Source organism: Cricetulus griseus, chromosome 3, assembly GCF_003668045.3.
Source record: "Cricetulus griseus strain 17A/GY chromosome 3, alternate assembly CriGri-PICRH-1.0, whole genome shotgun sequence".
NCBI lineage: Eukaryota > Metazoa > Chordata > Mammalia > Rodentia > Cricetidae > Cricetulus > Cricetulus griseus.
The window spans coordinates 53,926,913-54,209,171 of record NC_048596.1 but is presented as its reverse complement, the minus strand read 5'-3'; the positions used below and the strand labels follow the sequence as shown (position 1 = coordinate 54,209,171).

Below are 282,259 nucleotides of genomic sequence, written 5' to 3'. Positions count from 1 at the left end.
TAGAGTCATGGGTATTTGCTTCTACTTCCCCCATGCTACTCAGTGCTGGGTTCTGGAGAATCGATTGCAATTGTGCTTCTCCCCTAGCCCAGCACTCTTGTGCAGAAGATACTCTGAACAACTATACATACAATGCTAGTACTTTGCCCAGATGCTTTCCTGGGCTGAGGCCCTTCCCTTGTTCTTTATTCCCCTTCTTTAGATCCAGATCTGGCTTGCCCTGGTTCCAGCTTTGTGTCCCCCAACCCGCTCAGCATCCATTGCCCCAGACTGATCAGTAGCTACAAAAGGAACTGTATGTGGGTCACAAACCATAGCTTTCTCCCCACAGTGAGAACTAGACATCACTCCCATAGTCCTCTGCATGCCCAGCAGATTTGCAATTGCCACCTGGGTGGAAGAGGAGTCACTTGGGATAATTTCTAAGATGTAATCAGGTTCCAATGTTGGGGTTAAGTGCAGTCAGCTACTCAGGGCATCTCAAAGCTGAGTCTCAGAGGCCCTGGGTGAGGCAGGAAGGTTCCAATTCTGTTTATCTGAATGCTAGAAGCTACCTCTAGGTCTCCTCCCTGAACCCACCATTGCACCTGACTCAGTGTAGCCCAGTGGGCTAACAGTGGTGGCCTTGGACACATCACCCAGGAATGCACGTGTGAAACCTTTCCCATTTCATAACTTTATTTAATTTTCTCTGCCTCTTCCCTCCCCCGCCAGCCCCTGAGAGGGGGTGGAATTCCCCAGTTGGAAGGGAAGGGACTATTCTGTTCTCCCTAGGGAGGGATGGTGTCCCCTGGTCAGGCTCCATGGATGGAAGAAGCAGGGACCTTCAAGACAAGGCCAGGGCATCGTCCAAGAGGCTGTGGCCAGGCAGAGCCCCTCGGATGCCCTGTGGTCCTATGTCCTGTGGATCACCTAGAAGGAGAAGAGCAGAGAAGCCTGGGGGAGTGGTGGAGACAAGGCTAGGGTGTGACTAACAGGGACAGATATGAATTTTAGGATGCTGGGGTGGGCTGTGATGAGGTTTGGAGTTGGGAGCCCTGGGTCACAAGGGAAGCTGGATGTAGTGAGGGCACAGCAAGAACTAGGGAGATCAAGGTGGGGGGAGGGGGCAAGTCTGTGCTCTGAGAACTGCGCTCTGTGGAGGACCTGCACTTTAGGGTCTGGGGAAAAGGGCGCTTGCCTTGAGCAGAGGCCAGAGGACAGATGAGAGGGATGGAGCAGAGGAGGAAGAGAACTCTGGTAGGCAGAGGACCAAGCTATGGGGTGGCCACAGCCAGCTGTCCAGCTTCAGGACAGCCATCCCAGCTGGGCATGGCCCCAGCCACCAGTTTGTGCTTCTATGTTGCTGGAGGGCTCCCCGGTAGCTCAGCCATGGCAGAGAGGCAGGCAGCTTCACCCAGGTCTCCTCCCCACCCCGGTCTTTCTGGATGCTTCTTTCCCTGCCCAGCATCATCTGCTACCACAGGAGAACACGGTAATGGTGGGGGAGCCATGCTGGGGACATCACAGACTCAACTTAGGCGGCATTGACTTCCTCCTCAAAGGACCACAAGTCACTGCATTTTAGCCTAAGGGTCCCACCCCTTGTGCATGGCTGGTCTGTTTTCTTTCCTATTTTTGACAATTATTCAGACATCCAAGCCCATGGTGAGATGGTGAGGAGAGAGGGGTGCTCTGGGGCTGTAGGGGGTGGGTATCTCAGAGTGCACCCTGCCCATCTCCCCGGCAGCCGCTGTCGCCGTGGACAATGAGCACCGGGAAGTAGAGGGCATCCTCATAGCATGGAGGGCTTTCCAGAGGCTCAGTGTCCTCCCCTCTGCGTCCCAGGGGACCTCCACTCAAGCTGCGAAAGACCCCTGGGGTGGCCCGGCCTCCAGCACCCAGTGAGAGGCGACTGCGGCTGAAGGGCAGGCGAGGCCCACTGGGCCGGGCAGGAGGCAGGGAGTTGCTGCTGACTGAGCGTCGGCAGCGCTGGCAGCCTCGCAGGTAGGCCCCAGAGCTGGCACCCATGACCACAGCCTCGGAGTAGCTGGGCACCAGCTGCCGATTGGAGCAGATGTGCCACTCAAGCTCTGTGAAGTCCACGGTGGCCACTCGAGAGAGAGGCGGCCCGCTGGGCACAGCTCCTGGGGGCGGTGAGCTGGCACCGAAAAGCTTCTCCACTTGGTAGTGCACGTGAGCTGTCCCATAGGCTGCCACCACGCGCAGTGGCCAGGACAGGGTGGCGGCGGACACCAGCCAGAAGACCCAGGCTCTGGCATACCAGGGTGGGCTGCGGGGGTCTGCGAAGACCATGAGGGACTCACGGAAGTCCACGTCCTTCAGATGCATGCCCTCGCGGGCCTCCAGGTAGTCATCCAGGCCCTCGTTGGCACTGAAGAAGCGGGCCCTCTGCGTGAGGTACGAGGCCTCGGCCTCAGCACTGCCGAAGCTGAAGCACTTGGTGAAACGCAGCCGTGTGGCCGCGTGGTCTGCCAGGCCCACAAGCTCCTTGGAGACATCACGGACACCATGTGCACTGTAGTCGAATTCACCCCGAGCTGTGCGGCTGTCCGCCCTCTCATGGTAGACCTGTGTGGTGGTGTAGGCATCCCCATTGCGGTAGCGGGTGATCTGGCGTGTGCGGCGCACATAGTGGTAGCTGGTGGCCTTCCACCAGACACAGGGTGGAGCCTGCTGCAGCCGACGGATCAGGGCAAGCACGGTGTTGGCATCAGTGCGAGGCGCCTGGCATGACCGCACATGACAGTGCCAGCACTCTGCCAGGTAGAGGAGGTAGAGGAGGGAGACGAAGGCCAATGGGATGTAAAGGTAGCCATCAGAGCAGGGACTGGCTGGGTAGGTGGGTGGTGGACCGCCAGCCCCACGAGCCAAGGCTGCCTCAGGCCCCAGGACCAGGCGGGGCACAGTGGCCAGGCGACACCAGGCCACCACAGCCCCACAGGCATGGATGAGCAGTGTGAGGAGCAGGCACTTCCAGTGAGACTCTCGACACAGAGAGCCTCCCAAGGACTGCTTCAGGGGCCGCTGCTGCAGGATGGGCAGAGAAAGGAGAGGCACATATCAGTGGAGGCCCACTGTGTGAAGGAGGGAGCACCCTAGGGTCCACTTTATAGAAGATGTTGAAGCTTCTAGTGATGATGCTATTCTGCTGCAAGTGTCACAGTGGCAAACCTTGTCTGTCTGCTTTGAGCCTGTCTCCCCTGAGCCCTGCTGTTTCTCAGTCAGAAGTCCCCCTAACTCCCTAAGAGCACAAGAGAGAAGAAATGTCCCCATCTCTATAACTACTGAGAAATCTGACTTTCGGTAGTTTCTGTTTTGTCTCTAATTTGCTGTGTGCATTTGGTCACATTTTTATCCTCTCTGGGTCTGGATTTTGTTACTAGTGGTCTGGGAGGCTGATGTGGCAGGTATCGGTGTGTGTGTGTGTGTGTGTGTATGTGTGTGTGTGTGTGTGTGTGTGTGTGTGTGTTAGAGAGAGAGAGAGAGAGACAGAGAGACAGAGAGACAGAGAGATAGATAGATAGAGAGAGAGAGAGAGAGAGAGAGAGAGAGAGACTATGGAGCCAGCTATCACAGCTTTGAGGTGCTAGCTCTTCTACTCAGTGTGGCTTGGACAGACCTCTCCTCTACTTTAGCACTGTCTCCTCAGTCATTCATACCTCTGGTTGTTGAAGATTCAAAAAGATCACATGTGGGAATTTGTTAGCATAGGGTCTAGCCCTGGGAATAATCACTTTTGCTGCTACTCTGAGACTCCCACTGGTCCCTTGTTCCACTAGGGATGGCAGGAGACTTGGGAGAGGCTGGAGAGAGAGAGAGAGAGAGAGAGGAATGGGGGAGGTGTGAGTCTCAGGCTAGGAGCAGATGGAGGCCCAACCTTCACTCCCAATCTGTGTGAAGGGAGGAGGTGGGACACAAGCTGCTGGGCACTAGAGACCGCTTCTTGACCCAGGGGCTTGACACATATTCCATGGCTGGTAGGGCTACCAGCCTGGCCACCTCAGCTCTGGTGTCAATAGAAAAGGGGAGGGAAAGAGGAAGGGGAATTGGGAGAGAAGAGGTGAAAGTGTAGAGGTGAGATTCTGGGCAATGTCACCTACTCAGTCCCACCATGCCTTGAGAGGTCCAACAGGAGAGAGGACTGCCCTCAGTCTCATCCAGGGCAGCCTGCTCCCATTTATATCAAATTTATAGGTGCATTCTGCCACCTAGACCTGTACCAGCCAGGTGCACACACCCACTCATCCACACCCCAACACATGCTCATCATGGACCCACCCACCACAAAGGAACACCATCCCTCATCCAAGAAACAACAGACCCTTGCCTGTTTTCAGAGTACAGGCCTCATGCCCAGAGCAAGGTATCTTCAGACACTCAACCCTTCACCACAGGACACTCAAGCACATACATGTTATAACTGGCACCTGGACATGTAAGACCCTCACCTGACCACAATGCACATCTACTCCACCCTATGGCAACCTGACACCCACAATCCACACTTAGCCACACACTACAGAGGCACAGCATGAAGTCATACACACCCACACTCTTGGTTGAAGACCCAAGGCAAGGAACCCACCAGAGCCTCACCTAACTACAGGGTATATCTGTCCCTACTGAAGAAGATACAGGGAACACACACCACAATTCTTTCTCACACACCACACACACAGACCACTCACCACCCTGTTTTCCACACTACCACTTATCATCCTGCACTTGGCACATCCTCTTAGCTAGAGCTGAGGAGGGGCTCTGGGGATTTCAACCACTGGAGTGATCCCTCAGTCCTCACCTGGGAGTGGGGGAGAGCAGGGTATCCGCAGCCGCTCCCTTCTCTTCCCTTTTTCCCTCCCCCACCCCCAGTCCGTGCTACAGCTACTGCATTGCAGGCACCGCCCCGACACCTCGTGAGCAACTGGGCAGGACTGGGGGCCTGACCCCATGGCCCTGGCAGTCGGGGACAGCATCCCAGGCTGCGCTATGGAACAGGGACGCGTGGGGGGCCACAGGCGCTGACGTCACAGGGCCGGAGACGATGGTTGAGGGGGCGCCGAGGGCTCAGGTCTCCCCCACTACACTCCTGCTCAACCATTTCTGCCCTGACCTACGGTTACGGACCCCGAAGCCGCGACCCCAGCCAGAACGCTGTCTCCCCAATGACGTCATTCCCGGAGGGGCTCAGGGACTTTCCTTCTCAGTCCCTCTCTGGGGTTCGCCCCTCCGCTTGTCCCCTTCACCTCTCTCCAGCCCCGGCTCGGTCCCCACCACACGCCCCGGTACCTCCTCCCGCAGCGGCTCGCTGTCCGGAATGAGTGCTGCGGGCACCTCCCCACAGTCGCCACCTTCGCCCTCCGGCATGGTGTCCTCGCTGCTCCGGCTGCCGGGCCCGGGCCCCGGGCATGATAAGCGGTGGGGCGCGGAGGGCTCCGGTGCTGCCCCGAGGGGCGTCCGCTCGGCTCGGCGGCCGCTGTGGAGTGCGCCGAACCCAGCCCGAGCACAGCCCGAGCGCGGCGGCGTTGGCGGCGGAGGTGCCCGGCGCCCCGCCCTCCGCTGACCCCGCCCCCGCGGCACCGGCAGCGCCGCTGGCTGCGCCTGGCACCGCGGACGCCCCTGCCTCTGGGAAGCCCGGGCCGAGCAGCCGGACGACTGCCTTCTCTGGCTGAGCTCGCGCTTGCGACCTTGAGCGAGTCCTTGCTCTATAGCGCCCGGGTCTCCCCAGCCGAGCAATGAGCTGGGTGATTCTGCAGGTGGGTGGGCGCCTGCGGGGTCCCTCTGGAGGGGATGGGTCCAGCGCTAAACCCACCCAGACTCCACCCCAGAAGCTTTGCTTGTTAATATCCAGAAGGGAACCGCTAGTCTCGTTTGCTAGGCTCTGCTTAAGGCTGGAGGACTGACTGGAGTTAGGGCATCTCCTGAACTCTAGGCTACACGACCTTTGACCATCATGTTCCACGCGTAAACTCAGGTTTTCTGAGAAATGGAGATGGAAAAGTGTTGGATTAAATTCGCAAACCTTGTCTGGTTAGGCAAGGGAACAAGTTTTTCCTGACTGGGACAGCCTTTTCCCTGTTGCATAAAGCCCCAGGATTGCTCCTTAGCCCTCAGGGGGCTGGGTTCTTCACACCCAGGCTTGGGTCTAGACCTTGGCCCCCAAGCCAGAAAATTAGTGGGTAGGACAGAAGAAGCTGTAGCGCAGGGTGGGCTGGTCATTGTGTGTTTGAACAAAGGGCAACTCCAAGATTGTTTGAACATTAAAAGATGATGTAACGGATATAAAGCAATGATTTTGTCCTTGTGTTTACTTTTTATTTATTTTTTGTTTTTTTGTTGTGTTTTTGTTTTTGTTTTTGAGACTTGGCTTCTCTGTGTAGCCCTGGCTGTCCTGGAACTCGATCTGTAGACCAGGCTGGCCTTGAACTCAGAGATTCACTTGCCTTTGCCTCCCAAGTGCTAGGATTAAAGGCATGCGACACCTGTTGAAGTTTAAGAAAAGCGGTATTCAAGAGAAAGATGCCATGTGACAGGATTCAAGCAGAGGGCTTTTTTATTATTATTAGGGAACGGGATCATAAAAAGGGGAAAGGGAAGTGGGGAGACTGGCCTCTGGGGACAGGAGAAGCAGGAGAGAGGAAGGAGAGGTACAGGGAGGGGAGAGGGAGAAAGAAAGAAAGAGAAAGAAGAGAAAGAGAGGAGGACAGGAGGAGGGGAGGAGGTGGGCAGGGCCCTTTTAAAAGGGAACATAGTGAATATGCATAGGTGGTGCTCTTATTGGCTGCAGCTGAGGGTGTATCCTGTCTGAACCCCAAGGACAGGCCAGGACAGGTGAATACTAACACCTCCATCACCTGATTATTTTTTATTTTGTGTTTACATTTAAATTTTATTCCTTTTCTTTCTTTTCTTTTTCTTTTTGTTTTTTTTTTTGGTTTGCAAGACAGGGTTTCTGTGTAGTTTTGGAGGCTGTCCTGGAACTAGCTCTTGTAGACCAGGCTGGTGTTGAACTCACAGACATCCGCCTGCCTCTGCCTCCCAAGTGCTGGGATTGAAGGTGTAAGCTACCACCGCCTGGCCTTTTAAAATTATTTTATTTCGTCTGTATGGGTGTTTGCCTGTATGTTTATACATCAAATGAATGCAGTGCCCATGGAGGCCAAAAAGAGGGCATTGGATCTCCTGGAATTGGAGTTATAGATGACTGTGGACTGCCGTGGGATGATGGGAATCCAACCCAGGTGCTCTTAACTGTTGAGCCATCTCTTCAACTGTCCCCATTTGTTTACTTATTTGACACAGGTGTTTGCAGGCTATCTTCTTTTTAAAAATAATTTAAGGGAGGCAGGGGAGGAGGGGAGGGAGAGGGAACTGGGATTGACATGTAAAACAATCTTTTATCCAATTTAAATAAAAAATAGAGAAGAAACAAAAAATAAAAAATAATTAAACCTTTATTTTATATGCATTGGTGTGAAGGTATCAGATCCCCTGGAACTGGAGCTACAAACAGTTGTAAGATGCCATGTGGGTGCTGAGAATTGAACCCTGCACCTCTGGAAGAACAGCCAGTGTTCTCATCCACTGAGCCATCTCTCCAGCTCCTGCTGTTTATCTTCTATGTGTAATTAGTATGCTTGGGTACCAGGAGGACATAGATGTGGAGAATGACATAGTCCCTCATAGAAGCTACCCAGGGAAAAGTCTGGCTAAAGAGGGGTTCAGAACCCAAACTCTGGTCTCCACTCTGGGCCAGGATCAGGCCTCTGTTCTCTTTGCACCTCTGTAAGAGCTACAGTGACCACCCCCATTTAAAATGTAAATTTATTTTTTTAATCTCTCTCTGGGTGGGATGTATGTGAAGGAATGCACTTGAACCATAATGCAATTGTGCAAGTCAGAGGATGACCTTTGGGAGTTGGTTCTCTTCTTCCACTATGTGGGGCCTGGGAATTGAATTTAGGTCCTTGGGATTGGCAGCCTGCTGAACTATCTCACAAGCAGGCTAATGTGACTCTTAAAGGCGCTGGACAAATTGATAGGAAGGGAAAGGGCATCCCAGGTGGAAGAGCAAAAGCAGCAAAACCATGGACTGTTATCTCATGGGCTGAGTTTGGGGAGCAGGAAGGTCTCATTTTGTGTAACTGAACACTAAGTAATCAATTCCAAGTATTAGAGTGTGTGTCATGCTCTCTGGAGAACAGTGTCCGTGAGAGATGGGCTCTTGCGGACTGTCTCCTATGAGGGTGGGAGTGGTTATAACCTGGATGGGAAGAAGAGTCTGGGAGCGAGGCTTAAGGGCCTCACTTTGAGATCCTGGTGATGACTAAGGAGCTTCGAATGCACCTTCAGGAGACAGATCAGCACACTTCTGCCTCCCAAATCCGCCAGACCACTGGGAAAAGCAATGGGACAAGGCCCAGTGTGGATTCCTGCCCCATCTATACCACCAGATCTTCAGAATTTCGAATCTTCTGGGTCTCAGTTTCTGATCTCTAACCCGTGTGTGTGTGTAGACCCGTGTGTGTGTGTGTGTGTGTGTGTGTGTGTGTGTGTGTGTAGACTCGTGTGTGTGTGTAGACTGTGTGTGTGTGTGTGTGTGTGTGTGTGTGTGGTGTGTGTGTGTGTGTGTGTGTGTGTGTGTGTGTGTGTGTGTGTGTGTGTGTGTAGACGCGCGTGCACACGATGTATTGAGCGCGGTCTCAAAGACACCTCGCAGAGACTCCTACAGATAAGCAGTTGGACGCTAAAGGGCATTTTCAGCACCGGCTGACGGACAGCACCTACTCGGAAAGAAGTGGGAGGCCGGAGGAGGAGTCAGCGTTTTAGGGCTCTGGACGGCGCTGTCACTCGCTTAGCGCAGGCAACACCACCACATTCTAGCCGGCCGGGGCTCCGCTTCACGACTGAATGAATTGGAGGAAAGAACACAAGACGGGCAGGGGTGGGTCAGCGCTTGACCGACCGCCACATTCCCCCTGGCCTTCGTTGTGGCGGAGCCAGCTCTGAGGGTGACTAGCGGTGTCGGTCCGGAGCTCACTCTTCCTGCCGGCGTAGTCGTGGCGAGGAGCTTCCAGCGCCCCTCGGCGCAGACGCGGAACTAAGTGACAAATCCTTCCCAACGATTGGCTGGTCGTGGCGCGAATTAGCAAGTCTCCTGCTCAATCGGAGAACGTCTTGAATAGCCACGCCCCCTACCTATCGGAAGTTGACTATGGCCAAATCCGATTGGGCAAAGGCTCACTGGTAGCCAATTGGAAGTGGGCGGGGGCAGAACCGGCTCCTCCGAAAAGCCAATAGTAGACAGCGGAGTGTGACGCCAGGGACATGGCGGCCGCGATCGGCCAGCCCTGGGACGTGTCGGGCTGTCGGGTAACTTCGGTCAGTGTTGAGCGAGAGAAGCAACTGTTTGAGTAGTGTTTGTACCCACGACTCAGAGCAGCCAGCCCTTAGGTCGAGCGATCGTCGTGGCCATGGCTTATCACTCGGGATACGGAGCCCACGGTGCGTGAGTAGTGGGGAGGGCGGGGCGCGGCCTGGCAGCAGGGCGCCAGATCCCCTGCGAGACCCGCTCGCCCGCCCGGAGGGAGAGGGCCTGCGGTGGCTGCTGCCTAGGGCGGGACGTGTCTCTCGGGCTCCTGCCCTGCCACACTACAGCGTGTCCTGGACTTCGCCCTTGCTGGCCAGTCCTGAGATTAGACTGGATAGCACAACTGGAATCCCCAAGTCCGATCCTGCATGAACCGGCCTCCCCTCCAGAACTTCCTTTCTCTGTTATAACTCTGGCAGCATTCCTGACCACTCCAGGGACTCGGAGTAGACAGCGTTGTCTTTTCTACCCGGGTTTGTTAAGGGATGTCTTTCCCGGAGATCGCACTCAAGCAAACATCTGCTTGAATACAAACTCTAGTATTCAGGGATCATCTCCCTTCAGAGACTTCCCAGAAATCCCAAGGGGACAGCCACTTCTAGGTACCCCCTCCCCCGCCAATGTAGTAACGGATTGCTCCAAAAGGAGAGGAGATCTTTCTTCAAATGCATCCTGACTTTTCCTCAACAATTGTTTGGTGTTCCAGGACCATGCACAGCTTCTCATCCTCGGGAGGGGGCAATGGTTTGAGTTCTTGCTCTGTATTTCTGTTATCTAGTTTGGTACCTCCACACCTGTAGGTTCCAAGCACAGGACCCGGGCAGCTCCAGATTCTCCTCCTCTCTTCGATGATACAAGTGGTGGCTATTCCAGCCACCCAGGCGGATACCCAGCCCCAGGAGCTGATGTAGCCTTCAGTGTCAACCACCTGCTTGGAGACCCAGTGGCCAATATGGCTATGGCCTATGGCAGCTCCATAGCATCCCAAGGGAAGGACATAGTGCACAAAGAGGTGTGGCCTGTGCTCAGGGAAAGGGTGACAGGGTTTCTGGCTAGGGTTGGGATGTCACAGGATCCCACTTGACTCCCCAAGCAGCGTTTAGGAAGAAACACACCCACAGTCTCCTTTCTCTACTTCCAGCTGCACCGTTTTGTCTCTGTGAACAAACTCAAGTATTTTTTTGCTGTGGACACAGCCTATGTAGCCAAGAAGCTAGGACTGTTGGTCTTCCCCTACACACATCAGGTGAGCCGGCAAGCCTCTCCCAACTCTCGGATAACCTGGTCCTCAAACCTCAATCCCTTTATTCTCTTTTTCTCCTCTGCTCCTGCTTACATGTCCCCTGTCACTGCCAGAACTGGAAAATGCAATACAGTCATGATGTGCCTCTGCCCCCACGGAAAGACCTCAATGCTCCTGACCTCTATATCCCCAGTGAGTCTCTGATGTGGGCTTGGGGACACAGGGGTACTTGTGCCTTGAAGCATCATTAGGAAAAAGGAGACTCAACTAATAACCCAGGATCCATTCCTGGTGCTTTTCATATGCAGGGAAGGAAGTATAGGAGAAGCTAGAGTATCAGTGGACTTGAATGTCTAATGAGGGGCTCTGGGTGAGGAAGCCAGACTAAATACTTCCTTTCCTCTTGGTAGCCATGGCCTTCATCACCTATGTGCTGCTGGCTGGGACGGCACTGGGCATTCAGAAAAGGTTGGTGCTAACCCCCCTTCTGGCTTATCTCCCTTCCTCTGTAGGGAATCTGTGTCGGGTCCTGTGCCAGGTACCAGCTCACCCAGTGGTACCCTTAGCCTCTCACCTCACACCTGCTACAGGATGGCTCACTCTGACCTACCTTCTCCCATGGCTGCAGGTTCTCCCCAGAGGTGTTGGGCCTGTGTGCCAGCACAGCACTGGTGTGGGTGTTCATGGAGGTGCTGGCCCTGCTTCTGGGCCTCTACCTGGCCACTGTACGCAGTGAACTGAGTACCTTCCACCTCTTGGCCTACAGCGGTTACAAATATGTGGGGTGAGTGTCTGTGGTCTGAGAGTAGCTCGAAGGGTCTGCGGCCCCAGCTTTTGAGCCTGTGTAGCTGCAGCCTTCATTGTGAAGCTAGAGATGCTTTTACCCCATCTCAACCCCCAGCTCTACTCTAACAGTCTCCTCCTGGAGCTAATGACTTGAAAGAGGTTGAGGATTTATGAATTATCTTGGGGAGTCCAGAAGAGAGATTTCAGGTCGTGGGGCTGAGCCCTAAACCTTGCAGATCCATTTGGAGTCTGGTTCCTTGTAGGGACAGCCTGATATCATGGGTCTTGGTGTTGGTGGCTCTAGGCCATGGTGATAGGGCCAGTCTCAGGCTTAGGCCTTGGACATCACCAGTCCATTCCTGCACCCCCAGGATGATCCTCAGTGTGATCACAGGGCTGCTCTTCGGCAGCGATGGCTACTATGTGGCCCTGGCCTGGACATCATCCGCGCTTATGTACTTCATTGTGAGTATGGGGTGGTCCCTCCCCTCTCCTCTGCTGCGTCAGCTCTGGGACACATTTATCTTCCTGGCCCAGTCTCAGCACTCCTCTCTTCTAGGTGCGTTCTTTGCGGACTGCAGCCTTGGGCCCTGACAGCATGGGGGGCCCAGCCCCTGGGCAGCGTCTCCAGCTCTACCTGACCCTGGGAGCAGCTGCCTTCCAGCCCCTCATCATTTACTGGCTGACCTTCCACCTGGTCCGGTGATACCTGGTCCCAGGTGGCACTGATTTTTCCATACATTGAAGATTTGATTTCCTTGACTTGGCTTGACCCTGGTTCCTGGGGCCCAAAGGGAAGCCATGGACACCTCTGGGCCTCTGCTTTGTCCAAGAGCCTCAGCTTGGGGATGTTTAGGAGAAGGGTAGGTAGATCCAGCGAGAGCACCCTGGAGGTGACTTTTATACAGCCTTGAAAAACAGCTGGAAGGGTTGCATCAGACACAGCTGGAAAGGGAGGGTGGGAGAATGGCTGAGGAGACCTCTAAGGCCTCAGGCACATCTGAGAAAAGCCTGGCCTGGCAGAGTGAGTGAGACTGGGTGTGCTGGGGATTTAGGTCCAGGTCGCCCCCTTCAGATGACCCCACCTAACCCCATCTGTTCAAGCCTTCCAGGAGCAGAACTGGGGCTTGTGCGTTCTCAGTAGTTTATTCATCTTTTGTCACAAATGGCCGGGGAGGGGGTGCCGGACTCCTCCAGGCAACATAGAAAATAGGACCAAGGGACAGGATGGGCTGGGTTTGGGATAAGTAGAGACTGGGTTGGAAAGAGAGCCTGGGGAAGGGGAGAGGGCAGACTAGGGATGGGGCTGCCCCCATATTGAGCCTGCTCGTTCCTGGTGCAGGTGCCCCCCCACCTGCAGGGGGAGCTTCAGGGTGAGGGCCAAGGGGGGCTGCCCAGAATTTCCAAGATCAAGGTCTGCCTGGTGGCAGGGCCCAAGTTCCCCTGAAATGGACAAGACTGGGAGTCCTACCCCTTCCAGGACAACTGCCATGCCCAGCTGCAGGCTAGCAGAGGAGCATTCACCCCTGTTTAGAGCTTTGCCTGGCCCTAGTTGGAGGGGGAGAGCTCTGAAGGCGGGGATCCCCGCAGCAGCAGTTGGGGAGGTGGAGAGGCTGGAGGCACCAGTGCCCCCTGTCTCCCCAGGGCTGAGGCCTCTGTGGCCAGAAGGGCAGGGCTAGGGGTGCACAGGCGTCCGGTCCATTCTGGGCTTGCTCCCTGGCCGGCTTTACCCTTAGAAGCTCACCAACGTATAAACCATACTGTGGGGGAGATGAGACTGTGAGCGTGTGTGCTGGGAAAGCCTGCCACCCTCCCAGTCATGCCCTGCGTTGTCTGTGGTCCTCAAGGGCAAAAGGAGAGACTGAGAATTGAGAGCCTGAAATCTGGGATACCCCTTGCCTAGTTTCCAGCTGCTGTGGCCAAAACCTCACCTGTACAGGTAATAGAAGAAGGAGAGCAGGTAGAAGGCGAGTTTGCACCAGGACTCCTTCTGGCAGTAGTTGAGGATGTCAGCATTCATGATAGAGACTGCATCATACATGACCTCAGAGCCATCGGCAGGACGGTGGAAGTACCTGGGGCGAGGGAGGTCTGAGTTCCCTCTAGCTACCCAGGTCTGACCCTCATCCTGCCCTGCTCCCATCTTCGCCCTCCCCCGGTAGCTGTTGCCCTCACCTCCAGAGGTGGTAGAAGAGGAGGGGAATGTTGAGGCCCAGGGTCACCCACTCTGCTGCACACAGAAACATCAGACAGAAGAGGCCGTGGATAGAATATTCCGGGACCACCAGCTGGGGGAGTGAGGGTGAGAGGTCAAAGGCCTGCTGCCAGGTCCAACCCAAGCTTCAATGGCACAGAGGGGTAATGAGGTTTAGGAAACGCCAACCCACCATGATCTCACAACTACAAGGCCTCTAGAGGATTGCCATTCCCACCCTCTTAGGTGGCAAAGTGGATCACACAGGCTGAAGAGGAAGGGCTCGCTGCCTGCTACAGAGAGTGAGGGCAGCACTAGCTCGGAGCTTCCTGACCCCGGCCCTGACACTGACCTTCCTCAGGAGGCAGCAGATGCGTTCGATGTTTTTCAAACGCTCGCGCTGTAGGGAAGGAAAGGGCCTAGATAAGGAAGGCCAAGGAGCAGAAACCAGGGCGCCTCCCATGGCCCCACATGTGGTCGCCAGATGGCGCCAGAGCACTCTGTGGTGTCTTCCTCTCAGGAAAGCAGCCGCGTCCCCATAGCGACTGTCGCCATGGAGGGGCCTTCACCCGCATCTCCATGGCAACGGCCGGCAGCCTGGAAAAGGCTGCCCTACCAGGAGGATCCCGAGCCCTGAAGCCAGCTCCAGGTGTTTGCGAGGGCGGGAACAGGGAAAGGGCAGGGTCACCTCACCGGCCCTCCACATCACACCCCCATCTTCCCGACCCCCATCCCCACCTTCCACCCATGACAGAAAGACAAACGGACGGACACACCTCAGCACAGCACATGTATCACTTACTGCCCGCGCTGGGTTCCCCTGGTCGATGGGGTTCTTGAAGTCAGTCCGCAGCTCATCAAAGGCTATGATCTGGGGGTAAGGGCATGTGCCTGTTACGGTTGGGGCAGGCCCACCACCACCCTGGTCACCCCAGCCCCCAGATGGTTCAGAGGAAAAGAACATGGGCTTCTTGAAGGGAGATGGATGGTAACACACACACACACACCATGTGTGCCTGAACTTCAATGGGCTAGGGATTTATACTTGGGGACCCTGACATATGGACTTATTGCAAAGAGAAGAAGCAGGACAGGTCTTGACCCATGCTCACACAGCAGTCAACAATGGAGTCCTAATGTCTACTGCACTCCCCATATGTTTCAAGACATGGCCTCTCCTCTCCCAGGCCTCACGCTGAGTACAGGAGCCCTGAAGAGTAGGAACACAGCGCTTGTCCAGGAGGCACCCAAGTGGGTTGGGGAGAGACCTCTTGATCAGTGCTGAGGGGTAGAGCGGGACTCCATATGGGTTGGTGGGTTCAAGCTGACTAAGCATTTGGTGAACAAATGGGAGAAACGCAGTCCAAGCAGTGGTAATAACAGACACAAAGGCACAGAAGGTTGAAAGAACATTCGGCGGTTCCTGGGGCTGGGTTGTGTGAAAATGGGAAGAAAGGAGAGAAGGCAGTTGGAAAGGTCAACAGAGCCGGTCCCTGAAAAGCCAGCCGAGACTGGTTCGACACAAGAGTAGAGGGAGTCCCAGACGATTATAAAGTATCAAGTGGAGCAATCAAATTTAGGTTTAGGTTTGGTGGGGATACAAGCTGGATAACAGACACAGCCAAGATAACCACCCAGCAGGCTCTGTCAGCTCACTGAACACTTGGAACAACCTAATGACTTAAGTGTAAGTATTATTTTCATTTCTGACTTTCAGAGGAGAAAATAGAGGTTAGATATCCTGTCCAAGGCCACAGAGCTACTGAGTGGTAAACTTGTAATCCAGTTAAAATTACTACCCATTTTGTCATACTCAGATCACTGAAGGGCCTGTTCAAGTCCAGGAAGGGGTTCATGGTGGTGACCATGGAAACGGAGTGGTGTAGATGCACCCCAGTGCTCTCTAGTAGCCAGCTCCAAAGGGCCTGTGTGGTAGGGGGAGTGAAGGTGAAAGGTCCCAAGAGCCTTCTGTTGTGGTGTCCAGGGATGGCAGTGTACGCACAAGTGGGGAAACTCCTGAGGTAGCAGATATTTGAGGAGATGATAGTGTGGACCTGGAAGGACCTGCTGGTGACCTGGGGGAGGCAGGCTGGCAAAGAAACCTGACTGAGGGGGAAGGGAAGTCCCTTCCCTTTCTCTCTATCCCCAGAATGAGGCAGCAGGCCCACCACCCCCAAACATCCTAGACCCCATACGGTTCAGAGGAAAAGAACATGGGCTTCCTGGAGGGAGCTGGAGCCATCTGGAGCCCCTCCCCCAAGTCCTCTGACTCTGGGCAGCTGCCTGCCTGATAGGCAAAGCAACAGGGTCCAGCAGGGGCGGAAGGGTGCCGGCTGTCTGCCCCCGAGCTGGCACCAACAGCAGGCAGCGGGTGTCAAGCCTCCCACCCCCCCCAGGCTGCTTGGCGCTGACTCAGCATCTCCCTCACCCCGGAACAAACAATTCCCCGCTGTGACAGCTGACACATGTCACTCACCAGGGTTGCCTAGTGACTAGTAGGACCTGGGGTCCTGGCTCAGAAGGTTCTACTTCTTAACAACTTTGGATTGAGACCTACATCTCCTCTCCCAGACATCATGTCTACAAGCCCATTTTCCTGACGATGAAACTGCTCCAGCTAGCTAAGATGACCCAGCTAAAAGGCTGAAGAAGCATAGTGGCTCATAGTAGTAGGGGTTCCAGAATGGTCTGTTGAGAGAACAAAGATGCTGCTCCAAACCTTAGTAGACTTCACCTCAGTCCAGGTCGCCTGCAAGGGCAAAGTCTGGGTCTTATGGAGCCCGACTCCCTTGCAGCTGCTATACAGGCTGCACTGAGAATCTCCTGAGAAGAGGGGTTCTATCGGAGAAAGAGGGGCATGTGAGTGGGAAGTGGGCTTCTTGAATTTCAGGAGCCAGCTGTCTCCTGTGTGTCTTCATTCTTTCTGGTTCTTAGGAACCAAGCTCTCCTGCCCAGAAAGGACTGTCCAAAGCCCTGAGCCTGGGACAGGAAGCTCACTCAGAAAGATCTTACTGGATCTGAGGTGACTGAAGAATAGAAAAACAGAGCAGAGGGCAAGAAAAAGCAAAAGGAGCCAGAAGACTCAGATCAAGACTAGAACAAAGTGAGGGATAGGGCTAGAGACAGGGACATGTTTGGAGACACTCTGGGCCTAGGATCTTCATACAGTAGCGGCTTGGCGTACATGAAAGAGACGGGAGGGCAAAAGGAGAGATGGGGGAATCCCCCCCCCCCAGAGAGGGGGACTACCGGGGAGCATGCAGCAAGTACCAGGAAGAAAGGAAGTGGGGGAGCAGGAAAGAGGCAGGTAAAGCGAGGAGGAAGGGAGGCAGGCTGTTTGTAGTCAGATAAGGGACCCTAGGAGAGGATGAAAGACCAGTGAACTCTGTGTAGGTGCACACAGAGAGTGCTAGTAGCTACAACAGACTGAGGCCTGGATGGGACTCATTTGGGGCAGAAACCTCAGAGCAGGGCAGAGGGGAAGCTGGAAAGGGGGGGACAAAGACCCCAACAGTGAGCCAGAGGCTCACAGTTCTGTAGTGAGGAGAAAGGGCCCAGGTAGAGGAGGCCCTCGGGAGGGCCCAGGAGAGAAGTAGGTAGAAGAATCCTCTCTAGGGATAAGCTATCAGGATGAGATGAGACAGACATTCTGAAGAGTCAGGCTAGGCCAGAGTGAGGGCAGACCAGGAGTGGGGGGCATGAAAGACATGAAAGGGCATGCGTGTGGGAATAGGAAGGGAGCTGGAAAGCGGAAAGGAACTGGAGGGTTACCCAAAGTGAGACAAGGTGGGGTTAGGTTTCTGGTGCTACTTCAAATCTGTCCCTCAGGTCAGAGAAGGGTCCGGGAGGGGACAGGGTTAATGGGTTCCAAGATATGCGGGTATTGTAAACAGATGCAGTTGCCATAGCAACCGGCTCCATCACACTGGTTGGAAAAACCCACAAAGGAGGTGTGTGTGTGTGTGTGTGTGTGTGTGTGTGTGTGTGTGTGTGTGTGTGGAACAGACAAACTGCCCGATGGACAGACGGGGGTGGACGGATGAGGATGTAGAAGGATCAAGAATTCCGCCCCCTACCCAATGACTGGATGAAGCAAGGAGAGGGTCAGGGCCTACTGACATACCCACAGACAGGCGGGGGCGGTGAAGGAAGGGGGGCTACCCCCGGGGAAGGAAGCCGACAACAGGGGTATTAATGACGCGGGGGTGGGGGGGCGGTTAGCGAACAGAAACCAATGGATGGGGGATAGTGGAAAAGACCCTTCAAGTTTCCCCGGGGCTCTGAGGCCATCCGCCCCATTCCCAGCCTGCTCCCTAAGCCCACTGCCCCCCACCCCGCCCCCAGTCTGAGCCCAGCCTTACGTGCCAGATGACAAAGAAGATGAGGGAGGCGCACAGCACCAGGGTGAGCATGTAGCAGAATGCTGCGAAGGTGAACGCCATGGCCCCCGCGCCGGGCGGCGGCCCGGGGGGCGCCAGCGCGGGGTCTGGGCGCAAGGGGACGCCCCCCGGCCCACACTTAGGGCCGGCCGGGCATGGCCCTCGGAACTCGAGGGACACGGGCGGCGCGTCCAGGACCGGGGCCGCGGGGCCGTGGGGGACGCGGGGCGCGGGCCGTGGGGCTCGGGGGGCGCGTCCGCTGCCGGCTGCCCGGGCCCCGATCGCTCATCCTGCGATCCCTCGCCCGCGGCTCCCTCGCTCTCCAGCCCGCGAAGCCGGCGGGGCGGAGCGGGGGCGGGGCCGCTGTGCAGCGGCCTCGGGCGGGGCTGAGGCTCGGAGTGGCCCCTCCGCCAGCCTCTGCCAGCTGGGACGGCCCAGCACCGCCACCGCTGCACGTCAGAACACAGAAGACCCGGCCGCACGGTCCTAGTTCAAGACTCACACAACCATCCCACCACAGCCACATTCAGTACTTCGTCTCTAATCCTCACATACAGTGCTGGCTGTGGAGACAGGCTGAGGCAGGCCCTCAAGTGAAGCATTTGACTTATGCAGGATAGCTGGCATTTGGCTTGAAGCCTGAGAGGAAGCAGAAGAGGGGAACTGGAGGTGAAGACCAACTGCGATGCAGTACATCTGTGGGGCCCAAAGCCCTATCCTGGGTCCAGCTGTTGCCCAACTTCACGCCTCGCAAGTCATCCAGTGGGTGTTGATGGTGGATCACCCGATGGCTTCCAGCCTGCCGTCCTCTGACAGAACCGTGCTGGGCCCTTGGGGACATCCCACAGCAGCATGGCAGGCTTTACCAGCCCCAGAATGTGGGTCAAGGGCTTTTACCAACAAACTTAGGGCAGTCTGAGCCAGGACCCCCTATGTATCACATCAAACTCTGGATTCCAGTTCCATCCAGAAACTCAAAGCCGGACTCAGACCACAGACCACTCAAGTCACCACAGCTTCCTTGCAAAAACCCTCGGCTTATCCAAGGGCCAGTGGAAATTTATTTTTTTCATCCTTTTCCATCTTTCCCCAAGTGGCTTTTCCTTGCAAAATGCCTGACATGACACCAAAGGGGAACCTGGGAGAAGAGGCTCCCTCCCAGAGGGGCAGCCCAGGGATTTTAAATACACACTGGAGGGGAGAGAAAGGGAGGGGAGGGGAGGGGAGGGTGAGACTGGCAAGACCACAGCACAAAGGACATGGCTTCTCAGGTAATCACCAAAGGTTTTCTGCAGGAAGCTGTGCCAGAGGGTGGGGGGGTGGGTGGGGGTGGGGCGGGATTCTGAGTGGGGAAGGGGAGAGAGTCCCACAACCCCAAGTGGCCCCTACATTCCCCAGAGAAGTAGGTCTGGCCCCCTCAGGCTCTGAGGAACGGAGGGATTAGAAGCCAGATGTGCTGCCTCAGGGGAAGAAAGTGGTGCTGGCAGAGTAAGGGTTAAGGCTGGTGCCCGGCCATTGGCACGGTGGGCCTTCCACCTCCGCCTTTCTCAGGGACAAAGGGGCTTGGTGGGCAGGCAGCACATAGGCCTGGCTCTGGCAGGGCAGGGGGAGGCAGGAGCAGGCTCCCTCTGGGCTTGAGACACAGGCCCAGCACAGCCATCCGCCCACCTACCCTAGTTGTGCTCAAGACCCAACAGTAGCTGGACGGCTCAAGCTGAGTGTGGGAGCGGTGGAGGGAGGCAGGGGTGAGGAAAAAGTGGGCTGTTGGCTTTTTGCAGCCCCCTTGCCTGTCCTGAGGTCCGAAGCAGGACCCTGGATCTGAGACCCTGGATCCCCTGGCCACTGCCTGCAGCCAGGGAAGCAGAGGCAGGGAGGCCCTCAGCTACTGGGAAGGAAGGAAGGAAGGAAGGAAGGAAGGAAGGAAGGAAGGAAGGAAGGAAGGAAGGTAGGAAGGAAGGAAGGAAGGAAGGAAGGAAAGGAGGGAGGGAGAAGCCCAGTGCAGCATACATGGGGGTGAGTGACAGACAGCTGAGCCCTCATTCCAAAGAAAGGTGCATGGTGGGCATCTTTTCAAGGTACCTAGAGGCAGCAGCAGAGCAGTTCCTGTGACCACCCCTGCCACAGGTTCTGCATGTCCTCCAAGGGGGCCCTGACAGGACAGCACTCAGAGCAGAAGGCAGATGGGCCAGAGGAAGATGGGGAGCCCAGGACACCCCAAAGCCACAGACTCAAATGCCCTAGGAGAGGGAGGCACTTCCTGCCCCTCCAGGGGCATCATCTGGAGAAGGTGTCCCTTCCCCAAGTGCCCTTCCTAGCAACAGCCACCACTAGCTGGCTTCACAGGGGTGCTGTCGATCTTCAGGTTGGGCCGTTCACCCCCAGAAGCTGCTCCTGGCCCCATCCGCTTTTTGATCTCTGCAGCCATTGTCATGAATGCCTGCTCAACGTTGGTGGCGTTCTTGGCACTCGTCTCCAGGAAGGGGACACCCAGAGAGTCTGCAAATTCCTGCCAAGGGGAAAAAAAGAGATAAGGGCAAGGGAGAGAAGGGGTGAAGGGAAGTGAGCCCTGGCCCCCTGACAGCCAGGGCTGGCCCTGCTCACCTTGGCTGTGGTGTTGTCCACGACCTTCTTGGTGGTGAGATCACTCTTGTTGCCTACCAGGAGTTTATTGACGTTCTCACTGGCGTAGCGATCTATCTCTTGTAGCCACTGTTTCACATTAGCGTAGGACTCCTAGGCACAGTGTCCAAAGTTACTGAACTCCCAAACCCAGTCTAGCCAGGCCTGGAGAACAGGGCTCCTTTGAGGGAAAGGTAGGAGCCCTGAGCATGGGGATACAACTCAAGTCTCCCCCACTTCAGGCTTAGTTTCCCCCCTGGTTCTCTTCCATGTGGCAACCCAAGAACTAGAACCAGAACAGAGTAGTCACCAGCCAGTGGCTGACTCCAGCTTGCAGGCATGGACTCAACTAATGCAAAAGCTACCAGCTGAGGAGACAGCATCTGCTAGGATGGGAGGGTGTGGTGTCTTTGGGGAGTGGGAAGTGGGAAAACACCAGGTTGCAGGTTGGGAGGAAATGGTAAGGGGTAGGCAGGACAGAGCTGAAAAGGTCTTAGCCTGTATAAACTTGGCATGCCCATGAGACAGTGAGGGTTTTCTCAGCTCAAGAGTAACTGGAGTCTATCTGTGTTCTGGAAATAGGGTCTGGGCAGGATTAGATCACACTAACAAAATGCAGAGCAACGGAGAAGTAGCTAGAATAATCTAGAAGAGAATAGGTTTAGACGGTAGGCTATCGTCCAAACTTGATCATCTATGTGACTTCAGATATCTAGTCACCTGACCTGGGTCTCAGTTTCCTCTTTTGTTCAGATAATACCTCCCAGCAGAGCTGCTGTTTGTACGAGGAATGAATGCACCAGGCCTGTCTCATAACAAGTGCTCAATTAGCAAGAGCTGCTATTATCCTCATTACTGCTATTATTATGAAGGGACAGATCTGAAATGATGGGGAGAGAATAGAGGTGTCTTGAGACTAACTATGGAGAAGGGAAGTTTTCTGGTCACACAAGAATTATATTACAAAATGAGGATGCAGAAGGCGGGCAGGGGAGATGGAGAAGCTTGCACTAGAATCTGAATCCTGCAGCTGGTATGGAGCTCATAGAGGCAGTTGAAGGCAGAGAAAGGGCTTTGTCTTTCTTTACTGGGACATCAGAGGCAAGTTACTAACACCTCTGGAAAAGAAGTTCTTCATGTAGGAAACAAGGTATACTAGTTACATTTTTTGTTTTTCAAGACAGGGTTTACTCTGTGTAGACTGGCTGTCCTGGAATTCGCTCTGTAGACCAGGCTGGCCTTGAACTCACAGAAATCTGCCTGCTTCTGCCTCCCAAGTGTTGGATTAAAGGCATGTGCTACCACCGCCTGGCTTAGTTAGCATTGTTCAACTTGACACAAACCTACCTAAGCATCTGGAAAGGGCATCTAAACTGAGGAACTTCCTCCATCAGACTGTCATGTGAGCATGTCTATAGGGATTTTCTTGATTGATGGTTGATGACCCAGCTCACTGTGCAGTGTCACCCTTTGGCAGGTGGCCTTAGGTGGTCTAAGAAAGCAAGCTGAGCAACCCATGGGGAACAAAACAGTAGGCACCTTTCCCCCTGGCTCCTGCTTGAATTCATGCCTTGGTTTCATCAGATGATGGACTATTACCCGATGAGCCAAGCCCTTTCCTCCCACCTGGTGTTTACTGTGGCAACAGAAAGCAAACTAGGGCACAGAGGCCTCACCATTTAGTTCACCGGGTAAGAGCATGAAGATTATTCCCATTACAGACACCAGGGGCCAGTGCAAGCACACAAGAGATGGAACCCATGTGACATCTGTCTGGACATAAGAATTTCAAAACATACATCAAGAGTCCCAGAACACAAGACAAAAGCCAAACCACAGAAGTGGCTGGAGTTAGTTAGGATGCAGAAAATGTGGGGTTAATGGGTAGCAAGGGTGAGCCAATAAAAAAGAGACCAAAGGGATTGGGGTTGTAGCTCACTGGCAGAGTGTCTGCTTATTGGGGGACAAGGGCTAATACAGATAATATTTTTGAGGAAAGAGAAGAAAACAGTACAAAGTCAAAGGAGTCAATCTTGGCAAGAAGATGACTGGATCTAACAGTTAATTAAAGCCTTGGTGATCTGAGTGGCACTTGGCTCACCTAGCTTGTTAGAAGGGCTGGGAGATGAAGGCACGGGGATCAGGAGTATCTGTTACGTGGCCACTGCCCCCCAAAGCAGGAACTCTCCCAGCCCAGTACTGATTGGCAGAAAAAGCAAAGCAGATGGATCAGGAGACTAGGCTTTTGGCCTCTGCCACTAACTAACTTAGCAAGTCACGGCCCCAGCCTGAACCAAGTCTTCATCTTTAAGGTGTAAATATGAGGGGCTTCTCATGAGCGTCAAAAGCTAGGCACAGGGGTGAGTACCCAGTAGCTCCATCTACCAGGGAGGCTTAGGAGGAGGGTCACTTAAACCCAGGAATTTGGGTCAGGTTGGCAATAGAGCCATTTTGTGGGGTAAGCAACCAAGGAAAGCTAAAGACCACAGTTTTTATAAATTGTGAGACACTGTAAGGACAATTTCTGGCTGCTGACCCCACCACAGGAGACACAGTATTCCAGAACTTCTGTTTACGCTGGGCTTCTCACTTTCTTGTTTAGAGCCTTCCAATTGCTCTGTCTGCAGACTTTAGGAAGCAAGGAACCAGCAGTAACCAACCAACTGACTAACTGCCACCAAAGACGGGTAGTCTGGAAGGTCTATAATAAGGTAGCAGGAGCCATGAAGTCTGGTTCCATAAAGACTTCATGACAGGGTCTTGGTAGGATCCGATTCTGTGGCTTGTAGCCCTTTTTATGAAGCAATTCAGCATGGTGTCTACCTTCCAGAAAGCTTAAGGGAAATGAAAACAGGAAAAGGAGTAAGAGTCAAAAGTCAAGGCTCAGGCTAGGCGGTGGTGGCACACGCCTTCAATCCCAGCACTCGGGAGGCAGAGATAGGAAGGTCTCTGTGAGTTCAAGGCCAGTCTGGTCTACAGAGTGAGTTCCAGGACAGCCTCCAAAGCTAAAGAGAAACCCTGTCTTGAGAAACAAAACAAAACAAAAAAGTCAAGGCTCAGGAAGCAAGTCTGGGAGGTAAGTCCAGGAGTACCTGGTCAGTGACGTCGTACACCACGATGATGCCATGAGCCCCCCGGTAGTAGCTGGAAGTGATGGTCCGGAACCGTTCCTGACCAGCTGTGTCCCACTATGAGACAGGAGGAAAAGGGTAGGTCAGCCACAAGGGAACCCTCACTTCTCTCTCAGTGCTGTAGAAAAGCCATACTCACAATCTGAAGTTTGATGGTTTTGCCATCCAGTTCAATGGTTCGAATCTTGAAGTCCACCCCGATAGTGCTGATGTAGCTCTCTGTGTATGTGTCATCCTGAAAGGTTGGGGCCAGTCAAATAGCCTGAACAGACAGGCCCAAAAACTATTTGAAAGTCCTCCCTCCAGCTCCCTACCCCTGTTGTGCTCCTCACTGCCAAGTCTTAGTTCTAAGCACCCCAACTTTCGAGGCCTGGGCCCTTCTTCTGGCAGCTCCGGCAACCTCATTCTTGGTTCTCAGGTCTTTCTTGCAACTACTGTGTTCTGAGTTGTCCCTCTTTCCTCCCAGTGGCCAGCTAGGACCCCAGGTGGATATCATGGGGGTGCTTCTTACTCACAGCAAACCGCAGGAGCAGGCACGACTTGCCCACACCCGAGTCACCAATCAAAAGCAGCTTGAACAGGTAGTCACTGGCAAGAGAAGATGGGAAGGTATGAAGGCAGGCAAGAAGTTCCCTCTGCCACCCCTGCCCCTGCAGTGAGCATGACAGTACAGGGAAGCATGCTTCTGCTTAGTATGTCATGGTGCTCACTAGATCCTCCCACTGTCCTGAAAAGGGACAAAAAATAGACCCTTACTATCCCCAATAAGCTAGCCCACAACACCTTCAGCTTGCTATGTCTGAATTCTCACTTTGTGGCAAAATAAAGGAACACAATTTACCAAGGAACAACCAGCTGGGTGCCAGAGCTGAGACTCTGGTGCTGTTTTGTAGGAATTATTTAGGAAACCCACACTAGGCCTTATAGTGTGCCAGCCTAGGACCCTAAAATGAATGCTGGAACACATGAAGTCAAAACAAGTGTGAAAGAGCCTGAGATGAAGTCACTAATAAGAGGCAGTCAACAAGTGACCATGGAGGCAGCAGTTAATACTTCCTGAACTGTAACTGGTCCTGTGTGAAGTCCTTTAAATACATCGTCTCATTAAAACCTCACAACAGTGCAACCAAGTGAGGAAACCACAGGTCAGAGAAGGGAAATAAATGACTTACCCTAAGCAGTGGCTAACTGTGAGACTGGAGACTAGGTCTGTCAGACTCTGTGACAGCCTGAGCCTCCCTTCTCTGTTCCCCTCCTAACCCTGATGAGCTTCACCCTCTCTCAAGGAAATCTGAGGCCTAGAGCTGGGGAAGAAAAAGGAAGCGGGGAAGGGGAAGAAGACAACACGGGTGCAAAACTGTATGTGGGCCATCTACTCCAAGGGTTTGAGTTTGAGGAATAAAAATCCCACTCCAAGCGAGCTAGCAAATCCCACACCTAAAGTTCTCTGGCAGTGTGACAGGTGAGGGAAGCCGCGTGACAGTGGCACTGGAGGCCTGAGCAAAGGTGAGAGGGCAGAAAAGGACGGACACGGGAGCCACAGGATAGTGCGACCCAGGCAGGGCAAATGTCAGCCCCAGAGGTTAGGACCTGCAGGGATGTGAATCAAGCAGGGGCTTGGGCTCCCCTTGTCTGGTCAGCTTCTGTCTGGGCCAGCCCGGAAAACCGGCCTCAGAAGAAAGTTAAAGGCAGAGTGGTTCACGGCCAATCTGAAAGTACTCGACTCTGGGGACCAGAAATTATTACGATGGACTCCAAACCGCCTGCCCGTGGTCAAGCAGCGGTGGGGAAACTGAGGCTCAGGGAGACCAATCTGCAGGGTCACAACCGAAAAGGCCTGGGAGGGCCGGCGCTGCGGGCTCCAAGTGCTGCCCTTCGAGGCTGTCGCCTCCGGGCCTTGACTGAGAGAACTCGGGGTGTTGAGCCGGGGTCCAGGGGTTCCCGGGGGGAGGGGCAGGACCCGGATGTAGGGGGGGGGTCAGCGGAAGAGGGACCCGGATGTGGGGTCCGCCGCGCAGTTCTGACCAGGGCCAGACAACTTCGATAAGCATACAGCCCCATAGACATGATCGAGGCTGCGCCACACAGCGCGGGCGGGGCTCACTCACTATTCGGGGTTCATGGCGGCAGCGGTGGCCCGCTCGGTCGCTCCCAGTCGGCTCTGCTCCGCCTCCCGTTCCAAGATGGTGGCCGCGCTGCCCTAGAGACCCCGCCCGCGCCGCGCAGGCGCAAACACTTCCGACTCCAGTTGCCCCGCGCTGCCTTGTGGAACCTGTAGTCTCCTAGATACTCGATTTGCCACTGCTGCGCAGGCGCAACCCAGTCAACCAACACGGCCGTGCGCTCCAGTCGCAACCCGCGAACTGCCTTCTGGGGTCTGTAGTCTTCTCAATCCCTGAACGACCTGCGGCGGTATCTTGGACAATCCGCAGGTTAGAACCATACCGGGGTAGGTATGGTTTTGTTCAACTGAGATGGGCAGCCACCCTCTTGGTTTGCAGATTGAAAACATTGAACGAGATGGCACGACGTATTTAGGACCAGAAAAACTTGAATTATAAGCGTTCTTCGTGGGATGGGACTGTCATCACTAATATCACATGCATGAAAAATCATCTCGAGACACTCATTCAGTCCAAGAACATATTGTGGGGTAGAACTCAAAGACGGAACTATCTATAACCCCGTAAGGGCATGCTTTAGGAGAACCCCCAAATCTGTAGCATTTCCTCGTACAATTCAGGATAAGGGCAGAATGTCACGTCCAGTCTCAAGGGACAGGGCATGATGTGTGTGTCCCTCACTCCACCAGATTCCACCCCACCCTAGGGGATGCTCAGGGGTTCTGAGCCTTCTCAAAACAAGCCTGGCTCAGATTCAAATCGTCTTTATTTCTACAGCAACATCTGAAAATAGAGAGCGCGATTGCCTCACCCATCAAATGGGGTAGCCCCTCCTACTGCGGGGGTACGTGGAGGGGACATTGGAAGCTGAGGCAAGGAAGGCGTGGCAGGATGGCTCAATGGGCCGTGCCCAGGGTGGGGTCAGGCCATGCCTGGGCGGGGCGGAGGCAGGGAGCAAAGGACGGTGCATAAGTCCGGGAGGCAACACAGGGCCCGGTGTTGTGGGAGTCCGGGCATCTGCAAGGTTGGGTAGAGCACATCCCTCCAAAACCAGGATGGCAAGGAGATCGGGAACCCTTTCAGGAGGTTCTGCTCCTAGAACTTGGAGCTTGGGAGATACCACCACTCGGAACAGGGGTGATTTAAGGCCTGGGCGGTACCACTGGAGAAGGGAGAGGCAGGTGGTGGCCCGGGAATACCGTGGACTGAAGGGAGGAGGGCTGAGAGGATGACATGGCCAATAACTTATTTCTCTATATACAGAAGCAACGGCCGAGGGCTGGGGGAGTCAAAGATGCTAAAGGACAGCAAGTACTTAAGTGTTCTTGGCTTTGGAGGATGGGTAGGCAGGCCACCACTCCCACAGGCCCTGAATGTAGGGAAGAGAGGCCCCCTGCTGGAAGGAATAAATAAGGAGTAGAGTTGGGGTGGGCAGGCCCGGCCTCCAGGGCCCTGGCTGAGATGACAAGGGAGGTTACCCTGAGATTGAACAGAAAAGACAGGGGTCCTTGGGAGGGGCAGGCAGGACAAGCAGCAGGCCCATGCGCAGGGCTGGGGTAAGGGGTCGTGTCAGATGAAGGCTAGAGACAGGCTGCCCCTTCAGCTTTAGCCCACGAGGGAGTTTCTTCGGGAGAGGTCCATGGAGCTGGAGCTCAGAGTGCGGCTGTCGGAGAGGCCCGTGCCTCCAGGCTGTGGGCAGAGTAGAGAGGGCATGTAGCTTAGACATGGTAACTGGGAGTGAAGAGAAGGGAGAGGAAGGGAGACACAGACGAGTGTGGGATGATGAAAAGGATTGACCAAGTCCTGGTGTAAATACAGCGAGTTGAAGTTTAGCTCACACCTAGGGCCTGAGAGTTCAAGCTGGTACTGGCTGACTATATATATCTGCCCCAGGACAAGGGCTATGTTCCCCTTTACCTGCCTGCCCCTAGTTGTTTCTACCTATATCCTCCCAGCCTAAATTGGGCTGTTGCTGGATGAAGACTCACCAGATAAAAGTTGGGTGGGGACATACATAGACCAAGGGGCCAGAACTATGGGGTGGGGGCCTGGGTCTAGACTGCCTAAGGCCAGATGCCCTCCACTCTTACCTGAACTGGCTCTTCCACACTCTTGTTAAGGAAGTTGAGAGAGCTAGCCCTCTTCATCCTGAGGGAAAAGGAGGACCAGGATTTGTTCATGGTGAAACAGTGAAGGGACACCAGGTTGAGTCTTGGGGGCAGAATAAAGCAGACGTGGTGGTAGTGTTTCCTGAGAGGGAGTGATGTCACGTGGGAGCCAACAGGATACAATCAGGGACAGAAACTCACCTAGAATTAGGGGGCTCCTGTGGGCCACCCCCCTGCAGCTTCCTCACCAGCATCTCACTGCTACGTCTCAGGGCATCCCTGAGCTTCCCGAAGGACCCACTGCGCCGCAGAGAGCCACTGCCATCCTGTGGGGGAAGAATTGTCTCTAGGCCCTGCTTTCTTCGTAGTCTTAGAACCTATCTTAGTCCCACACTCACCCCACTCCACTCAGCGGCAGGCCCTGACTCCTCCAGGTCAGACTCAGACCGAGGCCCAGCACCCCCAGACACATCTCGGCTGCCACGGCGGTCTCCTCGTCCACCACTACCATCTTTTAGTAGCTCTACCACCTTGGTCTGGCTGGCAGGATCCAGGCCCTGAAAGGGGGCAGGAAGCATCAGGCCCTGACTGCAGCACAGGGAGCCTCAAAGATCCCAATTCACCATCCTCCACCTTGGAGCCCCACCTGCTTGCGGCTTCGACTGGCACAATCTTCCAGTGTGTGTGCAGCTTCCAGCTTGCCCTGGCGCCGGTACAAGGCTCCCAAGCTTCGCAGAGTAGTGTTGACTGTGGGACTGTGGACAGATAGCAGGAAGTCTCAAACTCTACCCAGCAAGCAGCCCACATGGGGCTCTGGGGACCAAAAAGGCCTCCAGAATCTGGCCTTTCCTATTCATCTGCCCCTGTGGTAGAACCATCTTGAGAGAACCATTCTAGTGCTAGAAACCTGGCTTGGCCCTAGAGTTCTCCTAGGACATTGCCACCAGGACCAGAAGCTGGGAGACCCTGGAATGAGTGAACCAAGCTTTCCCAGTGCAGAAAGTCTTCTTGGGTTCAGGCCATGAGAGATGAGCTAACAGAAGAGAGGTGTCTCAGAGACGAAGGATAGTGTGAGGCCTGGGTCTCACTGACCAAGGACACTACTTCCTTGGTCCTCACTTTACCCCTAACCCAGACCTATCAGCCCTCACCTGTCAACTTTACAGGCTTTGTACCAGCTGCCATATTCCCCATAGGGGGCGTTGTCCCGGCGCTTATCCTGGGGGAAAGACCAGTCAGTTAGGGAGCTCCATACATCCCAGCCTCACACCCTCTGCACACTTGGAAGCTCTGCTCACAGCGCTACTCACTTTGCTCTCCTCTCGTTCCTCTGCATGCATCCAGATGGGCTTGTTCTCTCCTAGGAAGAACAGGGGACTGTCACCTGCCTGCCACATAGGTCTTTCCAATTGGGCTAGCTAGACAAGGGACTAATGTCTGGGGAAGGGGACAGGAGTATGTAGAAAGGACCAGGATTGGGTTTTGTTGAATAGATGAACAAGCAGCAAACCCAAACCCAAAACATTACTGACCCTCCTCTGTACCCAGATGAACAGGCCGCAGGTCTGTGTCAAATGGCGATAAATGAGGTGGGGTTAGGAGTGATATGGCAGGCCCTTGTACACCTTAAACCAGAGACTGGTGATACACTTGAATGAGGGGCCAGGCTGAGGGATGGGCATCAGGAAATGGCTAGTAATATGGGGCCAGAGGCTACTTCTGAGAAGGAAAGACACTTGGGCCTCAAAGTGAACAGGAATTGTCATGTGGAGAAAGGTGGAGAATGTACATAGTGGCACACACTTTTAATCCCAGCACTTGAGAGGCAGAGGCAGTGAACCTCCATGAGTTCAAAGCCAGCCTGATCTACATAGTTGAGTTTCAGTACAGCCAGAGCTATATATTGAGACTCTGTCTCAAAACAAAATAAACAAACAAAAACAAACAAAAAACAAAAGCAGGGGAAAGAGAAAGGAGGAGACTCAGCATGGGGTTTGCCAATTTGTCTGGCCAGGGCAATGAATTAAGTGAGTGGGCTCCTGCAGGCACCACCCACAGGTGAGGCTGGGCTTCCTGCCAGAGTCTGGGCAGGAAGGTCTGTAAGGCCAAGTACTGTCCTGGGTGCTTCTGCTGAATGAACTGGAGGCACATGGAAGCCATGGACTCACCATTGACAGAGCCAAACTCCTTCTCATGAGCACGGGTAAGGATCTCCTTGTACAGGGTCTCTGCATCCTGGTACTTGCCCTGTTTCAGGTAGCAGGAAGCCTGGAAAGTAAAGACAGTGGGTAAGCAGCATGCAGGAAGCTTAGTTTTCCTTTTCCTTCCTCCTGGATATCAGCCCTCTCTCCCTGCCTCCTCCTTTTCTAGCCCCCAGCCCAGCCTCAGAGCACCAGGTTGTTCTTGGTCTTCGCCACATTGGGGTCATCAGGCCCAAGGCGTGTGGCATAGATCTCCAGGGCCCTCCGGTAGTAGTATTCCACCTCCTCAGCTTTGCCCTGGTTCTGGCACAACAAGGCCAGGTTGCTGAGCTGCTTGGCCACGTCTGGGTGAAACTTGCCCAGGACCTGGGAAGAGTCAGTGGCGGGGGTCAGAGCTGTTCCGACTACTCTGTCTAGCCAGTACCCCTAAGCCCTATCTGCTCTTACCTTCTCCCGGATCTCCAGTGCTCGCTTGCACAATGGCTCAGCCTCTTTGTATTTGCCCCGCTTGCCATACAGAACAGCCAGATTATTCAGGGTTGCAGCCACCTGGGTGTAAGAGAATGGAAGTGTTTTCATTCAGAGCCGTTCATTAATAGGCAGGAACTCTGGAACTTGTGAGGAGTGGAGGGCAACACTCAATCCAATTCTTACTTACAGCTGGGTGGTCCTTGCCCAGTGTCTTCTCCCGGATAGCCAGGGCATCATTGAGCAGGTGGGCCGCATCCTTGTACTTGTTCTGGTCCCTGGGAGCAGGCAGGACATTCAGGGATGTCCTCTAGCCCGAAGCCTGCCCCCAGGGGCCCGTAGTCCCCGTAGGCACTCCTCCTGAGGTCACTGATGAGTGGACACGATAGGAGTGCAACTCAGAGCATGGGAGGCCTGGATAGCCCTACCCTTGAGCGCTCTGGGGGCATTAGACAGTTTATCACAAATCACTAAGACCCACCTCATACCCAAACCCCTAAGCAACACTCAACTTTAAGTGACCCCTAGTGCCTTGGCTCATTTGTCACTTTCTGCCACAGAAACCCTGTAACCCATTATGAGTTCTGGGCCAATTTATGTTCCCACCCCACCTTTCTTTATTTTTTGGGGGGGTTCGAGACAGGGTTTCTCTGTGTAGCTTTGGAGCCTGTCCTGGAACTCACTCTATAGACCAGGCTGGCCTTGAACTCAGAGATCCGCCTGCCTCTGCCTCCCAAGTGCTGGGATTAAAGGTGTGTGCCACCAACACCCCACTTTTCTTCCCTTATCTTTTCCCTCTCTTTCTAGGGTCTCATGTATCCTAGGCTTGCCTTGAACTAGCTGTGTAACCAATTCCTGACTGTTTTGCTTCTACCCATTAAGTGCTGAGATTATAGTGTGTACTACCACACCTGGCTTCCAACTCACATTTCAAAGCCCATACTCAAGCCTGGATGCCTAGAGGAGCTGTGCTGACTCCCAGTGACCCTGGCGTTTTCATGTGTTACCTTGCTGTTGTTCACAGCCAACCTTTCCTTAAAACTCTTAACAAGTTTATTTCCAACTGGAGGCCAGATCTACATATGCAGGCCCTTCTTTCTCTGCTGCTCAACTGTGCCTGGAGACTTCCATCTGGAAGGCCAGAGGGCCCTTACCGATAAACCAGTGCCAGGATGTTCAGCATAGTGGCCACATCAGGGTGGTCATGTCCTGATGTCTTCTCCAAATCCTCCAGTGCCTGCTTACAGAGGGGCACAGCCACCTCATAGCGGCCTTGTGAAGCATACTGGATTACCAGATTGTGGAGGGTACGCAGTCGTGCTGGTATTTCATAGCCCCCATGTTGTGCAGCTACATCCCCTCCTCCAGGGCTGGGAGCTACAGGGCCAAGGACAGGAAGTTAGATGTGCCTTTTCCTTTCTGAGCTAGGCTGGCATATGTCAGCCTAGCCTTTTGCCCATGTGTTCCTGGGCAAGTCACCAGTCGGCCTCAGCTTCTGCACTTACAGAGTATGTTTAGGTACTGCACGAGGATTAAGTCTGAGCCCTTCATCTCCTCTGCATTGTGAGTGAGGCAATCATGGCCCAATTCAATAAGGTCCTGCATGAGTTTTCTCTTGACTGTCTAAGGAGGCCCAGTAGAGCCAAGTTCAGATCCTCCAGGCCCGCTAAGCATGCCACCTGCTCCCCATAGAGCTCAGGGGATATAAGACGCAACAGGAAAGACTTGCCTTTTAAGCCCTAACATGCTGGGATAATGTGATTGAAAATGAGGCAAAAAAAAAAAAAAAAAAAAACATGGAGGCAAAAAAGAACATAGATGCCATGAATACTCCATCTCCTGTGTACCTGGACTCTGCTCATCCTCATTGGGAAACAAGTCATCCAGGGAGTCTTTGGGGACATCACCCTTCTCCTCCTAGAAAGGAAGACAGGAACAAGTGTCAGAGAAGTTGGCATAGGTATCAGTGGGCATGTGGGAACTGGATGTTGGCCAGCTGAGGCTCACATTTGGGGAAGCATCCTCATCCAGTTTGCGGATCTGGCTCATGAATAGCAGGTGCTGCTTCTCTTCTTCCAGCTGAGCCACTGCCTGTTCACTGCGCTGCAGCTTCTGCTGTGTTCCTGCCAGCTCCTCACGTAACCACTGGTTCTCTTGTACCAGGCGCCGCACCTGAGCCCGCAGCTTCTGCTTCTCTGACTCCACAGCCCCCAGATGGCTTGACAGTGCCAGGATTACCTGCACAGCCAGCCAGATGAGGGTCAGAGCTCTAGTCATCCCATAGCCTGTAATTACAGCCTCAGCCACCTAGGGAGCCAGTGAAAGGCCTGAGTTCTCCCCTACCCAAGGCCACAGGCTTCAGCCCAGAGTTGGAACCCAAGAAGAGGTGTGGTAATTTTGACTACCAAGACCCTTGTGGGATCTCTGAGCTCCCAGACTCTTCCTCGTTACCCACGGCAGCCATGACGGATGTATCACTATTTCCTTTCCTGCTCAGGGCTAATGCTTGCTCAAAGAACCCTGATAGGTGGCTGAAAGGTCACACAAAGACCTCATCCTGACTTCCGTTCATCACTCATGGCACTCTCTGCTTGCCCGAAAGGAAGGGAAGCCACATGTGTCCAAAGTCCCCAAAGGGTCTTAAGATCCACCGGCCCTCAGTCCCCTCAGTCTCAACAACCAGCTCTTTCAACATCTGATGCTCTTCTGGATTCTCCAGGCTCTGTCATGAGGCCTTGGCAGAGGCTATATATTCCCCTCTATGCTTGAAAAATTTCAAGGGCCAGGATCGTTGTCTTTTTTCAGGAATGCTTTCCCCTCTGCTCCATCTCCACTCTGGTACCCTTTATGCCATTCTGTTTCCAATCTGTCAAAGACCTGCATACTAGTGAGAATGGAGCCTCTGCATACCTCTCTGTGTCTGACAGCTCAGTGGCTGAGGAGGTGACACTGCCTTTTCAGAAGGTTGTTTGCAAACATTTTTTTTGTTTTGTTTTGTTTTGAGACAGAGTTTCTCTGTGTGGCTTTGGAGCCTATCCTGGCACTCGCTCTGTAGACCAGGCTGGCCTCGAACTCACAGAGATCTGCCTATCTCTGCCTCCCGAGTGCTGGGATTAAAGTCATGCGACACCAACGCCCGGCTTTGTTTGCAAACATTTTTAAATTTAATTTTGCTTTGTTTTTCTTTCTTTCAAGACAGTTTTTTTTTTTTTCCCCTTCTGTAGCCCTGGCTGTCCTGGAACTCTCTCTGTAGATCAGGCTGGCCTCAAACTCAAAAACCCATCTGCATCTACCTCTTGAGTGCTGGGATTAAATAGCCAGTGTGTCACCACACCTGGCTATTTGAAAACATTTTAAGGGACAGGTGTTTTCATAATCACTAGCTTAAAAAAAAAGTTATGTTGGGCAGTGGTGGTGCACTCCTTTAGTCCCAGCACTTGGGAGGCAGAGGCATGAAGATCTCTGTGAGTTCAAGGCGAGCCTGGTTTACATAGTGACTTTCAGGATAGCCAGCCAGGGCTATATAGAGAGACCCTGTCTCAAAACAAAACAAAAACAACAAAACCACCAAACAAAATAGCTCCTAACCAACCTGGAAGTATATATAACAGATGGCATGATCACTATTTTAAAGACAAGGAAACCAAGACAATACAAGCTGCACAAGATTTCTGAAGCCAGGCAGTGTCTTGGCCAAGAACCAGAGAGAACAAACCCTCTCCCACAGAATCTAACCCCTTCCCTGTCCAGCAACCCACTTCATGGAGACCTAACTAGAACTGCTAAATGATCCAGATTCTCTCATCCCTCAACTTGCCAAAAGCACAGGCTTCCAGGAGTTGTACTGCACCTTTAATCTTTCTTCATCCCCAGGTCCTGCAGAGTCTTCTTCCAGAATATCTAGAACTGGTGTCTTCATGGCTGCTACTCTAATTCAAACGTCTGTCTCTCATTTGAAGCCCAGCAGTGGCTCCCTAATCACTTGTTCTGAGTCCATCCTTGACCTACTAAAGTTAACTCTGCATAGGGCACAGAGAGTTTTCAAAACCTAAGCCAGACTATGTTCTCTGCTTGTAGGAACCCTCCAAAGGCTCCCTGATATCCTGAACAGACACTGGGTTCTGTTTCCCCACAGGCCGCTCCTGTCCCTTTCTCCCTCTCTGTCAGTTCTAGTCACACAATTCTCCTCACACTTGCAGCACATGCCCTGTTCTACCTTGAGGTCTTTACGAATGCAGTTGCCCCTAGATGCAGGCCCATCTCTCCCTTCAGGTCTTGAGTTAATGTCATCTCAGAGAACTCCTGCCTTACCAATAGATAAGACTCCCTAGTAAACTATCACAAGATCTTGTTGTCTTTGGATCACTGATCACAATTTGTTTCAAACAACTAATCAAGTATGTGTGTGTGTGTGCTTCTCTTCTCCTATTGTACTGGGGGGGGGATCTTAATTTTATCTGAAGAGGGAAGTAAGATGAAACAGGGTCTCACCATCTGACCCAAACTAGCCAAGAACTTGAAATTCCCCTGCCTCGGCTGCTTAAGTGCTGGGATTACAGACACCATGCTCAGTAAGAACAAGGATCTTGTCTGCCTTGTTGAATTCGGCATCCTTGACATTAACAGACTGCCTAGTATACACTAAACAAGTGATAAACTACAGAACTTAATAAATTAATGTAAGATAGAATTATGAAGGGAGGTTATTGAAGTATTTGCTTTCCTCTGCCATCCAGTCTGTTAGGTAGAACGGGGCTGGACGGCACAGCTTTGTGTGGAGGTAGGGGTGCCCACTCGGGCAGGGCTGGCATCTTCAAAGTGTATTCATTTAACATTACTTATTTCTTAACATGAGGCTTCAAGAGACGAGTGTTTCCTTGCTGAGAGTGTTCCTATATTACTAGGACCCTTGCAGTAATCTTCCACCTTAGGCCCAACACTGACCTACCTGAGCCTCCCCAAGCCCCAGCTCGATAGCCTCCAGGGAGCGGCGCAGGAGGAGGCAGCGCTCCTGCGAACCTGGCTCGGCCTCGCTTGCCTCATGAGAAGCCAGAGGAGCTAGCAGGGCACGATGCTCTCCGCGCAGGGTCTCTAAACCCTGGATAACAGCCTTGGTGCCCAGCACGATCTCGTCCTGGCTCAGCTTCTCCTCCCGCGGAAGCACCAGCATAGCCATGGTCTTGCCGTCTGTGGAGGCGAGGGACGAGTAGGTGGGCGCCCGTCCCAGGGCCACACCGCCGTCCACCCCAGGTTAGGTAAACACCGGGAGGTCCCCTGACGCCTAGATCCCCAAGGGTGCCCAGTCCGCAGCCCGCACTCGGCCTACAGGGGGCGCGCCAGGCTCGTTTCGCCTAGGGAGACGCAATGCGGTGTGGCGAGCGAGGCTGGACCCTGATTCCGCCCTAGACCACCGGCTCCGGTAGGCTTACGTAGCCCAGCCACAGGACTTTCCCGGAACTGTCCTAGTCAAGACACAGGGCACTAGGGTGCTGTAAGAGGGGCCGTAGGGCTTCCATGCCGGAGACCTCAGCTCCTCCGGGTGACCCGGCCCCCTCCCCCAGGGCAGGGTGAGCCCAGACTCCCCGTTCCGCCGTCCCCGGGAGGCTGGTTTCTGCAGGCCGCGCCCACAGCGACCCCTCCCACAGGCTGGCCCAACGCCCGCAGACCCTCCCTAGAAAAGGCCCAACTCCCAGCCCTCGCCCAGGACCGCGCCCCCTCCCCGCAGCCGGGTCGGGTCCTCCCACAGGCCGCGCCCACGACGACTCCTCCTCTAGGCCGACCTGCAGCCGCTCTTCACTGTCGGGCCCGACTCGGTCTCCCGGCCTAATCGGCTCGCGCCAACCAGCACCTTCTGTCTGGGCCAGGCTCCGGCTGCAGCTCCGGCTCCTGCCCTGCTTCAGCCGGATCCGCGGCCGGGAGCTCGTCTAGCTGCCTCCATCCCGCCGGCCTTCCCAGCAGTCCCCGCGCCGCCTTAAAGGTGAAGCCGCTACCTCGGCAGCGTCGGAGGGGGCGAAACACGTCCCAGCAGGCCACTTCCCTGCCTTAAAGGGACCCCGCGGGCCAGGCGGGCTCCGGGGTGGGGCCAACCCTGCAGGGACGCAGAAGGGGCGTGGCTGGGCTCGCCCCCTCGGACCAGAGCTTCCTGGTCTATGAAACACCAGAGGCCCAGTGTCTGGACTGAGGAGCAAGGAGAAGGCCCAACCTCACTGGCGTCCAGAGCGAGGCAGTCCACATTTATTGAGCCCTCACTACTTGTCAGGTGTTTTGGTTGATGTCTTAAGTGCATTAACTTAATGCTCACCGAGGCCTGTAGAGCTGGTACTGCCATTACCCACATCTTACTCCTCGCCCTAGGCTTGTTTTTAGAGACACCCCTCTTCCTGGCTTCGCGGAGTTGTTGGTGTCTCTGTTGGGAATTCTCAGCATCCTAGGGTTACTTTGTGAGGGAACAGGAGGAGGCTTCTGGTTAAAAGGGAGAAAGGGGTGGAAAGGAGCAGGCTGAGAAGGTTGGCGAGAAGATCCATGCCCCAGGACGAGGGGAACATCTGAGCAGATACTGCTGACCAGATAATGAGGTCAGAGGAGTTATCTTTGGTCTGTGGTGGTGTCATTGGGGGCCTCAGATTAGGAGTCACTAACTGGGAAGGAAAGACCTCTGTGTTGGTTAGTTTATGTCAACTTGACACAAGCTAGAGTCGTAAGAGAGGAGGCAACCTCAACTGAAAAAATGCCTCCAAAAGATGACTCTGCAAGGAAACCTGTAGAGTATTTTCTTAGTGACTGTTGTGAGAGGGCCCAGTCCATTGTGGCCTTAGGCTGGCCTCAAATTTGCTATGTAGCTAAGTAAGAGTAACCTTGAACTTCTGTCTGCTATCACCTCCCATGTGCTGAAATTACTACCATGTCCAGTTGCATAGCTAGCAGGAGAGCAGACCCCAATGCTTCATGCATGCTAGGCAAGCATGCTATGGGCTCAGCTACATCCCTAGCTTAAGGGATACTTTTTACTTAAAGTTTTCCTAGCTGGGCGGTGGCAGAGGCAGCCTGGTCTACAAGAGCTAGTTCCAGGACAGCCTCCAAAGCCACAGAGAAACCCTGTCTCAAAAAAAAAAAAAAAAAAAGAACATCATCAACAACAACAAACCCCCCAAAAGTTTTCCTTATGTCCTCATAGCTTGTCTCCAGCAAGAACTCTGCTTCCTTTAGCCAATGGAGATGCTCAGAGACAAGGGACGTGTTCCACTCAGTCTTTTCTTTATTTGGGTTAGCCCCGAGTCTTTCACTAAGTACTATTAGAGTTTCCTGGCCCTGAGTTTTCTGTCAACCTAGATGCTGCTCATAACATGGTGGCAGCCCGGGGCCCAGTGATCCAGAAAGTGAGCTGTATAGTCAGTCACCTAGTGATGGGGGCTAGGGACATGAGTACCTGTACCATGTCAGTGGTAGCACCCGCCTAGCATATATGAAGCCCTGGGTTCAATACCCAGTGTTGCAAATAAACAAAAATACAATCTTTCCACCTGTGAAGTCCAAGATCAGCCCAACTTTGGCAGTAGCCAGTAAAGCTTGTGGTCTGATAAGACACTAAGTTACTACTTACATTTCAGTGAGAACCCATCAGGTTCTCCTTGGTCTTGTTCTGCTTCTATCAGTGATTGTTATTACATTTCAAAATTTATCTCAAAAGGAGTGGTGGGGCAGTCCTTTAACCCCAGCATGAGACACTAGGATCTGTGAGTTCGAGGCCATCCTGGTCTATTGAGCAGAAACTATCTTTTTGTTTGTTTTCAAAACCAGGTTTCTCTGTGTAGCCCTGGCTGTCATGGAACTTGCTCTGTAGACCAGTCTGGCCTTGAACTCAGAAATCTGCCTGCTTCTATCTCCAGAGTACTGGGATTAAAGTTGTGTGCAGTTACTACCACCACCATGTGGCAAAGGGACCATCTTTTTATCCTTAGGTAGTGTAGGCTCCCAGTGACCAGTTCTTCTCTCTTGCATCCCTAGTCTAAATAGTTGTCACTGAGAGTGTGTGAGTAAACAAACATGGAAGCCAAGTGGCATGCTACTGCCAATGCAGCGGCACAGATGTGCATACCTTCAATTTACCTGAGGCAGGGACCCCACAGTAGACACCTGCTGTGTCTACACTCAGTGCTTTTATGGGCCCTGCACTGCATGAAACACCGCCAAGTAAAAGCTCCCACCCACCACCTCTGTCCCTTCCCCTTTTTCTCTACTCAACAAAGGGGCTCATTCCTTTTTATCACCCTGTCCCAGGTAAATAAAGCACAGTATTCACTCTTGCTTTGTGGTTTTTGTTGGCTCTAGCAGAGGCTGGTGTGCATGCAAGCGTTAGTGGTTTCTTCTGTGCTTCTATTAGGCAAGCTGGCTGTGTGTCCCTGTGCTGGGGAGAGGGAGCTGGACAGTTCCTGAGTGTTCCCTTCCCTTTATCTTGCTTTCAGTGCTTAACCTTGTCTGTGTTCAACCTTTCCAGCCACGAGTCTTGTTATCTAGTCTCTGAGGACTGCAGTGTTCCCTGAGGGCAGGGATTGTGGATCTGCCTGGCTCTGCCCTGGTCTCCTCCACTTCCAGCTGCTGATTTCCTGCCAGGCTGCTGATGATCAGTAAATGGAGAAAAATGAAGGAATTGGCGTGGAGGGGGTGGTTCAGCTCAGGCTGTTTCTGTGGTGCTCAATAGCACACCCACCCATCCCCAAACCTTCAGAAGTTGTTCTTGTTCCTTTTTTTTTTTTTTTTTTTTTAAAGCCAGGTTGTGGTGGCTCATGCCTTTAATCCCAGCACTTGGGAGGCAGAGGAAAGTAGATCTCTGAGTTCAAGGCCAGCATGGTCTATATAGTGAGTTCCAGGAAAGCCAGGGCTTCATAGAGAAACCCTGTCTCAAAAACCAAAAAGTTTAATTTTAATGTATAGGTGTTTTGCCTGCATGTATATCTGAGCACTATGTGCATGGAACAACCAAGGCCGGGAGAGGGTGCTGGGTCTTTTGGAACTGGAGTTACAGACAGTGGTGAGCTGTTATGTCGGTGCTGGGACTCGAACCTGGGTTCTTTGGATGAACAGTAAGTACTCTTCAGCCCAACTATTTTTTTTTTTGAGGCAGAGTTTTTGTGGTAGTTTGAATGTACTTGACCCCCATAAGCTCATGGGAGTGGCACTATTAGGAGGTGTAGCTTTGTTGGAGTAGGTATGGCCTTGTTGGTGGAAGTGTGTCTCTGTGGGGGTGGGCTTTGAGGTCTCCTATGCTCAAGATACTGTCCAATGTCACAGTCCATTTCCTGTTGCCTGCATGATACAGGACTCTCAGCTACTTCTCCAGGACCATGTTTGCCTGCCATGATAATGGACTGAACCTCTGGAACTGTAAGCAAGCCACCCAAATTAAATGTTTTCCTTATAAGAGTTGCCGTGGTGTCTCTTCATAGCAATAGAAACCCTAACTAAGACAGAAGTTGGTACCAGGGACTGGCCAGATCATGCTTTTGTTTGGAAAAAGATGGACTTTGGGTTAAGAAATCAGTGGAATGCTGCCTAATGGGCCATACTAGTAGAATCTTGGAAGACAGTGGTGCTAAGAGTTATTTGAACTCTGGGGGACTCATTTGAGAGGTTTCAGAAGAGACTTTTGTATGTTGCCTAGATCATTCTTGTGATATTTTGTCCAAAGAGTCTGCCTGAGGCTAAGGTGAAGAGTTTTGGATTAATTCTACTGGCAGACAATATCTCAAAACAGCCTAGTATAGACTCTGTTGTGTGGTTATTAGTGGTAACTCTGATGAAGACTGATGATGAAAAGGAGCAAACTGAGCAAGGTAAATTATAGAATGTAAATTTTGAGGAGAAAAAGAACACCAGGAAGTGGAATAGAGCTAAATCCTGTGTTCAAGGAAATAAACAGATTAAGAAATAAAGGGAGTGGTGACCTCGGGCAAGATCCCACCCATCAAAGTTTCCAACTTGTGAAAAGGAACTAAAGAAAAGCTTTAGAGCTGGGTGTGATGGAGCACACCTTTAATCCCAGCACTCTGAAGGCAGAGGCTGGTGGATTTCTGAGTTTAAGGCCAGCCTGGGCCACAGAGCAAGTTTCAGGACAGCCAAGCTTAGGCAGTGAAGGACAGAAAGATGTAATTGAATAAGAGGGCCATGTACCAGCCCCAGCAAGCAGCAGAACTTGGCAGCTTCAGCCACATGGTTCTGGCTTTAGAGTTAAGGATAGAAGAAAGAGCTATGGAATTTGTCTCCTAGACTAAGGAAAGTGCTGAGGGCCAGGCATGTGTCAGGGGTGTCCCTGAATGGAAGCCCAGAGAGGCCATTGCATGAAGCTATGAAGAAGCCTGGACTGCATTGAAGACCCAAAGATGTTGGAGATGCCAGAGCCATGGGATACTTGCTGAGGAGAGCTGCTAACAGGGAGTGGAATCAGCCCAAGAGAAGGAAATGTGTTGCAGTCAACAAAGCTGAAAGACATTGGAGATCTGAAGAGCATTTTGACATCAAGACATGGAGATGCAGAGTTTGGAGCTTGCCCAGCTGGTTTTTGGTCTTTCTTTGGTCTAGTATTTCCTCACTATGCTCCTCTGCCTATGTTTTAGAATAATATTGTATATCCTTTGCAACTATATGTTGAAAGAATGTGATCTATTTATTTTGATTTTGTAATGGATTACAGTTAAAAGACTGCATGAATCTCAGAAGAGACTTTGAACTTTGGACTTTTAAACATTGTTGAGACTGTAACAGACTTTTGAAGTTGGGCTAAATGTGTTCTATGTGTAACTGCCCAGGCTGTCCTGGAACTAGCTCTGTAGACCAGGCTGGCCTCGAACTCACAGAGATCCACCTGCTTCTGCCTCCTGAGTGCTGGGATTATAGGCGTGCGCCACCACCACCTGGCCCCCAAATAATTATTATATTCTCTCTGCCAGGCTCCTCCCCCACCCCACTGAAACGTGCTTTCTCACATTCTTCTTTTTCTTCTGGCAACTTCTTTTCCCGAAGTGGTTGGGGCCCTTTTTCTGAGGGCCTAATGCCACTTGAAACTTCTGTGGATTCACCCGTAAGTACTCAAGACTTGTAACCCCTTCTTGTAACACATACTAAGTGTCTTTTTTCCTATGGACATTTATAACTGTCAGCTTTTTCTACAACTGAGTCAGGTTCGAGTCCACCCAGAGCTCTCAGGAGGGGTCTCTGGTTCCTCTCTTGGCAGCCACATGGCTAATCTGCTTATACCCTTCCAGTCAATTCCCAGTCAGGCTAGAAGCGTTCCTACTCTACTCAAGATGGAGCACAAGAGGCTGGAGAAATGATTCAGCAGTGAAAAGAATGCATAGCTGTTGCAGAGGCCCAGATTTGGTTCCCAGCAAGTACAAGGCAGCTCACAACTCTCTTTAATTCCATCCAGCAATCCAGTGTCCTTTTCTGGCCCCTGAGCACACTGCACACACACATAGCACACACACAGATGTGCAGGCAAAGCACCCATACACATGAATAACAAAGAAAGAACACGAGTCAGACTCCACTCAAGTCAAAGCCACATTTCTGTGTGCTAGTTGTGTGGCGTTTCAGGATGCTCTTCCTCTGTGTAACAACTTACCTAACCCTGCCTTGTTGGGTAATGGAAGGCACAGACAAGAACAGCCCACAGCATTCATAGGGCACTTTTCATATTTTCTACACACTTATAAGCTTAGGAGTTGACAGACCTTGTGCTAGGAAGTAGGGGCAAGGAGAAAAGTCTAAAATATAGGACAGTCTCTGTTTACAATGTTGCTGGAAAGAAACACAGGGAATGAAGACTGGTGCCTGTTGATTGCGGTTGCCAAGTGCGCTCAAAGATGAACTGTAGTCCATGAGGCTAAGACTTCTTTATTCAGGTAAACACCAGTCCAAAACACAAGCCAGAGCGAGCCCACAGGTAGCAAGCTAGCGTGGCCAGAGAGAAGGGGCTTTCCACGTGAGCCCCCTCTTTTTGAACCTCCTTCTATGTCATCTCAGACTTCCCCTCACCCCGTCCTCATGGGCGTGTCCCGGGACACCTGTCCGGGTTACCTGGGGCGGGGCTAGGGTGTCTCCCTACAATTCCCCTTTTAGTCTAAAAGAGGATTAAAACTTAATAGTGTAAAACATCTAAAATTAACAATCATAAAGGTGAAATATAAGAAGATACAATAATCTGCTATTGTACATCCTATGTCTATTCCAGCTAAGCCTTAAAGTCATGTGGAAAGGGTGTCTAACTTGAACACCTCCTTCCAATCTCAACTCTAAACAATAAGGTCATTCTTAACTAGGCTTACACTACCCTAATAAACAATAATGGGGAACGGGGGCGTAGCATCCTCTAAGTTACTTCCTGCTGAAATGGGACGATGGTAGCCATGTGGGGGGAAAAAATGCTAGGAAGGGGAAAGTCTCTAATGAGTTATGTCTAGTCCATGTTAGATGAGATTTGCTTGATTGAAGATCTAGGTTGAAATCCTCAACTTGATTGAAGCCTTGATCGAGGCTGACAGGAGTGTGTGTCCCTCTTCCAATCCTCAGTTTTCCAACATGCCAAAGTCCCAGCTCTAGTCAATATTCACACAGTATTCATGTCTGTATCTCATTTTCAAGTCTGCAGAGAATGTCTTCCTATCTGCTCATGTGGGGCAGATGGCCAGTCCTGACTTCAATCTTCTCTCTTTCAGCCCTACTGATACCCCCTCCCCTTTGAGAGTCTCACTATGTACTCCAGACTGGTTTTGCACCTGTGATCTTCCTGTTTCACACCCCTGAGTAGGGGGATTCCAGGTGTGTACTACTTCCCTGGGTATCAGCCTGGCTTTCTAATACCCACCCTGCTTATTCTGCCTCTGACGTTGTTCTCTATCCTTCCCTTACTATACATCCTCAGTACATAATTTCTTTCTCATTTTCTCTTTTGGTTTGGCTTGTTTTTTTGTCTAGACAAGAGTTTTTCTGTATATCCCTGGCTGTCCTGGAACTCACTGTGTAGACCAGGCTGGCCTCAAACTCAGAGATCTGCCTGATTCTGCCTTCTGAGTGCTGGGATTAAAGGGTCTTAACTCTGTAGATAAGGCTATACTAAAACTTATAGAGACTGCCAACATCTGTTGCCCTAGTGTATGGATTAAAGGCATGTACCACCATGCTTGGCTTCTTTTTGTTTTGTTTTTTGAGACAGGTTTCTTTGTGTAGACTTGGCTGTCTAATTCTGTAGACCAGGCTGGCTTCAAACTCACAGAGGTCCACTTGTCTCTGCCTACTGAAGGCTGGGATTAAAGGCATGAGCCATCAATGCCCTGGTACCCCACATCTGGCCATGTATAGCCACAATAAAGCCCAAGAAAGCTTTAAAGAGAAAGTTTAGAGTCAAATCCAGCTTCATGGTGACTACAGTCTTAGGGGTACGCTAGGCAGCATACAGAGACACGCTAGTGGCTGCTGCCTGCAGGTTGGAGCCAGTACTGTGTGTTAAGTTCAACTATGCAGTGGCTGATGCGGCAGTTTAAGTTTATCTCACAGGGTGAGAGAATGCTGCAAATGCTCAGTGAAGACAGATCCAGACACAGAAAACCTCTCAACAGTTACAGTGTGTCTAAAAATGTGCTGGACTTAATAAAGAGAAGAAAATGTATAGACAGTCATAGAAAAATTAGTTTATAAATAAAAAATTAGTTTATAAAGATAAAGTCTTTATAGAGAGAATAAAATAATAAAAAAGTATAAGCCATGTGAAGATGGAAAATACACAAAGATATGGATCCTATATGGTGTCTTGTTGACTTTAAATTTTTGACTGCTGATGAGCAGACAACAGCTGCTAAGAGATGTGGAATTGTAAGAGGACTGCTGAGTTAAACCAGCCTAGATAGATATTTTAGGAGCCTTCACTTTATGGAATTTAAAAAATGTATTGAGTTGGGGGTTATGCTTTTGTTTCCACAGGAAACAAAAGGCTATGGATTCATTTAAAGTTAAAGAGAATCAGATTTGATCAGTGGAGACGACCTGAAATCTTGACTACAGATATAAAGAAATAAGCCTAGAAAAACTACAAAACAGAGCAGGGAGACCAGACAGCAATGAAAATGGGTGGCCCAAGTGATCCAGCCTCTCAGAGTGCCTCTGTTGCAGTTTCCTCAGAGTTCTGCATCTGGAACAGCTTCAAGGCTGCTGGCTGAAATGGTCCAGCCTCACAGACTACTCCAGCCAGGATTTCAGATAAACATTACACTTTCCCGTTACATAGAGACAGGACAATAAATGATACAGCTAGCGTTCCCAGGACTTGACCATTATCCTAATTTTCTCAGCGTGTCCGACGATGCCAGTGTCCACAGACAACTGGAAACAGTAGAGAACATAATGCCCACATTCCCAAGAAATGGGGTGGGTAGTTTTAATCATTTGGTGGGTTATGGATGTTTGTCATTGTTTAGGGTGGTTGGTTACAAGTTGTTATTGGTTATGGTCAGGAAAAAAGCTAATCAAAGGAGATTAGATTCAGGGATGTTGTTCTGAAAAGAAAAAGGGGGATACAGAAATGATAGGATTAAAAGGGTAGATTACTGAATCTACTTTTAAACTAAAAAAGCAACTACTAGTCTTAAATATCGTATATTGCTATGGACTTTTGTATATTGATGTAAATTTAAGATTATTTTTGTTATACTGTATATATGTTTCTACTCTTGTTTAAGGTATTTTTATATATTGATGCAAATTTAAGAATATATTATAAATATGTTTCTACTCTTGTTTAAGGTATTTTTGTATACAAATTTAGTTATTTTTGCTATACTGTATATATATTCCTACTCTTATTTAAGGTATTGTACTTATGCAGTTCATTTAATAATGTAATGTAATTTATAGTCCTTTGAAAGTTATTATTATAAATTGTTTAGGATAATAAAGAAATGCAGGATTGGTGGCGCATGCCTTTAGCCTTTAGTCCCAGCACTCGGGAGGCAGAAGCAGGTGGATCTCTGTGAGTTTGAGACCAGCCCGGTCTACAGAGTGAGTGCCAGGACAGGCTCCAAAGCCACAGAGAAACCCTCTCAAAAAACCAAAAAGAAAAAAGAAAAAAAAATGCAGGTTAGTCATGTTAGGTGTTTTCACGATCATACAGAGATGTATTTTGGATAGAGAGATAGTCTTCAAACACTTCAGAGATTTGCAGAATATGGCATTTAAGATGCTTTACTAATGGAAGGATTTTCATGGGAGTGAGACATGTCTGCTTGCTCCTGGTAGCACCAATTTATATCAAAAAAGGATGATGGGCATCAAAGAACCTCCATATGGAATTTGCTTTCTTTGTGGCAAAAGCTAGCCACTGGGCAAAAACCTGCCCTTGCCTTGACTGCTGACAACATGTTATCCAAATTGGACAAGCAAGTCACGAAAGTGTCTGCCTAACTTTGCCAAGACAAGGTAAGACAGTCCTTCAAAATTCCTGTTTCACACATGAAGCATGTGTGGTGGTCAGGGGACAACTTTCAGTAGTCTTTTCTCTCCTTCTACCCAGGGACTGAATTCAAATCACCAGGCTTGGTGGCAATTGCCTCTACCTGCTCAGCCACATCACCAGCCCATCAAATCATTTCTAAAGTGCTGCAGGACCTTTTGACTGTTTTTTTGTTGTTGTTGTTTTGTTTTTGAGGCAGGGTCTCTCTATGTAGCACTGGCTCTCCTGGAACTCCCTATGTAGACCCAGCTGACCTTGAACTCACAGAGTTCTGCCTTCCTTATTGTGCACAACTACACCAGAACTTATAGTACCTTTCAACCTATGGCGTGCCCTGGAGACTGCAACCTGCATCTTCTGGTGTTCTGTAGCCAGGGGGCTTTCTCATTCCGCTGTCTCACAACTGTCTCAGGGCCAAGGGTACAATCCTTGTCCTGGCAGACAGCAAAGATAGTGGCTACAGGGTTCTCAAGGTCTGATTCTAACTTTTCTCTTCAGCTCTCCATTGCCTTTTTTTTTTTTTTTTTTTTTCTAGAGACAAAGTTTCTGTGTAGCTTTGGAGGCTGTCTTGGCACTCGCTCTGGAGACCAGGCTGTTCTCGAACTTACAGAGATCCACCTGTCTCTGCCTCCCGAGTGCTGGGATTAAAGGTGTGCGCCATCAACGCCCGGCTCTCCATTGCCTTTTAGTGGCAGGGAATCATCAGTGTTTCTCAGAGTAGGTTGCCCTCCCTCTTAACAATGGTTTTAAACATGTTGCTCCCTGTGCCTAGCACATCCATCTTGTTCAAGTGTCTTTGAGATACTACTCAGGTGCTATTTCCTGTGGGACATCTTGGACCCTTCTCCCTCCAGGTTGGATGAGACACGTTTCTGAGGGTTTCCATTTCATGCTGTATGGCAACTGTCTATCGCTCTGCTAGTCTTGAGTCCCTGTGTATGAGAACCCAAGCATGGCACATCCTTGTATCAGCAGATCTGGGACAGGAACCACCCACAGCAGGAACCACCTGTCAGATGGCTGGAGTAAGCACCTGGGTGTGAATCTGGCTCCTTGCCAAAGACGGTATGCCACCTCTGGGATCCCAGCTACCTGGGAGGATAAGGCTAGAGGATCACTTGAGACCAGAAGTTCTAGATCAGCCTGGGCAACACACCATCTCAAAAGGAAGGGTGGAAGGAAGAGAAGAAACGAGGGAGAGAGGAAAGGAATGTGATTTCATAGCCAATCCATGTCCGTCAAGTGTTTCATTCATTTAGCTGTCCTTAGTCAAGGTTTGCTGAATGGACACAGGTTGCTGATAGATTGGGTAGTTTTTGGTTAGCATGAATACAAGGTGTATCCTGGTGCTGGTTACTAAGACTGGGAAGATGGATTAGTGGTTTAGAGTCCTGCTTTGGCCAGGTGAGGGTTGAGATGGTTGTAGGATCCTGTTAACACAGTGGTTAAACTAGTGAGGGTCTAGTGTTGGGATCAAAGATTTTTGACCTCATGTGGAGGAGGCAGCAAACACAACAATGTCATATATGATTTCTCTGGAACTCAACAAACTGAGTTAAATGTAAAGCACTTGGCAGAGGCCTGGCTGAAAGACAATGTCCCTGAGAGTTAGGTAGAGGGTGTGTGTGTGTGTGTGTGTGTGTGTGTGTGTGTGTGTGTGTGTGTGTGTGTGTGTGTGTGTGTGTGTGTAATTAATAATGCTCCAATGAGAGTTAGGTAGAGGGTGTGGGTGTGTGTGTGTGTGTGTGTGTGTGTGTGTGTGTGTGTGTGTGTGTAATTAATAATGCTCCAATGCTCCATACAGCAGTTGAGAGATGAAATAAGTATTTTCAAACAGCTCTTCCAGAGGACTCAAGGTTCAATTACCAGCACCCACATGGCAGCTCATACTGTTGTAATTCCAAGATCTGACACCCTCACATAGACAAACATGCAGGCAAAACACCAATGAACATAAAATAAAAATAAATTATTAAATCTTTTAAAATTTTAAATGGAGCTGGGTATGGTGATACCTTTAATCCCAGAACTTGGATCTCTTGAGTTTGAGGATAGCCTGGTCTACAGACTGAGTTCCAGGATGGCCAGGGATACACAGAGAACCCGTTTTGAAAAATCAAAGGCAGCAACAACAACAAAACTGGGATGGTGAGCTAGCTGAGCAAGGAAAGGTATTTGCTGTCAACCCTGATGATTCCTAGTGATGGGATGTGCTTCTGCATATCTGTTTCTCTTATTGGTTGATGAATAAAACACTGCTTGGCCAGTAGCCAGGCAGGAAGTATAGGCAGGGCTATCAGGCGAGGATTCTGGGGAGAAGATGCAGAGAGTGAGCCACAAGAGAGACACCATGTAGCTACTGGGAAGATAGGATGCTGGACATTTTTTGGTAAGATAAGGCCATGTGGAAATATACAGATTAATAGTTATGGGTTAATAATTAAGAGAGAGCTAGCCAATAAGAAACCTGAGCCATTGGCCAAACAGTTTATACTTATAATCCTCTGTGTGTTTATTTGGGGCTAAATGGCTGTGGGACCAGGCGGGACAGAAACTCCATCTACATCCTAGGACCCACATGGTGTAAAGAGAAAACCAGCTTCTGCAAGGTGTGGTCTGATCTCCATACATGAGCTCGACAACCCCTACCAAATGTAATAAAAGCCAGTGTAGAGTTGATAGAGGCTAGACAGGGCTTCTTTACCTGCACATCAAAATGCAGCCCCTTCTCTGAGAGACTGTGTTCTTCGTCAGTGATGGGGCAGAGATGTCTCAAGGTCTAAGCCAGCAGTGTTGTATCCTGCTTGGCAGGAGAAACCATTCCTGCACAACTTGGTTTCTCCTCTCGGCTCCGGTCACTCTCTCCCCTCTTCATCCATGGCCTATGAGAAAATGCTGAGCATCAATGTCTTTTGTGATGGGATAAGTGGGTGTTGTAGAGATCTGTTTTCTTAGTGTGACAGTTATCATTATCAGAGCAGTTGTGACTAAGACTCTCAGGGCTAAGCCTGTTGGTTCTTGATATTCCCATGTAGGAGGTGGACAGGAAGAGTCACTGGACCCCAGTGAATGCATTTGGAAAGAGGTATAGGCAGAGCCCAAGTTCCTGTGTCTCAGGCCAGGTGCTGAGGGCAGGCCTGGGAGGCAGGAAGACAGTGGTCCTTGTCTGAGTAGAGGGTCAAGTCTACCCTTGAATCAAACCTACCCTTGATTCAGCAGCCTAGGTCATCAGGGAATTTCTGCTTGGTCTATAAGGAAAACAGCCTGAAATGACGAGGCTGTGAAGCAACAGTAGCTCTGTTGATGGAATCTGCTCACAAGCCTTACTTTGCTGTGGCCTTTCTAGTTCACAGAGCCCTGTGGGGGTCAGAGTGTAAGACCTCCGGAAAGCTCAGGCTTCCAGGCTCTTAGCCCAGGACCTCAGCCACCCCAATCACCAGAATGGAGGCGAAAGCTTGATGCAAACTGCATGAGGCTTTATTGTTGTTTAATGAGCTAACCCCATGTTAGCTCGGGTCTTTCACCCACCCGTCATGGCAGATGGCTAGCAAAGACAGTTCAAGCGGTTGCATACAGATCTTATAGGGCAGTGTAAGGGGAGTGTCTAGGGGTACGCACAGGTTCAGGATTGGTGTACCTCCAGGCTTGGAGGGCTTGCCCTGTGTTGATTGGTCAACTGGTTGTTATGGCCCACAGGCTCTCCCAGGGTGGTTGCTATGCTCTGCGAGTCATTGCTGTGAGCTTGTCTGTAAAGCACACCCAGGGTCGTAAAGTATAGCGCCACCAGCTAACTTCTGATTGGTTCCTTGCCACGAGGCAGGCATCTGACTTTCTAGTGACTAGGACAAGGTCAGACAAGCACGTGTTCAGCTGTTATGGCTGCCGAAATGGGGAGCTGGTCCCTTCAAGAGAACTTTGTGAAGTCAGTTCTCAACTGCCATTTTACATGGGTTCCAGGGATCAAAGGCAGTTAGTTCATACCGCTTTCGTGGCAAAGTGCTCTTTCCCAGCCAGCTCATCAGTCCTCCTTGCCTCCTTGCTAAGTACCATTGCAAGCTAAGTACCATACCATTGCCAGCCTGTCACTCAGCTGAGTGGGCTCTGGATTCTTCACATCAGGATTTCTAGGCACAGGGTATAGGGAGTAACTGACAGCCTGCCCCATATGGCCACTGTTTCTTGGGGCTGCACCTGCATGGGGCTCACCTTTTTCTGTGAGCCTTTGTCTTGGGCACTTCTATGGAGGCTCTGAGTCAAGCACACTGGTGGTGTAGAAAAGTTGACACCTGCTGGGCGGTGGTGGTGCACGCCTTTAATCCCAGCACTCGGGAGACAAAGGCAGGCGGATCTCTGTGAGTTTGAGACCAGCCTGGTCTACAAGAGCTAGTTTCAGGACGGCCTCCAAAGCCACAGAGAAACCCTGCCTCGAAAAACCAAAAAAAAAAAAAAAAAAGTTAGAAAAGTTGACACCCAGGACACTGGTAGTGGTGACTAGTTTTAAATGTCACCTTCACACAATCTAGAATCACTAAGGAAGGATTATTTAAATTATGTTGGATTGTGGAAAACTATATTAGTGGGAAGACTTACCAACCGAAGGAGCCAAGTACTACTTTTTTTTTTTTTTTTTTGGTTGTTTTTGAGACAGGGTTTCTCTGTGTAGCTTTGGAGCCTGTCCTGGAACTCACTCTGGAGACCAGGCTGGCCTCAAACTCACAGAGATCCACCTGCCTCTGCCTCCCGAGTGCTGGGATTAAAGGCGTGCGCCACCAATGCCCGGCGCCAAGTACTTCTTGTGCTCAGTAATTCATTGCCTTCTGGTCTAGACTATAGGTGTAGTGTGACCAGCTATTTCAAGTTCCTGTTGCAGTGGCTTCCCTGAAATGGTGTAATTTAACCTGGAATGCTGAGCCAAATAAACCTTTTCCTCCTTAAGTTACTTTTGTAAGGGTATTTTTTTTTCTCGTTTTTTATCAAGACAGGGTTTTATTGTGTGTAGCCCTAGCTGTCCTGGAACTCACTCTGTAGACCAAGCTACCCTTGAACTCAGAGATCACCTGCCTCTGCCTCCTGAGTGCTAAGATTAAAGGCGTGCGCCACCACCATTGCCTGGCTTGTCAGGGCACTTTATCACAGCAATGGGAAACAAAACGAGGACATTGGCTACTGGTTCCCATCTCAGATCAAGGACCAACAGGAAAATAATAGATGGATTCAGGTTCCAAAACATCCACCAGCCAAAACTAGAACACTTACACTCAGAAGGGAGGAATGTGCCACTGCCTTGGGAGGTGAGTTTTGGGAAAAAACAACTGACATGGGAACAGCACCTACCCTTCTGCTTGCTTCATACTGGGCATACACCTTCAAGCCTGTTTCCACAATGAAGGGACACAGAAGTACACTCCTTTCCACCTGTGCTTCTGGCTTATTCTGTCTGTTGAGAGTGGATGGTTGGAGTAACAGAGTGAGGGGCAGAAGCCCGAGGCAGTTGGTAAGAAATCACCAGTTTATTGAATGAAAAAAATCCAACATGGCCCCAATCTTCCCACCCCACTTATTCTCAGGCCCAGATGACACTCTGGACAGTTGGGCTGGGCAGTGAAGAAGGACTTGAAGAGTCTGGGGTGTGGAGAATGAGAAAAATATGTTCCAAGTGCAGTTTCGTGCCACACTGCTTAGAAGCAGTGAGAGGGAAACAGACAAGTTCCAGAGATGCCAGAGGGCATGGAGGCTGGGCCAGCTCTGCCCCTTCTCAACCTCTCCTGAAGACATTGAGGAGGCTGAGGTAGGTCTGGGACCCATCCATGGCTGAGAGGGAAACAAGGCTGCTGGAAGAAGACCTGGTGGAGATGGGCTTCTTTCTGTTACCCTGCCACAGAGGAAGTGGGAAGACAGAGTAGGGAAGGGGAGGCAAGCTGACACAGGAAAAGGGAGACATATGGCTGGGTAAGAGTCACAGATAATGTGTATGCTGGGGGCAGGCTTTGCTGCCTCCTACCTCATGAAGCCACAGAGCTATTATAGGTGGGAGGACGGGAGGCAAAGGGAGGAAGGAGCCTCAAGGATAGGACCTGTGCACAGGACAAGTTACCCAAACAACTGGAAAACAAAACAAACAAAACAACAACAACCAAAAACACACCACTTAGGGCACAGGACATCCACAGAGACTTGAGCTGGCAGGAAATCATGCATGTGAAGAGACTGGGAAGCCCCTCCATCCCAGAAACACCAGGGTGCTCAGGTGTACCCCCAACTCTTCTGGGAAACTGTGGGGAAGGCGAGGTCACAGGAATGGTAGGAGGCCCCAGCCCTGTAACAGTTGTCATGTAGGGGGAGGCAGGGTGTGTAGCAACCAAGAGAAGAGCCTTGGAAATTGAGAGCCTGGTGGCCAGGCTCTGGTAAAGTGCTGGGCTGTCTCACTGTGTACCAGAACTCCAGGTTTTTCGTTTCCAGAAAGAGAACCAGTGCTGCAGGGGGTGAGTGAGGTGAAGGAAGGTCCAGATTATTCAATTATAGGGATTATGGGCACCAGAAGGCAGAACTACCCAGCTCTGGGCCTAGAACAGTAGGGAGGTGGGTAGTCCAGAGATGAGCTGGGCAGTGAGAGGGGGAGGGCTGCATCCCCAGTGGCAGTGTCCTCCAGGACTGGGCATGTAGAGGCAGGCCCCAGTGCTGGGACAGGGAGGCTGGGCTGGGGCTTGCTGGCCTTTCCCTGCCTGCAGGTGGGTGAGGCCAGGAGGGAGTGGTTGGGAGGCAGGGTCTCAGGTAGTCTTGCTGCCACTGAAGAGTCCCACCGGAAAGTGCTTGACATGAGTGGGCCACTGGGCAGCCAGCTGGAAGAACTTGATGTCACTCCACTCAACTCCATCGATGGACACTAGGGTGACAGAGAAAAAGAAAGGTTGTGGGGTTAACTAAAGCCATCTCGCTATCCCCCAGGGAGGACGCCCCCCCACCCCCCCGCCCCCCCAGTCACGGCCATTGCACCTCTCAGCATGGTCTGTTGCTGCTTTGCAGAGCAGATGAGGCGGCTGATGCCCTCAATGACCTGGCTCTTAGAATCCACCTCCTTCTCCCGGGGCTTCTTGCTCAGGAAGATAGTGGGCACTGTAAAGTCAGCAGGAATCACCTGTCACAGACTTGGGAAGCAGCCATCCCTTCCCTTCCCAGCCCATCTGCTTCCTTCTTGTTGGGGCTGGGGAGGTAATTTTCTCCCCTGCTTCCTGGTGCTGGCTGTCTGTGAGGAATTTTGAGCTCCTGTGTCACTCTGCTAAAGATTCTACACTTCTGCCTGGGCCTATCTTCACCTGTACAATGAGACCCTGAGGCCAGATGGTCTCCAGAGTATCTCCTGGTGCAAGTGCTCTGGGCACCTTGGATGGGTCACCAAGGCTGTGGCTGAGGAGTGATGAAGTGGTAGATGTTTGCACTACCTCTACCCAAGATGTGGAAGTACTCCCAGCTGGCTGTACTCTGGGAAGGAAGGAAGGCAGAACAGGCCCCCACTGAGCTGCTGAAAGGTCCCTGTGTTAGTCTAGCGGTGGGCTTGGCTGCATGCCTGGCTCAACCCCTGGGAGAACCCTGAAGGGAGGAGGCACACACAGGAAGAGGCACTGCTGCTTGGGAGCTCCTGTAGAGGCAGATTTGGGGTCACACGGACACATGCTGCAGGTACCCATCTGGAGCTACAGTGTTCCGACTGCTACCCAAGCAAATGATCTTGTGGTAGGGATTCCTGTCTCACTCTCCTGGAGAACAGGATCCACAACTATGCCAAAACTCTGCTTCTGATGCTTTAAACTTCCCCCTTTATCCAGAACGGACTGTATTCTCCTCCCCACTTTCTTGGGTGTGTATGTGATTATTTTGAGGTATGTTCTCATTATGTAGACAGGCTGGCCTTGTAATTCTCCTGCCTCAGTCTCCCAAATGCTGGAATTACAGATGTATACCACCAGGCTCAGATCCTCATCGTTTTTCAAAAACAATCTTATCTTTCACTCCTGAAGCTTCCTGGAATGGCTTCCATTCCCAGGTATGAGTGTTCTGCTCCAAAATCATGGTGGCCATGGAGCTGGCCTTCATCCCATATCCACCTTTGTCCTCTAAGTGATGCAGAGCTGGCTTTTGGGCCCTAAGCTGACCTCAGGATCTACATACTAATACACATATCCTATCCAGAAGCAGATTCCTGGCCAGAACCTAGGGCAGGGACTTGGGAGGCCACCAAAGTCTGTTGTTGTCTTCCCTGGCCTACCTTTCTTGTTCTTCTCTTTGGTGACAACAGTCATTGCCATGGTGCCAGAAAGCTGGGCTTCCCCTGCATGAGGCAGGCGAGAAACCTGAACTGAGCGGAAGACACTCTTAAGGGTATTCTTTGAGCTGGCATCCCTCTTGTCACCTTCTCTCCTTCGATCCCCAGGGTGGCCCAGCCAGTAGTCCACCTGAAGGCCAATCACATCCCCATATGGGCTATTTGGGCTCCTAGTGAAGTGAAACAAAAACATTTGTTGGCTTTGACCTCAGTGCCTAATCACATGGGACCAATGAGGGGAAGAAGAAATTGCTTTTGGGAGCAGGAGATGGGGAGGAAGACCAGCCAGCTGGCTCTCTTCCTGCCAGCTACATAGAACCTGCTCATGTGGGGGTGGAGAACCATGAGAAGATAAAGCTCAAGTCACAGTGAGGAGATCAAAACGGTAACAAAATGAAGGAAGTAGAGCAGAAAGCTTTGTGAAAATGTGCACACATATACAAACACATATGCACACATGCACACACAAACATACACATGCAAACAAAGCCAAGACCCAAAGCAGGCAGGTGGCTGGAGAGAAGCAGTGGGCAGGAGCTAAAGCAGCACCACGGCTTCACAGCCGTCTTGGGAACCAACGGATGCTGTCCTGCACTTTTGCTTATGTATGGCAGTTTTAGCTCGGTGGATAATTTTAGCTCCTGGGGGAAAATGGAGTGTTTTCTTGAAAGAAGGCGTCAGACACAATAGGTATCCAGGCTAGGAAAGTCATCTGACTTTCCCTTCTGCCTCATTTTGGTGGCTCCATTAAAAAACAAGTTTAAACTGGATGAGAAAAGAGGTCAAGGTAGGCTGGTCCACAGTCCTCAAATCCAAGCTTTCATGCAGTAGATGTAACAGGAGACAACAGGCTTCCTAGAAGCCTAGAAGTACTAGATTGCTGAGGCAGAATGGCTGTGTTTCTAAACTGTCTCCTCTGTGGACAGTAGAAGACCACGATGAGAAATGTAAGGAGAAGGGCTGGACTCTAGCTTCAGGGCCCATTCCTTCCTCAAACTATGACACTGTAATAGGCACTTCTGAAAAGCCACTGGCAATGCCTCCCCATTGGGAGCTATGAAGAAAGGAAATAGGGAAGACGGAAGAAAGAGTGAAAAGATGTTGTATTTTGTGCCTTGCCACACCCAGCTTTTCTTGCCTGAAAATCTTTGTTCTCTACCCTATTACACCTTTGCTTGCCCTCCCTCAGATATGGCAGAAAACCAGCTTGCTAGCCGTCTCCCTGAACTTTTAAGTACCTGAGATTCTAAAGAAGCAGTCTCCCTCCCACCATTCTCTGCAATCTCAGTTACAAGGTCTTTGCCATCTCAACACTGCAAGCCCAACCTGGAACCTGAGCCACTGACTGCCACAGCTCCAGGACCTCCCATGAGACAGGTGCAAAGACAGTGCCACTCTGAAGCAATTCCCATACTGTCACTGCCATTGCTACTTAGGCCTCATAACATCCCTGTGAGGTGGCCATTTCACCTCTACGCACAGCAGAAACTAAAGCTCAGTAACCTGATTAAGTCAACATATTGCCCACAGGATGGGATGCCACCTAACCCAGGCACCCTTGATTCCCAATCCATGCTATTCTTACAACCCCAGTGCAGTGGCTTCTCTACTGTCCTAATGCTTCAACCCTTTAATACAGTTTCTCATGTTGTGGTGACCCCCAACCATAAAATTATTTTCACTGCTACTTCAAAACTATAATTTTGCTGCTGTTATGAACTGTAATGTAACTACCTGTTTTCTGATGGTCTTACGTGACTCCTGTAAAGGGATCACAACCCACAGGTTGAGAACCACTACCCTGGATCCTGTAGGAAGCTACCTGAACCCAGTCTACTGGGGCCACTCTGTCAATACAGCCCCAGCTGATCCTACAATATTGCAGAGCAAACAAAGCAAGAAGCATCAAACTTCACTGACCTTTCAATGTCTCAATCACCTTGTTACTGGTCTTTGAATCCTAATCTAAGCCAGTGCTCTCACCTAGATGGCTGGGTTGTGCCAGTGTACCATTCCTGAGAAGGGAGGCAGACGGCTAGAGGAACATGGCAGGACAGACAGGGTTGGGGAAGAGCCTTACCCCACAATGGCGAGGGCGCTGCTCATGGATGGGGATGAGGGAGGGGTAGCTGTAGCATCTCGGCTCAGACCTGAGCTTGAGGGTGGTGATGTGGAGGGCACAGTAAGGCTGACCACAGGTGAATCATCTCCATCGCCTGTCAAAGGGACAAACACAGGTGGCAGGAAGTGTTCTTTCCATTCAGTGGGCTCCAGGGTGTCTTGGAAGAGGAGTGGGCCCATACCTTCCTGTTCAACTGTTTCCCTGAGCACACTCAACCAATTATATCCTGAAGAAGACCTGAAAGGTAGGACCCTCATTCAGAGAAGCAAAGGAGTTCTGGCTTACCTGCAGTGGAGGGTGAGTCTTCAACAAGGCCCACTTTCACAACCTGGAGGAAAGGGACATTTGTTAGATCCTCTGTCAGGGTAGCCAAGCCTCAATCCAACTATTAAAGAGACGGCCAGCATCACAGTCATGACTATTTGGTGTTTGTCAATAATTAAAAATCTTTACACATCTGGAACAGCCTAGGACTTAAAAAGATATCACCCACTCTCCCACCCCCTCCAAAAAAAAAAAAAAGAAAGAAAAAGAAAAAAGAAAAAAGGAGAAGAAAAAATAGTTCATGGGATTGGTGCTATAAAGAGGCTGTGGGTTCCATCCTAGGCACCAAAAAACTAAACGAAAGAAAAGAAGCCAAGTTCTGTGAGGTGAGCCATAAGACTTGGCAACCCTTCTCTGTGGGCTAGGCAGGGCCTACTTTGAAGACAGTATCCTGACCTCATTTCTTCTAATATTGGATTGGCAGGGGCCTAGGCAGGAGCAGGGGCTCCATCTTTGGAACAGGTACATTTCAAGGCTGGCTAGGTTCTGTGTCAAGGCAAGTAAACTGCTGAAGGTGTAGACACAACTTTTCTATTTCCCACATTCCTGAAATCTGAAGGAAGGATGTCTCAGGAGTCTGACATGGACAGTATTCTGGAAAGGATGGATGGAGGGGGCCCTCCAGTGGCCAGAAAAAGATACAGCTAGAGGCAACCTGGTTAATATATTCTGTGTTTTAAATGACAGGTTGGGTGGGGGACTGGTGTCCTATCACCTGAGTCAGACTATGTAGTAGAAGAGTTGGGCTGGAGGTCAAGGGCTGGGCTGGGCTGGGGCTACTACAGCAGAGACCATGTGGCCTGGAGCATGGGTCTAAAATTGATACCCTGGGGCTTCCTGGATACAGTACCCCCCCCCCCAGCTCTCCTGGCAGTTTGTGAGTCTACTAGTTCATGTGGTTAATTCATTTTTTCTTTTGAGATGCTAAAATGGAACCCAGGGTCATCCCCTCCCCTTTCTTCTTCAAGTCACAGTTTCTCTGTGTCTCTCTGGTTGTCCTGGAACTTGCTCTGTAGACCACGCTGGCCTCAAGCTCACAGAGATCCACCTGCCTCTGTCTCCTGAGTGCTGGGATTAAAGGCGTGAGCCACCATTGACTGGCTAACCTTTTTTTTTTTTTTTTTTTTTTTTATGTCTCACTTGGCTCTGAGAGCCAGTAACTGTCAATTCATATCCCCAGTTTCATGAAGGAAGCAGTTATACAGCCAGCCTGGATGGCAGGCAGGATTCTCAACTGCCATGCAACTATGGGAGTTTTCTAAGGGCTAAGCAGACAGTGACTGACTAGGTCACTGGAAAAGCCAGAGTAAGCCTGCTTATCTCCCCAGATGTCCTGTAATCAGGATGGGGACTGTTAAAATCAGGTTTGTTTAGCTCTTTCCCTGTAAAGATTGTGAGGTATCTTCAAGACTAAAAGGGAACTCTGAAGGGAAATCAGAATGTCTTCTGAATGAAAACACTAGAACTCCTAGGTTCCCCAGATCCAATCACTGCTAAATGAAAAACCAATGGCATCCACAAAATTCTTCCTTTATTTCAAGATAAATTCACTTGAATTTCACTATATATATATATGTATGTATGTATGTATGTATGTATGTATGTATGTATACACATACATATCAGGGAGGCTTTTCCTTAAAGTCACCCCTGTTCTGGACTTCTCAGAATACCAATGTTTCACTATTTCTGAGGCTACTTCCTCTTCTCTGAGCCAGGAGAAGCCATACTGTGGATTGCGCTCCAGAGGTATAAGAATCCCAGTTCAGGACTTGAAGACATCAATAACTAATCTGGGTACAGTTCTTGATTAGGGGAAAGATGTCCTTCTGTAATTCTAGTATTTAGGAGGCTGAGGCAGGAGGATCACAAGTTCAAGGCCTGCCTTAGCTACAGAGATCCTGCTGTGGATTTAACAGTGTGTGCCACCATGGACAGCCATGTCTTACATGGAAGGAAAACAAGAAGGCTGGGAGGCTGGGGTTGGAGGAGGGGAGCAAGTACGTACACCAATAAAGGGAATAAACTTCTGATAGGAGTCTTCATCAGGGCTGTTGGGAAACAGGAAAGGTTTATAATTAGTAGGTTTGCAAGAACGATGGAGAAATAAGCTTCCCACACTGTGTTCTGCTCAGTGGGGTCCAGAACACAAGGCTACAGCTTCCTGTCACACTGCAGGGTGGCCACTCATTAAGGACAGAGTGGAGAGGAGCACAGAATAGAGGCATAGAGCACACTGCAAACAACACTGCTCATACTTGCCAGCTGATTTTGATCACTAACTAGGGAGGAAAATAACTGATGCCTATGTAGGTGAAGGCCCAGACAAAGAGGAAGCAACATGCATGGAGGCTTTAAAAGACATGCACATCTTCAAGGGCCTCTATGACAGGAAACAGAATCGTGGAAGAGGAAAATACAAAACATGAAAGGACTCAAGGTTCCTCTAAACTACCTCCCCACTCCCAGTTTTTTTTTTTTTTTGTTTTGTTTTTTTGACAGTGATTCTCTATGTAACAACCCTGGCTGGCCTCGAACTCAGAGATCCACCTGCCTCTGCTCCTGAGTACTGGGATTAAAACTGTGTATCACCACTGCCTGGCTTCCCAATGTATTTTAAAGAAAACTCTTAATGTTAGACTTACAACTTATGCCTGCAGGTCAACATGGCTTCGGCCACAGGCAGCTGGTGCGTTGTGGCTGCTCCATTGACATATTGCATCACACGACTCACCACATCCAGTGGCTCTGCAGAAAAGTCAGGAGAGATGTGTGATTTCATGTGTGCAGCACCACAGCCCCTCACAGACACCCTCTTAAGTCCCAAGCCAGGACCCTCAGAGCTGAGGGGAAGAAAGGATTCCAAGACCTTGTTGGCCATGAGTCAAAGGACTCATAAACCAAAGCAGAGTCCTCCCTGATCTTAGCTGAACACTGATGCTAGCATCACCAGTGGATGGTACGGGGTCCCTGCTGGGACAGTGTCACTCACTCAACAACAGATTCATCAGTGGCACTCCCTATTGCTGATTTCATCTCTACAAGCAGAGCTGGCCCATGTACCAAGCCACATGATCTCCTTACTTTAGATGCAGGCAGAGGCTACCCTGAGGAAAGGGCCATGCAGGGCACACCTCCATTAATGAACCAACTGGAAGGGGTGAGGGCAAGGTTAAGAGCTGTAGCATTGAGAAGAAGGTTGCTCTCCACTCTCTTCAGTTGCTTTGGGCAACCAGAAGTCTCGCTCCTTGGGGATTTCTTCTAGGGGCCCATACCTGACACTGGGGGCTCTGAGCGACTGAACAGGTCTCTCCAGGCAGAATCAAGGAAGGTGCTACTGTATCTACTATCCACTGAGCCCAAGTATTTGGCCACTGGATGAGAACCTGGCAAAGGGAAAACCAGACAGAATAAAAGATTAGTGGGTAGAATACGGGAAGCAGCTATCCCCATCCATGGTCCAGTCTTTAGTTTCCCTGACCAACTCCCATACCGCTGCAGGAACCAGGTCTTCTGATAGAGCTCTCCTGAATGCTGCCTGCCAGACTTTACCTAGGGGAATGATGAGGAAGCGCATGTAACCCAGCCAGTCCGGTGTTTTGCTGGCAAGGGACTTGACAAAGAACCGGAGGATGGAGCTCAGATAACTCTGGCTGCCCACAGCTGCCACCTTGACTGGCCTTGGCATGGATGAGTTGCAGTTGCAGCTGAGGAGAAAGGGGACATACACATACCATACTTAGGTCTCAGAATCCTGTTTAGGGCAGGCCTCAAGCTCTGACTTCACACATTCTAAAAGCCACAGGGAAAGCATGCCAAGAAAGAAAATGCTACAGGGAGGCATCAAGCTACTCAAGAGAGTAGGCAGCTGTCTATGGAGAAGGCTGTGACTAACAGGGACAAGTTGGAAGTGTTGCTTGTGGGGCCTAGAGTTAGCCTAGGCCCAGACACCTGGAATCTTCTTGCTCTGTCACATGGGAGGGGACACCAGGACCCCCTCAGATGGCCCCGGAAAACACAGGATCCCCATTAAAAAGCAGAATGCTACCATAGAGGGAAGGAATATAAGATATTTTTAGAACCCTGGATTCTCTTCTTTGTCTTGGGTTTAAGAGAAAAAGATGAGGCAAGTCAAAGTGAGGCATGAGTCCATGCTGTGGAGGTGGCAGGGGCAGATGTTCTAGGGGCATGGAGCATTACTGCTGGCTCTGTCTCTAAGTACAAGCTGGAGCTGCAGCTTCCTAGCCTGAAAGTATGACCATTTCTAGAAGTCAGGGTGGGAAGATGAGGTAGAGGAACCACAAAGAAGAAAAACCAGAGCCCTTACTAGCGTTGAATCCTAGTGAGCAGGGCAGACAACACGGCCTGGACCTCCACTATTGAGCAGGTGCATACAACAGGCTTCCTCTGGTCTTGGAGCAGTTCAGCCACATACTGGTGGGGAGGAAAGCAGGGACACAGGTAAGCCACATCACTCCCCACAGATGCTGAGAGGTTAGGCAAGGCCCAGACAGAGCTGCAGAGCTCTGGTTCTCTGGCCAACACTGGGCAGAGGTTGTCAGGGTTCCTGGCTATATGTAAGAAAAGGGTAAAACAGACCCCATGGAAGCATGCTGACTGTGAAATAGGGAGGATTAAAGTTCCAAATGTCACCCATGTCCAGGCATGCCTGGAACCACTGTCTTACAAGGCAGATAGTAGACGGCAGATGAAATCACTCTCCTGCTTCCCACTACCCCTTGACCCTCAATGCTCTACCTGGCCCTGCCAGTCTGTGGTGTTCACCAGGATGACATTTTCTGGGAGGGCTGCATCGGATACCAGGATCTGATTCAGTTGGTCGTATACCACCTTTCTTGGAATCTGCAGAGACAACTGTTGGTTGGGCGTTGCCCAGGGAAGTGGGAGTAGATAAAACTCCTGGCACAAGAATAACTAAGGATTTGTGGAGACAGTCTCCCATTGATCATACTAAAATGGAGATAAGGAGGAAGAGTACCATCCTTGGAGGATACACTAATATACTGGGCACAAAGTCACAGTAATGGTTGATCAGGGGAAGAGTCTGTGGGGCTAGGAAGCTGCAGCTTCCCATGAAGGGCATGGCTCTGGGATAGCAGGGTGGAAGATGAGAGCAGTGAGCTGGTGCTTGGAGAATGCAGCAAGGACAGTGGGGAGAAAAATAATGAGTGGCAGCAGGCACCATGTGGGGCTCACTGTCCCAGGGAACAAAGGTATTTCAGGCACAGTGATTAAGCAGAAGGACAATACCTCACCCTAGGTGTTAGGCTATTCTAGTCTCCGTTTCATTGGCAGCTTTGTGATAGCATCAAATTTAGGAAGCCACACCACCCCAGCTTTGTCCTTCCACAATCAGGGAAACTTGGCTGTGTAAGTCTAGAATAGTAACCAGCTTGGGTTACTTGCTGCCCTGGCTCTGATACCAGTGTCACAGAAAGGACTTAGTTCCCATGTCTGGTTTGTGCTCACATCTTCTCTAGCTACCCTCAGGCTCAAGAGTACGCTAAGAAGAGCTGGAATAACCATGGCGGCTCATTGGCAGGGGGAAAATGCCAGGAGTTCTTGTTCCTGCTCCTGTTCACCACCACTAAACTGGACCCCAAATTCTATATTAGCAGAGGATAACAAATGTGGTAGACATCTCTAACTTAGGTATCTCAGAAGAACTGTGGAGTCATAACACTTCCAACATCCCTCCTTTCCCACCACCCAGCCATCCAAGAAACAAACAGACTGAAATCCAAGAGAGGGGATGTGATCTTGCCAGGAACCCAAGATTACCTGTGTGCTATGCCCCAGGTCAGGAGAGCGCTCACTGTCAGAGCTGTTGGTCCTCTCACTCAGGGGCTTGGAGAGCTGCCTCTCCTTCAGGGGTGTGCTCCTCTTCTGCCGGGGTGTGTGTGTCCCTTCCACCTTGCTGATGGCAGCAGGGAGGGGGTTAACAACCCTTCCAACCAAAAAGTCATGTCAGCCCAACCACTCCTTCCCATATGTAACTGGTACTGAGTAATGCTGCAGGTCTGTGTTACCTGCTTCCTTCCTCTCTGGAGTACCTGGGGGAAGCAGAGCCCTGCAGATCTGTTTTGCTGGACTTCATAGGAGTTTTGACTTTTTCTGGTACAACTAGACTTGTGCTCACATCTCCAAACATGTCCTGGTCAGTGATTTCCTGCCACAAGAAAGGTGACAAAGAATGTTACCTCTTACTTGATAACTGTGCAGGAGACTCCTCAGAGCCCTGCTAGAAGCTATCTTCACTTGAAGGATCACCATTTTCCTGGAAGCATGTTGAGTGGAGCTCATGGTTCTAAAACTCTGATCACATCCTAAGACGAAATGTTTACTATTGTTCCCATTTTGCTGGATACCATGTGTTCCTATCTACTTTTCCCCTCCAGACCTATAAACAGTGTATCAGCACAAAGGGAAGTGACCGATGACAGTCCATCTGTAGCTGGGTGGAGGGACCTTGCCTACATTTCTCACCTTGGTCAAAGAGCCTTGAAACCAACATTTCCTCCCCATCTGGAATGCTGCTCCTGTCCACCTCACCTTCGGTGGCTCTTTCAGGCTCATCTCTTCTTTCCACTCTCTGGATTCAGAACTTTGCCTTCTCTACTTTAGACTGTCCTGCCTGCTCACACCAGGTTGTCTTCCGGAGGCACAATGGCAGTCACATCAGAACATAGCTCAAACTGCACTTATAGCTCTGCCCTGTTTAAGTGGGCCTCTGCAGCCTTCCCTGATCCTGAATCACTTTCCTAAGTCAACTCCCTATCCCTACCTCCAAGCGTGTCAGAGCTTGCTTACCTAACTTTCATCTGCTTGTCTGTCCTTCAGTTTTTAAAGTGATTCTTTGTGGGTTTCATATCATGCATCCTGATCCCATGATCTCATTCCTCTCCCTGACCTTTCACATCCACCCTCCCCCTTGCACCCCCGAAACAGAACAAAATTCAAACAAACAAACAAACAAACAAACAAAACCAAGAACAACCAAACTAACTAACATACCCTTCAAATTTTTAAAGCACTCATTTCTTGAGGAATAACTTTACAAAGTATTCAATCTTAAATATAAACAATTTAAGAATAAAAAGTAAAAATTAAGACAAGGTCATAAGTATCCCAGTCTGGCTCTGAACTCCTGATCCTCCTTGCCTCTAACTCCTGCAGGCTGGGATGACAGGCATGCACCGCTACATCCAGCTTTATGTAGTGCCAGGGCCTTATGCATGCTAGGCAAGAAATCTATCAAACTGAGTTATATCCCTAGCCCCAAACCTATATTTGTATGTGCTGGGGATGAAACTCAAGAGCTCAAACATATTAGAAAATAAGTCTACCACTGAGCTACATCCCTAAGCTGAACTGAATTTTAATGTAAATAAGAGCTCCAGGGACCATTAGCTCCATCAAGACAGAGCACTCAAGCACATCTGAACTACCACTTGCCTCTTTCCACTCCCATGGTTATCAAGTATCCTGACTCGACATGGGTGAGGAAATCCTATGGCATGCATGCTTTGGGTATCTGCCTACTTTCCTGGACAATAAGTTAAGATTCAGTTTGAGATTTGTTCAGTCACTGGAGACTCTGAGTCAGGAAGTAACATGATTGAAATTTTATCTTGGAAAGATCATACTGTATTGGTTACAGGTAGTATGGCAAGCAATGGGCAAGGAGTTAGGGGTTTATTTCAATTACTGAGGAATGAAGAAGAAATGGTACAGTAGATTGTAATCTTAGATAGACCTAATGCTTTATCATTTTCAACAAGAGCAATGCAGTGGTTATTTACTATAGGAAACATAAGCCTAAATACTCTTGGACTCAATTCAACCACCAGAAGGTCTTGCAATGTGGCTCATGCCTCAGACGGCATTTGCAAAGGTCCCTCTCCTTGCCATCCAGTGTCCAGCTCCCTGTCTCATTTGGTACATTTCCAGGTACCCTTCAAGTGCAGCCAACTCAGAATCTTCAGTCTGCATCCATTGAGCCTTGTCCAGGTTTGTACAGGTGGCTTCCCCTGGGGAGGGGCCTTGATGGCATCTTTGTATTCTTTGTGCTCAGCATTAGTAGGTGCACAGTAAACAGCTTATGTGATGGTGCCCAACTGATTCAATTCTACTTTGTGGGGCTTTGGCCTGTACCTCTAGGTGGTTCCAGCATCTCCTGGAAAAAGAAGCTAACCAATAACCCTCAGAGACTTAACACCATGAGCTTCTTGAACATTGAGAAGGCAACAAAGATGGAGAAAAGGACAGCTTCCCAAGACAAGACACTGGATGTTGTCTTTCAGAAAGAAATGAGGGTGACAGTGAGAAATACAAATTAGCATTTGGTCAGTTCTACTTAGGACAGAACAGGGACATTTCTAGAAATGGGGGAGGACCTCAAGGATGGGTTCCAATACATGGGTAAGGATTTCAGGGCAAAGGAAACAGGACATTCAAAAGCCCACAGATTAAGGCAAAATTTCCAAGGTGATCCTCAACAACATCTTTCTAAAATTAATCAATCTATTCCCTAGTGCGCTTTCTCGCTTTCTCTCTCTCTCTCTCTCTCTCTCTCTCTCTGTATTTTATTCTATTTTATTTATTTTTTTTTGTTTTTTTTCGAGACAGGGTTTCTCTGTGTAGCTTTGGAGCCTATCCTGGCACTCGCTCTGTAGACGAGGCTGTTCTCGATCCGCCTGCCTCTGCCTCCCGAGTGCTGGGATTAAAGGCGTGCGCCACCAACGCCCGGCTGTATTTTAAAACAGTATTTCATTATGCTACCTTGCCTGGACTAGAACTCACTATGTAGACCAGGCTGGCCTCACAAAGACCCACTTGCCTCTGCCTGTGCCTCGATTAAAGGTGTGTACTACTATACCTGGCTTTTCCCTATATTTTAAAATTTGATCTGAAATGATCACAGCAACCATACTTACTAGAGTGTCTGTTTCAGTCAAGCTGTCATCTTGGCTTTTAATCCAAGTAGATTTGACTTTTTCTAGAGCAGCCAATTCCATCTGGAAAAAAAAGAAAATAATTAATCCTAATCCAAGAAAGTAGCACTCTAATATATTTTACTAGGTTCCCCAAGAAGTTTAATATACTTTCACTTCATCCTCAACTTCATACAGCCTTGGAGGCTTTCATCTTTTGAGAGGGATGGCATGTCTTTTGTGAAAACTAAGTCTCAGAAGGGCCAGTTTGTTTCAGGAAACCATTAAGTATGGATGGGAGGGATGGCTCACTGGCACTTGCTGCTCTTGCAGAGAACATGGGTTTGATTCCTAGCACCCATATCAGGCAGTTCACACCCGCCTGTAACTCCAGTTCAAGGGGATCCAACACCTCTTCTGGCCTTCGAGGGTGCTCACACTCAAATGCATATTCTCACATACACACATAATTAAAAATAAATATTTAAAAAATCATGAAGTAAATGATACACAGGGGTACAGAACCAGAAACTAGAAATTCTATTTTTTTTTTTAAAGACAGTGTTTCTTTGTGTAGCCCTGGCTGTTGCTCTGTAGACTAGGCAGCCTTCAAAACTCTGCCTCCGGAGTGCTAAGATAAAAGGTGTGTGCTACCATAAAGGCTCAGAGCCAGGAATTCTGACTCCCAGTTATGTAGGGCAAAGGGGCTTAATGTTAGGTGGCTTTCTGTTGAATCTGTAAAAGTCTAACATCTTTGCTTCAAAGGGACAAATGGCACTGTCTTTGCTTGTCAGAGAAGGGAGAATCTCACAGTTCTGGACTTTCATTTTGAGACTAAAGACACCAATGGTAGTTAAATGCTTTGCTTGGTAGAAGCATCCAGAAAACCTTCTAACAGTATATAAAAGCAAAAGAGGCCCCATGTGAAGCTATAGGGTGTAAATTAATTCTTCATTGGCATTTCTCATAAAGTGAAGAGTTTTAAAGCAGATACAGATGCACAAGCAAGATTATTCGTATTTGCTAATAATCTAGCCACACAAGCATCAAAGCCACAGTTACAGGCAATAGGGTGCAGGTGTCAGTGAGGCACTGGCCTCAGAGTTCTTTCTTCTAAGGAACCAAAGGAAGAAGAAAATATTTAGGATATCTCACTTAATCTCAACTATTCAAAGTCCTTTCTGTGTATAAAATATCTACAACCAGAAATGATAGGCTAATTAAGTTCAGGATACCATTGAGTAACCAACAAGGACCACAAAAGCAGCCTCGCTATATTACGCTCAAAACCAGGGTTTCTCAACCTGGACTGATACTTAGGGCCGCATCATCTGTGCACTGCAGGATGTTCAGCAGCATTCTTGGCCTTGAATCTCTGGATGCTAGTAGTAGCCCTTCCTATCAGGTTAAAATTTCTCTAATCAATGACAAACGTCTTCTGAGAGGCAAACCATTTCTAGTGGGGAACCACTGCTCAAAACCATCTGCAGGACAAATCTGACACACCTGAGCTCAGGGCTTGAAATGGCACAACCTGAGTAATGACTCACAGCCACACAGAGGCTGCCTCCAGACTGCACAGATAGTCTATTTACATGATGTCAATTAACTGATATTAATAGTCTAGAATCCCAGAAAAGCCCTGCTTGGTTGGATCTAGGGTAGAAGCTCACTCAGGGAGCTCAGCATAAATTTCCAGTGCGTCAGGAACATGACTTGTCAAACCCTGAACAGCTACACAGCAGTGTGGCAGCATTTGGGGAAATTTATTTCCCCACCTCTAAAGGAGCCATCTTAAGGCATGTGACAAAGAAAAAAGAACAAATTTCCTGACTTTTGAAGCTTCTGTTCCTGCTCAAATAATATCTGAAGGGCTGGGCTGGGTATGTAGCTCAATGATGTTAGCATGTGCATATATATGTTAAAGAGTCTCTATATGATAGAGACTATATGATAGTCTCTAACACCATCACTGACAGTGTGATGAAAACAGTAACTTACAACAACAGGCAGTCTGGGCTGACTGTATCTTGAACAGGTGTCCTGAGGCTTTACTCTTACCAGCACAGAGAACCAAATTGTGTTGCTACTGTGTGTTCGAGTCTTGAGAAAATTCAACAACTGTCACAATTTGTATCAGCAGCAATCCTTTCTGGTTTTAGTAATAAACTGAATTCTCTAAATGTCTGGTACCTACAAGTATAAGATTAAGAATAATCCACAAGTCTGAAGAATTGGCTGAGGGTTAAGAGTACTTGCTGCTCTTGCAGAGGATCCAGGTTCAGTTCCTGACACTCACACCGTGACTCACAGCCATCGGTAATTCTAGTTCTAGGGGATCCCACACCTTCTTCTAACCTCTGTGGATACCAGGCACACATGTACGTGCACACACACACAGAGACAAAACATTCATACACAAAATAAAATAAAAAAAGAAAGAAAAGAAAAATCCATTAAAGAGGCTGATGACATAGCTCCCTGGTAGATGCCTGAGCATAGACAAAGCTCTGGGTTCTATTCTCTGTACCACAAAAAGAGAAAGAAAACGTAAAGAAGCTGGGCATGGTGGCACACGCCTTTAGCCTTTACTCCCAACACTCAGAAGACAAAGGCAGGCAGATGTCTGTGAGTTTGAGGCCAAGCTGATCTACAGAGTAAGTTCCGGAACAGCCAGGGTTATATAGTGAGACCTGACTTGAAAGGAAAAAATAAAAAATAAAGCAAAACCCCTCCAAAAAACCCAACAGTGCTCAGCAACATGGACAAGAAGCGATCAAGGTGAAGCAAGAGGCAAGAGCCGGTAGATCAACAATCACACCTTTTCCTAATTTACCCCGAGCATTCCACGCTATGGGCAGGAGCACAGCCTTGTTCTACCATCTCAAAGTGCCTTCATACTAAAGGACTCCACAGCTCTACACCCACACCAAGACACACGGGCTCTTCAAAATAGAATCTCAGCAGGGGAACAAAGCAAAGCTGAGCTCTGGCCAAGGGAATCAGAATTTGAAGGACTTGTGTATAAAACATTCATAGTCTATCAATTTGGGGACTCCAAAAGTGAAATGCGCTAAGGAATTGTACTTCTTGTAGGTCCAGCTGGTACACACCCTGCTAAAGGCTGACCCACAGGATCTTACAGCATTCCCACATGGCCTTTAGAGCACGTGTTTTCCATGGAGGCTTTGCAGACAAGGAAACAGCTTTGAACAGAAGCAAGTCAGTGGGAAGATGGAGTCAAGATTCACTCTGGAAAAGCTACCCTTCATAGTTAAGGGCTTTTTGTTTCCTTGTTTGTTTGAGGTAGGGTCTTGCTATGTAGACCAGGCTGGCCTCGAATTCACAGACATTAGCCTGCCTGTCTCCTAAGTGTTGGAATTAAAGGCATGCACTACCATGCCAGGCTTGTTTGTTTTTGCCAAATCAAGGGCCCAACACACTAGCTACACACCAACTTCTTCCATACGAAACAGCTCCTCTTGCTGCCTTAGTAGTCATGAGCATTTATTTAACGTACAGTGCATGCCATATCCTGTGCTTACTGCTTCATGGTCATTGGCTTGGCTAACCCTGACTTATACTTTATCACAGTAGCGCACACATTGCATCTCATTCGCAGAACACCATACAGTGGCCCTCCTTTAAGCAGGCCCTGGGCTTCTTCCCACAGAGTTACTCTAAGTGATTCTAGTGGCCAATCATTTATCCACATAGACAGAGACTTTCTGTAGGATCATCTGGTAGCTCCCTCTGGGGAAAAGTTGTTGAGTTATTCCCCAGTGTTAGCAGGACACTAAATATTGCCTCCTTGGCTCCAGATCACCATGAACATGCTTGAAAGGTGCTGGGATGGGGATTTGCAAGTAAGCAGGCTGAAGCTTCTCCATAGGGTAATTTTTAATATGGGCCGAGGTTTTCCTTCTTTCACTTCCTTACTAGGAACTGTGGTACAGTTCTTGGTGGGGTTGGCTGCCAGCTGCTCTTTAATAATGAAAAGAGATAAGTTAGGAGATAGCCCCATCTGGTGGCAGAAGGGAGAAAGGTTGCTGAGATAGCCCAGAAGAGGGCACACAAAGACAGGAGCCTGGCCAGCTATACACTCCTTTTCAGCAGATGGAGTGCCTGGCACCTTCAGCTCATCTCCTCAAAGTTAATAGCCATCGCAGGGTAAGATGTGTATTTTCCCCTGTGAACAAATGACTATGCCTCATTTGATGCCAAGGCAGCAAGAGCTGGAGACCTTCAGCTTCTCTCATCAGAGAAACATGGCGCTAACAGAACACCATAGCTCAGTTCTAAAACTATATAAGGTGACTGCTTGCCTTTAGCTGTGAACAAAGGTACAAATAGTTTCTTCTCCAGGCCTGAGAAAGGCTTGGCATCCACAGGCTCCTACCTATGACCAGCTGCTGGGAGCCAAAGCAGATAGCGCTCTCCTGCTCAGTAGGCAAACAGAAACCTGCTCACTCAACTGTACATTCTTCTAAGGTATTGATCTTCCCTGAATTCTCCAACCAGCAAAGTTTACTTATTGTCTCCTGTATAGATCCCTTTGTCCTTTTATAGCTGTTCTTTTTGTAGCCTGAAGGAGGAATTACTACCCCTGTCCAAATGGCATGCATTATATCAAAACTCTCGTCTAAGATAAGGGGAGGGTTCTGAGGCAAGGAAAATGGCTCTATGCCATGCTGGAGCAGAATGAAAGAATACTCTTGGATTGCTAAGCTCCCAGCCAGGGCTCAGAGGAGCCACACTCAAGAGAAGCAGAGGGTCTAGAGTGAGAAAGCAAGATGGCAGGTCCCTCTCCCACCCCTTTTCACCATTGGTCTGCTCACAGGGCTGGTGCTGTCTTTTCCAAGGCTGCCCTTGCTGTTGAGGCTGCCAATCTCCGTCTGTGAGCTGGACTGCGACATCCCCTCAAAGAAGGGCCTGTAGCAAAGAAGCACAGCTGGAGTCAGTGGTTACTGCAGCTCAGAAAGTAGTCCACAAGGCCCAAATGGAGCCAGTGTTCAAGGCAGATCAGCAGTTGAGGCTTTGAGGACACTATAAAGTTGGTCAAGGGATTTCCAGAGACTATCAGGATTTTTGTTGTTTAAAGCAAAACCCTGATCTCCACCAGAACAAGAAGCTTAGAGACAACAAAAGGTCATGATTCTCTGAATGAGGTGTGAGAGAGGATACAAGGGACATCATGCTGGAGGGAAAGGGAAGCCTGGGAGGCAGCCTGGGAGGAGCTCTGGGCCTCACTTGAGCTTGGGCTTTGGGGTGCTGAGGATGCTCTCTGTTTCCTCCATTTCAGGGCCACTGTCACTGGGGTTGTACATCTCTAAACTGTCGTAGAGTTCATCCAGGTCCTCTTCCACTTCCCGAATCTGCTCCCGTGACACATGTTCTAGCCCAAAGCCCACCTGTGAGGAAAACAACGATCTATGAATCTGGTACTCTTCTTATTAACACTGGTTAGATGAACAACTCCTGTCTCCTAGGCCATCTGTCAACTGGCACTCTCAGTATTCCTTCTAGAGGGACATGCCAGAGTCATGGCACAGAAACTTTTGTGTCTTTCTTTCTTTCTTTCTTCCTTCCTTCCTTCCTTCCTTCCTTCCTTTCTTTATTGTTATTCGAGACAGGGTTTCTCTATGTAGCTTTGGAGCCTATCCGGGAACTCACTCTGTAGACCAGGCTGGCCTCAAACTCAGAGATTCACATGCCTCTGCCTCCCCAGTGCTGGGATTGAAGGTGTGTGCCACCATGCCTGGCTTTTTCTGTCCTTTCTATAATCTGACTCTGAGAGCAGGGGCGTGGTAGGGTTACTTTCCCTATCAGTTACTACCAATATCCCTCCCAGGACTGGAACCAGGAGGAAGAGATACGCTGATGTGCCTCCCAAGGAATCACACAACAAAACCCAGGTCTGGTACGCTAGTCTATCTTCTTCTCTGTCCTTCAAACTCACATACAAGTTGCCTTTTTTTGCAGCCCACAGTGCGACAAAGATCCTTTCCCAACATTTTCTATCTTTATTCATTTTTAGTTTACTTAGAAGCCTGTGCGAACGAAGCCAGGACCTCCAGGGTCTAGGGGATTTCTATCAAGAGCTGATCAAAGAGGACATATCACACTTGGGCTATTGCTCACTGTAGGGATACATGAAAAAATTAAACAACAGCTAGATTTGTCATTGCTGCCCTATTCCAGAGAATTGAGTATTAACTAATGATTGGATATGACTGTGCTTTTATACACCATGAAACGGCACTCTTCTCCAGCTGCCTTCTCTCCTGGGGCTCTGTTATGCATGCAAATGGGTAGGAATCATGACTCCATAATCTTGATGCCTAGTAGCTACACAGGACCTAGGTGTGAAGGGGTCATACCTCATCGGAAACTTTGAATCGTTTCAGGAGGGCCACAAACTTCTGTTTGATGTTAGGTTGCTGTGGGGACAAAATACACAAATTGTTCTCAAGTATCATCTACTTATGGTCAATTCAAGAGAGTGTGTCAGGAGCTTATCCTCACACGGAACAGGAGAAGAAAAATAGCTGACAAATATAGTTGCTGCATTTGCATTGAAAACCTCTCCAGAAAGAGGCAAATGCTAATGTAGTTCCCAGGGCCCTCGGCAGCCCTCATCTCATGTCCCCAAGGCCTCCATGGTACCCCGGGGATTTCCAGAGGTGCAGCTCTAGCCCATCTTCTGCTGTGTCTGGCAGATCCGGGCAACAGCTTGAGAGTCCTGTACCTCCATGCTCAACATCTCAGAATGGCATTTGTCCTCTTTTTGCACAACCATCTTAGGTAGCAGCATCACCAATCCACCTAATTACCAAGACTTCTGCTGGAGTCTTTCTACCACTGTTCCCTCAGCATGCAATGAGACACTTCCAGAAGAGGCCATTTTTCCTTTGTGTTGTGATTATCCCTCTGCAAAGCTCTGCCTTATGGCATCTACTCACCCTTCTGTGTCACAGTTACTTGTTGTTACTTGTCTATATTTCCAGACACTAGAGTTCACTGATGGCCCAGCCTGGGCTCCCTGGTCCCTGTCTCTTGTTCTGTTCTAGGCACCAGGTTTAGTTTGTGGTCACACATATTTTTGGCCTGAATAGCCAGACCCTCATGTGGGAATGGAAACAACTGACTTGCACTTAAGAATGAGAGCATTCTTACGGGAAGGGCATGACCAACAAGGAAGAAACCCAAGTTCCTATAGACAGAGAACTTAAGACATAACAAGGTCATCGTTGAGAACAAAGTGCTTGGTGGAGAAAGAAGACTGTCCATGGATAGGAGGCACAAAATAAAAGGACCATCACCAAGTATCCAGAAACATAACTGGAAAGTGCCTACAGCTTCCAGTAATGCCTCTGGGAGATAGATATTATCACTGATCTCTGGTTATATAGTGGGTGATGCTATGGAAAAGGCCACAGGAGAGGGGACTTAGGAAACTCAGGAGGTATTTTTTGGGGGAGAAAACAGGGCCTTCTTATGATTGCAGAGCAGGAAAGATAAAGACTCAGAAGAAGAAACAGTAACTGGGAGGGTCCCACGGCTGTTTTCCTTCTCAGAGTTTAAAGGAGGAAGGGTTGGATTCCAGGGACCTGCCCTCCCTACAGGGCTTGAAAACTTGGGAGAAGGGAGCAGTTCTTATGCTCCTGAGCCACTGACACAAAGGAGAAACTAGGGTTGTACTCCCGAGGGCTTTCTCTTGAGTTTCATGAACTCTGATCACAGAGTCTGAGAGTGTTATTTCGTGGCAGGAGGTCAGGCTAGGATGCATTTTTGAAATTAATCTTGCCTTAATTTCACCCCAAATGAGAAAACTTCACTTTCAGGGTATTAGTCCCTAGACTGGCCCTGCACTCGAGAGAACCAGAATGAGACTTTTTCCTCCTACAAGCTCTTGGTTCTTCTGACCTTTTTATTTCCTGGAGAACAGGGGCTTCCAAGATCAGCCAGAGGTCATTGAAGAGCTCAGGTTTTAGCTTCTCAGTCCAGAACTCCAATTTTAATATGGGCTCAAGAAATGTTAGTTAGGAGACATAATCCAAGACAGATCCAGGGTTAAGAACTGTATCTAATGTAAATGAATCTCATAAAACCCAGTTTCTGCAATTCTCAAGTACTAGTCCAAAACAGCAATATTCTAGAGAGCTGGCCTCATTCTGCAGTGGACAGTGTATCACTTGAAGCAATCATCTAGAGAAGAAAGTCCGAGGCACTGCACTCCTTAAAGAAATATTTGGATTGTTTTAAGATCTAGAAAAACAGTTATAGCCTTCTTCCAATTCTGGACAATCTATAGTCTATAACATTGTGTCTACCACAGGGGTTCCTAACATGCTGATTCTTAGTGGGTGGTAGTAGGGGTTCTGAGGATGTATTTGAATATTGAGAGTGTGATTCCAAGTAGACAGTGTTTAGAAACACCACTCTACCACCCACTCCCCATCTACTTTAGACCAAGAATCTGAACTGTACCATGCCCTGAACTTGGAGAGCTCACCCTAGTGATGGCTGATGTTGAGGTCAGTTTTCTCCGAGTCTTCTTTACTTTCCGAAGATCCTCATCTTCATAGAATAGGTCCTGAGAAGGCAGGGAATAAAATGAGCTGGGAAATTTAAGAAGCCCCTCACACACTGTACAGAAGAGCCATGGGAAGTTACCTGCCCATGCAATGGGTCATCACTGCCCTCCTGCTCTGAAGAGAAGCTTTCTTCCTCTTCTTCGGAGTAGTTGTCAATATCTGGGGAACGATCTAGAACAAACATCCTAGTAAGTAACTTGTTCTAGTTTGATCCAAGTGACTTTCAAGAATAGTAAGCAATAGGACTGGGTTGGAAGGAAGACCCCATGGAGGGTTATAGCCACACATTACTTCAGGGATCTCTAAGCTTCTCTTGCCTGGGCACATTTCATGTATGTTCTATTCAGCTTTCCCATGATAGAGGTCAGTGCACTGACTCCCTTGTCTTCTACAGTGTCTGCAGACACTGCACACGCATTTAAAAAAATTATTTAAAAATTTATGTGTATGAGTGTTTTGCCTGCATGCATACACGTGCACCACATGTGTGCCTGATGCTCTTGGGTGTCAGAAGAGAGTGTCAGATCCCTGGAAACTAGAATTATGGATGGTTGTGAGCCACCATGTGGCTGCTGGGAGTCAAACCCAGGTGCTCTAGAAGAGTAACAAGTGCTCTAAACCACTGAGTCATCTCTCCAGCCCCATTGTTTGCATCTTACCAGACAGCTTAGACTTGATTCCTTCATGGTCAATGGGCTGGCTGGATAAAGAGTAGATTTTTATTTCTGCCACAGGCACAGAGACATCCTTCACGTTGCTGTGCAGGCCAAGCACCAAAGCACCCTCATTAGGGTGTTGCATTACCTGTGAGCAAAGCATATAGTACAAATATCTTACCCAGTGCCAGGCTTGTCACTATCACAAACCCATGTGACATGTAAGCCAAGGGCAACAGCATTCTGCTAATGCATTTTTCTTCTCACTTCCAAATCTATGCCTACTGCCTTTCCTACTGTGCTTTCAAGGGCTTACTTGGAAAAACTATCTCAGGGGCTAGAGATGGCTTAGTGGTTGAGAATGCCTGCAGCTCTTATAAAGGATCTGAGTTCTGCTCCCAGCAGCCCTTTCGGGTGGCTTACAAACACCTGTACATCTAGCTCCAGGTGATCTGACACTCTCTTTTGGCCTCCTTAGATACCTCCACACATGTGCACATACTATAACACCCCTCATAAACATGATTTTAAAATAATAATAAATCTTAAAATGAAAAAAAAAATCTCCCAGTTGCTTCTAGCTAACCCTTCAGTGATACTAAACATGGCAATTTAAGACAACAACAAACAACAACACAGCTATCTCTAGAAGGGCCATGTGTTTAAAGACAACAACTGAAGCACGAGGTTGAAAATGACTGCTAGTCTCTATAGTTCCATGTTAAATTAAGCTTTTGAGTCTGGGTAAAGCCAGCCTATATGCATGGCTGGTTAATTGTCAGCAAACAGGAAAATGGCAGTGCTTGACCTGGCTGGAAGAGTGGGATGATGCTGTCCATTCCTCCCTGTACTCCCTCACCCTCACACAAACCCTCAAGAGGGCAGAAAGACACATAAGACACATACACAATACCAGAACCATAACATTTTTTTCCTAATTCATGTATTATTATTGTTTTTTTTTTGGTTTGTTTTTGTTTTTGTTTTTTTTGTTTTTTCGAGACAAGGTTTCTCTGTAGCTTTGGAGTCTGTCCTGGAACTTGCTCTGATTTTTTTTTAAAAGTTTATTTATTTCTTATATATACAGTGTTCTGCCTGCATGTGTCCCTGCAGGCCAGAATGTGCACCAGACTACATTACAGATGGTTGTGAGCCACCATGTGGTTGCTGGCTCTTAACCTCTGAGCCATCTCTCCAGCTCCACCTATCTGATTCTAAAGTACTATTCTCCACTAAAACACTTCAGAAGCCTGAGAAAATTATCCTATTCCAGGACTGGGTCAGGGCAAGGACAAGGTAAGTTTGAGCTATTTTGTACCAGAAAGTAAGACGGCTGATAAAGAAGAAGGATCTTATAAAAAAAAAAACCCAAACCAAAAACAAACAAAACCCCCAAAACAATAGCCACAATATACAGAGAGACTATATAACCATAGTAATATGTTATCAAGTTAAGTATTTTGGTGAATCTGGCATATGGAAACTTTTTACATCACCCTTACTAAAAGTAACTTAAAAAATACATAGATACATACATGCATATTAAAGTTAGGGCTGGTCCAGGACCAGTTCCATGGGAAGCTGGGTAGGAGGATCACTTGAGTCTAGGAGTTTGGGCCTATCCTGGGCAACATAGTAAGACCCAACTCAAAAGAAAAAGGGAGCTAGAGCAACAACTTAGTGGTTAAGAGCACGTGTTTTTTTTTTTTTTTTTTAAAGATTTTATTATTTATTTATTTATTATGTATACAATATTCTGCCTTCCATGTATATCTGCACACCAGAGGAGGGCACCAGATCTCGTAACAGATGGTTTCGAGCCACCATGTGACTGCTGGGAATTGAACTCAGGACCTTTGAGTTAACCTCTGAGCCATCTCTCCAGCTCAAGAGCACATGTTCTTAACCAGACTTGGGTTCGATTCCCAGAACCCACATGGTGGTTGATAACTATCCATGATTCCAGTTCTAGGAAGCACATGATTCAGACATATATTTGAGCAAAACACTAATACACATAAGATAAGATAAATACATCTTTTTTGTTTGTTTTTTTCAAGAAAGGGTTTCTCTGTGTTGCCTTGGCTGCCCTGGAACTCACTATGTAGACAAGGCTAGCCTCTAACTCACAGAGATCCTTCTGCCTCTGCCACCTGACTGCTGGAATTAAAGGCATGCACCACTACTGCCCAGCTAAGATAAATAAATCTTAAGACTAAAATGAACCATAAAAAAGTTAAAAGGCAAAAAAAAAAAAAACCTTTTGTGTAAGAGAAAGTAATTGATAAAACTAGTTACAGACTGAATTTCCAACAAAATAATCTATAAAGAAAAAATAAATACCTGCCTGCAGGTTGGGGAAAATCATTTGCTGGATGACAATGGATTTAGAGGCCTTCAGTCTAAGACTGTGTTCTGCTCACCTCTGCCATGTTGATTAGTCCCACAGCCAAGGTTTTATAGCCCAAGATAGTCCGGTTCTTGTACCGCTTCCTCCTTTGCAACATAATCTGCAGTTTGTTGGCATCTCTCTTAAGGAAATGAGGGTACTGAAGAGGAAAACAGTCCAGATGGTTAATCAGCAATCAGGACCTTGGTGGTTTAGGTCCTAAGAAGCCTGGGCTGCAGTTTCTTTTGCTTGTAAGAGTGATTAGTCAAGAGTGAGAAAGAAAAAAAACCAAAACAACAACAACAAAAACAGAGGGGCTGGTTATGCTGGGTGGTGCTGGTAGGGTCTGCCCAGCTCGGAACCCCCTTCTCTGTCATCCAGTCAGGTGTTTTCTCCATGTGCTTCAACATAGGGTCACGACGAGGGATGAAGAGAGAAAGATGAACACAACCATGTGATAGAAGTGAGCTCTATTCTTACCGATTCAGATCAGTAAGGAGAGAGGAAAGGCCATGTGTAGAAGGCTCAATGGATAGCAGCTAATCATCTATGGCCATGTAAGGAGAGACTGGACCTTAGCACCCCGCTCATCAGCAGATCCAGTCCACCCTACTGGAGCTGGCTCAGGAACTGCTCAGGCCTTCTAAGTTAACCATCAGCTCTTAGATGACTTTTGTTCTTTCCTACTGAAGCTAGACTCTGGCTGTTTTTGGAGAAAAAAGTACCTAAGTTTCAAGACTATTTGAGTTCTAGACTGCTGTAGCATGTTAGAAAACTTTAAAGATTTAGAAAATTCTGACCTGAAGGGAGAAGGTTAATTGGAGCTCTGTTTCCACCAGGCCACTGGCTGGGAGGATGATCTCATTGGAACGAAGAATCCTTTTTGAACCCTGAAACCAAGAAAAACTTGTCAAAGCTGTGTCACTAAAAGATCAGATCAAGGGCTGGAGAGATGGCTCAGAGGTTAAGAGCACCGACTGCTCTTCCAGGGGTCCTGAGTTCAATTCCCAGCAACCACATTGGTGGCTCGAAATCATCCATTATGAGACCTGGTGCCCTCTTCTGGTGTGCAGGGATACATGCAGACAGAACATTGTATACATAATAAATAAATAAAATCTTAAAAAAAAAAAGATCAGATCAAAACAAAAAGGACTACTGTGTTGTAAGAAACTTGCCAGCCTTTATAAATGCCCCACCCCAGGCCTCCTCCTACTCTTGTTCTGCTTGTCTTATTTGGCAAATTATAATTATTTTATTTTTATTTATTGTTACTTTTTGTGGTACTGAGTATTGGGGTCATGGCTTTGATGTGCCAGGCAAGGACCCTACCACTGATCTATATTCTTAGCCCTTAAGACTGTTTTAGATCCAACTGTACCAGATGAACATGCATAGAAACATAAATTGGCTTGGTGAGCTGAATAAATTTCTGACTTGCATCTTAAGTGGGGTATGTAACATTGCCTAGGAACCATGTCATAATGTCTCAAGTACATTCTCTGTAATCTTTGTTCTTACAGGATATATCATACTTTCCCAATTCCTCTAACACCTGACCCTAACATTTCCCTAATGCTGCTAACCTTGATTCTCTTCACTGAAAAACCTGCCCCAGGCCCATGTCCTCACATACCCTCCCTTCCCTTCTGTCACAGACAACCACCCATGTTCTCATCTGCTCCTGGACTCACCTCCTTCTTCCTCACCTACTTGAAGGCATTGCTGAAGTCATTCTCTCTTCTCACATAATCAACTTTCATCATCTAAATATATGCTATTAAGAACTGTAAAAACTTCTGTTTCCCTCAAAGGTCTGAAAACCTGAGTTCTAACCCAGAACATACATAACAACAGCCTGGTGTAGTGGTGTGCACTTGTAATCCCAGTGTTGGAGAGGCAGAAACAGAAGAATCCCCGGGGTTTACTGACAGCCAACCTAGGCCACTGAACAGAAAGGACAGCTTTGAGGAACAATGTCCAGGGTTGTCGTCTGGCACACATACATGTGCACACATGTGCAGGTACACACACCCCTCTCCACACACAAATACCTTCTATCCCAAATGTACTCTCTGGGGCTGGGGGTGTAGTTCTATCTTTAGCACTGCAAAAACAAGCCAAAAACCCTCAATGCGCTGTCTATATTGTAAGCTGGCTGAAAGGCACCTGTCAGGGTGTAGACGGCAGCACACAGGGGGATACAGTCAGGGCTGGCCCCTTTCAAGCATGCTACATGACTATTCTCATCTTTCTATCCTTCCACAAAGATTTAGTTTTCACGAGTCCCAAAAATGGCTTCCTGAAAGGTACATAGGACACTACCAACTTGGGTCCAACTTCAGGGTTACTTTAATACCCTTAAATCTTATTTATCTATTTTAATTTTTTTATTTTATGTGTATGGGTATTTTCTTGCATGTGTTTCTGTGTTCTAATGTGTGCAGCGACTGCAAAGGCCAGAAGAGGTGCTGGGTCCCCTGGTGAGCACTGAGAATGGAACTCAGTAAGAGTCCTCTGTAAGAGTAGCCAGAGCTCTTAATGACTACACCATCTCTTAAGCCGCTTATCGTTTTTTTTTTTTTCTAATTTAATTTTTTAAAAATGTGTATGCATGTGCTTGTGTGTCTAGTATATATGTGTGGTGCATGCACAGGTGTGTACACCTGTATGCGTATGAAAGCCATTAGGCCATCAGGTGTCCTGTTCTATTACTCTATACCTTATCCCCTTAAGGCAGTATCTCTTACTGAAGGTCGGCAACAAGCACTTGCAATCTGATACTCCCGTCTCTGGCCCCTACCACATGAGTGCTACAAGTACAATATGACTATGTTAGCTTTTTACATGGGTACTGGGAATTAGAACTCAGGTTCTCACGCTTGTACTATCTCCCCAGATTCCCATTTCCCTACTCTACAGTACATTTTCAGTACAGAAAAAAAAAAGTGTTTAATGCCATAGTATCATTAAAGAACATAAAAATACTCATTAATGAATATTAATGTCTTTCAAACTGGGCTTCTATTATTTTAAAATACTTGTTTTTGAGACAGGTCCTTACTAACAGCCCAGGATAACATAAAACTCTCAGTCTTCCTGCCTTAGTCTTTTGCTCTCACCCGCTCCCTCCCACTTCAGTGTGAATTACCAAATGTGGTAGTTGCCAGAGCAAGGGATGGCGGGACAGACAGTTTGGTAAGGATAACAGTTAAGGAATGTGAAGTCTCTTTTGTGGAGTGATGGCTGTACCACTGGGAATACTGTAGCAGTGCCTCAGGTTGTGTGTTCCAAGAAGGTGAGTTGAATGGAATCTGAATTACAGTCCAGCAAATACATTGTTTAAAACAATATGCTAAGTTTATGCCGCATGTCTTTTATCTCATCTCTTAGGAGGCAGAGGTAGGCAGACCTTTAAAGAGTTTCAGGCCAGTGTGGGCTACATAGTGAGATCCCATCTCAAGAAACAAAAACAATCAAACAGCAACAATAACAAAAAAAACCCCACTGTGTTAGGGGTTGGAGAGACGGTCCAATGGTTAAAAGTATTGGCTGCTCTTCCAGAGGACCCTAGTTTGATCCTTAGAACCCACATGGTGCTAATAACTAATCCACCAGTCCAGTTCCAAAGGGCCAATGCCTTCTTCCGGCCTCTGAGGGCACTGCATACACGATACATAAAATAAAAGTAAGAAAAGAAAAAGAACTCTTAACCATCGAGTCATCTCTTTTCCTCCTACAGTCTGGTAGGAGGAAATCAGGTCACTGATTAAGAGGCCTGTGTCTTCTTAGTCTCTTTCTTTCTCTCTCCCTCCTAGCTGCCATGAGCTATGCAGCTTTCTCTCCTACCTACACTCACAGGCCCACAAAGGGCTGAGATCCCTCAAATGGTGAGTAGAAACACATCTTTACTCCCTCTAATCTCATTATCTTGTTATGGTGATGGAAAGCTGACTACACAGGTGTTCATGTGGGCTGTATCATGAAGAGTTTCACTCATGGTTGCACTGGTACTTTCAGTGCAAATATCAACTCAGGGAAAATGACAAATAATACCAGAGCATTAATGTGGAAATGATTTTAACTGTTATATCCTTGAACAGTGTCTTAGGGAGCTCATTTTTAATACTGTTGTGCAATTAGAATGGAAAGCTCCTTTAAGGCAGGGATTTTTGTTTTATTTACCACTGCCTCACTTGTGCCTAAATCCATGCTCAATATATAATAAAATCTCAATCATTATTTACAAAATAAGTCAATAAACAGGTGATCAAAAATGAATGCAGTAACATCTGTAGTTATTTTCAGATGCTTGGAAATAAACTAACTTAAACATTTAGGATATTTATAATTTTTGGTATAATCACAGATTTTTACAGAATGTCAAATATTTAATCGGGAAATGAAATTATTCCCTTTGGCAAGAGCATTTAATGATAGGAAGGGCAAAAGCAGCAGAGAAAGTTCAAAACTATAACCATATTGTTTGCAAAGGGAACAATCCCTGAAGCCTGGGACACTTTCTGTGACCTAGAACAGGGAAAAGCCAGGAAAGGACAACAAAGCACTGAAAACTGTCATTTCACAGACTTGTTTTTCCAACCTATAGTGCTCAGCAACACTTCACTTCACAGGTTTCAGAGGAATTATGCACAAAAATGAACAGGGAATTAGATTGTCTTAAGACATAGAGGAATTCCTCAGGAGTGATGTAAGTTTTGAAGTTAATTTTTTTTTTTTTTTTTTTTAAGGCCAGGTGGTGGTGGCATATGTCTTTAATCCCAGCACTTGGAAGGCAGAGGCAGGCAGATGTCTGAGTTTGAGGCCATTCTAGTCTACAGAACAAGTTCTGGGATAGCCAAGGCTACACAGAGAAAACCTGTCTGAAAAAACAAAACAAAACAAAAAAAATAGGTTTATTTCATGTGTATAAGTGCTTTCCTAGCATCTATGTATGTGCACTATGTGCATGCCTGGTGCCCATGGTGGTCATGAGATGCCCATGAGGTGCCCATGAGAGCATCAGATTCTCTAGAACAGAAGTTAAACATGGTTGTGATCTACCACGTGGGAACTGAACTCAGCTCTTCTGGAAGAACAAAAAGTGCTCTTAACTGCTGGGCCATCTCTTCAACCTGAAAAATGTGAAGTTTTAAAGATTATTTTCATTGTTGGGCATGGTTGCTTACCAGTACTTGGGGGGGGGCAGAGGCAGGTGAATCTGCAAGTTTGTGCCAGCCTGCTCTACATATGAGATGTCCAGAGCTACACAGTGAGACCCTGTCTCAAAAATTTTTTAAAAAAATTACTTTTACTTAAGTGCATATGTAAGTCTGTGTATATGTGCACATGCCTAAGGAAGCCAGATGTGTTGGTGTAAGGCTACAGAGCTACAACTGGCTTGACTCTGGAGTGTTTACTCCTAACTTTGATACGCCTTTTGTGATTTGCTACCCTGTTATCTTCTGTTTGAAGTCTTATCTGATTGTTTTCTAGGGGTTCAAAGCCTATGCAAACTTGGTTGGACAGCCCCCCTCCCGATGGCATTCCTTAATGGAGAATTTGCATTTGGCATTATTGTAAGACACCACCACCCCCCCCACCCCCCGCCCCCGGAAGCTCAGGCCTCCAGTATCTTTTCCCAGGACTGTGGCCACCCCAATCACCACGAGGAGGTGGAAACTTGATGCAAACAGCAAGAGGCTTTAATGAAAGGGAGACATTTGTACAAATGGGCTCTCTCAGCATGCAGGCTAGAGAGCAGCCCTGTCCTCCAGGCACAGGAGTTTTTAAAGGCAAAAACCGTAAGCTTAGGGAGGGGCCTCGACTCTCTGTCATTGAACCCATGAGTCATGGGTTCCTAGGAAGCCCTTTGTCTTGAGGGGAGGCCTGGGAATCAGATAGCCTCCTGACCCCACCAGTTGGAAAACCTGCAGACCTCAGGATGTGCTAACTAATGGTAGCTATCTCTTTGTTTCATAGGGACCCTTAATTGTTAATTATTGACACATTGGCCGGTGGGGCAATCTGTTTCCTTCATGAGCCTCTCGGGGAGGGTGGCCATCTGGGAATTCTTGGTACCCAGTTATCTTATGGCCTTGTAAGGGAGTAATTGCTGGTGGCTGGTAAATTCCAGGCACTAAGTCATAGTAGTAGCCTTGGTCAGTTTCTGGGCTATATTTTTTTGCTAATTTTTAAGTCTTTCAATTATCCCTTTGACAAGCTTAGTTAAAATGTTTTGGGATATAGAAATCAACTGGCTAAAGGTGTAAATTGGAGAACAATAAAAGCCTTAGGTTAAGAGAGAGCATCTTAGTCTGTAAGAGGCTGAGTCCGCCTGAAGCTGGGAAGGCTAGATTCATCCTTAAATGTGCCCTGTGTCTTCTTTCATAGACCCGAGTGAACCCTCATCCATTCTACACTGGGCCTGGAGTTACAGGCAGAATGTGAGATGCCTGACATGGATACTGGGAACAGAACTCAGGTTCTCTGAAAGAGCAGTACATGTTCTTTTGTTGTTGTTTGAGGCAGAGTCTTTCTATGTAGACCAGGTTGGCCTTGGATTCACAGTTCACAGAGATGTGTCTGTTTCTGCCTTTCAAGTGTTGTATTCAAAGGTGTGCCCAACACACCTGGTTAGTACATGCTCTTAACTGCAGACCCATCTTTCCAGTTAGTTGCAAGCCAGTATGTGGGAATCAAACTTAGGTTCTCTCTCGAAGAGCAACCAGTGCTCACAACAACTGAGCCATTTCTTCAGCTGTAGGTTTTAATGAACACCATTTAGTACAATAAATATCACAAAGCAGGGAAGCTAGCTAATAAAGTATGCTGGTTTGTAAGGAATCACCATATAATTCAGTTTTTTTTTTTTTTTTTTTTTTTTTTTTTTTTTTTAATGAATGAGACAGCAAACACACCATCCTCAAGCTGAAGGATTCAATCGTTATTTAACCACTGTAGAGGCACTTCAGAATCTCACTAAGCTCCAGGGAATCAACATTAGGAAGGACTGATCTGTTAAGGAAGGTCTGGGAATGGAGTTTAATTAAATACAAATTACAAACTCTATTGGTTTCCAATCTCAGCTCTGCCACTTAATAATTAGGTGGCAACAGATAAATTCCTAAATGCTTTTGTAGTTTACATTCTCTCTTGTTTGAATTCACGAATACTTGGGAGTCCAAATATTTGTGAAATATGTTGAATTCCTTGAGATCACAGAATTAAGTGTAAGCCCTGAACGACCAGGCTTGGAGACAAAGCTTACCCTTGTCCCCAGCCAGTCAGCACTAATGGTTGGATCTGGATGATGGGTTCAATGACCTGGACAAGGCTTCCTCAGGGATTCAAGAATTCCCCCCACCATCTTTGACAAAGCCTTCCACAAGGACTTGGGTGAGTACAGGCAAGCCCACCCAAATGTCAGTCTATTACAGTACGTGGATGATTTGTTGATTGCTGCAACAAGTCTCTCTTGATGTCCATGAGACTACCACTGAGGGACTACTTATAATTCTGGGGACTCTGGGGTACCATATCTCTGCAAAGAAAGCTCAGCTCAACCACACTGAGGTAACCAACCTAGGGTAAATACTCAAGGGGGATATAAAAGATGGCTGTCGAAGGCAGGAAAAGTGACTATTCTAAGAATCCCCTGACGGGAGCTGGAGAGATGGCTCAGAGGTTAAGAGCACTGACTGCTCCTCCAGAGGTCCTGATTTCAATTCCCAGCAACGACATGGTGGCTAACAACCATCCGTTATGAGATCTGGTTCCCTCTTCTGGTGTGCAGATGTACATGGAAGCAGAATGTTGTATACATAATAAATAAAATCTTTTTATTTTATTTAAAATAAAAAAAGAATCCCCTGACCTACAAACTGCCAGGAGACTTCTTGGGGTCACCTGGATTCTGTAGGCTTTGGATACCCAGGTTTGCTGAACTGGTTAAGACTGTTATATAAAGCTACTTTGGGGGGAGGGCCTAGAATGGACTGAGCAAATGGAAGAGGCTTTTGACAAAATCAAAACAGCCCTACTAGAGGCTCTGGAGTTGGCCCTTCCAGACGTCACAAAGCTATTTCACTTGTACATGGACGAAAAGAAAGAGATCATAACTCAGTCTTTTGGATCCTAGAAGAGATCAGTGGCCTATTTGTCAAAGAAGCTAGATCTGGTGGCAATGGGATGGCCCCCATGCCTCCACATAATAGTAGCCATGGCCTTGCTAGTCAAGGACTCGGCAAAACTGACTTTTGGCCAGGCCCTCATAGCAACTACACCACATGCTATAGAGGAGGGGGTCCTTAAACATCTGCTTGATAAGTGGCTGATCAATACCAGGCTGATGACTATCAGGCTTTGTTCTCGAGTCCCCCTCAAGTCCAGTTTACTTCCAGTAGCACTCTCAACCCAGACACCCTGCCCCCAGACCCAGACCTGGATGGCCCTCTACACAACTACCAGGAAATCTTGAGCCACCTAAAGGGAACAAGGCCAGACATTAGTGATTTACCTTTAAAGGAGGCTGACATCACCTGGTATACAGATGGCAGTAGCTTCATCAAGGATGGCACCAGGTATGCAGGGGTGACAGTGGCTATAGAAGAGGCAGTTGTCTAGGCAGAAGCCCTGCCCCCAGGCACCTCAGCCCAAAGGGCTGAAACTAATAGCCCTAACCAAGGCCTTACAGATGGGGCAGGGGGAGAGACCATCCATCCATCCATCCATCCATCCATCCATCCATCCATCCATCCATCCGTCCATCCATCCATCCACACCTATGCCACTATGCACATCCATGGCACCATTTATAAGGTAAGTGGCCTCCTGATGATAGAAGGAAGAACTATTAAGAATAAGCAGGAGATCCTGAATCTCCTGCAAGCCATATGGTGCCCTGAGAAGTGGCTGCTATGTACTGCCCTGGACATCAGAAAGAAGACCCTGTTTCTAGGGATAACAGGGAGGGAGAATATAGCTGCTCCAGAAGCGGCCCTCCAGGTGGCAGCTGCTCTGATAGCAACCTGCCTAAATTAAAAGCCCCAACCTTGCCTGAAAATCCTGTCTATACCTAGAAGGAACTATAGAGAATCAGAACGTGCACTAATGCCTATAGAAAGGAAAGGTGGGTGGTACAGGACTCCCCATGGGCTGATTATTCTCCCTTCAGACTTTGCCAGCTAATTAGTCTTGCAGATACATCAGAGCACTTATTTGGGGGAGAGGAAAATACAAGATGTACTGAAAAGAACACATCTTAAGATATTTGACCTAAGATCAAAAATAGAGGAAGCTGTAGGTTGATGGCTGCCCGACTCGTCACCTGGTGAATGCCACAAGTCAGGCACAGGAGCATCAGTGGGGAGCAGAGAAAGAGGAATGCGGCCTAGAGCTAATTGGGAAATTGACTTCACTGAGGTTCTATGGCTATAGGTACTTATTGGTGTTTACAGATACTTTTTTAGGATAGAAGCTTACCCCAACAGGAATGAGACAGCTAGTTGTGGTCAAGAAATTTTTAGAAGATATCGTCCCTAGGTATGGACCTCCTATCTTATTAGGTTTAGACAATGGACCTACCTTCATCTCTTAGATAACTTAAATGTTAGTTAAAGATATGGGGACAAATTGAAAGCTCCATTGTATCTATCGACCACAGAGTATAGTGATATATTATTTATGACTTATTAAAGCTTGACTAGTATAAAAGATAGAAGTAGGATCTTCAGTATTCAGTAGGAGGCATTCATTCTCCAGCCACACTGAGAATTCTCCAGCCACACTGAGGAGAAGCAGCAGGATCAATCCATTCATCCTGAGGTACTAGTGAGAGGTAGTGGCCTGCTGCTTTGCTTTTCTGTTCTTCAGCTTGAAGTTTGAATCCCTGTATCAGTCTCTGGGTCTTTTATTTATCATGCTACACCAGAGTTCAGGCCAGGTAGAAAGAATCAACTGGACCTAACGGAGACCTTAACTAAATTAACCCTTGAAACTGGTGGTGACTGGGTATCTCTCCTTCACTTTGTTCATTTTTGGGCTTGCAATTCTCCTTACACCCTCAACTTAACCCTGTTTGACATAATGTATAGCAGACCCCGCCCCTTCCCCCATCTTCATTGCCAAACCTGAAAGTTGAAATCCTGGCTGAATTTGACAATCAACATTTTCTCTCCTCCCTGCAAGCTTTATTTCAGGCACAAAAGCAGATGTGGCCCCAATGCGTGCTGTCTACAAGGCACCACCACCTACGCCTGCGCCACATGGGTTAGAGCCTGGGGACTTGGTAGTCATTAAAAGACAGCATAAGAAAACCTTGGAGTCTGGCTGGAAGGGACCCTACACCATCCTGACCCTCCCTGATATACCATGCCCATGTGAACTCCGCAGACCCACATGCCAACTCTGAGGGCCAACCCTGGACTCTGGAGGGCAGCTGCACATCCACAACCCTGTAAAACTGAGAATCCAGAAAGTCACAAGGTTAGCTAAGCAATATGGGCTTGCTCTTATTCTTCCTTGGTTTTCCAACTAGGCCCCTGCAAGGCACCAAAATCTCCACCAGCCCTATAACCTCACTTGGAAGGTTACCAATACAGACCTCCCATTCTACCCCCTTAGGGACCTGGTTTCTTGATCTATACTTTGTCTTGGGAGTGCTTTTCCCCCAAATGGTGAAGCGGGTATTGTATGGGCATATTTATACTGACTCATTTGTCCAAAAGTATTTTCCCCATTTGCCCCAGACATGATAGGACTAGGGCCCAGGAAAGGACCTGTGGAGGAGCATGTGACTACTTCTATGCCACATGGAGTTGTCTCCACAGGTCACATCTGGTGGGAGGCTCCAAAGACATGGGTAAAAAGGGCATATAAACCACCCTGTTGCTCTGGGCTCAGTGGAGAGGGAACATGCAATACAGTATTGACTGGATTTATTGATGCTGGCAAAAAGGCCTCTAGTTGGACTTCAGGAAAAACCTGGGGTTTAAGGTTATATGACAATCAAAGAACGGCAGCCTCAGATGTGGGAGCATTATCCACCCTACAATTAGACATCTAGCCCGTACAACCATAACAACACCAGGGCCCCAATAAGGTAGCAAGTCCAAACACACCTATGCCTTTCCCCACCCCGAGGCCCACGGAAACTAGAATACTGTCACTGACACACGAGCCCAATCCCCAGTCCAGGACCCTTAGATCTTTTGAAAATCACCTATTTGGTTTTAAATGCCTCAAAACCCAGTCTCACTAAAGCCTGCTGGGTTGGCCTAGATACAACCCCCACCGCATTATGAGGAGATTGCAATAATGGGGAACTATGCTGATTCCTCTGACACCCTAGCATGCAGGTGGCAACACTTAGGCAAAGGAGGTTCACTATACAGTCTGTGACAGGCAATGGACTCTGCATAGGCCAGTCCCCACCAAGCCATGCCAATCTCTGCAATGAGACTAAGAGTCCAACAGGGACAGGGTACCTAATTCCCCTAGACAACGCCTGGTGGGCTTGAACCACCAGCTTAACACCCTGTATACATGCCCAAGTTTTGAATGACACACAGGACTTTTGTGTCCTGGTGCAATTAGTCCCTAAAATAACCTATCACAGGCCAGACAGTGGTGACACACACCTTTAATCCCAGCACTCGGGAGGCAGAGATAGGCAAATCTCTTTGAGTTCCAGAACAGCTTGGTCTACAGAGCAAGTTCCAGGACAGCCTCCAAAGACACAGAGAAACCCTGTCTCAAAAAACAAAACAAAACAAAAAACCAACTAAACAAACAAACAAACAAAAAGTATGGCTATAGATTAGGAAAGAGTCCCTCTCTTCCTTGACAGAGATGGTACTTCAGAATAGAAGGGGACTAGACTTACTGCTGTTTTTATAAGGGGGACTTTGTCTGGCTCTACGAGAACAATGTTTTCTATGCCAACCACTTAAGCGTTGTCAGGGACTTCATGGCCCTCCTGGGGGGGAACTAAAAGATAGGCAGTTAGAAAGGCAATGAAATGAGGGTTGGTATGAGTTGCTCTTTAACTGGTCACCCTCAATGATGACTCTGGTATCTGCCTTGGTCAGTCCCTTAGTCTTTCTGGTGCTGGCTGTAATCTATGGACCTTGTATAATCAACACTCTGATCAGGTTTGTCAAAGAGATCTCCACAGTGCAGCCAATGGTCTTAAGACAACATACCAACCACAAGGTCAGGACCCTTTAGGTCCTGATGTGGAGATATCTCTAGGATTAGAGATGAACCATAACTCAGGGGGGAATGAGAGACTGCAGTAGCCCCAGGATCAGGCTTCTCCAGGCCCCAGACTCTACAAGGCCTGGGTGCCAATTCAGTTTCACTTTCAGTTTCTGTACTCTGTTAAAACAGGAAGAGGAGCCCCAGTCAATCAGGTTTGGGATAAATGATCTAACCCCCAGCCAATTAGGTCCAGGATGGCCTAACCTCCCCTACCCCATCCTGGTTGTCTATAAAAGGAGCCTTCAAGCTGGTCAGGGTCAAAGCCATTTTGTTGTCTGGCGGGCAGACTCCAGCATGCTGGAATAAACAACACTCTTGCTGACTGCATATGTTGAGTGGCTGTCTTTGTTTTGTGGGATACTCTAAAGACCCTAACACTTCCCTAATCCAGAAATTGGAGGAACAAGACTGGAACAGCCCTATTCCTTTATGATGCTGTCTGTTTCACTGATGTAATTAGGTAGGCATCAGAGAAGGCCTGTTTTATTATTCAAAACAAAATACAAAAAAAAAAAAAAGAGGACCTTAGAGGTGGAACTGGGACTCTGAGCTACTCAGCTGCTCCTCCACAACTGTGGCTCTACCTAAATCAGGGAATTTCTATAACTGGAACAGGGAAAAGCACTGTCTAGCTTCCACAGGCCCCGAACACTCATTGTCCAACTCACCTGCAGCTTCACGGCAATGACTACTGAGTTAAGATCTTTGTCCATTTCTTTAAGCATAACAAGTTTCTTCAGGGTCAAGCTGAATAGCCTAGAAAAATACAGAGAAAGAAGGTCCTGTTAAATGTAAGAACTTATGTGGAGGTAACATATACCATGGGAATCTGCTCTACTTAAAAGTAGGACTGTGAGAAGGCCACTCAAGGTAAAAGAGCTTTAGCTTGTATGTTTGGAAAGTGTCAAAGGTATATCATTCTTTGGACTTCAGTTGATGTCTGGATATCTTAAGCAAAACCACAGTTTACCACTGTTAATGTGGATTGGTTTCAAGGGAACCTAGGAGGCAGAGACATGGTTATTCAGGTTTTCCCTCACCTGCCACCTGAGTATAACTGAAACATTTACACAGGTAAATCTCAGTAACACAGAGAACACACTTGAATGCACACAGCACACATGCCAAGTAAGAAGAGATACTTTCTAATGTCTTCAGGGTCTCAAGAAAAGATTTTAGAACTAACTACAAAATACTTCAGAATACAAAAGCAGATAAAGCCAATTCTATAAAATTTTAATATATGTTCCATTGAGAAGAGGACCAATATAGGAGCACATTAACCCTTTCTGTCTTCCTGTAGGATTTAAAATTTTCATAGAATAACAAAAGCTAGGTAACTTGTGTGTGGGGGGGAGGAGAATAAAGGGAGTTTTACTCCACATATATTAACATGCCACTCTAGGGCCAAAGTAATTAAAGCACTATGGTAATGAGAAAAGAATAAACAGAGGGATCAACAGCAAGGAACAGAGTCTGAAATAAAACTATGTATATACAGGAATTTACTGTAGGCAGACAAATTACTCAATTAATCAACATTTCCACACTGGAAAACTAGCTATATGAACAAAAACAATGACAGATAACTGTCTTACTATTTATATCAAAGGCAGATCCATGAGTTAAATAAAACAAGGAAAGCAATCAAACCACAACAGTTCCAAAAGAAAATATTACTTAAAAACAAAACAAAACAAAACAAAAAAACCAGGGCTGGCGAGATGACTCAGTGGTTAAGAGCACTGCCTGGTCTTCCAAAGGTCCTGAGTTCAATTCCCAGCAAACACACTGTGGCTCACAACCATCTGTAATGAGATCTGGTATCCTCTTCTGGCCTGCAGGCATACATGCAGGCAGAACACCGAATATATAATAAATAAATAAATCTGGAAAAAAAAATCCCAAACCAGCCTTTAATTCCAGCACTTGGAAGACAGAGTCAGGAGGATTTCTGTCACTTCAAGGACAGCCTGGTCTACAGAGTGAATTCCAGGACAGCCAGGACTACATAGAGACCCTGTCTCAAGATAACAACAATAATTAACCCAAAGTAAGGATGGCCCTTGAAAACATGCCTCCTGAATGCCTTCAATTTCAATATTTAGAAAGCAGAGGCAGGTCAATCTCTGAGTTTCAGGCCCACCGGGAATACATAGTAAGACCCTGTCTCAAAAATACCAAGGGGCAAATTGAAAAGCATGCCACCGCCGCCGGGCAGTGGTGGCTCACACCTTTAATCCCAGCACTTGGGAGGCAGAGGCAGATGGATCTCTGTGAGTTCGAGACCAGCCTGGTCTACAAGAGCTAGTTCCAGGACAGTCTCCAAAGACACAGAGAAACCCTGTCTTGGGGGGGGCGGGAGAGCATGCCACAAAATCAGAACTCACACAAGGAACTGACTAGCCAACTCATTTAAAATAGTCCATGCAGAAAAATAAATAAAACAAAAACAATCACAAGATTTCATTTTTTAAAAGCTAAACTAAAGCATGGTGACACACACACCTAGAATCCCAGCACGTGGGAGACAGAGGCAGGTAGATCTCTGTGAGTTCAAGGCCAGCCTGGTATAACAAAGCAAGTTCCAGGATTGCCAGAGCTGTTACACAAGAGAAACCTGGTTTCAAAACACTCCTATGGGAAATCTAGGGACAAAGGTAGGGTAGTGATAATATGGAACTCAAGCACTTCTCTGTCTGGCTGCTAGAGGTGGAACTTCTAGCTATTCTGTTTCTTTTTTTTTTTTAGATGAATTTGTAGTGCGTGCGCGAGCATGTGTGTGTGTGTGCGCGCGCGCGCGCTTGTCATGTGTTCAGGTACCTGCAGAGGCCACAAGATTCCCCTAGAGCTGGAGTCACAGGCAGTCCTGAGTTGCCTTAAATAGGAATTAAAAAAAATTTTTTTTGGGGGGGGTTTTTTTCCGAGACAGGGTTTCTCTGTATTGCTTTGGAGGCTGTCCTGGAACTGGCTCTGTAGACCAGGCTGTCTCGAACTCACAGAGATCGTCCTGCCTAAAGGCATGCGCCCCCAGCACCCAGCACAGGAATGAAAAATTTTAATGTTCATACTCTTTGACCTAGCAATACACTTTAAAAACTTTGTCTAACTATATAAACAGAACAGTCCACATAGGGAACTGGTTAATAAACCTTATTTTAATATAAGAAATAACATGGTGGCACTCGCCTTTAATCCAAGCACTGCGGAGGCAGAGGCAGGCAGATCCCTGTGAGTTTCAGGCCAGCCTGGTCTACAGAGTGAGTTCCAAGACAGCCAGGACTACATAGAGAAACCCTGTCTGGAGAAAAAAATGACATGTATTTATAGTGGAGGATGATGTTGGTCTATAAATGCTAAAGAATACATTATAATAGCTATTGTAGATTCCATTTTGTTAAATTTTACTCAGTTTTCACAAATGAAAACTATTCAAATAAGTTTACATGGTGGTCAGGCAGAAGGAGTTTTATCTGATTTTCATTTTAAGATTTTTTTTTTGGTATTGCTTCCATTTTTAAAATATTATCTATTTTTCTTTTACTTTACTACATTTTTTGTCTCTGACTGTTTTTTGTTTTTTTTTTTTTTTTTTTTTGTTTTGAGACAGGGTTTCTCTGTAGCTTTGGAGCCTGTCCTGGAACTCTCTCTGTGGACCAGGCTGGCCTTGAATTCACAGAGATCCACCTGTCTCTGCTTCCCAAGTATTTTCTTTGGTAAGACATTTATTCAAAATTTTTCCCATTTTTAAAACATATTCTGAATACCAATCTTTTCTCTGACAATGGAGCTTTTATGGTTTTGTTTTTCAAGAAAAGATTAGTCTTCTATTGGAAATAAGTATTTATTGTTCATAAACTATCTAGTCTAGTCAAACAAAATTTGCATAGTATTCATTTGTGTAAAAACTGGATAAAATTTAACAAAATGGAAACCACAATAGCTATAATAATGTATTCTTTAACATTTATAGACTGACATCATCCTTCACTATAAATACATGTTACCTTTTTTGTTGTTGGTTTTTATTTTTTTTTTTGAGACATGGTTTCTCTATGTAACAGACCTACTTGTCCTGGAACTCACTCTGTAGACCAGGCTGGCCTTAAACTCACAGAGATCCACCTGCTTCTGCCTCCCAGAGTTCTGGGATCAAAGATGTGTGACACCACCATCTAGCTTGGTGGCACACATTCTTAAACCAACTGGATCTCTGAGAAACCCTGTATTGAAAACCAAACCAAACCCAAAAAACCCAAAACCCAAAAAAAAGATTGGCTTCATTCACTGCCACAGCCAAAGAAGGCATTGTTGCTAGAGGGGTAATTGATGTTAACACTGCTTTACTAGAAGTGTTAAAGATGCCTTCCATCCACAATTGCCTCGCACATAGAATTTATGTAGTGGCCAAAGCCTTAACAACACCAAGCCCATCTTGTCTTTGTGTGCTTGCATTCAATTGTGATGAGCCACTGTATGTCAAGTTGGTAAAGGCCCTTTGTGCTGAGCACTATGAGAAACTAAGGTTTATGACAACAAGGGACTACGGGAATGGATAGGACTCTAAAACTGTTCATGTGGGCTGCAGAGATGGCTCAGAGGTTAAGAGCACTGGTTGCTCTTCCAGAGGTCCTGAGTTCAATTCCCAGAAACCACATGGTGGCTCACAACATCTGTAGTGGGATCTGATGCCCTCTTCTGTGTGCAGGCATACATCAAGAGCACTCACACATAAAATACAAATAAAATGTGTAAAGCTGTTGCAGTTGTGTAGTGGTTAAGGACTATCCAAGAATATCAAGCTAAGAATGTCATTCAAGGGTACTTTAAGCAAGATATAAACAAAAGCTGACTCATTTTCTTAAAAATATTACATGTTAAAATTTTGCTAAAGTAGTTCTGCTAGAAATAAACTGGTTTGTTATTATTACTTTATTTTACTAAAACAAGAAACAAACAACAAAAAACCCCACGCCCCTCACTATGTCAATCAGGCTGGCCTTGATCTCATGGCAATATTATTGCCTCCTGCTTCTGTTTCTGGAGTGGTGGGATTATAGAGTGTGCCACCACACCAGGAGATCATGTTAATTTACTTCGTGTATGTATGCATGTGTGTGCAGTTACACGTGCATACCCTCATGTGTGGAAGTCAGAGGAAAGTCTTAGGTGTAATTCCTCAAGTACTTTCCACTTACAATTGATTTATTTATTGAGATAAGGTGTTTCTCTGGCCTGGGGCTTTCCATATGGGCTAGGTTGGCTGGCCAGTAAGCTCCATGGAACCCTCTGTCTCTACCTCCTCAATGTTAGGAGTAAAAGAACATGACACCTGCCTGGCTTTTTTTTTTTTTTTTTTTTTTTTTTTTTTTGTCCTGAGACTGCGTTTCTCTGTGTCACCCTGACTGTCCTGGAACTCTATCTGTAGATCAGGCTGGCTTCATTCAAGCTCAGAGAAAATTTACTCAGGTAGAGCTGCAAACTTGGATGAATAAAGCAGATAACAAAAAAGAAGAAGAAGAAGAAGAAGAAGAAGAAGAAGAAGAAGAAGAAGAAGAAGAAGAAGAAGAAGAAGAAGAAGAAGAAAAGAAAAAAGAGAAGAAATTATTAAGAGCTATTTGCATGTAAACATCATCAGTAACTATTACAGAGACTGGCCAGTAATTGAAGTGATTATGAAAAAGAAAACACCAACTTGAGATGATGTTTATATGAAAATTCTACTAAATACACTAAGAAAATTTTAACCTTATGCACATTCTTCTAGGAGATCTAAAGGAAGGAGCACATTCCAATTCTACATGCTCAAGAGAACATTACTGTACCAATTTCACACCAGCATAACAAGTGAACTGAAAGGAACAAATGTCACTGTTTTCAGGGTAATGTATGAATGCTTACTTGGGAAATTCAAAAGAATCTTATTATCAGGTTTAATAGAATTTAATCAAGATTACTAGATTTCTGAAAATCAATTACATTTCTTTTAATTTTGGCTGTGATCCTAGCCTTTAATGGCTGAGCTACCTCTCCAGCTTTGCTTCATTTCTAAATACTAGCAACAAGAATTATAAAATGTAATTAAAAAGATATAATTTACAAAGCAACAAAAATAATAGACTTGGGGATAGAACAATGCAAAAGCAATAATGAACAAGCATCCCCATGAGCCCTTGTTTGCTAGCTCTGTGCCACAGAGAAGGAAAAGGAGATGCAGCAGCGATGTAGGACCTTAAGCTCAGGGAAGCTGGCTCTGAAGCTTTTCCTATGGACCACTCCTCCAAGCTGCCTCCCTCTGTAACATGTGTCAGTCCCGTGTGCAGCAACAGAGCTGTACTGCCTCACACAGAAGTGATGAAGTAAAAGAGATGCCATATTCACGAATAAGGAAATGTTAACATTCCAACTGTCCTCTTAAGCTGACGAGAAAAGTAACACAACACTGATAAAATTCCAACAGGACTTTACATAGATACTACGTTTAACATTTACAACAAAAGGCCAAGGGCCCAAACAACAACAACAAACCCCCAAAAAACAAACAAAAAAACACATTTGAAGAAAAATTAGGAAAATTAGATTTATTGTAAAGCAACAGTAGTTGAGGAAGTTCGGTATACTGTAAGAACAAAAGATTGTGGAAAAGAACACAATGCAACAGTCTCACAATTATACAGAAATCTGATAAAAAAGATGAAAGCAGGGCCAGGAATGGAGAATCAGACCTGTCCATCCCAGCATTCGGGAGGCAAAGGCAGGAGGGAGGAGAGAGAGTGAAAGAGAAGAAGCAGTATTCATTCAGTAACTAGTAAGAGAATAAACTTTAGAATATAGCACTGCATTCTTTTAAAAATCATATTATATTTACTCAATTGTGTGTGCATGTTTGTGGGCATGTGTGTGCCATTACATGCATATGGAGGTCAGGACAGAATCACTGTTCTGCTGCTACATGGGTCCTATGGACTGAACTCAGGTCATCAGGCTTTGCAGAAGGCAATGTTAGCCACTGAGCAATGTCACCAGTCCCAAGGCAATATTCATTCACTCATTCATTGATTCTCTCCCTCCCTCCCTCTCTTTATAAGATAAGGTTCTCTGTGTAGCCCTTGGAATTCACTCTGTAGACCAGGCTGGCCTCAAACTCACAGAGATCTGCCTGCTTCTGCCTCCCCAGTGCTTGCATTAAAGGCGAGTGCCACCATGCCTGGAACCAGAACAATATTCTTATGACCCTGAGATAGTCTAAAAATAAGACACTAGAAACAATAAATTCAACTCTATGAAAATAAGGATTTTCTGCTCATCAAGAAATACCATATAAAAAAATTACAAGACAGTCACAACTTTGAAGAAGATATTTGAAACTTATAATGCTGACAAAACAGGTAGAATAAAGGAGACCGGCAAATCAATAGAATTGAAAGGACATGAACAGTTTGTGCTTCCAAAGAGGAAATGCAAATGGCTGATAAACATACAAAAACCAGGGAAATGCAAACTGAAATAAAAATAACATTTTGTACCCACAAATTTGCCAAAATAAAACATGGGTGAGGATGTAGTACAATGGGACTCATATGCTGCTTGTGGGAGTACTGTCTAGTACAATCACTTTAGAAAACTATTAGCCATCATCTTAGGAGACTGAACATATGTGGAACCCACTATCCAGCAATCACACTCATTGGCTAGATGGTCTCCTCACTTTCCTCTCTGTCACCACTGGGAAAATGAATGCATAATAACACCAGCTTGGGGGGGGGCTGCCAAGCACGAGAGAGAGAGAGAGAGAGAGAGAGAGAGAGAGAGAGAGAGAGAGAGAGAGAGAGAGAGAGAGAGAGAGACTGCCCTCCCAGAGTAAGTGTCCTCCCTCCCTCCCTCCCTTCCTCCCTCCCTCCTTCTTGCTCTCTCTCAAGCACGGCTTGCATTATGTACACTAGAACCCTTGCAAGTGCCACCAGAAGCAGCCCAAAAAGCTGTAGCACAGCCACACAACTCAATGTTGCTCATCAGAAAGAAAAAAAAAATCAATGAATTAAAGTTTGCTTCAAGCTGGGCCATGGTGGTGTACACTGTTAGCCCCAGAACTTGGGAGGCAGAGGCAGGCAGATCTCTGTGAGTTCAAGGCCAGCTTGGTCTACAAAGTGAGTTCCAGGACAGTCAGGGCTATAAAGAAAAACACTGTTTCAAAAAAAAAAAAAAAAGGGAAAAGAAAAAAAAAAGATTTCATTTCAGTATCAATTTCTTGGTATTAAATATAATACCAAGTGGAAAACAAACAAACAAACAAAAACAAAACAAAGTTGGAGAAGACCACATACAGAGTAATACATGAAATTCAAAACCACTAGTAATTGTGTATGGACTCAAGGAGGTAACTCTATAGGGCTGATGACATGAATTAAATGAGGTTGGGATGTATAAGGAAACAAAGCAAGCAAGATGCCTGGAGCTTAGGGAATGTAAAAAGGAAAACTGAAAGCTAGACTCTTCAGGGAACTTTGATTTTACTAATAATACGGGAGATACTGATGAATTATGAACAAGAAAATCATTATATATAAGGATTTACATAAGAACACTCTGCTTAGGTGAACACTAGACCTTAGAGATGGTATGACGGGATTAGAAAAAATCCACCAGATAAGTAGACAGAGAGAATTGCAAATTGCTTATGTCTTGCTAATAGAATGGATATAAAGTATTGAGAAAAATAAAACTCCATGGTATTTTTGAGGTTTTGGCTTGAGCAATAGGGTAGATGATGGTAGTGCCATTTAACAAGATGAAAGACGAGACAGGGAATTCTAGAGTGGGTTGTGAGACATCTTGACTGTCTAGGTGGACACTAGATAGCTGGTTGTGGATGTCTCCAGCTCAATGGTCAGAGCAAGCTAGAGTTACGATTTAGAAATCAAGTCAGAGGAATGACAACTTAAACAATGAGACCAACTGGGATCTTGCAGAAGGCTTCAAACATGAAAGAGAAACGGCCAAGGATGGGCCTTGGGCAGATGAGAAAGACTGAGGAGCTGCCAGTGAGGTGGGAAACCAAAAAGATGTGCTTTCTCAGACTTAATGAGAACACTTAGGAGGAAGCATCAAATGTAGCCCACATGTAGAATGAGCTAAGGATAGAAAGCTGACCAGCAGATGCTACAAAATGGTGAATACTAGTGACCCAATCCTAGACATTTCAGTATTGTACAAAAAACAAAAACTCAAATGAAGGGTAACTACCCCTCAGATACATAAGTAGCTGTCAATAAAGTAAGGACAGAAAACAAGATTTCAATCTGGAAAAAGTAATGAGGCAATGTGGGAGGAATGGAAATTTCACTTTGGCTTCCTTGAGGACTAACAAATCAACCCACCATCCACACAGCCGCCTTTTTTAAAGTTCTGGGACCAATTGGTCCCATCTAGTTTTCCTTGTGGTCTCAAGGTACCCCCCTGTTAAGAGAAATGTGGTTTTATCTAAATAATACAAGGAAGAGACAATACTGGGGATCAGAATGTAATGAGTCAAGACATGTATTATTAAAAGGCTTTTAAAAACTAGCTTTTGTGTCTTTCCTAAACACACACAAAAGAACACACAATGTAAATACCCAGAAAGATCCAACTATGTCTTCTGTAACACTACCCCAAGATCACAGGGCCTATTCTAAAAAGTCACATATGTGAGTTGAGTTGATCAGTATTTTTTTTTTTTTTTTGGTGGTGTCTTAAGTGATGAACTGCATCACATCCATGCATGAAATACAGAAGTACAGCAACAGCTAACTATGAACATGTTTATCCTGTTTCCTAGTTCTAGAAGCATCACAGGCATCTAGACACTTCAACTTCACAAAGAGCTACGAAAGGAAACATTTCAGCTCACTCCCTTTCTTGCCAGTGTTCTTTCTCTCTCCTTACTTTACTCCCTCCCCTCTCCAAGAATCCAGCCGCTCAGATTCTGTTTGAACAAACAAAACAGGAAAATGGAGGAATTTGGATTTAAGATGGTTTTCTCCTCCAAGACAATAAACATTGTCAAAAGTAGGTCAGGTTGGGGACTGGAATAAACTGTCATTACATTTAGGTGGCACATTTAAAAGTATTTTAATAACTAGCTTGTTTTGCTTATGGAGAGACAATTCCAACTTTCTCTGATGTTCCTACCCGTTGAGGACCAAGGCAAAACCTGTACTTTTCTAGAAAAATAAAGAGTGCTGGGATAGGGCTAGGAGTGAGAATGACCCTTACACATCCCTGACAAAGGGCTTCACTCAGAGAATCATTCATTACTGTTTGAAACCACTGGGTTTTTTTTGCCAGGAAGGAGTTAAGGAGGTACCATCTCAAAATTGGTATACTGATTACTTCAAGCTGAATTCACTTCAGGAACTGGCTTGTCTTTGCCTACATACATGAAACCATAAGGAATATTCTGGGAGGGATGCCCCTTACATAGCAGGTGAGAAAATAGCCTTCATCACCAGAGACTATAACCCAGGCTGCCATGAGCCTGAATAAACAGGCTCTTAAGTGTCTCCTCCTCTCTAGGACTCTCCACTCTGTAGACCAGGCTGGACTCAACTCACAGAGATCCACCTGCCTCTGCCTCCTGAGTGCTGGGATTAACAGTGTGTGCCACCATCGCCTGGTGTGACTCTCGTTTTACACTAGCTTCACACCCTGACCGTATACATGTTTTACTGACAAAGCTAGAGTTAGTGCCCTCATTGTACTGTTCTCAAATGCAGAAAGCATCATGCTTTGGTCATTTCTTTGTACTCTTCCTGTACTTTACTCTCTTCTGAGGATTTCCACTTTACATATGAAATTAATAAAAATAAGTATGAAAGTATGATTTCTTCTTATTACCTAAGATTCTTAGCAACATTCAAACAGTGCATATAAGAAGTAAGGAGTTGGGGGGGGGCATCGTTCTCTCCTGTGGTTTCACACCACAGCTATCTATTTTAAGACCTTGCAAACGAGAATTCTGAGATATGCCATGCGCATATGGGCAGCACTAATTGGACTCAGTGGGTTATAAAGAAGAAGGAGGGGGAGGAGGAGAAGTGTGTTTAGGGGGCGAGTGTGGGGAGCCTAGAAGGAGCTGGAACAGGAGAGTAAGGGGTAGATATGATGAAAATACATTGTACACATGTGTGAAATTCTCAAAGAGTAAATTATTAGAAAAATTCTCTGACACGAATGAACACCTTCAAGTCTACTATGGGGACCCCACATATGAAGCACAGGTTTCAGACTCTACTGATAATCACTATCTAGGGAGAACTGCATCCAACTTTCCCTAAGAATATGGAATAATCCTTACCTAATAGTATTATTTGTAGTTATTTCTTTATTTATAACTATGTAGTTATTTATAAAGTTGTATTCTTATTTAAAGACTTTTTTTTTTTTTTTAAAGACAGAGCTTCTTTGTGTAGACCTGGCTGTCCTGTAACTCCCTCTGTAGATCAGGTTGGCCTTGAACTCACTGAGATCTGCCTGCCTTTACTTCCTCAGTGCTGGGATTAAAGTTGTGTGCCACCACCGCCCGGTTTATAGAATCCATTTTATGGAACAGGTTTCATGTATTTTATAAAAGAGTTTCCATGTAGTCACGCCTTAAAGCTTAGTTGTGGACATGGGATTGAGATAATTGTTACCAGGAAGCTTTTTTCTAAAATTGCACTGTACTTAATGCCTAAGAAATATACTGACTGGTGTCAGACTCTGGAAGTTTGACTCAGCACCAGCTACTAAGTTGTACTGAACTGGATTTCCTTCCTGCCTCACTCAGATTGTTACTCCACTGGCTATGGCCCCCACATACATGCAGGTCAAATACTTACATACATAAAATAAAATAAACAATTTAGATGAAAATGTGCCTGTGTGGGGGCACAGTGCATGTTGAGTTAAGAAGTTGTTCTGCAAGAATTGGGCTTTTCCTGCTATGTGGATCGTCAACTGTGATCCAACTGAAGTCTTCAGGGTAGGTGGCAAGAGGCTTTACCTTTATAATTTTCAAATTCCTGGTGGTATATTTTTATTATTTTGAAATGAGACATTCCTTTTAGTAAGCAAACATCTACATTCTTTTTCCAAATGTCCAATCCTCCCACAGTATAAGAATCTTTCTTTCTTTCTTTTTTTTTGATTTTTGAGACAGGGTTTCTCTGTGTAGCTTTGGAGCCTATCCTGGCACTTACTCTGGAGACCAGGCTGGCCTTGAACTCACAGAGATCTGCCTGCCTCTGCCTCCGGAGTGCTGGGATTAAAGGCTGAGAGTTAAAACCTTTAGAGTTTAAATATTGGGTTTGTTTACCTTTTTTTCTAATTTCTTAGGATAAAGCCATTTTCGAATTAGTTAGAACCAAAAGTCCATCTAATCAAGTTACATCTTTTTGGCTAAAAAATTAATAATTGTTGTTTCCTTCTCTATTCCAGCTTGGTTATTTGAGATGGGGTCTCACTATTTACCCTCAGTTGGCCTTGGCTGCCCAGGAGCTTTCAGGTGTGTACCACCACACTCAGCTTCCAATGCCTTATAAAGCTACCTTACCCCTGTGTGTCACATGAACCTCTGTGTGTGTGTGTGTGCACTGCAGCACTTCATGACTGTACCACTAGGCAGTCCTCCCAGTTGCATCCTCAGATGTTAACTAGAATGAACCAAGGTCAGTCTATGGCTCAAACTAGATAAAGAGACAGCTAAAAGCCCAGTGTGACTAAATACAGTTGTAACCCAGCCACTTTCAAGACTGAGGCAGAAGGCTTTCAAGTTCAAGGTCAGCCTGGAATCTTAGGGAGACACTTGCTTCAAGATAAAAAGGGCTGAGAATGTAGTTCAGTGGGAGAGCATTTGCTTAGCATGCATGATATCCCAGGACTAATCCCCATCTTGTGAGACTTCCCTTACTTATAGTTCTCTATGCCAACAAACATCATTTCAGGCCACTCACACCCCTCCCTATTCTGATTCTCCACTGTAGGTCAACCTTTGTCCCTTCTCTGAAGTCCACAGTATTTCTGCACCCTCAAGCTCTCATTTAGTTCTACCTTGTGCTAATGAATAGAGGCTATGTCTTCCTCTTACTTGGATCCTTCCAACTTCTAACACAGTGATATGAAAGTAAATGGGTAGTGCACAGTTGAATTAAAACTATCCAATATAAAATTACTAAGGAAGAAAAAATATGTTTCACCCCACTAAACATAAAACCCATGTTTTCATCCAACAGCTTCTTAATTGGACAATACTAGCTCAGATTTAAGGGCACTAAATTACTCCTTTATAAATAGTGTCACAAATGCAGAATATTTTTCCCCTTTGTTGCCGAATGAGCTGGGCACATAGCCAAGTCTTTTTCTAATTAGGTCCTGTGGTTAATTCCTTAATCTGTAAACTAGCATTTCCTTGCCAGAAACAAACAAACAAACAAAAAAACAAAACAAAACAAAAAAACGGGGGGGGGGGATTTAGCCTAAGGGTCTAGCAATTTAGCATAAACTGGATTGGAATTTGAAATCATTTTACCTCTCCAGGTGTGGTGGTACATGCCTTTAATCCCAGCAGGCAGAAAGCTCTTTGAGTAGGTAGGCCTGCTTCTACATAAGAAATTGCAGGCCATCAGGGGCTACAAAATGAGCCCTTGTTTCAAAATAAACTAGCTCTGTCTCCATATCAAGTTTTTTGAAACAAGATTTTTCTGTGTAGCCCTGGCTGTCCTGGAACTGGCATTGTAGACCAGGCTGGCCTCGAATTCACAGAGATCCACTTGCCTTTGCCTCTTGAGTGCTGGGATTAAAGGCGTGAGTCACCACGAACCACGCCATCTAGTCTAGATATTCCCCCCATTTCCACATAAATTTTAGAACCAACATGCCAATTTATTTTTGTGTGTTCATGTTCATGGGTGTACAGGTACTCTTGCATGTGTTACATGTATGGGGAGGTCAGAAGTTAAGTGTTGTGTGTCTTTATTGTTCTCCACTTTATTTTTCCTAAGATTTATTTTTAAATCATGTGCATATGATTGTTTCTATGTGTGAGTATGTGCACATATGTGGACAGATGCCACAGAGGCCAGAAGGTGGCGTAGAATTCACTGGAACTGGAGATAAAGGCAGTTATGAACTGCCTGACGTGGGTGTTGGGAACTAAACTCATCTGCAAGAACAATATGCTCTCTTAACTCAAAAGAGACCTACCTGCCTCTGCCTCCTAAGTGCTGGGATCCCTTAAAGGCATGCACCACTACTGCCTAGCACCCTTTTGTTGTTATTGAGACAGGGTTTCTCTGTGTAGCCCTGTCTATCCTGGCACCTCTTCTGTAGACCAGGCTGACCTTGAATTCAGACATCTGTCTGCCTCTGCCTAGGATCATGACAAAGCCATCTCTGCAGTTCTTCCATCTTACTACTTTTTTGGGGGGTGATGGTGGTAGTTTAAGACAGGATCTCTCCAAGTAGATGTGACTGTCCTGGAATTTGTTATGTAGATGAGGCTGGATCAAAACTCAAGAGGTCTCCCTGTGTCAGCCACAAAGAGCTGTGACTAAAGGCACAGCCACTATGCCCTGCTAGTCTTACTTCTTGAGACCTGGTCTCTCAATACATCCAGAGCACACTGGTAGCAAGATTGGCTGGCCAGTGAGCTTTAGGAATCCTGCCATTTTTCTCTTTCCTTCCTTCTACCACAATTACAGCTAGCTGTATTCCACTACTTGACTGTGTCCTGGGGATTCTGCTCACTTTTCTTCAGTTTTTCCTTCTCTTCTTTCAGTGGGTAATTTCTATCAATTTAGCTCAAACACACAGGTTTTTTTTATTATTATTATTTCAAAATAATACTACGAGGGTTTTTTTTTTTAAACTTCAGTTACTATTTTATTTCAACTCTCTAGCTCCATGTTTCTAGCTCTGCTTCTCTACATGTCTATGGTAGTTACAGATCGCAGCAGGACACTGTGGATGAGGCACTGTGAGATTCTAGATTTTCCTATGTCCCTTGCAGGTATTGGGGATTTTGTTTTTGTTTTCTTTTCTTTTCTTTTCTTTTTTTTTTTCCCGAGACAGGGTTTCTCTGTGGCTTTAGAGGCTGTCCTGGAACTAACTCTTGTAGACCAGGCTGGCCTCGAACTCACAGAGCTCCGCCTGCCTCTGCCTCCTGAGTGCTGGGATTAAAGGCGTGCGCCACCAACGCCCGGCTGGTTTTGTTTTTTTCTAAGTAGGCAATTAACTTGCCTGGATACATCCAAGAACCACGTGTCTGCTGTGATGTGCACTAACTGCTGTCTCTGCTTAGTTCTTCCAGATTCTAGTGCAGCTTTTGGAGTTTTGGCACCATGGGGGATCCTCCCCCGAACCTGTGTGATTTGGCTATTAGACAAGGATTTGGGCAGTGTGTACTCAGAAAAGGGCTCACACTGTGATTCTAGTGTGGTTCTTTTTTGTGTTTTTCTCCTAATTTTCTAGCTGCTTGATACCCCAAGCCACCAAAGTGTTAGGGTTTTTGTTTTATGTTTTGTTTGTTTTTTGAGACAGGTTTCTCTGTGTAGTAGTCCTGGCTGTCCTGGAACTCACTTTGTAGATCAGGCCAGCCTTGAACTCACTGAGACCTGTTGCTGGTTGGCCTAATTTGTTTTAAGTTGCTGTAACTGAATATCACAGACTGAGTGATTTACAGCATTAGAAGTGTACTTACAATGGATGATTTTGATAAAAATGTAGTTTCCACTCAGTACACCATCACTGCCCAGAAGTGTCAGGTTTTTGTTTTTTTTTTAAATTTTCTGGGCTGAGCAGTTTAGTAATACAGCTTGCTCAATTTGAAAAGGAACCAGGGGACTGGGGGTCAGGAGGCATGGCTCCATGTAAAGCCCTTGCCTAGAACAATTAGGATCCCAGGTACCATTTCCAGCTTGTTACAAACAAAACAAAAATTTAAAAGGAAGAAAACAAACACCAAATCCACAGGTCTTATCTGTATAAATTAGTTTTTCAAAAGTAATTTTTCTTCCAATTCCCTCCCCCACTGGTCTCCCTCCCTCCCTCCCTCCCTCCCTCCCTCTCTCTCTCTCTCTCTCCCTCCCGCCCTCTCTCTCTCTCTCTCTTTCTCTCTCTCTCTCTTTCTTTCTTTCCCTGGGGTCCTCTCTGTACTTGGAATGAACTTTACCAGTCAATCAGGAATTCGGGCAATTTTGACTGGGATGCTGGACTTCTTTTGCAATTCCCTTGCTTCAAGGATTTGCCTGAATGTTCCTGTCTGGCCTCTTTTTTCTACACTTCACTCAAGTATGACTGCAGTTTTTCACAGTCAATTCATTCTATTTTAATTAGCCATCATGGGTGGGGGCATACACTGGCAAAACCCCCCATAAACTTGTAACTCTTACTTCTTTCAGTTCTATGGAGCATTTCCAGATACGTTTGAAATAGGAAAAATTAATAAAAGTATAAAAACTTAGACTTCAAAGCCCATATAGGAAAAAGAAAACTTTCAAGCTCCTCTGAGCTCCCAAAGGCAGCCTGACAGATAAGGCTAAACAAAGGACTGGGTATGTGACTCGAGGCCTGAGACCAGATAACACACCCCAGCTGTGCCAACATTTCTCTGTCCTGAAGAAGAGCAGATAGCCATCAACTCACAGTTGTAAAAATCCCTGGCTCAGGAGATAATTAACAGACTTATTTCCCCTACAATATCCTGCTCAAGTGTATCCTGCCTAAATGTACAGTTATTGTTTTATCCTATGTAATGAGGGAAGCTTTGTAATCTCGACACTTTCAGTCTTTTGGATTTTTCCTTTAAATCCCCCTCCCCCCCAGCAGTAAGCCATATTCTGCTGGCTCCCAGGCGGGCAGATTCCTTGCGGCAGTTTGCCAATAAAGAATGTTTTTGCATTCGGTGAGTCGCCACCTTGGTAGTGGTCTTTGTGGGGTCCCACAAATTGGGTATAACACTTTTGGCAATTTCTTCTCACTGACATTGAGGGAGTCTGAGCAACCATTTCAACTCCATCCTCCTAAGGAGAACCTGCATCTAATTTACTGAAAACAATTTATAATTCTTTAAATAATGTTTTTACAAAAAATTTTTTTTGATCATACACACACACCCAAGATTTATTTTCCTGTTTTAAAAAATCTTGTTCATCCCTTCAATGAGACACAGCTTGTTTCTGTTGTAGAACTGCTCATACTGTCATTATACACCTTTTATACCTTATATATAATACTATGAAAGATGCAAAAACCCACCCGACTTGCTCTTCTCATTCAGCCAAATAAACTTACCGTTACTGTCTTTTCACTCTTGATAAACCCAACCAGAGAAAAGGCTGAGTAGCCAGTTATCAATAAAAGGCAAAGTTCAGGAATTTCTGTCTCTTAAGCACCCACAGAAGTTTGTTGTTGTTGTTGGTTTTTTGTTTGTTTGTTTGTTTGTTTGTTTTTTGAGACAGGGTTTCTCTGTGTAGCTTTGGAGCCTGTCCTGGCACTCGTTCTGGAGACCAGGCTGGCCTCGAACTCACAGAGATCTGCCCGCCTCTGCCTCCCGAGTGCTGGGATTAAAGGCGTGTGCCACTACCATCCCGCTGCACCCACAGAATTAACAGCATTATTTCAGTATGCTGCTGTGCTAATGAGTTTGCAATAATGCACCTGTGCCATAAAACCGGCACTAAAGCAATTGTGATTCCAGTCATGAAACCTTAAAACTGCTTCCTTTCCCCCTTAACTAAAGCAAATGGCTTCCAAAACTGAGTATACCTCATGGCAGACTAAATTTCCCTTCTGTTTCTTTTCATGGGTTAGTGGTCCAACAAGATAAGCACGTGAAAAGGAAAGAGCAGCCACTAAACAAGAGGGCTCAGAAGCAGCTGGGCCCAACGCAGCCAAACACACACAGGTCACCTACTATAAAACCAACTCTGTACTCTTTGTGTTCTGGGCCACCAACAGTTTCAAAAGTGATTGATAGGAAAGCTCTACCTGAGAAAGGTGAAATACCTTGGAGAATGACCCTTCCAGACATCGAGAGAAGTCTTAAGTAACCCAAAGTCTTTTGAAGCCAATGATCCATTACAAGCAGAGTTAACTGATAAGGTCAGATTGATGACAAGAAGGGAATCCAATTACAAGCCTCTACAACCTAACACAGCTCCAAGGCAGAGGGCCACTTTTCATTAACAGCAAGATGCCTCAGGACAAACAGCCACTTTTCCTGTCCTTCTTGGAGGAGATTTATCTGAGAATTACAGAAGTGGCAGATGCAGGTCCAGCTTTGGTTTGATGAATTTTGTTTTCTCAACAATGACACAGTAAGATATAAACATCACTGATGGATCCCCCGCAACCCACCCCCCGTAAAGAAGGCTAAGACACAAGAGGGCAGGGTGTAAGACCTCCAGCATGGTTTAAGAACCACACCAAGCATCCAGAGATGACTGTGAAGGAGAAATAGTGTTACATGGAAGTCAGTTTGATTCCCCTGTTTCTAAGGAGAGGTCTCCCTTTTGACTCAAACTAACATTAACAGCCCCGAATCAATAAAAACATTTATCCTTTTCCTTTAAAAATAAGATGCTGTTTCTTTTCTACTATTTGTCTTCTTGCAGCACTAGGAATAGAAAAAGGTAAGTACACTACCACTGAGCTACATCCCAGCCCTTAAGATGGTGATCCTTGGGGCTGAAGAGATGGTTCAGCAGTTAAGAGCACTTGCTGCTCTTGCACAAGATCTGGAGTTTGGTTTCCAGGACCCATGTCAGGTGGCTTATAATTGCATATAACTCCAGCTTCAGGAGATTCAACACTTGAACATAGTGGACATATGTGCTTGTGCATACATGGGCAGACACAGACACACACAGAGACAAAGAGAGAGACAGAAAGATAACGGAACAGCTCTACAAAACTGTGAGTTATGTATCCAAGGATACATTCAATCAAATGCAAAAAAAGATAATTCAGGGGAAAAACTGTGCCCGTACTGACCATGCACAGACATTTTCCTTGTCATTATTTAGTATGACTATTTAGCATTTACTGTAGTGAGATATTCACCTCAACCCAGCGCTGACCACACCCACTTGGGCGTGGACATGGGTTTGGACATGACAGGTGAAAAGGATTGAATTGGGGCTGGGAAGCCCCCTTCTTTGGGCACAGAGAGCATCCGGGTGGCAGGGTCTACATGCTTGGAGCCAGAGCCCACGACCGTCATTCATTTCCTGTGTAAGCTATTTTCTCCTAATCAAGTCCACTTCATCTTACTGTCAAGCATCCTGATTTCCACACGCAATAATTTACATTGTATTCTTATAGAAATAAATATGCCTCCTCTGAGAAATCACTCCAAACACGTAGAGATGAAGGGAAGCCCTCTAAATGCCCAAATAATAGGTGGCCTTGAACCTAAGATTTTACTAACATATATAGTTTAGGTTTATACATTGCACAAACACTGTCATCCTTAAATCTCTTCTAGGTCTTGGCCCCAAGTTACACTTTGAGCAATTTAAACAGAGATTGGAGACCTCAAGTGTGGGTGCTTAGACAAATAGGAGATTTACACAGATATTACCAGAATTATTTCTTAAACTACTGTTATTCTTTTTCCAATAGCTGTTACCCAGGGCCATTTTGTCTGACAGAATTATGTTTTTCCTGGAAAGAACTGCTGTGGAATGATCTTTTTTGTACACTGTGAATATGTGTCACGATTGACTAGTTTAATATAAAGCTGAATGGACAATAGCTAGGTAGAATTTTGGGGGCAAAGAGGAAGCTGGGAAGAAGAAGAGAGAGTCTCCAGCCAGACACTGAGGAAACAGGAAAGCAGCATGGACACTACAGAGTAAAGGTGATAAAGCCACGAGGCAGAAAGTAAATTAGTAGAAATGGTCAATTTAAGTTATAAGAGCTCGTTAGAAACAAGCTCTTATACTTATTATGACTGAGCTTTCATAATAAATTAAAAGTCTCCCTGTGGTTATTTGGAAGCTGATAGGTGTAACAGAAAGTTTGACTACAAATGGCACCTAATGTGGGGCCATGTATTTCCATAAGACCTGAGAAAGCTTTAAAAAAAGGTTCCAAATATAAAGAGCCAAATGCCTCCTAGTCCTGCAGTTATATACATAATAAATAAAATCTTTAAAAAAAAAAAGTTGTTTTATTTAGGTTGAACTCTAAAGCTTAAGAGAAAGCAAATTTAGCTGGTATGTTGGATAGTTTTATATTAACCTGACACAAGGTAAAGTCATCTGCGAGGAGAAAACACCTCCATAAAATTGAGCTGTAGGAAGCCTGTAGAGTCTTTCCATAATTAGTGACTTGTGGGGACAGAGCTCAGCCCCGCCATAGTGCTTCATCACCGCAACAGAACACCTAAGACAGCTGGGAAATGTTGAAGGTTAACAACTGCAATGATTCTGGGGTGAACATCCCACATATCCAAAAGTTCTAGGCTGACAACACCAAATCTTTTTTTTTTTTTTAAAGATTTTATTTATTACGTATACAACAATTCTGCTTCCATGTATATCTGCACACCAGAAGAGAGCACCAGATATCAAGAGACAGTTGTGAGCCACCATGTGGTTGCTGGGAATTGAACTCAGGACCTCTGGAAGAGCAGTTGGTGCTCTTAACCTCTGAGCCATCTCTCCAGCCCGACAACACCATATCTTACTGTGTCATCTAAATTTCTTCATTCCATTTCTCCTGCTTCTAAAAGCATGCTGGGAAAAAAAACAAAGGAGGATCCTGAGTTCAAGGCCAGTCTGTGCTACATTCCAACACCTTATTCAAAATCATCAAAGGCTGAGATTGAATCTCAGTGGCAAAGTGCTAGGCCTGCAGCACCGCACTGCAGAGGGATGGGAGGCATTTTGAAGGAAAGGGTAAGAGGAAATGAGGAGACAAAATAGGAGGTAAGAAGGTAAGGAGGTACTGTTGGAGAGATACTGAAACAAAGTAAGGGTGGGAAGGGAAGCAAGCCCCAGGAAGGTAGTAACAAAAAGGATATTGACACCACAAGCAAGGTCCCACATAGGCCACTGGAGGCACCATGAGCCAGAATAACCAAGGCCTAGGAGATGTGATATGCCCAAAAGAATTTATATATAATTTATATACTTATAAGAAAGATAATTCCACCTTGGAAATATGATGCTGAACTACTACAAGCCATTAGAAATGCTTCTATGGCCATAACAGTGGAAGAAAAACACACACAAGTATGCACAGCTAGTTATTTCCCCTGGGTCCCTTCACTTCCTCGTCCAATTCAGAAATGACAATGATAAACTGTGTCATCTGGTATCAAGAATAAAGGAAGTGCCGGGTGGTGGCGGTGAACGCCTTTAGTCCCTGAACTTAGGAGGCAGAGGCAGGTGGATCTCTGTGAGTTCGAGGCCAGCCTGTTCTACAAAGCAAGTTCCAGGACGGCTGCACAGAGAAACCTCCCAAAAAAAAAAAAAAAACAAAAAAAAAAACAAAAAACAAAAAACAAAAAAAACCCATAAAACCAAATAAAACAAAACAAACAAACAAACAAACAAACAAAAAGAATAAAGGAAGCACAGGGTAGACTAAAGAAATTTCATTTTGGAGTTCCTACGATCGAAACTCATCAGGTGATAAGGACAGTCCTGGACAGCAGCACACAGTAAAACTGTGGTTCCCTACCCTCACACCACAGGCACAGAGAAACTCAGAATAACGACAGCTTGATAAACACCTGACTAGTAAATATGATTATGGCTATGTTAAAGGTGGCTATTTATGTATCTGGAAATCAGAATAAAAACGGATTACAAAACATTAAATTAAGTTAAAATGAAAGGTCATTACATATCTTGTTGAGTATCACATTTAAGCAGGACAAGTACCCATCTTCCTTATTGACCCAGGTTTATTTGTCATGAGATTTATTTATTTTTATCTTATGTATATGAATGTTTTGTCTGCATATATGTCTGTGCACTGCACGTGTGCCTGGTGCCCACAGAGGCCAGAAGAGAACATCAGGTCCCCAGGAATTGGAGTTACAGATGGTTTTGAATTACCATGTGAATGCTAGAAATTGAACTTGGGTCCTTTGGAAGAGTAGCCAGAAATTTAACCAGTCCTCCACCTTTAAATAAATAGATTTGGAATGAGAAAGAAAGGAACTTTAAAAGTTCCAGATAACAAAAAGCTCTGCTGAACCTCTTTCAAGCTTACAGAGCTAATACATGGGAGCACGGCTGTTCCTGCAGAAGTCACTCTATATGGTCCTCTAGTATAGACCTTCCAGCCAAATCGCTCTATAACATCCTCTATAACCCTCTCCCCCTCTCTGTTTTTCAAGGCAGGGCTCTCTCTTGGTTTTTTGAGACAAGGTTTCTCTGTGGCTTTGGAGGCTGTCCTAAGACTAACTCTTGTAGACCAGGCTGGTCTCGAACTCACAGAGATCTACCTGCCTCTGCCTCCAAAGGGCTGGGATTAAAGGCGTGCGCTCGGCTATAACATCTCTTGATCTTTGCTACTTTATAAACTATAAGCATTATGGGCTGTTAGCAAGAACATAGCTAAGTGTCGGACAATAATTAGTAATACCTCTAGCAGCCACTAGCCAAGTCAAGGAGAGGATGGAGAAGGCCTAGGGACTAGAGGAAAGAGAAGAAATGCAGAAAAATTACTACAAAGGACAAAAACTGGTTTAGTCATGAAAAGACTATTTAGGATCTTCACTGTCACTGAAGTTGCTGTCTTCACCTGCTTCCTAAATAGAATTACAATTGTTATGACTTGTAGAATTTTATTAATGCTGGTTTTAATTTTATATAACAGAACCAAACTATAAATGGAGTCAAATTTGGAAATACTGATTTTACAGAGCTGGGAGATGGTTCAGTGGTTAAGAGTCCTCGCTGCTCTTGCAGAGAGCCCAGGAGATTCTCAATACTCACATAGTGGTTAACAACCACTTCTAACTCCAGCTACAGAGGATCCAATGCCCTCTTTTGACCTCTGATGGCTTTAGGCACACATGTGATACACAGACATTGTGGTGGCTTGAATGAGAATGACCCTGAAGGTTCATGTATTGATTGTTTGGTTTCCAGTTGGTGGAACTGTTTGGGAAATATGAGAAGGTATGTCACTGGGGACAGGCTCTGAAGTTTCCAAAGTCCAAGCCATTCCAGTTAGCCCTCTCTGCCCCTACTCCTCACTCTCTTCTTACTTATAGGTAAGGATGTCAACTCCCAACTACTGATCCTGAGCCATGTCTGTCTGCTGCCATGCTTCCGACCATGACTCATCCTCTGAAACTATATGCCTCCAATAAACACTTGTATAAACTGTTGAGGTTATGGCACTTTGTCACAGCAGTAGAAAAGTAACTAAGACAAGACATACATGCAGGCAAAGTAACCATATACAAAAAATAAAATAATCAAAAAAATGTTTTTTTTAAAAAAATATTGACTTTAAGCAGGGTTTGGTAGCATGTGCCTTTAATTCCAACACTCAGGGAGCAGAGGCAGGTGGATCTCTATGAGTTCAAGGCCAGCCTGGTCTACAAAGTGAGTTCCAGAACAGTCAGAGCTGTTACATAGAGAAACCCTGTCTCAAAAATACAAATAAACAAATAACAACAAAGTATTGATTTTACTTTGAGATACCTAGTGTTTGAAGCTGGGTGGTGGTGGTGCATCTCTATGAGTTCATAGCCAGGCAGGTGGATCTCCACGAGCTCATGGCCAGCCTGGTCTACAGAACCAGTTCAGTGACAGCCAGGGGTACCCACAGAGAAATCCTGTCTCAGGGGGGAAAGAAAAAAAAAAGTCAGCCCTGGCAGCCAGATGTGGTGATGCATACCTTTACTCCCAGCACTCAGAAGGCAGAGGCAGGCAGATCTCTGAGGCTAATCTGGTCTACAGAGCAAATTCCAGGATAGCCAGGGTAACACAGAGAAACCCTGCCTCGAAAAAGAGAGAGAGAGAGAGAGAGAGAGAGAGAGAGAGAGAGAGAGAGAGAGAGAGAGAGAGAGAGAGAGGGAGGAAGGAAAAGAAAGGGTAAAAGGAAAGAAAAGAAAAAAAAGAGAGAAAAGCACAACCTCACCTCACGCTACTGGAGTGTCTGCTATGTCTGAGAGTCCTTTGACAGAACACCAATATGGTATGTGTTATTTCTGTCCTAAAAATGGGTGGACAATGACAGGCCCTCTCCTACGAAAGTGTCTTATTGCTTTTATTGCTGGGATCAGGCACCATGTCCATGACGACTCTTATGAAGGAAAACATTTAACTGGGGTGGCTTACAGTTCAAAGGTTTAGTCTATTATCATCATGGTGGGAAGCACGGAGGCATGCAGTCAGACATGGAGAGGTAGCAGAGAATTCTATATCTGGATTGGCAGGCAGCAGGAAGAGAGAGTGAACACTGAACCTGGCTTGAGCATTTGAAACTTCAAAGCCACCCCCCTTCCCATACTTCCTTCAACAAGGCCACATGTCCTAATAGTACCATTCCCTCATACATTCAAATCTATGGACCAATGCTGGGGGCATTCTTTTTTTCTGTTTTGTTGTTGTTGTTTTGTGGATTTTTTTTGTTGTGGTGGTGGTTTTTTTGGTTTTTTGTTTTGTTTTGTTCTTGAGACAGGGTTTCCCTGTATAGCCCTGGATGTCTTGGAACTCACTCTATATACCAGGCTGGATGTAACTCAGAGACCCACCTGCCTCTGTCCCCCACCCTCAGTGCTGGTAGTAAAGGTGTGTGCCACCACCACACAGTTTTGGGGGTGCATTCTTATTCAAACCACCACAGAAAGATAAGTGACTGTCTTAAAGCCTCAAAAATAAGTGAAAGAACTAGAATCAAGCCTAAGTGTTCTAATATGACAGCACCATTCTCTCATTTAAAAACCATGTGATTCTTCCTTCTGGAAGTATATGAGTCATCTAGGACTGCCTGATGGGGGTGTCCCTCTGTATGCTGTGAACACATGTTTCTCTTATTGGTTGATGAATAAAGCTCTTTTGGTCAATGGACAGGCAGGATTTAGCCAGGTGGGGAATCCAAACAGAGCTAGAGAAAGGTAGTAGGAGGAGTCAGGGAGATGTCATACGGCTCCCAAGCAAGCAAGAGATCCGGGCATCACTGGTAAGCCAAGACCATGTGGAGATTTGCAGATTAATAGAAATGGGTTGGTAATTGAGTGAGTTAGCTAATAAGAAGCCTGAGCAACAGGCCAAATAGTTTATAATTAATGTAAGCCTCTGTGTGTCTATTTGGGACTAAATGGCTGCAGGACTGGGCAGGACAGAAACATACATCTACAACTGCCCTTGGTGCACAATGTTATCGCTGAAGACCATTCTTTCACTGGAAATATAGTTACTAATTGCCACCTTAAGCTGTCACAGATACTAACACAATGGTGACTGTGACAGATTCAGTATCCTACTCTCACAGCTGGCAAGAGGTGATACAGTAAATTATTACAACTAACAAACACAGCAAACAACCTGTATGTGTGCTTATGTATATGCCGACACTCAAGTGCTAAATAATTGTAAGACTTACAAAGGAAAGAACCAGTCATGCAAATAGCTAGAACCAGAATGTTCCAAGTCAGGAGATGTACAAATGCCTTGAGAAAAGAGACATTGGAAAGAGGAATGGTTAAGAATACACACTCATTTTATGAGGTTTTGTTTTTGTTTTTTAAGAGTGTCAAGCTGTAGCTGGGCAGTGATGGCACATGCCTTTAATCCCAGCACTCAGGAGGCAGAAGCAGACAGATCTCTGTGAGTTCAACACCAGCCTGGTTTACAAGAGCTAGTTCCAGGACAGCCTCCAAAGCCACAGAGAAACCCTGTCTTAAAAACCAGAGTGTCAAGCTGAGAAAGGGTCTTGCCCTATAGCCTGGTCTGGCCTAGAACTGACTATGTAGCCCAGACTGGTCATACACTCATAATCCTCCTGCCTCCTGAGTGTTGGAATTACCACTGTGTGGCACTATGCCCAACTTTAAATGCACCCATTTAAACAAGCAGTTCAATAAGTTTCTGCCCTTTATAGCAAGACCAATCAAAGCTACAAAGATACTGTTTCAAAAAAACAAAATACTTGCTATTAATCACTAAGCCATCTCTCCAGCCTGAAATTTTAAAATATGTTTTACAGCTGTTAGTATTCAGGCATCTATACTGGCCTGTCCTTGGAGTTCTGACAGGAAAAGTCTTCAGCTGTAGCCACTAAGAGCACCACCTGTGCACATTCACTGCATTCCCCAGAGGCTGGACTCCCTTTCTCCTCCCCCCTTTTCAAACCATTCACTTTCCTCCAAAAAAAAAAAACCACCACCTGGCGGGGCATTGGTGGGGCACGCCTTTAGTCCCAGCCCTTGGGAGGCAGAGGCAGGCAGATCTCTGTGAATTTGAGGCCAGATTCACTCTGTGAATCTGGTCTACAGAGTAAGTGTCAGGACAGGCTCCAAAGCCACAGAGAAACCCTGTCTCGAAAAACCAAAAAGAAAGAAAGAAAAACAAAACAACAACAACAACAACAAAACCTCCACCCAAGTTCTGTCACATGGTATCTCTCTCATTCGAGGCTTTTAAAAATTACAACAGCCTTTTAATTTATGTGTGTGTGCATTTACTTATTTATGTGTGCATTTGTGTGTTTGCACACATACCCACAGCAAGTTTGTGGAAGTCAGAGGTAACTTGTGGGAATCATCTGTTTCCTTCTGCTATGTGGGTTCAAGGGACTGAACTCAGTTCATTAACATTTGGCTTCAACAATTTAAAAAAAAGGGGGGCCAGACAGTAGTGGCATATGCTTTTAACTCCCGTACGCAGGTCCAGGACAGCCAAGGCTACATAGAGAAACTCTATCTCAAAAAACAAGACCAAACAAATAATTTTTTTGATTCATTTTATTGTATAAGTGTTCTCTATACATATATGTATACAATGTGCACGCAGTGCCCACAGAAGTCAGAAGAGAGAGCCCTTTGTATTTTGCTGCTCTAGTCATCATATTACCCCTGTCACTTATGTGAAGTTATCCACAGAACACATGTTGACATGTTCATCTTTGTGCTTAAAATAGTTCTCCAGTTATATTTTTCTTCACTGAGAAAGGAAAAGTCTTACACTTCTGCTCAACCCCTTCTACAACAGTCCCACAAACCACGAACACCAAATGAACAAGAATCATGGGTGCAATCCCCCATTGGCCTTGCTTTATCCATGAATCAGCTGGTCCTCTTTTATTAGTTCCTCATCAGAGTCACCAAATGGAACATACAGGAACCAGAAGAAACATGAACAAGCCAGGCATCGTGACCCACATCTTTAATCCTAGCACTCAGGAGGCAGAGGCAAAGAATCTCTGCGTCTGAGGCCAGACTGGTCTACAGACTGAGCTCCAGGACACCCAAGGCTACACAGAGAAACTGTCTCAGACAAAAACAAAATAAAGTGAATAGTGGGAAACTGTGCTGAGAACATGAAAATACTGGCCATCCAAGAAACCTGTTGAGTAAAGTGTGTCTCTGCCTCAATGCCTTTGTCCTTCTTTCTGGGAAGCATGTGGGAAGAAAGGAGAACCAGTCACTTTCACTTATAGACAGGACTCAGGACCAGATAAGGTGGCCATCTTCTTCTCTTTACTAAGACAAATCTCTGCCTAACAAGAGCCAAGTAATTACTAAGAAAACAAAAATCACACTCAAATGTAGGATAGGGAAGGAGAGAGAAGCAGTTTACATCCCAAGTTCACCACAGGCCAGCTAATAGGAGAGGCAGACACTGGCAGTGAGTGAGGCATGCAGAGGAAGTCAAGTCACTGGCAGAACACACCAGACCTCTCTCCCTCCCTACTTGTGAAGGTTTGCATACCTGCAGTTCTAGGTTGCACTAATAGCAAGGCCCTGAGATGCCAGCTACACCCCACTTATCTCTGTGCTTAGTTGGTTCTTTGCTGCCTCCAGAAATAACAGAACCTGATATTTATTATGCCAGTTACCACTATATGATAAACATAAATTCCAGAAGCTCTGGTAGGCTTTGCTTACTTACAAGGAAGGAACACAACCCTGGATGCAGAAGATACAGCTCACTCATCCACGCCCCATCCTGGACAAGCACAGATTAAATTAAGAATTCTCAAAATTCCCAACGGTGTCCAAAGTATTTAAAATTGCTAGGTCAAAGATTTCTTTTTGCAGCAGTCAACCACAAAGGATTTCAGTATTACATACAGAGGAAATGATGGCAAGAAATTCTAAATATGGACAAACCAGTAATTTAAATCCTTTTCTGAGTGGCTGATGCTTTCTTTTTAGTTCAATATCAGATTCTAAGTCAGACTCCGGTAAATGAAACCATGACCCAGCCTTCTGGTTCCACTGGGATTTTCTTGTCTGGGGATAGCCTGTCCACCAGCTGAGAATCTCTCCTGACCAACACAGATGTGTTTCACAGCAAGAAAATACCAGAATACTGGAAGTCAAGGGCAAAGCTAAGCCCCAGACAGAACATGGGCATCAAGAGGTCTTGCAACTGGGGAACTATGACTAGAGTTAGATAACAAAGACAATGAGCACTGAGAGATACAAGACCTGGCTCTATACTCAAAGAATGCAATGTGCTATACAGACCTAATATGCCCACTCACAAAAATGCACACCAGGTACAGCATTCAGCACCTCACAGGGATAGTTTCAATGCATCTCCACAGTGACTCTCAGTATTATTCTCATGAGGAGCTGGGAGGCCAAGATCATAAACAACTAGTAGGTAAATGAACCACAATCGCACAATACTGCTCCTTAACCACAAGTTACTCTGATTACTGGACAAAGATAGCGGCATATAATCCAAAGTTATGCTCATTCTATAAGGAAAGCCAGCTACTGAAAGGAACCCCGTATCATTTTCATTAAGCAAGTCATAAACACAGATAGGTATTTCATACATTTAGTTTGATGAAAATAAAGCACATTATTAGTATTCAACAGTCTTTTGAGAATAAAGATCAAAGGAAAATTACTCAAAAAACAAAAGGCCTTTTTCTTCATTCATTCATCTAAGGGTAAGCTGGGTCACCAGCAGCTTTGCTGAGCCACCCAAGGGACTTCTCTAGGATTGTCACTTTTGCTGACTCTGCTCAAATGGGAATGATTTGGATCCAAAAATATGATCTCAACATGTGTCCAGTCATTCTTTAAGATAGGCTTCACTGAGCTGGCTAAATGAACTTTCTGAATGGACTGTACAAGGCACCTACACAATCAAAGAAATCATCCTAACTCTTTGTACACCTGGTCCTCTCTGTACCAGCACTTACCATAATAATATACTCTGACAGACTATTGAGTTTCTGTATCTCCCAATAACAAAGGCAAGCAATGTTTTTTATTTTGTAATCTCTGTATTACAAAAAAGAAAAACATTAATACTGTCCACTTCTTACATCTTACATCAATCTGCCCATAAATAAACCTCAGTGCTTTCTATTCTCCTTATTTCTCACAAGGCCAGACATCTGACGGACTTGTTTAGATAAACCTGAATGAGAATGGTACAAACGTAAATCTTAAATAATCAAGACTCCCAGAACAGTTCCAGGGTACCATGTGCTTGTGCAGAATACAAATGGAAAGATTGACCTAAAATATTACTATCAAAGTGAAAAATAATTTAGAGAGAACTCAAGAAGCCCAAACCAGCAGATTAAAAAGAGAAGTCTAGGTGGGAAAGTCTAACCCATCATTACCACATGAAGAGGAGGCAAACGAGGGGATGGCTAGAAGGGTGACTCTCTTGTACAGTGGGGTCCTCACCCTGTCCTATGATGTGATACCTCTGGGACTCTGGTCCATTTCTCAAATGTTTATCTAAAAATTAAAATGAGAGATCAGTTACAATATTAAACAAGCCACATGGCCACCCTGAACACTTTCTATCTTCTTTCCTGTTTTATTTGTATTTATGTTTTGCCCAGCATCTGTAGCTATGTTGTCTATTACCAGAGACATTCAAATATTTTGTTTACTATTCTATTCCCTCAACCTAGAATCTGCCTGATGTATACATATTCAATTATTTGTTAAATTATTAAATGAACTGTATTCTAAATGTTCTACTTTACTCAATGGCAGTCCTATGGTTTGCCTTCTTTGGGAAAAAAATTATATAACACATCATACTTATAAGTTCCTTGGTAGAAAATGTAAGAACTTTTGAGAACACTAATTCATTCTAAGAAAATTGTCTCTACTGATTGAGAGCAAAGATACATTTGACCCTTTGCCCCTGATACTTGCTACACTTCCTGAATGTGGGGTGTATCTCCATGAAGATACCCAGTTATGTACTAAAAAGAGCATTAGTTACACTGGGCATGGTATCACACATCTTTAATCCCAGCACTTTTGAGACAGACGCAAACAGATTTCTGAGTTTCAGTACAGCCAGGGCTATACAGAAAATATCCTGTCCCGAAAAACAAAACAAAAGGTTCATAAGAAAGTAAACAAAAGGTTCATAAGAAAGTAAACCCTCAGACATGGTAGGCTGTCTGTACTGTTTGTCCACAAGGAAGGAAGCTGCTGGCCAGGATAATTAAAACCAGCTGAGAGTATGATCGTTTCCACACAGCACACCACCCTCAAACTGAGGTGGACTAACAAGTGGAAAGACAAGCCAGAAGCCAAAAGCAGAAAAAGGCGGAAGGAAGGTGAGGTTAACACCAAGGTCAGTTAATGTGAAAGCAAACCAGGTCTCAGACGGTTTCATAATCAAACAGGCAGTCAACACCAAACAGGAAGACCATTTGGCCCTCCCTGCTTTTTGCCTGAAAGCAACACTGAGGAAATATAGTTATATCACACAGGCATTTGATAGACTCCGATCTGCCTGCCTGAAATAAAGCTTTCTAATTCTGCTTAAACACCAGAATTTTCAAGAACACTTGATTCTGCTCATATAAAATATACCCCGTATTTCAACATACAATTAGGAAAAGATCTGGAAGAATATCTGCCAAACTCTTCATTGAGATTTTGTCTGGGAGGATACAGAAGCCACAGGGGATCGATTTCCCACTATATCCTATATATTGCTTAAATACTTTATTCATATATGCTTGCTGAAAAATAAAGTATTTTTTGCTTTGTTTTAGAGACCAACTCATGTAACCCAGGCTAATCTTGGTCTCACTGTGTAGTCAAGGCTAACCCTGAACTGATCCTCCTGCATCTGACTCCTCCAAGGAGAGGTAGAAGCAACACATTGGTCCTGGAAAAAAAAAAAAAAAAAAAGATTACTTTCTTTTTTGTTTTTTTTGATACAGGGTTCCTTTGTGTAGCCCAGACTGTCTGGGAACTCACTCTGTAGACCAGGCTGGCCCAGAACTCAACAGACCCATCTGCCTCTACCTCCCAAGTACTGGGAATAAAATAAAAGGTTTTAAAACTTTGATTGCATTTAATTATTTGGGAATGTGTACCATGTTTGGAAGTCAGAAGACAGCTTGCAGGAGTTGGTTCTTTCCTTCTACCATGTGGGTCCCAGGGAGCCAGCTCACACCATCAGGCTTGGTGGTGAGCACTTTTACCCACTAAGCCATTTCACCGGCCCCAAATAAAGTCTTTTTATATGTTTGAGTGCTTGCCTGCATGTCTGCATATGCAACACGTGCGTGTTTGTCTGGTGCCTATGGAAACCAGGAACCATCAGATGACCTGGAACTGGAGTTAACAGACAGTTGTGAACCACTATGTGGGTCTTGGGAACTGAATCTGGGTCCTCTCCAAGATCAGCAAGTGCTCTTAATTACATCTCTCCAACCCTTCCTATACAAAGTAAAACATGGAAGAGAATATTAATATTGGAAGATTTTATGAAATGGACGGAAAAACAAGATGAAAACTAGCCTTGGTATTCAATAAAATATGCTATCTATTATCACATGTATATCCCCCACATCCAAAACTTCATATATTACCAAAGCTAAGTTATCATATCTCAAGATCTGAATGTTTAAGCATCCGTGGCCTTACATCTTCCTATCAGGCTAAACATGTTGCAAACAATGTGAACCTTTCACACTTGGGTTGGAAGTGCTGAATCTTTGGTCTGAAACAAACCAGCTTTGATGACAAATATCAACCAGAGTGTCTTGAAGTAGGCAGCAGCAGTAGCACTACAGTCACAAAATGGTTTGACAAATGGAAACAGAGGACAAGGGTACCAAAGAATACAGCTAGTAGTTCAGGAAGAGGAATCTGAACACACAAGATGAGTCACAATGTGAGTAGGAAATATGGAAATAAAATGTCACTTAGCCAGGAAAAGGCAAAGCAAGCAAGTTGAAAGTGACCAAAGATATTTATGTCAGTCACCAGAGAACCTTTTTGTTTGGTTTTGTTTCGATAACGGTAGATACAGGGTTTTATCATATCAGATATAACAATTTTAATGACAAACTTAGGTGGTAGCTTGCTGTTATTTTGTTTGTTCTTTAAATTTATTTTGACACAGGGTCTCATTATATATCCCTAGCTGGTCTTGAACTCAAAGATATGCTTGCTTCTGCCTCCCAGTGATGGGATTAAAGGCATGTGGCATAATCAGATTTTTAAAAAAATTTCCATGGCTAATGATGTTTAACATACTTGTGTTCATTTCATGTTTTTTTTTTTTTAATGTCCTTTTAAATCTGTCAGTTGAGAAAAGCTTAGTAAAATAGGAGCTTGCTGGTTACCTCACGAGACTATTACGTATCACCCATTTACTTATCCTGGTACTATAAGGTCAGATTATTATCTCTTTAGCAAACCACTCAAAGTGCCTTAGGCAGATACACATCTTTATACTCTGCAACATACAGTAGGGAGCCAAATACCCCAAACATATTCAGAATTTATTTTTGACAGAACAGTAATCAAAGCCACTGTTCACAGGGACTAGTGAAGTGTCTCTGACAGAGGGTAACTGTGCCAGAGCTGTTAGAAAGCCTCAGACCATAACAGAGTCCATCTACCTTAGGTAAGGGTCTTAACGTTGCAAGGATTCTTGACTACTCTCAGAACTCTAACATCTCTGGACAATAGGCTGCCAACACTTCTCACACCTTCTAATGGATTAAAGTTAGAACCTACCATTATCAAATGATCAAAAAACTTGCATTTTCAAAAAAAAAAAAAAAAAAAAAAAAAAAAAAACCACCATTGCCTAAAGTAGAACTACCTTGTAACAAGACTCTTTTGTTTTTGAGACAAGTTTCCTCTATGTAGTCCTGGATCTCATTATGTAGACCAGGCTGACCTCCAACTCAGAGATCCTTTTGCCTCTGCTGGGATCAAAGGTGCATGCCACCACCGCTAGCCCTATACCAGATTTTTTTTTTTTTAACTCACTCTGTGAGTTTGAGACCTGCCTGGTCTACAAGAGCTAGTTCCAGGACAGCCTCCAAAGCCACAGAGAAACCCTGTCTTGAAAAACCAAAATAATAATAATAATAATAATAATAATAATAATAATAATAATAATAATAAGTTTATGTATTTATTATATATACAGTGTTCTGCCTGCATGCATGCCTGTACACCAGAAGAGGACACCAGATCTCATTACAGATGATTATGAGCCACCATGTAGTTGCTGAGAATTGAACTCAGGACCATTGGAAAAGCAACCAGTTCTCTTAACCCTATGAGGTATCTCTCCAGCCCCCAGATACTTGATCTAAAACACCAACAGCATAGCCACTGGCTATTTGTGGCTACCAAGCCAAAAGAAAAAAAAAATGTAGGGGGCACAACTGAATAACAACATTTTAGCTGCTGGTGGTAGTTCAAACCTTTAATCCCAGCACTGGGGAGGCTGAGGCAGGTTGATCTCTGTGAGTTCAAGGCCAGCCCGGTCTACAGAGTGAGTTCCAGGACACCCAGAGCTGTTACACAGAGAAATTCTTGAAAACCAAAAACCAAAACAACAACAAAACCAACATTTTAACTTTTAAAAATGCCTTATTAATCTTTATTTTTCATAAGGACAGTTATAAGCCACCATGTGAGTACCCTGAGTCAGATCCAGGTCCTCTGGAAAAAGCAGCAAGTGTTCTTAACTGTTGAGCCATTTTTTCAGCACAACATTTTTAATTTTGACTTAATTTTAATGAATTTAAATGTAAAAACAAGCTGGTGGTATGCCTATCTGTAATTCTATCACTTGAGAGGATCGGACAGGAGGAAAGGGGATGTGAAGCAAACCTAGGATACACAGTGATAACCTATTTGAAAAAGAAAACTACAAAACAGAAGCAGTAGAAAATTCTTTCATACATAGTACATTTTGAAATTAGATAATTTTAAAGTACACATCTCTATGAATAAATATTAAAAGCAAAAGAACTACTTTTTGTTGTTGTTGTTGTTGTTGTTTTTCCAAACAGGGTTTCTCTGTGTAGCTTTGGAGCCTATTCTGGAACATGCTCTGTAGACCAGGCTGGCCTCGAACTTACAGAGATCCACCAGCCTCTGCCTCCTGAGTGCTGGGATTAATGGCGTGTGCCACCACCGCCTGGCTTCAACTGCCTATTTTTAATGAGTAAACTGAATGGTATACATTATCTCATCATAAATCTGTTTTTTAAAAAGTAACTGTGGCTCACATTATATTTATAATTTGACAACACTGAGTTTCCTCATTTCTGCAGGTGGGTCAGTGCTGTGGAATAATAAATTAATCCTTCTGTATATTGTGAAAATGTGTTGCTCTCATTGTTAATAAAAAGCTGATTGGCCATAGCTAGGCAGGATTTTTGGAAAGAAAGAATGCTGGGGAGAAGGGCAGAATGAGAGGAGTGGCCAGACAGACAGAAAGGAAGCAGAACATTCAGGAGAGGTAAAAGCCACAAGACTCGAGGCAGCACATAAATTAATAGAAATTGGTTAATTTAAATTATAAGAGCTAGTCAGTAATAAGCCTGAGCTATCAGCCAAGCATTTATAATTAATAAGTCTCTGAGTGGTTATTTGGGAACAGCTGTCAAGACACAGAAACTCCGCCTACATGTCAGTCCCAATAATGAGAATGGGGAAGAAAAGGGAAATCACATTTATTTCCTAGTCATATTTATAAAACAAAGCAGGAAAACGTCTAATTAAAAAAAATCTACTGAAAGCCAGACCTGGTGGTCTACACCTGCCATACCTGAGATAGGATTGTGAGCTTTAGATGAGCCTGGGCTACATAGTAAGACCATGTTTCAAACAAATAACAACAACAAACCCACCAAACCAACCAACGGTGCATTCCTTTAATCCCAGCAGTCTGAAGGTAGAGGTAGGGGTATCTTTGTGAGCCTGCGGCTAGCCTGGTCTACATAGAAAATACCAGGCTAGCCAGGACAACAAGTGGAACCCTGTCTCAAACAAAACACAAGTAACAACAACAAAAGGGATGGGGGGGGTGGGAGGACTTGGAAAGATGGCTCAGCTGATAAGACTGCTTACTATTCTTGCAATCAAGATTTGGTTCCAGCAACAACATGGCAACTCATAACCTTAATTCAAGTCTCAGGGAATACAATGCCCTCTTCCAACCTCTGCAGGCTCTTGTACAAAGTAGTGCACGTGTATTAAATAAATAAATCTTTAAAAAACAACTGAGATATTAAATATTAACTTCACTAATTCTAACTCATAACTGATATTATTAGAAGATATTCCATATGATAATGGAATTGAAAAATGGAATATAGCCTGGCAGTGGTGGTGCACACCTTTAATCCCAGCACTTGGGAGGCAGAGGCTGGTGGATCTCTGTGAGTTTGAGGCCAGCCTGGTCTACAGAGAAAGTTCCAGGACAGCCAAGGCTACACACAGAAACCCTGTCTTGAAGAACAAAGAAAGAAAGAAAAAGGGAATAAAGAGAACAACAAAAATGTGGTAGTGTTGCAGGATATTTGATCACACTGTGTGAAGGAAGATGTGTCTCTGTTCTTCCTTGCCTACCTAAGGCACCTTCTTTTTTTAATTTTTTAAAAAATTTATTATTTTTTACATTCCAATCCCAGTTCCCCCTCCCTCCTCTCCTCCTGCTCTCCCCATTTCCCCCCAATTCCACCTCCCATCTGCTCCTAAGGCACCTTCTGATTGGTTCAATAAAGATCTGAACAGCCAATAGCTAGGCAGGAAAGGATAGGCAGGACTTCCGGGAAGAGATAGGCACTCTGGGAAGAATCTGAGGTGGGCCCTTGCCGAGGGCAGGCTATCCTGGCACCAGGGCAACCAGACAGGGCATCAGGGCCACACTGGAAAGGCCAACAGCCTTCCGGTGGCTTCTCCCAGCACTCTAGGGGACCAAATATATTTAATGATTAAGGGACTTGCAGCCAGAATATCCAAGAGCTGGGACCTACCGTGCACTCTTGTGCCTCTCCTAGGACCGGGGCCAAGGGTGGCTGAGCTGCACCACCAATGCTATAGCTTCAGATCTGCCTTCCACATGGATGTTTTTGAAAAAAAAAAAAAGGTTTTTCTCTTTTCCTTTCTTGGAATAAGGGGTACAGTTCTGGGTGTTTTCACTGCTTTTTCCTGGAACTGTGTTTAGAAGAAAGTAGCCTGTTCTACAATGGTCTACACTGGTTGCTGAATTTCTCTGTGCACCTCACTGTTTTGTAAATGGTGTGTTTAGACTCCCTTAAGTCAAGAAGGCTTTTTTTTTTTTTTTTTTTTTTTTTTTTAAAAGGGAACAAACTCCCTAGAACCAAACAAAGTCAAATCGTGAAGCTATGTATGCTGGGAAAGCTCTGAATTCAAGTCCCAGTTGCTGTCACACAGGAGTGAGTGGGACCCACACACCCCCATATATATTATATATATATATGTGCCTTAGCATGTATCGCAGCTGTCACCACTACAGTTAAGCTGGTTTATAGATGTTTCCACTGAGTGTCACAATAAAGAGTACCGTGTCCTCAAAAAAAAAAAAAAAAAAAAAAAAAAAGATCTGAGGTGGGAGATCCGCCAGTGAGACTACATTTGGCATCCAATGTGGATGCCCGTACATCCAAACATAGGGCCTATGAGCACTGGTTTGCTACCAAGTAGAAACACCTGTTGCAGCAAAGCCCAGCAACTTCCCAGAGTTGGTGGTAAGATGCAGTTCCCAGCCAGTGTCAGCAGGCTTGCAACTTGGCTCTAACAGACCAGAGGCAGGTGGAGCCAGCCACCAGTGTCAGGTGCTAGGCAGAGCTGCAAAAGGAGCCTGCAGATGCACAAAAAAGCTTTGCAACATTTTTCTGGAGCCACAGTGCACAGAGGTTATAGTCCCTCTGGCAAGCTTGTAAATGCTCACTGCATGCAAAACCCCCTTCCTGTCAGGTTGGTCACAGTGGGTGGTCTGGCCCTTTAATGCTTGGCTCATGTGATCACAGAAGGCTGCAGGTGTGTACAGAAAGCCAAGTCCAGATAGAGAAAACCTTTGAACAGATACAATATGCTTGAAAATATGCTTAGGTGCTGAAGAAAGAAAAGAAAGATAGTCATAGAAAATATAGTCTGAAAATAATAAAGTGATGTTTTTAAAGAAAGAATAAAGTAACACACCATAATACTAGGCAACAGGATCCTATATAGTGCTTTATTAACTTTAAAATATTTAAATGCTAATGAACAAAAACCAGCAGCTACTGATAAACATTGGATTGTGGAAAAAAACTTCTGAATTAAACTAGCCTATATAGCCGGGCGTTGGTGGCGCACGCCTTTAATCCCAGCACTCAGGAGGCAGAGGCAGGTGCATCTCTGTGAGTTCGAGGCCAGCCTGGTCTACAAGAGCTAGTTCCAGGACAGCCTCCAAAGCCACAGAGAAACCCTGTCTTGAAAAACCAAAAAAAAAAAACAAAAAACAAAAAAACCCCAGCCTATATGTTTTAAGGATGGTCTTAACTTCAAAAAAGTCAGGAAATATGTTGTGTTTGGGGAGAGGTTATATCTTTGTTTCCATAGAAATTAAAAGCTATGAATTTCTTCAAAATTAATAAAAATCAGATTTGACTGGGGAGACCTCCTGAAAATCTTGGCTGCAGACCGGAAGGAAGAAACCAAGAAAAACTACAAGACAGGTGACATACATACTGATCCCTCTACATGGGAGCAGCTCTGAGCCAAGATAAACCTTGTAGGTTACAGAGTCCTCATGACTTATTACATGCCATCCTTTCACATGGCATGGGTGGAGATTTATATTGTAGATGCAGCCCCAACGAACTTACAAAGTTGACAGATGTCATTTACCTGCTCAAACATAGAACAGAGCTAGGTTGTGGTGGCGCACGCCTTTAATCCCAGCACCTGAGGCAGAGACAGGCAGATCTCTGTGAGTTTGAGGCCAGCCTGGTCTACAAAGTGAGTTCAAGGACAGCCAGGGCTGTTACACAGAGAAACCCTGTCTTGAAAAACCAAAACCAAACAAAACAAGAAAACACAGAACAGAGAATCACCTTGATTTGTACACACTGCAATTCCCTACTTGTGTTAATGCAGATATGCATGTTACCTTTAAAAGTATGTGTGTTTACAAAAAAAAAGAGCCAGACACCAATGACAAGACAAATAGCCCCGGTGATCCAACCTCTCCGAATACCTCCATTGCTGTTTCCTCAAAAAATCTGCATCTAGAACAACTTCAAAGCAGCTAGCTAAGATGATCCAGTCTCACAGATTACTCCAGCCAGGCTTCAATTAAATCCTGTTCAGAAAGAGACTGAACAACAAATGATACAGCCAGCTTTTCCAAGACTTGACCATTATCCCAGTCTTCTCAGGGTCCCCCAAAGATGCCATCAACCCAGACAGCAGGAGGTAATTTTAAGCACATAATGCCCAGAGTCCCAAGAAGTGGGGTGGGTGCTTTTTGGTTGTTCAGTGAGTTATGGATGTTTGTCATCATTTGCAAGTTGTTTTTGGTCATGGTCAGGGAGGAAACTAAACCCAGACAAAGGAGGTTAGATTAAGGGATTTCTTTCCTTCTCTCTTCCATCTAGTGAAAAAAAGGGGTATAAGAATGGTAAGATAAAAGGGTAGATTGCTGAATCTACTTGTAAACTAAAAAGCAACTACTAGTCTCAAATATTTTACACTGGTATGGATATTTTTTATATTGATAAAAACTTAAGGTTGTTTTTGTTATGACATACTGTAGATTAAAAAAAATCATAAAAACAAAGCCTCTATTGTCTTAGGGTTGCTTCTGATGTGATGAAACTTTGGACTCATCAAGATAGGATACAGTACTTTCTCCAATTTTAACAAATACAAACGGACTAGACATTATGAATATAATTCTTCTGTACATGTTTATCTTATTGGTTAATCAATAAAATACTGTTGGCTATTAGGGCAGCATGATAGGTGGGACTAGGTGATGAGAATTCTGGGAAGTGTAGGCAGAGAGGAATCATTATGTGAGCCCGGAGAAGAAAGGAGCAAGTAAGATAAGACCACATGGAACTACTTAGATTAATAGAGATCGGTTAATAAGTAAGACAGAGCTAGCCAATAAGAAGCCCATGCCAACAGCCAACAGTTTCATAACTAATATAGTGTCTGCGTGTTCATTTGGGGCTGACACAGCTGTGGACCCAGGCTGGCAGGAAGACACAGGTCACCTTAATGGAATTTAACAGTCCAAAGACAAGGAACCTCATAAGCAAGTGCGTGGTGAAAGAAGACACAGAATGAGAAGTACCAAAGATACCCCACCAGACTGAGTTTTCTGTTGAGTGCTCTATGAAGTAAAAGCATGTTCCAGGCATGTAGACCCATGCTTATAATCTTGGCATTTTCGAGACTGAAGCAGGAAGAATGCCTTGAATTTAAGACCAGAGTGATACTATCTCAACCTGATCCTCCAAAAAGAAAAAACAAACCATCAGACTTTTAGTAAATTAGTAAAGGGGTAAGGAATCCAAAAGACATATAAAGGCACTTTTCATTAGTTCCCAACCACATGTCATCAATGAGTTAAGGGTAGGAAAAGGCTAATTCCTCAATCTCCATGATGTCAGAGAAATCCATTACCTTCTCATAAATACATCTGGGAATAAGCAGAGAAAAAAAGTTGCTTTAAAGTGGGTGGCAACCAAGACAAACTTAATTTAATGTTATTTGTATCCCCCCTGAGAAGGAAAGACATGCTGGCTTACTATGCAAGGAGTTCTCTGGTGCTGTAATTTATCAAATCACTTGTGCCATTTATGTAGTAAGACTTATGCTACATCAGTAATTGCAATTTCATAAACAGAGTTATCAGTGCTGGCTGACAACCTCACTTATCATTTATTAATGAAAAATAGGCGGCTCTGACAAAAACAGCTTTCACTTAACACCAGAGATTGCCTTTGCAGAAAGCTGGGAGATGAGAAGGAAATTATAGTACATGTCTATAATCCAAGTACTTCTAAGGTGAGATGGTAGGTGTAAGGAAATGGGACAATCCTCAGAAGTTCTCAAGCCAGCTAGCCTGGAAAACCTGTCTGAAAACTGAAGACAAATATCTACATTCAAGATTTTCCTCTGACCTCCACCCACATGCAGCAGCGCATCTAGCTGTACTCATACAGACACATACATACTTCATGCACACACGCACACAATTCAGACAAACTGCTGGAAAGATGGCTCAGCACTAGAGAGCATTTGTTGCTCTTGAAAAGAACTCAAGTTTGATTCCTAGCACCCACATGCAGACTTCCTTGAACACCAGTATGTACATGGTGAACATACACAGACATAAGCAAAACATTCACGCATACAAAATAAATCTAAAAATACTTTGAAAAGGAAGGAAAAGTAGATAGGTAAGAAAAGCACTGGTAGCTGAAACTGGAAAGAATGTTTGGGAGGCTGATGTTGAAGAGGAATTAAGGATGCTGAAAAACTAGCTCAGGCACCACATTGTCATTATGTCTGGACCATTACCACAATGAGGAGGGTGATGACATGACTTATCCACTACTGTGCTTGAGATTAGAATATATTTATTGAGAGACCTGCAAGAACATATAGAAACCTATCCCAAAAAAACCCCAAAACAACAACAACAAAAAGACCTTCCCTGGCACAGATACACACCACCATAATGTTCAACTCTGTCTCCATCACTATCTACCCATCTCTTCTGCTGCCTGTGACCTGCATGCCAGTTTTCAATAAGTGTTATTGAAAGAAGGCAATTCAAATGTCATGGTCAACAAAACAGCCCATGGTAGGAACTGACTCCAATATGACTGAAGATATAAGACCTCAGGGAGGTAATTACAATTAAATGAGGTTGGAAGGTAGAGCTTTGTAGCCTAATAAAAGATATCAGAGTATGCTTTATCTTTCTTTTCTCTTTTTTCTTCATCTTCCCTTCCAACTCCTTTTCTTTCTCTTCTGCACTGCATTCCTTACTTCCCTCCCTCTCTGGGTATATACAGAAGAAAAGACAATGGCAAATCAAGAAGAGAGGCCCCATAAGAAACAATCCCATCGACATTTGGATTTGAAAATTCCAGGCTCCAGAACTGCAAAACTGAAGTCTGTTATTTAAGTAACCTGATCTGTATGGCATCCTACAGACTAACATAATACTCAAACTAGTAAATGGATGTTCTCATGGTCCCACAGAGAGCTGTATGTACGAAAATGAACTCTTCTAGGGTGGAACCACAAAGCAAGGTCAGTGGATACTAGAAGTAGATTTTTCATTAAGAGGGTAGGTTAGGATATGACCTGTAAAACACAAGAGCAGATTCAACAATTATCCAGTATAAGTGAAGGTGTCTTTAATAAATGCATTACCTGTGGGAATTGCTTTATTAATCTTAGTACCTTCTTCAATTGCAGCCATTTTCAATTAAACCAAAGACCCAAAAGATGCTTTGTCCGTCTTCAGAAAGGGAATAGAGTATCCTTTAGGTTAATGTGACAGGGCAGTAAAAGACGAAAATAAACAAATTCCAGTGAAGAGTGGAACCCAGCTTCCTAGCCATTTCATTCATTCAAAAAACTATTTGCCAAGACTTTTATTATCTGTTTGACCCCAATCTAGTTACTGGAGATACAATAATGACAAAACCTGTAAAACTCCCAGCCCTCAGATGGCCCATTCTAGCTCAAAGTGGACAATGCATATAATAAATATGGGCCGGATGGATTATGTTAGAAGTTGCCAAGCGCTGCAGAGGTGAAACAGCGATGATATGGGGAGGAACTTAAAGACCTCACTAGGAAGGCTGACATCATGAACACTTTAGGGGAAAATCCACGATTCTAGCCAGCAGAGGTTAGATAAGAGCCGAAACAGATCATGCCTGACATTTTTAAGGAAAAGCAAAGAGCCTGAAGAGGCCATATGCTTAAAATGGAGCAACCCCAAAAGAAAAACGATGTGGTCCAGTTTAGAATACTAGGAGGAGCTGGGCAGTGGTAGCACACGACTTTAATCCCAGCAAGAGGAAGACATAAGAAGGATGATCTCAAGAGGTCAAGGCCAGCCTGGTCTACAGTTCCAAGACAATCAGGGCTTACAGAAAAATCCTGCCTTGAAAAACCAAAATGACGACTCCGGTTTTTATTTTTAATTAAATGAGAACAGGTAGGTACCCAATGAGTTTCCAATTTGCTAGTCTTTGGGAGTAATACTCTCCCCTAAGAAATAGACTTCTGAAACTGGATGTAGTGGCTCATTTCTATACTTCTGGCCCTCAGGAAACAGAAGCTGAAGGATCTGCTGTAAATTCAAGGCCAACCCAGTCTACATAACAAGTTCCAGGATATCCTAGGGTCCAAAGTAAAACCTTGTCTCAAAATTACACAAACTGGGCTCTGAAACTAGACCTGATGGAGAAGGTCTGTACTTTCAGTACTTGGAAGGCTGAGGCAGAAGATCGCAAATACAAGCTTTCCTGGGCCACTGAGTTCAAGGCCAGCATAAGCAACTTAGCAACACCTATATCAAAAGAAAAACTTGCAGTAAAGAGCACTGGCTGCTCCTCCAGAGGACCTGGGTTCAATTCTCAACACCACCTGGCAGCTAACAACTGTCTATAAATCCTGTTCCATGGGATCTATCACTCTCTCTAGCTTCCAAGGGTATCAGGAATACATGTGGTATACAGACAAACATGTAGGCATAAATATACATGTCGGCAAAATACTCATAAACATAAAATAAAATAATAATAGAAGGTTTTTAAGATATGTTTCTGTATTTGAGACAGGGGCGCACCTGGATGGCCTGGAATGTTTAACATCCACCAAACTAGCCATGAACTCAGAGATGCCCTTGCCTCTGCCTTTCAAGTACTGGGATTAAAGGCATATGCTTTTTAAAAAGTTTTCAAAGGGGGGGTATAGATCAGAAGTGTGTGTCTAGCACTTAAAAATCTTAGATTTAATCATCATACTGGGGTGAGGGGCAGGAAGAAATAGGCTTCTGCTTTGCTTTGTGCTACAGAATTTCAGTTCTTGGCAAGAATGGTCACATAGAGAAACTGAATAGGGAAGGGGGGTTCACACATGTGCACACACACACACACACACACACACACACACACACACACCAACTACAGCTTGATAGGAAAAGCACAGAAGGGTCTAGGGAGGTGTGGGCCAATGGGTAAAGTACCTGCTGCTGCACAAGCATAAGAGTGTGAGTTCTGATCCCCACAACCCACATAAAAGACAGTTGTAATAGCATCTCTGAAACCTTAACAGTGGAGGACCAGGGCAACAGAAGCCCTGGAATTGATAGCTGGCCAACCTATCTGAAAGAACTGATAGCTGGCCAACCTATCTGAAAGAACTGATAGCTGGCCAACCTAGCTGAAATGGTGAGTTCCAGCTTAAATGAGCTATGAGCCATGTCTCAAAAAAATTAAGTGAAGCCACATGTGGCGGCACATGCCTTTAATCCCAGCACTAGGGAGGCAGAGACAAGTGGGATCTCTGTGAGTTAGAAGCCAGCCTGGTCTATAAAGTTAAAGGACAGCTAGAGCTACAATGCTACCATCATGTGATGCACACTTTAGAATAAGATGAAGACAGGAACATTACTCTGAGTAAACCTAAATATAAGACAGTGTCACCCAGACTACTTCTTTCTAGAAAACCTGTTTCAACCTGACAACTCAAAAGTCTACATCCCAACTGAAAGCCTGTAAGCCCAAACCAGGCTCCAGTCAAGGAAGCTTTAGGAAATACTACTCATAAGCATTCACTGCAGAATGATCAAAAGGCTATCTATAATGCTCATTCACTTCCCAAAAGAACAGATTTTAACACAGCATCTAACACATGATTTGTGTCATTCGTGATCCACACTGAAAGTATTTCAGGACACAGTGCAGTGGGATAGCAAGCGAAAAGAGGCATGGCACATTTATGTATTATAAAATTATTACTGGAAGGATGAGTAAGCATTAGTAGTAAAGAAAAAATTTTTTAAAGATTTATTTATTTATTATGCATATAGTGTTCTGCCTACATGCCAGAAGAGGGCACCAGATCTCATCATGGATGGTTGTGAGCCACCATGTGGTTTCTGGGAATTGAACTCAGGTCCTTTGGAAGAACAGTCTGTGTTCTTAACCTCTGAGCCATCTCTCCAGCCTCGTTATTAAATAAAATTGAAAAAAAAAAAACACACCAAAAACTGTCTTAAAATAATGACCTCATGTCTGCATTGTCTTCCAGACTTAGTCCATGTCTGCATAAAATGTAAAGGAAGAGTATGAGCAAGACTGTGACGTCCCAAAAGTTTACCCACATTTCTACAGTCCTTATAATTACTAGTTTTATGTTTGTTTTGGGTTTTTGAGACAGGGTTTCTCTGGAGTAACCTTAACCATCCTGGAACTTGCTCTGTAGACCAGCCTGGCCTTTTAATGGCTACTTATTGCTCCATTGTATTGATAAAATAATTTCCTAAACTTTGGGAAGAAAATAAGGCGCACACCTTTAATCCCAGAATTCAGGAGGCAGAGGCTGGTGGATCTCTGTGAGTTCAAGGCCAGCCTGGTCTACAAAGCAAATTCCAGGACAAGCCAAGACTGTTATACAAAGAAACCCAGTCTTGAAAAACCACAAAAACTAACAAAACAAGCAAGCAAACAAACAAACAAAAAACAATTTAGGGTAGAAAACAATAGATTCACATAATAGCATTCCTGTCACCTACAAATATACCATTACTGGATCAAGATATTCCAACTGTTTAATACAGAAAAGAAGTATCTTAAGAGTTTTCTATTAATGTGATAAAATACCATGACCAAAAGCAATTTGGGGAGGAAAAGGACATCTTACAGCTTGTAGCCCACCAAGTAGTCCCCATTCCTGGGAAGTCAGGGTAGGAACCTGGAAGCAGGAGCTGATGCAGAGGTCATAGAGGTCAATGCTGCTTACTGGCTTGCTTCCCATGGTTTGTTCAGCCTGTTTTTTTTTTTTTTCTTTTTCTTCTTTTTCCTCTTCCTCCTCCTTCCTTCTTCTCCTCTGCCTCCTGTTGTTTTTTTGATTTTTTTTTTTTTTTTTTGAGACAGGGTTTCTCTGTGAAACAATAGCTCTGGCTGTCCTGGAACTTGCTTTGTAGACCAGGCTTGGTAGACATGCCACCATACCTGGCTTTATTTTTTCTTCTGTAAACATTTTGTTCATAAACTATATTTTGATCATGATTTTCCCTTCCTCAGGTTCCACCCAACTTTATGTTCTTTCTCTCACACACGCAAACACTGACAGCAACAACACATGTGTGTGGGGCATGCCTTTAACCCCAGCACTCTAGGGACAGAGGTAGGCCGATCTGAGTTCAAGGCCATCCTGGTCTATTTACTTCCAGGACTACATAGAGAAACCAGGGCTGTGTAGCCAGGGAGGGCTACACAGAGAAACGCTGTCTCAAAAAGCCAAAAAAGTACCCCCCCAAAAAACTCAACAACAAAAAAACCCCAAAACCATACCCACACAAACACAAAATCAAAACAAAAAGACAATGAACCAAAGAAACAAAAATAAAAGGCAAAACAAAACATAGTGTTTATTTTGTGGCCTGGAGTGTGATTCATATACCCCTTTATACTCCATTGGAGAAAACTGATTTTTTTTCCTTTGATAGCTGGTATCAATTATAAAAAGCTTCTTGGTTAGGAGTGAGGTCCTGTATCTATTTCCTGATTTCAGTTCAGGGACCCCATCTGGCTTGAATCTGTGCAAGTCTTTTTCTTTTTAAGATTTATTTATTTAATTTATTTATTTATTATGTATACAGTGTATCCAGGACCACCCACCCAGGGATTGCATCACCCCTGTGGGATAGTCCCACTTTCATCAATCATTAGTCAAGAAAATACCCTACAGGCATACTCATAGTATTTTCTCAAATGACTCTAGTCTCTGTTGAGTTGGTAGCCAGCGCAAACAGGAGGAAAGTACTCATTTGTTCAACAGCTATTTGCTAGGTATGTGCTAAGTGTCTAGTACTGATCCAGGTCCTGACAGCAAAGTACTTACCCATAACAACAAAAGCCCTTGACTTCATGGAGTTTGTTTCAGTGGGAGAAAAACAATATACAAAATAAAATTGTGTACCAGTCAAATGATAGATGCCTAAAGACCTATTTTCTTAAACTCAAATGAATGATGAAGACACAGCAAAACAAAACCAGAAGGTTCTGACCTCTATTTGTTATGTGACAAAACGAGGGCTATTTCTGATCAATATTTAACACACCTTCTCTGACAGCACTAAACCCAAGGCCCAGCTTCTTCTCAACTAGGGGTTAGCAAACTTTTTCTATGATGGGCCAAAAGATAATAAAGACCTGTGGCTTTGCAGTTCAAGAGAAACTGTTGTTAACTAGCACCGTTCTACCACTAAAGCAGCCAAATATATCGTGTCAATGAATAAGTACCAATGTGTTCAAGAAAACTATTTGCAAACCGAAATGATAGCAAGCTTTAGTGTGTAAGTCATAGTATTGATTCTGTTCTATATAGTTCAAAATAACCATATACTATCAATCAGAAAAAGAAAAATCACTCCTCTTTTAGAAAATTCCACTAATTCCATCTGTCAGGACTCAAATCTTGTTCTTTCCAAACTCACTGCCACAGCCCTAATCAGACTTCACACATGACAAACCATTATTATTTTCCTTCTAACCACCACCTATTAAAATCTTCTGTCTGTAAAGTACAACCCTGCTTAACAAGTATTTACTAGTTAAGGACTCAATATTAATTACTTTGGAGGAATGATGGCATTGTGACTTCGTTTTTTTTTTTTTTTTTTTTTTTTAGTGTGCTTATCTTTTGGAGACATACTTTAAAATTATTACAGAATAAATATTATGGATTTGCTTAAAAATAATCTGGGAGAAGCCAGGTGGTGGTGGCGCACGCCTTTAATCCCAGCACTCCGGAGGCAGAGGCAGGCGGATCTGTGAGTTCTAGACCAGCCTGGTCTACAAGAGCGAGTTCCAGGACAGCCTCCAAAGCCACAGAGAAACCCTGTCTTGAAACCCCACCACCACCACCAAAAAAACTGGGAGGGTCAAGTAGGAGTAGAAATAGGCAGGACACGGCTAAAACAAGCTGTAAGATGGTAATAAAATTAGGTGATGAGTACAGAAGGAGTTGGCATACATCTTTATCTGCATATGCAAAAGCTTTCTTATAACAAAAAATTGGAAACAAAAATTACAATTCAAATGCCAGACTCTCCAGAGGCATCAGCGGCCTCACCATACCCCTGTGTCAGCAGGCCTCTCTGTTGCTACTACATGGAACTTCTCTGAAATGAAGTACACTGTTTACACCAAGGCTGAGCTCCTTACAGATAGGCCTGATCACCTTCATGCCTGTAGCTATCTCAGCATGTTTCCCATGTAATAGGTATCTCATGTTTGAACATAGGTTAAAACCAAACAAATCACAGGGGTAAACAGTAAGATCTCTCCCATCTCTAGTCAAAATAAAATACCATTTAAATATTGCTCATGGGTTTATATCACAGTTCTAGTTGCTTAACCTAAAAGAAAGAATACAACAACCTATTTTCCTGGAGTCTGGTGCATGGGAGAGCAAGAAATTTATTCCTAAAAGAGAGCCAGCAGCATACTTCTTCCCTTGTGAGTTGAAGGCCACTGTTACTTTTAATAATGAGTAATGATAACCATCACCATTATCCCAATGGAATCCAAGTGGGACACCAGACCTAGCTTGTTCAAAGTCCAATAGTGATGGGGGAAGTCCTTCTATGTAAATGTTTGTCTTATTGGTTGATAAATAAAGCACTGTTGGCCAATAGAGAAGCAAGATAGGTGGGGCTAGACGTTGAGGAAGATTCTGGGAAATGTAGTAAAGGAGTCACCATGTGATCCCAGGAAGATAGGATGCTAAGGCCGGTGTAAGATTAAATCTTTATAAAATATATAGATTTTTAGTTATGGTTGATACTTAAGACAGAGATAGCATATAAGAAATCATAGTCATTGGCCACCAACTTTGTAACTAATGTAAGACTCTGTGTTATTTGGGGGCCCTAACATGGTGGCGGAACTCAGGCGGCTGGCAGAAAGAGTTAACTGTTACACATCAGAATCACATTTCTGGGACTAGGAAAGAGAGAGGGTGGTAAAAAATTGTCTAGTGTGAGAGAAGCCACGGTACATTCCTAGCACAGCTCCCCTAGGTAGAGAGAGAATTAAAAAAATCAGAATTGTATGAATGTCTTACTCTTTGGGCAGTGGTTACTTGGGTTATGTCTTAACTAGGGTTTCTATTGCTGTGAAGAGACACCATGACCACAGCAACTCTTATAAAGGAAAACATTTAATAGGGGCTGACCTACAGTTTAGAGGTTTAGTCCATTATCATCACTTTGGGAACCATGGTGGCATGCAGGCAGACATGGTGCTGGAAAAGGAGTTGAGAGTTCTACATCTGGATCCACAGGCAGCAGAAAGACAGTGACACACTGGCCAGGCTTGAACATCTTAGACCTCAAAGCCCACCCCAGTGGCACACTTCCTCCAACAAAGCCAAACCCACTCCAGCAAGGCTATACCTCTGAATAGTGCCACTCCCTGTGAGCCACTGAGAGCCATTTAATTTCAAACCATCACAGATTATAATATCTTATTTCTAACATAAAAAGGAGAAGAAAAAATAAAACTTTCTTTAGTCATTCACTATTCAGCCATACAGAGAGGCAAATTACCAAGCCCAGCTTCTGTTGGCTTCATAGGGAGAAGAGAACAGGGAAGTTCCAATAAGTGGCTCTGGTTTGCATTTTAAATGTCTTAAGTGCCTCAGCAAGAGCAACAACTCAAAATGCTATACTTAGCAAGATCTCCTCAGTCTGCATTATATAAAATGGAAAACCAAATGTTTCTGAAAATGGATAGCTTTTTAAAGAGTGGAATTTAATACATCAAGAACACAGAACTCCTAATGCTCTGCTAACAACATTTAATGCTGAGCAAGACACAGCTCCCCCTTGGGGGTCTTCTAGCCTCAGTGTTACCTACCAGCTCCAATACTACCCTTGGACTGACTAGTGCCCCGGACCCACATCTTTATGACCTGCTAAACAATTCCACTGTATGCAAAAATACTCATATGCCTGCAAAGGTCAAGCATGTCACTCCCACTATTTTTCCAGCTAAACTATCATGTATCTCAGCAACACACAGGGTCCAGGATCTATAAAGTAGGATTCTTAGAAAGAGGCTGTCTGTAATAGGCTGACCAACAGATAAAAATTAATGTCCTTGATAGCCTAATTACAATTTCTTTTGAAATACCTTTACCCACTAAACAGCCATCCCTTGCTCACCTCAGCAACAGGCCTAACCTCCATTCTGATAAGCATCAAAATATTTGAACTGTATTAACTTGAAAAAACCTTATTCTCCAACATTGGAGAACTGCAGTGGAGATTCTTGACTACTGTAATTACACAATGTTTCTACCAATGTATCTTTAAAATGCCTTGATAAACTTTATTTGTTTTGTTAATATAAAAATTCCATAAAACTGCTTCCACGGCCAGGCGTTGGTGACACACGCCTTTATCCCCAGCATTTGGAAGGCAGAGGCAGGCAGATCTCTGTGAGTTCGAGGCCAGCCTGATCTACAGAGTGTCAGGATGGGTTCCAAAGCTACACAGAGAAACACTGTCTCGAAAAACCAAAAAAAAAGGGGGGGGGGATTAAAGGTTTTTCTTAACCTCACTCTGCTTCTTGCTCTCTCCTTGCTTCCTGTATGTGAATGACAAATGTAACCAGCCAGCCTTCTGGTCTTGCCAACATGCCATACCTTTTCCTGCCATTATGGACTCTAACTCTCTGGAACCATAAACTAAAATAAACGCTTTTTTCCTTGAGTTGCTCTTGGTCATGGTACTTTATCATAGCAAGAGAAGAGTAACCAATACATACTCCTTAGAGAAAGAGATGATCCTAGAGCCTAGGGCAAGGATGATAGACAGTAAACTTTGTACATCTTGTTCTAGAAAATCATTACATATTCAAAGAAGGATAAGAATAGGTAAAAGGAAAACTACATGAAGGGCTCCCTTTAGCAGATTTACAGTATTCGGCATCCGCATCAATGACACTAATAAACTACAACGAAGTGAATCAATATAAATCACTGAATCAACACAGGAAGGAAGGACGGGGAAAGCTCATCATTACAATGCAAGACTAACATAAATACAGAAGAAATAACAGAAACAAAAATATCATCACTTGACAACTACAAAGTGGTGACTTAGGGAAGACACACTTGTAGCTTCAAGTTTGATGAGGAAAGGGACTTTGGCATAATCTCAAATATTTGCACACAAAATTCTTATCTGTTAGGAAGGAGAAAACAATGATATTCCGGTGTGGGGCAGGGGAGCGTATGAGGCAGCACCAATATGACCAGGTGACCGGGGTCAGCATCCTCAGCAGCAAGGCTGGTTAATGCAGTGTGCCTTGATGTGATGTGCAGGGAACACACAGTAGCATCTTTGTTATATTTTTTGCCAAGAATTCATGGTCTAAATCTGGTCATAAGGGGTTGAGTTTACAAATCCCCCTCTTGAATATAGGACATGAATGAGGGGAAAGATTAAAGGACTATGCAGACTATAGGATATGATGAGCCATGACAGCTACACATGGTTCATGTGTCTCAATAGACTTCTTTCTTCCTATCTTTTTCTTTCTTTCTTTCTCTTTCTTTCTTTCTTTCTTTCTTTCTTTCTTTCTTTCTTTCTTTCTTTCTTTCTTTCTTTTTAAGACAAGCCTTAGCTGGCCTGGAACTGTGTAGACTAGGCTGGCCTCAAACTTAACAGAATTCTGCCTGCCTCTGCCTCCCAAGTCAGTTTGGGATTAAAGGTGTGTGCCCAGAGGACTTTTAAAAATTTGTACCAGCTGTGGTGGTACATGTTGGTAGGATTTTAAAAGGAGGTAGAGGCTTGGGGATCACAAATTTGAGAACAGCAAGGGTTACACATTGGCCATCAGTTTGTCAATAATCTCCTTTCGACACGTGGCTCCTGGGGATTAAATTTAATTCACCAAGCTTGGCAACAGGCACCTTAACCAACTGAGCTATCTCTCACCAGCCTGCAAAGGTATCTTGGACTAGTAATTACCTAACTACGAGAGATATACAGGAGCTCCTAAAAAGGAAGCAATCCTTTTTAATAAATGACATTTTAAAATTGTGTGTACATACATGTGTATGTCTATGTGTATATATGTGTGAGTGCAGATGTGCCTACAGAGTCCAAAAGAGGGTTATCAGATCTCCTGGCACTGGAGTTTGCAAGTAGTTGTGAACCACCTGATGTGGATACTGAGAACTGAACTCAGGTATTCTGGAAGAGTGGCAGATGCTCTTAACTGCTGAGCAATATCTTCAGCCCTGGGAGAACTTTTGATTGGGGAAAATAAGCATTGAGTATTTCAGAGTGACAAAAGGCATCATCTGTGTAAATTGATCTCACGTGGCTCTGAAGAACTTGGAGAATAGCAGAGTACATGTAGTAAAATGGGAATCTGAGTGATGTGGCAGAATGAGGGCACTCCTCCTAGTCACAGACTGGAAGAAAATAGTATACATTAGACATATACACAAACGATAGAAGATCTTATCTGTAAAATGACCCACAAATAAATGACAAAAAGGCAAACACCAATTTTAAAAATAAGAAAAGGACTTAAATACTTTATATTTGTATAAACCAGATATCCAAATGGTAAATCAGCAGATATTGAAGGTCATTAGTTATGGAACGGCAAACTAAAATCATAAAGGTTGGTGAGCTGGCTCGGTGGATAAAGGATCTTGATGCCAAGTTGAGATCTGAGTTGGATCCCCAGAACCTACATTGTAAAAGCAGAGACCCAATTCTTGAAAGTTGTCCTCTAACCTCCTTATATGTGCTATGGCACACATCCATGTACACATGCATACATACACATACACATACAGAACAAATAAATATTACAAAAAATTTAAAGCCATAAGGAACCTAAACATTCATATCTATTAGCAAGGCTAAAATTAAAGAGAATGACAAAATTACATGTTGGCAGAAATGTAAAGCAACAGAAACTTTGGTATAAAACTACTATACTATTATATAAATAATAATAGTAATATTATAATATAATAACACATTATAATATTATGATAACATTACTATTATTATCATTTATTTACTGTTACATAACAATATTTCTACAAGCTTATTAACATCCAAAAATAATTTAAGTTGATCAGAACTGTGGGTAAGAAGCCTAGATACAGTATAGCTGGGCTCTCTATAGTTATGATCAAGGTATCATCCAAGATTGTGATGGAGCAAGATCTACTCCAAGTTCACATAGTTACTGACAGCATTCAATTCTTTTGGGCTGCTGAACTGAGAGCCAGAAGTTTCTTGAACTGGGAGTTGTGACACATGCCTTTAATCTCAGAACAGATAGATCTCTATGAGCTTGAGACCAACCTGGTCTACATAGTTAGTAAGTTCCAGGAAAGACAGTGCTACATAAAGAGACCCTGTCTCAAAAACAATAACAAATAAATAAACAAACAAAAAACTAGTCTTTTGGTGGCTATGTCTTAAAGTTGCTCGGAGCTCCGTACCTCAAAAACAATAACAAATAAATAAACAAACAAAAAACTAGTCTTTTGGTGGCTATGTCTTAAAGTTGCTCGGAGCTCCGTACCACTCATACTTCTCCATTGACAGCTCACAATGTGGCGACATCTGCATATCCAACAAGACGGAATTACAATCTGATTTAACATTATCATGCAAATCCCAACACCTTTGCCATATTAGATGACTCTACTCACAGGTTCCATCCACAACCAAGAGTATGGACTACACAGGAGCATAGATACCAGGAGGCAGATCGTGGGGCCATCATGAACCTGTGTGCCACACCTAGTAAAATTTTAAACTGATACAACAGTGTTTGATAAACTGATGTTTCTCAGTTAATTTAAACACATACTTACTCTAAGACTCACCACTCCACGCTTACATATTTACCCCCTCAATGTTCACAAAAAGACATGTACAAGAAATTTCATAGCCAGGCAGTGGTGGCTCATGCCTTTAGTCCCAGCAATCAGGAGGCAGAGACAGGCAGATTTCTGTGAGTTCAAGGCCAGCCTGGTCTACAGAGTGAGTGTCAGGATAGGCTCCAAAGCTACACAGAGAAACCCTGTCTCAAAGAAAAAAAAAAAAAAAAAGAATTTTCATAATAAGCCCAGCATAGTGGTACATGCCTTTAATCCCAGGTGGATCTCTGTGAGTTCAAAGCTAGCCAGAGCTACACAATGAGATCCTGTCTCGATAAAAAACTAACTAAAAAGAACGTGTACCAGCAACCTCAGCATCCACTGAGGTCAGAAAAATCAGACCTCCTGAACTGGAGTTAGAAATGGTTGTGAGCCACCATGTAGATTCTGGGAATCAAACTCAGGTCCTCTGGAGTAACAGCAAGTGAGTGCTGTTAAGAGCAGAGACATTTCTCCAGTTCCAAATTTATATATTAAAACAAAACAAAAAACAAACAAACAAACAAAACAACCCACACATCAAAAACCTAAGATCTCAATTTAAAAAATATAGTCTGGAACCATAAAGATGGCTCAGAGCTTAAGATTACTTGCTTTTGCAAAGGACCTGAGTTCAACTGCTACCACCCACATTAGATGGCTCACAACTGCCTGTAACCCCAGTTCCAGGGAATGCAATACCTATGAGCATAGTGGCACATGCTTTTAAAACTAGCACTTCGGAGGCGGAGGCAGAGGCAGAGGCAGAGGCAGGTGGATCTCTAAGAGGCCACCCTAATCTACATAGCAAATCCTAGGCCAGCCAGAATTACATAGTGAGAATCTGTCTCTAAAATAAAATAAAATAAATTTGGGGGTGGGGAGAGGGGCTGGAGAGATGGCTCAGGGGTTAACAGCACTGTCACTCTTGCAGAGGACCTGGATTCAGTTCCCATATCCCACATGATAGCTCACAGCAATCCATATCTCCAGTTCCAGAGGATTTCATGGTCTCTTCTGACCTCCACAGGTACCAGGCAAGCATGTGGTGTACATACAAAAATGTAGGCAAACACTTATACACATAAAATAAATACTGAAAACAAAGAAAATAAAAAAATAATTAAGTATATAGCAATTGAAGACAAAAAATGTGACAAAGTAGTTAAGGCTTATAATTGTGGTGATATTTTTATTTATGATCTAACAAATAAAGTTTGCCTGAAGATCAGAGTGCAGAGTTTGACACACTAGTTAGCCATAGAGACTAGGCAGTGGTGGCTCACACCTTTAATCCCATTACTAGGGATCACATGTCTTTAATCCCAGCACCAAGGAGGTGGAGATAAGAAGAAATATGGATGGGCAGAGAGAGGAATATACGGCAGGGCAAGCAGTCAGAGCAGCAGTCAGTCTGAGGGTGCAGTCTGAGGCCAGTCGCCCTTTTGGTCTGAGCATTGGTAGAGGTAAGAACTCTCTAGTGACTGGCCACTCTGCTTCTTTGATCCTTCAGCTTTCACCTCCTAATAGCTGACTCCAAGTTTTAATTCTTTTCTTTTTAAGGATTTTATTTATTTATTATTTATACAACATTCTGCTTCCATGTATATCTGCACACCAGAAGAGGGCAGCAGATCTCATTACAGATGGTTGTGAGCCACCATGTGGTTGCTCGGAATTGAACTCAGGACCTCTGGAAGAGCAGTTGGTGCTCTTAACCACTGAGCCATCTCTCCAGCCCAAGTTTTAATTCTTAAGACCAAAGAGAATTCATGCTAAATATATATGAATGGGAAATTTTGCCTTTTTTTTTTTTTTGAGGAACCCAGAGTTTCAAACATGCTACATTCATGCTCTATTACTGAGTTATATCCCTAGCCTAAGAATTTAATTCTCACAGTTCATCACCTATGTTCACAGTGTGCCTTTCACTGAGGAACATAGAAGTGCTTATTGATTTTATCTTAACCCTTAAAGCATTTTTCAGCAACAAGACAATGAAGGAAATGGAAAGTGAGTGCTTTACCTACTTTTCATTTGCAAAACCAAAACTAGCCATAGAAATCCCAATAGGCAAGTGTTGCTGTTGTCGTCCTATAAACACCCATGCTTCTAGAAAATGGATGCCAATTTCTATGAATAAGTTATGGCTCTAGTGTCCATGCTCAAACTGGACAGATCCAAACTATTTAGCAGGCTTCATCTTGGTAATTATTGATGGGGGAAGTCCTACAGTATATACGTTCTCTTATTGGTTGATGAATAAAACACTGTGTGGCTAGTGGCCAATAGGGCAGCAAGATAGGTGGGGCTAGGAGAAAAGGAGGATTCTGAGAAAGGCCAGACAGAGTCACGCCGCCGCCGGAGTAACACCATGCCAGGCATTTCCAGGTAAGCCACAGCCTCGTGGCAAGACATAGACTGATAGAAATGGGTTAATAATTAAGACAGAGTTAGCCAATAAGAAGCCCTAGTCATTGGCCAACAGTTTCATAATTAATATAGCGTCTGTGTGTTCATTTGGGGCTGACACGGCTGTAGGACCAGGCTGGTGGAAAACCTTCCATAACAAATTATGCCTTTAGTTTTGGCAAAGACCAGTTAACAAATAAATGGACACTAGAGGTTCTGTAACATAAAATGAAATTTACTGCACCTGCTCTTCCTAACAACTCCCAGCAATCAGCCAGATGGTTGTCTTTATTTCTTTCCACTATAATGAGATTGGGATCCAAAAAGATGCTAATTTAATTAGAGCTGAAAGTCTAGTGTTCAGTCTACTTCATCAGGAATCCTGTAAACAGAAGTCTGAAGATCATACATGGCAACAATTAAAACTGTTGGCTTACGATAGGGATGTAGCTCAGTTGATGTCATGCTCATTTAGCATAAACAAGGCCCTGTATTCAATCCCTAGCAGTACATAGAAGCAGGCAAAGTGGTGCATACCTGTAATTACCTTAGAGGTGGTGGAGGCAGGAAGGTTAGAAGTTCAAGGTCATCCTTACCTGTACAAAGAGGTGGGGCCAGCTCTAGCTATGAGATCCTGTCTCAAAAAGCAAAGCAAGAGGCTGGATATAGCTCAGTAGTTAAGAGCAGAACTGTCTGTAACTCCCAATTCCAGGGGATCCAATCCCTCTTGTGGCCTCTGAGGGTACCATGCATGTATGTGCTACACAGACATACATTCAGGGAAGCATTCATTCACATAAGAATATATGAATTTTTTCAAAAAGCAAAGCAAAACAAAAACAAAATACCTCTAGGTTTTAGGTTTCTTCCTACAAATAAGCTAAAATAAAACAGAGGTGTTAAAGGCTAAGGCCCAGAACCAAAAGAAGAAAATGGATATCAACAAATGCTTTAAAAAAAAAAAAAAAAAAAAAAAAAAACCTGTAACACTGCTGGAGTTAGCTCAGAAGGAAGAGGCAGGTTGATCTCTTTGAGTTCTAAGCCAGCTAGGTCTGCATAATGAGACCTATCTTTAAAAAAAAAAAGAAAAAAAAAACCAAAAAATCAGAAAACAACAACAAAATCCACTTGAGAGCATTCAGACACACAATAAATGTAACATCATAATTATAGTAAAGGCAAAATGTTCTTAACAAGAGAGTCTCAAAGGAGTGGCATGGTGGCGAAAATACCTCTAACGTACTTTCTAGACTGTGACAATAATTGCAAATAGTACAGATATTTGGTGGCAGAAAAAAAAAAAAAAGAATCCCAAACATCTACAATCCACATGTATAGGTACCTTTAAATCCCATACAACAAAGAAATTACTAACTTCCCACATCATTACCATAGTTCATGTAAGTGATTGAGTGTTTAGTTCTAAATGGGGCAACTATAGCAGCTTCCCACTAGCTCACCACAGGCTCAGGGAACATTGTGAAGGGGGAATAGAAAGAATGTAAGAACCAAAGAATGGGGAAAAAAGCTGTAAAATGCTGTCTTTTGGACATGGCATGGTCATTACATTCACTCAAAGTAACAGTTGATACCTGGAGCGAAACCAGCACATGATCAAGACAGTCAAAATCCTAGCAAGGGACTGGGGGTGGTGGTGATAGGATAAAAAGGGTAGGTTACTGAAATCTACTCTGAAAAGAAAAAAGAAAGGATAAAGATATGATGAGATAAAAAGGTAGATTATTGAATCTACTTTTAAAAAACATCTATCAGTTTTAATACAAATATTGTATATTGATACAGATTTGAGATTAATTTTGTTAAAACATACTGTACATATACTTCTAATCTTGTTCAAGGTTTTGTACCTATACAGCTCATTTAAAATGTAATATAAGGGGCTGGAGAGATAGCTCAGAGGTTAAGAGCACCAACTGCTCTTCCAGAGGTCCTGAGTTCAATTCCCAGCAACCACATGGTGGCTCACAACCATCCCTTATGAGATCTGGTGCCCTCTTCTGGTGTGCAGATATACATGGAAGCAGAATGTTGTATACATAATAAATAAATAAAATCTTTAAAAAAATAAAATGTAATATAAATTTCTAGTCATTGAAAGTTATTACCAACTGCATAAGATAATAAGGAAATGTAGGTTAGTAATCAGTCACCTATTACAATCAAACTTGCAGTCACATTAGGTATGTTTTCAAAGTCAAACACATATATTTTAGATAGACAGGTCATCTTCTACAGAAGATGGCATTTAATATATTTTAATAACACAGGTTTTTCTTTTTTATGACAATGAGACATATCTGCCCCTGGCAGCACCAATCTACTTCAGAGAAGATGTTGGGCACTGAAGAAATTCTACATGGAGTTTACTTTCTTTGTGGCAAAAGTAAGTCACTGGGCAAGAAAGTGCCCTTGCCTTGACTGCTGACAGTATGTTGGACAAACAGGACACAAATGAGAGTGACTGCAAACCTTGCCAAGACAAGGTGAGATAGTCCTTCAGAATATCCTGCTTTACAGAAAAGTCTGTCAGATATGGCAGGCCTATAGGCCAAGATGGATGCCCCAACATTGCAGAAGAACCTTGGGTGACTGTCCAGGCAGCCAGCTGTTTTTGTCATTTCTCACATTTTTTAGAAGTCACTTGCTCACACTTCCTGTTTACTCAGTTAATTTTATTTCCTTCTCAGGTCTCTGAGGGAGTTGAAGACTAGATAGTTATAGTTTTCCTTGTTACCAGATTCAGAAAAGAAACTCACTTAACGAATGTAAAGTATATAAGGTTGAAAGACATAAAAAAAGATAATTTTAAGATGACAATACAAATTAGAATAGAAAGTAAATTAGGTACAAGACTTTGGACTCACCAAAATAGGATAGATAATGAAGTATTTTCTCTGAATGTGCCAAATGCAAATGGACTAGACATTGTTGATGTAATTATTGTCTTATATATTGTATACACTTAATGTACTTATTGTATATAGTTTTTCTTAAGTCTAAAAGTGTAACAGAGCTCATGCCTTTAATGCCAGGACTCATGAGAGATATTTAAGACAGGAACAGGGTCTTAGAGTGGGTATTCATTCTCCAGCCACATTGAAGATAGGAATGATTGATTCTCTCCAATCACGCTGAGAAGAGGCAACAGTCTGAGGCTTGGTTAGAGCTCGTGGAGAGAGGATCAGCCCTTTCAGTCTGAGGTACAGGTAAGATCTACTGGCTTGGCTACTTTGCTTTTCTGATCTTTAGCTTGAAACCTGAATCCCAATATCAGTCTCTGGGTTTTTATTTTTCATGTTATGGGGAGGGCTCACAAGTCCCTACCCCTAGCTGAGGAACTATTAACAGTTGATATAGGATGGACAGTCATTTCTCTTTGGTGGGGAATGGGAGATTTGGGGTGGTGAACACTGGTAGGTTGCCCAAGCTCTCCAATGGATGGCCACACAAACATAGGCAGTAATAAAGGGACTCAGTGAATTACTAAAACAAAAAGAATGAAATCCTAAAATAAATAAGTGACACATACAGCCCCCCTCAAAAGGAAACTGACCTGAACAAACAATTCCTAAGGAATAATGTCCCAATGATCGTGATGATCAAAAACAGGAAAAGAGAAATGTAAATTAAAACCACAGGAGAAACCATCTTAGGCCCTTAGGGCAAAAAAAAAAAAGAAAGAAAGAAAGAAAGAAAGAAAAAAGAAAAAAAGAAAAGAAAAGAAAAGAAAAAAGAAAAAAAATAACTGTTAAGTGCACACACAGAGCCACAGAGGATATCATGTGATAAGAATATGAAAACACATGTACCCTGTGACCCAGAATTTCACCCTCAAGAAAAATGAGTGCATAGATCTACCAACATTCTAAATGGTCCCAAACTAGAAATCTCTCACATAGCTAATAAAAGCAGAATAAGAAACCACAGTATCCATACCATGAAATACTAATGCAGCAACAAGAAGATGAACGACAACTAGTATGTGAAAGACTCATATACACTAAAGCAAGCAGCATTATCTTATACTGTCAGAAGTGAGACTACTGGCTTCTTTAGTGGCAGGCAGGAGAGGTTGTGATTGGACAGGGCAAGGTACCATTCTGAGATTAGAAATGCTCAGCTTCTCGATGTGGGTGCTAGATATGCATGTTCAGCTTATAAAAGTTCACTAAATTGTACTTACTAAACTGTGTACTTTTCTGAGCATGTATGACACCTCCAGAAACATTTTTTGTTAGGTGTAGATCATGAAAGTAAATCTTTGCATGTGAAAAGTCTCCAAAATTTACTTTCATTGGCTTTGGTCCCACTCATATATTTAAGTAAAGAATAGTTTGTTCTTACCGAAGTCTTGACCCAAACATGCTTTTCTTTAATCATTTAGCATATGGTAAGTAAATAGTCTGTGAATGTAAACTCCATGCACATAGAGGACAGATTTCACTCTATTTTGTGCAGAACTCATAGAGATTTATTCACTATTTTGGGAAATCATATTCCAGTAGCATTGCCACATACCATCTGAGTCACCAATGCAACACACCTAAATCAATCTCTACTCACAGATGTCATGTCCACAAAGATAAAGCTACACATACTCACAGGCACACAACAGCTGCAGCTCCTAATGCACTTATTTACATTTGCCCCCTGAGAATTTATACACAAAAACATGCTTGAGTATAACTAACATACATTTTATTTCCTCTCTATTTCAGTAAAGATGATGCAGACATGTCAGTGAGTTTTATTATCTAAGCATTTCATTTCAGGATAGAAAAGGGGCCATATAGATTGACTGGGTTGAAAACCAGTTATAAACCAACAGGCTAAACTGGGAATGGTAGTTCATACCTTTAATCCCAGAACTCCAGAGACTGAGACAAGTCAAGACTAAAGTTGAGTGAGACCCTGTTTCTCAACACATAAAAAGAAAAAATAAATCAGTTTATCACAGGAACTATAAAGAGAACTCAAGAATTCAAAACCCAAAATTTAGTAACTGCTTTAATCCTAGTACTCGGTAGGCAGAGGCAGGTGAATCTCTGTGAGTTCCACGACAGCCAGAGCTGTTACACAGAGAAAATCAAACAAACAAACAAACACAACAACAACAACAACAAAAACACAAAGAAGAATCCAGCAGCCATCCCTTACCTAAGGCCAAGTATCATAAACCTAATCTAGACACAGTGAAGGAAACAGGAACTCAAAGTACAAGATCTGAGTCCTTTCCTTTAAGTCAGTGAGATACAGTTTGGCATTTAGGAGCAAAGGGCCCTATTATTTTCTCTTTCAAAAATAGCTCCACCTTCAAGATTACACAAATTAGATCATTCTGCAGCAGGGTTCCTCCTTGCTGAGCTCCTAGGTCAGACAGGAAGCATGCTACAGCAAACTAATGATTTTACGTAAAACATGTTTTTAATCTTCAGTTTCACTAGGTTACTGACAAAGGATTGAAGCTACAGTTATCAATCAATGGCTTCTGCAATGCATCTCACTTCAAAAAGCATCCAATCAACATAGATCAGAGTAAGTTAGCACAGAATAAATACACAGTAGAGTAATTAGATATGCAGAGACTCAACTGCTCCAGTGGTTACATTATGGCTTAAAACACATGAATAATGTAACTAGATTTTTAACACATAAGGTGCCAACCAACCAGTTATTCTATAACCTAGTAAATTCTCATGGAAACATATTTCCAGTTAGCCACAAATGGCAAAAATGGGGAAAAAAACTTCAAAACTGCTATGTAGTATCCTGTTATAGATCTGTTTTCATGATGTCACTAAGACGGTGAGATGATAAGAATGACTTGAAAGAAAACAGCAAACAAAGCAGTTAAATGAAACACTGAAGTTATTTTTGAATCCTTTTGCTTTGTCATATCTCAAACCTGGTTGAAAATGTACTCAGGATCCTCATCTTCTCAGTTCCCACCCTGCTCCCACCTCCATCATCACAGCCTCCTACCACGGTGACCTCACCTGCCCTGCCCTTTTCTTGAGGTGATTCTGCACAGAGGCCAGTGGTTCTACTGAAATTGATGTGATCATAATGCCTCTATTCTAGCTCTAAACCTTAAATGACATGCTTTCTCATTCGAGGTTAAATCAAGAGCTATACAATGACCAATAAATTGTTGTGTCAGTGGTAGAGCACTTTTCTTTGGTTCTATAACACTGCAAAACAAAGAATGAGCGCGCGTGCGCGCACACACACACACACACACACACACACACACACACACACACACACACACGTCTCCTTAACTTCTCTAATTTTACCTTCTATAATTTTCTCCCTTATTTATGTGGCTCCAGTCTTACTGGTCTCCTGGATATTGCTGGAACCTACCAACACTTCTTGTCCCCTCTACCAGGAAGGCTCCTTCCAAAAAATTCACTTGGCATGGCTCACATAATTGTGTGTTTCACCTGGTTGCTCAGTCCTCAGGTTCTTCTCACCTTATTTGTATGACCAGAGGAAAACTTTGGGTGCTGTTCCTCCAGGACTATTATTAGGAACATACCTTGTTTTGTTTGTTTGTTTTGTTTTTATAACACAGGATCTCTCACTGGGATTTGGGGCTTAACAAGTCAGTCAGGCTGGAGAGTCAAGGAGATCCTCCTATCTCCACCTCCCCAGACCTGGGGTACAAGTGTACATCACCATACAGACAACGACCTCCTTTAAACTGCACTGCCATCCTTCTTCATCACTTACCTTCTGTTCCTATTCTATTCTCCACCTGGCACACCCTGTCATTTGTTCTCTCATTCGTTTACTGACTGATGCCCACCCTGTCCCTGGAGGTAAATATAAGAGCTAGAATTTTCCATTTTATTCATTATTCTGTCACAGTGTCTACAACAACTGATACACAGCATTTGCTTGATATGTATATTTTCATTAAAAGATAGCACCAAAAAGGGGTAGGTAGAATAAAGAGACATCAAAACCCATACAGCCAAGAACAGCCAGATGAGAAATCAAATTTTAAAGTAAAAGCATTTTCTACAATGTGATTTAAATGAGACTGAGTAAAAAGAGAGGGAGGGAGGGAGGGAGGGTTAGGGTTAGGGTTAGGAGGGAGGGAGGAGAGAGAGAGAGAGAGAGAGAGAGAGAGAATCTTAAAATTATTCTTAAAATATTTTTAATGCATTTCAAAAAGATGAGGCCACAGTGTCCATTTCAGTGGCACCTAGAGCTAGGTCCTGCTGGAACAATAAATAACTATGTATCACTTTCCTAACCTCTTAACCAGCCAAACTAATCTTACACCTTATCTCTGGCTTAAAAATCCATTCCCATTTCCAGTCCCATGAGATGAGCTTGATTCCCTAATAAAATAATCCTTTATTTATTCTCCACAGAAAGAAAAGTCAATCAAGGATTACTGGACAATGTTTCAAAATGTTACTACAAATCTTTATTATAATTTTTAAAAGAAAAATGATTATGATATTATACACACTTAATGAACAATCTTCTCCATTAAATAAAGGACATAAACAACTTTACTGCACATCTTGGTGGTGGAGAGGAAATACAATTAGATCCATTAATAGCCACAAGAGTTATATTCCCAGTGGACCCTGGTTTCCAGAATTGCTTATTCATTTTCATTTACAGCAAAAGTGGCACACAGCAGAGATGACAAAATGCTGCAGCAACTTGTCATGTATTTTAATTTCGAGATGATTATTTTATTAAACATCAGATTTATGGATATTTCTTGTCAAATTCTAATGTCCATGATCTAGCCAATGACTAAATGAAAACACTTGTGAAGACAGTATCAATGCCGGCTATTATAAATCAGATCCCACCCAAGGACATACTGCTCCATGTTGTTCATAGTTTACTGACATCACCCAAAGATGTGAAGGTAATAACTTCTATGGATATTGACGCCCAAACATCTCACATATATTTTACATTTTTTTTCTCCTCATAACGAAGCAATAGTGAATGGGAAGTATCCTCACCTTAAGCCACCATGAAAAAAGGGGGCTTGGGGTAAACAAGGCTAACTTAACCTAGCAAACAGTGCCTAAATGCACACAAACACCAATTCACAGCATGCATTTCTATCTCTAAATGGCCATTAGTAGAGTACTTGATTTTTCTAAGATTACACAAGATTAGACATTTCTATAATTCCTGTTTCTCTGGAGCATAACCTAGACCAGGAGGTAAACAAATCATTCCTTGTTTTTAACACTCATTTCTAAATCTTCTTAGGCTACGCTGCTAGCTGCCCTTAGTCACAGCTTCAAAAATCTGTCCTTCCTTCTTTCCTTTCTGGGGCTTTTGTTTGTTTGTTTGTTTGTTTATGTTTTTTTAAGGCAGGGTTTCTCTGTGTATCCTTGGCTGTCCTGAAACTAGCTCTGTAGACTAGGCTGGCCTTGAACTCACAGAGATCCACCTGCCTCTGCCTCCCAAGTGCTGGGATTAAAGGTGCATGCATGTGCCCGCATCACCTGGCTTTGTTGGTTTTTGAGCGCTGGGGAATGGACTTAGGCATTGTACATGCCAGGCAATGCTCTACCTCAGAGCTATATCCCTAGCCTCCATTATTGATATTTTTCAATTGACTGTTTCATGGTACATTACGAGCAAAGGAGAAAGAGATTATATTGATAATGGCAGGAATCAAAATCAAACTAAAAAAAAAAAAAAAGCAAACACACAAACTTGAATAGTTATGCACCATGTACAGTTGGTACTATTCATTAAACTCCTATGTCCTGAAAAACCCGGCTGGTCAAGGAAAAGTTAATCTGCTTTATATACCCTTAAAAATGTCCTGAAAAACCCGGCTGGTCAAGGAAAAGTTAATCTGCTTTATATACCCTTAAAAATGAGCAACAAGCAAATAGGGTTGCAGATTTCCAACTGTCATGATAAAATAGTCGTGGTACTGCCAGAGGAAAACAAAGTGCACGCTTATAACCTCAGCACTTGGTGAGACAGGAGAGTCACAAGTTTAAGGCTGGCCTGAGATACATGACCAAACACTGTCTCAAAATAATAATAATAATAATAATAATAATAATAATAATAATGGACAGAAGGAAGAAAAGGAGGAAAGTAATAAGAGAGGAGGAGGAAAAAAGTACATTCAAAGATCCCAATGCTTCAGGAGAGGCCATAAAGCTATCACATTTCTCCTGTAAAACGAGAATATAACTTCTATAGTTTGAGTCAAAAAGGAAAACTTAAGGAGACAAAAGAAAAGTATCAACTCCAACTTAAATCCTCATTTTCTTTAGAGTTGCTCAGCTTTCTTTGACTAAACTGTGAGCTGTAAACCGGTTTAGTTGCTTTTCTGGCTGCCAAATAAAAGCTACAGAAGTCTGCACGTATAAAATAGAGAAGCTGTCAAGTTAAGCTGGATCAAAATAAAGTTGTGGTTTGCAGGCGGGGCCTGAGCCATCTCTTCCGTTCATGTAAGTAAGCAGGATGTAGCAACAGGATCCCAACTCTGCCACTGCTTCAGACCAAAATATTTTGTTTTGGCTTTCTAGTCTAATATGCTTGGTCTGGTAGGATCTGTGCCTAAGGTGAACTCAGTAAGGAACAGTAATGCTCATCTGTAAGTCCAGTACTTTCGAGATGGAGGCAGGAAAATGGAGAGTTCTAGGCCACTCTGGGATACATAGCAAGACTTCTGGGGGGGGGAGGGACATAATAAAATAAACAAATAAAGATGAACCCAAGATCTTGTAATAATCCCAATAAGAAATCAGAATCTCAGGCCAGGCATGGTGGCACACACCTTTAATCCCAGCACTTGGGAGGCAGAGGCAAGCGGATCTCTATGAGTTTGAAGCCAGCCTGGTCTACATAATGAGTTCCAGGATAGCCAAAGAAAAGTAAGATCCTATCTCAAAAAAAAAAAAAAAAAAAAAAAAAAAAGAGAGAAAAAGAAAAAGGAAACAGAATTGGCAAACAAGAGTGAGCAATAAAAATTACCAATAGTTATTTCTATGTGCAATACATCCAAATGACAATATTAATCCTATTTAATTCTCACAGCTATGTGAGATAGATAATTATTACGCCCATTTTATAGTTGATAAAATCAAAGCATTAGAGAGGTTAAATAATTTGTTGAAAGTTACTCAAATACTAAACCATAGAGTCAAAATTCAAATCCAGGCTAAAGGACTCCAAAACCCACATTCACAGCCACTTTACTAAGCATCCCCATGGCACCCATGATGGTGATAGGACAGCATTCTATAATTCCAACAAACAAAGCATAAGGAAGCCCACATTACTGTTAACTACGAGAGCAGCCAGGGGTTAGAGAACCAAGCTTAATAGAGATATCTCTTGTGACAGTTATGAGTCAAGAGAAGAATCCCAGCTCTGTTCATCTAAACTGTGTGGCTAATAGAAATGTGTCACCAAGAGTGATGAGAAACTGTCCAGTCTGATGGTTGTTGCATCTAGGCATTTCCACGAGCTTGGTGGTTTGCAGGTTAACAGGTCAAAATGCAAATCTTCATGAAGACTCTGATCCAAAAGACAATCACCCTAGAGGTGGAGCCCAGTGACACCACTGAGAATGTGAAGGCCAAGATCCAGGATAAAGAGGACATACCCCCTGACCAGCAGAGGCTCATCTTTCTGATTACAACATTCAGACAGAGTCCACCCTGTACCTGGTCCTCCATCTGAAGGAGGCAGTGATGGCATTACTCTGCACGTTAGCCATTTACCCCACTTACATTGAGAAATTACAAGTTTCAGTAACAGATGAACCTCTGTTTAAAATGTTAATAAAGGTTTTGATGCATGGTAAGGGGAGGGAGGGAGGGAAGGAGGGAGGGAGGGAGGGAGGGAGGGAGGGAAGGAGGGAAGGAGGGAAGGAGGGAAGGAGGGAAGGAGGGAAGGAGGGAAGGAGGGAGGAAGGGAGGGAGGAACTCTTCAAGAGAACCTATCTCATAAAAAAAAAAAAACAAAACACTTCCTTGATTTCCTCTTCTGAGGCATGCAATTTTAGGCATTAAGTTCCAGAGGCATTCCTGACCAGCCTGCCCATCAGGAGCAGCCAATCTCCAATACTCCCAATTACACCACCAATACCACCTGCACAGATAATGACACCACTCAATATTTGACCATTATCACAGATCCAATTTTTGATGGTTTACTGTCTGTGTCCCTGTTCTGGAATGTACACTCCAATAAAGAAGTGACTTTTTCAGTCTCTGCTACCCTTTCCTAAGCACCTAGACATCTGTGCTTGGCACACAGAAACAAGTGTTAAATAATTGTTGAAGGAGTGAATTGTATATAATAGATATTCATTCAGTAAATATTACAGATAAACATGTGCTATGGGAAAAATCAGTCATCAGCTTGACAATTGTTATTTTTGACTACATAGACAGTAACTAAATAAGAATATTTCAGAAACTGAGACACCATGAAGAAGCTTCACAAACATCAGGATGGACTGGGCAGGTGAAGACACCCTTTAAAGTAGAGGAATCAATAGACTTCCAGTGAATAGGTCGTTACCTAGATAAGGGTGAACTTTTCGGTGGTGTAGCTGGGCGAATCACCCATGCTCCTCTAAATAAGTCCAATATCCCAATGATTCACCAAGTTAGACTTAGAATCCACTCTTTGATCTGTCATTGGTGCCCTATCTTGGGTAATTCTTCATATCTTCACAGGAAAAGTAACATAATACTTGGCTGTCCCCAGGAGCCAGCCACCATGGATATTCCAAAAAATGAGCACCTCAGCCACAAGGAAAAGCAAGCATGAAAGCCCCAAGGACTACCTTGCCCAAATCCATGAAAACAACAGAGAAGATGGCAGATGATATCAGTCAGGAAAGGGCCAGCCACATTATCAGGATGTGTCTGTCTCCTAAGTCATAGAAAAGGTTTTGTTCTATTGTTTTAAGGCAAGGTCTCATCCTGTAATCTAGTGGTTTATGGCATACACACGCAGGTCTATAAGTAAGTGAAAGATTATTAAAAGAGGAATGATATAATCAGATGTCTATTTTTTAAATTAATTATGTAATTTATTTCAGACAGAATCTATTGACTGCCCTAGCACTTCCTATGTAGACCAGGCTGTCCTTGAACTCAGAGAGATCCACCTGCATTTTCCTTCCAAGTGCTAGGGTTAAAGGTGTGTGCACCCATGCCCAGCCAGCTGTTGAAGGGACACCAACCCACTCGAGCATGTCGCTCTGGCAGGCCTTGCCCTTCTCCCGATTCCCTCTACCTTGCTAAAAACTGTTAGATTACATTTCTTAAGCTAGCCACCAAAGTCTATTCCCTATTTGGACACTTCCTCATCCTGAGGCTGACTACCAAAGTTCAGCAATCAGAAGCCCCCTTTGGTTCACCTAATTAACATACCCAATTAAAATTAAACACCTCATCCTAACACAGGCTTTTCTCCTTTACCTTTATAAACCGCCATTTGCCCATGTGCCACATCTGTCTCCCCTCTGTCCAGAGGCAGTCCTTTGTCCCTCCAGGACAATCATCCCTGCCCCCTTCCGAGTCTCCCTTACCCTCTATTTCCTCTACCACTGCATTCTAGCCCACTCATTATAACACAGAGCTCCCCTCTTTCTCCTGTTAAAATGACACCTGCAAGGTCATTTGTTGCTGTTTTTCTTTGTGAGTCGGAAAGCAGCCACTTTAACTTTTTTTCACCTATTAATAAAGGCTCTCTCTGTGAAAACTGGTGTTTGGGTATGGTTTGTGCCTAATCTGGGGGCTGGAAGGGAGTGTCCTTCAGTTGTTCATTTTTAAAACATTATCTTCAGTAAGTGTCAGACCCTGGTTCCAATATAAATGAAAGAAAGAAATTAAACCAGAACAATAAAAACCCACTTTCAATTGCTACTAGATAAAACTGGTGTGACAGAGGAAGAGCAAGGGTGCAAACTATGTTTGTTACGTGCAATGTATTTGAGAAATGTCATGAAAGAAACAGGAAGAAAAAGCTAATCCTGAAACCCTGAAGTAAGTCGTTCAGTGCTTTTTAAAAAAGAAATAGAGTCAACAAGATTGCTCAGCAGGTAAAGGTGTTTGTTGACAAACTTGGTAATCTAAAATCAATCCCAAGGTCCCCACATGGTGGAAGGAGTGGATTCCTTTAAGTTGTCTTCTGTCAAGCACAATGTGACACATGACAGACAGATCAACTAACAGATACACACCACACACACAATGAATAAATATAATAAAAAAACAGTGGGAGGAGGGACGATGGCTCAGTGGATAAAGTGTTTCCTATACAGGCACAATGACCAGAGTAAAAGTCTAGTGGTGCATCTCTGTAACCAGCTCTGCCCTGGGAGGACAGAGACAGCCAGTTCCCTGGGACTCACTGTACAGCCAGTTTATCTGAAACTCAAGCTCCGAATTCAGTAAGAGAATCAGTTTCAAAAGAGCAGGCTTAGTGGTTAAGAGCATTTATTGTACAATAACAAGGTCCACCAGCACCCACATAAAAGCTATTATGGTCCCATGCACTGAAGGGTTGAAAGGCAGGGGGATTAGTGAGGCTTGTGCACATACATGAATGCATACCATACACATATATACACACACCCACAAAAAAAAGGAAGACTAGTAAATGTGATATGGAGCAACAGCCTCAGAGGAAAACAGGGACCTCTGGTTTCTACATGTACATACATGGGTGTGAGCACACATGCACAGACATTTACAATACACACAGAACGGAAGAGAAGAAAGATTAGTCAGGTGGCACCGAGTGAGTAGATGATGGCTGAGGCTCTAAGTCCTTTGTGTGTTCCAGACAATACAAAACTACATTAACAAAACTACATTACAGGATTAACCAGGTGCGGGGGGTACATGCCTGCAATCCCAGCACTTGGGAGGCAGATACAGGTGGATGTGTGTGAGTCTGAAGACAGCCTGGACTACGTATCAATTTCCAAGCCAATCATGGCTACATAATAAACCCCTGTCTTTAAGAGAAAAAAAAAAAAAAGTATCTCACTTATGTAAAATAGAGAGACAAAAAGAAACTCAAGAAATGCATAGTGTGGAAAATAATTAAAAAGAAAAGCACACAACTTCCTCAGGAAAATTGCTTACATAAACTCAGAGAAGCTTAGCATGTCAATCTTACCTCAAATGTCACTTAGGAGATATCCTGTACACACTAAGGTCCTGAGGGACAAGGGTCAGGGAGAGGAGCCACAGTCTACGAAGAGCAGGTGATATAGAAAGAAACAAGTTTTAAAGATCATGTTTCCCTACCTCCCAAATCTATAGCAGGTTCCTAACAACCACACAAATTAATTTCAGAAATACACATGGCCTAAAAATGTTTTGGGTAAAATAATCTATGGCTATTATCTAATTTAGTTCTCTTTACAGAACTAAAAGTACTGCAAGCACCAAAAGATAAATGAAAACCAAGTTTACTCATAAGATGAGCATCCTTATAAGAAGAAACAGGAAGTACAATAGTCAAAGTTCAAAAAACTCGGCAATCTCAAATATTCTAACGTCTGGTATATCTTCAACATTTAAAAGAACCTGCACAGGGGCTGGAGAGATGGCTCAGTGGTTAAGGGGCTGTTCTGCAGAACCCAGGTTTGGTTGCTAGCACATACATGGCAGCTTACCTCATAACCATTTGTAATTCTAGATCCAGGGAACCCAAAGCCTCTCTACTGGCCTCTGTGAGTACCACACACACATATGGTTCCCATACATAATTCAGGCAAAACACTCATACACATAAAATAAACTTTTAAAAATCTTAAAAATAATTTTTAAATCAATATTCCATTATCAACCTAAACTTATCACCTATGCCTCATCTATGCATTTAAAGGAAGGTAATGATCTACTCTAAAATATTCTCCATTTGCCATTTTTGCTATAAAAAAAATGAGTAGGCAATACCTTCACAGTGGCTTAGAAGGTAAAAGTGCTTGCAGGCAAGCAGATGACCTAAATCCAATCCACAGGACTAACATGAGAAGAGAATAAACTCCTACAAATTGTCCTCTTAACCACACATACACGACAGCACATATGTGTACAAATCCTATTTATTATTTTTTCATTTTTTTATAACATCCATTCCAATTGAGTTGAAAGAATAGCTCATTGTGGTTTTGATTTGACTAGTGACATTGAGCACTTTTTTCTTACACTTGTTGACCATTTGTAGGTTGTATTTTGAGAAATTTCATTTAGATAGTTTATTCTTTGTTTTAGTTTGAGACAGGGTTTCTTTATGTAGCCCTGACTGCTCTGGAACTCAATTAGTAGACCAGGCTGGCCTTGAACTCATCTCTGCTTCCTGAGTGCTAGGATTAAAGCTACCACACCTGGCAAATTTATACATTTTAAAACCATATTACTGGAAATTTTGTGGTTTTTTTTGTTTGGGGAGGCTGAATTTTTTGTTACTGAGGTGAGTTTCTAGTAAATATTGATAAATGAGATAAATAATTTGCAAAACATTTTCTCAAAAAAAATTTTTTTGAGACAGGGTCTCACTATGTAGCCCTGGCTGTCTTGTAATTCCCTAGAAGACCAGGCTGGAATCTGCCTACCTCTGCCTCCACCTCCCAAGTGCTCCGATTAAAGGTATATGCCACTATACCTCGCTGCAAATATTTTCTCAAGCTATAAATATTAACACTAGAAATATTTAAGCAACTTTTTTTTCTCTAAACTCATGTTATCCAGTAGGTCTTTCCAAGGTTCTAGATCTGTCCTGTCCAGTATGGAAGCCACTAGTCTTATGTGTCTAGACTGACAACAAACAGAGCTGCTCTAAGGCCAGGAGGCGTGATGCACACCTGAAATCACAACACTCAAAAGGCTGAAACAGGAGGGTCACAAACTCCAGGCCAGCCAGCCTGGGCAACATGGTGAATTAGAGGTTAACCAGAGCTACCTAGTAAGACCCTACCTCAAAAACAACAACAAAAGAAAGAAAAGGATAGCAAAAGAGAAAGAAGTAGAGCCAATATAATAGAGGAAATAAATTTTTCTTTGTTTTCTTTTTGTTTGTTGTTACTGTTATTTTGAAACTGGTTCTCCTATAGCCAAGGTGATGTTGAACTCCTACCTCTTCCTCCCAGTGCTGAGATGACAGGCCAATTGATATGTCAGGCTAAGGAAGTGAATTTCAAGTAATCACAAATGGTTAACACAACACAGCTTTAAAACAGAGCATCTCATCATCTTGACATAAACGAAGGTCTATTGGTGTTGTTAGCTGGCTGATTGGTTTTCATTTTTTGTTTTATTTTTTTACTTTTTATTGATTCTTTGTGGATTTCACATCATTCCTCTCCCTATCCCTTCGCATCCATCCTGCCCTTGCAACCTCCCCCTATTTGTGTGTGTGTGTTTTTTCCGAGACAGTGTTTCTCTGTGGCTTTGGAGGCTGTCCTGGAATTTGCTCTTATAGACCAGGCTGGTCTCAAACTCACAGACAGAGATCCTCCTGCCTCTGCCTCCTGAGTACTGGGATTAAAGGCACACACCACCAACGCCCGGCCCAATACAAAATTTAAAAAGAAAAAAACAAAATAACAAAACAAAATCTCAGCATTGAATAGTTTTAATTTTTAAAGATTTATTTTCATTATTAATTACATGAAGTTGTGTGTATCTGCATGGGTGGATTACAGATGCTTACGACCTGTCTGATGTGGATGCTGGGAACTAAGCTTGGGACCTCTGTAAGAGTAGCAAGTACTCTTAACTGCTAAACCATCTCTCTAGTCCTTTGATTAACTGGGGTTTGTTTTTTTTTTAAACAATGCTTTGTTCTAACTTTTTAGATTTAACTATTTTATGTGACGTATGTTTTGCCTGCATGTATGTTATGTGCACCATCTTCATGCCTAGTCCCCAGGGAGGTTAGAAGATGACATAAGAATCCCTGGGACAGGGGGCTGGAGAGATGGCTCCGAGGTTAAGAGCACTGGCTGCACTTCCAGAGGTCCTGAGTTCAATTCCCAGCAACCACATGGTGGCTCACAACCATATGTAATGAGGTCTAGTGCCCTTTCATGCAAGCATACAAGCAGACAGAACACTGTGTACATAATAAATAAATAAATAAAATTAAAAAAAAAAAGAATCCCTGGGACAGGAGTTAAAGACTATTATGAGCAACCATGGCTCTTAACTGCTGAGCCAACTTTCCAGCCCAGATTAGTTTCTGAAACAGTTTCTATAGCCAAGGCTGACTCTGAACTCACTATGTAGCAAAGACTGGCCTAAAACTCCTGATCTTCCTGCACTGAGATTACAGGCATGTGCCACCATGCCAGGCTACTGGAATGTTTTAAGAAAGTATATTCTCACTGGGTGTGGCAGTATATGCCTATAATTTTAACACTTGGGAGACAGAGACAGGAAGATCAGGAATTCACAGTTAGCCTCAGCTACCTTAGCAAGGCCAACCTGCTAATAAGGCTATATGATACTGTTTGAAAAAAGAAAGAAATGATGAGATGGCTGTGTGGGTAAAGATGCTGACCAAACAAGCCTAGCATCCTGAGTTTGCTTTCCACATGTAAAGGTGGAAGATGCCAGTCAACTCCACAAAGTTCTTCTCTGATCCCCACATATACATCATAGTAACCACCTTCCCACCAAAGTAAATTTTTAAATTAAAAAGAAATTTTTTTTTTCTGAAGGTTCTCTTACTAAGCAGCAATGTACTGTTAGTTATTTGCACTCCAAGGAAAAGATGCCAGGTACAAGGCTGCCTTGGTGGGAACCCTTGAAACATAAAGTCATTTTCTGATTTTCCAGTCCACTTTCTAAATAGTGGCCTGTGAATTTTTATGTAAAGGAAACACCACAGAATAGTTACCAACACATACATTTGGATTCTCTAAAACCTTCCTGCAGCGCTGGTGACTCCTGGGTCTAGGCCTAGAGAAGGAAGGATTCTGAGGGCTTGTCAACTGGAACCACCTTATTCGAGGCCCTCTCTGAAAGAAGTTCTTGGCCCAGCTTCAATTCTGACTTTTCTAATGAATACTCCAAATCCTATGCTGTCAAATCATTCCCAGTTACCTGAGATTCCCAAAGTACTTCTAGAACATGTCAGAGGCAAGCTAGACAAAATAGGTCTACTTCAACAGTTTCAAGGCCAGGCCAAAGCAGGCCCAGTTAGTCTCCCCAGGCAGTGGAGTCAAAGGACACAGCCCAAACAGTCTCTGGCATGTATTTCCTTCCTACAAGAGCAGAAAGTAAGAGTAGCAACTCACTTGTTTGGCCACAAAACTGAGAAACTGGAAAACTACCTTTAAAAGAAATCATATACCCTGGCAGTGGTGGTGCACATCTTTAATCCCAGCACTTGGGAGGCAGAGGCAGGCAGATCTTTTGAGTTCGAAACCAGCCTGGTCTACAGAGTGAGTTCCAAGGATAGCCAGGGCTACACAGAGAAACCCTGTCTCAACCCCCCAACCCTCCCAAAAATAGAAATCATGTAACTACTGTGTCCCAAAGATCTGTAAATCAATACATGTAAAACAAACTCAGTGAAAGTCATTCTCTTTCTGACTTAAGGAATCTAAGCTTCCATAGGAATAGTGGATGATATTACCCTGATAGGGAGGATATTCTATTACAACACTCACACTGTGAAATTCAAATCTCCTAGAGCATAAACAATGCTTTTAAGACTTTCAATGCTAAGGAGAGAACAGACATTTCACAGGCCCTCTTTTATTTGATCAACTGAATTTACTTTACATCTATCATTTAAGAAGTAATTGTTCTGTGGGTGCAGTAGGGAGGACAGGGCAGTCAGTCTATGGGGCCTCTGGAAGTGGAACCAGTATTTATCCCTACCTAGTGCACGGACTTTGAGAGCCCATTCCCTATGAAAGGATACCTCTCTCAGCCTAGATACACAGAGGAGGGCCTAGGCCCTGCCCCAAATAATGTGACAGACTTTAATGATCCCCCATGGGAGTCTCTGTGTAGCCCTGGCTGTCCTGGAACTCATTCTATACACCAGGCTGGCCTTGAACTCACAGAGAGATCCACCTGTCTCTGCCTCCTGAGTGCTAGGACTAAAGGTTTGTGCCACCACCGCCCAGCCAATTACTCCTTTTTGAAGCCTACTGTAAGCACGTTATTGAAAGTTTTTAAAATTCTATTAATTCTGAGAATTTAGTAAACAATAAAAATGAGCAGGCATGTACCTAAAAACATCTACAATACTCACCTTTATCTAAATGTCCAATAAAGGAAATTATATATATATTTTTTTCAATCTCGAGTGCTAGGATTAAAGGTGTGCGCCACCAACACCCAGCCGCTTTTCAATTTCTGTCTTCAAGTAAGGCTTGTTATATCTTCCTGGCTGGCCTGAAACTATGAAACACTGGCTGTCCTTGAGTCATTAATAGCCCTGCCTCACACTCTCCAGTGCAATAGGCATATGCCATTATGCCCAGCTCCCACAGTGTTCCTAACCTCAGATCTACCATCTGATTGACATTTCTTAACTGCCTACAGCTCATAGATTTGTGTCTCACTGGAGTTACATGAGAGAATGTTAGGTCCAGATTCTATACAGAGTTTCATGTTGCCAGTATATTTTAAATAACATGGACAAGTATCAGGAGACAACAAATTCACCAAATGACTTAATACTCTGAAGGGCCAATAACAGGCCTTTTCCTCCCCACAGGGTGTTTTCTATCCTGAATACACACAGCATGCTCCAAGAAGCACAAGTGTTTCACAAGGTGCTGAGAGGCCTAAGGATAATGGCTAGAAAACAGTCATGAAGGGCACAGGACTAGACAGTAAACATGTCATTACTATACACATCCACATACAGAATGTCTACCCTTGTTGCTTGGGCTAGTAATTTATTATGCAGACTTTTTGGTAACGAAGAGCTCTGACAGTCAAACCAAAACCCAACATCAGTGATTCCTGTATTTGTTCCCCTCTGTTACAGCTTCTAGCCATCAATTCATTCTTTTTCAATCTAACAAGCTAGAAAAGGCAACTACCCAACAGTCACTATTCAAACACTCCCAGATACAAAGGAGAACATGTTTTACTAACAGCAGACCCATGCAGGATGGAGCACAAGACTTTTATGCAAAGAACAGGAGGAATGGCATAATTCATCAGTAGAAAAGCCCACATAGAAAGAAAGAGAGACCTGCCCAGGACCAAAAGACATACCAGACCACAATAAGCTCTCACTTGAGCTTGGTGTCGTGTTAGGGTTCTGGCAAAAGTAAATTACTATGGTTCCTGATTTCCTTAAGGGAAGGGCAGAAAAACAAGATAATATAAGTTAGAGCAGTGAGTGCTGAACACAAAGGGATGAGTAAAAGGTGGAATGGCAAACAGTCTAGCATCATCACTTGAAGCTTCAAACCCACACTTTTCAAGCAGCAATTCCAGTCCTACACACAAATATACTCTAAAGACGCTTTTACTGTCTATGTCAACAAGAAACAACCTAAATACTCATAAGAATTAAATAGTAATTCATATAACCAAACACTATCTATTAGGGAAAGTATTAAAAACTAGAGCTACCAAACAATATAGATAATTTACACAAGCCTGGGTTAAAAGTGACACAATACATACAACATGATACATTTTACAAGCTCTAAAATTGTTGAGGCCAGGAGTAGGGGTGTACTCCTTTAATACCAGCATTAAGGAAGGCAAGAGACAGGCAGATCTTTTTGAGTTCCAGGTCAACCAAAGCAAGTAGGATCCTGTCTCAAAAAAAAAAACAAAACAAAAAAAAACAAAAACAAAAAATGTATTGTTTACAGACACATATGTAATAAAACTATAAGGGAGACAGACAGACAAGAGGTGGGGGAGGATAAACACAATTCAGAAGAGTGTTTACCTTTGTAGGGGAAGCCAGACTGTGGTTCAGAAAAGGGCACAAAGAGAGTTTTTCTTTTCTTTTTTTGCTTTTTCGAGACAGGGTTTCTCTATGTAACAGTCCTGGCTCTCCTGGAACTCACTCTGTAGACCAGGCTGGCCTCAAACTCTGCCACCCAAGTGCCGGAATTAAACGCATACGCCATCACCACACGGCACACACTGAGAGCTTTAACGGGTGGGTTATTTGTCACTAATGGCATTAGAAGATGTGCTTGTCATCATTTTTCATGCCCTATATATTGGTGTGATGGTTGTTCAAAATAAAGGAAGAAAAAGAAATATCAATAGAGTTGAGGGTGGAACCCCAATCTCTGACTTACATACACTTCCACCTGCCCTGTTGGGCTAACAGAGTAAGGACAGAACGTGAGAGTCAACTCTGTTTAAAAACACAAATAGGACACCTCCAGGCACTTCTTTGTGGTTACTGGGTAAAACCAACCCTGCAGGCTGTCTTATCACAGGACCAGCTCCAACACATTGTCCCCAAGGAACTGCTTTGCCATAGAGAAACAGAAAGTATCTCCAACAGTATTTTTTGATGCAAGTTCCCAGATTGTTCCAAAAGACAGAAAAATGGATTGAATTTAGGAACAGGGGAGTCATTTCACAGAGCCCTGAGGAACTAGGAGACCCTGTGACCAGTGCCTAGGGGAGGAAGAAATGAAAACATGTATTTGAGAACACATTCAACCGATGCCCAAAACGAAGAGCACAGAGTACTCATAAATGTGTGTGCTGTGAAGAACGTGTGTACTGACCCTCCCCCCACCCCCCCCTCCGCCCAAGTGTTATTAAACAAGCTTTACCTGCAACAGGTAACAACTCAATTTGGCATATGCTGAATACACTGGGAAATAGTTATATCAAAGCCATCTCTATCACATATGTGCAACATATGTACAGCCCACGAGTGCCAGTGAGGCAGGAAGAAGAGTGACTTACTGACCCTAAGGAAGGCCGTGTTATTCGGTCAGACCCAGCCAAGGCAGACTGGGTCCAGGAGGCCAAAAGGGTGGTCCCGGCCAAAGCGGAAGATGGGGCTGCCGGGAGAGGGCGGGTCTACACAACAATATTGGAAGGCCCAGGCGAAGGCAGCTCCCCCCTCCGCGCCGCCGCCCCCCCCGCGCCACCTACACCCGACCCGAACCGGGACGAGCCTAGGGTGGCGGGCATCCCCCAACCCAGCCGGTCGAGATGGGGAGGTGGGGCCTGTCACAGAGCCAGCCTGGCGGTCCCCTAGGCCAACACCTAATCCCACCCGCCCGTTGCTCACCTGGGCACGCAGCTGGACGAGCTCCGGTCCACCTCCCAGGTGGCATACAAATTCATCTGCACCGGGGCGGGGGTGCGGCCTGGTCCTGGACCGCCGGGAGGAGCAGAGCCCGAGGCCACCGCGACGGCCATGGAGGTGGAGGTGGAGGAGGACGAAGAGGAGGCGGCCGCAGCCGAGGTGGACGAAGAGGACGAGGTGGCCTGGGCCAGCTTGGGGGGCGTTGGCTGTTGCGGCAGCGGCTGCTGCGATGGCTGCTGCTGAGGAGACTGGGCGACCCCAGAGCCCCGCTGGCCGCTGCCGCCCCCGGCACCGCCAGGACCACCGCCCGCCCCTCCGCGTTCCGCCATGACCTGGCCAGGGGTCGAGGGGGCGCAGGGCTTACGCAGACTGAGGCCACGCCGAGAGACTTGCAGGCTTCCCCCGCGGAGGCGGCGGCGCGGCGGCGGCGGCGGCGGCGGCGGCGGCGCGGGGGCTCAGCGCCTCTCCTCAGACCGCCCGGCGGAGCGCGAGCCGCCAGCGAATCTGCACGCACGCGCGGATCTTCGCTGCGCGCGCGGTCCTCGCGCTCGCCCGCCGCCGCCTGTTGCGGCCCGCGCGGCCCAGAGTGGGCGTGTCCGAAATGGGGCGGGGAGCCGCGGTCCCACCCCGTCGGGGGACAAGAGGAGGGGCCAGAGCCGAGCTCGGCCCCCCGGCCTTTGGGAAGGGGCTACAGCCCGCGCACCTTAACGTCGCTGCCCTTAGGCCTCGGTGAGCCGGCTCCGCGCCCCTCCTCCCCCTCTCCCCTTGGGCGGCCGCTACCCCGCCAGCGGAAGCCCGGGTTTTCCGGGGCGCGGTCCCAAACCGGAGAGGGCTGCACGGGAGCGCGCTCAACCCCTGGGATCTGCGTATAACTGAGGCTGACGCTCAGCGGGTCACGCATTGCGTGGGAATGGGGTGGCCAGCCGTGGGAACCCCTTCTGTGGCTTCGCCCACTCCTGCAAAAGGAGCTGTTAAGTGGAGATCCAGCGACTGGCCATCACCTTGGGCACCTAAGCTAGTAAGTTTCCTTATGAGGGTAGGCCAGAGCCCATCAAGCTTCTTCTTGGTACAGCCCCCCCAACTCGCGCCTCCCTCCAGCCTTCATTTCAGTCCCAGAGTACCGCAGTGCTCAATTTCTATCAATTTCTACAATTCTTTTTGTCTCAAGGCATGATCAGCTGCCATACCCCCACCCCCACCCCTCTTGCACTTTCCTACACCCACACCTCACTTCTCCCCAGTACTTGAGCAAATGTCATGGGATCCTATGTTCCAACCTAGTCTCAGAACTCAGGGGCCCCCAGAGAAAACAAGCCCTTCAAACACACACACTAGTGAATCCAAGGGTTAGCAGGGACTCTGGAACTATTTAGAATAAGTCGGCCTTTCTGCCACAAGGTCAACGAGGAAGGCCTCACCTGGCCTACTTCCCTAGCCTACAGTTAGTTACTTCCCAGCCTAGCCAGGGTGCTAAGCTGGCTATTTTTATTCCCCAGGGACAAAGCAGTAAGGTCAGACCAGACCTAAAGGTACTTCCCTCAGAGGCTTCGGACAAAGGAAGGGTAGGGAATAGTAAATTATCCACAATTTCAGCACAGCAACCTATGATCCCATAGTCCTTTGGGGTAGTCTGTGATTATAGGGGAGAAGTATAGGCTTCTACAGAAGGTTTTAGGAGAGATGTTCCAGAGTGTCATGTATTCATCCTTCCTTGGGAAACAGCTTTATTTACAAAACAATTCTAAAATAAGAACAAGAAATGACAAGCCTAGGGAAGTACAGAGTTAGCTTTCGGGCATCCACATATAAAGCCCAGACATACAGACAAAGCCTAAAGGATAGCCAGCAATGTGAGAAGGGACCTAAAATTTGAATTCCTTGTATTTCTTGCTGCCCCCACGACTGTCCTGGGGCTGAGCTTTCCGTTTCTTTTGCTGTAGAAGAAAGAAAGAGACAGGTTACAACAGGTTAAATGACCCCAGGACAGGACAGAACCTTACATAAACATAAAAATTGAGGGAAAAAAGTACTAAAACCACATTCTCTTTTCCCTCTCAGATTTAGATGAGTTTCTTCTCCCTGTGCCCCAGTGTCGAGGTACTTAAAAGGTGGCAAACAATGGAGGATCTCTTAAGGTTTTCAGGCTCAAGGAAGATAGGAAGCAGGCCCCTTCCCTCCCACTACTAAAGCGAACAGCTCGTGCCACTGAGCGAGGCAGAGCCTACTCCTAGCCTGTCACGCCTACCTTCTGCTTAGCAGCATGCTCAGCCACCATGTCACTGAAGTCTTCTTTTTCTACTTGAGCCTGCTGCTCCCTCACATGCTCCTCATACTTCTGGGTCATGGCCATGGGGTCCAGCTCCAACTCCTCAGGTGCCAGCGCTACTTCCACACCTTGCAGTTCAGGGGCTGGGCCCTTCCGACTCATAACCTGCAAAGATTAGAACCTTGTTATCTCCAAAGACTCTAAGACACTAGTGTCATCTCCATCACAAAATAATGTCCTCCAGATGCTTACCGTGGACATGTCATAAATGTGGGTGGATCCCATCATGGCTCCCCCAACAGTGGCTGTTCTCTTCTCTGGCAATACAGTGAACAGCTGAGGTGTCTCACTGCTGAAAAGGACAAAAAGTAAAACCTAATGAGGGATATAAGGGTCTCTGGAGTCAAAAGAAACATAGGTAGCATTCCGATTACTGGAGAATTCCAAGATAACTACAGCTGAAGTATTTGTCATTCTTGGAAACGCGTAAGAAAAGTTGGGTTATGGATGTGGAGTGGGGTTTGTGCAGATCCGATACAATAGAATCTGTAAGGGCTACAGAGACTAAACTAAAGGATCTTCTGAATCACATTAGGAGATGAGACCAGGACTCACACATAAGGAAAGGATAGTGGTTAAAGGGGCTAAAGTTTCATAGAGAACCTTAGAAGAGAGAAACTGTCAAAAGAACAGGCTAGGGCCAGTGAAATAGCTCAGCCCTACAAGCAGGACTGACTTGAGTCCCACCTCTGGAACCCATATAAAGGAAGGAGAAAAATCAACTCCACCAAGTTGTCCTGGCCTCTACGAGCTGTGACACAATGGCACAGATACACATGTGCTCAAAAGAGTAACAGTCAGGTCTCATAGTATATGACTTCAATATCAGCACTCCAAAGGTGGAGGCAGGTCCATCTCTGAGTAAGAGGCCAGCCTATACAAGTAAGAGGCAAGACTATATAATGAGACAAGTCTCAAAATACCAAAGAGTAGGGCTGGAGAGATGGCTCAGAGGTTAAGAGCACTGACTGCTCTTCCAGAGATCCTGAGTTCATTTCCCAGCAACTACATGGTGGCTCACAACCTGGTGCCCTCTTCTGGTGTACAGATATACATGGAAGCAGAATGTTGTATACATAATAAACGAATAAAATCTTTAAAAAAAATATACCAAAAATAAATGAATAAAACAAAATCTTCCCCACAAGTATTGTCTGTTCTAATGTTCCAGCCTTCCCAAGGACACAAGAGCCTTCAACCACTGATTTCAGTCATGCTTAGAGTAGCATCAATGGCAAATGACAAATCCATCACTATTACTCTAGACCATGTTCTCTCCAATTCTTTCCCTAGAAGAGATGACTCTTGATGCAGTGAATGTCTTAGAGCAAAATTCAGATTCTGGCCATGTAGTAGTGGCACACACCTTTAATCCCAGCACCGGGAGGCAGAGGCAGGCGGATCTCTGTGAGTTCTAGGCCAGCCTAGAATGAGTTTCAGCACAGCCCCCAAAGCCATAGAAAAACCTCCTGAGTTCAATTCCCAGCAACCATATGGTGGCTCACAACCATCTGTAATGAGATCTGGCGACCTCTTCTGGCCCACAGGCATACATGCAGATAGAATACTAAAAAACAATAAATAAATCTTCTAAAATAGAATACTAAACACTCAATAAATCTTCTAAAAATTATTTAAAAAAACAAAGAAAACCAAAAAGCAAAGCCTCAAAAGATTTTCTAAATAACTACATAGAAAGCTGAGGATGTATAGGAATACAAAATGTCCTGGGCCCAGCCAAGTAAATTTCACAAAGCTAAGCCGCCAGTCAGGAACTATCAAGCATAAAGCAAGGCATGGTGGTGCACACCTGTATTTAATCCCAGGATCGGAGAAGCTGAGACAGGGGAATCATAAGTTCAGAGCCAGCTGTGGTTATATAGAGAAACTCCCCCCCCAGTCTCCCCACACTTCTAGAAAGGCCAGGTATCATGGCTTTCATCCCAGCACTTAAGGAAGCAGAGGCAGGCAGATCTCTGTGAGTTCCAAGGCAGCCTGGTCTACATAGACAATCCCAGGCCAGACAGGGCAACATAGTAAGATTCCACCTTAGAAAAGAGAGAGGTTACAATCCATAGTAAGGAAACTATCAATCAAAATCAGTCCAGAAAGCTGGAAGTAGTGGGACACACCTGTAATCCCATCCCTTGGGTGGATACTGGAGATCAGAGTTCAAGATCAGCCTAGGCTACATGAAACCATCTCCAAAACAAACACAAAAACCTACAACTGATAAATGTTATAATTACCAATCAAATGGGGCTGGAGAGATGGCTCAGTGGTTAAGAACACTGACTGCTCTTCCAGAGGACCTAGATTCAATTCCCAGCACTCATATGGCAGCTCATAACTGTAACTCCAGGATCCCCAACGCCCTCATACAAATACATAGAGGCAAAACACATAAAATTATAAATAAGAAATAATAACTAGCAAGCAGATACACATCATGTTGTTACAGGGCCTGGAGAGATGGTCAGTAGGTAATGTGCTTGCTCTGCAAGCATGGGGACCTGAGTTCGGATCTGCAGACAAAATGTCTCTCTAAACCCAGTGCAGGGGCAGAGGAGACAACAGGAAGCCATAGGGTCTGTGAGAGATCCTGTCTCAAAAAATAAGGGGAGAACAATAAATGAAGACTCTTGTGTGGTCAGGTAATGGTGGCACAAACCTTTTTAAGCCCAGCACTGAGGAGGCAGAGGCAGAGGCAAACAGATTTCTGTGAGTTCAAGGCCAGCTTGGTCTACAGATCGAGTTCCAAGACAGCCAGGACTACAAAAAGAAACCCTGTGTGGAAAAACCAAAAGTAAATTAACAAAGTTTAGGCTGGATGTGGCGGCACACACCTTTAGTCCCAGCACTCAGGAGACAGAGGCAGGGGGATCTCTGAGTTCAAAGCCAGCCTGGTCTAAGAACATGCTAAAGAACAGTCAGGGATATACAGAGAAACCCTATCTCAAAAAAATAAAATTGAGAATAATTGAAAATACCCAACAGCAACCTCTGGCCCTTACACAGGTATACACATATGCACCTGCACACATGAGTAGATATACCAATAATAAGGACAAGGAAGCTATTTCATCATAAAAGGGTGTGCAGGGTCTGATTTTCTGTCAACTTGACACAAACTAGGGTCATCTGGGAAAAGGAGAACCTCAGTTTGGGAAAATGCCCCCACCAGACTGGCCTCTGAGCCATTTCTTGATTGACTAATGTGGGAGGACCCAAGCCCACTGTGGACTGTGCCACCCCTGTGCAGATGGTCCTGGGCTGTATAAGAAAGCAGACTGAGCAAGCAATGAAGAACAAGCTGTAAGCAGCACCCCTCCAAATCTCTGCTTCAGTTCCTGCCTCCAGCTCCTTCTGACTTCCCTTCTTAATACGCTGTAACCTGTTCACCAAATAAATCCTTTTCTACCCAAGTTTATTTTGGTCATGGTGTTTATCACAGCAGTAGAAAGCAAACTAGAACAAGGGTCAGTCCTATGTGTCTACATACTGAAAACAGAGCTGTAAAATCCATTACAATGTAAAGCCTCCCACAGGGCCTTTGTGATTGCTTGTGTTCTATCTCTATTGACTGCAGACCATGGCTGGCTGAATTCTTTCCTAATAGTTCAAATACTACCGATTCAATGAGGTCTTCCAAGGGCCTTTCCATAATTCAACATTCTTCTCAAACCAATTACCCAGTTTCATCAGATTCATCATAGCTAGACAGACCTGAATTACTTTATTCTGATACCTCATCTATCTACCCTCCTGACTTCCCACTGGCACAAAGTTGGTGTTTAATAATTGTTAAGAGAACCAGGTGGTGGTGGTGCATGCCTTTAATCCCAGCACTCAGGAAGCAGAGGCAGGGGAATCTCTTGAGTTTGAGGTTAGTCTGGTCTACAAAGCAAGTTTCAGGACAGGCAGAGCTACACAGAGAAACCCTACCTCAAAAAAAACAAAAACCAAATCAAAACAAACAAACAAAAAAACTATTGTTAAGAAAGGGAATAAAGGGGCTGGAGAGATGGCTCAGCAGTTAAGAGCACTGACTGTTTTTCCAGAAGTTCTGAGTTCAATTCCCAGCAACAACATGGTGGCTCACAACCATCCGTTATGGGATCTGGTGCCCTCTTCTGGTGTGCAGATATACATGGAAGCAGAATGTTGTATACATAATAAATAAATAAAAATCTTTAAAAGAAAGAAAGAAAGAAAGGGAAGAAAAGAAAGAAAGAAAGAAAGAAAGAAAGAAAGAAAGAAAGAAAGAAAAGGAATAAAGAAGCGGGCAGTGGTAGCACATGCCTTTAGTTCCAGCACTGGGGAGGTAGAGGCAGGCAGATCTCTGTGAGTTCGAGGCCAGCCTGGTCTATAAAAGCTAGTTCCAGGACAGCCTCCAAAGCTACAGAGAAACCCTGTCTCTGAAAACGAACGAAAGAAAGGAAGGAAGGAAGGAAGGAAGGAAGGAAGGAAGGAAGGAAGGAAGGAAGGAAGGAAGGAAAATGGAATTAAAAAGTCAGTCAACCAACCTAGAAGACCAACTAAAGTGAAAGTCCTCCCCCCAAAACTACTGCCCGATTACTTCTCTTACCCATCCATCGCCTCCTCTATCTTCTTCTTCCTCAGCTCAATGAGTTCAGGGGTCTCCATTCCAGCTGGCACTGATGAGAACCCTCCAGGAGTGATGAGGCCACTATGAGGAGAGAAACAAAATCTCCACTGTAAAAAAGCAGCCCCCAAAGACAGACTGCTTTGGAGGAGCTAGGTTCTATTTCCTACCTGTCTGCAGGTGTGATAAAGCCAGTTTCATCTGGCTTGTCTTCATCACTTTCTTCCTCTTCCTCTTCTTCTGAGGACTCTTCATCAGATGGTTCTAATTCTCCCCAAGGGGTCCGATCAATCTCTTCTTCTTCAGTTTTGGTCTAAAAGAGATTCCTCATTCATTCAATAAGTACTCACTTCGTGCCTATTGCCCCACTCTGCTGTTCACTAAAAGAAGGAAAAATAAACACACAAATCCTTTAAAGGAAAGCTGTGCTACACCCCAAGAAAATACATGCCCCTTTTCAGACTGAACACCAAGCCCAGCTCCCTGATAATGAAGTTACAGATCTACTATTCCTAACCCTTTTAGCATTAAGTAAAATCAAACTCAGCAGCCTCCCCATACCTGAAACTCAGCAGCATTGGTTCCAAACACGTCCCCATAAAGTGGCTTCCCAGTCTCATCTACTGGGGGTTTGCCCCACCCACCAGCATGGTATCCAAAGGAACAGCTCTGCAGAAGAGGGAACATGAGTAAGTTCTCCAAAACTCTAGAAAAGACTGAGGCCCTAGAAAAAAGTTAGCACTCCAAGATCGGGAGGGACTCACTCAAAAAACAAACAAGCAAGCAAACAAAAAGCCATCTGTCACTCTATATTCTGCTCTGGCCACCATAGGAACGTATGCCCACACATTCCTGTGTAACACACACACTCCTGTGTAACACATAGCCCAAGGCAGCCAAGAGGGAAAACAAGCTCACTGTTTACCTCAGGAATAGGAGAATTCAGCCCAGGGATTTTCAGATTTGGGTAGGATGGGGGTGGCCCATATCGCTGCATGGCAATCAGCCATGGGGGAGGGACTTTGTGGGCATTCTGTAAGAAAAACAGAACAGGCTATGACCTACCTTCCCCTACCCTATCTTTCCCTTCTGCTCCTATTCTCACCCTCTCTCCAGCTTCCCAGCCTCTTAGCCAAACTTACGGGTCCTACTGGCATCCCTAAGGAAATCCTTAGTTCATCAGATAGATCTCCAGGCTTCTTCTCCTTCAGCCTTGTCTCGAACTCCTTGCCCTGGGGAAAAAGCACAGCCTGCTCTGTTGAGGACTCCAGACACATACTAAGATCTCAGTGGCATAAGGACATAAGAACAGACAAGAAGCCCTAACTCCATCAGATACAAAGTCCCATCAGGGCTGCTGGGCTCCACTTGGGTAGAATAGAAAAAGGAAGAAGACCAGACTCCCTACTGCTACTGTGAGAATAAGGCCAAATACAGCACCTGCTTTCTCACTTGTGAAACGAGCCCACTGGACAAGATGACTGTCAGCATCCTTCTATCTGATCTTCTTTTGATGGTATGGTGATTAACATTTCAAAGATCAGGGGGAAAAATAAAACTTTTTCTCCCACTTAAAACACAAAATGTGCTGGGCAGTGGTTGTGCATGCCTTTGATCCCAGCCTGGTCTACAGAGTGAGTTCCAGGGCAGCCTCCAAAGACAGAGAAACCCTGTCTCGAAAAACCAAACACACACACACACACACACACACACACACAAAATGTTTCTGCACAACACATGCCATTGTCCCTAAACCACCCATCAAACATCACTTCAAATACATATAACTTTCTTCTGGAAAAAAGGACTTGTTTGAGGAAGAAGAAAAAAATCCACATACTATGTTACTCGGTGGCAGGAATGGGACATTTTAAGACTAGGGACCACTGTACCAGCTTTAAAATGGACTCTAACCGAAGTTAACATCAAGGCTCAACCCTGTACCTCCCAGTCCCCTTCCCGAACCTCATAATATAGGTCTCCATGGATGGTCAGCTTTGGTTTGGTCTGCCACTTGAAAAAGGCATCATGTAGTTTCTGGTAATCAATATCAATCTTCCCCATCTTGGGCCGAACCTTCTCTCTCATTTTTGACTTCATGGTCTTTTGTTCTTCCTGTAAAAATTGTCAGGAGAGGAGTTACTGAGTATCAGTCAGTTCTTTATTAGACACTCTTGTGGTGATACATTGTTTATGATCTAATAAAGCTTTCTTGAAGATCAGGATGCAAAGCCAGCCATACTAGCTAGCTAGAGAAGCTGGGCAATGGTGGCCACACCTTTAATTCAGGACTCAGGAGACAAGAGGCAGATGGATCTCTGTGAATTCAAGGCCACCCAGGGCTACGTGAGTGAATCAGTCTAAAAGAGAAACAGAGCTCACACCTTTGATACCAGAGAATATCAAAAGAGAATACAAAGAGCTCAGGGCAGTCTCAGGCCGGAGCAGTCTGAGATTTGGTGAGGAGCAGTGCAGTTTGGAGATGCAATCTGAGGTTCAGTGGATTGCCCCTTTGGTCTGAGCATTGAAGTAAGAACTCTTAAAACGGCTGGCCACTTTGCTTCTCTGATCTTCCAGCTTGAACTCCAGTTATCTGTCTCTGGGTTTTTATTTATGTATTTATGCTTTACACTCTTGACTCCAATTCAATGGAACCTCATTTATCTAAAACATCAGCTAAGTTTCAAAAAGCTCCTGAACTTGACGGTAATACCCAAAATTCAAATGACACAATCTGTGCTGAACACAATAGACTTGCTACATGAAAGCAGCCTCAGCTTTCTGTCAGAACCTACTGTTCCACTGTGTCATCAAGAAAGGACTGGGTCAGGGTTGGAGAGCTGGCTCACTTGTCGCTTTTGTAGACATAATTTCAGTTCCCAGCTCCCACATGGTGGCTTACAGCAATAATTCCTAACTCCAGTTCCAAAGATATCTAACACCCTCCTCTGACCTCCACAGGCACCAGGTATACACACAGTACACATATATACATGCAAGCGAAATACTATAAAAAGTTAATAAATCTAGGCCGGGCGTTGGTGGCACACACCTTTATTCCAAGCACTCGGGAGGCAGAGGCAGGCAGATCTCTGTGAGTTCGAGGCCAGCCTGGTCTCCAGAGCAAGTACCAAGATAGGCTCCAAAGCTACACAGAGAAACCCTGTCTTGAAAAACCAAAAAAAAAAAAAAAAAGTTAATAATCCAAAACTAAAAGAAAGACAGGAGTGTATGACTACAGGCTAAAAGGAAGGCGGTTTCCACTTAAATTTTTTTAATCACAGACAACTAGTACTCAACTTATTTATTTAAAACATTTAAACTTAAAAATTTACAGAAGTATTGTGCTGGACAGGTTTTTTTTTTTTTTTTTTTTTTTTTTTGGTTTTTTGAGACAGGGTTTCTCTGTGGCTTTGGAGGCTGTTCTGGAACTAGCTCTTGTAGACCAGGCTGGTCTCAAACTCACAGAGATCCTGCCTGCCTCTGCCTCCCGAGTGCTGGGATTAAAGGCAAGCACCACCAACGCCCGGTTGTGCTGGACAGTTTTATATCAACTTGACACAAGCTAAAGTCATCTGAGAGGAGGGAACCTCAATTAAGAAAATGCCTCCATATGATCTGGCTGTATAAAAGCCTGTAGGGCAATAGTTCTCAAATTTCATAATGCTATGACCCTTTAATATGGTTCCTCATGTTGCAGTGACCTCCCAACAATAAAATTATTCCCACTGCTATTTCCTAACTATAATTTTGCTACTGTTATGAACTGTAATGTAAATATCTGTGTTTTCTAAAAGTCTTAGGTGACCCTTGTAAAAGGGTAGTTTGACACTCTCATCCCTCACACTCCCAAAAATGGACCAAGACCCACAGGTTGAAAGCTGCTGCTGCAGGGCAATTTCTTAATTAGTGATTGATGGGGGAGGGCCTAGCCTATTGTAGGTGGTTCCATCCCTGGGCTGGCGGTCCTGGGTGTTAGAGAAAGCAAGCCAAGCAAGCCATATAGAGCAGGCCAGTAAGCAGTAACCCTACACGGTTTCTGCATCAGCTCCTGCCTGCAGGTTCCTGACCTCGCTGCTTTTGACTGTTATAATGGAACTGTGGCTGAAATAAACCCTTTCCTCCCCAAGCTGCTTTTGGTCAGTGTTTTATCACAGTAATAGTAGCCCAACTAAGACAAGCATCATTTGTACCTCTAGCTACAAGTGCATCGGAAAACAGCAAGCTGACCAAGTGAATGCAGGAGGGAAGAAGAGAAAGGAAGAAAGCTGCTATTCAGGACCAGGAACCTCAAACTAGCAAGAGTGGTACTCTAAGCACAGACTCAAGGTCTACTTACAGTGCTGACTTCTAATCTAGAAAAAGGTTCATTAGACTAGTAATAAATAGGTGGTAAGTCCAATTCTAAGGCAGGCTGCTACATACAAAGGGTATGGGTAGCTAAACTCAGGTTTGTGCCCCAGCCTGGCTTCACCTTCTCCTGCAGGGCCTCTCGCATCTCCTGAATGCCTGTGCGTTTGATGAAGTCTGGCAGCTCAAAGGGGGGCTTCTCGATACCCCGTTTGCCTTGCAAGTACTTGCGCTTAAAACACCAGTGGCGTGGCACAGGGACGGAGTTCCGGGTGGCCTTGAGGTGAACCAAGAGCTTAGGGTCCTGTGCAGTCACGTCGTGCATCTCTACAACATCAGGCCGAGCCACCAGCTGAAAAGTGCAATAGAAAACCCACCTCTTGATTAAAGTTGTCTTCTCTTTCTAAAAAGACACCTAAACCAAGCATCCATAAAAGCACCTCCTTGTAAGCCCTCTAGAGTAAACTCAGCAGGGCTGGGTGCATCTCACAATTTCCCAGTCAGGCTCCAGGTCCAGCTGGGTCATCTTAGGTCTAACCTGCTTGAGTTCCGCCACAGTAAAGCGATTCATTCGGCGCAACTTCTTCTTGGACAGCTTAGGGGCTTCTGGCTTCTTTTCCTAGAATACAGAAACCTCTTAGGTGGGCCTCGGATGGGAATCAAAACTGCCCAGTCCACTTCAATGCTTAAACCATGAAAGCCCTTAACCATAGTCTCTAAGGGAAACACCTCAACTACCTGTGCCCTGCATCCCTCTCCAACTGAGGGGAGCCTGACCTGTTCATCATCACTGCTGTCATCATCACTGTCCTTGTGCTCCTCCTCAAAGCCCTTCTTCTTAGGGACTGCAGAGTTCTCCATTTTGTCAAGTTTCTCTGGCTCCTTTTCTTTTTCTTTCTTCACATCATCAGTGAGCTGAGGAGACAGACCATTTGGAATCCCATTCTTCTGACACACCTCCATTTCTGACTCCTGTATGCAAACAACTATCCCCCCCCACCAAGTCTTTTTTTTTTTTTTTGAGACAGGGTTTCTCTGTGGCTTTGAAGGCTGTCCTGAAACTAACTCTTATAGACCAGGCTGGTCTTGAACTCACAGAGATCCGCCTCCCGAGTGCTGGGATTAAAGGTGTGTGCCACCAACACCCAGCGCATCCCCCCAAGTCTTATCTCACCCCATCACATGCACATCAAAGTGCGGTTCACTCAGGGCATACCACTCCTCGCACCTTGAAAGCCTCAAAAATCCTCTTGAAGAAGATGAAGTTGGGCTCATAGATTTCAGGTTCTTCAGTCACATATTCAATCTCAACATCAGCAGCAGGGGAGTCAGAGCCTCGAGAACGAGCTGATTCTTTCTCTCGGTCCCCAGAGCTCTCTGAAGATGCTGCCCGCACCCGCTGGGGCTTTTTCTTCTTCTTTCGGTTACGACGCTTGCGATTTTTCTACCAAGACAGGAAAATTACCTCAGTCAGAGAATCTTTACCACATGCCTGCCTTCACTACTTTAGCACTGAGTCTTCACAAAAACATGGAAGATGTCAAAGTTTTGCCTCTCAAAGGTAAGTTGCTGTGCATCCTGGAGCTGCATCATTTTCAGTGTGAATGAATCCACAGCACTTAGAACTTAAAGGGCTTTGTGACAAGCAATGACCCGAAAGCTGCTCAGGACAGAAACTGGCACATGGTCAAGCCCGCTCTCTGTGGAACCCTTCCGGACAAGCTCCATCACCTACCTCTTTTTTAGATATGGACACGGTGTCCTCTTCGGTCTCTGATGCTGACTGTCCCAGAGACGAGCGAGTATCTGTCTCCATTTCTTCTTCCTCTGTTAGAAAAGAATGTGGCAATCAATTCTCCTATAGAAACTTCACTTGAAACAGGGTCTTATATAGTTCAGGCTGGTCTCAAACTTACTATGGAGACAGGGATGACTTTGAACTTCTGACCTATCTCTACCTTCTAAGTACTAGGATCAAGAATTCACTACCGCCAGTGGTGGTGGCACACACCTTTAACCCCAGCACTTGGGAGGCAGAGGCAGAGGATCTCTGTGAGTTCAAGACCAGCCTGGTCTACAAAAGCTAGTTCCAGGACAGCCTCCAAAGCCACAGAGAAACCCTGTCTCGAAAACAAACAAACAAACAACAACAAAAAAAAGAATACACTACCAAACCGTTTTCAAGATCACTAGAGTGTAGCCTCTCTCCAAACTGTTCTCTCTCAGGGATGGAAAAGGAACAAAAAGACATGGCCTCAGCACACTGCTGTGGTCCACTCCTGTGTTGCAGCTTTAGGACACACCACTCACCCTGCTGAGAGTTCATCTCTTCCTGACGGCTCTCCTTCAGTTGTAGAATCTTTTCCAAAGCCTGGGGGATCTTGGGGCCCACAGAGGGATCATCCATCTGCCAGAGACAACACAATCAGAATAGCAGACTCCCAGCTCCTTCCTCCTCTAGTTCCTAACTCTTATACTGGAAAGGCTGCTGGGTGATGACACATACAATAAATAAGATGCTGCATCGCTCAGATTTCTGCACAAGTCTCCCAAGTCCCTAACCCTAAAAACTCATTTTTGCTAACTGTGGCTCCTGTGCCCAAGAATTTAACCCCACCCCACATTAGACTCCCCTAAGATGCTAAAGCAGTCCCCTCCAAACCACAACTTTTCTGAACACAGGAAAAAGTCAACAGTCTCACCTCTCTGTTCTCATCTCCAGGGGGTGGTGGGGGACCCCGAGGGCGAGGAACAGGTGCTCCCATGGGCAAAACAGTGGGAGTGGGAACCACAGGGCCTACTGGAGCAGCTACTGTGTAAAGGAAAAAGAGAAGTCCAATGTCAGAATAGTCTCCTGGTGATGGGTGCCCTGAAGAGCACAAGATAATGAAAGGGTACAGAAGAATTTGTGGATTTGTGGTTCACAGGCTGGCTGCATGAGTACACATGATATGTAAAATGCATGACCTATCACACTTGTTATAGTTAAGTTTTTCTTCTTTTGGGTTATTACTATTTTTCTATTCTCTTCTCTCATATTCCATGTGTGTGGTTATACCCATAGAGGCCATAAGAGAGTCAGATCCCCTAAAGTTGGAGCTACCAGTAATTGTGAGTCACCCAATGTGGGTGGTAGGGTAAAACTCAGGTCCTCTGCCAAGACCAGCAGGCACTCTTAATAAAATCTTTCTGCAGGGAGATGGTGTTGCACACCTTTAATCCCAGCACTTGGGAGGCAGAGTAAGGCAGATCTCTGAGTTTGAAGCCAGCCTGGTCTACAGAGTTAATTCCAAGACAGTAGGACTACACAGACAAACCTTGTCTCAAAAAACAAAAAATATAAACAAATAAATAAATAATGAAAATAAAATATCCCTGCAACCTCTTCCTTTGCTTTTTCATTTTTTATTTATTTCACGTGTATGAATGTTTCTTTTGCACATACTAGTGTACACCACGTGCATGCATGGTGTCTGAAGAGGTCAAAAGAGGGGGTCAGATCCTCTAAAACTGTAGTTGTGAATTATGAACCAGCATGTGGGTCCTCAGCAAGAGTAACAAGTTCTCTAAACAAGTCGCTCCATCTCTACAGCCCTTCTTTTGTTTTTTTGAGATAAGTTCTATTGCTCAAACACATGATTCTCTTTCAAACTCCTGACTACTAGGATTACAGGTTACAGATATGCGCTATCATGGCTGACTACTAGTAATCATTTGTTTTTTGCTTTGGAGATAGAGCTTCACTATATAAACTAGGTTGTTACTAACTGCACAAAGAGGAGCCTGTCTCTAGCTCAGTAAGTAATTTTTATTGATGTGTATGAGTCTTTTGTCTACATGTATGTATGTGTACATGTGTGCCTGGTACCCAAGGAGGATAAATGAGGGCATTGCACCCCCTGGAAATGGAGTTACAGATGACTGTGACTCACCATATGGGTGTTGGGAACAGAACCTGGGACCTCTACAAGAACAGCAAATGCTCTTAACCACTAAGCCATCTCTCCAGTCTTGGTTACCTTTTAAATTCCATATATATACTTGTCCCTTGGTATCCATAGAGACTGTGCTACAGAAAGCCACCCAAATACTGGGATCAGAATGCTCAAGTCCTTCATAGAAAACAGGATTTGCACAGAATCTATAAATACACTTTGTGTATTTTAAGATCATCTCTAATGCCCACTACAACACAAATGTTATATAAATAGTTCTGTTGAAGTTTAGAGAACGACAAGAAAAAGTTTGCATGTGTTTAATACAGACAACACATAATTTTTTTTTAATTATATAAGGTGGACATTGGTGGTGCACACCTTTAATCCCAGCACTAGGGAGGCAGAGGCAGGCGGATCTCTGTGAGTTCAAGGCCATCCAGAACTGCAAAGTGTATGCCAGGATAGCCAGGGCTACTCAGAGAAACATAGGGTTTCACATAGCCTAAATCATCTCTGAATTAGATATATAATCTAGGATGACTTTTACACTCCTGCCATTATCTCTCAAGCAGTATAATTACAGGCATGTGCCATCATGTCCAGATAAAAAGAAGTATTTTAAGAATTACATTCTTTGCCAGGTGGTGGTGGTGGTGGTGGTGGTGGTGGTGGTGCACGCCTTCAATCCCAGCACTAGGGAGAGGCAGACAGATCTCTGAGTTCAAGGCCAGCCAAGTCTACAAAACTACACAAAGAAACCCTGTCTCAAAAATTACTTTCTCTGCTCTTCCCTTCCATTCAAGGGTCTTACCTCGAGGTCCCAGAGGAGTTCGAACACCCAGCTGGCCCATATCTTGAGGAGGCCGAGGGACTGCAGTGCCCATCTTGGCAATCTCCTGCTGCCGTTCCTGCTCCATTAACACAGCTGCCTACAAGAGGGACATGAAGACTCAGCTTGAAAAAGAATTTGGCCCACAGCCCCTAACAAATGGGTTCCTTTTTTTCCAAAGAGTATAATCAAAAGCCATCGACGCACTGACAATTCTCTACTCCTATATTTGCATGTTACTAATAAAAGTAGAAACTTCTTACCACAATGGAGAATTCCTAGAAACTAATGAGAAAAACCCTAGGAAATTTCTGGTTCCCTGAAGAGAATTCACTGTTTAACTAAACACTATCCTCTATTTTTCAATGAGTTTTCTTCCCCTAAAGATCAAACTACTTAGAAAGAACCATGAGTCATTTTCTTATAGCTACCTTAAAATCTGCCACAACCTAGACAAAACTACTACTACACACATATTTCCATACTTGTTTTTAAGAATTACCCACTGGGTAAAATTGATGTGGGGCAGAGCATCTGCACTCATCATAATCTACATCAAATGCAAAGGACTAAATGATGCTATGTAGTTCTAGCAGTAATCAGCCCGATAGCTCACGCCTTTGATCCTAGAGCTCGGGAAGCATTGGCTGGCAAATCTCTTGAGTTTGAGGCCAGCTGGTCTATAGAGTGAGTCCCAGGACAGCCAGAACTACACAGAGAAACCTTGTCCTGAAAAGCTAAAAAGTAAATTAATTTAAAAATAAAAAGTAAAACTAACAGTAATCATAAACTATTTTCTGTAGTGGATAAAGTAAATATTATTTGTGTTATTATCACAGGAATTCTACATATTTGGTTTAAGTTTGATATTTTTTCTTTCCTTTCCTTTTTTTTTATGATAATCCTCTAGAAATAAAAATCATTTTTAGTTTATATGCCACACAAAAGCAGATGCACAATTTGCTAACCTCTGGACTCTAAAAAAAAAATGGAAGTACTGGAACTTAGTTGGTTATGAGGTAGCCTCCAGGGCAAACTTGAATGAAGTGTCTCGTTTGGACACTCTATAATGTTAAATGGCATCCTATGGATGGACCATGATGTTAAAAGTTAGGGAGAGCCGGACGTTGGTGGCGCACGCCTTTAATCCCAGCACTCGGGAGGCAGAGGCAGGCGGATCTCTGTGAGTTCGAGGCCAGCCTGGTCTCCGGAGCAAGTGACAATAGGCTCCAAAGCTACACAGAGAAACCCTGTCTCAAAAAAAAAAAAAAAAAAACATAAAAGTTAGGGAGAGAAATATTACCCTCTTCTGCTGCTCTAAGAGCTATGTTCCTTCAATGAATGATTTCCTTGCTTAAAAAAAAAAAAACTCATGCCAGCAACAATACAACCAGGCCAATCTGCCAAAATTCTTGCTTCTAGGATTCTCTGCCAGCTGTTACCTAGGTCTTGGTCTTCAACCAAGACCTTCCTAAAAGGCACAGCCTCCGGGTCTAGCTTTCTGGGGTTCCATTTCCCCATCAGGGACCTAAGGTGACCTAGGTAAGGTTTCCACCTGTCCTACCTGTTTGGCACGTTCCTCTTGCTGCATCAGCAAAGCTGCCTGCTGTTGTGCCAGCTTCAGCCGTTCCTCTTCTGATAATGCCACAGGCTCACCGACTCGGAGAGGAGGTGGGGGACCCAAATTTGGTGGGTGAGCCATAGGAAAGCCAAGGCCAAGGCCTGGTGGAGGTGGTGGAGGTGGAGGAGGAGGTTGTAGAGGGGGGAGTCCCATAGGTGGTGGCGGCATAGGAATCCCAGACAGCTGTGGAAAAAAATATATAGCTATGAACTAGAAAGCATTTATTCACTTTAGAAGCATTTTCTAGCTAAAGTTCTAAAGGGAACTAGCAAAAGAGCCAGGCATTCAAAGTCTAGTGATGCAGAACTCAAGAAAATGCACCATAGCAGAATCAAGAGAAGAAAAGGCTAACTTTAGAACACTGATCAAACAAAGCTATTGGGTCCTCTGAAATTGCATTCAATTTAAGAAAATACAAGAACACCTCTAAAGTCTATACAGGCACTTAACAAAACACAAACACACACACACACACACACACACACACACACACACACACACACACACACACACACACACACACACACACACACCCCACCCACCCAGGCCAAAGCCACTAGTTTAGAGGAAGACACTCAAATACTGGATTCCAAAGGAACTTAAACAAATAGGAACCAGTACTGGAGAGACTGGACCAGCAGTTAAGAACTGCTCTTGAATCACAGGGTTCAATTCCCAGCATCCAGATAACAGCTCACAATCCTCTGTAACTCCAGCCCCAGGGTGATCCAAGCCCCTTTATGGCCTCCTGTAATGCTGCATGCACATGGTGTACAGACATGCACGCAGGCAAAACACTCATATGCATAAATATGTGTATATATTCACATACACACATATATACACACACACATATACACACACACACAGATACTATTTTTGAGATACAATTTCTCTGTGTTCTGGCTGTCCTGGAACTCACTCAGTAGACCAAGGTGGCCTCAAACTCAGAGATTCACCTGCCTCTGCCTCCCAAGTGCTGGGATTAAAGGTGTTCACCACCACTAAACTTTAAATATGTTTTTTTAAAGAAATAGAAACCAATGTGCCAGGGCACAGACTGTCAATGAATTACTAAATGCAGGAGGTATATAATAAAAAAATCACAGCATTACCCCTTAAAGTGTCAATGAATAACTTTGGGAGCTATGCCTGATAACAAAACACATGACTACATCCAACTGGGAGAGAACCAAGTATGAATTCTAGGTATTCAAGTTGACTCTTGAATGACAGGTCAAATTTAGAAGAGCAGACATTGCGGACTGATGAATACCGGCACAAAGCCAGAAGTGAAAAGGCCCCAATTCTGTCTCATCAGACCCCACCCTTAATTCACTATATTCTTATCTCCAGTGCAATGCATGGGAGAAAGGTTATCCTGAACAGAATGACCGATAAACAGTCTCTTACCTGTGCTGACATAGGAGGAGGAGCAGCTTTGTCCCCATCTTCTCCCCTTAAAACAGGTCGATTCAGCACAATGCCCGTCTACAAAAGAAAAGAGAACTGTGTGTCAGACTAAGAGGGAACTATTCCATTGCACGGCCTCCTCCACCATTTATTTAACAAAGTGCACCCGATGCCCGTTTGCCAGAGATTGGGGCTGTAACCTTTACAATAAAGCAAAGGCAAAAACTGACAAAACGGTCAAGACCCGACTTGCCGCGATGAAGTACGTAAGAAACGAAGACCCAGCCGGGCGTGGAGGCGCACACCTTTAATCCCAGAGCACTCGGCAGGCAGAAGCAGCCTGATCTCTTGAGTTCCAGGCCACCCTGGTTTACTGAGAGAGAGTTCTAGGACAACCAGGTGTACACAGTAAAACCCCGCCTAAAAGCTTTTTAAAAAAATGTAAAAGAAACGAAGACCGATCCGTGGCCTATCTTAAAGGCCTCTAGGAAAAGTAATCTTCAACTCCTGCCACAACTCACCTGGCGGGTGTAGGTCTGCAGCCGCTCAACCAGCTCCTCGCGACTCCCTGCGGAACCAAGCACAGAATCCGGGGTCAGCACCAGCCGGAACAGCCCGGCTTGGCCAGGTCGGGCCCCAGAGGCCTGTCTCCGCCCCCCGCCCGTGAGTCTCCTGGGTAACCAGGTCCCACTGCCCCGCAAGCCCACGCAGCCCCCTTTGACCGCCCCGGGAGCCTCACCCTGGATCGGAGCTCCTATTTCCGCCAGTTTGGCCTGAAGCTCCTGAGCAGCCCAGGCGCCATAGTGGCCTGGAGGTGGCGGCGGCGGCAACTGCAATTCTCCTTTGGGAGGCTCTGGATGCTCCGCCGCCATCTTAGCCACAAGAAGGCGCGCGACCAACACGGAAGCTCGGATCAGCCACCGGGCCTACTTCCCGGAACTTCCGGCAGAGCACTCCGCCACGTCCCGCGGTGATTGGAAAGCACTTGATTCAGACACCCACTCACTGCCTTTCGCTGGGAGATAGGATTCGCCGCTAACAAAGGCTGCACGGCCTTCTGGGAGTTGTAGTCTACGGTTGCACCGCCTAGAGGCTGGACGCTTGTTTTAACATCCCGTACCCTGTGGTAGATCCGCCGCTAGGGCCCTGAGAAGACCCGGCCCTCCACCCATTGGTTCCTTTCTTCTTCTCCTCACCTGCCCAAACGCATACTAAGTCTTCTGACCCGACACTCTCGGTGATGAGGTACCTGGATGCTTATTCCACCCAGGAGCTCATAGAGACTGCTTTCCGGCGCCCGCCAAGTGGGAGGTTGGAGCCGATGCCTCTGATAAAACAGTGTCCGATTGTTTGCCTGCTCGCTCCCGGCCCAGGCGTGCTTGAATGGGCTGAAAGGGGATCGGAGCCCGTAGAGGAACGGACCCGCCGGGCTGAGTTCCAGCTGCTGACTTGGGGGAAGGGCGATACCAAAATCCCTTTTCCACATTCGAGAAAGGCTTAAGAAAATGCCTTCTCTGCCAAATGTTTCCTCTCCTTTCTAGGAGCTTTCATACCACACCCAACTTTCCACCTTTTGTTTTCAAAACGAAATGTGCACCACTTGCATGCCTGATGTCTGTGGAGGCCAGAAGAGTGTCTCCTGGAACTAGAGTTACAGACGGTTGCAGGTCCTCTGCAAAAGCAACAAGTGCTCTTAACGCCATCTCTCCAGTCCCAAGGTTTTCGTTGTTTAAGTAAGTGTATTACAAATGTGAGCCAATCTATTGCCCCTTTTTGTTTTTTTTGTTTTTTTTTCGAGGCAGGGTTTCTCTGTGCAACAGTCCTGTCTGTCCTGGAACTCGCTCTGTAGACCAGACTGACCTTGAACTCACTTGAGATCCGCCTGCCTCTGCCTTCCAAGAGCTGGGATCAAAGGCATGTGCCACCCGCGCCCAGCTGTCCTGTTTCATTTTTAAGTCTTTCGTACCCTTTATTCCTACCTCCATTCCCAAAACAGGAGCAAGAACTTGATCTTTTTCTATCATGAAGCATCTAGCATCCAGGAGCCACCTAATAAATGATTGTGTGGGGGGGATCTATCCCTGGGATTTTATCTTCTTATAGGAAGAAAACACTCAGACTCTTTTCTTGGGTGGAGACCCCATGACCCTTGCCTGCCAAGCATCCACCCATTCATTTTGTCTCCTCACTTCTCCCTTCTAGTTCTTCCTCCACTCTCGATGCAGCCTGTTTGTTCTTGTGTGTGATGAATAAGGGAGACGAACACAAATGGTCTCATTTCTCACCCACACACTTCAGATCTTTTCTCTTCCTAGCCACCTCCGTTTCACCAGCTGTCCCCAAGGGAGAAGTAATTGGGGGGGGGCATACAAAATGCAGGAAAGGTGAGGTTTTTCAAGAGACAAAAGAAAGCACGGGGGCAGGGGGAAAACTGGTTCTAGTTCTCTTCATCCATATCCAAACTTTGACCCTTTTGTTACCATCACTACCCTAGGCCACTGGGAGGGCAGGGGGAATCAACGCCAGAAAGGACAGTACTAAATCAAAAATAGTGGTGGCCTTCCCTTATGCTTGTCAGCCCACTCAGGCACACCATTTGCAGACCAAAGGAAATCTCTCTCTGCTTCCTGTAACCAGAGAGCCCAGAGCAGGTCATCTGAGGCTGGAGGCCCCAGTGTGCTCAGAGGGAGAGGGCAGACAGGGTCTTTAAGGCAAGATCAACAGAGTGAATGGGTCAGTAATATAGCTAGGGCCAGAAAAGGGCACACTATTGTCCTGGAATGCAGATAGGATACCAAACTGTGCAAAGGGAAGGACTGAGAGAAAACAGGAACTGACATGTCCAAGAATCCTGGACACTGAAGTCCTTCCTTTCTCCTTAGCAAGGATCTTTACATGAAGCCCACTCATTGTCTGTGTGGACAAACATGCCAGCCCCAGAGCCAACTGTGGGTTCATGGCAACTAATGTGTTTTTAGGAGGTGCTGCTGTTAGACATCCACAAGCAGCTCTCTCAAATAGAGCTGTTACAAGGAAACAGCTGCCCATTTCAGTGCTGGAACTAACAGGATTCAGGAAGTTGCCTCCTGACTCCAGAATGGAGTAGCAGGAGAAACCAGAAATAAACTGAGACCTCTGGAGTCCTGGCAAGGTGTAGGGGTGAACTACTAGGAGCTGCCTCAGGAGAGCTGGAGGACAAGCTAGAAGGGAAGATGACCAGACAGGGCTAGTAGAGGTGGGAAGTAGAGGGGAAACAGAGGAGACTGCAAGTGTACCTGAACCTCCAAACCAACCTCAAGAAGCTCCGGTGACCAACAGGACCCAGTAATGCTGTAATGTTGGAGTTTACTGACACCTTACGACCCTCGGTTTTCACGTCTGATGGAGAAAAGTGTGTTGAGCACAATGGTGTTCGGCTGTCTCTACAAGATTGCAAGGGGAAGATGCCTGCATCCAAAGATGTCAGTATCACCAGAAAGTGCCCAGCAGCAGAGGCATGCTACAGGGTACCCCTCCCCTTGCTGCTTCTCCTTTTCCCCCTCCCCTGAGCCTCCAGGCCCCCGCCCCCGCCCCGCCCCCGGTGTGAGATGGGGGACGGGCGGGCAGAGCTGAGCTGAGCCGACCGACACAGACGCTGCCACCTGATCCCATCCAGGCTCAGCAAGGCAAGCCACCGGCACGGACGTTCAGGGCCCCCGTTACCTTCAGACTCGGCAGATTTCAGGACAAGGGGCTCAGGGGGAGCGGAGGGTAGCCCCTGACCCAAGTTGGAGACAGAGCCTGCCTGCGTGAGTACTGCAGTAGCCAGCTGGAGGAAACAAGGGTGCGCTGCAAAGGGGATGGGAGCCTGGGCAGTTGCAGAAGAATATCTTGGGGGCCTAGTGCCAAGAGAGCTTGAGGGGGTGCTACGGTACCTTCAGGAAGCAGGGAAGGGGGTGAATCTGGCCTTTTCACTATAATGATCAGATCTCTAGGAGAGATCGGGAGGAAATTAAGGGGATGTGGGTCGCGGTGGGGGGTGGGAGTGGGTAGTGATGGAGAAAGGAGAATGAAGAGAATTCAGAGGCATGGATAAAGCAGGGGTGGATGACAGAGAAGACTGGGGAAACCTGGTGCAGGGGGAAGAAGGGATGGAAAGATATTCAATCTCTTAGGCCCTATTGTGCTACCGTCTCGGTCCTTTTCTCTTGGGGACCTATGTGACCTGAGATACGCTATGTCCCAAGGCAGGTTAAGACTCCACATTACTGAGAGGATAGTTCCCAGTGGCCCAGGCCTCGGAGCCACTCCTCCAAGGACATCAGCATCAGCCCTGGAGCTCTGAGGGGAGATGAGGAAAAGATCATTTGGGAGTAGGGTGGACATCTGGGTTAGTTTTCAAGCTCTGGCTGGCGATGCCATTTCTTCTTTGGATCCCCAGGGAAAAGAAAGCAATTTACAAAACTGAGCAGCAGCCTGAGGTAGATTGTTCTGACTAAAATTAGCACTGCTATTCTGATAAGGCTGGCACCCTGACCTGCTGGAGATTGGTGTAGGGGACCTCTTTCTTTCCATAGAAAACACACTGGAGATAGGGGAATAGGTGAAGCCTCTCTGGGCAACAGCCAGGGCCAACCCTCCAAAGCAGTGCACCAGCAGCATGGCCACCAATTTGCTTCAGCTTCAAGACCAGAGGGAAACTCAGCCCAAGGAACTCAGCCTAGGGAACTCAACTCCAGGCCCTCACTGCTGAGTCTTTCTGACAACAGAAATGACCTGACCCAGGGAAGGCAGGCCTGCCTGCTACAGTAACCAAGTTCTATCTATCTGAACCTGCAATGGTTTCTCTGGCTGAGTGCCTATATTACAGGATACAGGGTTCTTGCTTTCAAATACCTGAATACCTGTCATGAAGAAAGGAATTCTGCCTGTGCTCTGAAGAGTGACCCTAGCTACAACACAGAATAGGAGATGAAAGGGCAAGTCAAGCCTAGGAGGATGTCACGAGACGGGGTGATTGGTCCTTACAATCCCAGAAAGGTCCTTGGGATTGTGGGCAAAAGTGGACTAGGCTGTATCTGGAGGGGATAAGCAGCCTAGCATTGCCAGTGGCCAGAACCCCTGGTGTTCCTATTCTTGGGGACTGGTGCCTAGGGATTCCTGTGCTGATGAAGGCCTTTTCCCCTTGCAGAACTTAGATAGCAACCTGGCTGGCTCCCCAGATCCAAGCCTTGTAGGCAGTGGATAAAGCCCTGTTAGTAGAACTGGACAGGGTACCAGGCAGCACCCTCATTCTCTATGACCAGTAAAGACCAATTGTAGCTCCCCTTACACTTGGCCTCCTTGGCTGGCTCAGATTCCTCTGAGAAATAGGGTGGTTTCCACATTTTTAAGAGAGGTAGAAATAGACTTGCCCTCTAATTATCTCTTGGGAAACCATCTGGTCATCAAGTTCTCCAAGCAGGACTTGTGACAGAGAGAAACTTTGACTCCTCAAAGGGCTAAGAACTTGACTTCCTCCTACTGGAGACCAACCCTGCTCTGCCTCAGAAATCCCCCAAGTTAGGGAGGACCTAGGCTGCCTCTGCTGTGCCCTTGTTTGCCCTCTGTGGCCAGACCCTTGGCTCTCTTGGCTCCAAGATGTTTACTGTTTCACAGGCTGGTAGAGGAAATCAGAAGATGGGACCTGGAGATAGGGGAATTGAAACAAGACATCTTTCCACCTAAATGGGTTTAAGGGTAATCTGGGATTAAAAGGGGAGGGGACACAAAAAGAGAAACTGTAAGCCAAGCCCTGAGTCAGAGTTTACCTCATCCCTCCTGGGACCAGGTGTCCTGGTTCCATTCCATGAACATTCTCCTAAGGCTGCAAACCTTCCTTCCCTTCAGAGAGAGTGGTGTGTGGGCTGATGCTGTGTCTGAAGCCACACATACCCAGGAGTAAGAGAGACCCACCCTAGCCTGGGGGCAGGCCTGGCTGCTGAAGCTAACTCTCCACCTAAACTTCCAACACATTCTGTAGAGAAAGAAAGCCTGGACAGAGGAATCAAGCCCTTCTCTTGCCTCTCTCTCCTTCTTCCCTAGAATGAAGGCTCATCTCCTGCTGGAAATTCTCAGCAGAGCAAGTTGGAGATATGTCTTTATTTCCCACCCTGCCCCAGCCCACCCAGGCTGCTATTCCATTGCCTTGACCAACCATCTGCACTAGTCAGGTGATGGAGCCACTTTTTTGTGTCTAGGGATCAAATCCAGACAGGGTACCAGGGCTTCGAGTCCGTTCCCTGGAAGATTTAGTTCCAGGCCCTTAAGACAGTGACAGAAACAGGAGAACTCAGAGCATGCAGAATTACTAGACCAGGCAGGGATAAAAAAAAAATAAGGTTTTCTTAAATTATTTTTTTATTTTATGTGTATGAGTGTTTTACCTGCATGTGTATCTGTGCCCCATGTACATACCTTGCACCTGCAGGGACTAGAAGGAGGTGTCAGATCTCCTGGAACTGAAGTTACAGACAGTTGTGAACCACCATATGGGTGCTAAAAATCAAACTTGGATTATCTAGAAGAGCCATTACTCCTAACCACTGAGACATCTCTCTCTTGAAAAAATTAGTTTTGAATGGGAACAGCTCACATAAAGTCTAAGGACAAGGACTTTGGAGACAGAAGAGTAGATCTGGCTAGATTCGGGGGTGCACACCTATAATTTCAGCATTCAGGAGGCAGAGTGTTTGGCCATCCTGGACTCCACAGCAAGTTTTTTAAATAAGAGAAGTTTTGAGTTCCCAGTCTGCTATAATTGGCTGTGTGACTATGAACAAGTGACCATTGCCACTTAGCACCCCATTTTCCTCATCTGCTTAGAGGTAAATGCCTGTGGCACTAGGGTTAACAATAATATAGTAGGCCTGCAGTACTGATCCAACTGAAGCCAGAGAGGAGTTTATTCTCAGGAGACTCAGGACCACCCCTTGGCCCGAAGAGTCAGATAAGGAGTCCTGGAAGAGAGAAAAGCTGAGACTGAGACTTGTGTCCTGAGCCACATGCTATTGCTGAGGCAGAGCTAGGTTCAAATGGCCATGAGACAGAGAGAAGTTAGATACAGAGAAGTAAACACACAGGATCAAGAGACAGAATGGCTTTGGTCTTGAATGCTGGACACATCCCAGACCTGTAATTCCACCCAACACGAGTTTATCTGGACAGTGAGGAGACCGGGTCTTGGTGATGGGAGGTGGAATTCAATCTACCCTGGCATCTCTGTTCACCCAGCTCATTTAAGCTGTCTTTTGCCGAAGTCCTACAAAGCCTGGAGTATAGCTCCTCTGCCTACTGCAAACCTGTCTGTTTCCTTATTCTGCCAGGCTTTTCCGGAACACTGGCCCTGCTACCAGAGCCTCAGGACCCCCCATGAGTGCTGGTAAAGTAAGTCCTGGATAGTGAAGCCCTGGCTGGTCCAGGAGTGAGCACTCTACCATGTCACCCATCCTTCAGTGCCTGCAGCAGTCCACCACAATGATGAGCCGCAGGAAAATCCTGTTATTGGTGCTAGGGTGTAGCACCATAAGCCTCCTCATCCACCAGGGGTCACAGCTCAGTTGGTAAGTGAGGGGTATGGTCCCGTAGGAGGTACTATAGTCCAAAGCAACCAAAAGGCTTCTCTGGGCTTCCCCCTCCTTCCTATAATCCAAAAGTACTTTCCATACATATCCTCTAGACAAATGGTTCTCAACCCTCTTAATGTTGCCACCCTTTAATACAGTCCTTTATGTTGTAGTGATCTCCAACCATAAAATTGTTTTTGTTGCTACTTCATAACTGTAATTTTGCTACTGTTATGAATCATAATTCAACTATCTGTGTTTTCCAATGGTCTTAGGAGACCCCTGTGAAAGGGACGTTCAACCCCAAGGTTAAGAACCACTGCTCTAGAGCCAGACTGGCGAAGAAGACTCGACTCTGTAAACTGAGTGAATTGCTCAGTCAAAGAATTAGTTAGCCAGTATTTGAATCTAGCCTGAGTCTTTCCCACAGTATCACAGCTGAATGCTTCCTCAAAGGGTTGCACACATTTTGTGTGGCTTTGTTCTTTTGAGACACCTTCTGACTTTGTAGCCTTAATTTTTTTTTCAAGAATTTTTTTTTTCGAGCCACAGGATTTCTCTGTGGCTTTGGAGGCTGTCCTGGAATTAGCTCTTGTAGACCAGGCTAGTCTTGAACTCACAGAGATCTGCATGCCTCTGCCTCCCGAGTGCTGGGATTAAAGGCGTGTGCCACCACCACCCAGCTGTAGCCTTAATTTTTAAAGCTGTGTTTTACAACCAAGAAGCTCCTCCTGAAACTATTTAGACCAAGCTGGCCCCAAACTCACAGAGATTGGCCTGCCTCTGCCTCTCTAGTGCTAGGATTACAGGTATATACCACCACACCTAGATACCAAGTTTATGAAGTGCTAGAGATCAAACTCACAGCCTCAAGAATGCTAGGCAAGTATTTTACCAATTGTAAATCCTAAGTCCTTTGAACAAATTATTAGTCCATTAACTGGGGCATAGTCCTTCATTTCTGAGCTCATGTCCTCACCTATAAAATGTGTGACCCTCTGGTCATCCTGACAGAGGGAACCATGCAATGAGAATTGGTCTCTTTTCCTGATTCCCTATGTGAGCCCACCAAATCCCTGCGTCTTTCAAGGTGTCAATTTCCCCCATATTCCACATAGTTTCCTGAGAATAGTATAAATAGACCCAGTGTCACCTGCCAAAGGATTTGCTGGTTTTATAGATGATGTCTGTATAGACATTATCCTGAGCCCAAACCAGCTAAACAGGAAATCCCCATGGTGTTCTTAAGCTGCTTAGAGTTGCCGTTATCACTTGATGATTAAGACAGTTCAGAAGAATCAGGAGTGATTCAAAGCCTATCCGCATCTGATAGGTAACAAGTATTCTAAACATCCTTGCTTCCGGATCTAGGAACAGAAGTAAAGATGCCATAAGGGCTATACTCAAGTTTAGAAGGATACCTACCACAAAGCAAAAGCCCAAGAAATGCACACATAAATAAATGAGTGGATCTCCAAAAACCTTAATAGAAACATGCAAAGTCTGATGTTAACCCCCCATTCAAAGTGATAAACCAGCCGGGCATTGGTGACACACACCTTTAATCCCAGCACTCAGGAGGCAGAAGCAGGCGCATCTCTGTTGAGTTCGAGGCCAGCCTGGTCTCCAAAGCAAAGCAAGTGCCAGGAAAGGCTCCAAAGCTACACAGAGAAACTCTGTCTCCAAAAACCAAAAAAAAAAAAAAAAAAAAAAAAAAAGTGATAAACCAGTTAAAAAAGAGAAATGAGCAAGACAGAAAAAGATGTGGTGACTTGAGTTGGCTCCAGATTCTCCGTAGGTCCTCAATTTCTATACATTTAAAGTAAGATCTCTCAAGGATCTTCAAGGGCTGTTGGCCTTTACACTATTTCTGCATTTAAAGTTTACCTTAGGCCGGGTAGTGGTAGTGAACAACTTTAATCAGAGCACTCAGGAGGCAGAAGCAGGCAGATCTCTAAAGTTGAGGCCAGCCTGGTCTACAAAGCAAGGTCTAGGATAGCCAGGGCTACACAGAAACACAGAGAAACCTGTCTCAGAAAAAAATTACTTTAGATAGAGCCAGGCATGGTAATATACACCCTAAATTTCAGCACTAGGGTGGCTGAGGCAAGCAGATCTCTAATTCAAGGCCAGCCTGGTCTACACAGCAAGTTTCAAGACAGCCAGGTCTATATATTGAGACAGTCTCAAAACAATTTTTTGTTTGTTTGTTTGTTTTGTTTTGTTTCAAAACAATTTTTAACCTTAAAACTTAGCAGAGAAGGCTGGAGAAATAACTCAGAGGTTAAGAGCACTGGCTGCTCTTCCAGTGGTCCTGAATTCAATTCCCAGGAACCACATAGTGGCTCACAACCATCTATAATGGGATCTGATGCCATCTTCTGGTGTGCAGGCAAACATGCAGACAGAACACTGTATACACAATAAGTAAAATAAAACTTAAAACAAAATAAGCTTAGCAGAGAAGCCAGGTGTTGGTGACTCATGTGTGTAATTCCAGCACGCAGAATGCTGAGACAGAAGGATCACAAATTCAAAAGCAGATTGAGCTCAGCAGGTCAAAGTGTTTTCCAAGCAAGTTTGATGACTGGAGTTCCAGCCATAGATCCCAAGTGAAAGGCCAGGTGTGATGACTCACATCTTTAATCTCAGAACTATTTTTTCTTTCTTTCTTTTTAAGGAAAGGTATCTTTATGTAGCCCTGGCTGTCCTGGAATTATGTATACCAGGATGGTCTCTAGCTCACCGAGATCTGTCAGCTTCTGCCTCCAGAGTGGGATTAAAGTGTGTACCACTACTGCCTGACTAATCCCAGAACTCTTTTTTTCTAATATATAATTCTTTTATGTTCATTGGTGTTTTGTCTACATGTATGCCTGTATGAAGGTGTCAGAAACCCTGGACCTGGATTTACAGATTGGTGTGAGCTGCCATGTGGGTGCTTCAAATTGAACCTGGGTCCTTTGGAAGAGTAGTCAGTGCTCTCAACTGCTGAGCTATCTATCCAGCTTCAAATTCCAGAACCCTTAAGGAGAAATGGGAGATGGAGACAGGAGAATCAGCTAGGAGGGCACAGTCCAACTAGCCTGCCATACTCAGTAGAGACAGAAACAAGAGAGTCTTAGCCTCAACAAAGTAGAAAGAACAAATTCCCCAAAACGTCCTTTGAGCTTCACACGCACATACTTGTGCATACACACACCCTAAATAAGTTAATAAAAATTAAAAAACAAAGTCCTCAAAACAGCTACTGAAAGCAAATAACATTTATTCTCTTTCCAATTCTGGGAGTCATGAATCCAAATGTGGCTAAAAACTCCGGATTCCAGGCCTTTTGTAGATTTTCAGTCAAGGTGTCTTCCAGACGTATAGCCTCTTCTGAAGAACTGATTACAAGGAATCTGAAAAGTTCATTCAAGTAGTTTGGCACACTTTAGTTCTTCAAGCAGACTGATGGACTTGGGTCTCCGTTTCTTTGGGACTGGCATCATGGGGTTTCTACCTAACTGCCCTCAGTCTGCTGCCTTCTTCTAATATAAATTATCCTGGCCAATCAGTGGTGGTGCAGACTGAGATACAGAGCAAGTTCCAGGCCAGCCAGGACTACACAAAGAAACCCTGTCTTGAAAAACAAAAAAATAAACAAATAAATAAATAAGCAAGCAGTCCTGGAAGATAGTAAGAGAAAAATCAGTAGTCTTTCCCAGCTATAAATTTAGAGGTGGCTGGGTGGTGGTGGCACATGTCTTTAATCCTAGCATGCAGGAGGTGGAGGCAAGTGGATATCTGTGAGTTTGAGGCCAGCCTGGCCTACCGAGTTCCAGCATAGCCAGGTCAACAGACAGAAAACCTGTCTTGAAAAAAACAAAAATAAAATAAACTCAGCGAAGATACTTCATCATTTCTACCCTATTCTGTTGCATACAGTATATCAGTTAAGTCTAGCCCTGCTCAATGGAAAAAGAATATATGTAAGGGTGCCACTATCAGATCACCATGGGTATCCAGGCTCATCTTTTATTTTTCTTTTCTTTTCCTTATTTGTTTTTTGAGGCAGGGTTTCTCTGTGTAACAGCCTTGGCTGTCCTGGAGCTCCCTCTGTAGACCAGGCTGGCCTCGAACTCACAGAGATCCGCCTGCCTCTGCCTCCCGAGAGCTGGGATTAAAGGTGTGTGATACCATGCTCCCCGGGTTACTACCCCCTGAACCGTCCACACCCACCCCGCAAAACAAACAAACAAACAAAAAAAAAAACCTTTATTTGTATATGGGTGATTTTGCATGCAGTGCCATCTGAGGCCAGAAGAAGGCATTGGGTCCTGTGGGATTGGAGTTACAGACAACTGCTGCCAAGTGGGTTGTGGGAATTGAGCCAGAGACCTCTTAAAGGGGCAGCAAGTGTTCGTAGGGCTCATCATAAAGGCTACCTGCCACCTCATCTCTCCCATCACAGAATAAAGCCCTGGCTGGTCCACTTTTTCCACACTGGCCACACTTGTCCCCAAAACTCGCTGCACCCTGGCCACTTTCTCCTCTCTCTCTCTCTCACACACACACGCTGGGCTTTGCAGGTACCCTAAGCTGTTCCCTCTGAGCTGCCCGCCTCTGCGAGAATCACCGCCCCGTGCCAAGCACACGGCCGTGGCCTTCCTGAAGACTCACAAGACAGCGGGTACCACGGTGCAGAACATCCTGTTCCGCTTCGCAGAACGGCACAACCTCACCGTGGCCCTGCCTCACCCCAGCTGCGAGCACCAGTTCTGCTATCCGCGAAACTTCTCGGCCCACTTCGTGCACCCGGCCACGCGGCCCCCGCACATGCTGGCCAGCCACCTGCGCTTCGACCGCGCCGAGCTGGAGCGCCTCATGCCTCCGGACACGGTCTACGTCACCATCCTGCGCGAGCCCGCCGCCATGTTCGAGTCGCTCTTCAGCTACTACAACCAGTACTGCCCGGCCTTCCGGCGCGTGCCCAACGCGTCTCTCGAGGCTTTCCTGCGCGCGCCCGAGGCCTACTACCGTCCCGGGGAGCACTTCGCCATGTTTGCGCACAACACGCTGGCCTACGACCTGGGAGGCGACAATGAGCGCAGCCCTCGCGACGACGCAGCCTACCTGGCGGGCCTCATCCGCCAGGTGGAGGAGGTCTTCTCGCTCGTCATGATCGCAGAGTACTTCGACGAGTCCCTCGTGCTGCTGCGGCGCCTGCTGGCCTGGGACCTGGACGACGTGCTCTACGCCAAGCTCAACGCGCGCGCCGCCACCTCGCGCCTGGCCACCATCCCCGAGGCGCTGGCGCGGGCCGCGCGCTCCTGGAACGCGCTCGACGCCGGCCTCTACGACCACTTCAACGCCACCTTCTGGCGCCGCGTGGCGCGCGCCGGCCGCGCATGCGTGGAGCGCGAGGCGCGCGAGCTGCGCGAGGCCCGCCAGCGCCTGCTGCGCCGTTGCTTCGGCGACGAGCCGGTGCTGCGACCCGCCGCGCAGATTCGCACCAAGCAGCTGCAGCCTTGGCAGCCTAGCCGCAAAGTGGACATCATGGGTTATGACCTGCCGGGCGGCGGTGCTGGCCCTACCACGGAGGCCTGCCTCAAGCTTGCTATGCCTGAGGTGCAATATTCAAACTATCTTTTGCGGAAGCAGAAGCGCCGAGGTGGTGTGCGGTCCAGGCCAGAACCAGTCCTGGACAATCCTCCCCCTCGACCCATCCGAGCGCTGCCCCGCATCTCCCAGGGTACCTGAGTTCTGTCTGCCTCCCTGAACCCAGGTCTTGCTCCATTAGGGCCCTTTTTTCCCCCCACGGGCTTGAGCCCTGTGTCCAAATGGAGGTGCATCTGCATCTGAGCCTGCCACCCCAGTATCACCTGAACCCCAATTTCTGGGATGGCATTGATGGGCCACCCACTCCTTCCCAACTGGTTGGTGACTTTGACAAGAGATCCAGGGACATTCCAGTACTGCCCACCCTGCCTTTTTCTGGGGAATGAGCACCCCGCCTATCTTTTGGGGGAGCCGAGTCCCCACCTGTGTGAAGTGGATGACCACAAGCCCTGGAGAGGGACCAAGTCCTGTGAAAACACCGTGCTTCCAGTTAGCAGCTGGGCTTTTGTTCTTCTGGGGGCTACAGAGGTCCCCTACTGTCTTCCAGGTTCTACCTTCCCTATACATCTAAGCTGCTCCCAGACACCCAGAACCAAGAGTTCTTGGGTTGGGCTTTTTGTTTGTTCTTCCTCCTCCTCTTCTTTTTTTTCTTTTTTAATAAAATGACTCTAAATTATGTGGGGTATATGTCAGTTATTGAAAGCCAGAAATCTCCAGGTTTGACGATGAGGCTGGACCTAGACTTGATGAAGCTCTCTGCTGCCCCTTTCAAAGTTCCACAACCTTCCTCAGTCCTTTGACTTGGCATACCCTCAGGGACCACAGCCATCTGAGCCCCACTCATTTGCCAAAATATCTCTTTCCATTCAATCACATTTCCCTAGCATCAAGTTTGGGACCATAGGTGAACAAGGAAGATAGGGCCTCTAACCTCAAGGAGCTCCGAGGAGACAGTGAATCAGAAGCAAGCCTGCTGGGAGCAGGATCACTTTCTGGTAAGGGGATGAGGTTTAACTCCAGTTTTACCCCTTCCTGTAAGGCCTTGACTTCACTGGGCATTGGATAATGATCAGTTCCTCTCCCCAGTTTTCCTTAGTGCAATCAGACACTCTACACTTTTAAATATCCCTTAAAGAATAGCCGAGATACTCGGGCGATGGTGGTGCACGCCTTTAATCCCAGCACTCGGGAGGCTGAGGCAGGTGGATCTCTGTGAGTTCGAGGCCAGCGTGGTCTACAGAGTTCCAGGACAGGCTCCAAAACAATAAGAGAAATCCTGTCCCAAAGAAAAACAAACAAACAAAAAAGAATAATAGAGAGGTAGAGCAGTGGTAGAGCACTTGCCTAGCAAACTCAAGGCCCTGGTTTCAGTCCTCAGCTCTGAAAAAAAAAAGACAAAATTAAAAAAAGGAATAGCAGAGTCAGGGCATGGTGGCAAATGCCTTTAATTCCAGCACTAGAGAGGTATCTGAATTTGAAACCAGTCTACATAGTTCTAGGCTAGTTAGAGCTATCTAGTGAAACCCTGTCCCATAAAACAAAAATGAGACCTAGGAATTCTGTTGCTTTCTCTAGAGCTACCCTGGATAGCTAGGCAAGTAATAAAACAATAACATGGTCTGTTATGTGCTAACTATTTTACAGCTTTGCTTGAATTGATTTGCGGGATAAACATTATTTTACACAAGATGGAACTGTTCCTTAGGTTAAATGATTATCCAGCCACACAGCTAGAAAGTGCAATCAGGATTTGAACTTCAGTATCTGTTCACACATGCAGTGTCTAGTATCATTCAAATAAAGGTCACATGCCACAGGCTAACCCTTTGGACCTTCTCCCAAAAGAATGTAAAATAAGACACTGCTATCAGCTTTTATTTTTCAATGAGACAATGGTTGGCTTGTTTGGGCAAGGAAGGTTGTAGCGGTTGGTTGGCAAGCTTTATAAAACTCCATCTTATCTGTTTACTCTTAGTATAACAAAATACCTGAAACTGCATAGCATATATAGGAACAAATCTCTTTTGGCTCAGAGTTCTGGAGGTTCAGAGCATGGCAGCAGCCTCTGCTTAGTTTCTGGTGAGGGCCTCATGGCAGAAGGACAAGCAGATGAAGACAAAAGAGGAAGAAACAAAACAACATGGCACACTCACAAATTAATTCAGTCCCCAAGAACAAGAACACACACCCAGCCCAGTCACTTCTCACAGGCCCCACCTATCTCCTTCAACACAGTTGTATTATATTATAGACCAAACTTCAACACAAGGTTTGGAGGGAACAAACAATGTGAAAAACACAGCAGTTTACATTTGAAACGGGCTGTTTGTGTAGCATCCCACTTTTCACCAGTAAAGCTCTGTCAAGCAAAGCTGTAATTAGGTTTCTGCTGCTAAGCAGCAATAAATAATTAAACTAGACTCAAGGCCATCTAAGACAGGTGTCCTCTGGCTCCCAGGCCTAGAAAGTACTCACTATTCTATCACCTTCCTGTAGCTCTAGCCTTGGGTCATACCTCTGCAAGGAATATCCTTTATCCTGCCCTTGGTTGAAGGCGAGGATTTAATGACTTCACTAGACCCAAGATAAAATGATAAATGGGTGTTTATTGGGGAACACTTATACAGAAAAATACAAACAACGGCATGAGTGTTTCTCCGCCCTTCCTATGGGATCAGCTGACCCACCAGAAAGAGCATGCAAACAGAAGCCATGACTGAAACTTCTTTCCTTCTGCTTCTGGCTGCCTGAAGCCACACCCAAATGGGTGTGGCCACTGTTACTGGTTCACAGACAAGATGCCTACACTTGGTTGCTCTAGAAAATTCAGATGTGTCTTGATGGGCATCTCCAGTGCTCCCTGACCCTTAGGCATGGCCTCTTTTATATGCTCTGAATTCAACAAAGGCATAACTCTGAATTCAGAAATAACTGGGTCCAGGGAATAATGGAACCCTTGAGCACTAGGAGAGGGTTCTTCTGTCTGACTTGGGACAGAGGCTCTGGGACTCCTTGATTCAAACGCCTACAGTGTCAGCTATACCCATGAGACAAGCTGTCTCATGGGTCTCCAGTGTTCTCTAATGAGGCTCCTTATATAACATGCATTTGGTTTGCTGCCCAATCTGTGGCCTACTTCTTGTGATTCTGGAGTGTGTCGTTGGCAAATGTGACTTGCTGCAATGCTGTCACGCTAAGGTCTGGAGCAGGAGTAGAAATAGTCACCTGAACGGGAGTGGCAATGCATCTGAGTGTACAGCAGCTGACCGTCAGTGTTCAGGAGTTCAAAGCTGGCTTTGTCTCCTACCGGCTACATACTTTGAAACTGACCTTAGAGCCCTACTTCCCTCCCCTGTGAGGTCAAGTTTCCTAGATGGAGCTTTAGGAACAGTGAGTGAGATAATCTACCTAGCAGTGGGCTGGTTTGTAGAAGCTCCCTCAAAATGCCCCATCTGCTTTTTGATGGGCTTGATTGTTTGGTTTTGAGTTTTGTTTTGTTGGTTTTTCGAGACAGGGTTTCTCTGTGTAGCTTTGGAGCCTATCCTGGCACTTGCTCTGGAGACCAGGCTGGCCTCAAACTCACAGAGATCTACCTGCCTCTGCCTCCCGAGTGCTGGGATTAAAGGCGTGTGCCACCAACGCCCGGCGAGTTTTGGTTTTTGAAGAAAGTTTGTTGTTTTTTTCCGTTTTTTTTTTTTCCTTGGCTATCCTGGAACTCGAATTGTAGACCAAGCTGGCTTTGAACTCACAGACATCTGCCTGCCTCTGCCTCCTGAGTGCTGGGATTAAAGGTGTGTGCCACCATGCCTGGCTTTTTCTACATTTCCAGAGAACCATGGTTCTGCTCCCAGCACGCACATGGCAGTTCACATCATCTGTAACAATAATTCCAGAGGCTCTAATTCTCTCTTCTAACTTTCCACCAGCACATAGACACACACACACATACATACATACATACATACATACATACATACATGGTAAACATTCATAAAGTAAATAAATCTTTAAAAAATAAAATAAAAGGTCTGGTGGGATGGCACATGCCTGTTAATTCCAGCACCAGGGAGACAGAGAAACTCCCTGAGTTCAAGGCCACCTTGTCTACACAGTGAGCCTGTGCATATATACATTGAATACACAAAATGTCAAGGACCTGGCACCTGGTGGCATTAGAGGACACCACACCCACACCCACCCCCACACACACACACAGACACACACACACAGACACACACACACACACACACACACCAATGCAGTCCACACTAACATTCGTGATGCCAGGGCTGGGTGGAAGTGAAGGGCAGACACTGCGAGCGTAGTGGGCGATGGCAGAGCACCATGCACGGTGCTGCCTTTTTGCAGCCTGGGACTCGGGAGGCGAGAGCTCTGATTTCTGACTTTGCTGTCCCTCCCATGCAGCTGGCAGGGGCTTGTGGACAGAAGGTGGATGGGGAATCAGGTTCGAGGGGAATTATGCTGGGAATAATTCACCACAGCCAGAGGCTCCTAAGGAGAAACACAGGCTGCTAGCCAGCCAACCAGCTTCAGGCCTCCAGGCGCTCCCCCCTGTCTTGCAATGGCTCAAGACAGGGGAGAGGCATGGATGGAGATGCCACCCAGCTCCTACTCCTTGGAACCCCGGGACTTGATTCCCACCTGCACCATGGAGGTGTGGGCCCTAGAGTGAAGAGGAGGAAAGTTCAAGAACAGCCCCAGTGCTGGAGAGGTTACTTCTCTGGAGGCTTTGGTTAGCTCAGCCTAAAAGAGATGTTACTGAAAATAGTTGGAATTGGTTGGGCCTTTAATTTCATCACTTGAGAGGCAGAAACAGAAGGATGTCTGAGTTCAAGATCAGCCTGGTCTATATAGGGAGTTATAAGGTTACATAGCAAAACCCTGTCTCGAAATAAATAAGTAAATAATTTAAAAACTAATAATAATTAGAGCAGGCTGGAGAGATGATTCAGTAGCAAAGACCTCTGACTGCTCTCCCAGAGGACCTGGGATAGATTCCCAGCACCTGCCTGGTGCCTCACAAAGGTCTAAGCTCTAGTTCCAGGGAACCTGATGCCCCCTTTTGGCCTCTACTGGCATCAGGAAAACACATTGTGCACAAACACACACAGGCTAAACATCCATACACATTAAATTAAAAATTGGAACTTAAATCATAACGAAGAAACCAAAGGAGATTCAGATAAAAGATGGAGTGAATATAGTGTAGAAGATGAAGATTCTGAACCCTCAAAAAAGTTAAATTGGAGATCTGAAATTGTTGCTGGTTCTTCAAGACATATGTAAATTGAAACAAGACTAACAGTTTTAAAACTTTGGAAGTCCTCCAAATTGGATTTAACATGTTGAGCAAGAATAAGAGGTGGAGTCTGGTGGTGGTGGCTCACTCCTTTAATCCCAGTACTACGGAGGCAGAGGCAGGTGGATCTCTGTGAGTTCAAGGCCAGCCTGGACTACAGAGTGAGTTCCAGACAGCAGGGCTGTTACACAGAGAAATACTGTCTTGTGTGTGACAGTTTTCACTGGGGCAACAGTTAGGTCATCACCTGTCACCAGGTGCCTTTCAACTATAAGCTATTCGACAAATGCACCCCTTAAAAGTGCCCATCAGAGCACTCTCTAGTCTCTTATATTTCCTGCCTCTTCTTTCCTCTCTTGCCTCTCTGTCTGTCTCTCATGTCCCCAATCTGACATGGCCTTTCACTCTTTCACTCTCCCCTCCCCTGCCTCCCATAACCTCTAGCACTAACTCTGTTGACCCTGGCCTGTTTACTTAGTGGCATACCATGGCAGGGTCTGCCGAAAGGTACCCACTTCTGCCTTTTTTTGTTGTTGTTGTTGTTGTTTATCATTACAGTGTGAAAGCACACAAATTACACCATTACATTCTGGAACTATAATTCATGGTAGATGTTTCCATCATGCTCATGAACAGATAACAGGAGTAAAGACAGCAGCTCAAAAGACACTCATCAAACCTTCCTATGAAGTGACTGAAGAATCGGTCTTCATTCTCTCCTCAACATCTGAAATTGCTTCCTTTTGGTTAGTATCCATGTCACCTGCTTCCAAACACTGTTTCACTGAGTAAGCAATCCATCCTCCGGAAATTGATCATATTTACAACATGGTTTATGTCCTGTAATCTAGGACACTGAGCATCTTCTATTCTGCTGTACCTACTTTCAATAATATTTGCCTTGAGGCAGGACAGATGACCCAGCAGTAAGAGCACTGGTGGCTCAGCCAGAGGAGCCAGGTTGGACTCCCAGCACCTGGAACTCCAGCTCCAGAGAATTGGTCACCCTCTTCTGGCCTCTGTGGGCACTGCATATTCATGGTGCACAGAAATACATGCAGGCAAAACACTTACATACATGAAGGAAAGAAAGAAGGAGGAGGAAGAAAAGAATAGGTGTCCCTAGGGACTATAGAGATGGCTCAGTGGTTTAGAGCACCTGTTGCTCTTGCTGAGGACTTGAGTTCAAATCTCAGCTTCCACACAACAGATCATAATCATCCTAACTCCAGCTTCAGGATCTCCAACATTCTCTTCTGACTTCCACAGGCATCAGGCATGTACATGGTACACATATATACATGCATACCAAACATTCATACACATAAAATTAAATAACCTTTTTTGAAAAATTTAAAGTATTTGTCTCCAATAATAGACTTTATCTTGGAAGGTTGACTTCAGTCCCGATCTCAGGCATAACTTTTTTGTTGTTGTTTCTTGAGACAGGGTTTCTCTGTGTAGCCCTGACTATCCTGGAACTTGCTCTTGTAGACCAGGCTTGCCTCAAACTCACAGAGATCCACCTGCCTCTGCCTCCTGAGTGCTGGGATTAAAAGCATGCGCTGCCACCACGCCTGACCTCGGGCATAACTTTGCAGGCAGGCTCCAAATCTTTGAGAAGGATGTTAAGTAAAAGTACTTCAAAGAGTTTACTGGGACTCTCAATACTTCCTCAATACTTCCTTCTATACTTCCTCAGCCTCTTTGTCAGTGCGTTCTTTCTGCTAAGCCTCTCTTTCCTTGCATTTATGGCAGCTAGACCATCTCTAGCTGTATTCCTTCCACAATCACCTTTACTTGCTATTCTTGGGAACTCTTGCAAAAGATGTTTTTGCTTGGGTTATTGTTGATTTTTGTTTGTTTGGTTGGTTGTTTTTTGTTTGTTTGTTTGTTTGTTTGAAACAGGGTTTCTCTGTATTGCTTTGGAGGTTGTCCTGGAACTTACTTTGTAGACCAGGCTGGCCTTGAACTCACAGAGATCCACCTGTCTCTGCTTCCCAAGTGCTGTGGATAAAGGCATGCGACACCACTGCCCGGCGAGTTATTGTTGTTTTACTCTCCAGATACTTCAAGTTTAATCAGACTGTTGGAAGTTTTAAAAAATAAGTGTGTGTGTGTGTGTGTGTGTGTGTGTGTGTGTGTGTGTGTCAGGGGGGGGAGAGAGAGAGAGAGAGAGAGAGAGAGAGAGAGAGAGAGAGAGAGAGAGAGAGAGAGAGATGGCAGAAGTCAGAAAAAGATATCAGATCCCTAGAACTGGAGTTTCAGGCAGTGATCCACCATGTAGGTGGCTGGGAATTGAACCCAGGTTCTCTGCAAGAGACGTAAGTGTTACTAACCACTTAGCAATCTCTACAGCCCTAGATTGTTGAATCTTTTATTTACATCATCTACCTGAAAACTATTCATATCCCTAAATCCATTCCAGATTTTTACAGTTGTCTCCTTTTCACCTCATTTATATTTGAAATCATCCACTAGTCCTTCGCGTTATTTGAATCTTTCCTTACTAAGGAGTCTTATTTGACAAACTGCACTGGGAGTAAGATCTTTAACATCTTCAGAATATCTAACTCAAGCTTCCCTTCCCCGCTCAAGACATCATGAGGTTATTGGTCAGTTTATGACAGGGGGATATTTCTGAAATATGGCATATTGTGTTGTGGTTGAGAAACCTATACTTCAATCACTGTAAATGATGTGACTACTTTTATTGGAAAGCAATTTAAAATTTTAGTAGTAGCTTCTCAGGTTTTGAGCTTTTTAGTGAGTGTGGGACATTTAAAGTTGTATCGTTTTATATTTCAGTATTAACATGAGATTTGGGGACAAGGAAAAGTTACAGTTTAACAGTAATGTGTTTGTGTGACAAGTTGACAAAGAGTGGACTTGTGATAGATAATCTGTTGTCAACTTGACAGACTTAGAGAGAATCTCTCAGTTGAGAAATTGTCTCCATCTGATTGGCCTGTAGGGAAAGGGCATTTTCTTGATTGCTAGGGAGGGTCCAGCCTATTGTGGGCAATATATTCCCTAGGCAGGAAAACCTGGAGAACATAAAAAAGCTAGCTGAGAAGGACAAAGGAAGCAATTCAATAAACAGAGTTCCTCCATGGTCTCTGCTTCAATCCCTTGCTCTGGGTTCTTGCCCTGACTTCCCTTAATGATGGACTGTACTGTAACCTATAAGCAAAATAAACCCTTTCCTCTCCAAGTTGACTTTCATCAATGTTTTACCATACTGACAGAAAAAAACTAGGACACAAGAATGAACGACAACATACTCCTAGTTATAGGTGTCCTTTCGAACAGTAGATATATCAATGTAGTGTTCTGTGTCTTTAAAATAATCTCCTTCTCTAAACTCAAACTTCCCAATCCTACTAAACTCTTTTTCACTCATCCTGATTGTCTGGTCACTTCAAATAACATGTAGTGTTATAACAGGCCTGACAAAAACAATGGATTCCAAAGAAAGGAGATTTTCCACAGGAATTTCATACTGGGAGAGAAAGAGATTTCCCAAAGTTCTTTTTTTTTAGATTTTATTTATTTATTATGTATACAACATTCTGCTTCCATGTATATCTGCACACCAGAAGAGGGCACCAGATCTCATAACGAATGGCTGTGAGCCACCATGTGGTTGCTGGGAATTGAACTCAGGACCTCTGGAAGAGCAGTCAGTGCTCTTAACCTCTGAGCCATCTCTCCAGCCCCGATTTCCCACAGTTCTAACAATTCGGAGTGTCATAGAAATAACATGTCTTCCACACATTCAGAGATGCAATAAAAGCTCTGTAATAGCAATTGTCTGTCTCTGACTAATACTCAAAGAGGAGCTGGTCCTGAACAGAAGATTTTACTCTCTTATATACACTTATAAGGCTTATGCACTCCACGTACAACATCTTCCTTCAATCTCCTTTAGGTCTCATCCAAGGTTACACTTTGAACAGTTTCAACAGAGACAGGGGAGTGCAAGGCTGATCACTTGAGCAGATGGGAGATTTTCACAGCAAAGATATTACCAAAATTCTTTTCTTTCCCTTCTAGACAGGATTTCTCTGTGTAACAGTCCTGGCTGTTCTGAAATTTTCTCTGGCCTCAATCTCAGAGATTCACCTGCCTCTACCTCCCAAATGCTGGGATTAAAGGTGTGCACCACCAACACCCAGCGAGGTGTTATTCTTAATAGGATGAATGAAGAAAAGAAAAGGACTCTGGTAGATACTGAGACTTTCTACAGTGCTTCCAGGGAGGGGATGTTCCTCAGTATTATTGACTTCATATGGCAGAGATTGTTAGACTACCTACCCCAGTTCAAATACTGGGGAAGAGTGACAGGAAGGGGGAAAGAGTCAAGAAATGGATGCTTTTTTTTTTAAGATTTGAATAAAAGTCATCCCTTGTAGCAAAACAGAACACATGATCATTTTGGAGGTCTCTTACTTTGGAATAGGTTCTTGACTCAGAGGCCCAGATCTCTTGACTCAAAGCCACACTGGTCTGTTTCCCTCATCCAGTCCTCTCCTGATTCCAGAGGCACTAAACTTTTGAAATAATTTGAGGGACTATCATATGCCACTTCACCTCAATTGCTGGACCAAATCTGGAGGAAGGTTTTTTTCCCTATAAGACAGTATCACTAGGTAGCCCAAGTTGATCCCAAATTCATGGTCTTCCTTGCTGGTGGGTATTGCAGGTTGTGTGCCACCAAATAGCCAGCAACAAACATTCACTCAAGACTTCACTCGCTCAGGGCTTCTTCCTCTTCCCCCACCATCTATCTTGAGACACTGAATACAGCAGCCTAATTCCCAGCCAGCTTCTATAGAGTCTCCTGGTTCTGCCTTGCATCTCTAAATGGGAGCCCAGCCATCACAGATACCTGTGTTGCTTCATTCAGCTTTTAAGTGGGTTCTAGGGATCTGAATTCAGGTTTATCGGGCTTATACAGCAAGAGTTTTACCCATGGTGCCACAAACTTTTTCTTTTTTTCTTTTTCTTTTTTATAATTTTTTAAAGATTTTATTTACTTTTTATGTATACAGTCTTCTGCCTGCACACCAGCAAAGGCACCAAATCTCTTTCAAGGTAGTTGTGAGCCACCATATGGTTGCTGAGAATTGAACTCAGGACCTCTGGAAGAACAGTCAGTGCTCTTAACCGCTGAGCCATTTCTCCAGCCCCCACAAATTTTTCCTTGGTCCAGCTTTGTCATTGCCTTGCTAGGTCATCTTCAGCTTCAGTTTTCTGTACCGTTGGGTTTGTTAAGGGTTTTGTTGTTTGTTTCTTTGTTTGTTTTTTGAGACAGGGTTTCATTGTGTAGTTTTGGTTGACTTAGAACTCACTGTGTTGATAAGACTGGTCTTGAACTCACAGAGATTTGCCTGCTTCTGTCTCCCTAGTGCTAGGATTACAGGTCTGTATCCCCACACCCAGCTTGGTTTTCTTAGACATAATAATTCCTCTTCATTTTTTGTTTGTCTTGTTTGGACACAATTTTTGACTCTGAATGATAAGTCCAAAAGAATTCCTCAATGATAAAATGAGACCCGAGCGTGCTGGTGACATCATAAAGAGGAGAGTTCCAAGTGAACAGTCAGATCTTTCTAGAAGCCTAGGCCGTAGTTGGCATTGAGCTAAGCTTTAAGGGAAAAGGAGATCCAGGAAAGCTCCTTTGAGTTCTGTGCTTGAGCTCTCTTTGTTCCAGGGGTCCCAGTACAGTCATGGATCAACTCTGGAAGCCAGATGATGCTCATCTTGAAGCACACATTAGTACAAGCAATTACCCCCACTCACTAACCTCCCATGCACAAAATCAGCCAGGCAACAGTGGAGCCCTTCACCAACCAGCTCACCACCACATTAGATCCCACCATCAGACTGGGAATTTCCTTCAGTCCTCAGACGTCCACGATGGCAACTTATCACATCAGCCCCATCACCATGGGAGACCCCATCTGTCCACATTACCTAGTACCACCCCTCACCTCCATGCTGGGCCCCATGATGAATCTTACCCCTTACAACTTAATGGGTCCTACCACTATAGCAGACAGCACCATTATGGAGGGCCCCATCGACCTAGTGAAACTTTGTCCCACCGCTCCTCTATTGGATCACACAGCAGAAGGGATTCCCAGCAAGGGAAACCCCATCATCATGCCTACAACTATGGCAGGTCTAACCAACTTGAATTCCCCTACCCCAACAGGCTGTCTCAATATGGTGAGAGCCCTTCCTTCTACTCTGTTGAGGGGTCCCACCACTCAGGAAGACCTCGTTCCCATGTTGGCCATCATGGGGGCCACCAAGCCTCTCATCATGGTGAGCATTCCCACCACAGAGAGCATCATTACCACAGAGAGCACCATCACGGCGAGCATTCTCACCACAGAGAGCATTCCTATCATCGACCTCAGAGCATCTCCCAATTGTCCGGCTCATTCATGTCCCCCAGTGTACTTGGTGTCTCCCCTTCTCATATGGGCACCAAAAGCTCAGTCTACAGTATGCCTCAGTCCCACTTGGCAGTTCGATCTCATACCTCTCGTGGTTCCAGCAGAATTCATCCCAAAGAGAGCACCAAAGAATCAGACTCCTGGAGCGACAGTGGGCAAATCCAGAAGCGCAAAAGTGAGTCTTTACTGGGCCTGCAACCCAGACTCCCGCTCCCTCCCTCAGATGCATGCAGGTCCAGCCCAGGCCCTGAACCAGCTTCCCATGCATCAGGAAGCAGCTCATAGGCATTCTGTCAGTCATATACTCTGTTTGCTGCTTACTGTCCCACCCTTTGTTCCTTAAGCTATGTGATTCTGAAGGCCACGCAGTGTGTCTTCATTTAGTCACTGCTTTATCCATTTGCATGCTCATGTCTTGGCCATTGAGGCTCACATCAAATGTGGATACCTGTGGTCCTGGCAGTACAGGGAAGAATCTAGGGCAGTTGCTGCAGTCACAGGGTCCAAAGCTAGGGGTGGGTACAATCACAAACCAGCTAATGGCAGGAGCCTGCCTCTGTGGATTCTGTGTCCACCTTTGCCCCTCTAAACTGAGACAGTTGCTGAAGACATACCCTGGAAACTAATGCTAAAAGGAGAAACCAACTTACTGGGAGAGACCTTAACTGTTACAGTCTCCCAGACTCAACAGCACAGTCTTATGATCTGTCTGAGATGGTCAGATGGCTTACTGAGAGGGAACAGGAAAAGCAGTCAGGGGAAGGGACAATTTAGCAGTATCTTAAATGGGAAAAGAGATTACCAAGAGGGAAGGGTGGTAACAAGAATTGGATTTTCTTTAAGTTTCCATATGAGCAAAGACAGATCTGGAAGCTGGGTAGTGGTGGTACACGCCTTTAATCCCAGAACTCTAGGAGGCCAGCTTGTCGACAGAGCGAGTTCCAGGACAGGCTCCAAAGCTAAACAGAGAAACCCTGTCTCAAAAAACCAAAGGGAAAAAAGATCTGGAGTTATAGGGTCAGGAACTCTTAGGACCTGTCAAACAAATCCCAAACAGCTTGGCCCCTGATGTGGAAGGGTTAAGAACTGTGGCCCAAGACCAGCACAGGACAAAAACAGTGTCACATTTATGAATGGGAAAGAGGAGGGATGGTAAGGAGGGTGCCTGGGGTCACTGTACCCCATCACTACCTGCCTGGGCATAACTTTCTGCCCTCCTTACAGGGGCCCAGCGGGCTCACAAGAAGCTTCACTCCGGGAATATCTTCCAATTGATTTGGGAAAAAATAAGCAACCTCCTTTGGGGTCTCCGAAAAATGATGATGTCACTGACTCAGTCCCTGGGCTTTGAAACCTTTATCTTCATCGTGGTCTGCCTCAACACAGTCATCCTTGTGGCCCAGACCTTCACTGAGCTAGAGATCAGAGGTGGTAAGAGTTAGGTGGCACTGTTCCTATGCTGAGACAATTGATGTGGCTCCAGGGTTTCCCTTGAGTGTAGGCGGTCTTTAAAACTTGTTACTTCATCTTCACCCCCTGGCAACTTGGTGACATTCCCAGAGGTAGAAACATTACTGAGAACATTTCAGAAAACCCACTAACTGTAGGCTTGCTGTTCATGATATAGCCACTAGGTGGCGCATATGCTCTAAAAATGCTCTGTGTGTGTGTGTGTGGGGGGGGTAATGGGAATTCTGGGTCTAGAAGAGCCTGGAGACCCCTACCAGGAGACCCTGGGAGGGTAAAAGTGGAAAGCCTGAGAATGCTGCCCTCTGAAGCACAGTAGATCAAGTTGAAGAAAAAGATTCACCACATGCCCACAGTTCAAGGCTGTAGTTTTAGGACATGTTAATGGCTATAGACAACTCTACCAAGCAGATTATTACGGTTCCCATTTAACAAACAGGAAAACTCAGGAACTGAGTGTTTAAGTCACAGAGCCATTTAAAAGAGTTGGGGTGGGGGCTGGGCACATGCCTTTAATTCAAGCAAAATGAAGCAGAAGCAGGCCAATCTCCATGAGTTTGAGACAAGCATAGCCTACCTAGCAAATTCCAGGCCAGCCAGAGCTACATAATGAGGCTTTGTCTCAATAAATAAATAAATAAATAAATAAATAAATAAATAAATAAATGCCAGAGACAGCCTGGGTGTTTGGCCTACATGAGGTCCTAGAGATGAAGGGACGGGGAGAGGGGGTGTTGTGGCCCTGGTGGGGATTGTCACTAAGAAAGCCTCTGGTGTCTCCACAGAATGGTACTTCATGGTCTTGGACTCCATTTTCCTCTCCATCTACGTAATTGAAGCTGTGCTCAAGCTAATTGCCCTGGGCGTGGAGTATTTTTACGACCCATGGAACAATCTGGGTGGGTGGGTGGGTTGTGGAAGGGAAGGAGCCATTGAGCTGCTTGGGAGGAGCTTAGGACATAAGAGGGACAGAGATGGGATGCTGGCTTAGGGAAGCCTGTGGGTCTGGGCTAAGGGTCTCTTAGGTCCCTGCCTAACTCAAGCACCCACCTGCCTGCAGATTTCTTCATCATGGTCATGGCGGTGCTGGACTTTGTGCTTCTCCAAATCAACGCCCTCTCCTATTCGTTCTACAACCACAGCCTGTTCCGGATTCTCAAAGTTTTCAAGAGCATGCGGGCTTTGAGGGCCATCCGGGTCCTTCGGAGGCTCAGGTCATTGCCGCCAAGGCTGCTTGTCTTGGTGTGGAGATTCTCAAGGAAAAGGGCACAGGGGTCTGGATTTCCAGGGAGTCCACTGTGATCTGTTTCAGGGATGACGGTGGGTTAGCACTGTGGCCCCTTGCATGCTCAGGATAAGCCCCCCGGGGTCCTTGCAAAGGCCAATCTCTTTATTTTCCAGGGAAGGATGGGAACGTGACTGAGTCACCAGTGAATTAGGGATTCCCTAGTTTTAGTGCCAAGTTTGGTTGTTGGGTGCAGCTCACTACTTCCATCCCCACTGATTCGGATTCCCTCTCCACCACTGCCCACAGCATCCTCACCAGCCTCCACGAAGTGACTGGGACTCTGAGTGGATCTTTGCCATCCATCACAGCCATCCTCACCCTCATGTTTACCTGCCTCTGTATCCTGCACAGTGGAGGTCGGGTGGCTGCTGGCCTAGGGCGGATGGGAGTGGGGAGAAGCCTGTCAAGAAGAGAGTGAGTGAAACCTGGAGAGAGCTGGGTAGGTACAGTGGCAGGGGTTCTGGTTCTGGTTTGGCCCTGAGCAGTTGCCAGTCCTCTTCTCTGTGGTGCTCCGGGCACTGTTCCGGAAATCGGATCCCAAGCGTTTCCAGAACATCTTCACCACCCTATTCACCCTATTCACCATGCTCACTTTGGATGACTGGTCCCTCATCTACATGGACAGCAGGGCACAGGGTAGGCAGAGGGCAGAGGGCCAGGGGCCATAGGCAGACGCTAACGGCTCAGTTACACCTGCCATCTGGGGCTGCTGATAGCTTCTGGAAAGAGTGGGAATTTGGGAATGGCTTTTGATTGACACTCTCCCTCCCCAGGGGCCTGGTATATCATCCCCATTCTCATGATTTACATCATCATCCAGTACTTCATCTTCCTCAAGTGAGGCACCTGCTCACCGTGAACTCTCCACCTAGCCCGCCCCAGCCATCTCACCCTCCCTAGTCACGCCACACTGGACTCAGAGGACAGTATGTGGCCTCTTCTCTGGTGTCCCCTTTAAGAGCACCTCACTGTCCCCTCTGCAGCCTGGTGATTGCTGTCCTAGTAGATAACTTCCAGATGGCTCTTCTCAAAGGCCTAGAGAAAGTGAAGCTAGAGGTACCAAACTCACGGGGAGAGGGCGGAGATGGGGCGGTGAAGGTTGGGAGGTGTGGGGGCGGAGGAATGAGTGCTCCAGGTGTGGGGGCCTGGGCGGGAACCCTGGTAGAACTGAGGCCTTTCATCTAGAAAGCGGCCCGGGTCCATGAGAAGTTGTTGGATGACTCTCTGACAGAGCTCAACCAAGCAGGTACTGGCCAGTCCCTCCTCCTTCGCATCCCCTCTGCCTCCCGAGTACCCAGGCTGCTTCAGGACTATAGGATCTGAAATATGAGAGAGCTATCCAAGTTTAGAACTTTGGTCCAAAGGACTCTAGGCTATCCTCTAAAAGCCAATTAAATTCAACAAATTTTGGAAGATATTACTTGTACAGCAAATTATGCTTTACCAGACTATCATTTCTGTAAATAATTTACAAATTTATTTCTGTTTGCAGCAGTGGGTCTTCCATGGGAGGTTTACAGCTGCGGTTAAGAATCTCATCAGGCCGGGCGTTGGTGGCACACACCTTTAATACCAGCACTCAGGAGGCAGAGGCAGGCAGATCTCTGTGAGTTCGAGTCCAGCCTGGTCTACAGAGCAAGTTCCAGGACAGCCTTCAAAGCCACAGAGAAACCCTGTCTCGAAAAAACAAAAAAAAACCAAAAAACAAAAAAGTCTCATCAGAGTCCCAATACTCATTCAGTTACTCACACCTGTAATTCCAGCACTTGGGAAGTGGAGACAGGAGAGTCACAGCTTCCTAGATTATATGAGACTGTCTCAAGAGAAGGGGTTTCCGGGGATCTGATATTCTCCTTTGGCCTCTATGGGTGGGCACCAGGCACACATGTAGCACACATATATACACACAGGCAAAATAGACACACAGAGAGAATAAAAATAAATAAATTTTGAGACAAAGAGGAAGAAATGAACAAAGAACCTGAGCTTCAGGACCCTGCACTCAGATTGGCAAAGCACATCCCCACCTATGGGTGATAGGTTACCCACGTGGAATAGTAAATTAATTGACTCCAGTTAACAAGTTAAGAATGCATAGGATTTGGGGAGTGGCTTGATCCAGAACTCAAGTGATAACCAGAATCTGGAATCTGGTCTCTTCACTTCTTCTGCCTCGTTGTTGCCCTTTGTATAGTTTGTTCTTTTGGGGGGAAGGTGGTAAGAAACAGGGTTTTCTGTATAGCCTTGGATGTCCTGGAACTCACTCTGTAGACTAGGGAGGCCTCAAACTCACAGAGATCTGCCTGCCTTTGTATCCTGAATGGTATGGTTTGTTCTTAAGAGTGACATTTTCCCCTGGGCAGTGGTGGTGCACACCTTTAATCCCAGCATTCGGGAGGCAGAGGCAGATGGATCTTTGTGAGTTCAAGAACAGCCTGGTTTACAAGAGCTAGTTCCAGGACAGCCTCCAAAGCCACAGGGAAACCCTGTCTCGAAAAAAAAAAAAAAGACATTTTCTTTGTGGCGGCAAAATGTTCAACTACAACCCTAGTCCCAAGTCCTCACAGTGTAACCATCCCAGGCTTAGTGGTCCACACCTGTGAGTCTAGCACTTGGGAGGCTGAGACAAGAAGAGTTTAGCTTCAAGTTAGGGCCAGCCTGAGCTACGAAGTGAAACCCTGTCTCAAAGCAACAACAGTGATAAAGAAAACATGTTCCCTTTTCCCCAGCAGTCCCAATTAACCCCCAGAGATGTGCCTTCTCTCTACTGATTGATTCACGTATCTAGTTTTGAATCAGTCACTCTATCCTTTGATTGACAAGCTTGATGTCACATGTCAATGGAGCAGCAGTGGTAACAATACCAACTGGACAACAAGGACTGAAGCAGGGTGAGACAGGAACAAGACACTTGTGCCAACTGAAGGCAGGGAAAGGCTAAGTGTGTACTTCCGTGGCAGCCTCACATGTGGGAGGCCCTAGGCACCACCTATCCCTGTTCACAAATGATAATAATAGTGGTGATGCTAATTAAGAAATTAATTCCAGCTGGGTGTGGTAATGCACACTTTCAATTCCAGCACTCTAGCAGGCAGGCAGAGGCAGGCAGATCTCTGTGTGTTCAAAGCCAGCCTGGTCTACAGAGTAAGTTCCAGGTCAGCCAGGACTGCACAATGAGACTCTACCTCCAAAAATAATAATAATAATAATGCAAATGAAAAACAAAACCAAAACATGCTCTATAACTAGAGGAGCAACATTTTAAAGGCATGCTGGTAAGAAATTCCTTAAGACCTCTTTTATACTTCCTATTTTTTTTTTTTTTGCAAGACAGGGTTTCTCTGCGTAACCCTGGCTGTCCCAGAACTTGCTCTGTAGACCAGGCTGGCCTCAAACTCACAGACATCCACCTGCCTCTGCCTCCTGAGTGCTGGGATCAAAGTTGTGAGCCACCATGCCTGGTGAAGATGTCCCTTATACTTCCCTGACCGTGGGATTCCTCTGTCTTCTTGCATCCAGTTATTCTCCTGGACACCCTCCTCACCATGCCTCTCTCTTCCCACCCAGATGCTGAGGCCCAGATGAGCGACGGTGCCTTGCAGAGGCAGTTTATTGAGAGAATGTTCAGCACCATGACAGAGAAGTGAGGAGATGGAAGGAAGAAGGGGAGGCCTTGGGTCCCAGACAAAAGATCTGGAGGCCTGATGGTGGGCTGGAAGGAAAAAGAACATTGCCAGTCTCTCCCAAGAGAGGAGGAAGTGGGTGGAGAACTCAGACTTGTTTCCACACCCACAACTGGGACATGGGAACCATAAGCACCCCTGGACAGTGAGGAGCAGCACCCAGTTCTCAGAGAAAGAATCAAGTTGCTGCACTGCAAGAACCATATCAGTAGCAGAACTTTCTCTTAAGTATCCTGATCCTTGTCAGATTCAGGCCCCACGAGGGTGTGGGAACACAATGAGAAGCCATATCCTATTAATGCCACTTGGGTCCACACTGCCAGAATCTTTGCTGGTTCATTAGAGACTGACCAGTTTCAGCCATGTGGAAGGTTGAAGGGGGATTATGGGGAATTGTTGGGGCAAGGGCTGGAGACCACATGGTCACACCCTATCCCTGTCTATCCCTGGCCAGGTTGCCAAAGCTTCCTGCTGAAGACTAGGGTACTTGGCAACAGGCTGCTGTTTCTTGGTTCTTAGGCCTAATTCTCTTGAGGTTCATTGTGGAATCCAAGCCCTGTGCCTCCACCCCACAGCCAGTCTGGCTCCAAACCACTATACACAGGGCATACCAAGAGCTGACAGCCTTTGGGCTCTGCATACCTTGAGAGAATCCAAGATCAGCAGTTTGCATCCAGGCTCCTGTACAATAGGCTAGTGTGCCAGCTCCCCTCATATCACAGCTATTGCTCCCTATGGCACAAATTTGTGTTGTCCACATCCTTTCCTAAGATGACATATTGACTCCTGCCAGGCCTCTGCCTACACTATTGTTTTTGGTTAGATATTGATGCCATGCTCAGGTGACCAGGATTTAAGGGAGCCAACTTAAATCCTGACTACTGTCACCTGGGGTTACTCTCCTGATCATCCTACATGTTCCAGAATCTGAGCCACCACTGTAGCCTCTGCCAGACTTCTTTAGAGGGTATTGTCCCTACTGGTCCCCTCTGCTAAGAGTACCTTTCAGTATAGTTTTGGCTTTTCACTCTCTGTTGAGCTTAAGGTCTGATCTTAGCTCCTCCTTCCCCCTCTGGATAAAGTCCAGGCTATTTCCTCTGACACAGACCCTCAGCATTGTGTTGACACTTATAATGTGTTGTAGCTGTCTGGTCCCAAAAGTAATACCTCTTCCTTGTTCATCTCAGTATCCTTGGAGCAACTTGCTTTTTCTATTTCCAGTGTTTTTGGCAAATGGATTGATAAGATCCAATGAGTGGATGAGTGAGTAGTGAACATAGATGAATACAGATGGGTGGATGGATGGTTGTTTAGACTGAGTGGGAGGAGCCAGGGAAGAACAGGTAGGTAGAGCAGTAGGTAAGTGTGGAAGAGTGCAGTGGTTGGACAGATGAGTGAGTGAATCAGCACAGGCAGGTGGTTGAGTTGGTCCATGAGTCCGAAAAAAGGTGAGTGTAAAAATAAGTATATGGTGGGGTAGTCGGTTAAAAGATAAACCATTGCTGTTGCCTCTATGGCACAGACAGGGACATGCTGGGTACTGGACAACAGGCAGGCTTACCAGGTATAATGGTGTACACTGGTAACTTCAGCTCCTTGGGAGGCTGAGGTGAAAGGATCACAAGTTCAAAGCCAGTCTTGACAACTCAGTGGGAACTCATCTCAAAATAAAAATGTTAGGAGCTAGAAGAGACGGCTAAGTCTGTAATGTGCTCTTCTTGCAAGCAATGAGGACCTGAGTTTGGATCCTAAGACCCAGGTCAAACACGAGGTGTGGCTGTGCATGCCTGCACCTGCAATCCCAGTGCTGAGGTGAGGAAATGTACACATGCGTACAGAAACATATACACACACAAAAATAACTGCCAAGTAAAATCTATAAAAAGAGGCATACTGGAGGTAGGTAGGTCATAGCAAGCAGAGCCGCGTTGGGGCTACAGGAAGCCAGCCTTTGCTTCTGCCCACCTCCAGGCAACGGGAGCTCCACTTCCAGTACCTGCAGTTGGTGGCATCGGTGGAGCAGCATCAACAGAAGTTTCGTTCCCAAGCATCTGTCATTGATGAGATTGTGGACACTGCATTTGAGGTGAACCAGGAAGGATAGGGGCAGGAAAAAGGTAGAGAGAGGCTTGGGGGTAGGAGCTCTTACCCAAAAGTGGTTCTGAGTAATAGGCATGGCATTGGCAAGAGCTGGCCCTTGTTCACACACACACACACCCTATCTGACCCCACAGGCTGGAGAAGAGGATTTCGGGAAATGATCCTGCAGAGTACCACCATATCGACTCGAGCCTCTGGCAAATGGCCTACCAGGGTAGGTTGGGACAAGTCCCTAGCTCTGCTGGCATTATTATCCAGAACTGTGCTGGACTGAGATCCCAACAGAGTTTTTTTTAAAAAACCCAAGTGGCTCTGTGTCCTCACTGGCTAGCCTGAAGCAAAGAGCAAGGGGAGTTAGACAGTGTGCTGCAGGCATATGTCAAGAGTTGCATGTGTGCTGGGCGTTGGTGTTGCATGCCTTTAATCCCAGCACTCAGGAGGCAGAGGCAGGCGGATCTCTGTGAGTTCGAATCCGGCCTGGTCTCTAGAGCGAGTGCCAGGACAGCATCCAAAGCTACACAGAGAAACCCTATCTCAAAAAACAAAAAACAAACAAAAAAAAAGAGTTGCACGTGGAAGGGGCTCTTTTTGGAGCTCTTTTGGCTTCACCAGGTCTTGGCCTCCCTGCTCAGTCCAACAATGCATTAGAAGAGATCAGAACGGTGACACAGAAAGAGGGGCCTTTGCCAGCGGTGGCGGCGCACACCTTTAGTTCCAGGATATTCAGGACTGTTACACAGAGAAACCCTATCTCAAAAAAACAAAAACCAGAACAAACCAAAGGAGACTGGGATGCTGATGAAAGACCAAATGTGAAGTCCTCTGCTTATGTGCTGTCTGGCCTGGGGTCGGGAGAAAAAGAACAGACTGGAACATCCCAGAATTATTAGGACTGTATCAGACACCAGGCATGAGGCCCAGCACTCAGGAACTCAGGCTTACTAGGAACCCAGCATCTAACTCAAGGCTACCATCCCAGGGGGAATATTAACAAAAAGGTGGATGGTGGCACATACCTTTAATGCCAGCACTCACGAGGCAGAGGCAGAGGGATCTCTGAGTTCAAAGCCAGCCAGGTCTACAGAGTGAGTTTCAGGACAGCCAGGGATACACGGAGAAACCCTGTGCTGAAAAATCAATCAATCAATAAATAAATAAGAACACAGAGGTTGAGAAGAAGGGAGGGAGGGAGGGAGGAAGGGAGGAGGGAGGGGGGAAGAGGGGAAGAGCTGGTGTGACAGAGGACCCAAGTTCAGTTCCCAGCACCCACATCAGACTGATTACAGCCACCTATATTTCAGCTCAAAGGGATCTGACGGTTTCTTTTAGCCTCCACTCACATGCTCAACCCACACACAGACACACATGCATGCATATGAATATTCCAAAACCCCTAGAGGTTAAAGGTCATTGACATCCCTTTCCCCACCTGAAGACTACAAAATCTAGTGAAGGGGCAGAAGAGGCCTCTTGTGCTCCTGGCCTCAGAGCAGATGGGGACAGGGCCAAGTGACATGGACCAGCTCCTGTTGGGAGAGGGCCACAGAAAATGTCTGCTGCTGCTCAGGCTGCTTTAGGGCTTGGGTGAGTCCCACATGCACTGCCTGCGTCCCAGAAGCATGTTCAGAGTCCCTGTATACACAGGGGGACTTCCTGTAGTAAGTACTAAATTAAAGTGAAGTTTAGTTCTGGCCCCAGGGCTCCTCATCAAGGGCTAGCCACCTTCCATCATTTATAACCACCTTACTCTAAGGGGGTCATGTAGGCTGGAGGGACCCCAGAATGGGAACTGGAGGATGGTTTGGCCAACACCCACACAGACCACATGTCTTTGCCAGGAAGCAGTGCAATCACTGGGACCTTACAACAGAAACATCACTTGGTGGAAACTCCTCTCTCTAACCTTGCTTAGTCATGCCCAGGCCCAGGAATATACCAAGCAGGGGAAATGCCATCTGAGATTTGGGCACAGATTCCAGGGGTGGAGAAACCTCTACCCAGGCTTCCTTGAGTCTTGCCTCTCCCCAGGCCTCACACATTCATTCAACAAGTATTTCCTGCCATTTGCCCTGTACTGGCTCCATGCTGCTATCTCCTGCTTGACAAAATTTGGGAAAACTTCCAAGCGGTGACTACACAGCTCAAACTGAACTGCCATGGGTATCAGGTTCCAGCAGAAGCAGGGCTGCAAGTTGTCCACTGTGTCAATATCAAGTCCAACCCCTCAGTGTGTCAGGCTTCCCAGGTGGCACTCCGTCTCTATTCCCTCACAGATGTGGCTTTTGGATGGGAGGAGGAGCATCAGATAGGAGCAAGTTAGGTGTGAGGCCTTCCTTAGAAGGAGAAGGCATAAAGATGAAGAGTGGCTGTCTGCCTACTCTGCACACCACCCCTGTGATGCCCGCTTGAGCCTAGCACCTCCTAGCACTCCCAAAGCAACCAGTGATTGTGGCCTGTCCCCGGGGTAGATGCTTGTTAGTATGTGGGAGCACTTCTGGACATGACTCAAGTGCTGGCTTGGGTGGTTGGGTACTCATCTCTAGGTTACTTCCTGCTTCTCTGGGGCATGCACTTTCCTGTTGTGTCTGCTTGTGTGTTTCTAAGCTGTGTTACTAGCATGGGGGGTGGGCATGTCTGTAATATCTACGAGCACCTGAGTGGGTTCTGTGACTGCCCTCCCCATCTGACTGTGTGTATAAAAAAAACTGTAATCACAAAGAATGTAATACCTGTCTCCTCCAATCCAACATGACATTGAAGGGTCCCTGTTCCTTCCTGTGAGGGAAACCCTCCAGGGTAGCAGCTTTGCTCTTGTCCCCTCTGGTGTTCCATGGCCCAGGTTCTTTTAGGAATCTTGCCCAGAGCAAAACACTGAGCAAAATACCTCTGGGGAGGTTGTGCAAGGCATGTTACTTGTTTTGTGGCCTCTTGGCCTATGGGAACACTGAAGGAGTGTTCCTTGTAGCCTGGGAGCCCAGTACCCTGGAGCCCATAGAGTTGAACCCACACACCTTACACTGCTCCAAGTGCTGGCGTTTCCTTCTCCCTAACCTCTGAATCTACTGCAAGTGTCTAAAGAGTGGCTTCCCATTTGAGGATTGCACCTCAGCACTGCCTCAGATGGGTCACAGAGGCTCTCTGGGGGTTAAGGGCACAGGGCCCTGTCAACTGCAGAGTTGAGAGTCGTTGGGACTCGCATGAGAGTCAGGGTGAGTGAAGCACACAGGAGGGACGAATGCAAGAAACAGCGCTAAGAATTTATTGTAGCCGATGTGGCCTGTGGACCTGAGGTGCCTCCACCACCATGCTTGTTCCCATGGAGTCTCGCCACTGTCACCCTGGGGCAGGTTACACCTGCATACAGTCATGCTTTAGAAGCTGAGTGGTGTTCTTCCAGGGGACTTGAAGGACCTCAAAGCGGCAGCGCAGCTTCTGAGGAGGGAACACAGTGGACAAGGAGGGTGAGCTTGGTGCCAGCCTCCTCCTCCCAGTAGTCAGCCTTCTGCCTGCCACATCTCTCTGGAGCCAGGGATAGACCATCAGTGGTACCAAAACATGAAGTCAGCTGGCAGGAGATGGCCCCAGATCTATCAGGCAACTCCCACCCCAAGAAGCCCCGGTCTCTCCTCCCTGCACCTCACCCTGGCCTGAGTCACACAAAGACCAGTCAGGACAGGTCCAGCCAGGCCAGGTGGACTAGTCAGGATGGACAAGCTAAGGGCCTCAGGCTCTGCAGAGGGCTGGGCTGGGGGGTCAATGCTGTTACCTCCTGCTGTACCCCTGCAGCCAGGGGGCAAGCGGTGAGATCCGTGTGGTCCCCAGAGACTCTGGTCTTTCTGCACTCCGTGCTCTCTAAGTCCATAGTCAGGTAGCACTTGAGGCCAGCCACCAGCTGGGAACAAGATAGGGCAGGTCAGAAATGCCTGGGAGCTTAGCCTGGGTGTCTACTTTTTCCCTCTAAGTCTTCAAGTCCACCTGGCAAACAACACTATGGCCTAAGAATTCAGACCTGAAGTGGAGGTGGGGGTTTCTAGGTGTGACCCAGGGGTAGAGGTAGAGCCCTAGGCCCGGCAGGTGGCTGACGAGCCCCTGTCCACAGCTAGGGCAGATGTAGAGAATGGCACATGACACCTACTGTCTGGGCCCTCCCACTCCATCTGGCTGGGTTAGTTATGCCAAAAGAGGTTGAATCCCTGCAATTTTCTTTTTGATATTAAATAACGTTGGTTGCCATAGGTTTTGCCATTCATCTATTTTTGTTTAAGTTATGGTTGGCTTAGTGCCCTCTTGTGTTTGGTAGTGGGCCAGCAGCTCTCTGGCCTGTCCCCGTTCCTCTCCCTCTCCACAGCTACGTCTGTCCCACAACCACCAGCCACCACACCTGACACTGTGCATCGAGGATTCTGGTGTCTCGGAAGTAGTAGAGGCTGTTGCTGCCCATATTGTAGCTGCTCACAGCTGCCTGCGCGGCCTTCTGCACCAGCGGGTCGTTGGGAGACATGGTCTGGCGTTCTCCGGTCCTGCGACTCCGAAGCTCGGCGCGGGCGTCCGGGGACAGAGTCAGGAGGCAGAATGCGAGCAGGGCCAGGCCCATCGCCAGCGGGAAGTGAGGACGCTCCATAGCTGCAGATGTCAGTGCCGAAGCTCCATCCTGCGCAGCTTTTACGGGCTCGGCGGAGGCCCCGCCCGGCTCCGCCCACCACCTACCTATTCCCTTAGATGGCCGGGACCCGCTGCAGGTGCCTGGAGGCAGCTGTACCTCCCCCATCTAGGTCCTTGTAAAGACCAGGGGCAGCACACAGGTCCCATAATCTCTATGTGTAGGGATGCTACCTACCATCCAGGACCGAGAGGGAGTGCGTGTTTACCAGCACCAAGGGCCACCACAGGGACAGGACAGTTCTTACCATGAACCTGCTGTGTGAATTGCCAAAAGCAGCTATGGTTGAGCTCCTACCATACTCTTATTATCACCATCCTCTTCTTGTCCTGCAATTTTTAGAGAAATTGCAACCTCTGGCCTCCATTTCTTCTTCTGAAAATATAAGTAAGGATTCAATGAACTGACATAGTAAAGAGCCTAGGAGAGGCTGGGTGCTATGAAAACAGTAGATAGGTAGCAGTCCTTACTTCTGAAGCCACACTGTTTAATTCTCATGGCCATGGTGAGATGGGGCGACAGATGCTTGTGCTTTGCAGAGGTGGAAACAACACAGAAGGAAGGACTAATTTTGCTCAAAGACATCAACTGGTCCCTAGTAAGTGAGGACACTGAACAGCCTAAGTCTCCCCCCCCTCTCTCTGTGTGTGTGTGTGTGTGTGTGTGTGTGTGTGTGTGTGTGTGTGTGTGTGTGTGTTACAAAAAGGTCTTATGTATCTAGGCTGACCTTGTAACTACAGAATCCAGGGCTTCCTGCATGTTAGAAAAGCACTACCAACTGACATCCCAGCCCCATTTTATTTTGTTGGGCTTGAACCTAGGTTCTTGTGCATGCTAAGCAAACACTTTACCACTGAGTTATATCTTCAGCCCTCTTTTTACTCATTTTTGGATAGGTGCTTGTTCAATCACCCAGCTGACCTTGGCCTTGCTCTGTAGCCAGTCAGGCCTTGAATTTTTGACTCTCCAGCCTCAGCCTCCAGGTAGGGATTATAAGTCTACACTACCAGGCCCAGCTCAAATCTGTGTTCTTAATGTAGAATGAGTTTGAAAGGTTAATAACTGTCCCCCAAAGGAGAGGGTGTCATACCAGTTGCCATCTTACTAACTGGGTGACTTTGGGTAAGTTATTTGGGACCTCAGGGTCCTATTGGGAAACAGGTGACCATTCTTTTCTCCTAAAGCTGTTCTGGCAATGATGGCTCCAGGGGACACTGGACACACACTAGGGGACTGGCAAATCAGGAAACCCTGTGGTGCTTTGGAAGAACCCAGGGACTTCATGGGGACTCAGCAGTGCTTCTTTCTCCAAGGGTCTTTTGATTTTGTTTGTTTTTAACCATTGCAATGCCCTTTTCCTTTTTTAACCTCTTCCTCTCCTCCCTCTCCTCCTTCTCCCTCCCTCTCTCTCTCTTTTGAGGAGGGATGTTCATGCCTCAGCATGGGAGGGGATGGGCATTTGCCATAGCATGCACATGTAGAAAGTCAAAGGTCAGCTTTCCAGAGCTGCTTCTCTACTTCTATATGAGTTCTGAACTTTGAACCCAGGTTTTCAGCCTTGGCAACAAACAGGGCTACCCACTGAGCCATCTTACTGGCCTTCCTTGGGGTCTTAAATGGGCTTGGAAGAAGCAGCTGCCTTCAGCACCCAGCAGACAATTAACATTTGACAAGTAGCAGATCTTCTGTGGGGAATAATACGGGTAAGCACCCAGTTCACCCCTCCCCCAATTCTAGACCTTTCAGAATGTCAGGGTTATGAAGCAGTGATTTCTCAGCCCAGAGTGTGATGACCACCCCATTCAGCTACAAGCTTGCTCCAACAGCCCAGCTAGAAAAGACAAACTGCCAGTGACAGGCAAGGTGTCTCCCTCCTGTGATCCCAGTACTGGGCAGCAGAAACTGGCAGGTCTCTGAGTTCAAGGCCAGCCTGGTCTACATAGTGAGTTCCAGGCTTCTGAGGCTTTGTCTCAAAAAATAAAATAAAAGATAGCACCTCCTTGTGATTCTAATGAAAGGAAACCTCAGGTCTGGTGCAGGCCCTGGTGTATAGGGTCTGGAGACACCAACCTTGATCTAACATTCATCTGTAAGTCTTAACCAGGCAGGGGCCCTGAGATGGGGGACCCTGGTGAGGAAGTAGAGCAAGAAACACAGGACAGCTCACAAGAGAGTCACAGGTGAAGCAGCACCAAGGGGCCAGGGAGCCTCCCCAGCTTCCGAGCTCACACAGTTCTGCTCACCTGGCATGGAATCCAGTCATAGCCACATATACCTCCTACAGTTGCCACAAAAATCTCTCAGTTGCAGGGGCTGGGAAGATGGCTTAGTTGGTAGAGTGCCCACCACACAGATCCCCAGCACCCACATAGAAAACAGGGAGATTAGCCACCAGTACTGATGAGCATCTGAGTCCGTGAGAGATCCTGTCTCAAAAGAGAAGGTGGAGAGCAAGTGAAGAAAACACTTACTGAGTTCTGGCCTCTACACACGTTACTGGCCCCCTGAGAGTAGATGAGGTCCTAGATTACTGACAGCTGCCCTACCTCCCATTGCCAATGAAGCCAGTGAGGTTTTGTCACCAAATCTAGCAATTTCCAAGGACTTTTCAACACACTGGCCTCTTCTCACAAGGATGGAGGTGGTTGAGCTTGTTTACAAATGCATTATTCAACAGGTGGTGGTGGTGCACACCTTTAATCCTGGCACTCAGGAGGCAGAGGCAGGCGGATCTCTTTGAGTTCGGGGCCAGGCTGGTCTACAGAGTGAGTTCTAGGACAGGCTCCAAAGCTACACAGAGAAAGCCTATCTCAAAAAACAAAACAAAACCAAAAAAAAAAAAAAAACACCAACAACAAACTCATTACTCAGAGAGTTTATATGAGGTCATTTGACTAAACTTGAGTCTTGGAAGGAAAGAAGGAGGGGAACAGTAATTAACAATTCCATACTCTTACCATGCACCTGGCCTTGTGGTAGGGCCTGACATACCTTATTGTCATGGTGACTCTACAGAGCAGTGGTCATTACCTCCTCCTACTAAGAAATGAGACCATTCTAGCTAGACAGTAAGATGACAAAAGAGATCAAGGGGATACAAATTGGAAAAGAAGTCAAATTCTATTTGCTGATGATAGGATAGTTTACATAAGTGACCCCAAAAATTCTACCAGAGAACTCCTACAGCTGATAAACACCTTCAGAAATGTAGCAGGATACAAGACTAACTCAAAAAAAAATCAGTAGCCTCCTATATACAGATGATAAATGGCTGAGAAAGAAATCAGAGAAACATCACCTTTACAATAGCCACAAATAATGTAAGATATCTTGGGGTAACTCTAACCAAACAAGTGAGAGACCTGTGTGACAAGAACTTTAAGTCTTTAAAGAAACGAAAGAAGATATCAGAAAATGGAAAGATCTCCCGTGCTCTTGGATAGATAGGATCACCATAGTAAAAATGGCAATCCTACCAAAAGTAATCTACAGTTTCTGTGCAATCCCCATCAAAATCCCAGCACAATTCTTCACAGACATGGAAAGAACAATACTCAACTTCATATGGAAAAACAAAAAACCCACAATAGCCAAAACAACCCTGTACAATAAAGAATCATCTGGGGGCATCACCATCCCTTACTTCAACCTCTATTATAGAGCTATAGTCCTGAAAACAGCTTGGTATTGGCATAAAAACAGGTAAACCAATGGAATCAAATCGAAGACCCTTATATAAACCCACATACCTATGAATACCTAATTTTTTGACAAAGAAGCTAAACATATAAAATGGAAAAAAGAAAGCATATTCAACAAATGGTGCTGGTATAACTGGCTGTGGACATGTAGAAGACTGCAGATAGATCCATATCTATTGCCATGCACAAAACTCAAATCCAAATGGATCAAAGACCTCAATTTAAATCTGTCCACACTAAACCTCATAGAAGAGGAAGTGGGAAGTACCCTTGAATGTATTGGCTCAGGAGACCACCTCCTAAATAGAACACGGGTAGCACAGACACTGAGAGCAACAATTAATAAATGGGACCTCCTGAAACTGAGAAGCTTCTGTAAAGCAAAGGACACTGTCAACAAGACAAAATTGCACCCTGCAGAAGGGAAAAAGATCTTCACCAACCCCACATCTGACAGAGGGCTGATCTCCAAAATATACAGGGAACTCAAGAAACCAGACATAAAACTACCAAATAATCCAATTAAAAAGTGGGGTACAAATCTAAACAGAGAATTCCCAATAGAACAATCTCAAATGGCAGAAAGATACTTGAGGAAATGCTCAACATCCTTAATCGCCAGGGAAATGCAAATCAAAACAAGAAACCATCTTACACCAGTCAGAATGGCTAAGATCAAAAATACCATTGACAGCTTATGCTAGAGAGGATGTGGAGTAAGGGAAATACTTCTCCGCTGCTGATAGAAGTGTACACTTGTACAGTCGCTGTGGAAATCATTAAGGCGATTTCTCAGAAAATCAGCAATCAACCTACCTCAAGACCCTGCAATACCACTGTTGGGCATATACCCAAAGGAGGCACACTCACACCACAAAGACATTTGCTCAACAATGTTCATAGCAACATTATTTGTAATTACCAGAACTTGGAAACAGCCTAGATGCTCCTCAACTGAAGAATGGACAAAGAAAATGTGGTACATTTACACAATGGAGTACTACTCAGCCCTAAGAAACAATATCCTAAAATTTTCAGGCAAATGAACAGAACTAGAAAAATGAAAACATCCTGAGTGAGGTAACTGAGACCCAGAAAGACAAATATAGTATGTATTCACTCATAAGTGGATATCAGACATAAAGCAAAAGATACCCAGCCAACAATTCACAACCCCAGAGAAGCCAGAACACTTTTTATTGTGTGTGTGTGTGTGCCTGTCCACACGCACAGATGCCAAGGTGTACATGTGGAGGCCAAGTGACAACTTATGGGGGTTCATTCTCCCCAGAAACAGACAGGAGCAGACGCAGAAATCCACAGCTAATCATTGGACTGAGCTCCCGGAGCACAATCAAAGTGAGGGAGGAGCGATAATATGAACAAAGGAGTCAAGGCCGTGATGGGGAAACCCACAGAACAGCTGACCAGAGCTAGTGAGAGATCACTGACTCAGGGCTGACAACTGGGGAACCTGCATAAGACCAAACTAGACTCCCTTAATATACGTGACAATGGTGCAGGTGGGACAATAGATGAGGCCACTGGCAGTAGGTCCAAGATCTAACTCTTCTGCACAAACTGACTTAGTGGAGCCCATTCTCTGTGGAAGAGATACCTTACTCAGCCTAGACATGGGGACGGGTACCTTGGTCCTTCCTCAACGAGATGATGGTAGACTTCCTAGGGGAGGGCTTACCCTCTCCAAGGAGTAGATGGGAGGTGGGGGGAGCAGGAGGAGAGGAGGGATGGGGAACTAGGATTAGAATGTAAAAAAATAAATTAATAAATGTTTTAATATATTAAAATAAGAAATGAGACCAAAGGGGTTGGGTCAGTTGTGAGTGGAACCAGGGGTTGTACCCACATGCTAACAATGTCCCAGTGTGTGAACCCCAGGCTACTCCACAGGGATGTGAGGTCCGCTGCATGGAGAAATGCTCTTCACAAGTGTGCTGCCTCAGCCTGTGGCCTCCTACCAAGGTCTTAGGCCAAGCATGAGCTCAAAATTGGCCATCCTCACTGGCCACAGGATGTGGTCTCCAGTTTTACTGTGGCCCAGAGACCCCCAACCCAGGTTGTCCTTAGCACTCTTCTCTGGCTAGTAGCCCAGTAGATCTCAATAAATCACATAGACCGTTCTTCTCTCTGGGATTAGACACTCCAGGGTCTTATTGCTGTCCCCAGAAGGCTCTTGCCTGAGTCTTCAAGTAGGTGGAGGACATTCCAGCCCCAAGCTCTGCTCCTTTTCTCTGTCATACCACATCCTGGAAAGAAAATTTTATAACAAGGATATCTGTGGCCCATCCATGACTAAGGGACACCTGCAATCCAACAGTGATTCCATGAAGGAGTTCCCCTAAATGCCAGGCCTTCCCTTCTGCAGCTGGCTGAGGTTTCCCAGCTGTGTGCTGTGGAATGGAGCAATTGCTTCAGATCCCTGGGAATAAAGAGAGGTTTGTTGAACACTAGGCTTAGCTGTCACTCCATCCAGAGACAGCAGTGACACACAGAGAGCCCTGATCTTTATATAGAGGGGACACTTAGATCAGGATGGATGCTGTCAGCTCCCACTGTATGCCTTCAGTACCACTAGGCTGCCACCGGGCAGGATAAGGAAGGTGCCTTGGGTTATGCTCATCCAGGTAGACCCTGCTGCTTCCTTCCCAGGGGTGGAAGGAAAGAATGTCAACAGCCCTGGCGTGCGTGGGCTGCTTCATCATTTGCTCTAGGCCACATCTGAGCACTAAAGACTGGAGGGGCTGAGGGATCAAGCTCTGGCTGGGTGCAAGGATGACGCATAGGCTCACCCATGTCCTTAGGCCAGTGGGTGGTCACTGTATCTAGACAGTAGACAAGCCCACTCCTGTCCTCCCTGAGCAGGTTTGCTTTCCCCACCAGCACACCAGCCTTCGTCTCTTTGGTAGGCCAACTGAGTTAGATCGGGATCTGTGAGAGGCCACTTCATTATACTATACACTTTAAAGGTCCTTTGTCCCCTGCTGCCCCAGGACTGATCCAGGAACTTATGTGGGTTGCAATATGGGGCCCTGATAAAGGGTTCATGGCTTGCCAACATGTCTCGGGCACAGCCCATGGCCCAAGGGAGAGATGAAGCAGGTTTCAGGTTCTTCAGAACAAAGCCTGTGGGAGAGCTAAGAAGACCAACGATAAGGAAATAATATAGACAGCCTGTCATACAGGGTCCCACCGGGATCTAGGGGCAGAGCCGGGAGGACAGAGCTGGGTCACCAATATGAACTGGAGCCAGGAAGGCTCATGGAGGTTTCCATTGCTTGGCTCTGGCTACAGTCAGACAGAGTTAGGGCTGAAGTGTGAGCAGGCTGAGGCTTGCACACTGGGACTGTGTGAAAGTGTCATGAATGCAGGTGAGGCTGAGCATGCCTGTGAAGCAGGAGAGAAAGATAGGGGACGTTCTAGACATGTAAAGGAAAAGGACTCCCTCACCCCGGAGTCTGGCTCAAGTCTTTCGTCAGTTGAGAATCAAGGATTCCAACACAATTAACATCTTCTTAGGGTCTTTCTCTCTCCCCAGCTGTAAACGTACAATTTTCTAGTCAGAAGAAATCCCATTTTTTTTTTATAGTGACTTTCCGTTAAGAAGACCATACCCCTTCCTGAGAGACAGCTCAGAGGTTAAGAGCATTTGTTTCTCTTCCAGGGTCCAGGGTTTAGCTCCCAGCACCCACATGACAACTCATAGCTTCATGTAACTCCATTTCTAGAGGACACAATGCCCCCTTCTGACTTCTTCTGGCCCTGTACATATGTGGTACACAGACGTACATACAGGCAAACTTTCATACACATAAAGTAAAAATACCTGGGTATGGTGGCACATGCCTTTAATCCTAACATTGTGGAGGCAGAGGCAGGAGGATATATCTGTGATTTGGAGGCCAGCCTAATCTATATAGCAGACTCCCAGGAGAGTCAAAGAGACCATGTCTCAAAAACCAAACAAAATAACAACAGCAGCCAGGTGGTGGTGGCGCACACCTTTAATCCCAGCACTCAGGAAGCAGAGGTAGGTGAATCTCTGTGAGTTCAAGCCTGGTCTACATGGCTACACAGAGAAACCCTGTCTCAAAAAAAAAAAAAGATAAAGTAACAACAACAATTTGTGTGTGTGTGTGTGTGTGTGAGAGAGAGAGAGAGAGAGAGAGAGAGAGAGAGAGAGAGAGGAGAGAGAGAGAGAGAGAGAGTGAGTTACTTATTTTTGGTTTTTCAAGACAGGGTTTCTCTGCGTAACAGCCCTGACTGTCCTGGAACTCACTCTGTAGACCAGGCGGTCCTCAAACTCATAGAGATCCTCCTACCTCTGCCTCCCAAGTGCTGAGATTAAAGATATGAACCACCATTGCCCAGTTTGTTTTTAATTTTTAAATATTTATTTATTTATTTTGCATCCTGACTACCATTTCCCCTCCCTCCTATCCTATGTTTTTGATTTTTAAAAGAGGTCCATACTTGCCTTTCTGCTGTGGCAACTGTCTCCCAGTAACTCACCAAAATGACAAACACAATAGAAAGGGGAGAGGCACCTACTCCATGTCCTCTAGGCCTGTTAGGAAATGCAGTGTTGTTCCTTTGGCCACATACATTCGAGAATGGCACTGTTCAAGGAATTCCTCATAAGGAAGAGTCTGTCACTCAGCATTCTATGGGCCTCATTGTAAACAAGCAAGTTAAGGGCAAGAGTCTTGCCAAGAGAACTAATGTGAGGGTGGCCAAGACATCTTCCTGAAACCCATGAAGGAAAACAATCAGGAAAAAAAAAGGCAAAGATAAAGACATTCGGTTGAACTGTAGCACCAGCCTGTCCCACCCAGAGATGTACACTTAGTGAGGACCAACAAAAGGAGCCTGAGCTGGAGAGCCCATTCCCTATGAATGCATGGCTTAACCTACAAAATGAAATTTTAAAAGCTTAGACTGTTAAAATAAATAAATAAAAGACTACTCTAGCTGGAGAGATGGCTCAGTGGCTAAGGGCTCTTGTTCTTGCAGAGGACCTAGGTTCAATTCCCAGCACTCACATTATGGTTCACAGCCATCTGTGACTCCAGTTTCAGGGAACCCTCTTCTTTTTTTATGCTTATTTATTTGTAACAGTGTTTTATCTGCATGTATGTCTTCATACCATGTGTGTATCTATTAACCACAGAGGCCAGAAGAAGGCACTGGATCCCCTGGAAATGGAGTTACAGATGGTTATGGGCCACCATGTGGGTGCTGGGAACTGAACCAAGGTCCTCTGCAAGAGAAGTCAGTGCTCTTAGATATTGAACTATCTGACCCTCCCCACAACACCCTATGCCAGCACCAGGCATTAATGTAGTGCACACACATGCAGGCCAAACACTCATACACAAAAACTAAAAATGAACAAAAAAGGAAAGCAAAGGAGAAGCTCCTACATTTAGTGTGTCTTATTCTTTCCTTGAATGCTTCTTTTTCACTTAATCTTTATGCTTAAAATCTATGTTTACAATGTATTTTAATGGGGCTGAAGAGATGGCTCAGCGGTTAACAGCACTTACTGCTCTTCCAGCCTATAACACCCATGTCAGGCAGTTCCGCACTTCCTGTGACTCCAGCTCCAGGGCGTCTGAAGCCCTCCTCTAGCCTCTGAGGACACCCACATACTTGTGGCACAGACACATACATAAAAATAAATCTTAAAAAAAATTGTTGTTTTTTATGTTTGTTCATCTTTCAGGACATGGTTTCTCTGTGTAGTCCTGGTTGTCCTAGAACTCACTGTGTAGACCAGGTTGGCCTCAAATTCACAGAGATCCTCCTGCCTCTGCCTCCCAAGTGTTGGAACTAAAGACATGAGTCACCACCGCCTAGCCTCCGAGTGCCTTTCTATTGTTAATAAACCCCAGATCTTCTTCATACTGGTTCCTTCTGAATTTTTTTTTTTTTATGGAAGCCAAAACTACGTTGTCGTCGTCGTCGTCGTCGTCGTCCCCCCACACCCTTTCCCCGCCAAGTTGATGTTCTAAAAGGTTAGGGGAGCTCCTCAAGCTGCTGGGGCAACAGCATGGAGCTGTCTGGGTCCCAGCCTCTGCTGATATCTGAACTGTGAAGGAAAATGTCAGCCACAGAAACGAAAGTCCAGAGGAGCTCTCACCACCAGTTTGGGCACCAAGCAGGGGGCTGCAGCCACAGCAGGGTCTGGCTATGGCCACGTTCCAGGGAGAGATGCACAAACCACCCTGCTTCACTGAACCCTCACCCCTTGTCAGGACAATACACAATGGATCCACAAGTGTTCCAGTTCTGTTTCTTCATAATTCCTCTTTTATATTTCCATTATTCCAAAATAATGGCATAAAACACTGGACCAGGTGTACTCCTGTGTACTGAGTTCTACCTCAGAGTACTCACAGATACCCAACACCCGGGCTAGTCTTAGGGCATCATCATCCCTCTGTGACTGTCTCTTTAGTTTCATCACTATGTAGGGGTGGCATGGGTACCCTGTCAGCTGTGGGGTTCTGAGAGTCACTGGGAGCAGAGTGAGGGTCAGGGTGAGTAGAGCACACTCAAGAAGCATTGCTGGAAGCCTGAAAGTGGCGGCATACACATCTAATCCCAGCATTCAGGAGGAGAGGCTTATGGGTCTCTGAGCTCAAGACCAGCCTGGTCTACAGAGCAAGTTCTAGGACAGCCAGGGTTACACAGAGAAACCCGGTCTCAAAAAAGAAAAGAGGAGGAGGAGGAGGGGAAAGAATGAGGAAGAAGAAGACAAAAGAAGAGGCCCACGGCCCTGAGGCACCTCCACCACCATGTTTGTCCCCATGGGTCCTGCCACTGTTACTCTGGAGTGCATATGCAGGCAGTCAAGTCTCCTTTTATTGTCCAGAGTCAGTACTTGATGCCACCAGCTGGCAACAGGCAGGGTAGGTCAGGAGCACTTGAGAACCCAGCCTGACTGTCCATGTCTCTCCCTTTAGCTTCTCCCACTGTCAGGCACGTGTAGTAAGAGGGTTCTTGCTGGGAGCTACAGGGAGCAGAAGCTTGGCCCCTGCAGGAAGCTGAGGCACCATGCTCACCTTCCTGAAGCAGGGGTAGATGTGATGAGAGATACCCACCATGCCTTCTCCCTACCCTCGATTTGATTCAAGGCTGGATCAAGTCTTTCTTTTAAAATTTAGGCAATTTTTGGTCATAGATTTTGACAGTCATATGATTTTTTTTTTTTTTGGTTTGGTTTTTCAAGACAGGGTTTCTCTGTGGCTTTGAAGGCTGTCCTGGAACTAGCTCTTGTAGACCAGGCTGGTCTTGAGCTCACAGAAATCCGCCTGCCTCTGCCTCCCGAGTGCTGGGATTAAAAGCGTGCGCCACCAACGCCTGGCCAGTCATATGATTTTTAAAAGGTATTTTATGAAAACATTACTCTTCTGTCAAGACAGGGTCGCTCTATCTAGCCCTGGCTGTCCCAGAACTCACTGTGTCGTCCAAGCTGGTCTTGAACTCACAGAGTTCTACCTGCTTCTGCCTCCCAGATGCTAGGATTAAAGACATGGGTCAACATGAATGGCTCAAAAATGAATTTTTATTGTTGTTTTTGGTGCTCCTGCATCTGACATTTCTACAGGGTCATTGTTGATAGTCTAACTGCACCTTGCTTTGTACATTAGCGGTGTGGGTACAGTGGGAAGAAGAAGTGTGGTCATTGGCCACGGCCACCTGCTGAAGGCACCTGGTACCCATTCCGGGTGTGTTGCATACTTTGCCTAGATGCAGCCTCCAATGAACTCTCACCCATACCCATGTCAGAGCAGTTTCTGACTCATCACCTGACTGTTAGAGCCTCAGAATGTGTTTTTGTTCCATGTTTGTTTGTCTTGTCTTAATATTTTTTGAGACTCTCTTACGATGGAGCCCAGGCTAGTCTCTCCTCCTGTTTCTGCCTCCCAAATGTTCAGATTATAGGCATGCACTGCCACACCTGCTACTTCTCAGGATGCTTTTTTCTTGTTTGTTTGCTTTTATTTTATAGCTCTAAAATATCACCAATACACAGGACAGGGCATACAACACATATGTTTATTGTGTTGTGAGAGACAATAGACATTGAACCCAGGATTTAACACATGTTAGGTAAGTAATTACTATTTAGCTACATATGAAGACTTGTTCAATTCAAAAAATTAAAGACAAATTTAACAACTCAGGAGGGATCATAAAATGAAAACATCACTACTATTTGCAATTGTAACTCCATTGTCACTGAGCTTTCTTCTTCAAAGACAACTGCTATTGATTTGGTGGTTCCTTCCCCTTTACTATTGACTTTTTTCTTTTTAAATCCTTTTGGTCAAGGTTTAAATCCAGGACCTAAGCAAGCACTATAGCAATGCCACGGCCCTAGGCTCTATCACTAATTTTTTGCAATAAGCAGTTCCTTGATTTTCTTTTTGGTTTTACTATCTACATAAGGATCCCTAAGCAAGAATTTACTTCTGAACATGAATAGAAACATGTCATGGTGTAGGACTGCAATCCTGGCATTCAGCAGGTTAAGGCAGGAGAACTGCTGTGAGCTTGAGACCATCTTGGGTTACATAGCAAGACACACAGAAATCCCGAGAATAGAACATGTTTTTTTCTTGTGTTTTTGTTATGCTTTTTGTTGTTTTTTCAAGATAGGGTTTCTCTGTGCAGTCCTGGTTGTCCTGGAACTTGCTCTGTAGACCAGGCTGGCCTCACAAAGATCCACCCACCTCTGCCTCTGGGATTAAAGGTGTGCGCCATCAAAGCTCAGCAAGCCACATGGTTTTGTGTCCATGGTCCCATACTGAGGTTATTCTGAACTACTGCTCTGGTTCACTTTCCCTACTGTGCAGTTGCAAGAACTTTAACTCACACTGGGAACCACCAGTCGGTACTGCAGTGTCTCACAGGCTAGGCAGCTGTGAACATTTCTTAAAGTCCTGGTACAGGTGCTCAGGAGTTTCTTAGAGGCACAGACCTAAGAATGGAATTGATGGCTCACCGGGTGTGTCGGTTTTGCAAAATAACACTCAGCTGTTTTTCCACAGTACTCATAGCAATTTACTCCCACCAACTAGGATCAGTTCCGGTTGCTCCATTTGCTCAACCCTTGGTATTGTCTGACTTAAGATTTTTGCCTATCAGTTAGGCATTAATGGCACTTGTTTTTCTCATTTCTAATGAAAGTGAACCCTTTCCATGTGCTATTTTAAAATCCTCCCTTTCAGATTTTCTACCAAGTTCCCCATTTCATCATCCTCTTTTCTTTTTGCAATACTAGGGATTGAATCCAGGGTCTCATGAAAACTAGGCATTTTACCACAAAACTACATCCCTAGCCTGTGTCCCCTTTTCTCTCGTGTGTGTGTGTGTGGGGGGGTAATTCCTTTGACTATGCATGTGAAGACCAGAGAAGGCCATGCATCTATTTCTATCATTCTCCACTTCACTTACTGACGGTCTCTCACTGGACCTGAAACTGTTTCAGCCAGACTGGCTGGCCAGTGGACACCTTGAATCCTCTTCTCTATAACAATGGGGTGATGGTGTTATGGGTATGTGCAGCCATTCCCATTTTTATGTGGGTGCTATGGATTTGAACTCAGGTCCTCTTGCTTTCACAGTGTTTATTCTCTTAGCCATCTCCACAGACCACTTTCTTTTGGAGATAGAATCTCATGAACCCAAGGCTGGCCTGGAAGTTGCTTTGTAGCCAAGAATGAATGACCTTATATCCTTATACCTCCCAGCTATGATTTCAGAGGTGGTTACCACCACACTACCAACTGAGCCATATCCCAGACATTTTTTTCTTTTTTGGTTGTTCAAGACAGGGTTTCTCTGTGGCTTTGGAGGCTGTCCTGGAACTAGCCCTTGTAGACCAGGCTGGTCTTGAACTCACAGAGATCCACCTGCCTCTGCCTCCCGACTGCTGGGATTAAAGGTGTAAGCCACCAGTGCCTGGCCCCAGACATTTTCTTGACAGCAGCTGTAGTATGTGTTCTGGGTGAGGATTTTATTAATAAAAATACTCCCACCCACTCTGTGATCATTCCTTTACTCGGGTTTTAGATTAAGTTTCTAGTATTAATGCAGACCATCTTATGAACATTCTCTTCACTGTGAGACCATGGAAATTTTCTCTTGCCGTGCCCACTCTTGTACTGTCATCCTTGCTTTCCTGGACATTAAACATGCAGAAAAGCATTTCGTTTCTATACGTCACTGCTCAATGACACTTTTAGTTGAAGAAATGAACACCAAGCAGGCTGAGTGTTAAACAGCATTGTACCTTGTCCCCACAACCCTCATCCACATGAGGAAACTGAGGCTTAGAGAGCATGGGTAACATGACATAGGACACAGTCTCCCAAATTACAGTCTGAGGGCTGCCAAGGCCCAGCCTGTATGAGTCCCAACGCTAGAGAGGCCATCTATTCCGGACTGATGTCTTTGGGGCTGTAATCGGAACCATCCTAACAGCCCTGGCTCCTTCCCTGAGTGGGAGAGTGTGGACCTGGGGAAGCTAATTACCAAAGGATGAGACACAGACATCTTGTCATCTCAGAAGGGCTCTCAGTCCATGCTGGAGACTGGAGTCCACCATTTATTCAAACATCCTCTTAAATAGCTTTCCAACCACGGGAGTGATATCAGAAGACATCTATTATCATGTATAAAGATGATATTTCCTTTAATCCTAGAGGCACCCCTAAAACTGTACATCCTCAGTCCTCACTAGCCTTTCACCAGTCCCTAGGCACTGTATAGTAGCCCTCAGAATAGGTGTGGGCCCACCCGGGGCCTATGTCTGTTGTTATGCAAACTAGGAGACATTCTCCACTGAGGCCAAACCATCTGCTAGCAACCAGTTGGACATCTAAAAGACATGTGAGATTCGAGCTCCTGGGATAGAGTTTGAGGCCTGTATCTGAAATACCATAATTGATATTTCAGGCCCCTGACAGAGGGCCAAAGGTCTTCACCTCTCTGAAATAATTAAAATGCTTACAAAGATGTTAGTTTCAGGCCAGTTCACGATATGAGCTTGAAAACAACAGGACTGGAATTTAATTTTCAAGTTTAACTATTTCCTTTCATGTCTATGATAGCTGGGCAAACAGCAAAAGTACCACCCATTCTTCCCAGAGGCTACAAGAGCACATGACATGATGACTGTCAGGTGAACTCTTACCCACATCCCACCCACCCTCTTCCTGGTACCTGACTCCTACTAACTTTTCCACCAGGTGCTGCCTGAATCAAATGTTGACATCTAGAAGCCTACAGCCTACCTGGCTCCCAGGAAGAAATCAACCCACAGTCTGTCCCACATTATTTAGGATTGGGACACTAGGGCACCTGCCCAAGTCCCACATGGCTAGGGTGGTTCCCTCTTGGGAGGGGAAAAAGAAGCCACCAGTTTCGGTCTGCACTGATAAGATATGTTCAGTCCCTGGGGAAGACATAACTCCCAGCGCACCTGCTTTCCAACACACAACACCAATCATGAAGGCCACTGACTTTATTAGTCTAAAAATCTTTGTAAGGGCGGTAACTATTTTCGACAAAAAAGAAAAAAACAAAAAAAAGAGCCAAAGGACATCCAACAGATCGTGAATGGAGGGAGAAAAGGGCTAGGAATCCATTGGGGAAAGTTAACTGTTGCCATGGAACTGCAGGGGGAGAGGAGAAAGGCATGCAAGGGCAAGAATCCTAAAAAGGTTGAAACGCTGAGGGGAGAGAACTCCCAAAAGACCCTGGAGTACATAGGAGGTGAGTGTGACAACAGTAATCTTTCCCTTCACGGAGGACAGGGAGGAGCCCCACCCGGCTTCAGACTCTGGAGACTCAATATTGTGGCTGGGGGGCTGAGGAGTCCCCAGAGTACATTACAAGAAGGCATCACACCATTCTCGAAGGCACCCAAAACAGTCCCGGGACTGCTTGGCATTGGCACCACACGTGTCCTTCAGCCATTCTCTGAAGAGGTCTTCATCTTTCTTTAGCACCAGAAACTGGCCAAGGACCACATAAGCCTATAAAACAGGAAGGGCATACAGCTAAGTGCCTTGTGAGCAAAGAGCAACCTGAAGGGGCCAGATCTCTGAAGCTAGGCAAGTCAGCTGATAAGCACTTGAGAGGGCAAGGCCATTTTGTTTTGGTTGTTTTGTTTAAGACAGGGTCTTGCTTTGTTGACTAGACTGGCATTAAACTAGATGAGAATCTGCTTGCCTCAATCTCACAAGTGCTGGGGTCATAGGGAGGACCCACTATACCTAGTTTCATCACCTTTGTGGCATTGAAAACACTCAAAGGGTAGGACACAGTAGGGCACACCTTTAATCCCAGCACTTGTGAGACAGAGATCCTGTCTCCAAAACAACAACAAAAATGACTTTGCCTCCCCAGATGCCCCCAAACCACTTCAAATTATCTACCACTGTCCGTGCCCTCCCCGTACCCCTACTTTTCCTAACTCCCAATTTTTTTGCTTGGAATCATCTGTTGCCAACTTTCACTCCTACCCCTCCCTGGCATCTGTGGCCACCCCACACCTTGTCAAAGCCCCTTTCCTCCAGCTTCTTGCCCAGGACTTCACCAATCCCGGCCAGGCTCCCCACTGGCTTTTCCCCCATGGGCTCTGCCACGAAGTCACGGTGCTTTTGGGAGGTTGTCATCTTGATCAGGTTTAACCTGGGAATCCCAAAAAAAGGCAGGTTAGGGCTGAAGACCACAACTCCCAAGGGCAACCTCCTAGGTCAGCTATTGTGGCTGCTTCCTCGATTCCCCCTCATCTCACACCTGAGAAAATTGGGGGCCAGGGAAAGTCTTTCCCCCGCTATTACATCCTGAAATCTCCACTTTCTGTGGGCCCTGGGATTTGGTAATGAGCTTGCACTAACAAGTGGCGCACGTAGAGAAAGACTCACAGCCTCAGCAGCCAGGGCCCGCCCTGAAGCTGTCACTCTTGGTGACCTTGGCCAGGCAAACACTGACCCCGACCGGAGCTACCACGTGGTAGAAATAGCAGCAAAAAGAGGGGCTCGTTACCCTCGCCGCCCTCCACAGGCCAACAGGCGCCGCGCACCGGCTCCCGCAGCCCGCCGGAGCCCACGCCTCGCGGCTCCCAGGCCCCGCCCCGGACGCGCCGCCCCGCCTCCTCCACGCGCCGCGGCTCGCACGCGCCGCGGCTCCCACGCTCCGCGCACCGCCCCTCCCGCAAGGCCAGGCTGGTCCGCTGCAGAGACGCGCCTCAGCCACGGGCGCTCCTCTCCCTCCCGCCTCCGCCGCCTAGCCGGAGCCTTACTTCGCCGCTCACGCTCACCGGCAGCTCCGGCTCTCGTAACGGCTCCTCCCGCCACTCGGCAGCTCCAGCCGATACCTCAAGTTGCTAGAACGTTCTTCAACTTCCGCTTCCGGGTCGTGTCAGGAGCCGCCTTTAAAAAAAAAATACCCGAATTGGGCACGTCTAGCCACAGAGAGCCATAGAGTTGAGGCGCAACCGCTAACTGCGGAGCCCACAGAGGTCGCTGTTTTCCGGTCCCTCACAGGAAGCCGCGCTGCTTTCTATGGTCGTGTTTCTCCGGCCCCGCTTCCCATCTATGAGACCGAGGCCTCCGAGGAGAATACTGTTATCTTTTTCTTGCCCAGCACCTGGAACTTAAAGACTTAGGTGGCCTGACTTGGTCGAGGGAAGACTAAAGGAACGGACAAAGAAGGGGCGGGGCATCCGGAGGGCTACTGAGAGCCCCGGAAGTGCAATTCTCGCGGGTTCCTCAGAGTCAGGTCTATCTGAAGCCGGCTGACGGCAGCTGGGAACACCGGTGGTCTGAGGCCAGGCGTCCAAACCGGCGCGACCGTCGTGACCACCTGCCAGTCGCATTTCTTTGCTTTTGTTGACTCCGTCTTGAAGTGAGTCGTAGACGAGCTGCGTTCAGCGTCTACCTGGAAAACGTAGCTTGCTTGTGTAACGCCGAGCGGGTGAGTGCTGTGGGCGGCTCTTTTCTCGAAGGGTTTTTCGGCTTGAAGCGCTGCGGTGGTGGCCGAGTCAGTCTACACCATGAGTGTTAGGAGGACGAGCATCTGTTGTATGGCTGACCTACACTTGGGGGTGTTAAAGCATGTGGAGGAAAGTAGTTTACTCAAACTTCCCCAAAGACGTTGTCAGCCCGGGCGGTGGTGGCGTAAGCATTTAATCCCAGCACTCGGGAGGCAGATGTAGTCAGATCTCTGTGAGTTCGAGACCACCCTGGTCTACAAGAGCTAGTTCCAGGATAGGCTCCAAAGCTACACAGAGAAATCCTGTTTCGGAAAAAACAAACAAAAGGTTGTCAGAATGATCGGCCTGGGAGGTGCGTATGGTTTCATCGTCACGTCAGTACTTATTTACATTTTTTTTGTTAGTTATTGAGAGGATATCTCGCTACGTAGACCAGACTGGCCTCCATATGCTTTCGTCTACCTCTGTGGTTTGGGATTAGAGTCTTGAGATTTAAGGCTTGAGCCATCCCCCTTTCTTCCAAGTAAGACTATAAGACATGTTTCCTGGTTTCTTTTACTGTGTGTGGGTGTTACAGGTGTCCTTGGTGGCCAGAAGAGGGCATTGGATTCCCCTAGAATTGGAGTTAGAGATGGTTGTGAACCAACTGATGTGGGTGCTGGGTCCTGAGACATCTCTCCGGCCCTTAAACGTCATGTTTGCTTCATTTTTGAGACAGGGTTTCACTATGTAGACCAGGCTGACCTAGAACGCAACAAATATCTGCATGCCTCTGCATACCAAGTGCTAGGAATAAAGGCATACACCAGCATCTGGCTAAACACGTGCCTTGTTTTTTAGTGATTTTTTTTTTTATGTTTATCAGTGTTTTTACCTGCATGTATGTCTCAAAATGAGGGTGTTGGAGGTAGGGTCAGTTGTAGCTTCTGTGAGTGCTGGGAACCATACCTAGATTCTCTACAAGAGCAGCAAGTCGCCAGTCCTGTAAAGCTCTTGTTTTTAACAGGGCAAGGTGGCACTTCTCTTATAAGGCTGCTTCTCCTGAGAGCAGTCCTGGCTTCTAAGACTGCCATCCACATAACTCTGGAAGAGCTGACGTTGTCTGCGTCCTAACAACCCTGGACAGAACCCAGCATGTCTCAGGCCACCAAGAGAAAACACGTGGTGCAGGAGGTGCTGGGAGAGCACATGGTGCCCTCAGACCAACAGCAGATAGTGAAGGTGAGAGCATGGGTCTCAGCTTTTCTCTACGCCCACCGGACCCCTGGGATGTGGGAAGGGCTCAGTGCAGGTCAGTGTGTGCTTGATCTAACTGGTGATGTGCCTAATTCTTGATCTTTCCTGCACCAGGTCCTGAGGACTCCCGGCAACAATCTGCATGAGGTAGAGACGGCACAAGGGCAGCGCTTCCTGGTGAGCATGCCCTCCAAATACCGAAAGAACATCTGGATCAAAAGAGGTTAGAGGCATCCCTGTACAGTACAGAACCATGACCTTGATTCTTGATTTTCTCCTTCACATGGGAATGCCTTTATCTTTTGTCACTTACAGGGGACTTCCTCATTGTTGACCCTATTGAAGAGGGAGAGAAAGTGAAGGCTGAGATATCTTTTGTGCTCTGCAAGAACCATGTCCGTTCTCTGCAGAAGGAGGGCCACTGGTAGGATAATTTCTAGCTTCTAGGTGTGGTAACATCTTAGCTATGGAATGGGGTAGGGGTGGTGAGGTTATGCCATCCCAAGAGGACATTTGGAAACAGCTATTTTGCTAAAAGGTTTCTCTTCACTCTCTGACCTGGATCTTCTCTTTGTCACAGGCCTGAGGCCTTCTCTGAGGTAGCTGAGAAACAAAACAGTATGAACAGGTGAGGAGCAAGCCCCAGCCCAGGGAAGACAAAAATACAATTTCATACCTTGGTGCCTCAAGGAGAAAGGTGATCCTGCTTTTCTGTTGAGAACTCTAACATACACAGTAGAGTGGATAGTTATGGGTATAGCTTAAAGGCCAAGTTAAAATACTGGCTTTGCTACTAAATAGGCAAGTGACTTTAGGTACAGTATTTAATATCTTCACACCACTGGGTGTGGTAGTATATACCTGTAATTCCGGCAATTACAAGGTGGAAGCAGGGGTTTGAACCAGCATTGTGTACATGAATCAGGTTCAAAGCCAGCCTGATGGATATCTGTGAGTTCGAGACCAGCCTGGTCTACAAGAGCTAGTTCCAGGACAGCCTCCAAATTGAGACAGAGAAACGTTGTTTTGAAAAACCCCCCAAAAAGAAAGGAAACCCCCCCCAAAAAAAGCCAGCCTGAGCTACATGAAATCTTTTCTCAAAAACAAGAGTTTACCTAAGAGACAGGATTATGCAAAGTAAAAAAGCTAATGCTTATGCAATTGCTTAGTGCAACAGTTCTCATCTGGGGGTCTCGGCCCTTTTGGGGGGTTGCATATCAGATATCCTGCATATCAGACATTTACATCATGATTCATAACAGTAGCAAAATTACAGTTACTGAGTAACAAATAATTTTGTGTTTGGTCACCGCCACAAGAGGAACTGTGTTAAGGGGTCAAAGCATTAGGAAGGTCATGAACCACTGGCTTAGTGAGTCAGCTGTTATGAAGTGTGAGCTCACTGTGTGTCAGTGATGCTAGTAGAGCTGTTGGTTCCTTATTGAAACCAAATGTGGTGGGTAAGAGGTGACCCTTAGTGTATTCTCTTCGACTGGGATTCCCTATCTGCTCTCTTCTTCAGAAGCCCCTCTTGTTTTTTATTTCTTGAGTCAGGGTCTCATGTAACCTAGTCTGTCCTCAGACTTATCGTCTCTGCCTCAGCCTCCTAAATACCAGGCATATGCCACCACATCGGGCTTTGGGGCTCTTGGATTTTCAGAAACCTCTCAGGGTTCCTGGCTGTTTAGTTGATGGTCCTCATTTTTTGAGACTGGATTATAGATTTGGTTTTCCCAGAAGATGTTACTTATTCGTCCTCTTGCTCACACAGACAGAGTCAGCCAGAACTGCCTGCTGAACCACAGCTGTCAGGAGATGAGTCAGGTTCTGAAGATGATTCTGACCTCTTTGTCAACACCAATCACAGACAATATCATGAGAGTGAGGAGGAGAGTGAAGAAGAGGAAGAGGACGAGGACGAGGAGGCAGCCTGAGCCCCACGGACCCACTTCTCTACTTGCTCAGGGACTACCCCTTGGCTTTTCTGGGCTTGGACATTCCCAGGGTGCCCTGCAGATCTTTTCTTTTGGATGGGGACAAGGCATGGCCCCTTTCTGAACTGACCTAGAAGAATTAAACCCCTGGTGGGTAATGACTTGCTCTGGTGTCTGAGTGGCTGTCTGTGTGAAGGGAAGCTCGTGGTGAGGTAAAGCCTTCTTTCTTGGTGGAGGCCTTGGTCCCCTTGGGAAGGAAATGGGGGTTTGGCTGGAATTTGCGGCATTTGACTTGTTCACAGTACCTCTCTGGGCACTTGGTACCTTACCCTGTGTTATGCCTCCTTAACTCACAACAGTCTTAATTCATTATCTGCTTACTTTCAGTAGTGATTCCAATAGTTAAGGTTGCAACATAGGACCTAGTACCCACCTGCCTCTTAAGCACAGCTCAGGACAAATCCCATGGTGCCTTGTGAACTGCTTCCCTTCCTTCCTAGTTATCTCTTACTGCAACAGTACTTACTACCTGCTGCCATATAAATAACACCCTGTGTATCTCTTTCTTTACCTTACTCACCTGTCCTCCCAGAATGTGTCTGTGGTCAGGATACCTCTATCCTTACCCATCTCCTTATTTTCTTTGAATTTTGCTAATCTCCTCAGGATATTAACTGTCCTAAAATCTTTTGAGATGGGCTCAATAACCCAGAAATGACTGTGTAGCCTAGGTTAACCAATTCAATGGCTGACCTGCCTCAACCCCCAAGAGTTGGGATTACAGGTACGAGTCACTGTCCCTGGCTGGCTGCTAACCTTTTATTAAAGACTGTTGTAACACCCTCATCCCTTGTACCTTAGCATCCAAAGGCTTATTGTGACTCAGACCTCTGCTCATGATGGCCTGCTTTCATTTACTTATTTTAAAATAGTTCTTCCCGCTATTTCAAAGACCCTTCATTGGCCTAAGTACTCATCAAACTATTCGAGCTTCCATGAACTATGTCCTCTCTTTATGAGAGGCTTTGCTTCTGGCTGTCCACTGCTAGCATTCACTCCGCCACTGCTGAATCCTCAAGACTGGCCACCCAGCTTGGTCTCTCCTCTATTGGTCATTTGCTCCATCCGACATAGAGCTGTCCAACCCTGTTGCCAACTCCTAGTGTGCTTATGTGTTTATTTATTTAATTTTTTTGATTTTCTGAGTCAGGGTTTCTCTCTGTGTAGCTTTGTAGACCAGGCTGGCCTGGAACTCACAGAGATCCGTCTACCTCTGCCTCCCAAGCGCTGGGATTAAAGGTGTGTGCCACCACTGCCCTGCTGCTTGTGCGTTTATTTTCATTGTGAGCTAATGGAACTTCTACTTTGGAGTCTTTCTTTTGTTTTCTGGGGTATTCTGCTTTTCTGTTGTGGGTTGGTAGTTGGTTGGGGGGGGGGGTTGTTACAGGAGGTATGTATTAGCGTCATATACACTATATAGACTCTTCGTTTCTGAACAGGAAATCTGGTGATCACGCCTTCCCCAGCTCTCATTTATCCATTCATGTTTGATTTTTGTGATACTAAATGTATCCTTGGGTATACACGTGTATAAAATATAGGTGTATGTACATGGAAAAATAAGTCAGATGGGTTAAAGATAAATCTATCTTTAATTTCTCTGATTTTTTTTTTTTTTTTTTTTTTTTTTTTTAGTTTTGCAAGTCAGGGTTTCTCTGTGCAACTACCAGGGCTGTCTGGAACTCACTCTGGAAACCAGGCTGGCCTCAAACTCACAGAGATCCGATCCGCCTGCCTCTGCCTCCCAAGGGCTGGGATTAAAGGCGTGCGCCACCAACACCCGGCTCTCTGAAATTTTTAAATGAAGAGTTTTTTGTTTTTGTTCGGTACTAAGGATTGAACCTGGGGCCTTTAGTACTTGGCATAGTAGATTGGTGGGTGTTCTACTAAACTATCCACAGCTTTTTGAAATCTGTCATTTATGGGAAGGAGAGAGCTAACTTTTGAGCTAGAGAAAGAGCTACTTGTCCCTAGCTCATCCATTAATTGGCTCGTTCTTTCCTCATCGTTAGTGCCTTTTTTTTTTTTAAAGATTTTATTTATTTATTATGTATATAACATTCTGCTTCCATGTATATCTGCACACCAGAATAGGTCACCAGGTCTTATAACGGATGGTTGTGAGCCACCATGTGGTTGCTGGGAATTGAACTCAGGACCTCTGGAAAAGCAGTCGGTGCTCTTAACCTCTGAGCCATCTCTCCAGCCTGTTAGTGCCTTTTTAAAAACTCATATCCAGAAAGGTATTGTTGGTTCACACCTTTAATCCTAATCTCAGTACTTGGGAGGCAGAGGCAGGCAAATCTCTTGAGTTCTAGGCCAGGCAGAGTTACACAGTGAGATCCTGTTCAAAAACCAGGCATCATGGCACGTGTCTTTATTTTTCGGTTGTGAGCCTAGCCTTTAACTGCTGAGCCATCTCTCTAGCCTGGCTAGTGTCTTTAATCACAGCACTTGGGAGGCAGAAGCAGTTTATCTCTGTGAGATAGCTTGATTGACAGAATCCCAGGGCTATATAGAGAAATCCTGTCTTGAAAAAAAAAAAGTATCTCTAATCCTACTTGGAAAGGTGAGAGCAGTGGATCAAGATATTACCATGAGTCTGGACTATATGAGTATAAACAAGATTTTGTCTAAAAAAATAGATTCCTGGATCTTCCACCCTAGACCATGGCCAAGTTCATTCGTAACTTTCACGGAGAAGGCCCCAGTGCTAGTAAGTGCAGCCGACTTAGTCCAAGCCTCAATTGGCCACATTTTGGCACTACGCTAAGCTTGAACTGGTTCCCCCAACCCTTGCTGAACTCCCTGCAGCTGTCGAGAGTATGAAAGAAATAATTCAAAGTGCAAAACTGGTGGCTCCTAACAGCTTACAGGTAAGGAAGCTGAGGTGTGGATGTAGTTGTATATCGGAGAGATCATAGGCAAATGTGGCATCATTGGCTATGATGTTTGAAGACTGATCTTTAACATCTGATTTTATTTGAATTTTTACTTGAATGTTCTTGGACCACATGTGATCAGACTGCTATCTCAATAAAGTACTAGCTGTCGAGTAAAAAATAAAAGATTCCTGCACATGTGGGTCTTTTTAGAATTCCAAATCTGCCCTGAGGGTCTTTGTATCTACACGTTTTACAGTACACTTGATACCTCATAGCTCCCCTATTCCACCATCCTGAGGCCCTCTCGTATTTCCTCATTACATAAAATCAACTTGGTTGTTTTCATTTAAAAGTCCTTGGCAGGGCCAATGAAATAGCTAAGGCATGCACTTGCCAAACCTGAGGACCTTAATCAAACTCCAAGATTCAGATGGTAGGAGAGAACCAACTCCTGAAAGCTGTCCCTTTACCCTCCACAAATGTCCCTAGGCCTCCCCTACTGTTGCTGTTGTTCTGAGCTAATAAATGTGCACCACCATGTCCTGTTTTGTGAGTGCAGGGGATTTAACCCCAGGCTTTGTGCATCCTAGGCAAGCACTCTGCCAACTAGCATAGGGTTTTATTTAGTTAGTTTTTAGGGTTTTTTTTTTTTTTTTTTTTTTTTTTTTTGAGGCCGTCTCTACATAGCCCTGGCTGTCCTGGAATTCTCTATGTAGATGAGACTGGCCTCCAACTTACAGATATCTGCCTACCTTTGCCTCCGGAGTCCTGAGATTAAAGGCATATACAACATGCCAACTATTACAGAGTTGTTGGGTTTTGGGGTTTGTTTTTTGTTTTGTTTTTTTAGTGCTTGGTACTAATCCAGACCCTTATGCATTATAGAAAATAATCTCTTGAGTTTATTGACAGCCTGTTCAAGGACCGACAGGGCCACAGAGAGAAACCCTGTCTCAAAACAAAAATTAATGCCAGGCGTTGGTGGCGGTGGCGCACACCTTTAATCCCAGCACTCAGGAGGCAGAGGCAGGCGGATCTCTGTGAGTTTGAGGCCAGCCTAGTCTCCAGATCGAGTGCCAGGATAGGCTCCAAAGCTACACAGAGAAACCCTGTCTCAAAAAACCAAAAATAAAAATTTTAAATCCTAATTCAAGCAACTCAGTTGTGTACATCTTGCTTTCTCTAAGTGCTTTTTACGCCTGCAGTAGGGGACAGTATAAGCCACGCCTGCTAGAAGCTGGCTACAGGTGTGCCTGACCATGCCTGTCAGGGCATGGTCAAGGTGAGGTCAGGATGACATGTGATAGGGCTTTTAAGGGGCTGCAAGGCACATGGGAGCCCCTTCTCTCTGGCCTGCCTGCCTTACTGCCTGCCCCTGGCATGCTCTGGCTTCCATTTGGCTGGTGTTTATCTAAATAAAGATACCTTAACCTTACAGACTACAGATATTCTTGTAATACACCTGTGCTTAAGATCTACATTTAAAACTCTGTTTGGATGGGGGCTAATAACTGGGTCAGCAGTTATGAGCACTGTCTACTCTTCCAGAGAACCAGGGTAGCCACTTAACAACCATCAGTAACTCCAGTTCCAGTGGATGGACCCCTCTTCTGGCTTCTGCAACTACCAGGCAAGAAATGTGGTGAACAGACACACATGCAGGCAAAACACCCATACACATATAAAACATAATAAAAGCCCTCAATTTAAAAAGGAAGAAAAACTGTTAACAGAAGATAGGACAAATAGAAACTTACTTCTCATAGAAGTGTTCAAGCAAAAAATGTATTCTGTGGGTCATTTCAGGTCACAGAGACATTTCTGGGGTCAGAAAACTAATTTGCTCCCTTTCAGAATCCATCCCCAACTACTGTTTTTACTTTTTGTTTTTCAAGACAGGCTTTCTCTGTGTAGCCTTGGGTGTCCTGGAACCTATTCTGTAGACCAGGCTGGACTCAAACTGCCTCTGCAACTGCCTCTGCAGCTGGGATTAAGGGCATGTGCCACCATCCGGCCTGTTCTGACTTCTAATAAAATTAAGCTTGCCTATTACGTTGTAGACTGGAAACAGGCACAATTCCACATTTGGCTACCTTTCCATATCCATGAGAAGCACACATTTTCATTCTGTCACAAGAATATCAACTACTAACCCATTCTGTTGATAGGTGTGGATTATAGCATTGTTAGGTACATCCTTGTTCATGTATTGAGCTTAACATATGTGCACTTTCTGTGCTAAACCGACACGTTAAGTTTAGAATGGATATTTTCAAAATATTCAGAAACAGATGGAAGAACAAAGTCTCTCATGCTTGCCACTGAGCCCTGTGTACTGTCTCATTAGTCATGCCTCTTGTAGCTCTGCTGCTCCTGGTTTTCATTTATGTTGGGGTAACTCCTCAGAGATCCCAAGTAATTCGCATCTACCTACTGGCATGTATTATAGGAAATCTCTGTAGCAGACAGAACAAAGCTGAAGGCAGAGCACCAGGCTGAAGATGACCTCTGGGCTTAATGGATGTTCTGGGAACCTCAGCATGATGTAGGCATAGCCTGAGGGGACAAGGGTTCCAGAGAGAGGAGCAAAGGCACAACTATCACTGGTCTTCTGGCCTGTGGCCTGTGGTTCCTGTCACAATATCCTGAGGGCTAAGATGTACCTATAAAGTATATCTGGATGGGAAATACCCCTACCTTCTCCATGAGATACCATGTTTAGAGAGGCCTAGAGGCAATAAATTTTTCAGTGAAACTTGAGTAGAAGTCAGACATCATGCTTTGCACGATCAGAACCTTGCAACTCAGAACCTAAGATTCAGTAACTTAAGCTAAGTCACACAGCAGTAAACTATGAAACTCAGAAGCCAAATCCTGTTCCTTGATGTTAGTTCCCCTACCCCTACCCCTACCCCTACCCCTACCCCCACCCCCAGCTCCAGCCTTGGCCAGGCCAGGGGCTCATAGGCCCTTAGACCAATGTAAGTTGCAAGCCCTACCTATCTGCTGAGCAGCAAAGCTGGGGTCTGTCTGCCCTGGAGCTCTAGTCTCCAGTGTATTTGGTAGCCCCTAGGCCCTTCTACCCTTTAAGGTGTGGCAGCAACAGCAACCTAATTCCTTGAAAATAAAAGTGTAAGCTTTGCCAGTGGCTACTGACGCCAGATACCACAAAGTACCTCAGTCTTAAGAGAAATGCCTTAGCTCCCCCCACCCTGGCCTCAAATCCAAACAGCCAAAAGAGCACAGATGAGAAGCAGAAGTCTTTCTTGGGAAACTACCACCCAGTATCATTTATAAACAACTGGGTTTCTCCTCTCTTGCTTACATATTGAAATTTGTTTTTTCTAGTTATTTGTTACATTGATCAGTGACCCATGTGGGATTATCTGCAGTATGTGACAACAGGGCACCCATATCTGAGTCAAAGTAGCCACTTGTGACTATCCATAGAAGGAGAGGGGATCTTGCACAGCCTATGGCAGGCCAAGGTTCCTCTACAGCTCCTTCCCAGGAGGCCCATCTTTCCAGGGACAGCTATAGGCATCTCTCAGGGCACTAGACTCAGCCCTTGTGCACAAGTGCACTCAAGGTAACTCCCAGCCCAGTTCTGAAATGACACTTGTGCCTCCACAAAGGCCACACATAGTAGCACAAGTGACAGGAAGTAGCATGTCTGACCTGCCAGGAAGGCTAGGTAGTGCTGGGCACCCTGAAAACTGTGCAACCAGGGAAATTACAGGGTAGTGAACACCCATGTGACCAAGTCTCTGCAAACCAATTCAGCCAAGATGTGACAGGGACCACACCATTAGGTGGAGGGGTTTCTGTTATAGCTGAGTTAGCAACTAAAGAGGAATGTCCTTTGAGGGCATGCGCTTGTTTCCCCCTCATCACCTCTGTTCAACTTAGTAGACATCAAATCACACAGGCTCAAGGATTGGCCCCATCTTTCTCATATATATATATATATATATATATATATATATATATATATATATATATATATATATATATATATATATATATCAGTGAATATGAATGAACTCACTGAAGTCTCACATGTGAAACAGGTATTCTGACAGCTCAAATGGCAATACTGAAACTAAAAGAGGTTCAGTAACTTGTCAGGTTGCAGAACTGACCATGGACTGAGATGAGACCCAGCCTGCCTTGCTTCCTAGGTTTGATCTTAGACTGAGCATGACCAGGAAGGAAAAAATAAGGAGGGGACTTTATTTAATATATCTGGGAGGGACAGGGAGGAAGGTGGCTTCATTTGGTGATGGTGTTCCTGCAGGGAGAAGAGAGCACAGAGGGGTGTGAGACTGGAGAGAGAGGTGCAGTGCCCCTCCCCAGCCACAGCCAGGCCTCCTACTCACGCATTCATGCTCTTGCCGCTGCCGCTGAGCACAATGTACGGCGTCTTCTGGGCCTTCTGCTTCTCCTGGAGCAATGCCACAGTGCCCAGGGGCGTATCACTGGAGCTCATCTTTTTCAGGAGCTGTGGGGCCAGAGTAAATCAGTACAGATGAGAAGGACCAGTATATCCTACAACAGCATAAAACACAGAGCCCCATCCTACCCCCCACCTCCACAGACTCACCGCCTCCTCATCCAGCTTCTTCATCCGCCGCTCAGTCTTCATCTTGCCTGAACCCTTCCCGTGGAAGCGGTGGGACAGCTGCCGGAAGGCCTGAGGATATAGATCATGAGTCGGGAGCATCAGAAATGCCAGGCTAGACCTAACCAGAGCCACAAGCATCCACTGGGAGCTTCGTATCAGTGACCAGGAGCACTGATTCACCCAACCCAGGATTAGGCTCCACAGGGCTAGAAAGAGAATGGGACAAGGACCCAGAGCTGGGCACCATGCATGGGTTGTATGTAACCTGGGTGCTAGGAACCCAGGGTATGCCCTGCCTCCGTGAGCTGGGGCTCAACCCAGCAAATGTGGAGCAGCATATATGGTAGGGATGGGAGTCAGAGAAGGATGGATACTTTGGGTATGGCAGACAGCCCAGGTATCAAGCCTTTCTGATAGCCTGTTGTAACTGCTGTGCTGTGCCCACTAGTCAGCAATAGAAGCAGGGGTCTGTCACCTCACAAGGCCCCAACTGGTGGGCAGTCAGGACCCTGCAGTGCTGTTCTGCTTTGAGGGTATCTTTAGCAGCATCCTGACCTAGTCACCCTTGACCTGGCTCTGTCTTCACAGCACCCTGCTCACCTCCTTGGGAGTCAGTTTCCTGCCTGTCTCGTCCACATACTCAATCTTAACATCGGGCTTGTAACCATCCTTCTCCTTGAAGTCCTGGGTGAAGCCTCTGTACTCCTCCCGCCGGCTGTACTTATCATCGATGGCCCTAGACCAAGGCAGAGGGGCTCAATGTGAGCTGTCCATGTTCACAGCAACCCAGATTCATGCACAGGTGTGTTCACATCTGCCCCCTGCTTCTTGCCCTCATTGCCACACTCACATCTTATCCTCGATGCAGTACACAGCTGAGGGCAGTGACTTATTGGGAGCCTTCACCCGGGCCACCTTTTGCACTGTGGTCTCCAGCAGCCCTGAGGACAGAGAAGTTGTACTACCCATGAGGCCCACACCTCAGACAGACTGAGTAGAGTAGGCCTAGGGTCCCAGCTTTGTATGGGTGATAAGGACCCTTCAGAGCCCTGCTCAGTATGTAAACATGCCATGTCTGGCTTACAAACCAAGGAAACAGACATGAGATGGGTACCTCCCCAAGGAGATAGCTGGGATCTGGGGCCCAGGGTATTTATTTAACTTAGGCCACTTCTTCATGAAGGACTCAGAGCCTTAAGGGCACAGAAGAGGAACAGGTGCTACGACTCTGGACCAGAGAAAGGCAATCAGAGGCTCAGGGTCTGGAGATCTGCTCAAAGCTGAGTCTGAGAGGAAGAGACAGAAGTGCAGACCCAAGGACACCATGCTGTACCCACAGGTACGCACCCAGCCCTTCCTTGCTATAGCACCCAGACTGCCAAGGCTCCTAACCTGGGCCCATACCTTTGTTCTGACACAGGAGCAGGGCAGCAGCCAGCCCTCTGTTCACGATGGGCTCCTCATCCAGGATGGTGGTAGAGGAAGCAGAGAACTAGAGAAGGGAAATGTGGGGTGGAGGAAGAAGGAAGTGTGAGCAGGCTACCCCATCTCTTCTACCCAATGGCTATCCCTACCAGGTGCCAGGCTATGAGACCAGTTTTAATTGATTCCCCAGCTTGCTCCTGGAGGGTTAGTGCCCCTTCTATGGGGTGGAGGCTCTGGGACACTGGACAACTAGCCTGTGTCCCCACAACCACAACCCGTCAGTGCTCACATCCTGTTGCTGCTTCTCTTCATCCAGGTTGACGGTGCTCCAGCCAATGTTCTCTTCCCCATCTGATTCAGAGCCACCATTGGCCGAGCGCTCTTCATCTCTTTCAAAGTCCTAAGACCAGAAGTCAGGGTCAGGATGGGCAGCCCCAGCCCTCTGGGCACTGGACCAGAAGCCACCACCCTAAAGACAGCAGGCCAGGGGAACGGTGGGACCCACCATAAGCTCCTCTTGCTCTTCCCGGTTGCCAGCCAATCCATAGGTAGGGATCTCCCCCAACGTGCGGCAAAACTCAGAAGTGGCATTGAACACAATGGCCCCCTTACGCTCAGGGTCCTCTTCCTCCTCCCAGCCACGCTGGCGAGACTCCAGCTTCTTCACAATCTCTACCACCTGGGGGAGGGAATGGCTGTGGGCAGACCCCAAGTTTCTGGGGTGATACCACAGAGACTCAGGAACCCACAGATCTTCCCTGGTGGCAATAAACAAGCTATTCCCACAACCCACAATGCATCTTCCAACTGGGCTCTATGTCCAATCTAGTCTCTGTAGGCTCACTCTGTCCAAACCCACCAATGGCTCCTACTACCCATGCAATCAGTAATACACTGGAGTTAGCAATGAAACCTAGAAACTTGGTCCTAACCAGATGTTAAACACAGGGGATTCCTGAGGGAATGTGGGTGTTGCCTGATGACACAGGTTCACATGCTCTCAGGGTCTCAAACCACACATCAACTTCCATGCCCAACCTCACCTTCTCACCGCTGTCTCGGAGCTGCTGCAGCTGCTGCAGCTGCCGCAGACGGCGCCCCTTCTCCAGCTGCTTCTGCAGCTCTAGCTCCGCTTCATCTTCTTCCAGCACCTCTGGGGACCCTGATGGAAGAGCTCCCCCATCCTCTGACGGGAGCACGTAGGACACCTGCTCACACACACTGCCTTCTTGGCCCACAGACCCACCCTGCTCCCTGCTAGCCAACCCCGAACCTTCATCACTGATATCCATGTTCTCTACTCGAGTATCATCTGATGGTGGGGGCTGGGCTACAGGGTCCTTCTCCTCATCCTCCAGGGCCTCCTCCTCCACCTCAGGAACTCGGCGCCGACCCCGGCCCCGAAGCCTAGGAGAACGGCACACTTTCAGTAAATGGTGTTCCCTATGCTGGCCCAGCCCTCATACCCACCACTGTACTCAAGCAAACCTGGATCCAAAGTCCCCATCCTGAGTCTGGTCCCCAAGAGGCAGCAAGTCATCTGCCCGCATTACCACCTCCTTCTCCTTCTTTCGGATTTTCTTCACCCTCCGCTTGGTCTTTTTGAAGGTCACCTTCAGAGAGGAATGCAGAGAGAAATGGGATGCAGCAACAGACCCCACAGTCCTGGACAACAACCACATCCATGTTCCTATTACTCCTCATAGCTGCTGGCATCATCACTCCACATGAGTGCCCCAGACTCAGCTCAGTGGCTCACCCAAGGAACAAGCTGGTTTGGGGACACAATTGGAACATAAACATAGGCCCATCTGGTCCAATGGTCCCTGTACATCAACACTAGCACTTCCGTGAGCTGCCATTTACTGCTCGCCCAGGAACCAAGGGCTATGCCAGCACTCAGCTTCCCTCCCAAGCTCATGTTGGCAGCCTGTGACCAGAGGACGTAGAACTGTCCTAGCACAAAGCAAAGAGACTCACCATCTCTTCAGGGCTTAGGTACTCAGAGGCAAGCCGGGGCCCTACAGAGCTCAGAGACTGAGCCTGTAGCCGTAACTTGGCCCGGATCTCTTCAAGCTCACGCTCTCTCAGTCCATCAGCCATGCCACCCTGCTCCAAACGGAAGGAATGTGGCCGCTCGCCCTCCAGCTCCTCATCATATTTGGCCAGGATAGAGCGGGGTTTTTGCTGCAAGATAAGAGGGTGGCTGGGACCTAGGCCAACTCTTGGGAAGCCATGGAATGGTAGATTTCTTAGCACCACACACCATCTGCCCCAGCTGACGCCCCATAGGCAAACCTGTGCCAAATCATCCACACTCTCGTCTTCTGCATACGGCAGGTAGTCGGGCTTCTTCTTCCGAAGCTCCACATTCTTGTCTGCCCGCTCCTTGTCTACCATGTTCACATTCACCAGCACATCCTCCCCCTCCTGCAACACTCCTGAAACAGAGCAGAGACGGCACAGTTCCCACCCGCCCCAGCTGAACAGTGCACACACCGCATATGGAATAACCAGCTAGCTCACCTTTGTCCTTGAGGGTAAGGACCACAGTCTCCCCTTCTCGAAAAGAATCAATGGCATGTTCCACAGTGAGGCCCTGCAAGTCCCGTGCACTATACAGGTCCTACAGGCAAAGAACCAAGTCAGAAACCAGAAAGCACCCAAGCCTGGGATGAGCACATCAAGGCCACAGTGTCCACCAGAGAGTCTCTTCACCTGTCGCCGCTGCTCAAACTCCTCCTCCACTAGAGTGCTCACACCAAATTCTTGGTCCATCTCCTCTAGTAGCTTGGCCTGAGGGGAAAGGAAGGGTGACCAGAGATATCATCAGTGATCAAAAAACACCCAAGACTCTACCAAGTAGTTGTATAAACAGGACAGACTTTGCAGTGAAACTGTGGAAAACCCAAAGCCCCTGAGCACAGACCACCCCTGGCAAATGCCCCTCACTGCCAGGTGTTCTCACCCGCTTCTCTGCCAGGTCCTTCTCCTTCTGCAGCTGCCGGCTCCTCTCAATCCAGGCTGCGGTGTCATCTAGCCAGGGGTCATCCTCCCCCAGAGTCTTTATTTTCCTGAGGAGGGAGGACACTTAGGAGGGAACGCAAACATGTTTTCCCAGACTGACCCAGGGGGCAAGGAAGCAACGAAGACAGTCTTCCTGATTGGTCAGAAAACTCTCACCCCAATTTTTGATTCAGCAAACGCTTTTCCTTGGCAGCTGCCAGCTTCTCCCGTAGTTCTTCACGCTGTCGCAAGGCCATGGGGTTGATGACATCAGCTGCCACGGGCTCCTCCTTGGTGCCCGCCTCTGGAAGGGGGGCCCAGACGTGAGGCTATGCTTGCCCATGGCTGGTGGGGAGAGGAGGGAGCCACTCACCCTGCCCCTTCCAGCCCAGGGGCCAGAAGGGGCCAGGAGGGGGGGGAAGAACTGTTTCACCTCCCTATTCCTACCTCACCCCCCACTTTAGTCAATCCACATGGTATGACAGGAACTCTCCCCTTTATGCCTTCCAAAGCTTCTCAGATCATGTGGGGTTTTACTGTCGGTGGGGTTTTTTGTGGTTTTGTTTTGTTTTGGTGTTTTTTTTTTTTTTTTTGGTGCGCCAATTTGTTTAAAAAAACAAACAAACAAAAAACTAACACACTTAGCCTACAGCAACTGTGCATAGACCTGTCTAAAGCCAGGGTGAAGGTGCCAAGGCCACACTGGAAAAGCACATCTCAGATCCTCTCAAGACACAAAGGACAAGTCTTGGCCCTCTGACAAAACATACATGGAGTTGCCTCTGCATGCTAAGCCCAACTTTCTTCCCACTTAGATGCCCCAGCTCAGCCCTCTCCTCAACTTTATACTCACCTTTCTTGACAGCATTGACCTCCAAGGGTTTCAGCCCCAACTTTGCACGGAGTTTGCTGAAGACAAGAGATAGAAGTATTAGGGTCTACCTTAAGAAATGTGATAACAAGTACATTTATGGAGGTGAAAACAAGGTGAGAATGAGTGGTTCTAGGGTAATAAGTACAGCCCCTAATCCTGGCAGCTTAGGGCATGAAGAAGACACAGGCTTCCAGAACAGGCTTCCTGACTGGGGAAGACTATCCTTCCTCTTGGGTCTCAGTTTCTTCCACGTAGCTCCTATGGTTGGCAGTATGACTCATCTGGCCATTCCAATTCTAACTGGCTTCATTTAGATTGAAAAAGTTTCTATAGGTAACAGCCCCAGGTGCAACCAGTCTCAGAGGAAAATCAAAACAGCATAAGGGCTACTCACTTGGTCTCCTCGATGCTAAGTGACGAGGCATCTCCAGAGCTAGTTTTGGAGCTGGCAGCTAGAACAATAAGGAGCACGGCTTAAGGAACCCATGAACATGGGACCAAGAAGCAACATCATGGTCTTCAGTTGCAAGGTCGAAGACAAGGGCCCCCACCAGCACCTGGGTAGATGACACCAGAAAACAGCAGCCTTCTTCCCCCAGGGTTCCCTGCAGCTGCTACCCAGGCCCTTATCTTTTTTCTGCATCCCTCACTGTGCCACTCCAAATCTCCACACTCTACCTTCAGCCTCCACAGTCCCTTCTGCTCTTGTTCTCATAAAGTTCTATCAAAAGAGCAAGTATCATCTCCTCCATGAAGCCCTGCTCAATTACTGACCAGAATTAAAACTCTGCCTAGAACGGCACAGCACTGCTTGTCATTTCTGGCACTTTCTGCCCACAGCAGTGTATGGAATACTTACTAGTGTGTGTTCCATGCCAGATGCTATGGACATAGGAAAGGAAGCACTCTGGACCTGATCTATCCACCCCACAAACAGGAGAGAACTTCAATAAACACTATACAGAGGAAGATGCCACCAGGATGCCCAAGTCCCCTGTCACACACTACTCACTGCTCTTTAAACCCTTCCTCCTCCACCTAGGCTCTGGACCCCATTTTCTATATGAACTCTCAAGTCTCAAGTCTCCCTTTTTCCAATTAGCAGATTATTAAAAAAAAAAAAAAAGTTTCAATTTAGGGGCTGGGGAGATGTCTCAGTGGATAAGAGCACTTGCTGTTCTTACAGAGGACCCAGGTTTGGTTCCCATAATCTATATGGCATCTCACAACCACCTAACTCATTTTCAGGGGATCCAATGTCCTCCTCTGAACCTCCACAGGCACTAGGAATGCACCAAGTGCATATTCACATATGGAGGTAAAACACTCAAATGCATAAAATGAAAACAACCCTTTGTTTACAAGTTCTGGTTCTGCATAATGCCCTGTGGTGTGTGATGCTCTTAACCACTCTGTCTTTTCAACAATCATCTCTTTGTACAGATCCTATGACCCAACTGTAGTGTTCTTGCCATTTGGCTACTCTTTATTTTTTAAGTATGTTTCTCTGCCCACAATTGAGCTATTGGCATTTACTAAGTTCTATTTCTGATCCTAGTTCTCACTCCACACACTCTAGGGCACTTTGGATTCCTGAATACACACTAGCCTCAAATCACTCTATCCCACTTAAACTGTAGGTTTTCCCATACACACTGACCAAAGCTCTCCCAAACTGGGTCATTCTCCCTTGCCTCAAATCTGCTAGTCTTCTAAACACCAACTTCAACAGATGAAAACCATTCACCAGGCGGGTAAGGTCAAAACTCCAGGAGGCATTCCCTGTTCCTCATCCCTCCCATCCCCTTAGCCCACGCACTAAATTTTGTTCATTGCACTTCCTAAACACCTATTCAATCTTTCCAGTCTCTCCACCCTACTGCATGGAGAAACATGCATACTCACTGTTAGTCCTCACCTGGTTGGGTTGACCTCCCTCCTAATCTCAGGGTCTGTAGTCCTATTTTTGACAAGCTCTCAACCCAGAGATCCTTTTTTTTTTTTTTTTTTTTTTTTGTTTTTCGAGACAGGGTTTCTCTGTGTAGCTTTGGAGCCTATCCTGGCAGTCACTCTGGAGACCAGGCTGGCCTCGAACTCACAGAGATCTGCCTGCCTCTGCCTCCCGAGTGCTGGCATTAAAGGCGTGCGCCACCAATGCCCAGCTCAATCCAGTGTGATCTTAACATATGAAGTAAATCAACCCACTTCCCTACTCAAATCCTCGACTCCCTACCGTCTTCATCACAAAGCCCAAATTTCTCAACAGAGCTTACAGCACAGGGTCCTTGGTGTTCAGACCCAAGCGTATCTTACTGCTTCATGACGATTCCACCTACTGTCAGGTTTCTCTTGCCTCTGTCTGTGCATGCTCGCACCTCCTCCTTTCGCCCACCCACCGCATTTACTGTCAAGTGCCAGACGGGAAGGGGAAACGCAAGACCCCGGTCCTTCCGAAGCTTAACATGGGGAGTCAGTCTTTAGTCCCCAACAGCCGGAGCAAGTCTTCAGCCCGAGAGGCACAGGCCCTGGCGGTCACCCTGCACCCTCCGTCCCGCGCACCCCAGGCCCCTGCCCCGCCCCCGCCCCGCCCTCACCGGCCTCGTAGCCGTCATCGCGTTTCTCTCGCTTCACGCGCCGCTCCGAGGGCTCCGCTTGACTTCGTTCGCGACCGTGCGCGCCGCCGCGGGCCTCGGCTTCGGCCCCGCGCCTCCCGCTCCCGCGCTCGCCCCCACGCTCGCGGCTCCGCTTCCGTCGTTCGCCGCCGCTGCTGCCGCCGCCGCTGCTGCGATGTTTGTGTTTCTTGTGCTCTCGATGCCGCGGCGGCTGCTCGGTGGCGCCCCCGGTACCGGCCGCCGCCGTCGTCCCCGCCGCCTCCTTCTCCCCGCGGTGCTTCTTTGACGACCCCATGACTAGTGCGTCCGTCTGGAGCCGGGCCGCCACCCGAGCCCAGACGACGCAAAATGGGAATACTTCCGGGTCGTGCGGCCGCCGCTGCGCTGTTGCCGGAAACTAAGAGCGGCTGCTTCCGGGGCCGGCCTGGGAACCTCCAGAGGCTCATGGGAGGGACGGGTTGAGACTGCGCATTCCCGGCTCCCGGGGACTGGCTCTGCGCATGTGCACCTGTAGAGGCTACGGGGTCGGCATTGGCTCTCCCGGGTTAGAACTGTAACAGCTTTGGAATCGTGCTAAAAGCCACCGTCTGCGGAGCTGGGAGCTCTTTCCCTGACCTTTCCACTCCGAGAGCCTCGTGGCGCTCTGTGCCTCAAGCCTCTTCGTGGGCGTCCCCTCCTCCAGTGATTGTCCTTCTCGTAGGCTCCCCGGGGCCGGGGATCCGTCCGGGGTTGGAAGATACCGCATGTTTTCTTCTTGAAGAAACCAGCTGCAAAGCCCCAGACTTGCAACCCCAATAAACCACTGTTGCCAGCGAATGCTACCGTCGCCCACTTTCCCTGGATTGGTAGATTGGGTCTTTTTAACCTGAGCTCTGGACTGCTACGGAACACTATGAATTTGTGCCTGTGAACCCCGTGAAATTGAGTGCTGTTTTTGTTTCTAATTTTCTTTTTAAGATAGGGTCTATATAGGTCTGGTTGGCCTAGTGCTTGTTACGTAGCCCTGGCAGGTCTCGAACCCTCTGGTTCAGCCTCCCGTGTGCTGCGAGTGGCCGGGATTTCAGGCATGCTCGCCCAAGCCAGGCTCAAGTGCAAATTGGGCAGATCCGTTTTTCTTTTGCCTGCCTGCCTTCCTTCCTCCCTTCCTTCTTCCCTCCCTCCCTCCCCCCCCCTCTCTCTTTCCTTCCTCTGTCCCGTTAACTATGTGGCCTCAGTCCGGGATTACAGGCACAAGCCACAATGCCTTGCTTTCCCAGCCTTTTCTCTCTTCCTGGGCTTTTTTATTTGGTTGATTGCTTGTTTGGTTTGGTTGTTTTGTTTTGGTCTTGAGGAGATGAGCTTTAAAGTTAAGGATTCACACACTCCCTTCTGCTACTAGTTGCTCCTCTGTGGGTTTCCTGTGTAGCACACCTCGGCGTGTTTTGGTATGGTTTTCCTGCTCCTTTACGGCTCTGCTCTACTACTGAGTCTTCAGAGGTGGACCTGTTCACTAGCATTTCTAGGTGTCCCACTCAGTAGCAGAGACAGCATGTGTTTGCCGAGGAAGGGGTGCAGCCAGGGTTCCCAGAATATGTGGGAAGTAGCTAAGTCCAGGCCACCCACTTACCACTGCCCCCCCCCCGCCCCACAATGCATAACCAACTCCCGTCAGAAGTCTCACACCATACTTGCCATAAGCATTTAATTTTTATCTCAGGGACTGTGCTGGGTTCAGGGTCGGGGAGGAGAGTCTTCCAGACTGATGGCTGGTGGCTTCTATCTTTGGGGGGTTCTGAAAAGAGTGCTCCATTTCTACTCCAAATGACCGGTGGCTCCTTAAAAACACAGATGGAGGCCATTGGGCTACAGCACCCACCTCCATGCCCAATGCAGCCTTTTACCCTGTGGGTCCCTGGGAAGTGACACTCTACTGAAATCTAGGGGTTTTGTTTTGTTTTTTCTGTGAAGATAATTCCTGCTGTATACCAGGTTATTTATTCTAAGGTGTCAGGAACAGTATCCATAGGGTGACAGTATGGTACCAGCTGCTTGGCCTATCTTGCTCAGAGTGCCAGACTAGCTTTACTGCTTACTTGTTCCTGTGTCCTCAGGTAAAGTCCTACTCCTCTGCCTCATTGGAAGGTGGGAACGATAACCCTGGCCCACCTTCCTGAATGATATGAAAACACTGGAAGGAGCGGAGGCTTGTGTGGATGTCTTGTCCCACCTCACCTGTGCTTCCGAGAGAAGCTCTCTGCATTGCCTGCCTCAGCCAGCAGCTGTTCCTCATCTACTCCCAGTGCTGACAGCACCTGGGAGAAGCGCCGATTTGCTGTGAGCCTGGCATTGGTCTGATGAGAAAAAAAGAAGGTTCCTATTATTCACCAACGCTGCTGGGGTCACCGTAGGATGCTGGTTATTAAGAAAAGGGTCCCGGGCCCTCTTAATAAGTGGACACCACTCCAACTTTGTTTCATTGCAAGGCAACTGGGGGGGGGGGTGCTGTTTGCCTGCAAGGGTGCTAACCCTCACCTGCATGGCCTGCTGGAACAGGAAGGGTCGGGCCTGCACCCTGTGCTGGATGCCCTGCAGCTCCGCCTGGTACTCAGCAAAACGTTGTCGTTCCTTGCGCCTGTGAAAAAGATGGGCCTCTGGGCAGCCGAGCATGAACACTCCCCAGGCCAGACACTGCTGGTCCTCATTGAAGCTTATTAATATACAGGTTCCCCTGACTCTTACAAAACCATTTCATTCCCATTCTGGCCCTGTATTTCTTGGGTGGGATTATTAGGGTGGAACTTATTTGTCCCCTTTTACTGATGGCTCAGGAAGGTCACAGGGACTCATCAAATTTAGTAGGATTGAGCACCTGTCCCAGGTTTAGGGTGTGCATCCAGGGCTTGCCCTATGTTCTGGCCACCGCCAAAGGAAGGATAAGACCTGGCTTCTGAACTTCTGCTTGCACAGCCTCCCCTTCCTAAAGCTTATCCCTCTTGTTCCTTAAGAAACGACAAATAAAAGGACATCTCCTAAAATTGGGCCTGGGGGCTAACATTTGGGAAGCTGAGGCAGGAGAACTCCCTGAATTCAAAGCCAATCTGGGCTACAAAGTGAGTTCCAGGCTAGTCTGGATTGCAGAGTGAGACTATCAAAAACGAACAAACAAAAAAGATCTGGGCTGCACTGGAGAAAAACCTATTTACAAAAGTCAGCTTGAGGATGTTTAGATGGCTCAGCAGGTCAATGTGCTTGCCACACTTAAGGCTGGCAGCTTTGGTTTAAGCTCCAGAGCTCAGAGTTGTCCTTTAACTGTGCTTTGACGTGAACTCCTCCTCCCACGTGGTGCACATGCCTGTGAGTTCAGCATTCACCAGGCACAGGTAATAGAATAATCTTTTGTGCACCATGTAAAGATGTGTCTCTGTTTTACTTCACAGCCTAAGGCACCTTCTGATTGGGTTAATAAAGAACTGAATGGCAACTGGGCGTTGGTGGCTCACGCCTTTAATCCCAGCACTAGGGAGGCAGAGGCAGGAGGATCTCTGTGAGTTCGAGGCCAGCCTGGTCTCCAGAGCGAGTGCCAGGATAGGCTTCAAAGCTACACAGAGAAACCCTGTCTCGAAAAAAAAAAAAAAAAAAAAAAGAAAAAGAACTGAGTGGCCAATAGCTAGGCAAGAGAGGATAGGTGGGACTTCCAGGCAGAGATAGGAACTCTGGGAAGTAATTTGAGACAGGAGATTCACCAGCCAGATGCAGAGGAAGTCGGACATACAGTATCTAGAAGAGGTAAGAAGCCATGTGGCAGAATGTAGATTGATAGGAATGGGTTTGTAAGTTTAAAGAGCTAGTTGGAAACAAGCCTAAGCTAAGGCCAAGCTTTCATAATTTAAAAAAAAAAAAAAGTGCCTGTGTCATTATTCAGGAGCTGGCAGTTCAAAGAAAGACCGGTTAGAAGTAGGAAGATCAGAAATTACCCTCTGCCACATAGTTCTAGGCCAACTTGGGCTACTTAAGACTACAAATCTGCTCACCTAGCCCAGTGTTAACTCGGCCTTCTGACCTTACATTCCTCACAGGATGAGGTATCTGTCAGTTAATGCACAGAAGACATGCCCAGCATGGAGTGGCAGAAAGCACAGATGGGGTGAAAGGGATGAACGGACAAGGCCTGAAACGTGTGCTAGGCTCTCAGGCATGTATGTTGGACACACATGGGAAGGCCCTTCCAGGCTAGGCCAAGTGCCGGTAAGGAAGCTTCCTCCCTGGAGGAAAAACAAAAATCCACTGGGAAAACCATGCCAGGACCACAAGCTCCATTAAGAAGAGCCTTCACCTGTAGTGAGAGATCCATCCAGCCATTTGGACATGGTGACAGGAGCATAGGTAAGCATGTGGGATTAGGTTGGGGGGTCCTGGGACAAGCTCGCACTCTCTTGGGTCTGGTCGGGTGATGGAGAGCAGCCTGGGTGTGGATCCTGGGAGCAGGAACTTTTGGGTCATCAGTTTCTTTTTCTTTTTCTTTTTTTTTTACGATTTTATTTATTATGTATACAACATTCTGCTTCCATGTATATCTGCACACCAGAAGAGGGCACCAGATCCCATAACGGATGGTTGTGAGCCACCATGTGGTTGCTGGGAATTGAACTCGGGATTTCTGGAAGAGCAGTCAGTGCTTTTAACCTCTGAGCCATCTCTCCAGCCCATCGGTTTCTTATGTAAGTGACTTCTCCCCGAATAAATTTAACCTATATTTAACAAAGTCCCATGTACTTTAATTTGTGCATCTACATTCATCAATCAAAAGAGATGGTCAGTGGTTACAAATGTGGAGGCGGACATGAGCTGCTGGTCGGGCAGCCTTTTTCATGAGTCCTGTGTGTTTTTCTTGCTGTATAGTTTTTGTTTGGTTTTTTGACACAGGATCTCAATATGTAAACCAGGCCAGCCTGGAACTCCCTCCCTAGAGCTGGGACTAAAGGTGTGTGCCACTGTGCTGGCATCTTATTATTAGGGTTTTGTTTTTTTTTGGGGGGGGGTTCGAGACAGGTTTCTCTGTGGCGCTTTGGGGCCTATCCTGGCACTCACTCTGGAGACCAGGCTGACCTCAAACTCACAGAGATCCGCCTGCCTCTGCCTCCCAAATGCTGGGATTAAAGGCATGTGGCACCAGTGCCTGGCATGACATCTTATTTTTTTAGACAGGACCTCTCACCGAACCTGGAGCTCACCAATTTGGCTAGAATGGGTGGTCAGCTAGCCTCCTAAGCACTGGGTACACACTGCTGCACTTTGTTGATGTTTTTAATTTAAAAAAAAAAAATGGATGCTAAGGATTCAGCCCAGGTCATCATGCAACAAGTATCCACTGGCTAAGTTGTCTTCCAAACATCTATTTAATTAAGTTTTGGAGACCGGATTGTGCTTTGTAGTCTAGGCAGGCCTGAAATGCACAATCCTGTCTCAGCCTCCTAAATGCTAGGATTGCAGGCATATACCATCATGCCAAGCTTGTTTTGTTTGTAAACAGTCTGGTGGGAGGAGTTGAGGTCTCATATATGCTCAAGCCATGCCCAATGAGACAGTATAGAACTCTCAGCTACCTCTCCAGCACCATGTCTGCCTGCGTATTGCCATGTCCCACCATGAAGATAACGGACCAAACCTCTGAACTATAAGCCACCCCCATTAAATGTTTTCCTTGGTAAGAGTTGCTGTGCTCATGGTGTCTCTTCTCAGCAGTAGAAACCCTAACTAAGACAGTAACCAAATGACTGCCAGGGCTTACCTCAGACCTTGGCAGATCATTTAAACTTGCTGTTCTCTGGGCCTCAGTTCCTCTTCTGTAGTCCTATGTGGGTATTGGTACTACCTACCTCAAGACCCATTAGGAAGAACTGCTTGATTTGTGAAGTTGCCTCCCAGTAAATTGGTACAAGCCTTAATCCCGCACTTAGGGACAGGAGGATTGCTATGAATTTGAGGCCAGCTTGGTCTATATAGTAAGTTCCAAGAATGTCTGGGCCACTAGGATGAGTCCCTATCTTAAAAGAGAATGAGAGAGCTGGGCAGAGTAGTCCCTTAAATCCCTGTACTTAGGAGACAAGCAGAAGGATCTCTGTGACAGACAGGTCTACATGTGTACCCCTGGCTTCCAGGCAAGCCAGGGGTACATGAAGAGACCCTATTTCAAAAGGGGGGTGGTAAAAACATGGAAAGATAATGAAACACATTATTCCAGCTCACCATGCACACTACTTGTGTCTAGGAGTGGAGTCCCTGGGACTATTTTTGGAACATATCAACTATTTCTAAAATCTTCAACATTTTAAATATATATGTTTTATATGTATGAGTGTTTGGCCTGCATGTATTTAAGTGTACCACATGTGTGCCTGGTGTTTGCAGAGGCCAGAAGAAGAGGGTATTGGAGTCCCTGGACCTGGAGTTACAACCCAGTAAGTTACCATGTGGGTGCTGGGAACTGAACCCAGGTCCTTTGTAAGGGTAGCAGGCTCTTACCCACTGAGCCATCTCTCTCTCTCTCCAGCCACTCAACAATTTTTTTTTTCAGACAGGGTCTCCCTGGCTGGCCTATAACTCACTAGACCAGGCTGGCCTCAAGTCACAGCAATCTACCTGCCTCTGCATCTGCCTCCAGAGTATTTGGATTAAAGGTGTGAGTTACAGGGGCTGGAGAGATGATGGCTCAGTGGTTAAGAGTACTGACTGTTCTTCCAGAGGACCTGGGTTCAAACATTCCCAGAACCCATATGACAGCTCACAACTGTCTGTAACTCTAGTTCTAGGGGATCTGATACCTTCACCCCAATGCACATAAAATAATGGTTAAATAATTAAAAAAAAAATCCAAAAAAAAGAGGAAAGTTGTTTCTAAAAAAAAAAAAAAAGGTGTGAGTTACCATGTCCAGCCATCCTTGATTATTATAACATCATACATCATGTCTGGCACCAAGAAACAAACAAAAAACAAAGATTTGAAATCATGACTGTGGGCAGAATGTTTGAGCTTGAGGATCTAATATCTGAAGGGGTTTCTATTCCTCAAGGGTCTTGACCCAGCCCTTTTCCAGCGGCCTCAGAATCTTCATTTGTAAAATGCAGCTAAGTGACCTGGCCTGCCTGCTGTGGGGTCCTGCAGCCTGACACCCAAGCCTCCCTGCCATGCCCTATCCAGGCCCTCCAAAGCCTGGCCTCCTACCTCAGCTCCTCTAGTTTGCGATGAGCAGCCAGGGCCCCTTTGCTCCCCCGGGGGGTGTAGGCTGCCAGACAGCGAGCCACCTGTTGCTGCACCTGGTGCTCCCGAGCCCTGCGCATCTCAGCCTGCTGCCGCTCCTCCAGCTGCTGCCGTTCCCAAGCCTGCAGCAGGTTTCTGGTAAGGAAAGAGAGATGTCCATAGGGGATCGGGAGATTCAAAGAAGGTCAGGGTAGCATAGAGGGACTGTGGGAGGAAGTATGTGTCTCAGAGAGCCAACGTCCTGGGAAACAGTTGACATTTGTCATCGAAGCCAGGCTTCATGGAGCCTGCAAATGGTGGCTTACAACCAGCTTAAGGCCTTTCCCTGTTCTTCAGCAGTGAGATCCAGTTCTTATTGGTGTAGTTTTGTTTTTCAAGACAGGGTTTCTCTGTGTAGCCTGGAGGCTGTCCTGGAACTTGCTCTGTTGACAGGGGGGCCCAAACTCACAGAGATCCGCCTGCCTCTGCCTCCTGAGTGCTGGGACCAAAGGTGTGTTCCACCACTGCCCAGATTGAGATCTAATTCTTAACACTTGGCTCAGGCCTCTGAACACTGTAGAGCTCAACCTAGGCCTCCTGATCCCTGAGGAGCTCAGCACACAGCACACATTACCTTTGAGAAAGGGCCAGATCTCTAACTACTTTACTTGAAAGCAGCTAGGTTAATGCCTAACAGCTTGAGGCACAGTTGGTTTGGATGGATGGTCAGTTGTGTGGATAATTGTGTGGGAAGGAATAACAGTATGGGAAGGGATCAATATGGAGGCAAAAAGTGTGAATAGCTGAAGAGCAACTAAACAAACCTGAAGCTTTCTTCCCCAGATATCATAGCCAGTTTCCTCTCACCAATCAAGTCTTTGGTGAAATGTCATTTCTCCCAGAAAGACTTTCCCTTGGCTACTCTATCTCCTTTGTAGCAATTTCTTTCTCTAGTTTCCTACTTTGTTCGTTTCATTTCTTATGTATCCCTGGCTGGCCTTGAACTCTTTCTGTAGATGGGAATGACCTTAAACTTCTGAACCTCATGCCTCCACCCTCCAGAGTGAGGGGATTCCAGGCTGCACCACCACATTGGGCTTTAAAGCTATCTTAACGAAAAAAAAAAAAAAAACCTAGAAATTTTATATGCCCTGATTTTGTAAGAAACCATTAAACTGCCAGGCAGTGGTGGTGAATTCCAGCACTCAGTGGGCAGAGGCATGTGAATCTCTGAGTTTGAGGCCAACCTGATCTACAGAACAAGTTCTAGGCCAGCCAGGGCTATACAGAGAAACCTTGTCTCAGAAAACAAAAATTTAATTAATTAATTAATTAAAAGTAAAAAAGAGAGTGATCCTGCCTCAGAATGGTAGCAGAGAACCAGAGGACCAGCTCCTGCCACCATACATACATTCCCTTGTATGGTGATATACACCTGCAATCCTAGAACACAGGAGTCTTAGGCAGGAGGATTATAGCAAGTTCAGTGCCAATTGGGGTACATAACTAGTACCAGACATGGTAATTGTGGCTAAATAGTAAGGCTTGTCCCAAACAAAACAACTGACAAAAGAGAGCCACTCTCAACAAGGGCGACAGTGGAGAAATGGGAGCCTTTGTACATAGTAGGTGAGAATATAAAAACAGTGTAGAGGCTCAGTGCTTTAGAGCACGTGTTTCTCTAATAGAGGACCCAGGTTCAATTCTCAGCACCCACATGGGGTCTCACAGCCATCACAACTCCAGTTCAGGGAAACAGATGCCCTCTCCTGGGCCTCCAAGAGTACCAGACATGCACATGGGTCCACAGACATGCATGTAGACAAAACACTCATTTGCATGAAATAAAATAAATAAATCTTAGAGCTGGGGAGATCAGTGGTTAAGAGCACTGAGTGCTCTTCCCAGAAGACCTAGGTTCAATTCCCAGCACCCACGTGCTAGCTAATTAATAACCAGCTCCAGTTCCAGGAGACTGGATGCACTATTGAGGCCTTCCTGTTCATGAAGCACACTTGTAGTGCACAGACATGCATGTAGTCAAAACACCCACACACATAAAATAAAAATAATTTTAAAATAATTTTTAAAAAAAGTATAAGAAACAGGCCAGCCAGGTGTGATGGCACCTGCCTTTCTCAGCACTCAGGAGGCAGAGACAGGTAGATCTCTGAGTTCAAGGCCAGCCTGGTCTACAAGAGCTAGTTCCAGGACAACCTCCAAAGCCACAGAGAAACCCTGTCTCGAAAAAAAGACAAAACAAAACAAAAAAAAAACAAATAAAAAGTGTGTGATAATACACATTTTAATTAGTTTGATGCAGCCATACATATATACAACTTTTAACTAATGAAGAGTAAATCTATAAGAAAGGGGTATAGCGGGCACTATGAGAATCTGGTGACCAAGCGTGATGGTGCAGGTCTGTGATCCCTGCACCTAGACAGAGGCAGAAGGATCCAGAAGGATCTTTAAGGTGGCTCCAGCTGCATGGTAAGTTTAAGGCCAGCCTAAGATACTTGAGACCATGCCTCAGTCACTTCCTATCATCAGAAAAAATAATAATAATAATAATGCTGAGTGAATTTGAATTTGTCTCTTCCTCACATGCCACATCTAATCAGTCCCCAAGTTCCATTAAGTCAGACTATTAAAAAAAATCTCAGAACTGGGCCAGCAAGATGGCTCAGTAGGTAAAGGAACCTGCTGCCAAACCTGACAACAATGTTAAGTTCAGTCCCTCAGACCCACACCGTGGAAGGAGGGAACTAACTCCCTCAAGTTGTCTTCTGACCTTCACACCTATGCTATGGTACTCACATGCCTGCACATGTAGACAATAAATAAATATAATAATTTTTTTTTTTAGATCTAGAGGCTGAGGATATAGCTAGTAGAGCCTAGTGTTCTCAAGACCCTGGGTTTGATCTCCAGTACACACACACACACACACACACACACACACACAAACTAGGTCTCTAAGGAACTCTGGAGTGGGTCCCCTTCTCTCCATCCACACTGGAACATGGTTCAGGCCCTCATTATCCCTTGGCCAACAGCTGTCTCCTTGTTTCCAGGCTTCTCTGAGCCCATGGTCTCTTGCTGTAGCCCAAGTGCAGTAACTGGAACTAAACACACACTGGCCATGCATCTCCTTTCGTAGGCCTTAAATGTCCTGGGACTGGCCCGAGTCTTCCTCCCTCCTACCCTGAGGACTCATAAGAAGACACTCAATATATGTTCCGTTAATAGGCTGAAGGATGGATAGGAGTGAAGAAAGGAGTGAAAAGTGGCATTCGTCAGTACAGTAGGACAAGCAGACAGATGGATGTTATTAAGAGAGGGATGGATGGATGATCTGAAAGCCTGGCAAATGGTTAAAAGAATGAATGAACTTGAAAGAGAATGTCATTTGTAAAACTGTCCCCTTTCCTCCCCTTGCCCTCGGTTCCTGCTCTGCTTCCTCTTTTTCCTTACCTGGTGGCCTCCTGTCTTTTATGGAAGGTGCGATTAGGGAAGTTGGCAGACAAGAAACTTTCATCATCTCCCAAGAAAGGGGTCTTCCTATTTCTGGCAGAGGCCTGGACAGCTGCCCGCAAAGCATTCCAGGTCTGCTTTTGGGGACCTGTCCAAGGGAAAAATCAAGTTAGGGTCCCTGGGCAACCCCACTCAGCACCCAGGCAATCCCTAGCCCATCCCAACCTCTACTTCCTATCCCTACTGCTACCACCCCAACCCTCTCTGAGTGAAGGTCTCCCACAGCGTTCAGGCACTTCAGGCCTCCCAGCTGCACTCACCGCAATCCAATTCCTCCTGTAACTGCCTGTGTAGTCGCTCCAGGTCCCAGGGCCCCTTGAGGTCCTTGGCCCTTGGCTTCCCTCTCTGTGACTTTTGGAGGCTGTTGGAACTGGAGCTGCTTCTCTGGCTGTGGCCCTGCAGCTCCCCTTCTTCTGATGCCTTCTCTCCAGAATTCCTTCCCTTATCATAAGAACTGCCCTTCCTCCTTCGGGGAGCTCTGTTTTCCTCCTCCTCAGTCACCTCTGAGATCCACTCCTCCTCCAAGATCAAGCCCCTCCCTGGAAGCTGGGGCAGTTCCCCAGGGCTCTGAACCCTCTCTATCACCTCAGCATTCTGGCCTTCTAAAACATCCTCAGACTCTGACCCTGACCCTTTTCCTGGTGGGCAGAAGCCACCCTGGCTACACCGATCCAGCCCTTGGCTTTCTGCTTTGCCCACAGGGAGGGTGATGCTACTACAGCCTCCCAGCTGATGCCTCCTTTCCAGGGTTTGCACTTCAGTCTTCTGGCCAAAACCAGTGTCTTCTGAGAGGCTGGCTACCGACTTGAGTCTGGACTTGAGCTGGGGAGCTGCTGGGGGCAAAAGTAGGGATCGGTGGCCCAGGGCCACAGAGGAACTTTGCTGAAGCAGAGTCTGGCCATCTATGATGAAGCTTTCCCAAGCCCACTGGAAAGGAAAGGAAGGTTTCCGACAAGACGAAGTGAAGAGACTGAAAGAGAACACAGAAGTCAGAGTGAGGCTCTTCCTGGAGCCCAGTACACACACACCCCCTCCCCAATCCCTCCCAAGCCACTTACTCCTCTGCCTCAGCTGAGCCTTGTCCTTTCTTGTTCCGCCTCCGGGGCTTGCGTTCTTTCTTCGTTGTCTGCCCAGCACTCTGAGACCTCTGCAGCTGGCAACTCTGACTCTGAAGGCTGTCGCCACTCCCGAGGTTCCCCTGGGCAGGACAGGGGAAGAGGGCAGCTTCGGTACCACTCTGCATCTCCCTAGGGGCTTCCTCCCTTTACATTCTGTCCCGGCCATGGCTGCCTCTAAAACTCACTGATCACTCATTACCTCTTCTGTTAAAATACTGAGAGCTGCAGACCCAGGTTGGGGAGGTGACTCACTAGGTAAAGGCAATTGTCACTACTCCTAACAGCCTGAGTTTGAACCAGGGGACCCACAAGATAGAAGGAGAGAACCAACTCCCACCTGTTGTTCTCTGACCTCCACTTGCACAACACACACACACACACACACACACACACACACACTCACACACACACACACACACACACACACACACACACAACACACACACACACACTCACTCAAAATAAAAAGCTGCAGACCCTTGGGCACCAGACATTTAGGCACTTACATATTTAACCTTTCCAAAGAAATACCCAAGGAAATGGAGGCTTGCTTTTACCCATTTGCAGGCAAAGAGTTAGCCTCTAGCACTTCTAAGAGCAGAGGCCACATGGCTGGTGAGTGGTGGGGCTGGAACCCACACATGTTGTCACTGTTTTCAAATCCCAAATTTGTCACCATTGAACTCCGCTGTGAGAGAAGTGTCCAAATATTCCCAACACACAGAGATGACAATTGCCCTGATTTGATTGTGTATAAATATTATCAGACTGTTCCCCATTAATATATATTATATTGCTGTTGTTGCTGTAAGCTTTTGTTGTTTTGTTGAGATAGGGGCTGAGGATGCTTTCAAACTCACTGTATAGCTGAGGATAGCTTTTGTTTCATTTTGGTTTTTGAGACAGGGTTTCTATGTGTATCCCCTAGCTGTCCTCGAACTCGCTCTTTAGACCAGGCTGGCCTCAAACTCTGGGAGATCCACCTGCCTCTGCCTCCTGAGTATGGGGATTAAAAGGCGTGCGCCACCACCGCATGGCTGAGGATAGCTCTGAACAACTGATTCTCCTGTCTCTACCTCCCAAGTGTTGGAATGACAGGCTGCACCAGCATGCTTGATTTGGACTTTTTTTTTTTTTTTTTCCCCGAGACAGGGTTTCTCTGTGGCTTTGGAGGCTGTCCTGAAACTAGCTCTTGTAGACCAGGCTGGTCTCGAACTCACAGAGATCACCTGCCTCTGCCTCCCGAGGGTTGGGATTAAAGGCGTGCGCCACCAACGCCCGGCTGATTTGGATTTCTTTAAACTTAGGAAAAGGTCTGGGTATGATGGCACATACCTGTAGCCCCAGATACTTAGGGAACTGAGATGGGAGGATTGTGAGTTCTAGGACAGCCCAGATAATTTTGGTGGGAGCCTGTCAAACAAACAAACCCTCCACCACGACCACATTCAAAACAACGACAACAAAAGCTCACAATTTTTTGAATGTCACACAGGGCTCTGGACTTAGTGCAACAAAAGTAGAAGGAAGGGAGCTATTTTACTTCCTAAAAGTCTTTTTCTCCCTGTAGTGTGCCCAAAATGTTCTACCTATCCTCTATGGTGCCTGTCCCAGGCCTTTCTGTTACCAGGACCTGAGCTCTAGTCTCATGTTTCCTCAAGAGCCTCAGCCAGCCCTAGCCTCTCTAGGCTAAGATGCGGCTGGGCAGTTGGAAGTTTCCCAGCTGGGCCTGCCTCCCTCACCTGCTCCTCCGAAGAGATGCTTGATAGAAGTTTGAACAGCCCTGTGGCTGTCGATGGAACCAAGGGCTCTATGCTGTGCCTTGATCTCTCCGATACAGCCCTCGTCAACAGTTGGTCAGATTTTAGCATATTGATATCCTGCCCTTTCCCACCCCCACCTGCCAGCTCTGGAACTGCCCGCTCTGCCATCTCCATGACAACCAGGCTATGACCAGTCAAATGACCCTAGCAAAAAGTACTAGGCAGGGGTTAGCCAGGGTATATGACACTGACTTCCCATCAGAGATGGTGTTCAATGAGAACCAGGACGGCACCCTGCCTCTGTCCCTACTATCTAGACTAATATAAGCTCTCTACCTCTTTAAGCCTATGTTTGCCCATCTGTTATGAAAGGGACATCAGAACTCATCATCCCAAAGGGCCCTCAGGTCCCGATGCCCATGCAATTGGTTCCTGAGGCAGGCATGTCCCTCAGCCTGCCTTCCCCTGGCTGGGCCAGACCACCACTGCATATCATTCTCCTCAGAGAGGCAGCAAGTGAGTCCGAGTGGACAATGGCTGTGCTGACATTTTCTGTGTAGGCCTGTGTGCATGTGTACTTTGTTATGGTTTTTATAGATTTTGTTTTGTTTTGCTTATTTTAGGCAGTGTCTCACATGTAGCCCTAGCTAGTCTAAAAGTCACTATGTAGATCAGGCTGTCCTTGAACACACAGAGCTCTTCCTGCCTCTGCTTCAAGAGCACTGGGATTAAAGATATGCACTACCATGTCCAACAAGTTCTCACTTTTTCTGTGTGGATGCTGGGAATCTCTCGGGTCCTTATGCCTGTGTAGCAACTGAGGCACCATCACAGTTTCATCCCCCTTTTTTATTTGGTTATAGGATTAGAATACAAAGCTTCATGAATACTAAGTGTATACTCACCACTGAGCCACAGCCCTTCTACTGAGGATCTTGTCTTTTTTCTTGCTGTTTTGTAGGAGCTTTTTTGTTTGTTTCTTTAAGCAATGTCTGGTATAGCCCAGGCTGGCCTCAAGCTCTGTGTGTAGCTGAGGATAACTTTGACTTTGATCTTCCTGTTTCCCCTCCCAAGTGCTGTGTAAACAGACATTTCCTGTTCCCACCACCTGGTCCCAAATACCTGACTCAGAGGCTTATATTAATTATAAATGCTTGGTCAATAGCTCAGGCTTATTATTAACTAGCTCTTACATGTTAATCCATATTTATTTATGCTCTGCCATGTGGCAGTACCTGTATTAACATGGTACATTCATCTTCTGCTCCCTCTATATCTGGCAGAGATTCCCCTGACTCTGCCCCACTTGCTCCCATCATTCTCAGTCTGGCTTTTCTGCCTAACCTTATCCTGTCCAGCTATTGGCCAGTCAGCTTGTTCATTAAACCAATCACAATGACAAATCTTTACAGTGTACAAAGGGATTATTCCAGAGCATTTCCCTTTTTGTCTAACTAAAAAGGAAGGTTTGGAGCTGGAGAGATGACTCAGTGGTTAAGAGTGCTGGCTGCTCTTCTAGAGGACCTGAGTTCAATTCCCAGCAACCACATAAAAGCTAAGAACTGTCTGTAACTCTAAGATCGGACACCATCTCACAGACATACATTCAGGCAAAACAATAGTGCTCATAAAATAAAAATAAGTAAATGAATATAAATAAATAAATAAAAAGGAAGGTTTTTAATTTAATATAGTAAAATTATTTACAACAAAAATAGTTATCAAATAAGAATTATAGTAACAATATCCAATCCATTTGTATTTGGCAAAATTAAAGAAAATACTCTATCATCTATCTTATCTTTGTGAGTCCAAAGTTTTGTATCTAATTTATCTGTTTTGTTTTGTTTTTTCCTGAGACAAGGTTTCTCTGTGTAGCTTTGGAGCTTGTCCTGGAACTTGCTCTGTAGACCAGGCTGGCCCAAACTCACAGAGATCTGCCTAACTCTGCATCCCAGTGCTGGGATTAAAGGCGTGCACCACCACCACCAGCTTTTAAATCAGTTTTTAAAAATCTATATCTGTTTCTACCCTTCCTGTTCATTCTCTCAAGCCTACACACATTTTCTAAACACACTTCAACCCATTTGGAGGCCTTTTTGTCTGAATATGTCCTTATTATATATCTCTAGTCCTTTCTGTCTGTATGAGCAAAAACCCTATATCCACCACACAGCAAACATCTGGGAGAGGCCTCTCTGTACCTCAGCCTGTGTGAGACCGAGGGAATCTGCCAAACTGCAGTTCAGCCCCAAATGCCGAGGCCATGGCATGCACCCCTGTACTGTGAACCTCATGAGAGACATGAACTATGAAACTGCTCTTGGCTCCATTTTTGTGTGTCTATAACACTTTTTTGTTTTGTTTTGTTTTGTTTTTTTGAGACAGGGTTTCTCTGTGGCTTTGGAGGCTGTCCTGGAACTAGATCTTGTAGACCAGGCTGGTCTCGAACTCACAGAGATCTGCCTGCCTCTGCCTCCCGAGTGCTGGGATTAAAGGCATGCGCCACCACCGCCCGGCTTCTATAACATTTTTTTAAAAGCTTTCTCAGTCTTTATGTGGGTGTCTGTGCCCCACATTGGGTGTCATATGCAAACAATATTTCCTGTCCTGACCACCCAGTCCCAAATAACCAACTCAGAAGCATATATTAATTGTAAATGCTTGGTCAATAGCTCAGGCTTATTACTACTAGCTCTTACATTTTAAGTTAACTTTTTTTTTTTTTTTCAAGACAGGGTTTCTCTGTGGCTTTGGAGGCTGTCCTGGAACTGGATCTTGTAGACCAGGCTGGTCTCAAACTCACAGAGATCTGCCTGCCTCTGCCTCCCGAGTGCTGTAACCCATATTCTTCACTTGTGCTCTGCCATGTGGCACTCCCTCTACTAACATGGCAAGTTCATCTCCTACATCCTCTGTGTCTGCCAGAGATAGCTCTGACCACACCCTTCCTCCTCCCATCATTCTCAGTTTGGCTTTCCTGCCTAACCTTATTCTGTCCAGCTATTGGCCAGTCTGCTTGTTTATGAAACCAATCACAGCAACAAATCTCTACCGTGTAGAAAGGGATTATTTCACAGCAGTGCTGGGATTACTGGCCTGCACCACCATGTCCAAGTGGAATCTTAGATTATAACTTTCTTCACTGGTTTTGGATCTATTAAAGTTTGTGTTATTTTGTGCCAATTTGAGCATTCCACGTTTTTTTCTAGAAATGTTTCCACCTCACTTAAATTTTATGTTTATTTGTGCTATTCTTTGGTATTTGATGTTTTAAACATCTCGAGGCTCCAGGGTTTAAGCTGTGTAGACCCCATTGGCTCTGGGAACTCTAGGCTCACCTCATCTTTGGGGGAAGCACATGATGACTAGTTGGAAGATGCCACTGAGGTGTAAAGGGAAGAAAAGCATAGAATTATCAAATGAGTAGCTGCTGGCCAAAACACAAATTTTCAATTGTATTTATTGTCAATTTCAATTGTCTTTATTTTTGGTTTTTCAAGACAGGGTTACTCTGTGTAGCTTTGGAGCCTGTCCTGGAACTCACTCTGGAGACCAGGCTGGCCTCAAACTCACAGAGATCCACCTGTCTCTGCCTCCGAGTGCTGGATTAAAGTCTCGTGCACCACCACCACCCAGCAAGCCTGTTGTCTTAGTCAGAGTTTCTAATGCTTCAGTGAAACACCATGACCAAAAATCAAGTTGGTGAGGAAAGGGTTTATTTGGTTTACACTTCCATGTCACTGTTCATGTCAAAGGGAGTCAGGACAGAAACTCAATCAGACAGAAACTCAACCTGAAGGCAGGAGCTGATACAGAGGTTGTGGAGGGTGCTGTTTAACTGGCTGGTTCTCAGCCTGCTTTTTCTTATAGAACCCAGGACCACCAGCACAGGGATGGCTCCATCCAAATAGTCTGAGCCCTCCCCCATCATCACTAATTAAGAAGTACCCTACAGGCTTGCCAACAGCCTGGTTTTATGGAGGCATTTTCTCAATGGAGGTTCCCTCTTCTCAGATGACTTCAGCTTCTGTCAAGGTGACATAGCACCATGTTATTAGTATTCTCTAGTGAGACAATAAGCAGTGCAGGTAGATAGATTTATTAGCAGAATTAACTCATGTTAACTATGGTGGCCAAGATGCTCCACAATAGCTCATCTGTCTGCATGCTGGAGATCTGAGACATTAGGTGTGTGGCCCAAGAAAAAGCTGAAGACCTTAGAGCCAGAGAACCAGTGTTATAACTAAGTCTATGGCCAGAAACCTGAGAACCTGAGGCCCCCTGGTGCAAAAGCCAGAGACTTAAGTTCTTTTAATTTTTTTTAAATTTCATTTATTTAATTTTTTGGTTTTGGGTTTTTTTTGTTTTGTTTTTGAGACAGGGTTCTCTGTGTAACAATCCTAGTTGTCCTGGAATTTGCTTTGCAGACCAGACTGGCCTCAAACCCACTGAAATCTGCCTGCCTCTGCCTCCTAAATGTTGGGATTTAAAGGTGTGCTCCACTGCCACCACCACCCAGCTTAATTTTTTTATTAATTTAAAATTTTATTGTGTGTGTATCTCTGGGGTACACACCTGCCACAGCATGAATATGGCAGTCAGAGGACAACAAAACTTTGGGAGTCAGTTCTCTCCTTCTCAGGGATTGAATTCAAGTCATTAGTCTTAGCAGCAAGTGCCTTTATTTGCAGAGTCGTCTTACCACCCAGGAAACTGGAATTCTAATTTCAAGGTGGCAGCAGAAGCCTACCCCAGCTCTCGGAAAGCCCAATTTACCGGCTGTATATATTCTGTCTGTCTCCAGCCAATTGGATGACGCCCATCATCATCAAGGGCTCATCTCTCGCCTTAATCCACTGAGACTCTGATTTCTGGAAGCATCACACAGAGTGAAGATGTCTCTGTCCTTCCTTGCCTGCATAAAGCACCCTCTGACTGGTTTAATAAAGAGCTGAACGGTCAATGGGTAGGCAAGATAGGCAGAGGAAGGAATTCTGGGAAAGAATCTAAGGTGGTAGATTCACCAGCCAGACACAGAGGAAGTCGACCATAAATTGGAAAGGTAATGACCAAGAAGCAGAATGTAGATTAATATAAATGGGTTAAGGGCTGGAGAGATGACTCAGCGGTTAAGAGCACTGACTGTTGTTCCAGAGGTCCTGAGTTCAATTCCCAGCAACCACATGGTGGCTCACAACCACCTTGAATGAGATCTGGTGCCCTCTGCTGGCATGCAGGCACAAGACTGTATACATAATAAATAAATAATATATATATATATATATATATATATATGGGTTAAGTTGGTTTTTGTTTGGTTGGTTGGTTCTTTTGAGACAGGGTTTCTCTGTGAAACAGTCCTGGCTGTCCTGGAACTCACTCTATAGAGCAGGCTGGCCTCAATCTCACAGAGATCCACTTGTCTCTGCTTCCCAACTGCTGGGATTAAAGGCCTGTGCCACCACTGCCCAGCTAATTTAAGTTTTAAGAGCTAGTTGGGAACAAGCCTAAACTAAGGCCAAACTTTCACACTTAAGAAATCTCCATGTCATTGTTTGGGAGCTCATGGTCCAAAGAAAAGACCTGTTGGTACACATCCATTCTCTATTGAACCAGAACCCGTAATCTGGTGAAATTGACACCCAAATTAACAATTGCAGAAGCTATTCTACCTGTTACAAACAAGGTCTTATGTTTTGAAACACTGGTCTCAAGATATATGTAGTAGGGATGGATTTGCCCTCTTTATATCCCGTTTCCAAATCTCATATACTAGGATGAGAGGCAGGTGTTTCCATGTCCCATCCCATTTTTGTCATTTTCCTTGAGACAGATTTATTTATTTTTGATTTTTTTCAAGACAGAGCCTCACTATGTAGCTCTGGCTGTCCTTGAACTCACTATGTAGACCAGGCTGGCCTTGAACTCAGAGATCTGCCTGCCTTTAATCAAGTGCTGGAGTAAAAGGTGTGTGACACTACACCTAGCCCTTGAGACACGCTCTAGCTATGCAGCCCAGGCTGGCTTTGAATTGTTGATCCTCTTAACCCAGCCTCTAATTTGTGCAACTATAAATGTATACCACATTTTAATTTTTAAAATTTTTTTAAAGATTCACTTCCTTGGGGCTGGAGAGATGGCTCAGTGGTTAAGAGCTCTGGCTGTTCTTCCAGAGGTCCTGAGTTCAATACCCAAATAGCAGCTCACAACTGTCTGTAACTCCAATTCCAATGGATCTGATGCCCTCATACAGACATATGCGCAGGCCAAACACCAATGCAAATAAATACAAAAAATAAATAAAAGATTCACTTATTTTTATTTTATATGGATGGATGTTTTGCCTGCAAGTACATCTATTCATCACATGACTTCAGTGCCCCTACAGGCCAGAAGGAGCACTGGAGTCCTGGAAGGAGTTACAGTTGTGAGCTGCCATGTGGTGCTGGGAATTGAACCCAGGTCCTCTGGAAGAGCAGCCAGTGCTCTCATCCTCTGAGCCGACTCTCTGGTCCCAATGTGATCTACATTTTGTCCCTTTTGAAATCTTCATCCTGGTAAGCAATATAAATGGATTAAAGTTGGATCTTTCGTCCTTCCTTCCTTCCTTCCTTCCTTCCTTTCTTTCTTTCTTTCTCTGTTTTTTTTTTTTTTTTTTTTTTTTTTTTTTTTGAGAAAGGATCTCATGTAGCCCTGGCTAGCTTCGAACTTGTACAGACAATGATAAATTTGAACTTCTTCTCATCCTGCCTCTACCTCTCTAGCTCCAGATTACTGATGTGTACCACAATGACCCATTAATTTGGTGCTGAACATACTAGGTAAGCTGAAATACTGAACTATGGCCCCAGCTCTCAGAGTAGATATATTTATCTTTTGTGTTTG

General features: G+C 46.0%; 14 protein-coding genes and 2 pseudogenes across 26 annotated transcripts; 6 read left to right on the top strand and 10 right to left on the bottom strand.

Annotated features, from left to right (window-relative positions):
* Positions 1-1,698: 1,698 nt before the first annotated feature.
* On the bottom strand, positions 1,699-5,370 carry Tmem151a (transmembrane protein 151A). Its single transcript, XM_027408637.2, has 2 exons — positions 5,293-5,370; positions 1,699-3,030 (listed from the first exon to the last, which is right to left on the bottom strand). Exons 1-2 carry the CDS (start codon positions 5,368-5,370, stop codon positions 1,699-1,701), a joined length of 1,410 nt encoding a protein of 469 aa, XP_027264438.1.
* Positions 5,371-9,301: 3,931 nt separating this feature from the next.
* Yif1a (Yip1 interacting factor homolog A, membrane trafficking protein) lies at positions 9,302-12,164 on the top strand. The gene is made up of 8 exons (XM_027408633.2): positions 9,302-9,507; positions 10,174-10,385; positions 10,515-10,619; positions 10,730-10,808; positions 11,027-11,084; positions 11,245-11,400; positions 11,774-11,867; positions 11,962-12,164. The coding sequence occupies exons 1-8, from the start codon at positions 9,477-9,479 to the stop codon at positions 12,106-12,108; spliced, it is 882 nt and encodes a 293-aa protein (XP_027264434.1). The 5' UTR covers positions 9,302-9,476; the 3' UTR covers positions 12,109-12,164.
* Positions 12,165-12,529: 365 nt separating this feature from the next.
* Positions 12,530-18,185, bottom strand: Cnih2 (cornichon family AMPA receptor auxiliary protein 2). Of its 2 annotated transcripts, XM_027408635.2 has the most exons (6): positions 17,958-18,185; positions 14,399-14,467; positions 13,949-13,996; positions 13,578-13,690; positions 13,334-13,477; positions 12,530-13,162 (listed from the first exon to the last, which is right to left on the bottom strand). In XM_027408635.2, exons 1-6 carry the CDS (start codon positions 18,036-18,038, stop codon positions 13,135-13,137), a joined length of 483 nt encoding a protein of 160 aa, XP_027264436.1. In that variant the 5' UTR covers positions 18,039-18,185; the 3' UTR covers positions 12,530-13,134. The 2 variants fall into 2 exon arrangements, with proteins under 2 accessions (XP_027264436.1, XP_027264437.1); XM_027408636.2 differs by lacking the exon at positions 17,958-18,185 and having other exon boundaries at positions 14,373-14,467.
* Positions 18,186-18,992: 807 nt separating this feature from the next.
* On the bottom strand, positions 18,993-25,985 carry Rab1b (RAB1B, member RAS oncogene family). Its single transcript, XM_027408634.2, has 6 exons — positions 25,834-25,985; positions 24,241-24,313; positions 23,865-23,960; positions 23,687-23,782; positions 20,577-20,708; positions 18,993-20,481 (listed from the first exon to the last, which is right to left on the bottom strand). Exons 1-6 carry the CDS (start codon positions 25,845-25,847, stop codon positions 20,287-20,289), a joined length of 606 nt encoding a protein of 201 aa, XP_027264435.1. The 5' UTR covers positions 25,848-25,985; the 3' UTR covers positions 18,993-20,286.
* A 611-nt stretch (positions 25,986-26,596) lies between these two features.
* Klc2 (kinesin light chain 2) lies at positions 26,597-36,677 on the bottom strand. The gene is made up of 16 exons (XM_027408632.2): positions 36,406-36,677; positions 35,574-35,812; positions 32,633-32,863; positions 32,473-32,542; positions 31,780-32,002; positions 30,816-30,903; positions 30,605-30,706; positions 30,350-30,523; positions 30,125-30,224; positions 29,267-29,316; positions 29,108-29,175; positions 28,603-28,711; positions 28,355-28,513; positions 28,158-28,282; positions 27,939-27,996; positions 26,597-27,537 (listed from the first exon to the last, which is right to left on the bottom strand). The coding sequence occupies exons 2-16, from the start codon at positions 35,799-35,801 to the stop codon at positions 27,454-27,456; spliced, it is 1,869 nt and encodes a 622-aa protein (XP_027264433.1). The 5' UTR covers positions 35,802-35,812; positions 36,406-36,677; the 3' UTR covers positions 26,597-27,453.
* Positions 36,678-51,609: 14,932 nt separating this feature from the next.
* Positions 51,610-168,630, bottom strand: Pacs1 (phosphofurin acidic cluster sorting protein 1). 6 transcript variants are annotated; one of them, XM_027408625.2, is made up of 24 exons: positions 168,079-168,630; positions 90,413-90,500; positions 78,284-78,373; positions 77,518-77,643; positions 75,098-75,242; positions 74,518-74,609; positions 74,357-74,437; positions 72,222-72,281; positions 71,092-71,252; positions 70,665-70,773; positions 65,845-65,925; positions 62,938-63,077; positions 62,690-62,855; positions 61,646-61,750; positions 61,215-61,321; positions 60,440-60,594; positions 60,163-60,273; positions 59,533-59,635; positions 58,896-58,938; positions 56,849-56,891; positions 56,522-56,657; positions 54,385-54,611; positions 53,115-53,234; positions 51,610-53,004 (listed from the first exon to the last, which is right to left on the bottom strand). In XM_027408625.2, exons 1-24 carry the CDS (start codon positions 168,423-168,425, stop codon positions 52,889-52,891), a joined length of 2,952 nt encoding a protein of 983 aa, XP_027264426.1. In that variant the 5' UTR covers positions 168,426-168,630; the 3' UTR covers positions 51,610-52,888. The 6 variants fall into 6 exon arrangements, with proteins under 6 accessions (XP_027264426.1, XP_027264430.1, XP_027264429.1 ...); XM_027408629.2 differs by having other exon boundaries at positions 62,690-62,825; positions 168,079-168,629; XM_027408628.2 differs by having other exon boundaries at positions 62,962-63,077; positions 168,079-168,629.
* LOC118238630 lies at positions 92,554-94,596 on the top strand (annotated as a pseudogene).
* A 1,159-nt stretch (positions 168,631-169,789) lies between the features above and the next one.
* Positions 169,790-188,085, bottom strand: Sf3b2 (splicing factor 3b subunit 2). Of its 2 annotated transcripts, none has more exons than XM_027408620.2 (21): positions 187,919-188,085; positions 187,701-187,747; positions 187,180-187,257; positions 185,710-185,949; positions 184,128-184,245; positions 182,081-182,190; positions 181,689-181,785; positions 181,114-181,205; positions 180,607-180,822; positions 180,156-180,293; positions 179,917-179,997; positions 179,503-179,730; positions 176,994-177,143; positions 176,171-176,260; positions 175,954-176,061; positions 175,590-175,697; positions 175,199-175,341; positions 175,011-175,112; positions 170,615-170,714; positions 170,342-170,527; positions 169,790-170,030 (listed from the first exon to the last, which is right to left on the bottom strand). In XM_027408620.2, the coding sequence occupies exons 1-21, from the start codon at positions 188,049-188,051 to the stop codon at positions 169,959-169,961; spliced, it is 2,637 nt and encodes an 878-aa protein (XP_027264421.1). In that variant the 5' UTR covers positions 188,052-188,085; the 3' UTR covers positions 169,790-169,958. The 2 variants fall into 2 exon arrangements, with proteins under 2 accessions (XP_027264421.1, XP_027264422.1); XM_027408621.2 differs by having other exon boundaries at positions 182,081-182,187.
* Gal3st3 (galactose-3-O-sulfotransferase 3) lies at positions 188,073-201,040 on the top strand. The gene is made up of 3 exons (XM_027408624.2): positions 188,073-188,912; positions 194,523-194,759; positions 199,334-201,040. Exons 2-3 carry the CDS (start codon positions 194,635-194,637, stop codon positions 200,502-200,504), a joined length of 1,296 nt encoding a protein of 431 aa, XP_027264425.1. The 5' UTR covers positions 188,073-188,912; positions 194,523-194,634; the 3' UTR covers positions 200,505-201,040.
* A 9,964-nt stretch (positions 201,041-211,004) lies between these two features.
* Positions 211,005-220,820, top strand: Catsper1 (cation channel sperm associated 1). The gene is made up of 11 exons (XM_027408619.2): positions 211,005-212,325; positions 213,375-213,581; positions 214,403-214,516; positions 214,678-214,831; positions 215,152-215,243; positions 215,398-215,541; positions 215,679-215,742; positions 215,889-215,961; positions 216,091-216,151; positions 218,473-218,548; positions 220,560-220,820. Exons 1-11 carry the CDS (start codon positions 211,416-211,418, stop codon positions 220,690-220,692), a joined length of 2,028 nt encoding a protein of 675 aa, XP_027264420.1. The 5' UTR covers positions 211,005-211,415; the 3' UTR covers positions 220,693-220,820.
* Positions 220,821-223,924: 3,104 nt separating this feature from the next.
* On the bottom strand, positions 223,925-228,539 carry Cst6 (cystatin E/M). Of its 4 annotated transcripts, none has more exons than XM_027408618.2 (4): positions 227,592-228,539; positions 225,070-225,723; positions 224,455-224,580; positions 223,925-224,120 (listed from the first exon to the last, which is right to left on the bottom strand). In XM_027408618.2, the coding sequence occupies exons 2-4, from the start codon at positions 225,454-225,456 to the stop codon at positions 224,037-224,039; spliced, it is 597 nt and encodes a 198-aa protein (XP_027264419.1). In that variant the 5' UTR covers positions 225,457-225,723; positions 227,592-228,539; the 3' UTR covers positions 223,925-224,036. The 4 variants fall into 4 exon arrangements, with proteins under 4 accessions (XP_027264419.1, XP_035297928.1, XP_035297929.1 ...); XM_035442037.1 differs by having other exon boundaries at positions 225,070-225,677; XM_035442038.1 differs by lacking the exon at positions 227,592-228,539 and having other exon boundaries at positions 225,070-225,311; positions 225,596-227,584.
* Positions 228,540-240,588: 12,049 nt separating this feature from the next.
* Banf1 (BAF nuclear assembly factor 1) lies at positions 240,589-242,526 on the bottom strand. Its single transcript, XM_027408617.2, has 3 exons — positions 242,389-242,526; positions 241,637-241,775; positions 240,589-241,117 (listed from the first exon to the last, which is right to left on the bottom strand). Exons 2-3 carry the CDS (start codon positions 241,757-241,759, stop codon positions 240,971-240,973), a joined length of 270 nt encoding a protein of 89 aa, XP_027264418.1. The 5' UTR covers positions 241,760-241,775; positions 242,389-242,526; the 3' UTR covers positions 240,589-240,970.
* A 133-nt stretch (positions 242,527-242,659) lies between these two features.
* Positions 242,660-246,417, top strand: Eif1ad (eukaryotic translation initiation factor 1A domain containing). Of its 3 annotated transcripts, XM_027408615.2 has the most exons (7): positions 242,660-243,062; positions 243,486-243,604; positions 244,088-244,302; positions 244,432-244,540; positions 244,633-244,741; positions 244,898-244,945; positions 246,089-246,417. In XM_027408615.2, the coding sequence occupies exons 3-7, from the start codon at positions 244,216-244,218 to the stop codon at positions 246,249-246,251; spliced, it is 516 nt and encodes a 171-aa protein (XP_027264416.1). In that variant the 5' UTR covers positions 242,660-243,062; positions 243,486-243,604; positions 244,088-244,215; the 3' UTR covers positions 246,252-246,417. The 3 variants fall into 3 exon arrangements, with proteins under 3 accessions (XP_027264416.1, XP_027264417.1, XP_027264415.1); XM_027408616.2 differs by lacking the exon at positions 243,486-243,604 and having other exon boundaries at positions 246,185-246,417; XM_027408614.2 differs by lacking the exon at positions 243,486-243,604.
* Positions 246,418-248,535: 2,118 nt separating this feature from the next.
* LOC103164233 lies at positions 248,536-249,391 on the top strand (annotated as a pseudogene).
* Positions 249,392-253,408: 4,017 nt separating this feature from the next.
* Sart1 (spliceosome associated factor 1, recruiter of U4/U6.U5 tri-snRNP) lies at positions 253,409-262,108 on the bottom strand. Its single transcript, XM_027408613.2, has 20 exons — positions 261,720-262,108; positions 259,520-259,577; positions 259,105-259,160; positions 258,429-258,555; positions 258,214-258,319; positions 257,964-258,041; positions 257,772-257,871; positions 257,544-257,686; positions 257,226-257,432; positions 256,734-256,858; positions 256,519-256,652; positions 256,289-256,431; positions 255,751-255,924; positions 255,535-255,645; positions 255,225-255,312; positions 254,671-254,761; positions 254,421-254,556; positions 253,800-253,889; positions 253,576-253,697; positions 253,409-253,487 (listed from the first exon to the last, which is right to left on the bottom strand). Exons 1-20 carry the CDS (start codon positions 262,030-262,032, stop codon positions 253,469-253,471), a joined length of 2,421 nt encoding a protein of 806 aa, XP_027264414.1. The 5' UTR covers positions 262,033-262,108; the 3' UTR covers positions 253,409-253,468.
* Positions 262,109-263,401: 1,293 nt separating this feature from the next.
* On the bottom strand, positions 263,402-275,479 carry Tsga10ip (testis specific 10 interacting protein). Its single transcript, XM_035442034.1, is given in 9 exon segments — positions 263,402-263,551; positions 263,949-264,067; positions 264,249-264,348; positions 268,939-269,166; positions 269,168-269,215; positions 272,431-272,578; positions 272,751-273,460; positions 273,549-273,688; positions 275,351-275,479. Coding segments are annotated over 9 exon segments (1,749 nt in total). The 3' UTR covers positions 263,402-263,424.
* Between the last annotated feature and the right edge of the window lie 6,780 nt (positions 275,480-282,259).

Bases quoted from the DNA above. Each gene is read 5' to 3' on its own strand.
- Tmem151a (XM_027408637.2), bottom strand. From the start codon at position 5,370: ATGCCGGAGGGCGAAGGTGGCGACTGTGGGGAGGTGCCCGCAGCACTC. The intron at 3,031-5,292 runs GTACCGGGGCGT...CCCATCCTGCAG, and splicing joins GCGAGCCGCTGCGGGAGGAG to CAGCGGCCCCTGAAGCAGTC.
- Yif1a (XM_027408633.2), top strand. From the start codon at position 9,477: ATGGCTTATCACTCGGGATACGGAGCCCACG. The intron at 9,508-10,173 runs GTGCGTGAGTAG...CCACACCTGTAG, and splicing joins CTCGGGATACGGAGCCCACG to GTTCCAAGCACAGGACCCGG. The intron at 11,868-11,961 runs GTGAGTATGGGG...CCTCTCTTCTAG, and splicing joins CCGCGCTTATGTACTTCATT to GTGCGTTCTTTGCGGACTGC.
- Cnih2 (XM_027408635.2), bottom strand. From the start codon at position 18,038: ATGGCGTTCACCTTCGCAGCATTCTGCTACATGCTCACCCTGGTGCTG. The intron at 13,997-14,398 runs GTAAGTGATACA...CCTTCCCTACAG, and splicing joins AGGGGAACCCAGCGCGGGCA to CGCGAGCGTTTGAAAAACAT. The intron at 13,163-13,333 runs GTGAGGTTTTGG...TCTCCCCCACAG, and splicing joins TTCTTCTATTACCTGTACAG to TATGGTTTATACGTTGGTGA.
- Rab1b (XM_027408634.2), bottom strand. The intron at 23,783-23,864 runs GTGAGTATGGCT...CCTGTCTCATAG, and splicing joins AAACCATCAAACTTCAGATT to TGGGACACAGCTGGTCAGGA. The intron at 20,482-20,576 runs GTGAGCAGGGCC...TCCCCTTGGCAG, and splicing joins TGGACAACACCACAGCCAAG to GAATTTGCAGACTCTCTGGG.
- Klc2 (XM_027408632.2), bottom strand. From the start codon at position 35,801: ATGGCTATGCTGGTGCTTCCGCGGGAGGAGAAGCTGAGCCAGGACGAG. The intron at 32,864-35,573 runs GTAGGTCAGTGT...CTGGCTGTGCAG, and splicing joins TGGGGCTTGGGGAGGCTCAG to GTAATCCTGGCACTGTCAAG. The intron at 29,176-29,266 runs GTGAGTAGCGCT...TCTTTCCCCCAG, and splicing joins AGGAACGAGAGGAGAGCAAA to GATAAGCGCCGGGACAACGC.
- Pacs1 (XM_027408625.2), bottom strand. From the start codon at position 168,425: ATGGCGGAACGCGGAGGGGCGGGCGGTGGTCCTGGCGGTGCCGGGGGC. The intron at 71,253-72,221 runs GTATGACCCCTT...TTTTCCTCACAG, and splicing joins GATTCAAAGTTTCCGATGAG to GTGGGCTTTGGGCTAGAACA. The intron at 56,892-58,895 runs GTACGTACTTGC...CCTTTCCTCCAG, and splicing joins AGTTTATTCCCTTTATTGGT to GTTGTGAAAGTGGGCCTTGT.
- Sf3b2 (XM_027408620.2), bottom strand. From the start codon at position 188,051: ATGGCGGCGGAGCATCCAGAGCCTCCCAAAGGAGAATTGCAGTTGCCG. The intron at 182,191-184,127 runs GTAAGACCCTTG...TCCTTTACACAG, and splicing joins AACTCCTCTGGGACCTCGAG to TAGCTGCTCCAGTAGGCCCT. The intron at 170,715-175,010 runs GTAAGAGAAGTA...TGTCCTTTTCAG, and splicing joins ATAGAGGAGGCGATGGATGG to CAGTGAGACACCTCAGCTGT.
- Gal3st3 (XM_027408624.2), top strand. From the start codon at position 194,635: ATGTCACCCATCCTTCAGTGCCTGCAGCAGTCCACCACAATGATGAGC. The intron at 194,760-199,333 runs GTAAGTGAGGGG...TGGGCTTTGCAG, and splicing joins CAGGGGTCACAGCTCAGTTG to GTACCCTAAGCTGTTCCCTC.
- Catsper1 (XM_027408619.2), top strand. From the start codon at position 211,416: ATGGATCAACTCTGGAAGCCAGATGATGCTCATCTTGAAGCACACATT. The intron at 213,582-214,402 runs GTAAGAGTTAGG...GTGTCTCCACAG, and splicing joins TGAGCTAGAGATCAGAGGTG to AATGGTACTTCATGGTCTTG. The intron at 215,244-215,397 runs GTATCCTGCACA...AGCAGTTGCCAG, and splicing joins CCTCATGTTTACCTGCCTCT to TCCTCTTCTCTGTGGTGCTC.
- Cst6 (XM_027408618.2), bottom strand. From the start codon at position 225,456: ATGGGGGAGGTACAGCTGCCTCCAGGCACCTGCAGCGGGTCCCGGCCA. The intron at 224,581-225,069 runs GTGTGGTGGCTG...TCTTGTTCCCAG, and splicing joins TCCTCGATGCACAGTGTCAG to CTGGTGGCTGGCCTCAAGTG. The intron at 224,121-224,454 runs GTAACAGCATTG...TTCCCTCCTCAG, and splicing joins CTGCAGGGGTACAGCAGGAG to AAGCTGCGCTGCCGCTTTGA.
- Banf1 (XM_027408617.2), bottom strand. From the start codon at position 241,759: ATGACAACCTCCCAAAAGCACCGTGACTTCGTGGCAGAGCCCATGGGG. The intron at 241,118-241,636 runs GTGTGGGGTGGC...CCTGTTTTATAG, and splicing joins AGGAAAGGGGCTTTGACAAG to GCTTATGTGGTCCTTGGCCA.
- Eif1ad (XM_027408614.2), top strand. From the start codon at position 244,216: ATGTCTCAGGCCACCAAGAGAAAACACGTGGTGCAGGAGGTGCTGGGA. The intron at 244,742-244,897 runs GTAGGATAATTT...TCTTTGTCACAG, and splicing joins CTGCAGAAGGAGGGCCACTG to GCCTGAGGCCTTCTCTGAGG. The intron at 244,946-246,088 runs GTGAGGAGCAAG...TTGCTCACACAG, and splicing joins AAACAAAACAGTATGAACAG to ACAGAGTCAGCCAGAACTGC.
- Sart1 (XM_027408613.2), bottom strand. From the start codon at position 262,032: ATGGGGTCGTCAAAGAAGCACCGCGGGGAGAAGGAGGCGGCGGGGACG. The intron at 258,556-259,104 runs GTGAGTATAAAG...CCCCCCTTCCAG, and splicing joins GGTCAATGCTGTCAAGAAAG to AGGCGGGCACCAAGGAGGAG. The intron at 256,653-256,733 runs GTTTGCTTGAGT...CCGTTCTCCTAG, and splicing joins GATGGGGACTTTGGATCCAG to GCTTCGGGGCCGGGGTCGGC.